This window comes from Nyctibius grandis, chromosome 23 (genome assembly GCF_013368605.1).
Source record: "Nyctibius grandis isolate bNycGra1 chromosome 23, bNycGra1.pri, whole genome shotgun sequence".
Taxonomy (NCBI): Eukaryota; Metazoa; Chordata; class Aves; order Nyctibiiformes; family Nyctibiidae; genus Nyctibius; species Nyctibius grandis.
The window spans coordinates 8,022,001-8,265,793 of record NC_090680.1 but is presented as its reverse complement, the minus strand read 5'-3'; the positions used below and the strand labels follow the sequence as shown (position 1 = coordinate 8,265,793).

Below are 243,793 nucleotides of genomic sequence, written 5' to 3'. Positions count from 1 at the left end.
CTGCTTAATCTTAGCTGAGATAATTACATACATATGGCTGTCTAAACATGGAGTCAACAGGAAGGTATCCAGCTACATGTGGTACTACAAGTAGATCAGATTTAACTGCAACAGCCAGCAGCTGAGGATATTAGGTGAATATCGGATGTTCCCTGATGAAACTGATCTTTAAAAAACTGTCTCTATGGGTTGGTACCAATATGGATAAAACTCATGTTAGTATCTCATGATATTCAAGTAATAATCAATATAGAATTTAGAGTTACTTATTTCTACCTGTATTTCAAAACATGACAGAAGAATGAAAACTCTCTTTCCAGGAAAAGGTGTAACATATTGCCTAAACCATCTGTAGTGCTCCGTTGATGTTGGCAAACCATGGATAATATCCAGACGATCACAGGTGTGGATCACTTGTTTTACTGGCAAGCAGTCTGGGAAGCATTTAACACCAGTCACAAGACAGCTCGCACACCCCCACCAACCCCCCCCCCCCCCAGGATTCGGGGGACTTTTCATCCCCGCCAGCCTCTGCGGAGGCGTATTTGCAGCATTAGAGTCAGCGACAGCGCGAGCTCGAGGTACGTGCCCTCCCTCGTGTTCACACGTGTTCTTGTAAACTGAGAGTTCAGACAAGCGAGTGAAGACATACTTCAGTTTTATTGTTGTTTAGGCATGGATAGAAACATCAATTCTTTTGCGCTCTTGGTTCTTGAAACGTGCCTATACTGAACTCGGAGCAGCGAAAAACCCAGCTCCCAGGACTGACGATTTAAAGTGCACAGGAGATCGAGCAGAGTCCCAAAGGCGAGGAGCTGGTTTTATTCCTTTTTCGTAGCTGTGGAAGTTGAAGGACTTTTTTTTGTTCTCCTCTCCCCTGTATTCCCGACAGTGGTATGAAAATTTTCAGCCCGTCCCTATGCTTTCCCTTATGATCTTTGGAGGTCTCTTCTCTGTATTTAAGAACTATTTGTAGTGTTATCAACAAAGACAGGTCATGTTTGCACACTCCTGCAAAGGACTCGGTTACACGTTGTCCTGTTCAGAGTCACGCCCACTGCGGTTTTGTTTTTAAAAAATGTGTACCACTTGGCAGTGTTCTTGCACCAAAAGAAAAAGATTTATTTGTATATAAAGTAACTTTTTTGTGTGTTCAGGTTTTATTTTGGAAAAACAGGTGTTTAAAAATTTTAGAATTTTTTTAACAAAATTCTAAAAAGAAAAAAATCACAATATTTACAGAGATAACAGAATGGCTTAGCCATGCAAAAGAAATTACTTTGGTTTTTCCCCCATTTTACTTTGGTTTAAATATTGAACAAGATTATAATTTTTTTCTTTTTTGCCAAATAAAACAGTAACTAATTAAAGTTTAGAGGCATGTAACAGGATTTCCCCCTAATATTTTATACAGCATAGAGTTTATAGGACATCTTATGTATTTAATCCATGCCAATGCACTACAGGAAGCTTTTATTAAGACATCAGTCACTACTGCCCAGACATTTAACATTTTACAAATTTACAAGTAACAGTGTTTTCTTCCCCCTAAATAATGCAAAAGTGGCAAAATACATTTCCTAACGTCCATCTTTTTCTTTTTTTTTTTCTTTATTTTTGCCTACCAGTCTATAAAAACTTACTTTTTCCCTGGATATTTGTAAATGGAGACCTGATGTTCTGCTTACTCTACTGATCCTCTTCATCAAAGCTGCCTGTTACTTTTTTTCCAGAAACCAACCTTCTGCATAAGATGAAAATTCTCTCCTTTAAGTACAACTTTCTATTGGCCATTTACCCTAAAACATTTTCTTATCAGTACCATTCTAAAAATTCCATCAAGCATAAAACATGTTTATAAAGTTACAAACTTGAATGTAACTAAAGATACATAGACATTGTTACAATTATATGTACTGTTTGATAAATTAGGTACCAGTTAAAAACACTAGAATTATCTCAAGGTGCATTCAATATCTGTAGCATAGTTAACAAAAACACACAAAAAAATATATATATATTCTATTTTTGTGGGAAAAAAATGCAGCTTTGATATGACCAGTTTTTAAAAAAAAGTTTCCAATTCTGACTGGTATCTTTTTGAAATGAAGAAAAGATACAGTACTTTAAGGCAGCAGATAACATAAAGGAATCAAAATTAATCCAGAATTCCAGTTCCTTATCCTAATTCTAACATGAGAAACGACTGAGAACATATCAATAAAATGAGTGTCTTGCTGTAGAAGAAAAGGATTATTAGCTACCATCCACAGGCAGGCTAGGAATTCTTCATTGTCTTCCTTGCTCAATACCCAGCCTTCTCCGTGGAAACTCTTTATTCCCTTTCTGGCTGTTTAACTTTGCAGAGTTCTATAAATGTTCACTTTTATTAACCATTTAGTTTATTCCTGTCACAGCTGTCACCTTTCTTCTTTACTATGATTTCAAAGAATGAAAAAGGAGCTTGACATTTTCCTTTAAGACAATCTTACACTCTAGGTGCTTGCTACAAAGCAGAGGCTTCACTGATAACAATCAGAATTAGACATGTACCTGCTCAAAGGGTGTCATAAAAACAATTGAAATAAAACCATTACACTATACATCAGATTAACAGCAACTCCCAGAAGAAAGCCTTACAGTGTATAAAAATAGCTACGTAAAAAATTTACATAAAGGCAAACAAAAAGAAATCTTCAGTGCAGACATTTACAAAAAAATATTTCAAACAGAACACAACATGGTGACCTATTATCATGGCTGTTGCCAAAATTAGTTTGTGGGGTTTTTTTTAGCTTAAGATAATTGTGTCTAAAATCCTTTGAAAACTTGGTAGTATGATCTGTTTAATACTTGAACCATGAGTAGCTGTCACTTCTTTGTATATGTTTAAATACAATCCACGTTCATGCTTCAATTGGTCTATATGTATTCTCTGAAAACATGAAAGATAAAACCAGTTAAACATTTTAAAATATGTTAAGCAACATAGTTACTCAGTATCTAACCTTCAAATAAACAGCTACAGGAAGAGTAGTACTTCCTTCTGCCCTTCAATGATGAGGATACTTTCTTTCATGATAAGAATACCTGTTGCAATAGTGTTCCCAGTAAACCCAGTAAGTTTATCTGCTCAGTAACAGATTTATGGATAAGCTTTCCTTTATGTAGATTTACTGATCTGAAGAAATAAAATAATTAGAGTAACTGATTGCACTGGAGGCACATGATGTTATTTGAACTCCTGTGTTCAATAAATACCCTCAGCTAACTTCAGCTCCATCTAATCACCTCAATACTGCGATATTGCAGAAGGTACCAGGTCCAGAAAAAAAAACAAGCCCCAACCAAAAAGATTACAGAATTTTCCCATAGAATTGCAGTAGAAATGCTGGGTATTTACACTGCAACTTTTTCAAGATCCAAATTTATTTTCTACTTTTAAATCATTCATAGGGCATAATTCTGGTATTCCAAATTCCCTCTTTCAAACTAGTACAACAGTGATATTACTAACGAAGTGCATACAGCAATGCTCCATCTCTTTGTACACTATACAATAATTTTAGCTAGTGAATTCTGAATATTTAGTGCAAAAATAGTACCTTGTACTTTAAAATTTCAGACAATACTAACATATTGAAATGATTAATAACGAGAGCTGTCTTTAGATAAGAAACTTTTTTTTAATGTAAATATGAAAAGTGGTAATTCCACTCACAACACACCACCACTGAACACTTACTACTCTAATTTTTAAGAACAGCAGATGACTAACTCAAGAAACCTCAATACAATTAGCTGGTTTCCACACTGGTGTGCTCCCACAGTGTTAATTTAAAATGGCCTTAGTTGGTCAGAAAAATGGTCTCAACCCCTACTTTGGGTACTAAGGGGAGAGATGCAGCAGCAGTGTATATACATGTGAACAGTGGGTGGTGCTGTTGGTGCTCTGTAATGCTCCTGTAATTCCTAACAGAACTTCTGCATCTACCTGATTATTTGTATACTGTTTATTTTATATAGATCCCATCTGGGGAAACTTTCATACCTGTTGCATTGTTACTAACTTAACAGACAGGATCTCTTTCCTGGATAAAATCGCTAATAGTATGTGAAATCTTGAGTAAAAGAATGATCTTATTCTAAGGAAAGTTTCATGCCTCTTGGAGTGACGATGAATAAAGCTGACCAAGGACTTAGAAACTCTTGCTTCCAGCAACAGAAGAAGGTTCCTGTGAACATTTCAAGTCATAACTCAAAACCTTCTAAACTATACCTAAACACACTCTTCCTATACAGACATGTGCGCACACACACACACACACACCACAGTGATATATTACACGAATTTGAATTTTCATCCCCCCAAGTATGTGGATTAAAACAAAGCAAGTATTAAGTATCAGGCTTCTTTAATATGTGTGTATGCAGGTATGAATTCTTAACCGGCCAGAGGCTTGAGTCTGTCTGTCCTAATGCTGCACCACTCAAAATACTCCCCTGTTTAACCTCTGAGAGGTGAGCCACAGACTCCAAGCTACCACTGTGACCACTAGGCACAGATCACTAGAGAGAAATGGTGGACAAAAGAGATGTTAAATGCTGCAATATGAATACACTTACCTGGAATGATGACGGACACATTTTGTCTCTTAAGTTTCAGATTTATGATTGTTTTCTTCTAGCTTTTTGTTTTCTTCTATATTTCCAAGATCTTTGTCTACATGTTTTGATGCTGTCCTATAATGAAAAGTTAAGGTCATTTTTACATGTCTACAGCATTTTGTTCCATCCTAACGACACTGTCTCCTCCCTGTTCAGTAATACATGAAATTCTTACAGTTCTGGTCTGAGCAGAGCAACAGGCTTGCATATGTCTGTAAACAGACCAACAGCACCAGTTTCCCCACTGGAGTTAGTACCACAGGAGGTATTCCAGTAGGGCTGTGCATGTGTTTCACTTTTTGAGGAATCCGGAATCATTCTCAGCTAGCAGACATTTCATCATGTTAAATCAGCTGTGCAGATCTGTGTTTCTTGACAAATTAATTGTGTAGCTTGTTTCAGTAAACGAGTTTGCTTTAAGGTGTAGTAAAACGTTATGTGTGGCTAAGATATCTTAATCAGCATAGCTATCTTCCGTGTATTTGCAGTGATTGACTTTCAGAGCCCGTGCTGAACAGCAGCTCTTCAACTGTGGAGAAAGTAATGAAAATTCCGGCAACACCGAAAAAACCCATCTGGTTTCCAGATCTGTGCTGGCTATGACTGACAAGCTTTGGGTAAATGAGAGATTGTGTAAATGTTTGAGGAGGAAAAAAAGAGGTATGCCTCATTTAAAATAGCAGGTCTTCCTTAATGCAAGTAGTGGAGATGAATTAATGAGTTAAGTGCTTAGTTTAGCTTAGCACAATAAAACGACTAAGCCATTCATTTAACGTGTGAGAAACCTCACTGTCTGCCAAGGTGAAAGATTCCTGCAGTGCTGCAGTAACATTTTGAAGGCTGCAATTTTTAAAATGTAACTGGACAAATGCTTTGAGTGGGACAAAGTAAATCCCTTGTGTCAAAGCAGATCATCGTATATGCATTTTCTCTATGGATAAATTGTTTTCCCTACAGAAAATAACGTCCATTGTCACAGATTCATGCATATGCTCACCCTTGCTTCAGGGTAGAGACCCGTAGTGATGCTGACTTGCAAAATACAATGAAGACACAGGTTAGCAAGATAGTGTGACATGTCACGCTGACACCATGCAGGTATGTACCTCCCAAAACTGCTGATCTGATTTTTTGCTATGGGAGTGTTTCTGTGCACATCCTCCATCTGAGCAAAGGCCGCCAGCAGTGGCCAACCACTATGTGTGCCCTGAGCTGGAGTAGCCTTGACCGGTACTGTTAAGAGAGTACAGTTTAGTTCTTGTCTCAGAAGAGCTTCTGACGGGGTGCAAACGCACCTCACCCTCAGCGCCTCTGGGAGCACTGCTGGAATGCTGCTCTCTGGGCTGGGGAGCAGCGTGGGAGGTGGAGTGCTGGGGGCATGGCATTCTGGGCCCCAAATCCCCCCCATTACACTGAATGCTTCAAAGCTGCATTTACCTTTTACTATTGGTTTTAGAGTGTCTCTTATGTTTGTGGGGCCGACAGCAAGGTGTCTGTGCTGAAAATCCACTTACTGCAAAGATCCAAACTTCTGCTTATTGCTGGCAAATTTATTTTTTAAAATGCTGAGATTATATCACCAAGTGACTTGTTCTACAATGGTAAATTTCTATTACGCAGTAACTTTCTACTTTCTTCTGGTGTTCAAAACCTGAAGCACGTGATGTGCACAGAAGGAAAGGATGTAAGATGCAATGAAGAAGAAAATTCAATGCTTCGTAGAGATTGACGTTCTGTGATCTTAATAACCTTTCACAAGTCTCTTTAGTCCTAGTAAAAAACAAACAAATCCTCAAACAAACAAATCCCTTAAAAAATAAAAAAAAACCCTTCTTTTTTTTAAATGAAAAAAAAATGTTTGTTTTAGGTAGAGCACAGGATTTGGCTTGTCATGTGGCTAATGAGTCTTTTCCATAAATAAGCCTTACAAAACTGGAGACGGTAGGGAAAGAGATGAAAAGCTGAAAGAATGAGGACTTGGGCAATTACCTGAGTTGAAATGAGTTGGAAGTGAGAAAGCAGTGTCATGCAGGTCTGCCCTCGTGTAACTGCTTATGTCTGCTCTTAGAGACAAGAGAGTGGACTGGATACACTATTGAAATGGCTCAGTGTGATTTTTTTTTTTTGGCCTTTTATCAAGAGTTTTACAGTGCCCAAAACAGACTGGATTTCACATGACCTGACACTTAACAGCAGAGGGAACTATAACTAGCATTTAGTGGTCTTTGATTAGGTTAAAATTATTCAATGACTAAACCTGGGAGGTCCTGCAATGCGATCAGGTTTTGATTTTTAAAGTGTTCTATTTTAGTTCTGCATTCAGTGAAACTGTTCCCCTCACTAAATGTCACCTCTATTTTCCTGAGGCCAAAATGGGTGAAAACAGGAGACTGAAAAGGCAGCACTCTGACTTTTAAAGAGGCAGGCAATCCACAACTCTTTTGGAGGATGGTATATACAGCTTGCTTGAAATGAGAGCAGCAGTTTTTCATGTCTGACAATCAGACGGATTTAGATTCTCAGTGCCCCAGACTGAAATACAGCAGTTTAATTCTGGTGGTTTGTTGATCTTGCTGATTTTTTCTTGTTTGTGTTCCCCAAATCCTGCTATCTAGGCAGATTCACCCCCTCAGCACAAGCCATACTGCTGCCTTTTTTAGTGCTATCTAAATAGTGTCATTAAGAGACAGAAGAGTAATTTTGCACTGAGTTGCACCAGTGTGATTCATTGGCAGTGCTCTGACAAAGCAGGGGAACAGGCGACCCTGGCACGGCACCAATCCTCAGGGCTCAACAAACGTGGCCTGGGTTTGTAACAGACAAATGGCTCACAACATGGTTTCCATCTCTTCCTGAGGTGACTTGAGGCATAGAACAAACTGTCCTTTGCCATCCTGATGTTCAACTACGGTTGTTCCGTACTTTTTCTGTGCATTAACTCCTGTCAGCTTGCTCCCTTTGCAACTCAAGAGCGACTCCCTGATGCTACCTGAGCAGCTGGGCAACTCTGTCCGAATGGACGGAAACACTCCTGAGGATTTGCCGAGAAGGAGAAGACAGCCCATGTTGCCCAGGCCATCTCACACACTTCAACATTACCTATAGCCCACACCTTAGCATGCTCTGGCCATATCGTTCCGAAGAGTGAGAAGCTGGTTGTATGAATATGTTTACTTATGTCTCTCAACTTTTTTTAAAATTCATTTGTAAAACATAGATCATTCCCAGCTCTTCCTAAAATTATGACTCCTATTTTACATTTATCCATGCCTGCTCTTCAGGAAAATAATGATCCTCAGGGAATCCTAATCAAAATCTCTCTGCACGTAGTACCAAAGTGAGGTTTTTAGTTTTCTCTGGAGTGTGTGTGTGTGCGTGCTGAGGGGCCGTTATTTTCATGGATTTTGTTTAGATACTGTTCATAGCACTGTTCTTAATATAAAGGCCATTTTCCATCTCAATTGTTTTGCCTGCTGTAGGGTAAATATAGACTACATATAGATGACCTAGAAATTGTTGTTTGGTTTTAATTCCTGATTTCTTTTAATCTCCCAAGTCTAGACCTCACCCTCAACACTGTTTAAGGAAGAAAATCTGCAGTGCTCTTTGTCCTTGTTAGCCAAGCTTGCAATAATGACAGGTAAGAGAATACACATCGGTGTAGTTCTGGGTGCTGAAGCAAGAGACACGAATTTCATTAAAGCCTGCGTTACTTTTGAAAGGCATGTTAGACGTTCAGCTGCACTGCTGCAAAAGATTTTCTAGGAGCTAACGGTCTTATACATCCAAATCTGGATTATCTGCAACCTCTTTCTCTTTACCCCAATCTTACCTTCCACTTCCTCCAATTATTTTCAAATGTCTATCAGTCAGAAAAAAGGCAGAGATATTAGAAAAATATTCCAGTCATCAAGAAATGAGTGACCATTTTTTTTAATTTGTGCCACTTTTATAGAAGGTTTGTGATGTGAACTGACACTTTTCAGAGATGTTTCTAAGTTTGTCTTTTCTCTGGAAGGGACTTGCACGAAAAACAACAGAAATGCTGAGTCTTGTTCAAAACATACAGCTTTCCTATGTATTTGGCCTGCCACGTTTGAATTCACACACTAGTTCCCTATAAAGTATCAGAAAAGCAGAGTTGTTATGCTTCAAGTGTTCAGTTACAGAGACACTAGTAACGTTCTTGATTACTCTGACCTAAGAAGAATTTTAAGAGTTTGGTGTGCTCAGAGTATGAACAATCTTAAGACTGCTGCTGTGCTTCCATTTGCCCAGCTGAATTTTCCCTCACTGCATTTTAATCCACTTTAACCTTGATCTAGCCTTCTGTGACTTGAGATGTGTGCACCTCCAAACCAAAGGAACAAAAATGGGACACAGGTCCAATCCACATGCAAAACTTCCATGCCTAGAGAACAGGGATACAGGGTGCTGGATGCATTAACTTCTCTCTAAACCTTTAATTTGTGCTGTACTCTTGGCTGTTTCTGGCAAGGTGAAAATTTCATGTATGAAGGATTTTCTGAAGATGGGTGTCCTAGAATCACTTGACTGACGTCTGACACAAAAACTTTAGAAAGATTCTGAAGTGCTAAATTATATTTTGTTTGGTGCAAATTAGTTTAAAATATCTTTTCTGGAAAAAGGAGAAATATGTAGAAAACAAGTCTTTGGCCTTCTGCTCAGATGAAGGAGAAACATAGCATGCTGGGGTAGGTAGCCTCAGCTCTTTATTGAAGAGGGGGCTGGTTGCAGGATGTGGAATACAGATGAGTCCCTGATTTATGGGATAATATAGTGAAAAGAGTATGTGGCAATAACCAGCTTTTGCATCAAGTGGAGCTGAGGCAGTGAGTAACTACAGAAGTGACTTATTGTGAATATATTCCAAGGCTACAAGTGTAATTCCTACTTAGTGTGGATGACAAGACAATAGAAGATTATACAAACCACAACATCAATAATGAAAAAAAGTAATGTTTTTCTTGCCTCGGCAGACTTGGAAAGTTCTGTGCTGCTGCCTTCTCAGACTTTCCTTTGGCGTCACTTTGGGGATAGAGATTAGGTGAGTTACTGTTCAAGGGTGGGTTCAAAAAATAACTACTAACGCTTGGCCTGTATGGAGATGGAAGGGTTGTGATTAGACACAGCATGTGTCTAAAGGTGTACGGTGCTTTTGACAAGGTCTGCTTTGATTTCTAGGCTATAATTCGTGGTGAAAACTTTGCCAGAATAGGTACTGACACTCCGCTTGCTCTTGCAAGTATGGTGTGCAGGAAGCAGGGAGGGTAACAACAGATCAACTTAAATATATGCTGAGAACAGCAGATTGTCAGTGATGATGCATCAGTTAAGGGTTTCAGAGGCCAGTAACCATGTATCAAATATGAAGTACAGTATTTAACTCTACAGGGATTTTTATTTGTTCCCAGTGAACCTGTCTCATCAATTCTAGCTCTAATTTTTACTCTAAGCTTGTAGAAGAGAAGATGAGCATGAGGAAAAGAAGTGTTGGCCATTTAGAATACACTGTATCCTATCTTTGAAGCTGAAAAACTTAAGTCATAAACTGATCTCAGCAAAGGACATGCTATATTCTAAGATTCTTGTTAGCTCTCCTCATGCTACATAATCACAGAATCACAGAATCACAGAATGTTAGGGATTGGAAGGGACCTCGAAGGATCATCTAGTCCAATCCCCCTGCCGGGGCAGGATTGCCTAGACCATATCACACAGGAACGCGTCCAGGCGGGTTTTGAATGTCTCCAGAGAAGGAGAGTCCACAACCTCTCTGGGCAGCCTGTTCCAGTGTTCAGTCACCCTCACCGTAAAGAAGTTTTTCCTCAAATTTAAGTGGAACCTCCTGTGTTCCAGCTTGCACCCATTGCCCCTTGTCCTGTCAAGGGATGTCACTGAGAAGAGCCTGGCTCCATCCTCTTGACACTTACCCTTTACATATTTATAAACATAATGGTACAAGAAAAGATACCCTACCTTCTCTGGTTTCCTTATACCCAAAAACCACCTCTTCCAAAAAACCCCAAACCAGTGAATGACAGTTTCATGATTCCACATTCTTATATTCAAAAGGAAAGACAAAAGAAAATAATTCTGGACATAATTACATGAGTAGCAAAGTGTGGGAGGAGCTCAACAACATATTATTACTTTTTAATTTCTACCAAAAGAAGCATAAGTTTTGTAAAAAATAATTTTTTTGCCTGTGTAATATCTGAATGTGGTTCTGTGCTTGGGTAATTTATAGCAATTCTTTATTTGAAAAACTTCCAAAACCTGCTCAGTTATGGCTGGAGTAAAATCCTTCTGTATTATCCAAAAAAGAGTATTTTCAAGCAGATGGAGAATTCCTTATTGTACTTGCACATCAATGAAAATACATTTGTTCATAGTAAAATCCCACTGGTATATTTTAGATCTTTTTTGATCCAATTTTAATGAAACGTCATAGAAAGAACAACTGAACTTTAAGATTACTTCTATACCTGTACTGATTTGTGCATGTTATACATAACTACCTTAATCTTCCCTGTTGAGAAGCAGCTGTAAGGAACCCTTCAGAGAGCAAACCTGCCCTCTGTTCTCCCTGGAGACAAATGTCTGGGGTTAAGGCCAAATGGCACACAGCCATGGCCATCTTTAAAAGGATGGAGAAACACGGTTATTTTTTGAGATCATCCAGTTCATCTTCTCAAGCGAGCCTGTGTGATAACAAAGAAACAAAGCAGGCCTCACTGGCAAATCCTGTCCTATGCCTAGCGTGTCCAAAACATATTGATTTGGATGATAGCTTCTAGATTTTCAGCAACACAATGTCTATCTTTACCAATTTTACTTTAGAGATCTCAAAGTATATATGAACAAATGAATTAAGGATCTCTCTTCTCCCTCAAATGGTTTAGACTTACTCTGTAATTTATTGCATTTTTAAAGCAAATGAGCTACCCAGCTTCTAAATGAAGACAGTTTCTAGTACCAGTAAAGTCACACAGAGGTAACATCTCACAATTCAGTAGCAGGTACTATATTTAAATGTAAGAATCCACCCAGACTTGGCTGTCAGTAAAGAGAACCTCACTACAGGTGATGACCGATGAGAAGTCTTGGAGCCCCACCTCCAGGAGATGAGTCCTGTTAAGCATCAGGACAGGCCGACCAGAGGTACCAAGGTTCCTTTCTCTATTAAATGCACCTACTGTACAACTTTTCCCCACTCAGACTACTGGAAAGCTGCAGGAAGGAAAACAGGTAAACATACATTTCTGCTTATGATTCTTTTTTTTTCAATTTAGTATCAAATTTTCCACAAATTCTTACTTTGATTTCTTCACATAGAGCCAGTAGACAACACCTGCAACCAGAGCAGCCAGCAGAAGACCGACTACAATCCCCACTATTAGCTTTGCTTGGTCATTAACCTTTTCGCTATTGTCATCTGAAGCAAAGAAGAAAAGTTAATGAGGTGACCGACCTATGATAAAGTAAAGCATTACACCATTTCTGAAGAATTTCCATCAGAAACAAGAAAAGGGGTTAGAAAGTCAAAATTAAAAAAAAAAAGTAGGCATTGTTCTTAAAAAACACATTTAAAGCTTCGAGCAAGTCACATTCTTAGTCAACCATGGCACCAGCTATTTCAAATCGAGCCCAAATTTGAGGGACTGTGGAAATTATTCAGTGATGCTACACAGGTCTTGAACTGAGACAATCAACAGAAAGGGTTATGGAGACAGAAAACCATACATACCATTTCTATCCTCTGGCTCATCGTATTCTGGAATACTTACTGAAATGCAAAACATTAAAATTAATTTAAAGATAAAATGTGTTATAGCTGAACATCACCGTTAATTGCCTATTTAAAGAAATGACAGAAACACTGAAGCTTAATGCAGTGTTTCCCAAACAGCAAGGTAATTAATCTTATCGTTAAGTGGAAGTCTTTCTTTTGTAACTATAATATATCCAATTGAAGAATCTTATTCAAAACCTGTAACATTAATCTCAGAAATAGTTCTGACTGCGTATTTCTGTGCTACCCTTCCACAAACTGTAACTTCTCACCACCTTTCATCATTGAAAAGTGGCATTTGATTAAAGCCCAGCATGGCTGATTTCTGTCCTGCATCAAGTCATACCAGTAATAATAAACTGGAATTCAGGGACTAAAAGATTATGTTAATTTAGTAATAAATAAAGACTTTAATCTTTGTAAGTAATCTATTATTTTGCAATATTTTTGTACTATTATCTTGTAATATTATTTACAAAAGTAAATACATTGCATACATGAGATAGCTAGCTAAGAAAGTAATGAAGACTAAGTGACTTAATCCAGAAAGCTATCAATGAATTTTATGTACTACTGATCCAGAGTGGATTTACAATTGCTTGACTTAAGACTAAAAGGTTAAATATCTTAGTATTAATATTATTGTGCAGAACTACTCTTCATATGAGTGTGAAGTGTGGGTACTTTATGTGAAACTACAACTTTAAGGAAATGGTCTTTAGAAGACACTCACTAGCAGAGACGTTCAGGGAGGTCACAGTCCTTTCTAGCTGATTTTCTGCAATGCAAGTTAAAGTCACATTTTCCTCGGGAGCAATTACAATTTTACTGGAAAATTTTCCATTAACATATCTGGTCTCCTCTGTCTGAAAAGGCAAAAAATGAGTATTAGTATCCTTGAAAAATGCAAAGAACGATACATGCATTACCTGTATCACACACTGAAAATTTTCAGAGGGAAGTAACTTTCAACTATATTTCAGTTTTTCAAACAATAACAATAGAAATAATGCATTATTTTATTAAATGGTAATGTGAACATTTGCAAGAAAATGCTTTGGCCAAGATATCCAGTTACAGCTACGTTTTGTATAGTGTGCACTGTAAGACCACTGATAAAGAGGCATTTTTGAGAAAGTTTACCACATCCTTTATTTGCTTTTGTTTCTTTTGACTATTTAGAAAATATTCCAAGTAACAAAATTCTTCAAAAAAAACCCCAAACCAAACTTCTAAGTTCTCATTTCTTTCCATCTTGCTGTTTTTCATTTATGTCTTTATAAGGAAAATAATCAGTGTAAGTTTTCCACTTTCTGGCATTCCAAGTTAATTTCCACACTAAGCATTATTTTGCCAAGCCACATGGATTTAGTAGTACCTGCAGTATCTGTACTGTAATAGTGATGTGAAGTTGTTCCTTAAACTTGCTGTACATCATTCTTAGATTAATACAATGCCCAGAGAAAATTATTTTCTATCATTTATATAGCTGTCAAGACAATTCCTGCCCTATAGCTTCAAATAAATGGACAAATTTTGACAGCTATACATAATTCTGTAGGATTAAAGCAAAACCTAATGGAGTAATGAAATCTACAGGAGCACTGTGCATTATACTTCCAGTTTCTGACTGCTTGTATAGAAGCCTCATTTATTTTTCCTGCTAAGGCAAAATGTGGAAATGCTTTGCACGTGATTTGGTAATCAATATGAAAATACTTCAGTTTGCTTAGTGTTTTTCCTGCTGCATACGGGTACTCCTTATTTTTCCCCCAGGATGACTGCATTAGGGTTCTGTTTTCACTGAGAAAGAACAGGTATAACCATACAAAAACAACTACAAAAATTAGGATAAAAACTGCAAAGCCCATAAGGAACCATATCGACCATATTTTCTGACTTGTACTTATGACATTTCATTACATGTCACCCAGTTAATGCCTACATCAAGTACCCATTTGCTTTTTAATTTAAGTTCCATAGTTCCATCATTATTTGTAAATTCTTTATGCAATGGCAAAATCACCACATTACCCAGATAAAACGACTGAGTACCCTCACTTAAAAATTCATATTTCATTTGTAACCTTTTATTTTTCCTTCCAGCTTTGGCTTGTAGCCAGTGGATCTTCTGTGCCTCCACCTGCTCTATTCAAAAGACCTTTATCATCAGAAATCATCCATGTAGGTACCATGTAGCTACATCTACCACTTAACATTCTCTTAGATAAATGAAATAGTTTTTTCAATCTCACTACCTGGAAAATGTTCCTTGATTTTAAATCGCACCTCCTATGCACTACTGTTTGGTGAATAAAATAAGAAGAAAGATACTTGCTTTATTTATGATGCTTCCACTACCAGTAACTGTCCATTGCACTGCTGGTTTGGGGAAACCTTCCACATGGCAGATAATCGTTTTAGACATTTTATTTGTGTTGGTTTTCTTTGTCATTTTGATTTGAGGTTTTCCTACAAGAACAATATGACAGTTAAACATTTTGCTTGAAAAGGACAGTTAATAATCATAGCTATCTGCTCCCTTACCTTCCACAATAAGTTTAAGTGTCTTTCTTTTCTTTAACCCTTCAACCTCCTGCAGAGTAGTTTCACAGATGTAGTTTCCAGCATCTTGATACTGAAGACTTGAAAATGATGGACTTGTTTGCATTCTGGTATTGTCCTGATAAAGTAAGGAGTTAATCTCTGCGAATTCTAACTCAAAATACATTAACCTCTAAATTACAAATGTGACTACTATCAACGGAATTTTTCACATGCTTTGGTAGATTAGAGCCTTACTCTTAAAGTGTTCCCCCATTAATAACTACATTTGAATAGCTGACAGCAACACAACAGCATGAGAAGTGGAAACTACTGAAGGTTTATAAAAGCCACCTCCCTTCTTCTGGAACAACTCTGCTTTCAAATCAAGGGCATAGATGGGATCAATTATTAGTTCTGAGCTTTTCTAGTAGGCTGGCCAAAACCACTAGTCGTACAAGCTGTTTGAGACACAGACAACTCTCCTCTAGGAACCAGGCTTATGAGATCAACATATGCTTCTAAACAACCATCAGGTATCATTATTTTTAGTTTACTGCAGTATAGGTTTAATTTAAACCCATCATCTATGACCGCTACCTTTTTCACCAGCCAACGAACACCAGTTGCTAACATTTGATCTCTCAACATGTCTTGCCCTTTTATTATGTTCATTGGAACCAAGACCAAGCTTGCCTCTGAGAAAATGGTTAATGAACCCAAATTCCTCCAAATGGGCTTTCCTTCTTAGAGGGACCTGATTCTCAAAGGGCCTTGTACAGACCGTTTCAAAAACCTTCTATCTGTGTTACAGTGGGCATTACTTCTCTCCATTTGAAAACTGAGCCGATAATTACAGTAACTGACATCAACTTGAGTCAGTAGCTCTCATTTCAGCAATATGTGTAAGACCCATTTTAACAACATTCTTTTAAAAAGCCCAATGAATGACTTCCTTCCAAAACACTGAAGTAGCAGCAGCAATATGGAGAGGAGAACACTCAGATGAAGTGTGAAGTAGATGAATTACTGACCTTTATCCAAAACACAGTTGCATTTCTACTAGAAGAAATTGTGCATGACACAGGCAGGGCCTCTCCAATCTGTTTTGTGACTTCTCCGCTAGGAGTAAGCTGCAAATCCAAATCTGGGATAGAAAGGATATTTGTCAAAAGTTAATCTCTGAAAGCCTGGCCCATTTCAAAGGCTTACCAAGGAAAGAAAACGTGACTAATTGCACTCATTAAATTCAAAATTTCATTTCTTCAATATCTAAGTCAATTTTGCAAGTAAGAGAGAAGAGAGAATTATTCTAAAATAGGCACTGGAGAACATTCACGTTTTGGCTGTAATTATAGGCTAAAAGGAAAAGCAAGAACTCACTAATCACTAGGCAAATGGATACATTTTTTTCACTTTGTACTCCTGAAAGAATGACAGAGGAGGTACAAGAATCTGAAGGAGTACTTCACATATCAGTATGTGCATCTTGAAAGGGAAAGCACACACTGCTGAGAGGGTACCTTGCTACCCAGGTAGAAATGTATCTTCAGGGCAGGACTCATGCAGGTGGGCACAGATTAACCTGAACAGTAAGTGTGGAAAAGAGGATAGGAGGACAAGGGGTAAAACTCTCTCGAACCTGATAAAACAAGTTGATTTTTATCCTCAGCATCTGGAGAGGATGAGGACGGTCAATACAGGATATAGAAGACATGATACTGACTGAAGGGGCAAGAGGTCTGAATTACAGGGTTGGGGGTCCACACATGAGACTCTTTGATTTATTTGTTTTCATTTGTAACTTAAAAAGCCATTTTTGTGTAACTCAGAGTCCAAGCTTTGCCTGATCTGTTTCGTCTCCAGAGAAATTGCAGTCAGTGATAGCTCTGTTTGACACAAGGCAGGGTGAAAGCCAGTAACAGAAGGGTCAGGAAACACTGCTCTAGATTTTTCTCAGTATATGGATTCGGCGGGCTAGTGTTTTCTTTTTCAAAAAAAAAAAATCCTACACTGAAAGAAAAGCAGAGTTTGACAAGCTAAGCTTCTATTTTGCTTCCCCTCTCACAGTGCCTTGCTTGCTAAGCCAAGTTGCCTGGTCAAATGACTACCACAGATGCACACACACACACACACAGACTCAAACAGCAAGCACACATGATTTCATTACGAATACAGTACCTGCTGGAAAAGGATGGCAAAACATACTTTGGGCTTTTAAGCAGAGTTTAGAAAAAGCTTGAGGCAAAATCACAGTTGGTAGAGGAAAGAGAAAACAGTGAGCCTTCTTTAACAAAACAGTGAGCTTAGCTACTGGCTTCATTTAGTCGTTAGGGAACACCATTGTAATTAAAGGCAGAACTTGAGGGAACAAGTAGGGTCCATCCTGTAGTATTAGTCTGCATTATTATATGTATTACAGGTTTAATGTTTAGTCCGAGAGGTCACAAGGACTGTACTTTCATCTGTGCATGAGAGTAAAGCAAAGAACTTGCTGAAGAGAGAAAATGGCATTTTGTTTCTGTATTCCTCTGGGGATTTCTCCCCCTGCACCCCCAAACTAGTAAATGCAACCAAACTAACAAGATTCTCCAGATCTTACCATTGCTTTCACAAGGGAAAAAAAGAAAAAGAAGAAATAAAAAAAAAGTGACAAGACTCAGCCAGTGAGCATTTGTGTATAGGTTCAGGTGGTGCATGGGATGTGTTTCTTCTTGCTCTGTCACTCTTGAGCACGTACTACCACAGCAGAGGGGTGGTTGAAGAAAAAGCTAAGAATTTTTTTTCCCCCCAGGGTGACTCTCCTTCAACATCTACTTAAACCTTTTGTTCACTGAAGCAAAATAGCACCTCAAACCCAAGAGATCACCGAAGACCATACATGAGGGACTCCTCTCACATACACCACAGGAAGCAGAAACCTACTAAATTTTTGGCCTTCATCTCAGGCAAGACTGACACTGAGCCCAGAACAATCCTTCAGCCCAGTCTTCCTCCAGGGTAGCATGCCTGCACCCCCCCCACCAGCCCTTTTTGAGATTACAACCCCTCTCACACAGCGGTCTCGGTTGCTGTAGACATTCAGGAAAAATTTCAGTGTGTGAGATGAACTGCGCAGCTCAGAGCAGTACTGGTAAGGTGACTTATGAGGCAAGCATAGAATTAAGCTACTATTTAACAGGATTCCCTCTAGGAAATCTCCATAGAGCAATTTGATTTGGATTAATATTCTGCCAGTTTATCTGTAGGGTCCACAAAGAAATGTGATGTAGATACTTTTACCTCTCAACTTATACGCTCCATTAGTAAATAATCTCTTCTTGGTACAGAAGTATGAGAAGAAAATATTTCTTGCATACAGAAGGCTGTCAAAATTCATTTTCTTTGCCGTTGAAAGAAAAACTTTGTTGCAAGAATTTTCCATATGTTTCCTGTTTGGCTTTGAAATGTTCTTCATAAACAAACTTCTCATCAGGCATCATTTTCAATACATGCTAGCTCTTAATGTGGTCTCATGTGAAGTCTTGCATTGATTTCAGTGCTGTCTGCATACCAAGTAGCACAGGGAAGAGGCAAAAAGTACATTCTGCATGTATTACGACATCATGTGAGAGAGGCATGGAATTAATGTAGGAAGGACTGGAGCAAACATTTCCGTTTTGAAACTGTATTGCACATACAGGAGAGGAACCCAGCATTTAAAGGGGACCTCTGATGGAATACTGTGCTACGACTGGGAAAACCACGCATGGAACTTGCCTGTAGTCTGAACTCCCCAAATATACTAGTGGACAAACAGAAACTTCTAGTATACTGAGAACAGAAGATTTTTTCCACGACACATTCAAAAGGTGATTTCCCCTGTATTTTCAATGTGTCTGTAAGCACAAGAAAAGACTATAAAAAGTAGCTATGGAGAAACACAAATGGTAAATCTCTAAAACCTTTGAATTTACTGGAAGGTTTGCAAATCTGTTTCCCTGGAAAAGACATTTTAGCAGAAGGAAAGATCACTAAGAGGAAGTTCCAGAGCCCTACTCCATACTGGGTTATATGTGCAGAAACAATTGTATCAAGAGATAAAGAAAAATGACTGTGGGTGGAAAGTCACCTGCTGCTTCAAAGCTGAGGGAAGGTACACCAGTCCTCTATCGCTAGGTGCTTTCCTCACCTCGCACAGGGTGTGCTCCTAGAGCAGTTTAAGTGGTTGTAAACAGGTTCTGCCACAGCCCCCTCTCTTCTCCTTCCTGGCCTCTGGCAGTTTTGCTCAGTTAATCCTGGGCAGACTCACTCAAGGCACAGAGCTGGCAGAACATTAACAACTTAGTGTGAAAACACCAACCCCATAACATAAATCCTGTTCTGTTGCTCCCTCTGTTGAGGGACAAATCACGCCAACCACAAGCACTCAGCTCTGCCGGACTTTAAACTGGGACCTTGCTGCACAGATCCTCCACCTGCTCTGAGGGGCAAGAGCCCAGGTTGTCCGTTATGTTCTGTGGATAAGGAAGAGATTCTTTCTTCCCCTCTCAATTTGCTTTATAAATAAAGTATTTCCCTAAACATTATGGGTAACTCAGATGCTTTAATATCAATTTCCAACTTTCTATGAATCTCATAATTTACATTCATCTTGGAAAAAAAGAGCTTGGCATTGAGCCAGAATATTTTGCTAAAAAAATATTTAAGGGCTATAATGTGCTAATGTATTTTCATACCAGCAAGAACCTTTCCCTACCTAGACACTGAAAAGAACCAGTGTAATTATAATGCTCAATAAAATCTGGTGGGGAAAAAGCACTACAGTTGAAATGTAACAAATTAGTTACATAAATTCACAGGCTTAAACTAAAATTATTATATTGCCTGTTTTTTGTTGTGTATTTATGTGAAAATAAAAAACTCTATAAAGTGTCAAGATCAGATGTAAGGAAATGAAAAGCCCTGACTCAGAATGAAGGCTTTTCCAGTGTAACAGCATAGACAGGAATATTCATCCATATGTGAAAAGGTAAGCAATAAAGCAAAAGAGGGAGAAAAAGTAGGATTTAATAGGCATTAATAAGAAGTAGTTGAAGGACAAAAAACATCATGGAGGCATAAAAAACATCTGAAGATCTAACACCAAAAATATATAAGTATATTAGAAGGAGAAAGCACTAAAAATTAGTGAGTTATGCTGGAAAATTAATATAAAGTAAGCAATTGAAAGATGAAGGAGGATATTATAAAGCATCTATGAGTTTTATGACTTTTTCAGAGGAGTTCTCCTCACAAGAAAACATGCTGCAGAAATGCTTTAGACCAGCTAAGGCAAGACACTGAAGTAGCTTGAAGACAGGGCACTGTCTGGGCATTCAGGAATTACAGAACTATTGCAGGCCACTGTGCCCCACTTAAGCAAAGGCTTTATTGCAGACAGAGGTGTTTAAGAAAAACAAACCAAAACAGAACAAAACAAACCCAAAGTGAAGCGAGGCAGCAGGGTACTAGATTGTACCTATGAATTCTGAGTAGCTGCACTAGCTGCCAACACTAGAAGGACTTCTGTCAAGAAAATACATGCTTCTCGCCTGTAGTGAAGCTCTTCTGACATGCAGACAAATAGCAGAGAAAGGAAAATTGGCTTGTTATAAATAACTTGGAGCTGAGGAAGTCATTCTTTAGAGTAACTGTTTATGGAAGTACAAGTAGACATGCAATCCACATGGAGTGAAATAAAAGGGTCAGTTATACCACAGCAAACTGCCTTTGATATTGGGCAGCTAGTGGCAGCAGTACAGAGCTCTCTTCAGATCTTACATGCCCTGACTCTCGGCAAAGAGAAGGGGGGTAGGTAGGAAAAAAACAGATGACCTTATTAAATGCAAATTATTCATTAAATGAAATAGTGTAATTAGTCATATACAGATATCTTCTGCATGCATTTTACCTCTTCCAGGAAAAAAAAAAAACAATACAAAAACTAAGTATACAAACATGAAGTTTCTTTTTATGTAAACGACTGTGGAAGCCTTTGAACTTCATTACCCATCATGTCCCTCTGAACCTGTAAACTGTTAAAAGGTATTTATGCTACTGGAAAGACTACAGACCATTGGTGTTTCCAAGGGAAACCTAGTACCATTGGCCCGAGCCTTATTTCACAGCCTGTGATAGTATAGCGAAGCTTGAAAGAGTTCCTGCTCTTGTTTTCTCACATAAACAGATTAAAAGTGACCATTGAAAAGCAACCGTTGCTTCAATGGTTCAAGCAGTTCAATGGCTGCTTTTAAAGTGGTGCTGATAAAGTGTGAGTAAACACCCTAGTATCCAGCTAAAGAAACTTTACTGAGCTCTGAAGCTCTCATGATTCTGGGAAAACTGAAAAAAGCAACTTGTCCTAAGTGAACATATCGAATTCCTAAGTCTCTTCTCTGGACTCCTAACATGTTAACCTCATTGAGATAAGATGAAGGCATACTAGACTAATGTGAATTTGACTATGAAGCATGACCTTCAGCGATACCACTGTGGGCCAGCTTGTGTGTTTGAGTACATTTCAAAGCAAAGCTGGAGCAGAATAATTTGCCATATATATGTTCACGAGTGAAACATAAAATACCAGAATTTTCACTGTATGTGACAGTGCAAGACTATCATATACTGTACAAAGTTTACATGAAGTGCATCTGTACCTAAGCCAATGAATTGAGGAAATTAGGTTTTCAAACAGAAATATTTTAGAAAAAGTAAAAAAAACAAAAGAAAACAAAAAAAAATGACCTGACACTACTTTAAACCAACCACATCTTTCAGTTCTTCTGTAGATTTACTGGACAAATCTACCTAAGTAAAGCAGAAAGAGATCATCCCAGAAGGTGCAAGATAGGTTTGTATGCTAACTAGGAGTGCAAAATGCAGTGACTTACAGTGCACAGTGATGGTGGTTGAGTCCATCATGCTTTTGTCAGTCAGAGAGCACTTGTATTCTCCTGTTGCATTTCGTCTCACATCTGTCATTATGTAAGTATCTGAGCTTCTTATACCTTCTGTTTCTCCCTGTGGATGGAAAACAAAACATTTTTTGTATACGGGCCTGCTAAAAACATTCATTTTTGTTGAGGATTTTTTCTATTATAAGAATGGTGAAATACTCCAAAATACGTATAGACACAGCATCATTGAAGTGTAGTTACCTATTAATAGTACTAAGGTTTATTTCCTGCATGATACCATAGTTTTAAAAAACACCTATAATTAATAGCTTACTGTTTTAATTGAATGACTAACTTATTTTAAGAGGACATTAAAATGCAAAATTTGAAAGTTTAGCAGAAAGACAAAGGGGAGAAAACAAAAGACTGACACAGTCTACAAATAAGAGCGTTGCAGAAATCACAAGAGCCAAACAAATTGTGTTTCTAAATCTCTATCTTAAATTATATATTCAGTTTAGGAAAAACCATGAAATGAAGCATACTGCATTACACATTTTTAAACAGCACAAGCAAACCTTGTTCTATTCACGTCATGGTATGAAGCCTGTTAGGGTTACACTACCTTATATGCAATTACCTACAGAAATTCATTTTCAAGTGTAGCTTTCTGGTTGTCCAGTTCCCCAGTTTTCACCTGATTACAACTGACTGACTTAGATCTGCTTTGGAACAAGCACAGAATGAAACTCTATTTCTTATCTCTGAGTCCAGAAAGATTTATTACGATACCTGTGAGTCTTGCAAAAAACCCACCAATTCCATCTCTCCTTGAGAGAAAGGACTAGTAGCAGGTAGCAGGGAGACTGAAGATAAGACAAGCTGGGGTGTTTAGCTCACTCACTGTGATCGTGGAGCAAGGAGAGATATCATTCACTTTTCCCCGGTATATAACGAGTTCCTAGGATGACTCACTGAATCTAAATGGCTCTTCTGAGAACTTCAGCTCCTAGTTTCCCTTGCTGCTCTTCAGCAATTCAAACATGCCAGGAGTCCAAAGTAGATGAGGACTATGTTCAAAGGGTGACATGCAGTTTTCTGAATACCTGAAAGCATGCCACTGCTTTTGGCCTCTCTCAAGATCAGCTCTGCTCACTACTGCAGTAGGAACAAAAAAAAGGGATATAAAATAGGAGAGAGAAGCAGGGCACGGGAAGCAGGACTAGGAATCTTAGAATATAAAGCCACATCTGTCTGTGGATTTCACCAATACTAATGGTACCAAAGCCTTTATTTTTCTCAGTCTTCATCTTATGCATTTGACAGATTTGTTCTACACTTTCTCCTGTGCTGTCACACTTGTTCTTTTTTTTGTGTTGTTATGCCACCAAACAATTAATTAACTAAAGAAAAGAAATTGCAAAGATTTATCTGTGAAAGTCCAAAAAATAGCTGAATTAATTTCCTGTACTTTCACTGCTGGATCTTAGTCTGTTATGACAACAGATGAGGTGATTTTATTCAAGGTGCTAAACCCTTTTTGTCAAAACTGTTTCTTATCAAAATATGTGATGATGGGAAATGAAGCCTAGCAATTTTTCGTAGGTCCAAAGCCCAAAAAACTTCAGGTGGGGTGGAGGCAAGGAGAGGTTTTTTCAAAATATTTTGCCAATCAGGTGAGGCATTCTCAGAGTCTGATATAATGGTCGATGTCCATCTTCAGTTTTAGTCGCATCAAATTCCTTCCTTCATTTGTTATGAAAATCACATATACAGTGACATGTAGCAATGTCTGTAGGAAGGGATGATACAGAATATTTCACTACACAGTGACAGCGAGGCAGGACTCACTGGAACGTGAAACAGGAACTCCTGTGGAGGAGGGTTGCCATTTCCTGAGCACTTCAGAGTGATGTTATCGCCTTCTTTAATGGTACTTTGTGGCAGCACTTGAATAGTCACCTTCTCTGTTGGATCTGTGAAAATAATGTACACATTTAATAGCTTCTGCAAAAAAACATACAGTAACACTATGCAAATGATATTCATGGCTGAAGAGTATGCAATTTTATCGTCAAGCAGGTGAAGATGTTTGTATGTGTCAATCTTTTTATAAAAGAACTGAAGTTAATCACACTTTCTGTATTTTTGCCAATGAACTAAGTGCAAAGAAGTCATATGATATAAAATTAATTTTTCTTCACCAAAATACCTGTAACTGAAACAGCAATGATTACAATCATGTCATGTGCTTAAAAGAAAAAAACCCTGATCAGTGTGAACAGTTTCATGGTGTGATTTCATCACGAGGGATTAACTCGTCCTTTGTGCTGCTCGCTGTTCGGAGGACTGCAGCAATCAGAACAACAACCGAAGCTCTCAACGCCTTGCATTAGTACGAGGTAACGGCCTTCTTGCATTAAAAAGAAAAAATATGAACTAAGCGACTATGTTCAGCTTATTCTATATGCTGATCACTACAGGCTTTCAGAAAGATGAATTTGGTGAACATAATAGGGCCCTCAACATAGTCAACAGAACTGTAAACATAACATACTTCTGTCACGTTCAGTGAAGTTGAACTGTAACTTACATTTTGCTTTGGTCACTTTTTTTAAGACAAGGACAGAGTAGATTTTAACAGATGCTATTCTTTCTAAGTAGAAGCCTAAATATATCTTTCAAAAACATAGTAAAATGGACAAAATTAAAGGAAATAATAAGGGCAAATAACTGTCACTGTTCTAATTTCAATGAATAAATAAAATTCTACCAAAGATGCCAGTCTTGCATTAAGACACAGTACAGTGCACCTTATTAGACATTAAACAAATCTACATGGCAGAGAAACCCTTGCCTGACAGCTGATTTTGGGTATTTAGAGAAGCGCATGCTCTACAGCCCTTACAACCCTTAAGAAATTCATCACGTCTGTCTTCTGCTAAGGGGTTTCTCAGTAACAGGAGCTGCATTCTGCTGTGGCCTCTTGATGACTGAGAGCCCTAACACCACGTCTCACTCCTCGTCACGGGAAGCGTGGTACCAGGCTTCAACAAACCACATCCCTCCCTCCTTCAGATGCAAGAGCCTCGGCTCCCTTCCATGTCCAAATAGCTTCCATCCCAGTACCTTCAGAGCTGAAGCACAGCTTTGCCTGCTTAGGAAAGGGAAGCCCAGCATCGTTGCTGGTGTGGAATACAACAGATGCCATGAAGCAGCTGCCAGAAATCACATGCGTGCCTCTTGGTGGCTGCCGGGCCAAACCCCCAGTTTCAGGGGCTGTCTGGTGAGCTAGCCTGCTGCAGGAGCTTGTCTCTCCCTCTGTCAATTTTATGTGAATGTGACCAAATGTGAAAAAAGTTATCATAAAGGATATGTCTAGATATACCATATACCCTGGAATTGCTTAGGCTTTGTCTCAAGACTGAAAAGGGATGAATTATAATGAGAAAGACTTTAGGACTTCAATTTGGAACAAGTTTTCCCACAGAGATGAACAGGAGTGGACACAGTTAAATGAGAACAACATTCTTGTAAACCACCAGTCTTTCCTGTAGGAATATCTTACCCTTCTATCTACTGTAATCTACCAAAAGCAATTTTTTAAATTTCAATGTCTAAACTGGAAAAAAAAAATCTACAGAAGTAAATAGCAAAAGACTAACTAAATTGTTCTCTTAAGGTGAAGAGGTCACCTTCTGAGGAAGACACAACCTGATGACAGGAAGACACAGTGTTCAATGCAATGCTGAGTGCTGCTTGGCATGAGTAATGTGCTCTCCTGCTTTCACTAATAAACAGGAGGAGCCTGGTGAAGGTACATCTTGTCTCTCCATGGCACATATCCCTGGCTGGGCCCACCTTACCTTGTGCTTCTGCAAACCTGAGATTCTGCTTTCTGCAAGAGCAAAATTCTGGGAGCCAGCACCTAAAGGCAGTTATTCAGTAAATGAATGCTGCTATCCCAGACCCGCCACGGCCACAGCTGCGTAATTTCAAGGAAAACACCAATGCTGGAAGCAGCATGAGTATAAAGTGTCTTTGACTCTAATCTGTTATGTGAAGAAGCTTATCCATAACAAGACAGATACTTAACAACAGGGCATGATTGGAAAGTCTGCCTGCGAAACATTATCTTTTTCACAGAATGGTTTGGGTCGGAAGGGACCTTAAATATCTTCTAGTTCCAACCCCCCTGCCACAGACAGGGACACCTTTTCTCTAGACCAGGTTGCTCAAAGCCTCATCCAACCTGACCTTGAACACTGCCAGGGAGGGGGCAGCCACAGCTGCTCTGGGCAACCTGGTCCAGTGTCTCACCACCCTCACAGAAAAGAATTTCTTCCTAATATCTAATCTAAATCGACCCTCTTTCAGTTTAAAACCATTCCCCCTTGTCCTGTCACTACTTATCCTTGTAAAAGTCCCTCTCCCGCTTTCCTGTAGGCCCCCTTCAGGCACTGGAAGGCTGCTAGAAGGTCTCCCCGGAGCCTTCTCTTCTCCCGGCTGAACAGCCCCAACTCTCTCAGCCTGTCTTCATAGGAGAGGGGCTCCAGCCCTCTGAGCATCTTCGTGGCCTCTTCTGGACTCCCTCCAACAGCTCCATGTCCTTCTTGTGTTGGGGGCCCCAGAGCTGAACGCAGTACTCCAGGTGGGGTCTCCCGAGAGCGGAGTAGAGGGGCAGAATCACCTCCCTCGACCTGCCGGCCATGCTGCTTTTGATGCAGCCCAGGATACGATTTGCCTTCTGGGCTGCAAGCACACATTCCCAGCTCATGTTGAGCTTCTCGTCAACCATCACCCCCAAGTCCTTCTCCTCAGGGCTGCTCTCAATCCGTTCTCCGCCCAGCCTGTATTTGTGCTTGGGATTGCCCCGACCCACAGGCAGGACCTTGCACTTGGCCTTGTTGAACTTCATGCGGTTCGCACAGGCCCAGCTCTCAAGCCTGTCAAGGTCCCTCTGGATGGCATCCACATTTCTACACTGATTAATGGTGAGCAGAACCCAACACAACTGGAGTCTAGATAATTTACATATCTGAGATAATATCTAACTGTCCAGCTCCAAAAGTTCTCTTGTATTACTCATGTTACTTCTGGTAGCTTGCTTGTTACAGCTGCAAACCAGAGCTGATAACTACTGCTAGCGAGCTAAGTTATCCAATTCCAACTAGCACCCAACTTGGGAGGAGCGAATTCACTCTTCTTCTCATACTAGGTTACAGTGGCTGGCTGCTTCCAGGGTGTCAACTAGCTATTAAAACACTTGAGTACTAGAGACTGCACTAACCCAGAGCTAAAACAAAACAAAACAAAACAAAAACAAAAACAAACCAAACAGTAAAACATTTCTTAAATCCTGACTGAATAGGTGTATCTTTAAAAAAATCTTGTGTAGGCATAGTTTTAAGCATGTTCTCCCAATTTCTTTGTGATAAATGGGTAAGTTGCAAGGAATCTCACTAGATATCAGAATGAACAGCAGGTCTTCTCTGGATTTTTTTCTACTTGCTTCAGAGATGCAAAACATGATAGTTTTGAAATCTGAAAAAAAAAAAAGGCTGAAAGACTTCCATTTCTTAGAGTTGGAGTCCGCCATTTTTTTTTCATCTGCATTACATTTGACTCATTAAAAAAATTTATTAAGAAAAACTAATTAGGATCACTGAACTAAATTAAAAAACAAAAACAAATCAGACATGTTATTATCATCAACTAACATCAGTCAAGGAATCCATCTGTTGAAGCTTTGGACGTCTATTAATGAAGAGTTTCACAAATTCATTTGGACATGCATCTGAGCAGAGCAAGGAACTGAAGTTACAGCAAATTAAAATACTCTGAAAGGAAATTCGGTAACCCCATATTCTTAAAGCCAAAGTTCATACTCGAGGTCTCTTCAGTACTGAAGGGTGTGCCTGCCTCCCACTGTTAGCTAATTAGCAGAACAATGATTTTGCCCATCTCTGAAGGAAGAACTATCTTAAATTGTGTGTTACTAGACCGGGATTAAAAGAGCTAGTCTAGCAAACATTAAACCTTTAATATGGAGTGCATGTGGTATCTGGCACAGTGACTATTCTGCAGTGCTGTGTAGCCTTCTTTTTCCTTCGCATTGTGTCGTCCATACCTGCAAGTGCACATAGTACATGCACCACAGAAATCCGCAAGAGACTCATCCTCAACAGATGAAGTAGCCTAATGCATAAAAGTGATGCGGAAATGAGGACAGCAAAGAACCTCTTGCCAAGTAACAGCAACAAGTGCTTTCTGGTCATTACCCTTCTTCCCTGTGAGCATCTGCCATACACAGAATCACACAGAATGGTTAAGGGTTGGAAGGGACCTCTGGAGATCATCTAGTCCAACCCCCTGCTAAAGCAGGGTCACCTAGAGCAGGTTGCACGGAGTCGCGTCCAGGCAGGTTTTGAATATCTCCAGAGAAGGAGACTCCACAACCTCCCTGGGCAGCCTGTTCCAGTGCTCTGTCACCTGCAAAGTAAAGAAGTTCTTCCTCATATTCAGATGGAACTTCCCATGTTTCAGCTTGTGCCCATTGCCCCTTGTCCTGTCACTGGGCAGGAGTTATTCACAGTCATGGGGCTCCACAGATGACAGAAAAAGAACCCCAGTGAGATGTGGTACCCAACTTGAAAGCCAAACCAAAAACTAAAAAACCTCTCTAGCTTTAAAGTGATAGGACAGGTGTCTGCAGGCTTGAAATCTCTACGTTATTTCCACAGATAATGGTTCCAGAGATCTTCTTCTCCGTTAGTTCTTCCAGTTGTCATTCTGGAGAAACAGCTGGTGAAAAGAAGGCCTTAATTTACTCCAGCTTCTCCACATGAAAACAAGGTTTGGTTTGATTTGACCAAGGTCAAAACTGATCCTCTACGCTGCAGCTCAACAAACTTTACCTGTGAAGGAGAAGCAACTAATAATCTAGGTAGAGCATACCCTGCCACTTCAAGCCTGTGGTTTTCATTGTCAAGGCAATGGAGCACATGTGCAGTCTGGAGAAACCCAGTGCCTTACTAATTTTCTTTGTTTTCAACTGGATTGCAGAATTGTTACACAATATATACTAAAACCCTATTAGATGTCTGGACTGTGTACTTAGACCCCATTATTTCCAAAACAGGGACTTTTCTTTTATAAGCTGAGGTATTACCTGAAGTGTAGAGAAAGGCAACACTTGACTGGACATCTTGCATGTTCCTCTTCATTCTGCTACGACCTGCTGCCTTCTACAGTCCTTCAGAAGTGCCATTTTACAAGACTTTGAAACGCCTCTTCCCTGCTCTCTAACCGCTACCACCCCCTCTGACTTTTCCTTGCCAACTGCCTGTTTTGTTTATTCAAAGGAGAATTACAAGTTCACATTGGTCAGTAACACAGTAAGGAAGTTGCTTTAGGACTTAGGCCAGCTGGAAGTAATTATTTACACAAATTCTCTACTTAAAAGTCTACCAATATTCAAATGATACATTTTAAATGTAAAAATCAGCATCTTACAACTGCAGAGAAGCTACTGCATTTTGTGCAAGGCAGTCTGCCAGCATTAGCTGTTTGGTGCTGACTCTACAAAAATGAAAAACATTTGAGTATACTAAAAACTGTATTGTGTACTTATTGCACATTTCAGGGGGCACAGAGAGTCACTCTAATCAACCACTCTAACTTCTGTTAAAGTTCTGAAAAGCCCATTTCACTGTAACTTTTTGTGGTTACCACTTTCCTGTTGTCAACACAATCCTGACATTCAGCATTCTGTCAGAAAGAAAGAAATCTCAGGTAAATCTGAAGATAAGTAAAAATTACACAATGTACTCAGACCTTCTTGCTGCAAATCAGCTTTGAAGAAACCATCTCAACAACTAAGTAGCAATGTCTCTGTAATTTTGTAAACTGTCTCTGATTTTGCTTTTCCCTCCCTGAGTTAGACTTCGTACAGCAATAGATGCTTTTTAATAACTTACAGTGAACATCGAAGACAACTGCTTCAGACTGTATTGTTTGCTGGCCAGATGGTCCATAGTATGTCACAATGCAAGAAAACTTGGCATTTGCATCTTCCTTTGTTGGCATGTACTGAAGAGATGATGTCATGGTGAAGAGTCCCGTTGATTTGTCCACAATCTTTTGAAAATTTATGACCACAACTGAAAAGGAAACACTGTTTTTCAGTGTCACACAGACAGAATTTGCAACCTTTTTCCTACATTTTCTTGCCTGGTCTGTATTTGTTATCAGGCTGCAAACATGCAAGCAACATGACAAATTACCCAAGAGACTGTACAAACAATTTTCCTCTAGTATTGCCACTGACGTATACCAGAAGCGTTTTATCAACAACATACTTCTAACATACTGTACATTTTAAATCAAATCAAAACTAAAATTTATTGCAAACTGGTGGGTTTTTTAATACAAATCTCAGTTTAATTTGTAAGACAGAAAGAAGGCCTCAAAAGTGCCGGTAAAAACAATTTTTAGGATCACATGTGTAACTTAATTTTGTAAGCATTCTCTATTCTATGGAAGGAAAAATACTGTGGCCTGATGAGCCTGTCAAAATCAAAGTTGAAAGGGAAGTGAAAAAAAATGTTCTTCCTAAATACCCTGGAAAATAAGTACCTGTATAAGAAGACAATGACCTACATGGTCAAAACCACAATATTGGACAGGTGTGAAACCGAGACAGTTAATACCTTATAAGAAGCTGGAAATTACATACAGGTTTGTACTGGCTACATAGGCTCAAGAGTAGCTTTGCAATAGCATTAACAAAGGCAACCCTCCTCCCCTTGATGTGGTTTCAAAGCTGAAACCCAAAGAAAGAGATTATATGGCGTGGCTTGGGTGCTCTAGAAGGCCTAGAGGTTTCCTTCCAGTTTCATCTTTCCATATGAGTAGTTCTCCTCAAAGCAACAATACATTAGACTAAAGTAGAGCAACTCTTCTAAAACCACAGTTCTTCATGCATGCATGTGGATTCAGGGACATTGGCCATTACTGAATCGTACCTTCTTCCACGGGCTGCAAAACTCTCCCGTTTTTGTACCACGTAACATTGCCTTCGGGATAACTATTTCTTGCAACACACTCCCCGAGCTGCAAAACAGATAGGAATTAGTCGCTGGTTTTCTCCACTATGTTTTAATATAATTCTGGTTTTGCTTATGCTGCCTTGGGTAAAAATTTATAGAAAGTTCAAATGCTTGGCCTGAACCATTTTTTTTTAAATAGGACAAATCCCATCAATGAGGCTTAGGTACAATTTGGAAGAGGGTTTGATGGTGGGTGTAAGATCAGGATGGCCCCTGTTTGTAGAATCAGGCAGGGCTAATATAGTAGTGGTGAGGGAACTGCTCTGCGCTCAGCCTGGCTATAGACCACAATCTCCCCCAGGCAGGTGTGCACGCACGCATACGCAACCTCTCTGAGCCTCAGTGCATCAGCGCTCTCCATCTTGACTGTAAAGGGACTTCAGGCAGCTGTCAGGCACATAACTTTGAGGGAGAATGCTGCTCTTACCATTTGTAGCTTCTCTGTTTCTAAGAAGTCTGCTTGATGTAAGATTTCTGGTTGAGAGGGTTGTTCTAAAACATAAATAGGACAAAAGTGCTAGTGAAGGGATCACAAACAGCTGTTTGAAAAACAAAAAGTTACTTAAAGATACATAGACTTTAACAGTAAATAGAACAATCTGGCCTGGTATTGTCTTACCTATGGTTTCCCATTAAAAGAAGAAAAAGTGAGATGCTTCTACCTCAATATTAGCAAATGGATTGAAAAGGAAAAACCATCACCTTAACATCTGTCATACCTTCCATAGTGAATTCCGTGCATTCTGACAATATATATTTTAGCCAGGCAGACTACTTCAGCACCTGGGAGGAGAGAATCTGATCTGATTTGTCCGATTTATATTATTCACATGCTGAGAAGGAACCAGTGGTACAGAAACTATAGCTTACTGTGGGTATTACTGTAACAGAGCTGTCACGTTATGGAGGAGCAAATTTAACCTAATCATTCTTCTAATGCTTATTTTTCCTAACTGGGATTGTTACATTTAAGAAATTCAGATGACAGAGATAAGTGTAATTACATTAACTGATTCTGAGTTAGTAATGACACTCTTAAAAAAAATAAACTTTTTCTTCGGTGCCAGTCTTCTTATTTACTTTTATTATGGTAGATGGACCTCTTCGCTTGCCAAAGTGGAGGATCTATCAGCATTTCCATCATAAATAACTACTTTCTAGAGACTATATAACTTGTCTGTTAAAATAGTTTGGCCTGAAGCCCAGAATGCAAATTTTTATCTCCAAAAGAGACAGTTTTCCCCATGATTTTAAAAGAAGAGAGGAAGAGCGAAGGGAAAAAAAATAAATCAATGTTTATACAGTCGAAGAAAGCCTTAGTATACCTTAGCTATACTCTTAAATAAGCAGACATATTTTATACTTTTACAGACTGAAACATCCTTAACCATGCCAGCTTACAGAACGTTTTTCCCAAAGCAACCTCCCTATGAAGTCATGTATGTGTGTCAGTAATCCCAGCCCAAAGTGACCTTCACACCATCGTGCCAAAATCCCTGCGCACGGATGAAGTTACTCACGCGCAGGTGTACTGCTCCTGCTGTCGCACAGACAGCGAGCCCACACGGTTCCACAATAACCCATTTGCTCCGTGTGCACGTGTTTGTGTGCACACAAACGCACAGATACTCTTCACTTGGAAGATGACGCCAGGATGGAACAAGAACAGTTCAAAAGGGAAATGAAAGGCATTAAAAGAAGCTATTCATTTGACATTTTCAAACAACTCTGCTTGTGGCAAAAACCAAAAACAAACAAGAAAAACACTCAAAGCTATACACCAAAACCATTACAGTTTCTTCAAAGGGGTAATAAAGATTTTTTTTAAAAGATATGTGCATGTTTATTTCTCTTTGGTTAGTTTTAAAGGCAAAAGGTTAACTTATTTTCTGTAAGAACCTGTCAAGAACAAAACATTTTCATGTCAGTTCAAGCAAATGAGGTTTTACAAGACTATTAACAGGCCTTCTGGTTCAGATTTTCAGGTTCCATAAACAGGCACAGCTGGCTGCGTGTCACAGTCACCAGCTGACCAAACCACACTACCTTCCCCCACCTCAGCTTTGCTTCCTTTCATCTCTCATCTCCCCCAGGACCGGTTTGAGAAGACCTACTCTGTGCTTTAGACCCGCCCCGCACCCCGGCCAATGCTCATACCGAGGGAAGGGGAGGACCTCCTGCTCCTGCATGGCTCTCCCTATTTTGAACGCTCTGGTGACCGAGCAGATGCTCCAGCTGAGAGGCCACCACCTGCTCGCTCAGAGCAGGCTCCGAAAGGACACAGCTGCTGCCAGATTCCCACAGCCGCAGCAGGTAATTCACTATAAAAGACTTATTTGGCATTTACTAACTCAGCATCTGAAGCAAGAAGAGATTTTTAAACTTGGCAGCAGCAGAGCCCACTTTGGTAGGTTTGCAACTTCAGCACACTGCTTATCTCTCAGCTTAAGAGCTTGCCAGAGTACTTTGCAACTCTATATAGGCCCTATAAGAGGGGGAAAAGAGCTCACTGCCTGCAAAAGCCAAGCATCGGTGTAGCAGGATAGCAGCTCATGTCCGCTGGGCTGCTCCGCTTTGGAAACTGGCCATTTAATTCCAGAAAAAAAGATGCTGACAGGATCCGTCTGGAAAGCTCGTAGAGCTTGTTTGAGTAGTCCAGCAAGTGAGCCTAGCAGGTGGTACCTTTGCAATGGCCATTTCAGCTCTTCTGTTCAGAGTTAATCTGGTAGCACAGCTGAGGACATGACAAGCTCCAGCAAAACCCAGCTTCAGTCATGACTTCTGGAATACAGCTGAGTTTCAAGTACACAAGACTTTTGGTTTATGAGGGTTCGCACTGATGCAGCTTAGCTCTGTATCTGTGATTCAACAAGTTAGAAACTCCAGTGGTTAAATAAATGAAGCTTGCAGGCCACTCTTCACTCTTCCTTAATTAGAACAAGCAAGAAAGCAAACACGAAAAAATGAAACCCCAAAAAACAGACTTAAGGAAGTTAAACACAAAGAAACGTTAAGAGAGCCCTAAATAAAGCTGTGAACTCAAAATGAAAAACTGCAAAGGTAATTTTATCGTGCAGTGCTATATCAGTCGTATTACATGTTTGGCATCCTCTGTTCTTGTCTTCCTTAGTAAAGAGAAGCTTTCTCTATTAGTATTAATGCATACAATAAAACACACAAACTGTGCTCCATGGCTGAGTTAGCATTGTGTTAATATTTAGTACAGTACACCGTAATTCAAGCAGTTAGCATTTCGTTTCACCATATACCACTATCTTGTCTACATATTTACTGCTGTGTGACAAGTAAACATGAGAATTCTTTATCATCTCCTTTAAAGCGCTGTGTTTACTATCCATACTCTGAGCACACGCTTCCCTGTTGTCGTTAATTTGATTGTTCTTGCAGTCAAATTGAAAGTGAAACGAGGGAAAGGAATTACTGGTGACTCCTAATCTAGCTTCAAACTCATTTATGCCACTGACAAACTTCTGCCTTCTCCCTGAGAGAAGCGTAAGGGTGCCCTTACAAAACATGAATTCATGTTTTTCAAGCAGTGTGATCTGTTTGAAACTGCCCATCCCTGCAAGCAACGCGTTCCCACAACAGAGACTTACTTTGACTATGCAAATCTGCATCTGAAGAGCAACAAAGGCCAAAAAAAGCCATATAAATCCGCAAAGCTGAGAAAGATATCCAGTGCCATCACAGACCAGCGTTTGCAAACACTAACCTTGGCCTCAGCAGACCTGTGCCCTTAAAAAGGAGTAATCACAGAATCACAGAATCAACCAGGTTGGAAGAGACCTCTGGGATCATCGAGTCCAACCGTTGCCCTGACACCACCATGTCAACTAGACCAAGGCACTAAGTGCCATGTCCAGTCTTTTCTTAAACACCTCCAGAGATGGTGACTCCACCACCTCCCTGGGCAGCCCAGGGACACCCTAATGGACGCCTCCACAAGCTGAGTCAGTGTTTGAGGGATTACATGTCTGCTCTGAATCAGCACCAGGAAGAGGCCAGGTTTGGCCATGCTCTTGTGCAAGCTCAGAGCAGGACCGTGCCTCAGAGCACTGGGGTTCGCACTGCAGATCAGCCTAGCGATATCAAACGCTAATAACCTTTGCTGTGCTCTAACACAGAGCTGCAGACTGGCTTCCTCCTGATAGTTCAGCAAGGACAAATTAAGCATTTGGGGATAGCAACTCGTTTTCCAGCCTCTTGCTCACTCACTCACAGTTCATGCTGTTGCATATTAGCTGCCTGGAGCTGGTTTAAACATCTCCATTGATCTAATCCTGCAGACTGCACACAGTTAATGCTTCCCTCCTGCAGAAAAATTTGCTCAGATAACAAATAGAAAATAATCAGTGCTAATTTTACATTTTTCATTTCCAAGGCCAAATGACATCACATAAGTGAGTCATTATCAAAGCCTAAAATTCTCTTTGAGCCAGCACTTAACATGAATAAACTGCGAGTGCAGGCAGTCCTGATACGTAAATGCCACTAACAGATTGCATTTTTGAAAGCTGCAGAAATTTGCTAGTCTTAGTAATTCACTCAGCCAAACTTACTTTCTTGGCTTTAGTCTTTTTTTGCACAAAAGTTTCCATAATTTATGCTTCAGATGCTGATGAATGTTAATAGTAGTAACATCTAGATTTACTTACTGAAGACTTTGACTATCGTTGGCTCTTCGGAAACATCATCTTCTGTAACTAGCATACATACAAATCTCTTTTCATCACTGATTCTTGCATTCTTGATGGATAACGTATAGTTTTCTGAGAGACTCAACCTGTCTTTGTAGTCTGGTACGTCATCATACTGTACATTCTTTTTTGTTGATGATCTGAAGGCAATAAATACTGGAGATCCATTTGGCATTTCCTATAATAAAAGGATAAACACCTCTATTTTGGATAAACACTCATTGAGAAGTTCCTGAAGATCTGCAATTGGTACAAACCCATAATTTAAAAAAATCTGAAAACTACATCAGATGGTTTTTTTCCTGATTAATTTCTGCTGTACAAACAAGAAATTCAGTGTAATACAACAGCTTGTTTAAGACTGCTGTGGTTCACATCGAGAATATAGTCAGTAGAAATAATTTCAATCCTTTGGCTCAATCTCAGCATAGCATACGGCTTTCTCTGATGAAGGCTGGTGGTTCTGGCACCACCTGCCTCTCTCTGTATGAAAAAGTATTTGAAATAGAAGCATTTGTGAGTGAGGCTAAAAAGCCTCCGTTTCCTTTTTTTTCATGATTGTTTTACATATTCATATTGTTTGTCTGGAATATTCAGACTTCATTCCAAATGCAGGATTTAATCAGGCATAACTGCCTATTTTATTCCAAATTAGTTTTTTTAGCTTTTTTTAAAGGACCCAAGAGCTTGTGGCATGGGAATATACATACAATCAAATATTGTTATTTATGCATCTCAGGATAATCTGCAAAATACCATTTTCTAGACATCTTCCTTATATTAATCAGTATGCAGTTGCCATCCTAAGAAGGAATACAAAGTTGACAGCCTTGCACAAACCTACCGCATCAAAACTTTTTTTTAATGAGAGACAAAGTTACAGGCCAAGTTCTGTGGGATTGCATTCCATCCCCCCTCTACACACACACACACAGAGTGGGGACAGACACTGCCTGCCTTTAAATAAAGTGAGGTGAAAGGCTGACTCCATCTTTCCTTTCAGTATCGTGCTGGCGGCTAGAAAAGATTTTCGTTCCCTTTTATCCCTTGCACCTTGTGGCACTGATGTGAGTAGCGTTCCCAGCACCATACCTCAGCTCGACTGCAGAGCCCACAGAAGCATGAGGATGCTGTGACAAGAGATGAGTGGTGTCAGAGCCAGGCAGGGAGCAGGAGGCAACAGTTAATGTGAAGTTTAAATTCCCCTATAGTCTTTCTCCCTCTCCCACTTTCAACTCTCGAATTACACTACGTCTGTCACACAGGAAAGAAAGCGTTGCCTTGACTCAGTACATGTAAAGTCGGCTGTCAAGTGCAAAAGAGCTCTTAACTCCGTAAGCCTACTCAGGGCATGAGCACGCACACGTAGAAACTGAAGGGAGCAACACCTGCTCCTCCCATGGTGCAAGTCTCCCAGTGTCCCTGGGCTCCCACCAGCAACCCGAACTGCTACTGCCAAGGCATCAGAGCAGAAAAGGACTTCCTCCTTCTTCTAGTGGAATAATTACCTGATCAAAAAACCCTAAACCAACCCTCTCCCTGATATAAACAAGTGTTGCCATGCTGGGAGCTGCCCTGGGAGAATGGGTATCGCTTTCACTTGGTTGTGTGGGCCGTGTCAACAATTTCATACAATAGCAATTGGACAAGCTTTCCTGCACGTTACGTTTCGTGTCCCTTTCCATTTCGAAGAAGCTATAACATCTCCATTTGCTGCTTGGTACTTGTCCGAGATGAGCAATCCAAATGCACCGGAAAGAGATAATGCATTTCTTTTTCTCAAAATAGCCTTGCATCTTCATACAGATGGACTTCTTCCCAAGAAAAGTCAGCAGATGAAAAGGCACATTGTAAAATGTAGGCCCTGCATCTTCTGAATGCTTATATGAAACAGTCTCACTGTCCCTTTTAGGGAAACGTCCTCCACAGACTTCTGATTTCATTTCCCAAAACATGTTTGTGGAGCAGGAACTCTTGAGCGGATGAGGGCTGCAAAAGCTGCAACCTTCCAGGTACAAGGGAAGGAGTCGGGAGGATTATCAAACACCCCCAGTGGCAGAGCAGTCTGCTGCAAAATAGGCAGGTGGATGTCATTTAAAAAGAGAGAGAGAACTGTATAATTTTAAATCCACTGTCAGAGTACACAGCACCTGTTATTGCCGGTAACATCTTGGTTTGAGCACGAGGAGATTTATATGAACTTTACAGAGGCAGGAAAACCAGTTGTCCTGAGGTCAGTCTGAGAAGCAAGAGGGTTTTGGTATCCTGGCAGTTTCTTCCACGTATGTTTCCAGGTTTTATTTGACTTTGATATGCTTATTCTTCTTTTGGCCCTGGATACTGATCGTATATAGGAGAGAGCATTGCCGGTTTTGTTTCTATTCTCCATGCACCAGAAATGGCAGAGTGAAACCACCAGCAACTCTACTAAGGTGAGGTCTGCCCTCTGCTTTGCTCTGCATTAAACACACTGAAGCATGAAACAGTATTGAGTGCCTGTCAGATCAACCAGACCCAGGGACAGCGCTTTCCCAGGGATGGAGCACGCCCTGCTTCAGGCAACCCGCTTCAAAAGTATTCAAATGTACAACGATGGCTCTGTCAGGCGAGTGAGACACCACTGGGTAACATACCAGATCTCTAATACAGCTTGGCAGAGAACTCCTGAATAATTATTTCTCTTGAACAATGAAATTAATTCCTCAAACCTCTAATCTATGTTTGGCAGAAATTATGCAATTGGAATCTTGCAGTCTTCAAACACAGGACTGAATGTCTTCGTAGCCGAGCTAGAAATCCTATCGATTGGAGCCTTGTATCTCACACACAAAAAACACACATCATCTTATATCAGCTCTAATGAATGTAAAGGCTATACTTACATATTTCCATTTTCCAAACATAAGACCATCTGGTACTTCTAGACGACAAGGCATAGTAATAGTATCTCCATATACTGCATTTACTGTGTACAATCCCAGAGCTAGAGGAGAAACAGAAAGAGAAGAAACAATTTTAAGCGTTTTCTTGAATTCCCATATGCTAACTAATGTTTGGTTCACAGCTACTACAAAAACAGAGCCATGTCCTTTCTAAATGGGTATTTTCCAGCACTCAGGATTTATCCCCAAACCTCTAACAAAACAGGATTCCTGACACTAAATTCACTTAAACATCATGAGCTTTTTGGACCCATGTGTCCTGCTGCAGTTAGTGGGAACCAAGTAGACTTTCAAACAGGATTGCACCCGCTCAAATGGACGAACACATACACTGCAATGGGTATTCACAGCTATTGTCCCAAACTTAAAACTTGAAAAGGAAAATCCCTAAACCTTTATTTTCTTCATCTGAAAAAATGGCCACTTCTGCCTGGAGAGGTTATGTTGCAATGCAATACCGTGAAGAGGCCAGCACACAAGCGATATTCTGACTGCTGCACTACATTAAAAACTCAGAAAGAAAAGAGAGAGGGTGTTATTTAAGTGCTGGGTTCCCTTAAAGCTGGGAAACAAGCTAATCTGCACATTTAGATTTTGGAAAAATGAAGCGAAATGCTTCTATGAATTATTTAAGAATAGCTTTTTTGGAAACTTCAGCACAATGTTATTGTGCTAATGCATACAAATTTACAGAACAAAACTGACCCACTTACTTTCATTGTCCAAAACATGTGAATTGAACAAAACCAACAGACCCTGAAGTGATGAAATGTTAAAACGTGAGGAAGTTTAAAGGGAAAGATGTTACAACTCGGTGCATTTGCTGTAATGCAACTTTGCTCTGCTCCTGTTTTCCGTGGTCATCCCTGCTCTCAGTGATGCTTGCTGTTCCTTACGCTGGAGGGAGGTTTTGCCTCTGGTGCTCACCTGGCATCACTGAGTGAGTGCACTGGCTACCTGCTCTCACCCTCACGTCTGCAGCTTTTGTCAGGGTCTTCTGCCCAGAGACTCAAGACCTCCCCTTTTGCTCTGCCTTCATTTGCAACTGGAACTGCAAAATCAAGGGCTTGCTGCCAAAGAAACCTTATTTAAGAGAGCAGTAGGATGCTGGTGATACAGCCAGGGCTGTAGAAACACCCAGTCTTTCTAGAGACATTCATTTTTCTGGAGATTCAGCTCTTCTTGCTAGATCTGGAAAAAAGCAAACCTGGTCCCATGGGCCCCCAAAGACCTGAGCCGCAGACCCCTTATCTCTTTCCAAGTCCCAAGGCAGTCGCTGGGATGACCCGACAATTCTATTGAGTGCCTACGTGCACTCTATAGAGAGGTTTCTCCAAGGGATTTTTTTTTTCTTTAAACAAAATCATGTCTTTTCAAAGAGCCAAACACAGAATTCCCTGCCTACAATTTAAATCTGAGAGATTCCAGAGCATTTCCCTCAATTGAGGACTTCATAGCTCACTGTTAGCACCAGCTCGTGTTTATCATTTGTATCACAGTGACAACTAGGCTGTGATTTGTGCTGTGTGGTACTGCACAAAGAAACAGCATCCCAAAATCCTTCCTTAGAGAAGCTTACAACTTGGATGACATCACACGGTAAGGCAGAGAAGCAGGCAAGCAGGCTGGAGCTCGATGGACTAAAGGAACACAGGAGGTAACAGGCATCACTACCCGCACGTATCTTAAACTTTCTTTCCTTCACAGCGCTCCTCTTCAACTAAACAGCTGCTAATCTTCTGATTCTGTTACCAAATTAGTCACAAACATACTAATTAGATTAGTAGATTATTCACACTATAAGGACTGTATGCTCTAATTCGCTATATGTTTTCTAAATGACAATAGTGGTCGGTCCACTAGATGGTGCTGAAGAAGTGCAAGCTCTAAAAATGAAACAAAAATTTTTTTGAAGAAAACAGCTAACTTCAATTTTATGGAAACGGGACCAGTGTTTTACGAAATCAAACTATAAATGGAAGTAAAATTCAAAGCTGGAACAAATTTTTCCCTTGGCCTTTTCTTGCACTGATCCTCATTCTGATCTCCCGGGGCGGGGACAACATAACTTCAGCTTTGCGAGCTGAATCCCAATTTTCATTTCTGCTAAAGCTAGAAAAAAGAGTCTTTTTTGATTCGTCTCTCCCATGGGTGTAAAATTACAAGAGGCTTGCAAATATATATTCAGTTCGTAAGCTGGTTATTACCCGTTCAAATTCCAGTCAAGTGTCAGTAATTTGAAATTCTGTAATGGTATTTTACATCACATAACAAACCAGAAACTGCTCCTCCTGCTCGGAGATATTCCTCGTTGTTAGGGGAAAACAAAATGACCCTGTGGGATCTGTAATGTTCTCTCCTAGGCACCCGTTTAACCCCTGCAAGTTGCTAAGGTAACAAGCATACCCTACCACACTACCAAAGGCCTGACAAACAGCCTCACGAGTGGGAATGAACCTGTTTCTGGAAAGGATTATATTTTTAGCATTCGGAGCAGGTAATTGATGAATGGCTTGATAAAGGGAGAGACTGGCCTCTGATTTTAGAAGAATTCTTTCATCTGAAAGGCATTCCTTAAGACAGACACCCCCCTCAATCATGTCTTGCCATAAATTCTGCCTAAACCAAAATCATACTGTTTTCTAGGAATTTGTTAACACAGAACCAGAAAGACACAGGTTTTACTTCAAATACACATAAATGATCTTTACAAGAATACAAGAGGTCCTACTGTAAAATATTCTTCTCCCAGTTCTGTAGCAACAAATCTAGGACGTTTAAGGAGCGCAAACTAGTTGAGTAACTACAAACTTTCACCGCAGGAATTGCAGTAATCTCCACACAACAACTTTGCAAACCCATACATTTAAGAAACAAACAAACAAACAAGGACATCAACAAATTTGGAAATTCCTCTCTCTGTTGCTATTAGATATATTTGTAAAATGGTGGGATGAAGAAGAAAACAGAACAAAATGATCGCTTAATGATATGACAGCGCTTACCATCAACCATCATTTTCTGAGAGCCCTTTACTTAGTTTCCAGCTCATTCTAAGGAAAAGAAAATGAAAGCGGGATCTACAAATACACAACAAATTGCTCCATGCCCTAACACAACACAGGGTCAATGTCAAGGCCCTCATTCCTCATTAACTGCAGGAGGGCGCGAAGGCAACTGTAGGGAATAACGCTACAAGAAGCCATCGGACACCATGCCCTGCCTTGCTGTATTTCTGATGCACCTTTCTGCAGCTAATTAAGAGTTCAGCCAGCTCCCCTGCATGATTTTCAGATGTTGCCTTATAAAATTAGCCAGTGCTGTTAATAACTAATTCAGAGGCAGGACCTCATCCCACATACACCGGGAGAAGCTCTACTTGAACTAGCTACGAATTACACCCATATACCAGGTTAATCCAGCTCACTTTCCTTCCATGTCTTTACATACAGGTTTGAGCAGGCTGAGGTTTAACTCATTTCCCCCTCTTTGATCCAGCGCTGAAGAAACTCTGAGCCAGATTAAACCTTTCCACGTAGGTTCGGACACAGGAGGAAAGCAGCAGCATCAGCAGTATGACGACTCAGAGAAAGATCCCAGCAGAACACTGCTAAATTGAGATGGCATTTGCTGTTGATGCTTTTCATTACAGTAGTATCCACGTCCCCATGGCAGAGCTAACTGGCATCCTCCTCTGTCCCACTCTCTGCCTGTGTTTCACAAGGGAAGGACCAAACAGTACCCACATATTTGGGTGACAAAACAAAACATCTGACTCCTTGATCAGAGGCTTAAAGGCAGAGAAGATGCTGTCATTATTTTAGATCCTCACCAAGAGTACCTGACGCAGGTGATAATTTAGACTAATTACTATTTTTAAATCAATGGGATCATATAAGAGGAATGGATAGAAAGTGAATATCTAAAAATCAGGAAGCTGATATTTCTCCAAGGAAATAACAAAAGCTGTAGGAAGCATGTGGAAAGTCACCATGTTTTCCACCTCTCCCTTCCATTTGAAATAGTATTTTTCTTGCTGCAAACACCTTTTTTAAGGGCTTAAGAGTAACATATTCATGACAAATGTAAAACAGAACAAGGGCTGCTCAAACACCCTTTAGATTCAATATCCATGAGAAACTGTGAACCTGTATCTGAAAACTATGACTAGCAGAGGTACTGCCCAAAACTCACCTTCACCAGCCTGTTCGGCTGCCCCAGAGCACAGCTTACTTCCAGTTACTAAAGCAATGGAAAACCGGGCAACTGCCCCTCCCTCAATACCCTGGAATTCGCCGATTTAAATGATGTTTTACATCTACAAAGATGTCCTGTGTTTTCCTACTGCACCTCATTGTTTACTGCTGATGCTTCTGCCCTGGCAGGTTCAGCAATGACGCTTTCTATCACATTTTCTGGACCCAAGGAGCCAGGTCTCATCACCAGAAAACAGCAGGACATGTTGGCTGCTTCAGTTCTTTGCAGCAATCAGCAGCAGCAAGTACAGGAGGTCAATTAGCAGCTTCTGGAATGGAAATGTCCAAAACCAAGAGCTATTATGTCTATTTAACACCTTCCTCGGCAACAGTAGTGAACTACTTTGGAAACTCTTAAGTTAGGATTAGCACTCCAAATCTTTACTTGAGGTTTTGGCCCTTGCCTCCAGATAGCCTATATTAGCTGCACTTAATACGTTGTGGGAGGTTAAAAAGCTTTGCCTCATGAATTAAGTATTTTATTAAGTTGCTTGCTATCAGCTGTGAAGTAGCAATAGGTGGATTTTTCTTATAATACAATAATTACATGTTCTTAAGATCAGGAAGTCACCTTTCATAACATAGACTCATTGAGGTTGGAAAAGACCATTAAGATCATCGAGTCCAACCATTAACCCAGCACTGCCAAGTCCACCACAAAACCATGTCCCTAAGCACCACATCTACACATCTTTTAAATACCTCCAGGGATGGTGACTCAACCACTTCCCTGGGCAGCCTGTTCCAACGCTTGACAATCATTTCGGGGAAGAAATTTTTTCTAATATCCAATCTAAACATCCTCTGGTGCAACTTGAGGTAATTTCCCAACACCCATCTCGCTACAATCTTTCAGGTTGTTCTAGAGAGTGATAAAGTCTGTCCTCAGCCTCCTTTACTCCAGACTAAACAACCCCAGTTCCCTCAGCCGCTCCTCATAGGACTTGTTCTCTAGACCCTTCACCAGCTTCCTTGCTCTTTTTTGGACATGCTTTTATTAACTCCTTTTTTTTTTTTTTTGTGAAGTCAAAGCAGTATATAGATGACAGCTGGGTGTTGGTACAATGCAAGATGGGTCACAAAAAAACCCTCCAGCTTTGAAAAAGACAAGACTTGCCAGCAGGTACTTACTGTCCCAACTGTTGACACTGATAATGCCTTAAAGTGGATTTTACCACTGAAAAGTATTTTCCATTTAATTAAAAGCACTATTCAGATAAAAAATTAACAGAGTTCACAGAATCAGATTGGTTGAGGTTGAAGGGCATCTCTGGAGGTCATCTGGTCCAACCTCCCTGCTCAAGTAGGGCAACCTACAGCCATCTTCATGGCCCTTCATCGGACTCTCTCTCTTGTATGAGTATGTCCATGTCTCTCTTGTACTGAGCAGGTCAGAAATGGACACACCGCTCCAGATGAAGCCTCACCAGCACTGAGTAGAAGGGAAAGATCACCTTCCCTGACCTGCTGGCAATGCAGCTCAGAATACCATTAGCTTTCTTTGATGCAAGGGCACATCGCTGGCTCATGCTCAACTTGGTGTCCACCAGGACCCTTGGGACCTTTTCTGCAAAGCTGCTTTCCAGCTGGTTGGCCACCTTCCATGCTGCATGGAAGTTGGATTTTTCAGACAGGACTCAACTTTTAACTATTTTTTCTCCCTCTCTTTTCCTTGCCTGACAAAAAGTAACTTTTCCAGTAAGACATTTAGTAAACTTTAAAGACATTCACAACACTGATCATGGGAGCAGAGAAGAGAAAATAGAGCAAACATGTCATGGGCCTCATGTTTCCCCACCTGGGCCTCACAAAGTCAGCTGAAAAAGGGTGAGTCCTGTATGGATATAATGGGACTTTAATCATTCTTTTTCCAAGCCACAACAGCCTAGGAGCCAAACACCACTCAGTCTTGACTCTGCAGACCTCTGCAACAGAGGCCCAGTGTGACGGACAGAGTTTGTATGCCTTAAACAACTTGTTTGACAACTCTGGCTGGAGGAAGAGATAAGTCCTGCGGAGGCCGGATGGTATCTTTTCCTTGGGGCCAGCCTACATGTGCAACAACTTTGCAAGGCATCAACCACGCTTGTGCAGAGTGGGGTCATACAGCGGACACCACAGCTAGGGGGGATCACAACCACCAGACACCCCTTGGGGGACCACCGACTCATTTCGAGAACAATCTATGACTACAAAGCGCAGGTGTCCCAATTAGCACGAGAAGTGAGCGAAGGGGGGGAGACAAGAGGGATGTTACCACCCTCTCCTATCTCGCATGCAAATGACCTAAAGTGTTGAGACCTTCTCCCTTGGGATGCTGGTGCGCTCCTGCCCGCCACCTGAGGACCGATCCTGCAAGCGATTTACTGAAGGAGCAACTCTGCAAGTGATTTACCAACACTACAGACAACTTACATCGCTGGATCCAAGGGTGGTGATCTCTCTTTTCCTCTTTCATAGTCTCTATCCTCTTTCTCTTTTCCTTTTCCCTTTTCTCTCTTTTCTCAATGCCTTTAGAAACCCAAGACACTTACAACCATGCAACTTTCCCTGTATTAATAAATTGTTCTTAATTTCATACCAGTTATTTGGTGTCGTTTCACCTTAATTTACTCCAAGGGATTTATGAACTAGTTGCGACCAGGTCGTAACATCCAGGTGCCATTTTTCCAACAAGCTCACCCTTGTGATCCAGCTCACTTTACTGAAAACAAGCCTCTTCACATAAGCTACAACAGGCACTCTTACGCACAGCTCACACAGATGCGCCCTTGGTCATTAATCTTCTGACACAGCACAGAAAACACAAGATGTCAAAAGACTGGTTAAAGCAAGCAAAAAAACCCCACGCTTGTGTTATCAAAATTCACGCCTATGATAGCCCCCATTTCAGTTTGGCGGTTATGATCATTCCTTGTTTCATACGCTGGGCATCAAATAGGGAAGCAGGGCAAACACTTCCAAGAAAATTCAAACATCTACTACCTTCATTGTACAACTATGACTAAAGACAAAAGAGCATGGGTTTGTGGACATGTTATCTGATACAGGTTATATAAACAGTATATTGTTTCTTATCTCTACCTGTTTAAATAGCGAAACAAATCCACACGGGGGTGACTAGGACTTCAAAAGGGCTATTAGTTACAAGAGAATCATCGATATTATCCAAGAGGGAAACTAACCGCAGATAAACATATCCAACAGTATTTAATCTAACACACGCTTGTAAAACAACATAACAGAACTTGCTGAAGGGTTTCTTCTACTCTATCACAGCATTCCTTCAATGAGTTTTAAACCCTGAATAATATTAGAGCACTGGTAATTTTAACACCAAAGGAGAAAAAATCCTTTATCATCTTATAAGCACTGATGAAATGGACAGCAATTACCCTTTGGAATCGTCACTGCTAACTGGAGCTCTTTGAAGCTGTGAAGTAACTGAATGGGAATGCACATTCGGGGTTAGGTTTTTTTTGGCAAGACCCAACTCAAAACATGGTTCTGATTCTGAAAGATGTTGAGTTCTCTTTTGACAAGCTGGTCAAAGAAACACTTACTTAACTCCAAAGAGACAAGTAGCCAAACCTGCACAAACAGGAGCACTTACCAGCTTAATTACTATCAGCTTAATGCTGATTTTGGTGAGTACTCAGGCAGATTAGGGAGATGGGGCTTGGCACCCAGCAGCATCAAGGCAGCAGGCAGTACACATCAGGAAACAGGCAGGGTATTTAAAGCTACAGAGATACAGAAAACACCAGAGCCAGGGAGCAGGTATTAAATGCCAGCAGAATTCAGCTCTCGTTACTCTACACAAAGCATTACACTTGTTTAAAACACCCAGAGTTTCTCCTTATAAATGAGAAAAAAACACTAAAGGAAACACTTCAACACTTCAGAAATCCTCTCTCTTATAAACACTAACAGCTAATATGCTCCTATTCCTTTCAAGTTCTTTACAAATCAAATGTTTTCCTTATCAGTACAAGAAATCAGCTATAATTAGAAACTAGCTGAGATAATCTGTCACATCTGACCAAGGCTGCACTGGCTCTATCATCTTATCAATAAAGAAATCGTCAGCCCCCTCCTCCATCTCTGGTCACAAGAAGACAGAGGCCAATGCATGCTTCTCACTGGCATTTTGCTCTGTGGTTCAGCCAGCCATCCGCTGCACAGGATGGACAGTTTTCCTACAGAAGCACAGAGCTTGGCTGTCTACGTGACCCTAAGTGTGAGCTCAAGGCTGGGGTCTCCATAAGTTCAGGTCCAAAATCCCACGGAGCACTTCAACCACAGTTTTCAAAGTCCTGCAACATGACCAAATAAATCTCTGGGTGCCTGTTCACAAACCAGACTACTCAACTGCTGTTTATGCCACTGAGGGCTATTTCTGCTCTAAGATTTCAAAACATCCAGCTGTTTCAGTAATTCGGTGGAGATTTTCTCCACTTCCCACACCAGAATACAGCTTTTGCATCTGTACGCTCCCCTCCTGTCAGCTTGATTTGGAACGATTTTAGCACAAGCTTTTGAAAAGACTGAGGGACGTTTCGATCTGCAAGGCAGAGGTCTGAGAAAGTTCTGTTCTTCCATGAGCAGACGGGATCGTAGTAGATGCTACAGTGCGTAGTCTACAGAGGTGATCATTACTGTAAGCTTTACCCTAGGGAGCTTCACACTGAGCATTTCTCTGAATATTTTCCATCCTGCTAAAGCAGCACTCTGGAGAACATACAGAAGAAAAGCTTCTTCAGTCTGAATATACCAAAATGCCCAGATTGCATCTAAATAATGATGACTAATAACCTTTTGTCAGCTCAGGAACTTTAAATGTTATATATAAAGCAATAATCATGACAGTAATCATAATCATAAAAAGTTTTCACAATTTTTTATAGGTATGAAAAAGAAATTTGTACAGTCATACCCCTTTAAAATTCGAATACCCATAATAAAATGCATTAGTGTTTCACTTAAAGTAAAACAGATACTGCTTTCCAAGTCAGCAAAGCTTTCAAACTACATGGAAAAGTTGTTCCTAGCATTAGCTTCTGCAAAGCTTGAGACCAAATGATCAGTTCGAAGCTCAGTAAGTAATGCAAAGTGCTACCGCAAAATGAACTATTTGTGTCAGCACATTAACCCTCCTACCTTCCCACCTCAGCCTCCGTTCCAATGCCCAGCTCCGAGAAGACAAAGGAAACTACCAAGACCAAGAGCTCTGAAATGGGACCAGCAAAGCTCTGGTTTGCTTAGCAGCAGTAAGCGCATCTCTGCTTTTTAATCCGTTCCCTTTTAAATCAGGAAGGCTCCAAAATCTACTAAAGAACTGGAAGGAAAAAGCATGAAAGCCACCAGTGCCTTTGTACTGCATGGGCTTTGTTATAGCAAAATTTTCTTTTCAAAGGAAAAGTCCTAAGCTTCCTTCCACAAACCACCACCCCAAAACATCACCTGTGCTTGCAATCCCCTTCTAATCACACTATTTTACAGAAAACCCAGCTTTTGGCTCAGAATTACATGACTCACTCTCTCTGGATTCGGTGCTAATCCAAAACCAGTGAGATTCGTTTTGCAGGCTGATTTGTGAGTTTAAATTTTCAAGTCTTTTGAGTAAACCTTACAGGTTTTAAAAAGTTACATATATAGTAGTGTTGCTGTAAGTAGGAAAAAATGTAGTGTAATTCCAAACAAATATTTACAAATAGCACTCAGGGAAAAAACATTTACCTGCTTAAAAATGCTTGAATGAGTATAACTGTAGCAGAGACAATGTTTCCACAAGATCTGGGTGGAACCACATCAAAAGACACATCCAATATTCTCAAGTTGTGGTCAGCATCAGAAAACCCAGCTGTGTTTTTTATGAGCACCATACAGTGGGGAAAAAAAGCTATCTTTCCTACAGTTGATGCTGCAGCTGAAAGGCCACTGTTAATGATTTACTTGGATGTAAATTTTTACAAAATATTGCTTAGGATAGTTTTCATAATTCAGAGGAAAAGATAAGATGGCCAACATATCTTCCTATAAATACTTCTGTTCAAGATGTAGCCGTGACTAAAGGAACTATGATTATTTTTTTTAACATACTGGAAAATTGAAAATAATTTATTAAAATAGTTACCAACATGTGGTGTGATTTTTTACAAATGCTCTGGCCCATCTGCCAGGGAAGTGAGTTGTAGCTGACTAAAGTTTGATGATACAAGCTATCTGCCAAGAGATGAGCAGCAAATGTGGGAAAACAGTTTCTCAGTCAATACTACAGTGAGTTTCAACTTTAAAGGGTATACGAAATTAGGTAAAATGGGATCAACAAAGTCTTTGTAGCTTGGTGAAGCTTCTCGCTCTCTCTGGCTGCTCCTGCAGTGTACTTCTGTTACGCTTCTCAGTTGCCCTTTCAAAGCACTTTTCCATTTGCTAAAACTACTACAATTGTTTTTTGTCTTCTTGTGCTAGGCAGCAATGCTGCTGTGTATCCAATAGCCTAAAGGGACTTAAAAGTTTCTATTAAGTCAAATAAAACCTATAGCTCAAAAATAATTATCTAAAATCCCCCATTATGTTTCGTTAGGAATTCTTTTTTCCTTTTTTTTAAAAAAAAGTCAATACACAGCATACTAAAACCAGAGCTGGCCCTCTTGCTTTTTCATAACTTGATATTGACAGTGTGGATCAATAAACCCCACAGGCTAATAGTGCAGAAAAAACACATAATTTATACATAAATGCTGAATAAAAGGCTAAACAGTGTCTGTTTTCGTATCAGAACTATGAGAGATTTTGTTTTGGTATTCTAAGCAAGAGTATATTGCCCTGTCATCCTAGATTCTAAGTCAATGTCAGGTTGGCAGTGCACCAAGGGAGAAGACCTTCTGAAAAAGGACCTTGAACTTTTGCCACTTATATCCTTCCCCCTGCGCCTGCTGCTGCTGCTCTGCGGCGAGAGGCCTGGGAAACGGGGCTGCAACCATGGGGGTACCGGAGTGGAGATGGCAAAGGGGGTCCAAACCTGCTGACTCCTTCCAGGGGCACCTGGAAGCAAACGGAAGGTTTCTTGTAGACTGAGACACTTGGGCTCCCTTCCTACCACAGCCGTTAACCTCCTCCTATCAGCCTGCGCAGGATTAAACCAATGAGAAGAAGCAACCACAAGATGACAGAGAGGTGGTCACTGCATCCCACTTGGTCAACTGCTGTTACTGGGAAGGTGCAATCACAGCACCATGTTAAGACTTCACTGTGATCCCTGTTTAACAGTCCTGAGTCCCTGGCCCAGGGTGCTCCTCTCCAACTATGGAAAACACTGGGGGAAAAAAAAAAGTTTTCTTTCACACACATCATGGTCCACGTATGCTAGTAAAGTATACGCTAGCTTGTCTATATAGAAGTATCCCTTGTAAGCACATCCCTTCAGATTTTGGTCTGTGAGGATGCATAAGCAGGTAAGAGGACAAGAAGCAGATGGACCTTTCATATACTTTTTTAGGAGTTAGGCACTACCTAAGAAACATATGCCTTTTGGATCTATGCTCCATCTCTTGCATCAAAACAAAGGAAAATAGTTCAAGCAAGCCCCTAGCTTTGGAAAAGCAGCTGATAAGCAGCATTTTCTTCCCCTGGCACTGGCCAGATGCAAGGACGCACACAAAGACTACAGCATCATAGGAAAGTCTGACCCTGAATCCACCTACTCCCAATCAAATATGTGGAATGGCTCCGTGGCCACGTTGGTGGAGTCAACAGAAGCATTAAAGCTACTTGGTTTTCCTCACTTGCTTTATGCGCCTCTTCTATTTCCACTTAGTGACAATTGCGTGGTTAACATACCTAAGGCTTGGCAGCACAGTAATAGATAGGAATTACCCATATCTCCCACTATAGAGGTAAATAAAAAAAATACTGAGTTCCTTGATAAATGAAAACTTACTAACAATTTATATTTTATAAAGGATGTACTTCCCAAAATGTGTATATATTTCTTCCACTTCTTTAAGCATGATGTAGTCTCAAGAGAAAAATCAAGGTACCAGAAAGCAAATCAGAGGATCATTTTGCAAAGACTGAGGGAAAAAAAAAAAAAAAAAAATCACTGATCACTCTAATTAGAAGTAAATAAATGCAATGGAAAAAAATTGGAATTAGGAAAACCAAGATAATGCAAAAACTAATGTAGTTAAATCAATACCACCACAGTCATCCTATGCGAAGGAATCTCAACAGCAGACACTGTTCTAACCACTTTCCTCTTGTGAGTTGTCTGCGTTCTGCCCGCAGTCCTCCTTATAGGAAGAGGCACTTCCCTTCTGCCTGTCTAGGATCCTTCCAGGTTGAAAATTAGTGCCTGACAGTTTTCAGTAATGTAATGTTTTTAACAATGCTTGTTGTTCCTCTACTTCAAATCATGATTTGCTCTGCCAAGTAATCCTAAAACAAAGAAAAAGGCCAGATCTCTACTACTGAGGATGTTCCAGATCTTCAAACCTTGCCCTTTCCATTACCTGCACATTCACCTGGGCATTTGCTCACTCATGCAGAACTATCCTACAGTTCAGCTCCCCAGCTTCTGCCATCAGCTTGCTATCTGCTGTCAGCATTCCCCCCTCCAGCAAATTGAGTTTCCAGTAAGCAGAGAAGAATCTGTGGGGAGAAGGCATCATTTTTGTTTCTCTTCATCAGTGCTCTGAAACATTTGCAGAAGCTCCAACCATACTCCTGTAATAATCTTGTAAACCCCAATACGTAAGAAATAAAACATTTAGTGAATGCCAGTTTGACAGGCAACTTGCAGAAGCGCACAATGCAGCTTCCACTGACACTCGGCCGAGACAGGCACCTAAAATAGTGCATCCAACACTGGGTATCACAGAAACATGTTCTTCTTACCTGCCCTTCATCAAGGCTGTGGGGTCCACAGCTAACGAACAGGCAGTGTCCTGCCACACTTCTCTGCTGCAGTCACGCCTACCAGACCTGCTGCTTGCTGGTTTTAGCAGTGTTTATTCCCAAAGAAACCAGTTAGATTTCACCAACAGAGCAAATCATAACCTGTGACTGTAATATGTATAATGTGTACAGAATATTATTTTCAGTGAACGAGCTTCGTTTGCTTGTAGTGAAAACCATGCACTGATCACCTCAAAAAAAAAAAAAAAGCCTTACAGAAGTTACAACTTTAAAGGGCACAGACAAAGGACAGATTTATTCTTCCGTAACACTGAGTGGGTAGAAAAAGCTGTGCATGCTTTCAACAGAAAATGTCCAGTCCGTCCAAATTAGGGAATTAGATTGGTAAATGGAAAGTGTCAGCTTTATGTGCCATCAGGTGGCTCTGGCTGGCTGGACACCCACCAGCTGATGATACACTTTTGGCTGCTCTGTCTGTTTTCCAACTGCATTCCCTACTGATAAGGGAGAGGACAAAGAGACACAGCTGAGATGAACAGAGCCTCCCTGAATCACCAACAGACTCTTGTTACCTGGAGACAAGACCTATCATTTCACTGATAGCACCACAACATAGGTGTGAGGGGAGGAGAAGTTCATTGGAAGTATAATGATATAAATCCTTATGATTTACAGTAAAATGACTGACAGCTCCTCTGAGACTCTCCTTAGATTTAATGGGCTCACAGACACGGCTTTTTAAGTTTCACAGATGCCTGTAGCCAGCCCTGGTACTGGCAGCTGTCTCCTGCTGTAGGAGGATGAGGTGAAGCAGATGTGCACTCTGACCAACAGGAGAAATCAGCATCACCTTTGCTTCTGAAGTTTCATCTTTGTCTGCCTTTCTTAACCAGTATGCTGAAAATTAACAGGTGTGTCAGCAGCACAAACTGCAAACTACACATAAAAAGAAAGAGTTAACATTACACAGACTCTTAGTCCACAGTGAAATACAGACGCAAGGATATGGAAATATGTAAGGCTGGTGTTAGCTTCACTGCCCATCATTTCTACATGTGGATATTACTGACAGGTGCGATGGTATGAAACGCTGCTGAATATCGGGGTCTGTTTCCACCTCATATGTATTTACATATGTACGTGCATATATAAGATAGCATCTGATGCACTATTACTTTTCTTCTTTGCATGAATTATTTGTTGTTTTTACAAAAAAAACCCCATTGCTTAAAATAATGCTGCATATATAAAACAATTCTGGAAAGGACCACACAACTGCAGCTCAAATCTGGTAGATGGGCTCACAGCTTACAATGATTTTCCAGTATAAGATAACATTAGAACATATAGGTACTGTCCAGTTATTGAACAAATTGCTGTAAGTCTCAGCTGCCCTCTGGAAAAAAAACGTGAAGGGTTAGAAATGCAAAGTATGGTTCCTATTCATTTTTTAAATTAATATACCAGTTACTTTCTAGAATTTTAAACTGTAGGCATTGCTTTCTGCAAATACAGTGTTGCTATACAGTTTAAAAGCAGCAGCATACGTTGTAAGGCCTATCTGTAGTCCCAAAAAGGGTACCAAAGAGTTACTGTAAGCATGTGCAAACAGAAGCAGTACCGAAGTTTAATCTTTCAAATATTTATGCACGTATTTATCTTCAAGAACAAATAATCCCACAGCATGAGGACGAGGGCACAAAACATCAGCATTACTACTAGAAAACAGTTATGCTGACTAGGCTTCCCTATTATTATACATATTGTGATAGCTTCCCGAAAGTCCAGGACCCCATTTATAAGATAATAAAGAGGCACGACCAACCAACTGCTCAGGGACACAGCCCAGCCTTCAGTGCAGCACTTCAGGACCCCCGTGGAGCCACTGTTACTTCCTGAGCAAAACCCCTGCTCAGTGAGCGCCCCAACTCCAGGCACGCAGCACGCGCCTCTGCCACAAATAAAATCTGGTACGTGGTTTGCAGGAACAGAGAAACTGAGACTACCCGGGTAATACACCACACTGGCTTTAGGGAATGCGTTTGCTACATGCCGCTCATGTTGACGTAGTCCTGAACAGCAGTATCAGAAATTATAGCAGCTGCACAGACTGGGATGCTTGTAATTTTAGATTTCGATGTGAATGGTTGAGCGAACAGCAAATCCTTCGGAGCAGCCCACCCCAGTTAGACACGTAGCTTCCAGCGCAGAGCGGCCACACTTATGCTGTCACTGAAACTATAAACACATATCTTGGCGTGAAAGTTGGTCGCTTTCTCTAAATACCTGTCAGAAACTCTATGCATTAGTTAGCATAACAGCTTCTGCAGTGCATTATGCCCTTGTAAAGTGCATTAATGCCCAACTGCACTTTTAAGTACAGTTCAACATTCTTTTTTGACCTATATATTTGGGCTGTAATTACCAATTTCCTTAACTAGGTGCTGCTGCCACCCATATGCCACTTCTCCCGGAGCAAGAACACAGAGGACAGGTCTCCCGAGTTGTTATTTTGATTTGTGGCAGGAGCTTTTACCTGTACACTGCTAGTTAGCCATTTTTTGACACTAACTGTGTACTCAGAGCACTACCATTTTTGCAAAAACCATCGAAGACAAAGCGTTTGCCACATAGCCCATACGTTGGCCAAGCACACAAGCTACTGTTGTGCCAGGCTGAAGCACATCACCTACTGAAGGGAGAACCTTCGTGCACATCTTTGTACCGCAAAATAAATGAGAGGTACCTAAGAGTCACGAGGGCTTTCCTAAGAGTCACCTTGTGTTTTCTGCAGAGAAACAGCACTCGCACCAGGCCCGGCAAAGGACTGCTTCAGCTTTTGGTAAGTCAAAAGCACCCCTGAGTCAGTCAGTCACAAGTCATCCTGCTGTGCTGTGGCTCTCAAAGCCATCGCGCCCCAGGGGACTCCTGGAGCACCGGCTACCTACAACCCTTCCTAAGCACTACTCTGTGTCAAGAGGAACGTGACCGTGCTGGATACCTGGCAGAAAACACTTCTAAAAGGACAAAACAATCTCACAGCTACTTCAAACCATCTCTTAGTGTCAGGAGGCATGCTAGGATGGCTCAGTGGGGCAAAGCATCTGGCACCCAAAGACAAAAAACTTGTTGTTCTGTCTTTTGTGAGGAAGCAGAATGGTTTTTAATAGTCTCCAGCTTCCATAAAAACATGCACTAATTAGCACACATATTTTAAAAAATGCTCCTATACCCAATTATTCTGAAGAAATCCTGAAAACTAATTATTAGTTCCGGAATCCTTTTTCCTTTTTGGAGCCAGATGGTGCCCTCTGTAAAATACCAAGGCTGGAGAATTATTTATGTGAGCTTTGACCATGTCTGAGCAGCTCAGGGAATGATGTATGTTTTTAATGCCCCGATACTGACAACAAACCTTTTTACTCTAAATTAATGGGAAACAAATGTCGCACAGTGAAGACAGAAGTGACTTTGCAAAGTTTTATTCTTCAGAAGTCGCCCTTTTTAAGAGACCAGGGTCCTTGCAGAAATGTCAGTGTCGGCTCGTCTGACAGAACGGAGGGATGCCACAACACGTGGGGGGTGGGTTGTGTGTGCGTGGGGGTGAATCAATGGTATTTGGGATAACGTATCTAATTTTAGTTTGGTCTTAATTGGGTCTTGCAAAAAACTCCACAACCCAAAACCCGCACAACAAAAACCCAAACAACGAACCAGAGTAACCCAAGGCCACCCCCAGCAAAGCGGCAGCTGCTTTCAGTTTCTCACAGGTACAAATCAGCTTTTTAGGTTGATTTGCTTTAACTTTTTTTTTTATATGCTTTTTTCCTTTTCTTAAATGCATTTGATATGCAAATTCAGTCTGAAAGATAAGATATTCACAGCCCAAACCAAATCCACAAAATTCAGTGACAACATTGAAGAGGCTGGGTTTTGAGACCTGGTGGAGGTGCCGGGTGTAGCCCTCCTGGAGCAGGGCTTCAGAATCACAGAATCAACCAGGTTGGAAGAGACCTCTGGGATCATCGAGTCCAACCGTTGCCCTGACACCACCATGTCAACCAGACCATGGCACTAAGTGCCATGTCCAGTCTTTTCTTAAACACATCCAGAGATGGTGACTCCACCACCTCCCTGGGCAGCCCCTTCCAACGTCTAATGACCCTTTCTGAAAAGAAATTCTTCCTAATGTCCAACCTGAACCTCCCCTGGCAAAGCTTGAGGCTGTGTCCTCTTGGCCTATCGCTAGTTGCCTGGGAGAAGAGGCTGACTCCCACTTCACTACAGAAGTACACCCCCTGCGCACCAGCCGGTCCCCGGTCGTTCCTTCCTTCCAGAGCAGGATGGGGACCTTTGAACAGGAACCTGCAGCTTCTGCACACAAGGGCTGTGAACCTGGACCTCCAGAAACAGCGCTTTAAAAGAAGAGCCTAAAAATACCAAATTTCCCACTTAACTGTTTCCACCAATGGATCTGAACGCAGTTTCCCATGGATATAACTGCTATTACACTTGTTTTAAAACAGCAAAGCAAAGGTCCGCAGACACGCAACACCTTGCCCTTCACGGGTGAGGAGGACTGCCAGCTGCGGCAGAGCCGGGACGGGGAGGGAGCAACCATGGACAGCTGGCACAAAGCAGCTTTGAATCTGGTGACAGAGCACCAGGCTTCAGTTTTAAGAGGGTTTCTGCAGCACTGTTCACGTTATACCCTTAGCATTATCCTAAGACACCATTTAATAAGCATCACGCCTCTGCTTTGAGGCTGAAATACCAACAAGTCCCTAAAAGTAGCTTCACACCTAAACCTGCCTCCTGTGCACCAACAGCTGCTCTAGAGAGGAATTATTTTTCCTCTCTAGACAGTCCATGTAAGTATTGGCTGCTGCAGCACTGAAATGAGTTCACCATAAAATTAATATGCATCATAGCTATTTTAAAAAATCCCTCAATATATTAAGTACTCAACAATCAAAACAATTCACCTCAAATCAAGCTGAATGCATCTGAGTATGTTTTCATTATCTATATTTCTTTTAGGTACATGTCATTTCTTTCTCATTAAATTGCCATATGAGCCATTTTGCACATATAAAAATATTAAAACATATTTTCTTCTCAAAATGACTAAAATGTGATAAAAGCCCACACAATACTTCCCTTGCCTTGATGTTTTCCAGAGAGTACCCCATGGCTTGTCTGAATCCCTCAACAAGAGGTTTCCTGAATTCAAAACTAATTTGATTTGCCAACTCCTTCTTTAGAAAATGTGAATTCCCGTAACATATTTTAAATTATATTCTATGTAATGAAACATTGTTTGCTTGTCCTAAGTACAAGCAAGCTTTTACACATTTTTCATTTTCATCATAAAGGTAAATTCTTCAGCTTCTAGAATTGGCAGTAGTATTGTTTTCAAACACAATATCTCTGCACGTTATTAATAAAGTACTACTTTATAGATGCCTCCATGCCTCCCCTGTATCTCACAATACGGGGCACTCCAAAGATCAGGAGTACGTGGTAATTGCTTTCTTAAACAGCTGTGCCATCTAAGTAAGAAAGGAAAGCGAAGGAGGAGAAGAGCCTTATTGAAAACCCTCTTGTACAGTGAAGCTGAAGTACAAAGCTCGTGTGACCGGCAGAATCACAGAATCAGTCAGGTTGGAAGAGACCTCTGGGATCATCGAGTCCAAACGTTGCCCTGACACCACCATGGCAACTAGACCATGGCACTAAGTGCCATGTCCAGTCTTTTCTTAAACACCTCCAGAGATGGTGACTCCACCACCTCCCTGGGCAGCCCCTTCCAATGGCTAATGACCCTTTCTGAAAAGAAATTCTTCCTAATGTCCAACCTGGCAGAGGCCAGGCAGGCAGCATTTGGCAAGCTGATTTGGGTTGGGTTCTCCACAGTCCTGCTACAGAAGACCATCCTTCCTAGGACTTGTCTCACAGACCAACCAAAGTAAGAAAATCAACAGCTAAAGCCTTTCCTGAAGAAATCAGCTTATGGGCCCAAGTGAAATGCAGTAAAACATTCTGGTTTTGTCCTGGATTTCCCACCAGGCTGAAATAAGTTCTTTATTTTTCAGGATGGATACAACAGCTACAACAGAAATCGCTGTTCAGTTATACTTCAGAGAACAAAGGAGTTTGCCAACATAGGATGCTTCTGTACGCCCAAAAATAACTGGAATACAGTTAGTACGATGCACCTTCTTTAGAGCTATGTTAGAGGCTTTTCTTTCCACCTAAGGAAAATGAAGCTTGGGCGATTGTGCTGCTCATGCATACCCCCACAGGAAGCCAACGGGTTAAGAACTCGACAATTTTCATTAAAGTTTCACAGGGAAATAGGAGATACTTCATATCCAGAAATGTTGTGAAGCTGGGGACGAGAGGGGAAAAAAGAAAAAATAGTGGCCAGCTGAGAAGGTGGCTGCAAAACAAGCTTAAATGGCCAGGCTACCAGAGCATCCACCCCGTGGAGAAGTTTGCAGGTCTCCCAGGAGAACATAAGCTTCCACGGGAACCTCCACCGGCTTCGTCTCCAGTGGACATACTGATGGGCATGAAGCCACGGAAAAAAATAGCCATTCTTAGCTCCACTGCCTCTGATTAAGTAGTTACCTCTCTGCACCTCTATTTTCAGTCGTTTCCATGAAGAAGGGTAACCTGGCACCCGCCGTCAGGCTGCACAGACGTAGCTCTCAGGGAGGCAGGCACCCAGGAACTTCACTCCCAGTGTGATGGACTGACAGCAGGAAGATACAAGGGAGCATCTACCCTCTCCCTGGTATTTGAAGAAGTTGTCCAGCTGAAATGGTCCGTAACAGAGAAGGTGAGCTATGACTGTAGACCCGTTTTTCTGTCCCCAGCTATTAAGGGACAAGACTGTATACTGTATACTGTTCTAGCGAAGTATCACTTCATTAAAGCTATTATTTGAAAAGCAGGAAAACAACAGGAAAAAAGGTCTTTAATCCCCAAAACAATATTCAGGGAATTCAGAGGGTGCAGCAGATTTGCTGTATGAAGGCACAATCCTAACTAATCTTACAGAAGAGATTCTAATCAGGCAGGAAATGAAGAACGGTTCCTTTCGGATTGGCTGAAAGAACAGTGGATTGATTTAAATCAAATCACTGATTTTAATCATGGATTTATATCAGCCAAGCAGGACACCCTGATTTAGCTCATCAACTTTAATCTTGTACTTTTAACTTTTTTCCTAATGAAAGCTCATTCATTTTGTTAAGATAATGTGGAGAATTGTAAAAAACACCTACTTTATGTCAAAATGGATTAAAATTTTTATTCTCACTCAACATTGATGACTTGTGACTACAAAGCTTGAGCTAACTGATTTTTTTTAACAGTTAAAAAGCATCATTTTTAAAAGCCATTCAAATTTGAAAGCTTATACATGAAACACATTGTAAATTATTTAAAGATTGTAATAAATCTAGGCTTTGATAAACATAAAGGATTTCTGCTTAGTTTTCTTCTAAAAATATTTAGGTAAAACACTCCAAACTTGCAACATCATAGACTTTAATCTATTTGTGTCAAAGAACATTGGAGCCCAGTAAAACGTAATGCATTACGTTATTTAGGGACACCTATCAATAGTATGAAACTTGGTATTACTCAGCATTCTTTTAACACACACACAAAAAAAAAGAAGTAAAAAGTTGTCATGATACTATTGAAGCCTCCATTAAGTTTTAAAAAAATGAGAAAAGTGTTGGTGCTCGGATCACAACGCTGAACCATTCATAGTACTTCGAATATGAGATAGAAACCCTGATTAGATGCTACCCAGAAAAAAAAAGCTTGATACTGTATTATGGGGAAAAATAATCCAAAGCAAATGTCAGCAGAAAGGAAGAGGACACGTACAGACAGTATTCGTGCTGGAAAAGACCCAGAGGTGAGAGAAAAGCAGAGCAGATTTCATGTGTAGGTACTTGTAATACAATGTGGCAGCAGTGTATGGAACAACAAAGTATATTAATAAGAATGAAAAAAGATACATTAAAATTAAAATTTAAGGGATGTTTCAGGAGAGCGGGCTGACAGACACATCATATCTGGTATGCCCAAGCATTACCAGTGCACAGCACTAGTGTTTCATTCAATATTGTTTCCCTTTTTTCCTTTATTTAGAGCTTTGCCAGAGACAAAAGTTGTCAGAAAATGCTCATTTTGTATCAACGCACACCAAGACACACTCCTCCATATAAAACTCTGCAAATCAAATAGTAAGTTACATGAGCTAAATACAGCAGCACACAAATCTGGTAGCCAAGGAATATCTCATTTTAATTGTACGGACAATTCTGACTGTTTTTGTTAGGGAAAAGTTCCTGATGAAAAATATTAACTCTTAATCCTTGTGAGCTCCTATTTAAATTGTCACCAGAGTGCTAAGGCTCTGCTAAAAATGAGCAATGAAAAAATGGTGACGCTTTATTTATTAGCCCTGCCCTTAGCAGGCATTCAAAGCTGCGGACTCAGAGCTGCTTATTTCCATGTCAATGTCTCAAGCGCCTTTCCCCGCTCCCCTTAGTTCTGCAAAGCTTTGACAGAAAGGTGGGGATGAAGCCCATCCCGACTCATTCCCAGCCAAAGCAAACCTAAACAAAATTTAGAATCCCCCCTAAAAGATTAAGTATGTTTGACTTGCTCAGCCATACTCTACCTCAGCAATCTCTGAAGATAATTCTTCCCCTTTTACTGACAATGTTTTTGAATAAGAAAAGATTTACATTTGAATTTGAAATGTTAAGATAACTTTGCAGTACTTTTCCTTACAAACCATGGGAACCCAAAGCAGAAAGTGGCAATCTGCATACCAAGACAGATGTGGTGATTCTGCTATTTTTTTTTCTTTTGATGAACAAAAGAAAAGAAGGACTTTTTAAACACCAGTTGAAAGCACACAAGGGATAAGAACAGTCAATCCAGAAGGAACGTTCAAAAGAATAAAAACAAGCTATGGTGGGTAAATGGTGAAGATTTAACAAAAACTCCAGATTGCTGGCGTTCGGTGTACACGTGTTAGATAAATTAAAGTACAGCTTAAACGGCAATGCAGAATGTCTTCTGCTTTATGATTAGGAGTTTCAGCTATTCAGTTTTGTGTATTTGCTTGGGAGATAATTTTCTAAGGGCCGAGCTACATAATCTATGCACTAGTGGGACTCTAGATAATTGAAGTTATCTACTTGCAGCTCCAAGAGGTTAATAGAACACTGCTGCAGGTTGATTTTGGGTACCACGGCCTTGGAGGATTGAAGACTACGCAGACATGGAACAGAGAAGCTTTGCAACATCTTGAATAGATCCACCTTTCACGTGACAGCAGCACATAACTGTGGCAAAAGAAACACTCTCCAAAATCACGGGTGTGATGCCAGTTAAGAGTGAAAAGTAGTGGCACTAGGAGATAAAACAAGCTCTATAAACCACTAACAGCGTTAGTATGTTAGTCTTTAAATGTCTTTTGCACACTATCTCCTCTCCCTTGCATCCCAGTGGGATTAGATAGTGAAGTTTACACCGTGAACCAGACATGTTTTTGAATGCTGGATTTGTTGATGTCACCCTCCAAAGTTATAAAACAATTTCATGTAATTTGCTGTGCATCATTCAACCTTGGTTTCCCCTTCCAGCAGAGAGGAGAGAGAGGGGACAGAAAAGCTCTCTCAATGTCAGCACTTCACTTCTTCCTCTCAGTCTTCACACCTGCATCTTTTAAAATCACAGGTTTCAACTGAAAGTAAATACTCAATGCATTCAAAATCTTGAGAAAAACATACGATCTATCTTAAGAGACCTTCCATAAATCACACTGTTAGAGCAGGACAATGAAACTGGTTCAAACGCTATTTCTCAGGGCATTGAAGACACCTCATGAGATACTCTATCATCTCATCTTAAACACAAATTTATCATACAAACAAGAAAAAAAAATAATCAGAATGCACACCTACACCGCTTACGAACCTCAGCCTGTACAAGCTCCTCTGACAGCAGGAAAGCTGCACAGTCTTATAGCTGATGAATGCATCTTTTAACTCATGTGTTTATTTTTTGAAAATCATTAAGCTTGCTAAAACTATTTACTAAAGAGAAAAAACATCAAACCTTTTGGTAACCAATAAAACCCCAAGAGATAAAGACCATCTATTTAGTAAAATAATAGCTATTCCAGCTGGCTTTGGCATTCCCAGCTGGATACACCTATGCTAGCCGCTGTACTCAGTGCAAACCAAGGACAGATTTTTCCCCGTTTTCCATCACAGCCAGAACCGCTCTGCATAGTCACTTATCATACCAGAAACACATGCTTAGGAATAATTACTAAAGAACACCTTACTCTGTACTTTTCAGCAGATATTACTTTGCAGATTAATTCAAAGCCTAAAAGCTAATAAGATAAACTATGGACTTAGCTGTTTTCTCTTCAGAAGGACACTTGCTAGGTCCTGACACACCTGCTTTCCTGCCTCTTCCTTATTTCTTCTATTCATCTATCAAAGAAACAAACCCACTCTCATCTTCTGGATACAGCCACTGGAGGGGAGTGAAGTGTGTATTAACATGCAGCCTTTTGGTTCTCTCGTATTCAATGAAGCGATACACTAAGGATAACACTCGTGTGATTTTCTTTTCTGCCTAACTTTACATTGTAATTTTAGTGACGAACACATCTAAACAGTTATCTTCAGTCCTATGGCTTTTTAATCCTAGGTAAATTGTTCGGGGTTTTTCTTTTTTTTTTAAATGTCTACATACTTATACATTAGTACCTGAAGCTAAGCAAAAAAAATTCTGAATAATTCTTTCCTCAGAATTATGGTTCATCACCTTAACTTGTAGTTTGTCTTTCACCAAACACAGAATGCAGCATTTCTTATCTTCATTGTTTACAGAGGATATGCCATCTTAAACAGAGTTTACATTCTCCTGTGATAACAGTTGCTTTTAAACAAGCAGATAAAATTATTTCTATTTATAACTTGTTTCACTGGTTTAAAAAAAAAAAAAAAAAAGAAAAAAATTCACATGAAAGAAGCTGTATAAATGTGAAATTATGTTAAAGCACTCGTTATTCCTAGCAGGAAAACCAAAAACAAACCCAAAAGAAAATTCAACTAGAGCTTATTAGCGTTACACTGAATATTTTGGGCCAAATACTAGATCTTTGATAGCTGATTGCCTAAAGAAAAATATTTTTAATTATCATTTTTAATTATAAGATTTACACATGAAGTTTTAAAATAAATGTATGTGTAATCTTTTTCAGACATCAAAGTTCTAGCTATCATCTTTCTGCAGGGATAACTTTAAAATTTATATCTGGTATGAGCTGGAGCCAACATATCTGATTTTAAAATAAAGTTACACTGCAAATAACAAGTTCAACATTTCACATATACGTATGATATATTCCTAGATTTTGAATGATTTAAATACACATGCCATTAAGTGTACTGTTCCTTCCCTGGTTACGAAATTTTGTAAGCTTACTATCCTGAAAATAAAAAGCGTTGCAAAGACTTGAAGATTATTTTGGCTTATTTCAGTACTTATGGGCTGGAAACCTAATAGCACTTAAGTGTATTCTGTAACTTGCTTTTGCTACTGTTGAAAAAACACATTTGTGACCAGGTTGTGACTTTTCCCCTCCCTGCCACCAGTCTAAAACAAGAGATGGGATCCAACACAGCTGTTCCAAGGCAACCAGTCTGGCAAGTGGAAATTCTGATTTACAAAGAACTTTATGTAATTCTGCAGAACCCTACATATAACTAAGCAAAGGCCTAGAAAGATGTCAAATCTTTGATCTATTAGGACTCAGTCTCTGCATTATTCTTTTAGCTACAAATTCCTGTAAGGTATCATGGAAGAAGGAATAAAATAATATGATATATTCAAACCAGCAGATGAATGTGGGACTCATCAAAATCATAGAATGGTTTGGGTCGGAAGGGACCTTAAAGATCATCTAGTTCCAACCCCCCTGCCATGGGCAGGGACACCCTTCTACTAGGCCAGGCTGCTCCAAGCCCCATCCAACCTGGCCTTGAACACTGCCAGGGAGGGGGCAGCCACAGCTTCTCTGGGCAACCTGGGCCAGGGTCTCACCACCCCCACAGTAAAGAATTTCTTCCTAATATCTAATCTAAATCTCCCCTCTTTCAGTTTAAAACCGTTCCCCCTCGTCCTAACACTACTTACCCTTGTCAAAAGTCCCTCTCCCGCTTTCCTGTAGCCCCTTCAGGTACTGGAAGGCTTCTATGAGCTCTCCCCGGAGCCTTCTCTTCTCCAGGCTGAACAGCCCCAACTCTCTTAGCCTCTCTTCATAGGAGAGGTGCTCCAGCCCTCTATATTAATATTAAGAAGCTGATGCATGCACTCAACTGAAAAAAGAAAATTAGATAGAGCTTTTATATTTAGGGTTTCTGGAAAGAGAAAGTGGGTTAATTGTAGGGTATGCATGTACCTACACACCTGTTCATGTATATGTACAATCACACTACAAATACAGACTGATTTCACTGGAAATTTTGTTTTCTATCTCACACTCATGTATTACTGAAGTTCCAAATACAATTAAAAAAAAAAAAGAAAGGAACAGCTAAGTGAACTCATTACTATTTCTTGAGATTTCAGCCTTCAAGTTCCCCCTCTTTAAATGCATGTACAGAAGATGAAACACAATAGCTGTGGCTTGGGTTCTGATTTCAATTGCAGCTACATAAATCACTGAAATTTAAGAGTTATTCCAGAGCCATACTACAGCAACTAAGATCTGGCTCTACATCTTCAATGTCATGTACTCTTTTAAAATCATAGTGGAAAATTTCATTACGGCCACCAAAACAAAACACTAAAAGCCAATTATTTCAAATCCAAATGTCGTTGGCTCCCTCCCTGCTCAAGCCAGTCAACCCACCGCAACATTATCTTCCATGCTGCTTCTGAATTAATTCTCTTAAATGCACCAGTAAGTTTTCATGTAAAGGAGGGCGAAAGACTTTAGGTAAGTCAAATACTTTAATTTGAAAGATTTACTGCTAGGAAAATCATACATTCTATATCTACAGTAACAAGCAGAGTACCAACAGCCAGCCACAACCAATCTATGAATATTACAGAAAGGTCTTTTGGCTAAAGATCTGAACAGGGAACAGGGACAGGGAACAACAACACTCGTATTCTTGTTCTGCCACCAAAAAATAAAACATTGTGCATGCAGCGCTTGGGGCAAATTGCTTTCAAACCTTTTTTTTTTAACCCAACTCTGCGATTAAATAATAATACATTCTACAAGAAATCATTATTCTGTTAGTACAGTAAAATGATCTAACACTTTATTACTGATATGCAGTTCAGGTTTTCAGGAAACATCTCATTTTAAACTCTGCTAGGCTAAACACTGAGGTTGCATATTCGATAAATGATGACAAACTCTATTCTGGCATAAAGGCAAATAATTGCATTTCATTAATGCAAAACAATTACTGTATTTTCTATATCATTAGAGTTTCAGTATGAAGGGCACTATAAAACCAACTCATAACAAACCATCCATAAAGTAGACCCAAGGTAGCATGCAGAAAACAACGCATCCCCAAAATGAAAAGCTTAGCAGTAGTAGTAGGATGGTGACAGCCACTGTGCGCCACAAAAATGGAGGAGAAATAAAAAAATAAACATAAAAGAAATCTTGTGTGAGAAGTAATGTTTTAATAGGGTTAGGAAAATGGTGAAGCTCCTCAGCCCAGAGTCTCTTCGCTACATTTAAGAAAACTTTTTAATTGCTATCCATTAAGAGTTTGCTACAACGCAGTACATCTACCTAATGCATTCACTTGTGTCTTAGGTCTGTCTGCTTGTGACTGCACACACTTCAGATCCTGTGCATGTCATCTGGGAAAGCTTCCAGTTAGGAGAACAGCTCTTCATACAGCCCTCTAGGCTCATATAAGTGTATCTCAATGGTTAAGACTCAAGATCTTCCTTCACAGCTTGCCTACTATGCTCACAGTTCTTCCTACCTACACAGGCTTTAGTTACCCAAACAACATATGGAGTTAAAAGATCACTAAGCTATACAATGAATATTTAAAAAAACTCAAAACCCCATGTCCTAAGTATTTTACAATAAGAAATTTAGGTGAACCAAGACACACAACCACTTCTTATTTACAGTAGGAGTATTTCTAAAATACAGCTGAAATTCACAAAGATAACTGCCTTCATATGGCTATTTGTTTACCTTTTTTGAAGTATATTCATATCCAACCCAGACGCCCAAGTTAGAAGATAGAAGCTGGACAGCATTTTTCTCGTCCAACGTTTTCCTCAGACGTATATAGCGTACTTAGATATATTGATTGGTTATTGAGTGTTGACTTTACCTATAGATCACGAAGCAGGTTGGACCTGTCCTGTAACATCCTTGAAGATCAAAATGAACTCTGAAACAGGCTAGTTTTAAAACATAATGTCGACCTAAACTTATACAATAAATAACTTGCTAATGCCCATATGCTTTGGGAACAAAAGAAACCTTGACAAATAAACGCCTTTTTGCCCAAAGGTTTCTCCTGCCTTCAGTCTTCTCCCACAAACTAAAAGAGATACAAGTGATTTTGTTGACTTCTGCCAAAACAGGCCAACACATTCAGGTTTAAGATGGAACAACTCAGGAAGCAATGTCAGAGGCCCAGGTCCACCGAAACACATCAAGTTTTACCTAACCCTTTGTTACTGGATTACAGCACACGTGCTTCCTTTGGCTGATCCGCGTTTCTACTCTAGGGATACATACTACAGGAGTAGCTGCCTCTGAAGTAACCACAAAACATGCTATTTAATCCAGCTTCTGTGGGCATTGCAAAATAACCTCCTGTCAATGCACAGTTAGTACAAAAATTCACCAATTTCCACAGAAAAATCTGAAATTGGTCTGATAGTGACAACTCTGAGAGACACTTCTGGGGTTTTAAGACATGTCAGCATTATATATCTGGGAAATAAATAAACCACAAAAACACAATAATAATTTTTTGAGTGATTCTTTAAGTCATTCTGTATGTATTGTAAGTTGAAATATTAATTTATAAACTGCTTCTGAGATTCTAACCTCTAGCTTTAATTGCAATCAGTAAAAAAAAATTGTTATAATTTGGCGCCCAACTGTGAAAACAAAAAGTCATTTTCTGTTTTGGAAAAAAAAACAGATTATGTTTCCAGCTCATTCTTCATGAAACATGAGATAGGAAGAAGCAGCTTTAAACTGCTGCTTGTAAGTGTCACTTGGAGGCATTAGAAAATTAAACCCATAATACATTATATTACAAATGCAATTCCAGGTCTCCTAGGTATTAACCTCATGTTCTAAACACAATTTAATTTGACTGGACTGCCTGTCACAAAACTATGGAAAGCAAGATTTCATAACTTTTCCACTATAGCACATTGATCAGTTCTTCTAACAAATTATTGCTATTTCACTTATACATAAAATCACGGTGTGCAAATACCAGAATTACTCCTTTTCAGTTGCTGTTACATTTTCTGTTCAAAAATTATGTGACAGCAAAGAGCAGTCAGCAGAGTAAGCATTAAAACACACATATAATCTACTTGATTTTATAGATGTCAGCATATTTTTTATCTGTTATTACAGATTCGCAATCTTTCCTGCTGCTCAGATAAAAGATACTACAATTTCTCTCTGCATTTCAAATGTCGGCATCGTTAGGATTTTTATTGCATGAAGCAACCCGAAGACTCAGCCTCCGCCGTACCAGGCACTACACATCTCTGGAGGCAGACTGCCACAAACACCCTGAAACACAAGCAAACGGCAGAGGGAAAAGAGCAAAGTAAAACATGTCCTCTTTCCTCTCTCCTCCCCACCCTCCTCATCCTTAAAGTAGCCACAGAACCACATCCAGGGAGCAGACATAAACTTGCTTTTGAATCGTGGAGCTGAACTGCAGAGCTGGGAATGGCATGCCACGTGCTGCTGCTACTGGGCTCCTTGGTTTGCCCGGAGACCTTAGATTGCAGGCACACTATCGCAGAACATGTCATACCTGCTTCTCACAAGCAGTCTCATCTGCAGATAGGAAGCTGGAAACCTCACCCTTTAAGAGGGTCTTCCTCAAGTCAAGGCATGAAATTGTGCAAAGCGGCAGATGTGCGTATTACAAGGAGCCGGAGACCGAAATCACCTTCTCCAACAAGACTAACCCAGGCATTCAATTCTAAACGTGCAGTTTGTGTTGTACCTTGGTTGGTTTGTTTTAAGTGGTGAAAAGGCATCTTGAGGGAGATGGGAAGGGGTAAGAGGCAAGGACAGCTTTCTGCCCAGGGACAGCACATTTCACAGATCCAAGAGATCTTCAAACCTGCTGTGTTCAGGGCTTGCAGCCACAAGCTCTGCGACAGTGCAGAGGCTGGCTCCGGAGGAGTCTGGTCTGAGAAAACGGACACTAAGAGTAATAGCTGTTTCGTGGCTTCTCTAGGTCTGGCTCACACATATGACACCTCCCTGTAAGGTCTCCTGTTAGCAAACCCCCATGGATGCTACCACCAAGGGCTGCTGAAAAATGAAGTGTTAGGAAGGATGCACAATCTGCATCCTTTGGTGCAGGGTGATCAACCATGAGCAAGTGATTCAAAAGGACACCCAGTGATGTACAGTTCTGCTCTACAGGTCTGAACACTTACCACAGGCATCTACATTACTTTTAGGCCACATTCATCTCAACTTTATGCTCTCAATCAGAAAAGCGTACAAAAGCGAAGCACAGCTGGTAAAGCTGTTCCTAGACAATAATTTTATTATTTTTTAATACAGAAAAATAAGTAAAAGTGGAAGAAACTACAGAACAGTAAGCCTTAATAAGCCACAGATCTATTTTAATTCAGTTAATCATTAACTAGGCATATTTATAAATCAGACTTCTCAAAAACGTTAATTCAATCAGACATAGATTTCTGTACGAGCATGACAGCACAGCCATTAACATAAATTTAGACAGTCAGTATTGCTTTTTGGGTGATCAAAGTGACATATAATGGAGAAATCCGATTTCCTGAAGTTGCTCCTAAACCCACCCTGAAAAGATATCCAGCTCAGCATCCCAAGGTTAAGCACAACCAATTGCACAGCTACTTACGATTATTACATCTCTACACAACAGAACATCCCCCAAAATTCTGTTGTCATGGATAAATGAAATTCTGCAATCTGGTGCAAACCATAAAATCCTCTATTAATTATGCTAAATTTGCAATTAATATATTTAGAGTTGTCAAAATAAATAAACAAATTTTCTTACTATCTGAAGATATCTCAGATTCTTAGGACAGAAAACAAAACCCTTTACACATTTAGAAGTTACATTTTTCAAATCAAAACTTTTGAACACGGATTTGTAATAAGATATTTAAAATATAGTTTAACCTTATGTCCTGGTTTGGCCTAAACCAGGCCAATTTTCCTTTCAGTGATTTTTACTTTCAGCTAAGTCTCCTCTAAGTAACTGCACTTTCTGAAACTACCTGCATGTTTTGCAGACAGTGTCTGCTTCCAGGACTGATAACGCTCGAAGTTTGTAGTTATCGCTGAGGCACCGGTAGGGATGTTGTGCAGTAAGGCTCTTGCTGTACTTAGTCTTAGAGAAACCAAGGTCACTGCTGAATTCCTCACTGCTTACGAGTGAAGAGCCGAAGGCGGGTCACAGATGCAGGGGGAAGCAGGCAGGGCAGGTGACCCAAAATTGACCAACGAGGGTATTCCATCCCATACACGTCATTCTCGGTATAAAGCGGGGGGATCACGAGGGTCTCGCTCTCTTTCTGCTATGGCCGGTGTCCAAGGAAGACTCCGTCTGTTTTCCTGCTGCCCCCGATCCCGATCCGTGCATCCCTGAATCCAGCTCTCGACCGTCGCTAGGCCCAGCCTGGGCCTTCCCGGAGCCTGCCCTGCAGTGCCGGTGGTGACGTGGCTGACTTCAGGGGAGCTCAATCTTGGTTTTGTATATATTTGTATATATTTGATTATTTCTATTATTGTTATTATACCCTTTTCCATTATTATAGTTTATTAAAACTGTTTTAACTTTCCAACCCAGAAGTCTCTTTCCCTTTCCCTTTGGGGGGAGGGGGGGGATAACAGAGAGCATCTGCCACAGGTTTAATAGCCGGCCCAGCTTTAAACCGTGACACCTTAGTTGTGGATTTCTTCAGCTTAGTCCAGGAATTTAGGCCCCTCATCTCAGAAAACAAGCCAAACGGAGCCAGCTGAAGAGCACAGGCCCTTCAGTGTATGTCATGACACATGCGCTGTAAATTAAGAGCATTTTCTCCAGCTTTTGAAAGGTGTTGTCAGGCAACTCCCCGTCCACCACAGGATCCACAAGACAAGTTGTTAGCTACAATCCCCACACTTCCCTCACTCTTCTGTTTTTTCCTGCCCAGTCGTGGAGAATTGTACAGTGCCCAGTGTTCCCTCCTTGTGTACATAAAATAAAAGTTCAGGATATAACTCAGCTCCCATTTCCTCAGCTAAAATCTATCCTGAATTGGATTCATCTCTGTCCAGAAGAAACACATGACAGGATATTACAGGGAAAAAATCCCCACAGGTGAGGGACTGGACTGGGCTGCTGGCAGCCCTGACCTTGAAGGAATGGAGCTATGTCCTTGAAACGGTTAAACCTGAGGGTGAAGAGGAATTTAGCAAGAAACCAGGATGTGAGAAAAACAGGATACGGATGACATTCCAGCTGCCAACCATGGCCCGTGCGTGAAGGCCCGTCAGCGGCTGTGGTCGGGCACATGTGAACAGCGAGTGCAACCACTCATAAAGCCAGCCAGTTCGAGGGGGGAGATATAAAAAATGGAGCAAAATAAACGCGGGCGTTTTTTGCTTTTGCCTTTTGCTTTTTGCTTTTGCCTTTTGCTTTTTGCTTTTGCCTTTTGCTTTGCCGCCTGCTTGGAACTATTCTTCTGTCTCCTGTCTTTATTTGACCGCCGTGACAAATCAAACGACACACAGGGGACTCGCAGACCCAACCCATGTGCTTTTTCACTAACGTCAGTGTCCCCACGTAATGTCACTGAACTCTCAAAACGGAGCGCTACAAAGATAAGTTGTATAAATACCTATTTTTTTGCTGTTAAACACTCCTGAAGTCCTCCATGTCATATTAAACAGTCTTACAGTCTAAGGCCCATCAACACAATTTTTAAAAGGAACAAAGTAATAAATTATTTCTTTACTCCCACTTAACTGTATTTGTTGTCATGTCTGCCAGGAACTCCGTTAATGCTCCCAGCGCTCCTTTCGTTTTCCACTTGTTGCTTGCAGGCCTAAAATACTAACAGTAACGTGCTCTGAAAAGCTAGCTCTTGCCAAATACAGAAGGAGCACTCCCAGTTCTTCTGGTGTGCATCCCTTGTTACTTCATTTTATACTGAGGATTTTGCAAGAGATGGGAATACAAAGGAGCATGAGCAGAAAGCTAGTCAAAGATCTCTGGGATTAGCCAGCTCTGGGTGGATACATACCCATCGTGCACCTGAAGATACTGCAGAATCACCGACTCAGAAAGGTCTGGGTTGAAAGAGGCTTTGGAGATCACCTAGTCCAACCTTCTGTTGAAAGGAGGGCCCAGAGATCAGGTTATTCATGGCCCTGCCAAGCAAATTGTTAAATATTTACAGCAAAATACTACATTTTTCTCTAATTCTCCTTTTCAAATTAGGTAACAAGCATAAGAAGAACACTCAAATACCACATGGGTGTTGACTTTAATGGAGGCTTTTCATTTTGACTGATTTTGATTTATTAAGTCTTTTCACTTGTGGAACAACATCATCTAATATCGTTTCAAAACATAAAATAAAAGCAAGGTTAAAAAGTTGCTTCAAAACCACCCAATATCCTCCTGCTCTACAGTTTTATAATACCGTGGAGATAACACCAATAAAGACGGAGCTCCACAGACTTGAACAAAGCATCCTAGACACCCTGTATTCCAGGTGCCATTTGCTGCAAACCCCAAGCCACTGCATTATTTTCCAGTTGGAAACAGAAAGCAGCTGTTGGCTGTTTTGTAATTGTTGTGAGACAGTTGAAACAGTACTCAAACACCTCTTTCGTGTTAGCCTTGGCTCTGTCTAAAGCTTGCTGCTGTCAATCAACTTCAATGAGTGTTGGATCAGATCCACACCTCAGAATTTAAGCAATTTAATTAAGGCTTTGTCAATCTCAAACTTTGTTCAAGAAGCAGCTGGCCATTAACTGAAGAGGACAGGTTGTTCTTTTAAACTTGTAAGGCTCTCCCTCCAGGACCAGAACAACATCTTAGGTCCTTAATCTACAGTTAAGGTTAATCTCTATTAACAATTCCCTAATCAGCTAAAATGCGCCGGACACTGATGAGAACAGAAGCAGAACACAGCCTTGATTAACTGAAGGGCAAATTAACTTTTCATCTGAATCCTGGGACACTAGAAAAAAGAACAGTTGGGAGATGTAGGAAAATTTGTCTCCTGAAGAGTAAGGAAAGATCTGAAACACTAACTCTCTGAGCAGAACAAATAACTACAGGAAAGGCACTTGGAAAGAGAAGAATTACAACCAATCAAGACTGGAAGGCTCAAAGAGTGGTTCCATTAAGAAACTCAATGTCAGATCAAGACCACAGGGAAAAAAGATCTTCTGAAAGTCAGTTTTGTTAAAAGGAGTATTTTAAGAAAAAAAGAAGATACAAGAAAAAAAAAGTGACTTCAAGTTATGAAAGAAGGCTATTTGCCCCTGAACTCTGCCCCTGATTGCTAAAATAGGTGCTATTTGCACCTTAAGTAGCCACCTCTATGGATTTTATCAAAGACTCTTAGTGGGAAACCAGGATCATCATCTACTTGTTAGGAAAAATTATGCTAATAGTGTAAGAGATGCCTGGACTTCCAGTCTCCAAAACACATGAGCAACAGCTGGGAGGGCACTTCATCTGTTGCGGTTGTGATTAACTACTCTGAACTTGGTGCCGGGAAGCAAGAGAAATAGACTCTGCAGCCAAAAGATGAAGTCAGGAACTTAACACTTGATCATGAAAGAAATCTTTCTTTAGCACATATGCAGACAGGACATAATCTGTATCTTCAAGTGTGTATGAAGAAATGCCTCGCTTCATCAGTGTCATAACCCATCACTAGCCCTAGCATCTATTATGCTAAGAAGTAACATTTCTTGTAACATCATCTGCAACGAATCAAATGAAACACATCTCCAAAATAATAATGAGGAAAATGCTGATTTACTGTTTAAGTAATGTCACTCTAGAGGCAATCTGAAATTTGCTGTTCTTGTTACTCAAGGTTTCTCTCATAAATACCACTGAAAGAAGCATATATGAACATCAGCAAGAAAAATAATCAGTAAAAAAGACAAGGAAGCGGAAGCAACTGAATAACAAGAGGGTAGATGGCAAAAAATTTTTACTGATGAATTTTTAACTGACTTGAATATGATTCAAATACCAAACATTGGGAAAATTAACAAGTCCCATGAAAAAATGCTTCATGCCATAAAATAAAATTTCAAAGAACACTGAAAAAACACAAGAACCCTAATTTCTTCTGACTCTATTAGATCACTAAATACTTTTGAGGATCTTAAGCTTCCTAATCTGTAAAGAGACTTTTGGGCACTATAAAATGTTACAAAATTCTGTATTATATTTTTTTAGAAAATTATTGAGACCAGCATCTTTTGTGTATCTGTTGAAACTGTGGTTTAGTAACTTGTGTTTTGTGAATGTTTTTGTCTGTGTGTTTTTGCAATGTCAAAATCCTCTTTTTTTTTTTTTTGCATACAAATTAATTCTGATTCATGAACAGCTCTTCTTGAGACGCACAAATAAGTTGTTTCTACCAGTATCTGAAGCATATGCAAAATCTACAACAAAAACGCAGCTGAACACACTATCACTCTTGCCTTTTATATTCATGCTGTAAAATTGCCATTTCAGCCCCTCAACAACTGCTTTAAGCTACACACCCACTTTTCTCACTTTAAAAGGTAAATAATATCAGGACTGAGAATGCATTTCAAAAATTTCACTGATTTTTTTGTATGCTGATGCAAAGCTTACCACCTAATTTGTTATCAAAACACAGAGAGTTATGAACTTACAAACTCAGGATATTTATCGCACTGTATTCTTGTAACCCCCAACAGAACCACCTGCAGCCATTTTCTTACTCAACAGAGCCCTAATCTCAGGTAAGACTAATATCACCTAACTGTAATTACCTTCAATATGGGCTTTTATACCACTGTAGCATCAGCTTTATGCTCAGATGAGAGAAAAAGGCACCTCTAGGGAACTAATAGTGAAGTCTTCCTTGTAGTGAATCGTGCCCTCTTTACTGTGAACAAACACCACAGACCGCTGGCTTAGATGTACACACCCCCAAGCTGCCAGAGAAATTCCTGTGACTGCTGTACTCAGACTATTTCTAAAAAAGCCAACAAAAAACCCCAAACAGACAACAGTCATTGTAAAGAAGTTCCCAACAGAAGCTGACAGTCAAATATACCGTGCATAAGCTTGCAACTGTTCCCAGCCCTGCCTCGGACGGTACCATTTACACACCTGAAGCTATCAAAAGTCCTCCCTACAGAGCAGGGCTACCTAGTGAATCCACACTCGCCAATGCTCCAGGTCTACTTGTGCAGCACACCTCCTCCCTGAGCTGCGCAATTAAGTGACTGGGTATCCGAGGAGGTCCACATACACAAAGTAACAACACAGTTATTATGGAGCCTGAAAGACTGTTAAAATATTTATCACATTTTTGTTCACATGCTTGTAAAAAAGCATCCTCATTTCTATCACACCAGTACAAATACTCAAATTTTGCAGTGTCACTTGTTTGTAAGCTGAAATGCTGAACATGCAGAAAGTAAAGGTTCCTAGGAAAAATGCTGACATTAACTTGCAGCAAGTGCTACCAATATCTTTAAAGTTACACAACTAGAAAAAAAAAATACACATTTGCAAAATCATGTAATAGATCAGTGTTGAGAGTATTACTTTTCCCAGATAACGTAAGTGATGGATTTCTTTCCCCAAAGACCAGCGGATATTTCACAGTCACTGAATACAGAAGAGAACACTACGCAGGCATTTCATGTAGTCTATGGTATTAAAACATTCAAAGCATTTAGGAGGTGTAACGACGACACCAATGTATAAAACTTTATGTCATTGAGACATCCGTATATATCAATCTAAAGATAAAGATTCTCTAGATATCTCAGTTAAAAACCTACATAATTTTTGAAAGGTATCATTATTACTGTAAGTCACCAGGATAAAAAAAAATTTACAGTGGTTTATGTTCCTTCTTCAAATTAATTTAACAACTTCAATTAATAACACAATTTTGCTGTCAGCAAATACCAAAGAAATTTCCTAGTGAACTTTTGTGACACTGCAGATTTCGCCCTGACAATAAGTAAATAAATGTTGTAAAGTAAATAAGAAAAAAATCTGTTCCATCGTTTTAAGACTGCAAGAATTAAGAACTTGTGAACACCTGATTTTTCAAGGGGAAGTATGCTCCTGTGAGAAAGATAAGATGAACAAAACAAGTCCTTTCTCCTATTCACTGCTTTCCAACACAGGAAAAAAAGATTGTATCTTTTTGTCTGTAACTCACAGAAAGGATACAGACAGTTTCTGTTTCAAAGTAAGAACCTGAAATCTTTCTCACTTGTTCTGAGACAAGTGTATCTAGGAACATTTTGGTGAGACAAGCAATTTCAACAAAATAGTTTAATATTCATCTGTTTCTATCTACCATCCCAAGCAACACAGTCATCCTCGACACGCTCTCCCTTAAGCATTGTAAGCTGCTACTCCTTATCTTTTACAGAGCTGTGGGCTCTTTGTCATTTCTTCATGGTCTTCTCTTCCTGATCTAAGCTCTCCTTCTGATACACGTGATTTTTCAAATTTCCTACCATTTCTTCAAGAAAGGATCATCCTAACCGATTCTGACTGAAGACTATCTCCCAAAGTGGTGAAGAGCTGAGGGATCTTGCTTTGAGACACAGCCAAGAAACTTCTAGTTTCAGTGTTTAAATGCATTATTGTCTCTCTCAAACTGATGTCTGATTGTAACAAATCCTTTTTTGCAGACTGCACTAACACAACACCTAAGCACGTTTGTTTTGCTAGTGAATCAGGTATTACTTGAATCAGCATCCTTTGCCCTTGGGGAGTTAAAAAAAAAAGGATCTGCATTATTGACTACCCAGCCATTTTGCCTCCTCAGAATACCAATATTAGATATTTGGATGGGTATCTATCCGCTCCACTGAACAGGGAAATTAGCTGATATCTACTGATTTGGGGGATGCTTACAGGAATTTAATTTTCTCGCATATCTGCACAAACTGACTGACTATTGTCACTGATATCAGTAACATGATAAACTTTATTAACCAATATGTGGCCCTTCACAGTGAAGGATAAATGCTGTCATTCTTTTTCTTTGGGGAGATCACAAAAGTAATGTATAGAAATTATTGTCTTTCCCCTCCCATACAAACACGGGTAACTTATGTGGTACCATGTGTTGTTAACTCTTTAACCCGATGCTAGAGAATAATACTGATGGGATGAAAATGGATTTAAATGCCCTGACCTATGTTTGCATTTTCCTCCTACAAAAAAAGAAGTAACAATTAAATAAGATTATTTAAGCATACTGTACTACCAGCATAAGCTGTACTACAGCATAAGCTGTACTACCATACAAGAATCAAGGTTGGAAAAAAGCAGAGTTGGTGCAGATTATATCAATGTACTGTATTAAGTTTGCTGGACATGTACTCTCTCCAGAGTTTTATTTCCTTCTGCCCTATACCTTTGGAATAATTTTGTGAGAACTGCGTGTAACACAACAGCAAACAAATCCTTGTTATGACTGTTGTATTTTACATCCCTTCTGCAGTACGAAGGCTGTCTCGGTAAGGTACGTGACAACAGACTGTAAAGGTTTAGGGCTGTGACTTTACCCTGGCTGTCTTCCACAGCCATATTCAGACTTTAAATTCAGTAGCTGAGGTGCAACATAAGAGGACTTTCTCCCAGAAGGGTGAGATGCACAAGAGAGGAGATGTCTCTTTCTTCTGTGTCTTGGACAAGTCTCTTGAGTGCACAACAGAAGGTATTCACAAAGGCTGACAGACTGGGATACAGTGGGTTTGCATAGGCTTTTATTTTTTATTGGGTAGATAACAGTTTTGTAGTCAATTCTTTATGGTCATTAAAATCACACATTTTATTTCAAAATCAAGATACATGCTGTTGAACAGAAAATGAGAATAAACAGACCAGAGGCTAACTCTGCCACTCCCCTGCCCTTCAATCTTAGTACCATGGGAAATGCTTAAGGAAGTCAGAGGAGAGGAGACTGGGGACACGGTTGTCTTCCCTTATCATAAGAATTCCGGATTAAAAGAAGACTAGCTTCATGTGGCAATTTAAAAAAAAAAAAAAAACCGTTTGGGGGGAATTTTAAGTGCATTGATTGCTTCCTGAGGGATGCCAAAAAGCAAATTAAGAAAAAACACTGCATACTTACTGTCTCACTAATAAGTGATCTGGTCAGAATTAATTTTCTCATGCAATGGGACTGACTGATCAATTCTCCAAGAGACAGCTTCCAAAAGCCCTAAGGGTCTCCTGCCCGTGAACTTCAATAGCATAACGAATCCTTGCTCTGTTTCTGGTCAGGAAGTGCTTACCCTCCCTCCCCTATCAGGGAGGAAAAGCATTAGCTGGTCTGGTCACTGAAGCATCAAGGAGCTTCAGTGGGGAGTCTTTCGTTCCCAGTCTTGCCTTCTGACTCCTTACATCACACTGATCTACCTGCTACCTCTTCTCTTGTCTGTACATCAGCCCAGGCCATACTTCCTCACCATAAAATTTCAAAAACTAGAGCGGGAAAGGCAAGCAAAACCAGACAGCTCATCCAGCCACATCCCTTCTTCCTCTTGCCCTTTGCCCTCCCCAAGCAACAAACTAGATGCTCCGAACAAAATGAAAGCCAGTAATTTTTCTGTAGATGTCTCAGTTCCACCCGCCAAAAGCGCATACATACATTCAAGGCAGAGGACAAGGCCAAAGGTTTTACCTGATATAGAAACTAGCTCTGGAGAGATTCATCTTAATTAATTACATCCTGCTTTATAAACCCAGCAAAACATGACATGTGCTACACTGGTTCCGACGACACTTGGAGAAAAGGAATTAGCTGACAAAGGGGAAAAAGTTGCCTTTTCATCCTTTTTCCAGTTGAAATTAATTGCAAAACGTGTACCGGTGTACTGTAAAAATGCTGAAGTCAATATAAAAATTTGCACACGTAAGGACCCCCATGTATTTGATATATATTTCCTAACATTTTATTTTTAAATAACAAAGGGTTTTTTTAATGAATCAGTTCACAGGCATTTTTGGCACATCTATATAAGCTACCTAGAAAGAGCATTATTACCATTTCTATTTTTCAGGCATAGAAGCTGAACAAAAGAGAAAAATCAACTGTTTAACAGAGGTTTGAGCTTAGAGAGTCTGGACTTCATACCTAGCAGAGTAATGAACTTGCAACCAAACATGGAACATTAAAGGTCATATCAGACCACAGTTCAGGGTGTTTATGTACAGGGTCACCAGCCTGACAGACACACACATGTTTCTGTAAACATCTTGGGTCACCAGCCTGATACCAGTGGGACCATGAAGCAGGAAAGGGTGGTGGACTGAAGGACCTTAGAAGTGCCAGGCTACGCATGGCACGGAGGCAGCATCTCTTGGCAGCCTGGCAAGCCTCAGATCTTCCCATTTCCAAAGCAGTTGGAAAAGGAATGCAAATGGTGACCCTCTACATTTGTAATTACCAAAAGCTCAGTGTTAAGGATGTTACTTAACACACTGAAATTCCTCAGAGGAAGGTAATGGGACCTGACCTCACTGCATTAGTTCCAGAAGTTATCAGGTCCTTTAACTTCACCCTGTTTCAAATGGAGTAAGCCATTCATTGCTTTCTAAATAGGCACAATAGTTAGCCCACAGTGTGTGAAACTTCATTTCAAAGCAGAAACAAAATGGCAGCCCAGAACATTTAGTTGAACTGTCCAGATCACATAATTCCTACATTAAAACCCAAGAATTTGAGAACACGGGATTACATATTTATGATGAACTATAGATCTCTAAAAGCAAGGCTGTTATAAGACTTTATGGACCATACATGTCCCTGTGGCGATAAATCCATTCACAGTGCCAAATTAGTTTTCCAACTTAACACTGCTGAACCCTTGGGAAAATCTTGTTCCAGTTATTCAAAATCATGGTGATTCAGCTTTGGCAGATACTTAGCAATAAAGTACAACACTTGGTACCTTATTTTGATGTTGAATCCAGATCAGAGTGGGATATAGCAACAGAAATACACAACTTCTTCAAAGTAATACCCCTGAACAGTAAGGTAAAAATTACTGGCATTTTTAGAGAACATTGTGTGCTACTGTCTTTAGTGATTATATTTTTTTATTGCAATTGCCAACAACTTCTCAGGAAGATCCTGAAATAACAAAAGTTCCAGGAGCAGGAATCGAACAACTGAAAAATTACAAATTTGCAAGACCTGTCAAGCTTTTTAGCAGTGAGACTTTCAAATTCTACCCTCTAAATTATTTTTGCCCAAAGAAGAAAAGTCTAAAAACAGAAGTCTCTGGTCACAAACCCACAGAAAAAAAAGACACCAAAGAAATAGGCAATTCAGTGTCCTTTTTTTTTTTTTTTTCTTAGGAGGACAATGCACGTGACACCTGCCAGTATAATGGCTTATTTCGATGAAACTACTTAGATAATCTATTTGTCAGTGAAAGTAAGGGCTTTTAAAGACACCTGCAGACTAAACACATCAAAAGGCATATACAGTTTTCCTTATATTGATGTTTTCATGCAACGCTGTTGGAGAGAGGTACAAAGAAGTCATGGCTACCTAAGAGTGACAACATTATGATTATACATTCATATGTAAAATAGAGGCCACTGAAAAAAGATCAACAATTTAGAGCATTCTCCTGACAAAACACAGCTGTCTTAAATAGTATCCAAGTATATACAGTATGCATGAGTTCTCCACCTCATCTGCTTTAAATGATTCAAGTGACCCGGCCTAAGGTGCTCCGTTTCTGAAGAATGCACAGCTGAGAAATGGTTCCTGATGAAGAGGGGGGGAAACATGCTGAACGTTAAGTTCTAGTGCCTTGCATTGCCATTCATACTGAACTGCCTTTTTATGAAAGTGGACTTGTCTATATTGAGAATTCAAGAGTCACATTACAGCTGTCTGTTGAAGCTCTTGAAGGTTTGATTTCAAAAGCCAGACATGGTATTGTATATTCCCTGCTGACAAGAAGTCAGCCAGAGCCTATTACATCACTCTTCAAGGAGTGGTAAAGCAAATGCAGGAAAACCCCTGAAGTGATCTGATAAATGATTTCGTTAGTTAGTCTGGCACCAGTGTGTCTGATATCTAATACTTATGATACACAGCCTACCAAACGCAGGGTATTAGATTCCTGATATTTTGTGTCAACAAGAAACGTATGCTATGACACAGGCCTTTGTAGTAAAGTATGGGAGGAGAGAAGAGCTGGGGGGAACACAATACATTTCCCAAATACGTAAGGAAATCACTGAATTGTGCTGGGATTGTATATTGCTAACAGGCTGCCATTAGGAACAAAAAGTCACAATTCAGACTACTAACTCCAAGCATATCACATTGCACCAGCATTACCTAGTTTTCAAATGCAATTTACTACTGGACAAACTCCCCAAACCAGGGTTTCAAAAGATTCTTTTCTCCTCTTACAATACATTTCATGTGATCTTCACAAATATCCAATATCATGACTACAAAGCAGGGAAGCAAAGGAAGGACAATATTCCAGAGATTATCCTATTTCACAGAATCACCACAGCGTAACTCAGGTTGGACAGGATCACGATAAGTCTCTAGTCCACCTCCCTGCTCAAAGCCGGGTCAGCCATGAGATCACATCAGGCCGCGTAAGGCTTTATTCAGGCAGATCTTTACAACCTCCAAGGACGGAGCCTGCACAACCTCTCCATGCAACCCGCTCCTTTCCAAGTGAAACTTCCTTACCTTCCCAGTGAAAGTATCAGTTTTCTTTGCTGTCCTGTTTCAATTTAAGACCGCTATCTTTCATTATCCCCCTGAGAACCTCAGTACTGAGCCTGGCTGTCTTTTCTGTAACCTCCTCGTAGGGAGGAGGCCTCTGTCAGGTGCCCCCAAAGTCACCCCTCCTCCAGGCTGTACAAGCCCTACTCCCTCAGCCTCTCCTCATATGGCAGGCTCCCCACCACAACTGCTCCAGTTTCTCCATGCCTGTCTTGTACTGACAGGCCCAAAATCAGATGCAGTATTTCAGATGTGGGCTAGTGAGTACGAAGGAAAGAGCATAACCACCTCCCTTGCCGTGGTGCTGTTCTCCTGTTAACGAAGCCCAGGATATTGTTTGCCCTCTTTGCTTCAACGGCACACTGCTGGCTTATGGCCAGCTTGTATATCAAGATCTCTGAGAGATCCTGGTGAAAACTGTGGGAAAGAAGGCTCTGGGGACTTCTTATCTGTGTCCACTGTCACTGAATCACCTGTCCTGTTCAGCAACAGGTCCACATTTTCCTTGTTTACTCTCTTACTGCTCATGCAGCGGCACAACCTTGCCTCATTGCCCTTTCCACTTTCAGTTCCAGCTAAGCTCTGGCTTTCCTATCACAACCACTATGCGCCTGTACAACACTTTAAAATTCCTCCTCTGTAGCCTGCCTCTGCTCCCACCTCCCCAGTACTGCCCTTTCAAACTGAAGCTCAGTTGTGATCCGTCTGCTTATTTCCCTGAATAACAGGTAGAAACATTTTCATGCTTGGAGAGGGGAGTCAGCCTTAAGGACTTGCCAGGTCACTTGAGATCCCCTCAAGATCTTAAGCTCCATCATTTCATGGTTCCTACAGTCATTGATTACATCATTAAGCAGTTTCTCCTTGTTCACGAGCCACAGATCAGGAAACATTAGCTGTCTCCAGCACCCTCCAGGAAACCTCCCCGTACTGGTGGCATCCTGCTGGGATGCAATTTCAGCTGACGTCGGAGAGCTAAAAGTCCTCCACAAGAATGAAGGTCTATGACCCTGAATTCCTCAAGCTGCTTAAAGAGGAATTCATCTTGATCAGCCAGTCTGTAACAAACTCTCATCGTAGTATCACCTTTACTGGCCTCTTCTCTGATTCCGACCCACAAGCTCCTAACTAGCTTCTTGTCTGTTCTACGAAGAACACACACATTTGAGCTGCTCCTTCAATAAGTGGCACCCCCTCAAAATTCTGTCTCTTCTTTCCTGCCAGTCTTTCCTAAAGATCCTGTATCCACCCATCCATCCCATCACAAAGCTCCAGCCACATAAGCTGTCCCAAAAAATCTGTTTTTCAAATAACATTACACCTGTACATCTACTCTCCATAGCTCCTGCTTTATCTTTCCCAAGCTATGTACATTTGTACACAGGCACTCAAGATGTGGTTCTGGCATACTTTATCTTTCCCAAAGGCTCCTTTGCTACCAGCACCCCCTGATGTATCTCATTTAAAACCCCTCTTACCAGCTTAGCAAGACAGCTCACAATGATGCTCTTACACCGTTCTGTCAAATGGATCCCGTCTTTCAATAGCAGTCTTCGCTCCTTAAAGAGCGACCCATGGTTTAAAAGCTAAAGCACTACACACACCACCAGTCACTCAGTGGTTATCTTTCAGGAGGCACCCATTCCTGCTCAGTCCTTTCCCCACAGGAGTGAGAAAAATACCGCCTGGGTGCCCATGTCCTTCACCTTTGCCTGTAGAGCTCTATAGTACCTCTTGAACTGGGCCAGGTGTCTGGACAACATCCAAAGGTCAGAAAAGAATCAGCAGCCTTTACACAGCAGCCCAGATTTAGGCCCTCAGCAACAACAATTCTCCTTTATTTATGTTGAGAAGCTGGGGGTTTGTGTGTAGAGTATTACAATTTCTATATTTAAGGTGGCTAGGGGGAAGAGAAGGTTGGTTGGGGTTTTTTGTTTGTTTGGGAGTTTGGTGTTTTTTTTGTTTGGGGGGGTTGATATTTTTATGACTGAGATACAAATGGTAGAAACATGGTTTGGTTTTGTAATGGCAAAATGGCTTGGATCTTCTATTCTCCATTCTTTTTGTCAAAAACGTCCAAGTTCCCATAAATCCTGGCCAGCACCGTCGTAAGATGCTGCTGCTCTCTCCAAAGCAGATTAAGCACCTCCTGACTGACTCCATTGGGAATCTGGCCTTACTCAAGCCATCGTTGTCTGTGCATCTGATGCACTTTGTCACTGCAAGTGACTTTCTTTAGAAGGAAGCTTTAAAGCCTCATGTGACCATCTACTGTAGGCGGGGTTGAAAGGCAAAGAGAACTATTCTCACTTTGTTAAGAGGGTTTTGCTTCATGAATGGCACAGAAGGGCAGCTACTTGAAAATCACTACACAAGGCTTCCTCAGGAAAAATGAAGAATTTGAAAGAGCATGAGTATGAGTGATGGACAAACAAATGGTACAAAGAGCAGTCTGAGAACCACAAATGCCTAAAAAATAAAAAGGGTGGGTTGCCAGCATGCAGCATTATGGACATCCCTCCCAAAAGGAGCTGCACAAGGCAGTGATACAGCAAAGAGCAGTCTGAGATGTATCAAGGAGGACTACAGAGCCCTGGGAGCAGTGGTAAAGGACTCTGGGGCCCAGGTAGTTTTCTCATCGATCCTTCCAGTCAAAGGGAAGGGGACTAAAAGGGACAGTCACATTAGGGAAATCAACACATGGCTACAGGACTGGTGCCACAGCCAAGGGTTTGGCTACTTAGACCACGGGACTCGTTTTGAGAAACCTGGTCTTCTAGCAGCCAACAGGGTCCATCTGTCGGAGAAGGGGAAGACCATCTTGGGTCATAGGGTAGCCAAACTGGTAAAGAGGGCTTTAAACTAGATTTGCCAGGGGAGGGGAACCTCAGTCCATCCCAGTTCAGCCAGTCCGATGCCAGGGCCAGCAATAGGTGCCCAGACACTGGAGAAGGACGGCAGGCCAGCAGGAGTGCGCCAGAAGAGCAGTAGAAAGGAATTTCAGGCTGCAAGGCAGCTTCGTCGGGGGCCCAACTGAAATGCCTCTGTGCAAACGCACAGAGCATGGGGAACAAACAAGAGGAGCTCGAGACGTGCGCATACCTGCAAGGCTACGACCTTATTGGCATCACAGAGACGTGGTGGGATGACTCTGATGACTGGAGCGTTGGAATGGAGGGATACAGGCTTTTTAGGAAGGACAGGCAGGGGAGACAAGGAGGGGGTGTTGTGCTCTGTGTCAATGACCAGTTTGAGTGCATGGAGCTCTGCCTGGGGATGGAGGAGGAGCTGACAGAGAGCTTATGGGTCAGGATTAAGGGTGGGCAGGGACAGGAGACATTATAGTGAGTGTCTGCTACAGGCCACCTGACCAGGAAGACCGAATGGATGAGGCCCTCTACAGACAGATAGATGTAGCCTCACATTCACAGGCCCTGGTCCTCATGGGAGACTTCAACCACTGTGATATCTGTTGGAAGGACAACACAGCTGGGCACAAGCAATCCAGGAGGTTCCTGGAATGCGTGGATGACAGCTTCCTTCTCCAAGTGATAGAGGAGCTGACGAGGAGAGGTGTGTCCTGGTTTGGCCTAAACCAGGCCGATTTTCCTTTCAGTGATTTTTACTTTCAGCTAAGTCTCCTCTAACTAACTGCACTTTCTGAAACTAACTGCATGTTTGCAGACAGTGTCTGCTTCCAGGATTGATAACGCTCAAAGTTTGTAGTTATCGCTGAGGCACCAGTAGGGATGTTATGCAGAAAGGCTCTTGCTGTACTTAGTCTTAGAGAAACCAAGGTCACTGCTGAATTCCTCACTGCTTACAAGTGAAGAGCCGCAGGGGGGTCGCACCTGCAGGGAGGAGCAGACAGGGCAGGTGACCCAAAGTTGACCAACGAAGGTATTCCTTCCCATACACATCATTCTCAGTGTAAAGCGGGGGGATCACGAGGGTCTCACCCTTTCTCTTGCCCCTTCCGCCTTTCCCTTGCTGCTTCTGCTGTGTTTGGGTGTTTCTGCTGCTTCGGGCTGCTTCTGCGGCTTGAGCCTTTGGCCAGTGTCCAGGGAGGACTCTGTCCGTTTTCCTGCTGCCCCCGATCCCGATCCGTGCATCCCTGAATCCAGCTCTCGACCGTCACTGGGCCCAGCCTGGGCCTTCCCAGAGCCTGCCCTGCAGTGCTGGTGGTGACGTGTCAGGCATCGGGGGAGCTCGATCTTGGTTTTGTATATATTTGTATATATTTGATTATTTCTATTATTACTATTATACTCTTTTTGATTATTATAGTGTATTAAAACTGTTTTAACTTTCCAAACCATAAGTCTCTCTCCCTTTTCCCTTTCCCTTCGGGTGGGGGGGAGGGTTAACAGAGAGCGTCTGCCACAAGTTTAATAGCCGGCCCAGCTTTAAACCATGACAGGTGCCATGCTGGACCTTGTTCTCACCAACAAGGAGGGGCTGGTGGGGGACATGAAGCTCAAGGGTAGCCTCGGCATGTAGTGACAGGACGAGGGGGAACGGTTTTAAACTGAAAGAGGGGAGATTTAGATGAGATATTAGGAAGAAATTCTTTTCTGTGAGGGTGGTGAGACACTGGAACAGGTTGCCCAGAGAAGCTGTGGCTGCCCCCCCTCCCTGGCAGTGTTCAAGGCCAGGTTGGATGAGGCTTTGAGCAACCTCGTCTAGAGGAAGGTGTCCCTGCCTGTGGCAGGGGGGTTGGAACTAGATGATCTTTAAGGTCCCTTCCAACCCAAACCATTCTATGATTCTATATTTAAATGGGAAAGAACTTTTGACCAAAATTAGCTGAGATCAGAACCAGACTGTGTCTGCTGGACAAAGGAAAAGACTTCCCTCTCTTTAGATGACCTTCTGTTATGGTAGAGCTGCAACATGCCTCTCTCCAATATCTTAATGACAGACTGTGAGAAACCAGAATCCAGATACATGATGCATGAGGAAAAGTGCTTCAGGCCTATCTTAGCTGGCAAACGGAACAGGTCTCTGGTAAATACTAAGAAATAGTTTGGTATTGAAGCTTACTGCCAAGCAGAGGGAAATGAAGACTGAGATGAAAAATACTATCATCAGTATTTCACCTTTTTTGACTTAAGGTTATCTAAAGCAACCAGATGCATGCAATGAATAAAAATGACTACTTTGTAGCATCTCCCTACGTATTAGAAAAATAAACACTTGAGTACACAAGTTAAATATTGGCAGAGGGAATCCCACGTTTGAATATATGGTAGTTTTGTAGGTCATGATAAACTCAAAAGAACAAACAAAAAGTGCCCGATTCTTCTTTTCATTAAGCAGCACTCTTTTGAATGGGGAACGGTAAAGAAGAATACTTCATTCACAGGTAAAGCATTTTATAACTAGTTTACTGTTAGCAAAGGCTTCCCCCGCTCCTCCGGACAGCATTAGGTTTTTGTGCGACAGAGAGCAACCTTTCTACTCCAGCCCAACTTAACTGTCATGTACAAGCAGTAACACTGGTCTTTTTTAGGACTGCCATCCTTGATACGTTTTTTGGATGAGGCTTTCATTTAACGTACTCAGCTGTAGCTGATGTATATGACTGCTAGGAAGAAGACAGATGACCCTGTGAGAGAGCTGCATCGATTTTGCAATACCACCTTTTCACTGTTTCAGTTCACAGTCTGGCATTTCTGTCAGTACTGCCACTTATTTCTCATTCTCTTTCTGTGAAGAATTCCCATCTATCGTCCCACTGGATGAAAGCCACAACGAGTTCTGCTCACCTACAATAAGCACTGTCATATATGGAGCCTAGTGTCCTATGGAAACAAACCCTAAAAATACCGAGCTGTGGACCTGTCTATCCATCAGCTGAGCCCTCAGTACTTTGTCCTGAAAATATCTCGAAGTTGATACACAGCTACTAGTCTCAAGGATGTTAAGCAGTTATAATTTTTTTGCTTAACAGGGCAGAGGACTATATTAAGCCCATATCCATTTTAATTTGTTGCCCTTTGCAGAAATGAAGCTATGTCTGGCTGATTCTCCCTGGAAGTGGGTCAGGGTTATCATGGAGACTACCTCAGGTTTTCAGCAGTTCGAGGAGGTAGAAGAGAGGTGTGGGATAAATATGAAGCTGTAAGATAACAGACTTCGTTATTTCTTCTGTCTGCATATGAACACGTTCAATTGGGAATATGTGTTAATTAGTATATTCTAACCAGCATGATCAAGATGCACAGTAGCATGTGCTGAGTTGTAATGTCTGGGAAAGACTGTCCTTGACAAATATAACTGGAAAAATTCTGTAAGAGAACTCCATGGGAGGTCATATGGTAAGAGGAAGAGATACAGTAAATAAGTGTCACTAAGTTGATTTTATCCTCTCCATTCTCTCACAGATTTCATTCACTCATGCTCTTGCAGTTGCAGACTTGGAAGTACCAAGGCACATGTGTCTAAGTGGTCTGGTCAGGATCTCTTGTGTGCAACACGGATAACACAGGATGCTGACCAGTTGGGGGTCAACATTTGCTATGGCACCATCCTTTGCTTCAAGATGTTGCTTACTTCAGCCTCCATAAATCTTAGGAGGGGTTGTTGCTCATTGTTTCTCCTTGTTTGTTTGAAATATTTGCTTTTCCTTCCTGAGCTAACAAGAAAGAAAGATCACATAGGTAATATGCTGCAACCTCACTGTCATCATCCTGTTGCCAGTAAAAGACACTGTGTTCTGAATAGTCATCTACGTTGTGGTCTTATCAGAGTGCAAGCCCTCTGGTACTGATAGAAGCCACAGGTTCTTCAATTTTACTACTCGAAATGGTGTCCTGGGAGCAGTATCCCCAGACTGTGTCTGCTGTTACTAAGACAGGCCATTCTTACAGTCTTCATCCTGCTTTTTCTTTCAGCACTTTCACAGAAACATGCACACATACATGCAGCACTTCCACTTGTACTTTGTTCATACCATCTTCATAAATTTAACCAAATTCAAAGTATTAAGAGCAAAATGTGCAATTTTCCTTCCAAGTTCACGTAACCGTTATGAGGTAATCAAGACTTGTCACTTTTGAAACCAGTACTTGCTGCATTCCTGGTCTTTTGAGGGTCTGAGTAACACTGTAGGTGTGCAAGGCTTAATTCTGACAGATGGCTTCTTTGTAAAACCCCAGAACCAGAATCCTCATCTTCCCTCTCTCCTGGACAGCCATGGAAGAACTTTAAAATCTCTTTCACACAGATTCAATACCCAAAATGCATCAATACCTGCACTGATAGTAACTACCTGTAGTGCCAAGATGAAAACCCTCCATGCTTACTGGATCTGCAGGTAGCTTTTCTGCGTGTAGAAAAGGTAAAAATCAATCCTCACATTGTCAGTGTTAATGAAATAAACAACTATCATAACGTAACTGATTTCACTTTGGTCTTTACCTTGTACTGGTACTTATAAACATGTGATGATCAGTACACTTTAAAAGACTTACAATAATAGTTAAGGCACAAAACCTTTCCAGGATTTATATGACACATTGTTTCCACGTATTTCGTCTATTTTTTTAGAACTGCCTCTAGAACATGCACCTAGACCCTGAAAGGCTGATTAGTTCAATTAAGCTAATAAAGAAAAATAAATAAAGCGTATCTCAGCCTTCACTTGATGTTAACAAAAGTGTTTACATGGCACAGTTCCTGGCTTTCCAGCCAGCAGAGCCTCTGTAACACAACCGATTAATTAAACAGTGCTGAGAAGTTAACACTGAAGGTTACTGATTAATTGTATGTTAGAGCTGTCTAATCAAGTACCCAAGGCAGTAAACAAATACAAAGATAAATTATACACTGATTAACACAATTATTTATAGTTCTATTTTTAACTGCTTGCTTGCCACACAGCTGACTTCAACCCGAATAAACAAGGGGGGGAAGTGTGATCAGGATCAATTACTCTCTTTCTCGGCTGGCTGTTATGGCTGTTTTCCCTTGAAGTGAAATAGATTATTATAAATCCTGCTTTGTGCATGGCCATCGCATAGGCATATACGCTGAATGAGCAGCCACACAACATTCATTTATCATGTATTTTTGAGTACTACTGCTTGCTAATGCATGTCTCCGAGGGCTTAAATTCAGCATTGCAAACAGCTGCTAGCCTTCATTAAAAGAAAGAAAGCAATTTACTCTAAACACTACAGCCTTATAAGAGGACAAGATTTAGACACAGAGATGATCACCAGCTTTTTCTCTAATTTACAACCTCTTCTGTCTAACAGCAAATCGCTCATTTCAGGGATCTTTTTTTCAGTGTTTGAATTTCCAGTCCCAAAACTGCAGCACTTCTTCATCTGGGAAGGCTATTTTCATGGCCTCCTCCAAATCATCACATAACTCATTTTTCCATTTAACAATATCAAGAGATGAATACTAAAATGTGCCCTCACTCCATTGTTCCTGTGATGTCCATATATACCACAAAATAAATTGTTTCTTTGTAAGCATTGACGCAAGTTAATTCACCCATATTATGGTTCAGATAGGTCTTTTGAAGAAAATGCTTCAGGAAGGGCTCTGAAACAAGGAAACTCCAGAATTGCCCTTATTTTACCCTCAAGTCACTGAAAACAGAAGTTTGCCTCCTGCAGAAATGTCATCAGTTCTCCTCCTAGATCTGACAGTCCTATCTGATTCACACCAAGAGGTCAATGAGAAGACTCTGCCCCTTTTGTGGCCACCATCCACCTCCCTCCTCTGAAGGAAAAAAAAAATATATATATATAAATATATATATTCTGTGCCCCTCAAAAAGCAACAATTACCGAGAAAATCCAGTGGCGTTTACCCATCCCCTGGTACTTTCTCCAGGATTTCCACTGTGTCATAGAAAGATTTGTTAGTCATTTTAGTGGGCAGGCTTTTTCAGTCTGCTCTAAATATAGTCAGTACAACAGTCCAAATACAAACGTTTATTCTTGTCTGGTACTTCTCTCGTTATAAGCCACTGTATACCCAATATAATCACAATCAAATCTGCCATTAAACCTCTTCTCAACTATGAGCAAGACAGTTCAAACTTTCCCTCTGTATCTAACCAGACCTATTTCCCATCTACATTACACGAGTTTTAAAGGACTCCCTGCCACAAGATTGGTTGAAGACAAGAGGCTCAAGCACGTTGTGGCAGCTAACCCTGCGTCCTCTAATTACGCATCTTCCACAGCTTGCAACAAGATCCACAGCGAACCGTGAATCTCCCTTTTTCTGTAGAGTTGGTGTGCACGAGATCTGACAGTTCCAGCACGCTCATCTTCCCCTGCCCTCAAATAACTGCTATTTGAAGCTGCTCAGGGGGGCTGAAAATACATGCTGATGCACTCTGCCTGAGGCTGTTGAAGTAAAAGAGAAGGTCAAAGGCTGATTTATGTCACCACTGAATACTGTAATAAAATTTGGTCAATTTACATTGATAAAAGTCACAAATTTCATACTAGTGCCATGGTTATTTTTCTTTTCCCTGTTAAAATCACCTTTAGAATTTCTCTTAGCTTTTTTTTTTTTCCCAAAAAAATCTGGTTGCAATTACAATCAACCAAGAACAAACAACCTCATCCCTTATCTCCTGAATTATGGATTCTGTGACATTATATGTATGTAAATTATACATTCAAAAAATCTGTCTTTCCTTGTTTCCAAAAGTGGTTAATTATATAACATTGGAGAACGGTCTTTTGGAAGGCTAATTTTTGTAAGAACCTTTAAATGTGCAACAGCTTGTTTCCTTTAGAAAACAATTTTCATTTCACACAGCAGAAACGACCAGTGGGAACACCCAAAGAATCACAGAATCACAGAATCAACCAGGTTGGAAGAGACCTCTGGGATCATTGAGTCCAACCGTTGCCCTGACACCACCATGTCAACTAGACCATGGCACTAAGTGCCATGTCCAGTCTTTTCTTAAACACCTCCAGAGATGGTGACTCCACCACCTCCCTGGGCAGCCCCTTCCAATGTCTAATGACCCTTGCTGAGAAGAAATTCTTCCCAATGTCCAACCTGAACCTCCCCTGGCCAGGCTTGAGGCTGTGTCCTCTTGTCCTATCACTAGTTGCCTGGGAGAAGAGGCCGACTCCCACTTCACTACAACCTCCTTTCAGGTAGTTGTAGACTGCAATAAGGTCACCTCTGAGCCTCCTCTTCTCCAGGCTAAACAACCCCAGCTCCCTCAGCTGTTCCTCGTAGGTCAGACCCTCCAGACCCTTCACCAGCTTGGTTACCCTCCTCTGGACTCGCTCCAACACCTCAACATCTTTCTTGAAGTGCGGGGCCCAGAACTGGACACAGGATTCAAGGTGCGGCCTCTCATTCATGTATTTACCAACGCTGTGAAGATGGACCCTCACACTTAGGTATCAACTTCTCCAACCATGAACTCTCGAACCCACTGCTTGACCCATGTGAGAACAGCTCTCTTCAGCACCCTGTGTTTCCAAGTGTTACAATAGTGTGTGTCCTCTGATGAAATTTTAGACTAAACTTGAACCTGGAACACCTGTCCCTCACATAGTAACATACATGCAACATGCTAAAGCAGGCAGCCTACCACTCACTAAAAGAAAACATATTTAATTAACCAAAAGGCAGGCAACAGCTACTTGGAAAAGATGTTACCAGTGATGGCCACCCAACAACAGAAATGTATCAATCCTCTGCCATTAAAAAACCCCAAGACTCACTGTATGTTTGCTTTAAGTCCAGATGCAGAGATTATATGGGGTTTTTGTCTTACTTTTTCCCCCATGCTGATTTAGCAGAAGTATTTAGTCTCTTACACTGTCAGTGTAGTGGCTATTGTTGTATTGCAAGTTTAACTGGTTTCCTTAATTTTGACATAGAAAGGTAAGCTAATTTTATAGTAATCAAACACACTTGCTGCTTCATTTAATCATACAGCAACTTTTATTCCAGTTCTTTAAAACATGCTAAGGAAAAGAAAATGGTTACTTATCTTCCAGATTTCTGTGGCTAATAATACTCTCCACCACCTTCTCCCATCTCTTCCAAGATGCTGTGTTGCAACACCACAATTCTTCCATGTAGCTTTCCACTTAATTTGTCATAGAGTATTTCCAAAAACTAGAAGTAAATGGGCTTCAGGTAATCGTTCAAACTGTTCGCACAACCAAGGCACTTTTAAAAGCCTGTATTAACATGCCCTACAGCTGATGAAAGTTCTCATGGCATATGTGCTAAACCAACAGCATCACAAAACAGCCAGGCAGGCGTCACAGTTTCAGCAAATGATACCCAGATACCGCAGAAGTGTACACCTTCAGTCGCACTTCAAGAAAGATGTTGAGGTGTTGGAGCGAGTCCAGAGGAGGGCGACCAAGCTGGTGCAGGGTCTGGAGGGTCTGACCTACGAGGAATGGCTGAGGGAGCTGGGGGTGTTTAGCCTGAAGAAGAGGATCCTGGCTGAGAGGTGACCTTAGTGCAGTCTACAACTACCTGAAGGGAGGTTGGAGTGAAGTGGGAGTCGGCCTCTTCTCCCAGGCAATTAGCGATAGGACAAGAGGACACAGCCTCAAGCTTCACCAGGGGAGGTTCAGGTTGGACAATAAGAAGAATTTCTTTTCAGAAAGGGTTATTAGACATTGGAAGGGGCTGCCCAGGGAGGTGGTGGAGTCACCATCTCTGGAGGGGTTTAAGAAAAGACTGGACATGGCACTTAGTGCCATGGTCTAGTTGACATGGTGGTGTCAGGGCAACGGTTGGACTCGATGATCCCAGAGGTCTCTTCCAACCTGGTTGATTCTGTGATTCTGGGAGACTACATTTAGAGCAGAGCTCTTTCCTCTGCCAGTACAACCCCTGGAAAATGTGTCAGATAATGGCTCATTTCTATTTCAAATGCCTACTGACACTCAGATGTTTCAAAGCACTTTTTAAGGGCTTGTTTCCTCAGGGGCATTGCACTCCTGATGACACTGAATGAGTGCTTTTGGTAGGGGTAACTGCAAATCTCCACGTATTTTTCCATTCCAGGGACAGAATGACTCTGAGCTCTCCAGCTAACCCATTCAATTGACTTGCCATAAATTTTCCCAGCAACTCTGCCTGGACAAGCCCTTAACAAGAAACAAGTTGTGTGCACATTTTATGACGCATAAGACAGAGCTGTGCAGTAAGCGCTAAGCAGCTACACACCGCTTCTTGACTAAATATCTGAAAAGGTTATTATCCCTGTCGCACATACTCAGGAAAAAAAAAATTAGATAAAATAATCCCCTGCTTAGGGGTTTGTATTAAGACGACGGCTTGGCATTTAAGAACCAACACAAGGGGGACAGTGTAAGATTGCTGAGATTACTTAGCAGCACACACAGACCCTTCACAATCCTCATCTGAGAGTCAGCAATGAAGTTGTCACTATTCTTCCACAAAGCCATACTTTCTCAACAGTCTCCAAAGGCAAAGCCCAAATATTAAATCCGAAAAACATTCATGATGACATTCACATGGATCAAAAGGCAGAATTTTGTGTAAGGCTGTTTATGCTAAAGCATTTAAGTTTTGACATTTCCACGCAGGAATTTCAAAAGAGAGTATCTGTGGGTGTTTTTTGATGGATTATGTACCATCAAGAGCAGAGAGTTTTAAGAAAAAGCTACAGGTAAGCTCAAGATTCGTGTTTTTCATTAACCAGACATGACGTGAAACTTAAAATTACTGAACTCAACGTACAGTACGTGGCACTACCCTCATAACCTTCCTCCTACAATAACAGATCTAAGTACATGTCTTGCTATTAAATTTAGTTACTTTAAAATACCCTTTGAACACAAAATGAGCTGCCTGTGCACGTGCCTAAGTGCTCTAATTGTAGGTTTATAGTATGAATGCCTCAGAAAGTAACTATCTGAACTACATAAAGATGATTAGGGCAATTACTCTTGGGTAAAAATGTTTAACACAATATCAAAACTGTACAGCATTTGCATATTTGTTGAGTACGCTGTTCCTGTTGTTGCCCACAACTGTTCCATTCAGTGAGGTTACAGTCAGGGAAAGCAAAAAAAGTCTTTATCTTTTCCAGCCTTTTTTTCTTTTCTTCCCCCCCCACTTCTTCTAACGCTGATGCTAGACTCCCACTACAAGTTAGAAGGCATTTGCAATTTGCAAAATAACTTGTAAACAGTAATTTTATATTTATATATAAAATATAAATATATATATTTATAGTATACATGACATCTTCAGTAATGGTGGATAAAAAAACATAATGAAAATCCTGCTATTCCCAATAGAACATGCTTCGGTTTGAACTTCAAGCTAAGTATTTGTGAGCGAGAAACTTCGGTTCATCAAGGAAACCTTTGCAAAGCTCTTAATGCCCTAAGTAAGGGCATATTTATGAGAAAATTGTGTTGTTTACGTCGTTAGAAATATTTTCACTTTGTTGCAGATTTTCCTTTTCTTATGTTAACAGGACTGTATGCTAATGGGTCTGTATGAACAAAAAATAGTGTTCTACAACAATGTCACTATTGCAAGCAAACACCAGAAAGCTCATACGCTTCTAGTCAGTGGTCACACCGAGAATTCAGAACCCCACCCTGTCTTTTAATAAAAATTTTTTTCTGAATAGTAGCTTACTGTTCCTGTGTGTGAGGTTAAATACTTGAATGGGGTCACAAAGTGATATCCAAACTAGACAGTCTTAAAAACACTGGGTCTGCAAAAGTAGAATTACTTTCTAGTTAAATCTTTCAAAAACGAAAAGCTTCTATGTCAGAACCCCTTAATGGAGAGATCTCCTCCATTTGCTCCCCAGACGTAACCATCTAATGAGGAGTAAGGATGGGGTGGGGTAAGATCACATGGGCTACACGAGCGAGCAAAGCAGGGCGAAGGTGCAGCCCTTTGCCAGTCTCGCACGTCCCCTGGCACAACGTGGCCATGCTGAGGCACAACTCAGGCACAACTGCACCAGCCGGACTTTGCTGCCAGCAGGACGTTTGGCTGTTGTATGTACACCAGGCTCTACCACCTGCCCTTTTCACCGGCTTGTATGGGTGCTGCCGCAGGAGGGATTGCAGGGAGGCCAGAGACAACTGCAACAACCCTAACGGGGGGCAGGGGGAAGGGGCAGAAAGGCAGATGGCAGAAACACCATGTCCCCAGGGAAAGGGGGAGAGCAAGAAGGGCAACTGCTGAATACGAGAGCTCCAACATTTAGTCTCTGAGATTAAAGATCACTAACAGCCTCCCCCCCTTCCCCACCTCTGCACATTAATGCTTTAATCCAGTTTTCAGAAGAAAAGAAAATTACAGACTTTTACTCATGGTTGTATGATCCATCCAGGTCTTTGAGTTTTAAAATGGAAAAACAGGTGTTATCCAATTTGAGAACACTACCATAGCAGGGCTCTATTTTCATGGGAATACGAAATAGGTTTAGTTCTGGTTGCTTCAGACTTGGGATGGGAGGAATTAATATAGAAAAAACAACGCTGTGACATGTAGATGCATCAAACTACACTTTTTGTAATAAACCATAAACTAAACCTGCATATTTACTTTGCAATTTAAATTACTGCTTCATAAGTACAACAGTGAGAACTTCTTAGCAGGACCACTTTATCCTTTGTGTATTCCCATAAGCAGGGCTTATCAAACTTCTAGACTCGGCATAAATTAATATGGAGAAGATTTACAGGCTTAAGAGATTTTTTCCCCAATTTTTACAGACTTGATAATAACTGTGCTTCACTGTTTAGTAAATGACGTTTTCATTTACGTTTCTTTTACAACACAATTTAAAAAAATAGAAATGCAAAATACTTCACTGGGCTGAGATGAGAAGTTCAGAAGTATCAAAGGAGCTGAGTAACCTAAAAATTTAATCTGTGACCTCATATTTTCTAGAATTATACAAAACTGCCAGCACGTTCCAATACTCAGTTCACTTATTATTACCTTTAAATGTTTAACAATTCCAATTAAATGTTGTTGCTTGAGTGCTTCTCTTTGTAGCTCTACTAATTATTGTACTTTTTAACCAGGGAATCACAAAAACCACATTCGCAGCTTTATCAAACAGTAAAAATTCTCAGACCTACTTTAATTTGAAACATGTGGGGAAAAAAACAAGTCTGTTTATTACCAATCTATCTTTCTTAATAAACCAAGTGCTTTCATATACTTGTAATTAGCCAATTGCTGGCACACACAGAATTATAGTGACACCATTACGTAATATTTCTCATTTCAGATATTACACAGAAAGGCACTCGGAATCTGTTCAGAGCAACAACATGAGTATATATTTAAAGTTTTACCATGCTAGTTTACATGCAGTCAATCATCAAGAAGCATGTAAGAATTTATTCCAAAGCGTGTTTTGCACCACAAAACACTGCTAAATATGAATTTTTGTTTTACTTAAATCATAAGATTATGTTAAACAAATGGTTTAGCCATATAAATTTCTGTCAGGTTTCTTCTGAAGTCAAGTAAAGCTGAATGGCATTTTACTACGGTTACCATCAAAAAGAACAGAACTATTGTTAGAAACACACAACCTGTTCAAATCGATGGCTATTCAGTCATTTGTAGCTACACGATAAAATCCCAGTTCCTTTTAAGAAAGCCAGTCCCAGTTTAAATGGTGGTTTTGCTTTTGTTTTTGTTTTGGTGGAGGGTTCTTAACATGTGGTGGGATAGTTTAAATGCAAGATTTATTTACAGCTTGTAAATTTAACAAAAAAACGCTTGGGACAGAAAAGTTAGATGGAGCAAGAATCACAGAATCACAGAATCGATCAGGTTGGAAGAGCCCTCTGGGATCATCGAGTCCAACCGTTGCCCCGACACCACCCTGTCAACTAGACCATGGCACTAAGTGCCATGTCCAGGCTTTTCTTAAACACATCCAGAGATGGTGACTCCACCACCTCCCTGGGCAGCCCCTTCCAATGGCTAATGACCCCTTCTGAAAAGAAATTCTTCCTAATGTCCAACCTGAACCTCCCCTGGTGAAGCTTGAGGCTGTGTCCTCTTGTCCTATCGCTAGTTGCCCGGGAGAAGAGGCCGACTCCCACTTCACTACAACCTCCCTTCAGGTAGTTGTAGACTGCAATAAGGTCACCTCTGAGCCTCCTCTTCTCCAGGCTAAACAACCCCAGCTCCCTCAGCCGTTCCTCGTAGGTCAGACCCTTCACCAGCTTGGTCGCCCTCTGAGCAGCACTGTTTTATGTTGGAAGCCCAGCAGTGTTTGAGAGTTTGCTCCCCTATTTCTCTATTACAAGTGACATCCCTCACTAAGCGAAGATTTTGCTCCAGCCCATTTGACTTGGGCCAATAAAGGACACAAAAGCATGATAGCTTTTGTGCCAGAAAAGCTGCTTCTAAGCAAGAGCAAGTGTTTCTCTGTTGGTCTCCGCCACAAAGTTTGCCGGATTCTAGATGCGCTCATTTTCAGAGAGGAAAAAAAAAACAAACATCCCTGTCTTTTACTGCTACCCTGCCCTTCAAAAGGGCCAATCACTTCTGCAGTCACCATCAGCCACACAGCCATACACCCTGCAAGCTAGAGAACAACGCTGACTACTAAATGAAGACTGACAAAATTCTGGTGATAACATTTCCAAGAATTTCACTAATCAAATTAGGCATTGCATACACAGATGAGATTTTATTTTTAATTACTCTTACCCATTTGCATTCTAAAACCCAATTTTTTGCACAGCCTTAGAGAAGTGAATCCACTTGCAGTTATTGGGATGCACTAGTGACATAAAACATGTTAAGTCACAGCTTCTCAAATATTCTGCAGGGCTGTCAAGAGCCTCTAGTTGCATTCTCACTCTTTTTTTTTTTAAAAACAAAACAAAACAAAAACAAACAAACAAAAAAAAAACCCAGAATTGTTGTGGCTTTCAGCACATGCCCAAGAAAGTCAGGAGGCTCTTTAAATATTTGTTAGTCTTTCTTTTGTTTATCTTGTGTATCTATGTGTTAAGGAAAATACTGGAACACCAATAGTGGCAAAAATACCTATAGTCAGTCTGATTTTTCACAGGTATGTAGTTAAAAAAAACAAAACAAAGCCCTTAACTAGAGCCAGAGTTGTGCATTTCTTAACATAAGGAGCTCAGGTGATGCAAGCCAGAATTCCTCGTCTTTGTCCAAGGTCACAGCTCATCCCTAAGGAAAGACGTCTTGCTCGTCCTGCAAGAACACACAAAGTCATCCTCAGAAGGAAAACGCACAAGAACTGCTGAGCTACACAAATATCTCCTCGCTAGCCAGATGTTATGTGCCTGCTTTCATCTCTTGCTAATTCTAAAGTCATTCACCAGGTGGAACTAGCCAATGCATTCCCTGTTCAGCCCAATATAGATGTCGAGGGATCAGACCGCAGATCTTTCAGAGGGCTTCAAGGGTACACCTGTAATCTTCTCCTCCCTCATTATTTTTCATTGACCTAACTTTTAAGGCTTTAAGTACTTTCATTCGTAGCACAAAGTATATTTGATATTTGCACATTAGTGTCCATTTCCTCTATTCAAATATACATATTTTCCTTTGATAATAAAAAAGGAGAAACTGTCTATTGAGGGGAAAAAAATACATTTCACTTTTTGGTCATTGGTCAGAAAAGCTCCATTCAGATTCAGTATATTCCATCATACTAACATTTTAGATGGTACTAGAGAATTCAAAACGCATTTGTAACCTAAGCACACACCATTTTTAGAAAGCTATAAAACGTAACCTTTGTAGGATATGAATAGCGCTTCACAATAGCTTTTTAAATGGTTATTAAAACTTCACACTTCAGATAAAAAACAGCCTAACGCTTTGGATCCTGACATCGCCTTTATACAACGGATTTCTTCCTGCTACTCAACTGTGTGGAAAAAAAAACTCTATAGCCTAAAGGTTACATCTTTGGACTTTTTAAAAGTAATCTAAGCAGCTCCTGAATTTTAAGTCTGCCCAAAAAAACAGAACCCACCTTTAATTCCTGCCTTCTCTGCTCCCTAATAGAGACGGATGTCAATCAATTATGACTTTAGTGGTGTTTTTAATTTTATGAAAAGCTTTTTCTGCAACTTTCAGATGGCAGAGAAGGAAATATCCTCCCATTGCTTTGTCGGTTTGTAACAGCATCCAAAAATTAGTCTTTGCCTACCAACTGAGAAGAGATTAGAAAAAACGAAGTGCACAGGGATATCTTCTGATGCCGTTGTGGGCTAGACTTCCGAAAGCTTTTTGTTTATAAAGCACAGCCCAGACAATTAACTGACCCTGAACCAATAGATCAGAAAGCCACAGCAATCTGTTAATCTAATATTGGCTACAATAAACTGTTCATTTTTCAGGTCAGACCACATTTCAGTACAAGAACATACAGGGTCCTTGGGCTCTCCTAGGGGCAAAAAAAGTCTCTACATTGTATTGTCAGTGTAATGAGCAAGGGAACATGCTTTTCTCTCCGTAAAGAAAAGCAATCAAAACAATAAAAAAAAAAATAAATCAAAGCACAGGGCTCATGCCTCCAAGGATCTGGCCTTCCAGGAGTCTCTTTTCTCATGTCATGTTCATGCAAGCATGCTGCACACCACAGCCGTAATCCACAATTTAGAAACAAGAACAGCACGTGTGTTGGCACACACAGAAGGTTTGAAAGAAGGGAGCTATGGCCAGGTAGGAACTGTTTCATGCTTTGATAATTCTTCAAGCAGAAGCCAAATCTAGAAGTAAATACACCCCCAACCAAATTTGCTGGTTTTGCTAAATGAAAGAAAACAACCAAAAAACCATCAAACCCCCCCACTACCCACCAATTTTTTACAGGCCCATTATAAAGAATACCAACCAAAAAATAGGTAAAAGCATGCACTTCTGTTTCTCTCTCAACTCTTGGGTGTTTCAGACGCTCAAGTTCGGTTTCTTCAGCTGGCTGGAGCAATGCTAACACATCATGGTAGCAAGCCCAGCTGTGAGACCAGAAAGCCACAAGAAGCCATGACCCTCCCAGTTTTTCTCATCAACGTGCTGTTTCTGTAAGAAAATTACTTCTTCTTGGGGTTGAGGTGCTTTCCTAGGAGTTGACACATGCAAGCTTCACTTCTGCTGCAGCGAACACTTATAAATATACATGGGATGGCTGTCCAGATTCCCATCCCTACCCCACAGGCTGGGTACTGGCCAAAGGTACCCAGACTCACCTCTTCAGTTCCTCAGAAAATTAAATCATGGCTCCCATGCCAAACAGCAATCACCCTGATTGCTGAGCTGAGTGTCTTTAGCTGCTTTGTGAAGTCACTTATTTTGGGTTTACTCACAGTTTTGAAATGTTTCATTTCTAGTACTTTGGTTTCTATTTTCATGGAATAATCTAATTTTTCAAGTGTCTAGGTTAGGCAGTTGAAGCCCACAGCCTTCATCCGCACAGATATATTCTGTTTAGCAGACAGATCTCTAACCTGGTTGTGTTACGCATGCTTTCTGCCACATTTATTTGATCACTTTATCTGTCCTTTCTTTCCATGTCCCTCCCACACAAGGTGAGAGTGGGAAAAAGGTGGCAAGGCATGCTATTTATTCTTGTAACAGTCTCTTCCCACACAATCATAACACCACAATTTACGATCTCAGTATTTGAATAAGACTTCTCAACAAATTCTTGAAATCATGTTAAGCATGAAAGGGATGTCCAGTTGAAGCCCTCCAGGTTTTTAAGCTCTATCTGAAGACAATTTTGGAAGCTGGGCACATTAACTTTACACTATTTTACAGCTAGATGCGATTTCAGTATAAACCTCCTCCCACAAAGCCAACACAAAACTAAACTGAATAAACAAGTTAAAATAAGCCAGTTCAGCACTTCAAGACTGCACATTCTCTGCTTTGTAATAGGAATAACTACATGCATAGGCTGCCACTGCCTGCTACCACAGGGAACTGGCTGTCATAACCAAGGAGTTGAGATTTCAGTAGGACCAGCAATCACTGGTTGCGTTATATTTTATCATCTCACCACCAACTTCCTTCTGCTGGGGAGAAATGAATACAAAAAAAGCAAGACATTCTACTTATCTTGTTTTATCTTCCATATTGCTTTGCCTTATGGAAAAAGAAGAGTTTTGACTGCTAACTCCAAAGTCAAACATCAAACTCCAAAGCAGTAAGCCTCACAACAGTATTGACTGGGATTTTTTTGTTGTTGGTTGGTGGTGGGTTTTTTTTTTTGGCTTTTTTTTTTTTTAGAAATCTGAACGAAGAAATTACTTCCTCTGCAATTATGTCACTAAAACAGGTAGGGTCAGCTAATGTTTAGTAGAAATAATGTATGATAACAAGTATTTTGCAATAAACTATAGATATGCATGAGTCTCATTACAATGCCATTTTTGAAAGTTAGTTCCAGCTGCAGGTCACTCCAAAGAATTATGCATTTTCACTATTTAAATCAATTAGCAGACAGGATTTCCCCCCCGCCCCTTTTTCATTTTATCACTGGATTCACACTAACTGTGTGGGTAGTAGCAAGAAATGACACATGTTAAGAACAGGAAAGCCATTAGTCCTCATTTCATAATGACAAGGGAGTAGCTGTTTGCAATCACCTCTTCATGTTGGTTCACAAGTGCAAACAATGAGCAACTTTTCTTCCAGCTAAGTGAGAACTGCACAGGGCATTGCTTTACTGGCGCTCAGAAAAATGACTGCTTATTTTCAGTAACACCGAGGACAAAACAATTGGCAAATATATAGAGTATCAGAGGAAATACATTCAGGATCATTATGCTCACAAGATGCTGGCTGAGAATCAATATTTCTCCACAGTCTTTTAGTGTTGTTACTTTCTCAAATATTCTCCCTCCTTAAGAGACAAGCAGCTGTTACAGATACTTGCATCCCAGCACTTGTGAAAAAAAGAGCAGGCAGACTGTCAGGAACCTGGGCATCCTGCAGTTCAGCCTCCCTGCGGTGAATCACGCAGCCACCCTATCTCACATCAGTACTCCATTGCTCTGCTCCCTCAAGGTCTAGGTACTTAGCAGCAAAAGGAACAATTTATTTATTTTTATAAATGTGTGGGTGGGGAAAGCTGGATGTGTACAAAAAAAAAAGGCATGTCTTCTCACAGAAGTGTTACTGAGACAATGGAACGATCCATTTTGGTTTCTTCACTCAAGTCAGAAGTTCACAATAAATCAGAGCCTCCAGAATGCTTGGATCCCTTCTCCTGTCCTACAAAAATGCTGCATGTGTGACTTTGAAGTCAGCAGATCTGACATTGGTAAGAGACTATAGGAAACCACTATAGTGGAAACATCATACTGACATTTCATGTGGCATTTTTCACCATTCTTGCATACCTTCCTTTCTCGTTTACCTCCTATCTCTCTCACTACATTACTTTTTCTACTGAGTTTAGACTCCATGAAACATTCATGCATTAATTTTATCCCTTAATATAACTGATATTTTAAAATACAAAAAATTAGCAATCATTTCCTACTTTTGAAATGTTATAAAAAGTGATTACACGTTTACCTTCAAAATTCCCTTATGTTCTTTGTCTCAAGAAACTTCCCCAAATATTGTACCTCTAACCATGTGAATTCTTCTCCTATTTTCAATGAACAGAAGCCGGGGGCAGTCATCTTGGACACTGTAACATCAACGACAGCGAGCTGAATTGTGTCCTAAAGTGTCAGGTATTGATTCTGAGATCTAAGACATCCTAGATCTCAGGATCTCTTCCAGAAGGAAGGCAGACACCCTTTCCTCCTACCCAAAGCCAGCTGTACATTTATAGGTTCCTTTCAATCAGCTGTAGTAAGCACATATTCTTGCATGCATGTAAACTAACAGAAAAAATTTGCTGATGACTAACAGAAGTGAAAGAATATACCCAGTAACATCTGAACTAGGTTTAGTTCTGCAGAGCCATAAGAAAGATCATGTATAAGCAATATGACTAAGTCTTTAGAAGAGAAGTCCTGCACTTCCATGTGCCTTAACAAATACCCATCAGGTTTCCTATCCACATCCATCTTGTTATATTCACGACAATTTCACACATCAGCCGTTTTTTCTCCTCTAATAAAATGCTTTGTCCCCAAAAAACACTATATTTGTACTTACACTAGAGAGTGTCTGACACTAGAAGAATGAACTAACCTTCTAAAGGTAAGCATATTTCAGGAGTTAAGGCATGAAGAAAACGCTGTATCAATTACCACAGCTTTAGTCAAGACAACAGCACTACACAGCTCATAACCAAGTCAACAGCTCTACTACTCCTGTCACTATGTTCATTCTCAAAGCAAGTTTTGACAAGGATGAATACTAAGTTAACCACATAGGCAATGAAGCCTAACCACAACTGAGAGGTTATTAGTGGGCTTCCCGAAATGCCTGTCTTGACACCAAAATGCTTTATTTCAATTCTCACCAATGCTCCTCGCAGTGTGCTAATGAGACCCACGGGCTGAGCAGAGCGGAGAGATGTTGTCATCAGAAAAAAGGAGAACATCACATAGAACGATCTGGGATTGCCTTAGGAGTGGATATATAGAAACAAGAGGGAAGTCACAGAAATGCGAGGTCTCCAGGGTGTCTCACCTGGAAGCGCTGTAGAAGTGGACAGACCTAGGCATGACGGATAATGACACAGCAATGACGGGCTGACAGCTCAATGGAAACAGAAATAGGAACTTAAATTATACCTGGGGACATAAAGTATTCCTGTCACTGTACAACCACCACGGTGAAGCCTCATCTCAACAGCACGCTTCTGTCCATGTATTTTCAAGCAGCCCTGATTTAACTTGAATAAGTAAACAATCTTTTTACTTGCAGGAAGACAGAGTATCACATGACAGAAGACTAAGAGAGAAGACTGACTGTTCTCTAAACGTATCGGGGACAGACCTGTTTAAGCTAAAGTTCAAATACTGCCGCAAAACTTTAATGTATTATCACTGCATCCTGACAAGCTGAAGTTTTGTAGCCTTCTAAAGCGAAGAAACAATGGCAGAAAACTTCATTTTTAAAAGGAGTCAATCCATTAATACAAGCAATTTATGTGATCATCTGCGACTACACGGGCATAGACCTAGTGATCCAAGATGCCCCTTCCAGTCTTAAGTGCGCACCTCTTTCTTGCTAATGTCACTATAAATCTTCCCAAAGGGAATTCCAATGTGAGTATAAAGCACTTGCTTCACCCAAACGCACCATGCCCTCTGGCCTGAAATTAGCAGTGAACACTTGAACTGGAAACATTAAGACTCCTCTGAGCCTACTTCCATTTTCTAGTCTGCTGAATTTTTAACAAATTCCCCTATAAGGAACCTATTGCTGTCTAGCCCCTTATGCGTTTAAAACAGACCTACCAAAAATTTCTCTATCTCACTGCTCTCTAATGTCTGCGCTGCTTTCTCACTTAAAATAATTATTTCTCCTCTCTGAATTTATTGGACCTATAACAACATGGTCTAGCCTAATGCTTCAAGCAGAAGTGTTAGAGGCTGCCAGGAGCACATGACATGCCTGGTACCCTAGCACTTCTCCATGCACCACTGGGGATGTCCCACCAGTCTGAGAAGGTGCAGATCAATCTTTGGTCATGCTCTGCACTCTGCCTTCTCCTCCTCCTTTCCTGTTCTTCTTTTATTTCAGAAATGTATTTTGAGATAAAGTTTTCTAAATGACGTTGTAGAAATGACATGGTGTTGCTTTTTTAGCATTTTATAAGCCAGCTTAACAGCAAGCATTTATTCGTCTGCATCTTCCACCCGTAATTTGTTAGTGATAATGCTGATAAGTTGTAAGGTTTCTCCCCAAAAAAGTGGTATTAAGCTAACTTCCAAGTTACATACTTAATTTTATATATCTTCTCCCACATGTTCTAAAAACGTACAGAAATATTTTTTTTACTCAGTCGGAGTATATTTAATCTGTTTTGATACTGTGGATTTAGGCTCCTCAGTGCATCACCTCTGGTTAACTCACATCTCCTATACCAGATATTACTGTTTTTCAGGACCACTAAGTAGTAAAATACCAACCTGTTAATATCCACATCAATGCAAAGACAAAAACCCAACAGTTCTGAAACAGAGTCCTAATTAAAGTCTGGAAATTCTAGATTTGAGATTGGTAGAGAAAAAACAAACAAACCTCAACAACACTTTTAAAATATAAACCTAAATTTTGAACAAGAAACCTAGAACCTGGCCTTATACAAGATAAATAGCGTGTCTCTGGAGGCTGCAGTGAGGAAGAATGTACCTGCATACCATTTTCCAATTGAGTATCCAATTCAAAGTTTCTACTTGTTCATTCAAATGTAAATTAAACCAGCTAAAGCACAAATGCCCGGTCTGAGAGACAAATTCAATTATAACAAGGCAGTTGCTGAATTCTTAATATGGGTGGTTTTCTATAGTTACATATTTACATTTTCATCTAGACAGAAAAACCAACCTGATGAGGCGTATGCAAATTAGACTTCATGGTCCTCGATGTATATGATAAATCAAAATAAGAAGCAAAAAAAGTGGGTAAACAGGAGCTCTGGGACTTTTTTTTTTTAAATTAAAAAAATGCTTTAAGAACATTTTTGTCACTTTTTGTGAAGAGTTTTCCTCTCAGTGAAAGAACTGCAACCCCAGATGTCAGCACAGACCCATGCTCTCAGACTGGTATTCCTGGTATGACCACAGATAGCTGAAATGATAGAACAGGTCCTTAATCTGAGCTACTGCAGCTTTTACTCTACTTCCAAATTACTTCATGCTCTTAGCTTCTGTAAAGACCTTTCAAATTTCAGCTAATTAAGAGCTAAAGTTCTTCAAACAATCACTCCCGCAGACACCCAAGTCAAGGGGCTTTGAAGGCTTGTTCCCTGCAGAGAACCGAGCAGCCTCTGCTGCAGTTTGACACACTGAGCCACCCCAGCAGTTAAACACCACGCTCAAGGGCCCCAAACACACAGAAGCGCAACCTGTACCTCCATTTCTAGCAGATGTCCACAGCTCAACAGCAAGCAGATCCTTCCCACAGGTTACACGGCTGGTCCATAGCCAGCCAGCCCTCTCCAGGGGAATATTTCTTGCCCTGCTTAAACTAGCATTTCACAGGCAAGTGCATCAGCACTACTGATCCAACCCGCTGGTTCAACAGGTTCAACAAGGTTCAACAAGAACAAGTGCTGGGTCTTAAGGTTCAACAAGAACAAGTGCCGGGTCTTACACTTCGGCCACAACAACCCCATGCAGCGCTACAGGCTAGGGGAAGAGTGGTTAGAAAGCGGCCCAGCAGAAAAAGACCTGGGGGTGCTGATCGACAGCCGGCTAAACGTGAGCCAGCAGTGTGCCCAGGTGGCCAAGAAGGCCAATGGCATCCTGGCCTCTATTAGGAATAGTGTAGCCAGCCGGTGTAGGGAAGTGATCGTCCCTCTGTACTCGGCACTGGTGAGGCCGCACCTTGAATCCTGTGTCCAGTTCTGGGTCCCGCACTTCAAGAAAGATGTTGAGGTGTTGGAGCGAGTCCAGAGGAGGGCGACCAAGCTGGTGAAGGGTCTGGAGGGTCTGACCTATGAGGAACGGCTGAGGGAGCTGGGGTTGTTTAGCCTGGAGAAGAGAAGGCTCAGAGGTGACCTTATTGCAGTCTACAACTACCTGAAGGGAGGTTGTAGTGAAGTGGGAGTCAGCCTCTTCTCCCGGGCAACTAGCGATAGGACAAGAGGACACAGCCTCAAGCTTCGCCAGGGGAGGTTCAGGTTGGACATTAGGAAGAATTTCTTTTCAGCAAGGGTCATTAGACATTGGAACGGGCTGCCCAGGGAGGTGGTGGAGCCACCATCTCTGGAGGTGTTTAAGAAAAGACTGGACATGGCACTTAGTGCCATGGTCTAGTTGACATGGTGGTGTCAGGGCAATGGTTGGACTCGATGATCCCTGAGGTCTCTTCCAACCTGGTTGATTCTGTGATTCTGTGGTAACCCACTTCAGCGACAGGCAGCAGAGCTCTCACAACACAGTATTATGTGCTTTGACAGTAACAAGCCTAGTTAATGCAGAGCTTAACTAATCCATTATTGCCCTCTCTCATAAAAATCTGTGCACCTTGTTCGATGTCGTGTTCCCACAGGTCAATACACTTCACTGGGTCCCCAAAGAGATGCTCTGGTCTTCTGTTGAAAGCATACAGATGTCGTATCATTTTGTGTCAGAAAGGGCATCTAAATCAAAAGCAAAACACATGTCTCTTCCCTTCGCACGCACATACTCATCTTCTCCTGCTTACAGTGTTATCCAAAGACCGAATTTAAAGGACTTCGAATACAGCGGTCTCAGTTGCCCTGTAGCCATGAAACCCTAATACTACAGTCTGGCAGATTTTCAAAGGTCAAGGGTTAAACCTGAAACATAAAAGCAAGGAAGAAATTCCACACAGCACTTGAATGGATGGCATTTGACCACCCACCATGAGCCTAAATTTAGCTTTAGATCATCTAAAACCTATCAATAGACCTGGGTAAAGATTAAACAGGTAAATGCAGACTGCCATTTAGCAAAACACTATCACAAGCCAAACTCAACCCCATACTGAACTCAAGTTTTTAGCAAATTATACACTGATTGAAGAGAGTTTTATATGGTCCGGATTTCCTCTTGAACAGTTAGATAAACTTTCTCCTGTAAATTTTCATTTATGTAAGTAGCAGTTTCATGCATGTACTTTATTTTGAGATATTTTCTCCTGCTCTCCACACATTATGTATTAGCACCAACCCGCCTCCCCCTCCCCCCTGCAATTTCTGTCCTGTTATCCTTTGGTCCTTTTATCATGAAACTTCCTGTATGACAATTTGCATTTTTGATCTGCTCAAAACTTTTTTGGCATTAAAAACCAGCAGAAACACTTGAGATGCTGTGATACATGTAATTCAAAGTGGAGGAGAGAAAGTGAAACTTAAGTTTTTTGCATTGTATCTTTTGCTTTCATGCCAGACTGGAAAAAACAGAAACAATTGTACTAATTTATAATTTAGAGTCATTTTGCATGTACAATATTCCAGTACAGAACTTCACTAGTTTAATGTTTTAATAGAGAAGTTACACACACAACACACAAAGCAGGTATCGGGCCACAGTGATCTCGGGTGTGGGGGCTGCCACCTTGTAACGGGACAAAATTAGTTCACGAGCATTAGAAATTCTCAGAGACTTCCCCGTTTATTAGCATGCTTAATAATAATAATAAGTACAAAGAACCCCCACTATTTGCAATGGTGAAACTTAACTGACAGGTTTGCCTGAGTTATTCCACATGAGGATTCATACTGCTACAAAAATTAAGTACTTTAAGATCAGCGAACAGAATTAAGACAAAGATAAGCTCTTACTGGGAGTTAAAAAAACCAAAGCAAGCAAGCAAAATGTCAGCAGGCAACGTGATTTGATTTCAGTTGACAGAAGCTACACATCACCTCTCTTCCACTAAGGACCCCTCTGCCTACAATAAACAAGCCCTGCAATTTGACATCAAAGTAGTTTTGAAAGAACAGTACATTACATGAGGAAATCACTATTTTTCTTCACTTTCTGAGGTTTTACAATGACTACTAAAGCGACACAAGAGACTTTAGTCTTAGTGAAATAAAAATCTACGGGAAAAATAAAATATCCTGTTTTACTGATGTAGACAACTTAATTGGAAGAGCTGCTAAAGTGACCTTCCAAGTGATGAGGTGTAACTAGGATGCCCCACTTTCACAGCACGTAAATGAATTAAAGCAAGAGAAGGTACTGGACAGCTTCCTTAGTGCTTAAAACACCCAAAGGTGGTGTTGAAACCATCTGTGAAGGGACACATAGTCCATGTCAGAAAAAATTCTCTTAAGACGACAATTCAAGAGCACACAATTAGCTGGAAATTGTGCATCCTGAGAGCAGTCTGATGTGCTGCTTCATTACCTTGCCTGACAAGGCAAGGCTGTAAGAGAGCTGTACTAAAACAGGGGAATAAGACAGCAAGACTGTCGGGGACTGGGAGGGGAAGAAAGGGAAGGGAAGAGAGGAGAAGGGGAAAAAGTAGCCAGGTATCAGTTTCCTCAGACTGTGGAAAAGCAAAAAGTCTGAAGCACAGGTATGCTATAAAGGACAAGTGTCTTCAAAGCGGCAGGTCCAACTTTGGCAACAAGTCACTTGGTAAGAAAAAAAAAGGCTCAGGATGCTGAGAAAGAAACCATGCTGGTACAGAAGCCACTGCTGTGCAGTGGTGTGTTCTGCTTCACCAAGTTCCAATTCAAAACATCATCTAACTTGTATTTTCAATACAAAAATGCAGCTAGGAATAAACTGCAAGTAGTATCACGCATGAAGGAAATAAGTCACACACTATATGAAAATACAGCAATCAGGAGTCCACCCATACCACTATGTTCTTCCTCCCCCCTTAAAATGTTTTTACTGTACAGTAATAGACACAGGATAGTTTCATTAATACGGCCAGAACACATCCGCCCCATCAAAGGCTGTGGAAATACTGGACAAAGAGCACAATAAAGGAGGACAGTGTCTTTGTACGCTTGTCTTGCTGTTAGCATACAGAAAACTAGCTCAGATATATTCTTATCCCACATAAAACTACCCATCATAGAGTTCAACAATAACACAGAGATCAGAGGATAAATTTCTATGGTATAACTCACTACTATTTCACCTCCTGGTTCCAGCTTGTCTTTCTACAATGACATCAAAACTGCTTCACCATGACTCAAAAAGTGACCTTACAGTGAACGAAAATTTAAAGATTAAAATAACACATGCATTTCAGTTATGCTTACTTGCCACACATTGGGACTTTTAAGTGTAAAATAGGTTTACTTCCCCTACCAAGATTATTTTTCTTCCAATTGCATCTTCTTTCTTTACATTTATTCCAAAATTATTGAAATGGTAATGATGTGGAAATTATTTTCAGTCAAACTGTCAACATTAGACCATAACCACATTTTTCTTGCCAACCAGTTAGTTTCTTCATTTTTAATATTCTGAGGAAGGTAGGTATACCTGCATCTATTTCATAAACCTCTGGGGAAATTAAAGAGTATGAAAAGAAACAAAACTCAAAAACAACCCCTACGTATTTTAATGCCTGTTAGAACATTAATGTCAAAAGCAATGGAAAGTTTGGAAAAAAAAAAAAAATATAAATCACAACCCAGAGTGGTTTTTATTGAATTGTCCTTTTAAGGTTCGTGACTGCCTTCCTAAGCAGTTTAGTTGGCCATTCAGTTGTTTGTAAAGCTTCTTTCACCACTCCCTCCCATACAAGCTACCCTGCACCTCAAAGGAAGGACAAGAAAAGGCGGCATCTGCAGAAGTACATGTTAATTTGTAGGCATCAGTTTATGAAATTCTGTAGAGGAGCTTACTTGCCTTGCATTTGAACTTGTGCAGCTTTTGAGGAATAAAGCAAAACAAAGACTTTGCATGCAGTAACATTAGAGAGGTTAAAACACATTCAGTCAGCATGCCTAAACCCACATTAAAGATTAAACAAAAAATTTCTATGCTTCCTCAGTGAGACAAGAAATGGAGATAGCAGTGTGGTTGGATCATCACCTTGTTGTATTGTTCTCTTCTACTCCATATTCTGTAAAAAAATGAATTGCCAACAAAATGTTTTATGTCATTGATTTTCAAGTTAAAAAAATATGTTCATAACTGATCATCAGGATAAATTTATAATGAAAAATGGGCTTTAATAATATTCACTATACACAGAATCACAACGGTTTATTGGTAAAAAAAGCCTTAATTACAGACTCAGTTACTGTAAATGAAGTACAGTTATATCATTTTTATAAGCAGTGCAAAATATAAGCTAGAAAGCAAAGAAACCATGCCTGGGCTTTATTGCCTAATGCTGGTAAGAGATTTTTTTCCCTTCCTTTTTTTTTTATTTTTTTTTTAATTTATTTTTTTTATTTGTGAAAGAGTTCTACAACAGCCCTCATTCCCTCAGCTTGTCCTTTCCTTCACCTTTCACTTGGCTCTTCCATCTCCATCCAATTTGTCCTTTCATCCAGTAACAATAGTCCTTCACAGGCTCCTTAATGTCTTTCATTCTTTCATTTTAGATGATGACAGGAACAACTTCCATCGAGTTTTCTACCTGGCCAGAAGCAAGCCAGCTGGTTACTGCTCCCCCAGCCCACCTTGTAGCAGCAGCATTTGCTAGTGGGACAACCCCACCTGGCCAGGACGAGGAGGCAGTGGTGGTGCTGAACTGTAGCAAAAGCCAAAAGCCTCCTCTCATCCCTACAAAGGGCAGAGCTGACTCTTATGTCCTACTCCTGCCCACACAGGACTCTGAGAAAGAGTCTTATAAGTCTCCGACTACTTCTGTAGAGCTCAGGCACCTCTGAGCTGACGTTCAACAAGGCAGCAACAAAACTAGAAGGAAAATTGCCTCGTTGACAATGCAGCTGTGCAGCACCTCCATGAATCAACTCCTAGCACAGCCTTACACTCACACAGCTACCATCTTACCACACCAAACGCTGTCCTTATTCAAGGATCCTTGCACAGCTCCAGGCAGCACTTACCACCCCAGAAAACCACTGCCAGAAGAAACTTGCCCCACCCTGCAATCCCCTGCTCACCAAAGAGGTTGTTAAACCATCTATGTGATCTGGATTCCCTGCGGTAATTTGTGCAGAAGGTTGGGGCAACTCGAGAAGACTTCTACTATCTTGGTGAACAGAGAAAAACAGCCCTGCTAAATACAGATGTTGAAACCTGAATGAGAACTAAGGCAGTCAGGCTAGCAGAGGTTGCTATTCTTAGCATTGCTTCCAGTTAAATAAAGGTATCAAGTACACCTAGAAAATGCTTTCATTTTCGTTGTCGCTGCAATCTGCAGCTGGCAGTCGAGTTTCCCAGTGAGGACCGGGGAAGCAAAAGACAGCAACAGTCTACAAGCTTAGAAAGACTGATCATTGCCACAGAGATTCAAACAAATGTTATCGATTGGTTTTAAAAACAGAGGAGCAGCCAGGCCACTTTAATGTAAGTTAAAAAAATATACATGAACATACTGAGACAGAAAACGCAGTTAGCGAGAGCCTGACCACTGCCAATGAAAATGCTCTTTGAAAAACAGGAGGCCAAAATACATTGTGATTCAGAAACTAACTGGTCTACAAATGCTAGCCTTGAACAAGAACCAAAAAATAGTTGTGGTAAATAACTATAAATTAACATAGAGCAAGAATTTTTTTCTCAATTAAAAATGAGCAAAAAACTCAACAGATACAGTAAGCAGTTTCAGCAGAGTTTACTGTCCTCATGGAGAAATACATAAAAATTAAAATAAAAAAAGAGAGGGACAAGACCACCAATTTCACCTAAAATTAACTTTATTCTAAGAAAAATAACTGAGAAATAAATTGAATGTCCAAGTGGTAAATAATGCCTGCCTTTGTGGTCTGACTAGCAGAGCAACTTGATCCAACCATTTCTGATAGCTGCAGTTTCAGGCATGAGGAACTTTAAAGAGCTGAGGATTACACTGCACATAGGATTTTTTTAAAAAAAATACTTCAGTGAAAGAAGCAATGCAGAGGTGTGCAACTCTGACAGCATATGCTGTCATCCAGCCAAAAAGCAACAAAAACAAAGCCTGCAGAAGCCTCCAGAAATACAGTCATAGAAGAGGGTCAATAAGCAACGATGCCAGAACATTTGAAAAAAACCAAAATGGTGTGTTTGGTAAGAAGGTAAGAATAGGAATACACAAGCTTGTGTATGACAGTGAACGCTGTCTTGAATGGGTTAGTAGGACGGGAAGATGGTAATTTTCTGACACAATGCATTCATAGCCTGTCACCAGTACCAAATAACTTCTGCACTCAAAGGATTTCAGATCCTTGTTGAGAAAGCCAGAGGAAAATAGAAATAATAAAAAAAAGAAGAGAGTTATCCTTCATTACTATCCTCCTTATCTGTAAATTCTGATCGATAATGTGGATAAACTAACCATGCAGGGATGCAAATCTCCTTCAAACTCACAAAGCTGAAAGTAATCTATGCTTACAACTGAAAAAAAACCAAAAAGTGTTGGACTAATGAGAAAGTATATGCCATCATCTTTGTCGTGGGATGAATGCAAATTGTGGTTAGAAATTGAAGGGCTCGATCCTCATCTTTCACAAGCCAGTATAAAAGACTTCAGGAAAGAGAAACGTTTCTCCCTCGTCTCCCTAAAATGCAGCATGTACAAATACACTGAGATAACGTGTAGGCATTTACTGAAAATTATTACAGCTTCTAACCTTTGCTAACAAGTTCCAGGGCTAGGTAATTGATTACAAAAATGAAACTGCATTTACCATTTGCTAACTTCTGATAAGCAGCAGGTATATAATTGATTCTCACTTGCAGTATGCATCCAATTGCACTGATATGAAAGCCTGTTATGTGCAACATTGGTATTTTATCTAACAATTCATCTGTTTCACTGCCCGCTTTCCCTCTATGAATGAAAACAACTAAAATCGCCACAAAAAATTATATTGATTAATTCAGTGTATTTGGTATTATTACTGAGTAAATGACCCAAGACAAAACGAGACACAAGGTTATCAGAAGTTACTCTCACCTAGTTTTAATACCAGGTAGATAGAAGAACAAGCCTTAGTGCATAACACTGTTTTTCTTAAACAGATGAAGAAAAGAAAATAAAAAGCTATACTGCTCCCCTTTCCTTCCTCAAAATCCACAAGGCACCCCCACACACACATCTTCCCGACTAAGTGAGCACTTTCCATATGGGACATGCAAAACCAAGCTGCATCACTAGCTTACACCAGTAGCCTCTGAAGGATACATATGAAGGGAAAACTCCAGAATGAGTTACTTGGTCTAAGATAAAACATGACTTCAGATGTCACAAATCTGCACAAAGAGGTGCACAGCCAAAATAATTTTGTAGGCAAAGGCTCTACAGGAGATGGGAAAGTACCTTCAGGAAGGCTATAATCTTCTTTTGACTGTTGAAAGCAAAACTGCAAATAAACTTTTCCCCAGTGCAAGAATGAAAATAAATGGAACTACTTTTCTGGGAGGGAATCTAGGAGTCAGGAGCAATCATTAGACATTGTCCCATAAGTCTCCCAAGCAGATCTGTGTCACAGAAATCTGGCAAATCTTGTAATCCTGTGTTTCTCCTGGCACCGCCACTGGAGAGAGCACCCAGGACCAAAAGGGAATGGGCATGCTACTTCCACAGCTCTATGCAGATAGATGTCCACCTCCCTACCACCTTTCAATGACTTTCTCTCAGAAGACACACAAAAAGCCACCCCAGCCTTTATTTCTTCCACTTATTCGCTTATAAGTTTTCTGCTTTCCGTTCTCATTTCTTCTTGTTTCAACTTCCGTTATTTGTTTCCATGTGCTATGGAAAAATAAAAGCCACAACTCCTATAACACATTTCCTCTGCTAACATTAGCAACAGCAAGACTCCACCCATTCTCTGTCTTCTCTTTCAGCACCTGCAAAAGGACTATAATCTCTGAGGCACAGTTCAGTAGACAAATTCTGATTAATCAGCTGCATCAGAATAGTCCGCTAGTATAAACACATTGTGCATCAGCATGCGTATTCCTGCCAGCATAACAAACAATTCTCCCTCCTTCTTCCTTTCCCTTGCTTTGCTTTTCACATTGCAGTCTGCTCACGTAAGCACATCCACGCTAGCGCCTGGGCTAGTATAGAAGCATCAGGGAAACAGACATTATGTTCTTGAGCAATGTGATTCTCTAATAAAATACTCCCCTTAAAGTCTGTAAGATAATTAGCCCTGATTATTCTACCTGATACTTTACCTGATGTGTTTCCTCTCTAGATCTTCACAAAAAACCCAAAGCTTGTATTTAATGACCCACAGGTAGACGAGAAGAGCATCCTTCCCTCCTTTACATAGTCTCCTGCTGGCCTAGAGCACAAGGCTCTCCACATGGTCACTCACACAAACAGGTCAAAGCAAAGGTCTTTGAATCCTCATCACGTTCACTTCTGATGGACTCTGACCTCCTTCAGAATTTACAGCTGATCACTCTTCTCCATGCCTTAATTATTCCTAGACTGGGAAATTCTGCAATCGAACCACTCCAAGGTGCTGTTTGAGATAACAGATGAGCCTGTGATTAAAAGATTCACGTTACCGTGCTATTATAGGCATGGTTAGAGCAATGCAAAAAAAAAAAAATATTTGTTTAATCCCGTTCAGCTCTTTGCTCCAATTCCTTCTTTAGGCTGAGCACAAGTTCAAGTAGAAAGCTCTATGCCTAAAAATCAATCTTCCACTGACATGGCTATTTGCTGCAAATAGAACAAGGCACACACTGGTATTTAATTAAACTCCCGCTTTCTCCCAGTAAACTTTCTATAGGTCTTGCTTCCTATCACAATTTTATGCACTGTGAGCCAAGATTTTACAAGTTTCCACTTATGTCAAGACTTTTTTTAATGATTTAAGTCTCTTGTAGCTAGTCGTGGTGATCCTTCCCTCACTTACATTTTACAGTCTTCCAGTCTGATGAAAATGGATTTCCAGGAGCTGGAACAACCTAAATGGTAATTATTCACAATAATGTAACAAAATATGCTTCACTGAATGTTAATATTGAAAAACAATACAAGCTCAAATTAAAATGATTTTGGGAGTTTATTTTAAACAGCAGTAACAATAAAGCACTACAATATCTTGTTGAAAAGTGGGACACAAACAACACATGAATGGGACCATAACTGAATTAGTCTACAAACAAACAAGTAATCATCACAGGATTTGATAGCCATGCATTTAAACATATCCTAATCTCAAAACTAGTAAGAAGGCATAACTATAAAAATAGATCTCTCATGTTAAGTCTCATAAAAGTCCTAAAACTGCAAATCTGCTCTAAAGGATTTCCTCACATTTTAATTAACAATCATAAAAATATTGTGATGAGATAATCTCAGTTTATACAGAAGCATTCTCTCCATTTAAAATTATACTCAAGAAAGCTTAGTAAGCTGCATATTCGCTGTTGACAGGCACAAAAAATACATCCTTTCTCATATATTATATTTTATATATGGAAAAAATATGTGCGTGCAATTTAAAAACAGAGGCTTAAAAAGTCAGCCGAAGAGGTGAACTTGCATTGTACTCGGGAAGACTGAACCAGAGAAACTTTCTACCTAAACCATTTCTCTGCAAGGCGTGCTAGCCAGACATCCTCTGCAAGGAACAGAAACGTGCTACGACTCACACACAGTATCCAGCATCCTAATAGCCTCTACATCATCACTGAACGGCTTACTGCGTCCTCCTGGGCCCGCTCTGTAGGGACCCTGCTGCCTCTAGCCTAAAAATTAGGTCCTTAAGAACATATTTAAATACTTGAAGTATTTCGAAGCTAGGATCATGGCCCAAAACTATTGCGTTAGCTTCATTTCTGGATTATGTGCCTGAGCACAATTGCTGATGGAGGTTTACAGCATCTGTCAACTACCACAGTCTGATGCTCCCCCCCTCAGTCATAGACGCAGCATGAAAAGGCTCACACTAGAAAAACGGTTGACAGTTGCAATTTCAGCAGTGGGTCATACAGCTACATTTATTACAGTGTTCATAGTAAACAATGGATGTTACATTTCTTCAGAATTGGTAAAAACACATTATAAAAATATGGGCTGCTTTGTTCCAGAGATGAGAGTTTCTTGACCATCTTGAATGACCACAGCGTAAGGCGTGCATTACTCCAGAGAAAGTCTGATGGCTCGACAGGACAGAGTGGGACATTTAGGTCACCCAGTGATCACGCTCAGCATACAACACCCTTTCACTGACACATTACCTCATACACCAAGCCTCTTACAAGGACTAGAAGAAAACATTCAGGTTTTTTCTGCCCCCCCAAAAAAGACTGTTAGCATGAACAGCTTCTCAGGTTATCTGTACTGACCCAACAGAGAAGGGAGGTTGCCCAGAAAGGGCGTGTTAGTCCAGGCAGTCACCCTACGAGCACAGGCCACGTAAGCCAAGGGAAGAAGCACTGGAGCTTTGAGAAATCCCTGTGGGGAAGCAGATGTCTTCTTGAGGCAGGAAACAATACCTAATTGTATGGCTGACAAGAGGGGAACATAAAGATCAGAGTGCGGTGGTGTGACAGTACACAGTCTGGACCAAGGGGGACGGCCTGCTAATTACGGCAGGTGAAAGGAAAGGGAGGAGGCAGAGTAACAGCCAGACCCAGGAGAGCCTGTGGCGATACAGACAGGGAAAAGCAGGTACCACTTATCTTGAAATTTGGGTCTCCTCTGGTGTCTTTTCTACCTGCTTCTGCTCCTCTCCCTCAAAATGTTCTTACCAAGGGCCCTCTTTAACCCCGTCACTGTCCAGAAGGCTCCTACAGAAAGTTTTCTGTTCTCCCTCCACAACTTGTTTCACTTGCAAGCAAAAAATCTAGCTGCCCCTTCTGTGCAGATGACTTACCTCCTCCATCCACACTACTCACCTCCTCCACAGGCCTGCCAGCCACACGAGCGAAAGAGGCAGCACACGCTGGCTCTGCCCAGCCATGGCTGGGGCCCTCAGCTTCCTTCCTCCTGCCGCCGCCCGCCCGCTCTCTAACCCCGCAGGCTCTCTACCTGCAAACACCATGTGACGAGCCAGACTCCAAAGATGGGCTCCTCTCAGGTTCAGCTGACTGTTCTCCAGAAACTCATACCCACGAGATGTGCAAGTCTCACACGGAAACACGCCATCTACGGCTCCTCCCAGCCATCAAAGTGGCTGCCCCTCCTGCCCAGGCAGCATCCCTCTACAGGCCTCCCCAAATGACACTTCATCCCTCCCGGTCTCTGTTGAAGACCTCTTTCCACGGTTTTGCCAAATTATTTCTTTTCACATGCCTTATGGGTATACCTGGTTTAACACACTGGAAACAAGCTATCTGCTTTTTATTTGTGTATGCCACTCCCTGCAGAGAAGCTGATCGGTGTTTTTGGCCAGATCATCAGTTACTGACAGCAAACTTCTCTTTCAGCTAGTTCATATGTGCTCCAGTCAAAAACATTTGCTTACAGAGCAGTGGGAGAAAACTGAACTTTTAAGTATAAAACCAATCCATCTCCCTTTCACATTAATACACCCTGTCAAAGATTCAAAGTGCTGCTCCTGCAGTTCTAAATACTTTAGCTTTCCTTAATTGTTCTCACCTCTAAAGCCTTCGCTCTCTGGAACAGATCATAGAGACATATACTAGTCAGTGACACAGTGAAATTTAGGAAGCGATATGTTTACAAAAAATATTTTCTATTTCTCAGCCTGAAGTGTTTCCAAATATCTTTTGATGTTCAAGTGCAGTTTATAAATCAAAAAAGCCTCTATTAGATTATTTTGTTTTCTTTAAACCACAGATCTCACACTTTTTTCCTTAAATATCAGATGCTAAAGGAATGAAAATCTGTGGGTAAGAATTTTAATATTCAGTTTTTGCATCTTTTTCCCTTTTCTATGATCCTGGAAAGACAAGTTCAGACTCCCTGTCAAATAAAACAGCAGAAAAGCAATAGCATTTCCAGTGTGAATCTCCATGCCAACTCACTTCACACAGTTTTATGACACTCACAATTGTCATTCGCAGAAGAGATCATGCCTCATGATATACAAAATACAGCACCCAGAAGGCACAGTTAAAGCCCACACAAGGGCTCGGTCCCAGGGCTGAATCATGCAGCCACTGCCGGTCCTCAGCTGCAGCAGCAGCTGCTGGTGCTGGCTGACGCTGCCAGGCTGCCCTGAGTCACTACACACTCAGTCTAGTCCTTTCCTGCAACAAAGGGAAGAAATACTGTCTCAGAGGAACCACTGCTCCTGCTCCAAGTCCTGGCAGGAGTTGGACCTCTCTGGGCCTTCTGACCTGGGCATGTGCTGTTCAGGTTCAGACCACACAGCAATTTCCACCCTCTGAGCCTCACAGGGCAAAGTTTGGCTACCCCTGGCACAGGGAGAGCTCTTCAACATAAAGTTCATCTGGTACCTCCACAAATACAATTTGTACAAGGCTAAGCACTATGGACTCACAAACAGTGTGCTGGCAATAGCGGCTACCAAGGATGTGTGTCCACTGCAGCAGTCAGCTCACATAAAATTTTCTAGCCTGAAGTTGCAACTAAAACTTTAATGAGCAGCCAAAGATCCCAAAGTGCTCACTGTGTTTGAAGTCCAGCTCAAGCAAATGCCAGAAGAAACATAAAACTCAATCATTTTTTCACCGCTGGAGTACAAGTTAGACCACTCAAATCCTCTTACACGAAACGCATACTGAGCTACTTCCACCCTGGCTTAACAGCTCGGGAGTGCCATCAAGTCCAAGGGGAAAAAAAAACAACCAACTTGCAAAGTGACCCCTCCCAAGCCACTACCTGTCCCAATTAACAAGTTTCCTTCTGCCTACAGACATCCCTGTTTGAAAAGCCAGATATACAGTGCCCCTTACTCGAGAGACCATGGATCACCTTCCTCCTTCATTAAATTATATTAAAGAAAACAACAAACCAACCAACCCTCAACCCATGTCAAGTCCTCAGTGTGTTTTTTTCTTTAAAGTTACCATTGTGGAAGATACTGAGAAACTGCTGAGCCAAGCGTTTTATTAGCAGATGGGATATTTAGGTCTTAACCTCATGCCTGGAATTAATGCAAGCCTGGGTAAAACTTTTGTTTTTCTAGTACCTTCCTTTCTCTCCTTTCCTAAAGATAGAGTAATGGTCCATCTTTAAAGAAAAACAAAAAAAACAAACTCACAACAAAATATCAAAACACAAACAAAAGAAAAACTATCCAGACTTTACAAAAAGTTTTAGCAAGAAAATACAGATTTTCATTGCAATACTCCCCTTAAAGCTTCTATTACAATTTTCAATTAACAGTCCTTCAAGATTTATGTAGCATTTACCATGCTCTGCCACAGAACTTGCAGACTATGAGCTAACAACCATGTTGTATAGTATGTCCAAAAAAGTAACAAATATTTATTCTATCACACGAAGAAAGCCTCCTCATGAGGAGTCAGTCCCCAGCACGCTCAGCGCTCTGCTCTTTCACACTCACATGAAAAGCTGCTCAGAACAATCATTGCTGTTCAAAGATGACGACATCTCAAAGGAAGACTAGCAACCAGTCGAAAAGCAAGAAAAAGCAAGCAATGTAAAAGGTTTTTGTGAACTAGAATCCACACCTAAGACAAGGCACCAGTATACTGAGAAAGCTCAGTTTTTACACATACTTAATGCAAAACACTTTCCAAACGTGAAGCTTGTATGTGGCCCTCAGGAGTAACTGTATGTAAAACTGTAACAATAATTCATTTCAAGAAACAGTTTAAATGCATTATTTCTGCACAGAAAAATTAACAAGTTTTGGGGCTGAAATATCAACTTCAGTCTTCAAAACTACTCCCACGTCCAATAAAACCAGACTGTGAATTCCACCTAAAAGCGATTCACCTGTCTTTCCTCCCCTGTGTACTGATATCATCCCTCACAACATCCCACTTCTTTCTGGACAAAGCTTCTGGCAGCTCACACTCACCCATTCAGCATTCATTAAGGCAGCACACTGCGTTATTCATTCCTCTGTGCCCTGTGCCACTGACGCAAAGGAAAGAAAGCCAAAGCTCACAAGCATACCGAATACACTGAGGCCCATCTTTCCTTATCACTGCTGTACTCGCAGATGGACATAATGATTAAAAAGTAACCCACACAGAGCTTCACACACCCTTCAGAGCAGAAGAAAAAACTGATGCCCCTAGAGTAAGCAGATACCTCTCTGCAGCAGTCAGAGGGTAAGCATGCCCCCAGCAAGAGGAGGGAATTTCTCAAGCTTGGGAGGAATACAGACCCTTCCCCTCTTATGCAGTGGAAATGAAGCGGCCACCGTGGATACTATAGGTGACCACCATCACAGAGAGTTTCTGACCTCTGGCTCTTGAGCTGCATGCTGTCCAAGAGTAACTCCAAAGCTGCCCTTTGCCCAGCCGTGCTGCCAGCAGGCTCTGCAGAGCCTAACTCTGCCAGCATGCCCCAACAACCCAGCTACGGCCCCACTCCCACGACAAGGGCTCTGAAAAAACAGAACGCTCATTCCCCCTGCTCCTACCCCTTTGGCTCTCAGGTAGACATGATACATCTCATACAGCCCTCTGATATATCAACATTTTGATACATAGGCCATAAAGTTTGCCTTCCCTGGTCCTACAGCAGCTTCCTTGTGTCTGCAGACACCAAGGGCTAACGGCTCTTTTGAGATAAGGAAAAGAACTTACTTTCTAACAAAGCAGACATACACAATGTTAAGATGCACAGAAGATGCCAAATAGATTCTGTGAATCTAAACTAAAAAATGGTTAACCTGTTTCTTCTACATCCATGGTTATTACCTTTGCAACATGCCACTTATTTTCCACTATCTCAAAAGCTTTAGACTCCTCCTCCTACCACCTCCAGGAGCTGTGCAGAAGTTTTGGATTTAACACCGTAGGGCACTTAAGTGATAAGCAATGACAAGAAATGACCTGCAGATACAACTGAGTCTGGATGAAATACCAGAACCTGATCCTTACAAAACCCACAGGTGAAATTTCAGAAGCCCCACTCCAACATCAGAGATTCACGTAGACACTTACGAATTTGCTGCTGTGGGGCACTGCACATTAACTGGGGTTAAACCTTTAGGGTAAAGGTTATACTAAGGATTTAAACTTCAAAGCTAAGACAGAACCTGTTGCATCATTCAACAGCAGGGTGATGAGCAAGGTCAAACTAAAGTGTGGAACAGTTACCCCTTCGAAAGGCAAAGCTCTTTTACAGAAGCCATGTCAAGAGCTGAACTACTAGAGGAAAACAGTTTTAAATATTTAACAAAAAACATGCACTTATATTGGCAACAAAGATGCAAAATGTAAATTTATGCAACCCGAAGTCGCTATCATTAATTGCTTATACATTGGTGACTGTTTCAAACTGTAGAACTGTCTGCACAGCCAAGTCTGCATTACTTAGAGTTCTTGTCTGTGCAGAAGCACAATAGTAAGAAATGGAATTCACTCACATAAACTGGAAGCTAGTGGGATATTCATAATACTGACTTCCTTATTGCTTCTGTGGGCACGTAGGGTTCAAGATTAGCAGTAAATTGTGCAGTAGTTTAAGAACTGAGGAGTAATGCTAAACAAACTTGACAAAAATCTCAGTCATGAATTAAAGTTGGAAAAATCATGCCCTTGCTAACCTTTAAAGCTGTCAAGTGTAAGATGCAAATGTTTTCTCGATTTACGTCACCAGCTGTCAGCACACTACTTTGTTGGCAGTGTCAGAAACGTTCAACTTCCCTAGTTTGAGAAAGCAAATCACATAATGCTGTGTCAATGAGTGATTTTTAAGATAATACCCTATTATCTTCTCTATATGCCAGCACTTGTTATACAACTTGATGTGCAGTATCAAGAATGAAGGAATCTATTCAGAATCCTTCCCTCTTCTGAAGTTACACGGCTACACTGAAGCTCCCCAAACCCTGCCCAAATATTCCATTCTTCATCCTTCTTTTGCTGTTCCATGTATGGCTTTGTAGGTAAAGGCCATTAAGTTTCTCTCTGCTCTCCAAAACAACTAGTTTAAGCCAAAAACCAAACATTATTTTATCTGGATGAGTCACAGAACGCACTTTGCTAAATGCATGCTGGTTTCTACATTTCATGAATCAAAACTCCATGCCAAAATGGAGTAATACCCAGGCTAATACTCTAAATAATCAACAGCAAAATAATTCAGAAACTGCAATTAAAGAACTGCATCTCACAGTAACATTAAAACCTCACACTTGCGTTCAACTGTCCATTTTTAAGCCCAGTTCAAACTGGGTATTCTCTGTAAGCTACTGAGTTACAGAGCCTTATGTGAAGATTTATCTGTGAAGTGGAATGGTAAACCACGTCAGCCCTCTCTTGTCTTTCTAAAATCTGAGCCTTAGCAATTCTTCCTGGCCAGCATGACAAACTCACTCAACTCAACAGCAAGTTCTTGAAAAAGAAGTTGTTCCACTTTCTAAAGAAAACCCCAAAACCTCATATAAAAAACCCCAAAACCTGAAATATGTCAGTCAGTTGTATAAAATGCCACGTTTAACTCTAGCTGTATACAAGCTACATCTATTTTGTTATCCAATACCTATGGTTATTTAATTTAGTTAAATTGAAAAAAAAAAAGGAAAAAAACATGCAACTTCAGCAGCCAGTCAAATGATAAATGGCATTTGTGCAGGATTCATCTGATTGAAGAATAATGCTGAGTTCATGACAAGTTTACTCGAAAGTGACCTGACTTAAACAATCTGTTTTTTTTTTTTAAAAAAAGGGGCTGGTCCTTCATTGTGCTTCATAATTAGTTTCAAAATAATATTTTAAAAAATAAAGGATCCAAAAAAAACCCCGAAGTCCTAGGTTTGCAGAACAGTTACCAGCTTTCTGTATGCACCTGTCTCTATATTAGAGGCACGGAATGGGTTAAAAGCACACCAGCACACACCTAAGCTGGCTTCGTTTTACAGTAGCCCAGAATCCAGACTCTGTTTACAGAACAGCAAACATAGTACAGTTTTCCTTTATGATCCCAGAAGAACTTACTGAAAGAATCGTTTTTGCTAAATAAAGGTCCTACTTACTACATCTTATTGGAAGTGTTCTAGCTTTCTCTCGCCACAACAGTCTATCTAGCACAATCATTCTCTTATCCTGTTTTTACCCTATTTCATGCAACACCACTCCTGGCCCCTTTCACGCCTGGAAAGGGCCCTCTTTTTATTCTAATTCTTTTTGTGTTTCTCCATGAAGCCCCCGCCAGACAAGGAAAGTTATTTAAAAACCTGATTCTGTAACGTATCCATTTAAAACACACACAATGCCTTGCTGCAGAAGAGAAGGATCTCTAATTGAGTCATCTTTTGGGGTTTGCCTATTACATGATTCAGATTTGTCCTTCCTTCTCCTTCATGCAACAGGAAGCCTGTGATGAAAGTAAGATGCTTCCAGAAATAAAGCCTGGCACCACAGAACACTACTAAAAAGCAAAGGCTCTTAACATAACTTTCAAGCTGAAACCAGAGGTCTGGGGAAGGCAGAGACATGCTGCTTCCAACAATAAGGTAGAAGAGCTCCCTCTGTTGAATCAGCTGCCAATATCTCTTCAAGTTTAGAAGATGCTAACTATGGTCAAAATCAATGTTCTGTTAGAAAACCAGACCTTTCCAGCCCAGACAGCTGGGACGCACCCATCAGGTACACTGGGTGAGAGAGCTAGCCGAGGCAAGGGGACAACCACAACACAGTGATCCTGACACATGCCGAAATGGCACCAATGTGCCAGGGCTCCAGCCCTGGGGACTTCACCTGAGGAGATGTTTAAAAATTTGATTGATGTTTGAGCACTTTCCCTCAGGAGCAAAGTGGCTGTGACCAATGCCCATGTTTAACGACACCAGGAGGTGCTACTGATGGGGCTACCACAGCACAAAACACATCACATGAATGCGGTTCAAGCATTTGAAGTTTTTCTTCACAATAAGGGGTTAACTATACAGAGTACAACTTCATTGAAAACAGATTATATGGATATATAGACTGCTGAAACACTCATTAAATCACCAAATGCCCTTTTTGCTTGTTATCAAGGGAACAGCTTAGTATTTCCATTGCTATTGAAAACACTTCAAATGCTTTCTAACCAAACATTACAGGACTGTTCTAACCCCTGATAACCTCTAAAAATCATACCCTAAAGCTGCAGGCACTCTCTCCACTGTTTTATCACTTTTCCCCTTTTTTTAACCTCTCAAAAGAGGAATATTTCTTATCAACAACAAAAATACCAGCTCAGTAGAAGAAGCAGCTGTTTTAATGAGTAAATATTTATTTACCTTTCTGGAGACCTATACACATGATAAGAAAAGCAATTTTATCTTAAGTTAGGCAGATATTCCTCAAAAGAGCCACCACTTTAGAGGGGCAGATTAACATCCACTGTGGGGTAGCACTGACCTCAATTCAAACCACCCTCAATAAAATACACTGGGAAAGAAGAAAAATGAAACAAAACCAGAAAAGGAAAAAAGTAAGAAATATGATCCGATCGTTGACAGTAGTGGATTGTCAGCATACTAGTTGCAGTGTAATCTCCTCTCTAAAAGATGAGATTCATTTTCAAGCTATTAAAGACAAGAATGTACAGCTTCCTTTAATATTCATCGTGTTCTTATTAACGAAAAGATAGCAAGATAAAGAACGCGTAGGTCAAAGCCTTGTCTTCAGGGAAGACAACGCTCACCAATTTCAAATCAAGGGGAGTTGTTAATGTTCAGTTTTTCCTGGAAAAATCACATTCTGCTTGAGTCAATTCCAGTTATCACCCTACAGCATTTACAGTTCTTGAAGATTCTCTCATTTGAGCATTGGTGCATGGAAGCATAACTATTTTTCTCGAAAGCAGAGGAACTCAAGAGAAATCAGCATGTTGCAACAGGTCCTCAATTCTCTTACATGCATTTTCTAATAAACACTAGCTAACCTAGAGGAACCTTCAGAAACACTGAACAGACAGCCTGAATATGATGGTTTTTAGATATGGTAGCATCTCTCAAAAACCAACACGTAAAGCCTAGCCCTGTATCAGAGTTTGCAGAACTGAACAAGACCATACTAAAAAAACATACTATTAGTGATGTGAAAAAACAGTTTCCACAGTCAGCATAGTAGCATTAAAAAAAAAAAAAAAAAAACAAAACCCAAAACACCAAACAACCTCCCATGTGTGAAAAGGCCGTGGAACAAGTGCTGCAGACCAGACCTGACCCAGCCTGTGACCATCATGCTTAGAGTCATATAGTGCAGGTCACAAAAAGAGGAAACTGAATATTGATCATTTGGTGTTAGGAGATTCAATTACAAATTACAGCTCCTCCAAAGTTAGCACATTCAGTCTCTCAACTGTTAATAGGATCAAAGTATATAAAGGTAGGCCTGGCTCCTCCGTAGCCAGTTTCCTATTCTGCAACCTGCTTTTGTTTCACTCAACCAGTCCAAAACCACTTTGACACAAAATACCCTCCAGAAAGTCCCTGGGGTAGGAACATAAGGTAAGCCCAGGGTGGTGTGACATGGTATGACCAGCCAACACATCAGAACTACTGCCACTACAGTAATGCTTGTTCTCATAGGAGCTCCTTCTGCACCGTATGTAATCAGACACGACATTATGGAAATCTGCAGTGAGCACTCTTACAGCTTAAGACTATAAAGCACACTACAGAAGTAGGATATGTGTAAGAAAACAGAAGATAGGTTTATCCTGATCACGCAGATGTAATTTGCATCTGTAAAACACTTAATGCTATTTTCTTTATTTTCCCTCTTCATGTGTCACCTCGCATAAATATTTAGAGATTCCGTTCCCCAAAACTTTCCACTGGAAATAAGCCAACAAAGAGCTTAGCTTCTACTACAAAGACAGCTGAAACTATTTACCCTGGGATTACACATTAGCATCCTCAGTTACTTTCAGGAAGGAGAATGGATGGTACTGTAAGGAAGGGTATTACTCTTACACGGGTTGGAAAGCAGAAATAAGATCTCTTGGAATTAAATATGACTTATGACAGAGAGATTTATTTCATGAACATAACAACATATATTTTCCCCAGTAAAAATCAATGGGCTGAAATTTCAGAGATTTACAGACGTGGATGATTTCTGTTGTTGCCCTCTGCCTTATGAGAAGTGCTAGAAACCCAAGAGAGGAAGGGAGAGCACAAGAAGAAAAATAATTTATGTGGCAAGACTTTTCTAGCATATTCACACCAAAAGAAAAAAAAAAAAAGAATTTTTAAAAACATCAAACACTTCCCAGAGCAAATGATTTAACAACTTATAGCTCACTTAAAATTGAGTCTGGCTTTGCTGTGTATTGGACCACAGACACATAGCAAATCAAAACATACATACAGGGTGCAGACATTTCCTGACTTCAAAGAAAAAACATGTGAACTTCACATCTTAATACAGAACGCCAGTTTCCCTAGATCAACGTCACACCAGATATACCAGGAAAAAAACGTAGTCAGGAGTGAGAATACAGTAAGTGTCATGTGAATGAGACTACGTATTACAGTCTCACTACCCTTACGCCACACAGCGATATGTAACAAGTGCTTAGCAATAAAACATAGTATGAGAGACTCTGAGCTGCTTAGTTATAATTCACCAGAAAGTCGGGGGAGGGATAAGCTCTTGATTAAAAGCTGACTGCCTTTTCACATACAGTCATTTCCTCTAGACAAGTATGAGATTTTAATTGGTATTCTCATTTAGTCTGACCTAGAGTTACTCTCCTAGTACCAAATGCAGACTTGGACCCCTTTTTTTTTTTTTTTTTTTTTTTATATGGGTATCTTCCTAGGCAGTTTATTCTGTGAAGAAACAAACTCAAAATTTCTCCTAGGGATCCCCAGTCAGCTTGAATATTGCTGCAGAGATTTACACCTGACGCACATCAACTTTTAATATGCTTTTAATAGCTTATCTATTGCTTTCCGTATGCAAACCTGAAATGGAATTCCCAAAAGCCAAGCACCATGATGGAGTAATACTTGCAGAATTTATTGTAGATGATAGCAAATTACCTATCATCTAAAACAGCTGAGATAGCAAGGAGAAATAAATGTGATGTATACAGTAATATCAAGATCTTTTTATAGATATTTTTATATTTAAATATCTTTTATACTCTGCAGAATAAACTCTCAGAATACACTCAGAACTAGGGGCTTAAGTCTTATATTAGGCTCTCCAGGCATTTTCAGTACTGCAGGGAAAGTTTCTAAGCTGAGGTGGGGCTGGTTTCTCCCCACGCATATTTGCCTGCACTTTGAACAGTTAGCCTGAGCTTCTCCTTGAGGGGGCGAGGAAGAAACGAAGAGCAGAAAAACCTCGGTAATGGGTTTTAATCGCCAACCTATTCAGACCACAGGTGGTCAAGTCCCATCTTTTCACAGACCTCCATCAACACAACCCTTGAGATAAAATATTTTATGATAAAAGATTTCCTTCAATGGGAAAATTGTAGACAGGCACACAATCAGTGAGATCATTTCGTATTTACTGGGATAAATTTCCCACAGGGGCCAAGTCTTGCTGCTTAGAAGCTGAAGTGCTTATCTCTGAATACTCCACATGCCTTTTAAGATTTCATAAAATGAACAATCTTTCCTGAAGACTTTCTCTACACCACAGAAAGCAGCAGTCTTTTATCAACAGCCATGGAGACTGGTATTTTTTACATTCTACAGTGATTATACACTCTATTTGCCCAAGCAAAAGCCCAGCAGAACAGCCTGAGATACCGCTTACGGTTCCAATATTGCTTTTGGTTCTGTTTGTAGCTTTTTTACTATCCTAATTGAAATTAAAGCTTCAGCAGCCTTTATTGGTGTGGCTCGTTTTCTACTTAACTAAAGCTTGTACAAAATAAACATATTTCTAGTGACAAAGATCTGTTCTTATCTTGCGTTCCGATGAGAACGTACTGCCTGTAAATGGTTAACTGGAGAGCACGTAACAAGGCAGAAACCAGGAACGAAAAGCCACCAACTCCAACACTCCTGCAGACCCTTCGCTGTCGCGGAGGCGGGCGCATAAAGGCAAAGCCGTCTCTTAAAGCAATACAAAATGTTACCACAGGCTGACGCTCTTCCTACAAGAATAATGAGACGGTCTCCGCGCTGAACGCAGAACTCCTCACTTCACAGCTTTTCTCTCAGACTTCACTTTCACGCTCAATATTTACAAAATAAAGCCTACAAACACCTCACGGCCAAAATATTCCCAGAACAATTTAGGGTATTCAGCACTCCCTGCGCCTTCCCGCTTCCCCAACGCCTCGACAGCGTTTTTACGGAGCGGGGAGAGGGGAGAAGTGACCCACGCGAACCCGATCCGCCGGAGCAGCCTCACCCCACGCAGGGCGGCCACCGCGCACGGGCCCCGCGCTGCGCCCCGCGGCTGCCCACGCAGCGGAGCCGACAGCGGGGCTGCTCCCCCCCGCTGGCTGCCGGGCGGCACCGCGCTGGCGGCGCTGCCCCGGCAGAACGAACGCGGCGGGCAGCCGTCACCCCGCGGGCAGCCGGGCACCGCCACGAGCGGCACCGGAGGCGGCGAGAGGGGAAGCGGCTGAAGCGCCGAAGTTGGAGGCAGCTCGCTGCGGAGACGCGCCGCGCAGCCGGGAAGTGAAAGTGGCGCCGCCCCGAGCCCCAGCTCTCCCTCCCGCGGGGGCAGCGCCCGCCGCCGCTGCCCGCCCGCTGCCTGGCGGCCGGTGACAGCGCCCCGGAGGGAGCCCACCGCCGCCTCCCCCGGGGAGAGGCGCGACCGCCATTTCCCGCCGCCTCTCAGCCCCCCTCACCGCTGAGGCAGCCCCTGCCTCTCCCTCGGGAGCGGCGGCACCAGCCCGCCCCGCCGGCCGCGCTCGGCCGCCTTCCCCGGGGGCCGGCGGCAGGGGCAGGAGGGGACCAGCCCCCGCCCGCTCCCCACCGAGGCGAAACGGGATGCGGAGGGCACCAACGGCCGGGAGCGACCCCCGGCGCACGGTCACGCAGAGACCCCGCGGTAAGTGTCGGGGCGCTCCAGCAAAGAAGGGCGGGCGGGGGAGGGAAGGAGGGCGGCCCCGCCGGCAGCAGGGAACCCGGGCGGGCGCCGCCACCTGCGGCCCCAGCCTCCCCTCCGCCAAGTTACGCGCAGCCGGGACGGCGCGGCGCTGGTCGCCCCTTTCCCCGGGCGGACGCTCACCTGGCGGCAGGCAGAGGGCTGCGAGCAGGAGGCAGAGGAGCAGCGGCGGCGGCGGGCGGCGGCGGCAGGAGGCGCAGGCGGCGGCGGCGGGGGGCTCCATCATCCCGCCTGCCCGCGGCGGGACCGGGAGGCAGCGGCGGAGCGGGGCGGCGCGCACGCGGGGGCTCTTCCCTCTCGCAGCGGAGCGGGGCGGCGACTTCTCCCCCTCCGAGTCCGGGAGGCGGCGGCGGCGGCAGCTATTCCCCGGCGGCGGCAGGAGCGGTAACTTCTCGGGCGCGGGCGGCTGCTCTCCCTCTCGGCGCGCAGCGAGGAGCGACTCCGCACCGGAGCAGGTGGCGGCTTCCCTCTGGCAGCCGAGCGGCGCTCCAGGACTGAGAGCTGCGGCGGGAGAGGCGGAGCCGGGCGGCGGCGGCGGCGGAGCTGGCCCGGCCCCCCGGTGCCCCCGCCTCCGCCGTCCCGCCACTCGGCGAGCAGGCAGCGGGGCGGGGAAGGCCCCCGGGCAGCCCCGGCCTCCGCCCCGCCGGGCTGCGGCCGCCCTTGCCGCCGGGGACGCGGCCCCCCGCCCGGCCGGGGGATGCGCCGCTGCCGCTGCCCCGGCGCTCGGTGGGGGCGGGCGGCGTCGTGAAAAGCGAGGGGCCGCGGAGAGGGGACGTGGGCGGCGGGGCTGGTGGGCATGCGGGGCAGCCGACCCCCCTGCACCCACCTCTGCTTCGTGTCTGCTGGGGGCACGGGCTGCTGCTCTGGTCCTGTGCTCAGGATGCGTGTTGGGTACCGGTATTTCAAATCGAAAGCTAAAAAAAAAAATCATAGAATCATAGAACCATAGAATAGTCTGGGTTGGAAGGGACCTTAAAGATCATCTAGTTCCAACCCCCCTGCCACGGGCAGGGACACCTTCCACCAGACCAGGTTGCTCAAAGCCCCATCCAACCTGGCCTTGAACACTGCCAGGGAGGGGGCAGCCACAGCTTCTCTGGGCAACCTGGGCCAGGGTCTCACCACCCCCACAGTAAAGAATTTCTTCCTAATATCTCATCTAAATCTATCCTCTTTCAGTTTAAAACCATTACCCCTCGTCCTGTCACTACATGCACTTGTAAAAAGTCCCTCGTCCACTTTCCTGTAGCCCCTTCAGGTACTGGAAGGCTGCTAGAAGGTCTCCCCGGAGCCTTCTCTTCTCCAGGCTGAACAGCCCAACTCTCTCACCCTGTCTCCATAGCAGAGGTGCTCCAGCCCTCTGATCATCTTCGTGGCCCTCCTCTATGATGAGTAATAGCAGTGCCGTTGTGTGTTTAGAAACGTGATGGGTCCTGTGTCATCCTCTCTGTTCGGCACTTCTGGAAGTCGGCTGCCCTAGAAGTCAAAAATGTTCCTCGTCGAAGTAATGTAATCCAGAAACAGTGCTTTCGTGCACAGTTTACTCTCCTGTTTCGGTCCGAGTAAGCAGTGCTGTTTCACAGAGAGGTGAATGAGCACCCTGAAGTCACACAGCAAGTTTCTCAGCTGACAGTACAGTGTGATCAACATGTAGCCAACGCTGTCATATGAAGTAAGCCTGATGCCCAAAATCTAAAATTAGGAATAATGTGCATCATGTGATCTCTCCAGGGGGACTTTCTCATAGTGAAATCCGAAGTGTCAAGTGCTTTATCTTACTTCACCATGTGATGATGTGAATTCCTAGGTGGGAACTTCCCCAAAACTCCTGGAAATCAAAGACAAACTTAACCAGTCAATTCTGAAAATATGATTGCCATTCTCAAAGCAATTTTCATGATGACTGACAACTAAGAACACCTAAACATTACCATGATACAGAGTAGGTTTAGAATAACACAGCCTATGTGTTTATTATCTTGTGTGCTGCACTTGTTTTCTGGGAAGTGGGGTAAGAATATTTCACTTTTAGAACTTTAAATCTAAAACATTGTCTTCAATTCAAAACTTCCTTCAGTTCTTCCACCTTGTTATTATTATTATCTTTCTTACTGCGTAAGCCATGCTATGCAATGAATTTTTAAAATATTTTACTTCCTGAGCTTGCTGCTCAGCAGAGATCTGTCGTCATTTGTTTTCTCTTTATGGTCATATTACTGAGCAGATTCCAAAAAAATACTACTTTTAAGACCAATAATCTTTTTGTCTTCATGGTGAGGCCGATTAATATTTTCTATTCAGTGTTTTTTTTTTCTTGCATGCTTAAAAGCAGTAGAGTGCTCATTAGTAGGGATATTTAGTATTTTTGTTGCTGTAGAGCCTGGAGACTCCCTCAAAATCTGGAGAGAGGCATTGTGTAGAATTGCATTGAGATGACCGCCTAATCCAGTTCAAAGTTGTGTTCCTACTATGTTTTTTAACTTCTAGTGCTTTTAATAGTATGTGCTGGTTTTGCAGCAACTTGGGCTCCCTTACAAGCTAAGGGCCTAATCCTGCCTTATTTATTGATACGGGCAAGCCTGTGGAAGCCAGTAGGGTTGTGGTGGCAGAAAAGACAGAAAAATCAAACTCTAAAATGATCTGAATGCAAACGAACATAGAAGAGGAAAGGGCTTATGGGCCAGAATTCATTGATGCTTTTAGTATATGCTTTGTTTTAAACATGACGATGGCAAGATCAATTTGTATAAACAGAAATACATGGTTTGCTGGTTTAGGGAATTAAATAATGCCTAAACACCTTGTTTTTAAAACAGATGATTAACTGTTCCCTCATTTGCATCAAAGTAATGAATAGTATGTATTTTCTGTCAGTGGGAGTGGGGATGAGGAAGTCTTTGTGAATGTTGCAAATAATTTCCAATGGCATGGTGCAGAACCTAAAAGGCAAGCTGTAGAGCCATGCATTTCAAACAGGCAAAATGTACAGAGTCATTTTACAATCTATGCTTAAGATAATTTTCAGAAAAATTATTCGATGACTATTTTGCTCTCAGATCAATAGTGAAAATGTTGTTTAAACTCTGTAAGAAATATGAGAAATGCAGAAGATTACATTAAGGACATAATACTTAAATCAGAAGTATGATTTGTTTAGGATTTCCCTCACTCCTTTGTCATTTATCTTCAAAGCTGTTTCTACCTTTCACTTGAAAGGAGCTGTTTGAATTCTGAGTAAATAGAAAACATCTCAAGCTCAGATTACTCAAATGTTTTGATAACTTTACAGGAATTTAAATGTGACGAGAAATTGTCAAGATAATTATTAAAGATATCTTTATATGCTATGTCATTTCAACTGTCCTCAATTCTGAGATTTGTAATTAATTCCTTTAATGTCTATTGGGCTGACAGAATATAGATTTGTTTTTTTACAGATTATTTTCTTGGGCCATGCTCCTCTTCCCATTGAAGTTAATGGGAGTATGAGTGAGTCACTGATCTGTTGGGAAAGCAGTAACTGCCTGGCTTTAAAGTCCAAAATAAACATTTATTTTGAAGAAGTTAAAACACTTACTAGTATAAAAAAAATTCTGTAGAAAATAACTCTGTGTTTGCAAAGCACTAATAATAAAAAAAAAACTTTGATAAATGCTTAATCCTATCAAACCATAGATTTTCTGTTTATATGACAAAGTGGATTAAAAGTGTAATCCATTAATAATGGTTGTGCATCATAACAAAGAGTTTTTGTTAAACTGGGATACCATTTCCCGTTTACAAGAGATGCATAAAATAGTTACTTTGGAAGCAAATTTCTAGCAAGAATAGTAGAGAATACTGCTGAATAGAGCACTGCTCAACACGCCTGGTAATTTAATATGTTGTTAGTAGTGAGTGAGTAAGCTTTAGTCTTGGAGGATAGTTAATATTATGTTAATATTACTTCCATGGATATAGATTCTTGTAATTTGTACTGATACTCATTGCAACATTATCTAACAGCAAGGATTAAGCATGAATGTAATCTGTACTGCCAGTTGCAACGTGACTGAAGGAATTGTTAGCGAATCATCTGGGATTTGGGCCATATTTTTGTGACAATTGGGAAATCCACAAGGTGTTTCCTGCTCCGTTAGGCACCTGAATGCCTTTAAACACCAGGCTCTGCAAATCTGAGCCAAAGCACATTGAAGTCAAGCAGAGTCTTTCACTGACTTTGCTTGATTAAGGTACAAGATGTGGTGGAAGAATACTCACATTTGTCAGGAATTATTTTTCATTACTCAGTGTGGGCACATGAGCATAACTGGTAACAAAGTCTGAATTGGATCAAATGTGTGTGGTGGAGTGTCTCTAGGTTGTAAGGTATTTCAAACAGAACGTGCAGGACAAATAGAAAATGGTCAAAAAACAGACTTGAGCTAAAAATGAACTGTGACCAGCAGCAGCAAAGAAGGAAGCCGACTTACTGGGGTTTCTGTAGCTATCTGCAAATTTGTCTGTCTCTGATCTAAGTAAATGAGACCCACATATTTGGAATAAACAAAAAAAAACCACAAACCAACAAATTGCAGTGGAAGAATACCCAAAATCTGTGTTTCCAGTATTTCTTCACTGAAAAAATGATCCTACTCAAAAAAAATCAGCAAATGTCTGCCAGTATTGTTATTATAGTCATCAGCATAGCAATTAGGCTCCTGAAACAAACTTATTTTCCTATTACCCATGTCCAATGCACCTGTTTTTTACATAATTTAACTAAAGGACCAATACTGTACAAACATTCATTAAAATAACATTACACTTGCATTATGTACGAAATACCCATAATGCCTTCAGCTGAGACAGAATTTTCATAAAATATGAGTGGAAGATGGGAGGAGGGAGTTTGAAGACTAGATGGTAGTTATTGTCTTCAAAAGATTGTGATCTGCCTTAAAAAAAAAGGCAAGAAGAGAAGAAAAATATTAGACTAGAAGCAGGTGTTATGAACAAAAAATGCAAGAGCCACAGTGGCTTGGAATGTTAGCTGAGAAGTGCATAAAGAGCAAAATCAATCTGGTTCTTTAGGTTGAACCAGTGTATATCACCTTTGCTGGCCACCTGCTTGCCTTTTGTGAAGGCTCAGTTGCCTTTTCTTCTGCCTTTTTTTAAACCAGGTTTGAGGCATGTGAAAGTAAGCAGTTTTCAGATTTCAGGTCTCTTTTTTTCATTACGAAAGCTGCTTTTGAGGGCAAAGAATTGTTTTTGTGTGAAAATCAGTGCTACTCTTCACTCTCTGCCATTGTGTATCCCACTAGAAAGCACAGAAAGTCAAAGAATTTTATTAACATTGGAGATGTAAAATAGCTGTAATACAAAGAATGAGATTGTTAACACTGCTAAAATGATTACACTGTGTTTGCCCTTTTCTCAGCATCCATAAAACCAAATTCTTTGACTTTCTGTGCTTTCTAGTCCTTGATGGTACTTGACTGTAGCAGGAAAACACCTTAATACTATAAGAACTGATGGATGCCCTGTACTAAGGAGCATCCTTGACCAGACATGTTGCATTCTGCCAAAAATATCCTACAAGCACTTCTGCGACGTCTGGCTTGCAATGCTGACGTGCTGTGAAGGTGCAAGAAAGAGCATCGTGTCGTGTGATTTATGAGGATGTCAGTTGGTTTCTCTGCCCTGTTTGGTGGCTCCAGCCAGCTCCTGATGCTTACCCACAGCTGGTCTGCCTGCGTGCAGGCTGGACTGCCATGTGTCTCGAGTGGGGCGGAGCATGGTTCTCAGAGGGGCTTAGCCAACGCCTGACTTGTGAAGTTGCTTCTTGGGCTGAGGAACCTTTCCACAGGGCTGTTCATAATGGAGTGGGGTGGGGTTGGTCTTGGTGTCAGCCTTATCTGGAAGCATCTCCTCATCTGTTCCATTGCTGTCGCTGGCGGCTAAGACCATCCTCAACCCCAACGCTAAAAACATTCTCTGTTTATACTTGTGTTAGAGAAAGGTGATAAAAACTTATTTAAAGATCAGAAGCAAGACTGGTAGTCAAGTCAGTGAAATGCACCTGCCTGGAGTAGTTAGCTTGTGCTCGTGTTTCATTTGCAAACCTAGCCAAGGGGAGGAAAGTGCAGATAACTCATTCAGAGCAGTGAAGCATCAGGACATGTTGTGGATATTCTCCTCTGCATTATGAAAACAAAAATGAGAGGAAGGTTGGAAAGAAATGAGGTATGTTTGATAGAAAGTTTGTAAGGCAAGATGTGAAAGAAGTGAAATGGAGTCTGGTTTATAACTCATTCTGACCAGCAGACTATTGCCACGTCCATAGGGGAAAACAAGAAAACAATCCTGTAGTCCCATCTCATCTCCATGTGATTCTTAGCTATGATAAAGAAGAAAATACAGAAGGACTTAGTGGTAAGAGGAGCAAAATCCAAGAGTAAAGATCTGAAATGGAAAGCAGGAGAAAGGGAACAAAAGAGGAAAGGTAAACTTAAAAAAAGAAATGTTTTTTAAGGGCTACTTATTGCCACTTATTCTCAATGTGTTTCAGCATCTTGCATTACAAATAGTACAGTTGATACAAGTGGGATTCTTGACAGAATACAATTTTATAGTGATGGAAAACTAGGTGATTTGGGACAAATCTTTGGCTGGTCTGAGCCTGTACTTGATCCACCCAAGTGGAGACCAAGTGGTTTTAGGTCTGCTTGTGGCTGAAAAAAACAGTGAAATTTGGAGCAACCCATAGGTGTCTGTGTGGAAGATGTACAGGACAGCAGACAGCTCAGAGCCTTTCATGCCTACTCAGGACTTACCTGAACCAAAGGAAATTTTACCCCTTCTTCAGAAGAAATTTTCTTCCCTATTTGTCTTGGGTGAACCAAAGAACCTGAATCGAGTGTTGAAGACTGGTAAGTTAGTGTTGAGTAGTGCAGGTGTATTTGCTGCACCACACTGCAGGGTTCAGCTGCTTCAAAGTACTGCTTCTCTGAGCGATGCAACAAAATAAGAATTGAAAAGGAGGAATTAAAATAAAGAGGTGGTACCAGATTCACACTGGTTTGCAATCTTAGCACGCTGGATTCTGTACATCCCAAACCTGGGCAGTCTCCTTATGTGACAGGTATTACCTCAAACCCTGGTTATCAGTTTTTGCCTACAGTCTTGATGGTAGCAGCAGACCTTCTCACATTGCATGCCTTTTAACGTGAGTACCTTTCATTCATTAACTTGGAGGAGAGGGTCAGCAGGAAATCAATGATGCTTTTTTTGTCTAGGCATATGCAGAACCATTAAAATGAATCCACTGACTGCGTTCCAGCATTGCAATTTCTTCCTTGCAACCTTTATTGCAGTGTGTCTGCCCCTGATTGTGCTACATCAGCACTTGCAGATTAGAAAGAGCAATTCCTAAGTAAATGAAGGGAGTTGCTCATTCCCAGTGTGCTGGTTGCCCAGGGCAGGAATAGGCCTGCCTCAAGGGACGAAGAGGCCATGGGTTGATCACATGTTCCTTAGAGCCATGTTGTGGTCAGATCCTTGGAAAAAGGTATTTGATCTTCTGTCCTTTAACTGGATACCTGTGCCAAGGCTAGATTTGTAAATTATTTTTTAAATGCTTGGAAGATTGAAAGGCTTTTAAGACCGGACTGTTTGGATTGCAGCACAATTTAGGGGGAAAGTATTGGGATGTCTCCCTTATATACACAGTGCTGATTCTTCAGAAGGTAAAATTAGCCCTTGAGAAGAAGGATACAGTGATTAAAAACGTTGAAAACAAGGGGTTTTATCAAATCAATAGAAATGTGCCAACATATTTGAAGGTGAGGAGGGATAGGACATGGACTGTGAGATTTAGCCATATAGGAATGATGATTATTGTATAATATATATGTTGCATTAGAACAAAAGGCTCTGAAGTGCTTGGACTCCCTTTAAATAGCATTGCTATTCCAGAGCAAGGACGAGCTCCTGCTACAGGGAGTTTACAGATGGAGTAGACAGGGTGGGCAAAGGGAAAAGAAAAACATTATTCTTCTTTTACAAATGGGGCAATGAGGCATTGTGAGATTGACATGATTCTCTGGAGAAAGAAATTTTTAAACTTAAATGGCCCTAAAATCTGCATTTTTACATATGTCAAGAATCGCAGGAAAGATATTCTATAAAAATTTGCAGAAGAGTTCATCCTTAACAAAGAAGAAAATGGGAAGATCCATCTAGAAAGTTTTTTTTTAAGACATTGCCAATACACTATAGCAAATATTTCAGGATTAAATAAAAGTGCATCCACATTAAAATATGGCCAATAATATATCATCGTGGTTCAGTTTAGTAGGTTACAGTATTCTGCACATTACATTTTTACATCAAAGTGAAAAAAACAATTGTAGAAAAAATCAAATTGAACTTGAAGAAAATTGTGATTTGCAGAAATTAAAGTAGGACACGTATTTTCGTAAAAATAACCTTTTCATGATCTTCAGGAAACTGTGAGGGTGTCTTTGGGAAGGATATTTATGACACTGAGTATATTGTCAGAAGATGTAAGCGCAGGTTATTAGATTAGGGGCTAGTGCTGAGTTACGTCCTATCAATGGCTGGTGCATCCTTATTAGAGAGGCTGACTGGGGTTAGCCCCCCCGTGGGTTATTAGAGAGGCCAGCTGATATTTAGCCACCCCATGTGTTATCAGTGGCTAAAATAGTCAGTGTAAGTGTATAGAGGCAGTGCTGCAAGGGCTTTTTTCATACAGAGTGCTGGGAGTTTCTGGTAAGGATGGATAACTAATAAACGTGTTTTACCAATTCTATTTAGTAGAACTCTGCAGCTCAGAGGCTGAAAGGCAATTGCTGGGAGCTGCCTCAGGGTCAGGCTCTGCAAGGGGTGGCACGTAGTGGATTCAAGGTCAGATTCACATTCTGGCAGTGTGTGTGAAATGGTTCTTTGCTAGGAATGGCAGTCAAAAGGGTTCAAACCTTCCTGGCACCAATGTTCTGAAAAGTTGCAGTTAGTAATAAGAAAGAGAGTCTACCTGGTTTGGTAAGGGCAGACTTATCAAGATATCTCTGCTTTTCTAGCTTGCATTTGGACTAACTCTTTTAGTCCATGACATTGTTCAGAGGGCAATTTATTTCCTTAATTCTACTACCCAGACTTCAGATTTCTTTTCAGACTTATTGTTCACCCTGTTCTCCCATTTTTAAACAGTCTCCTGTGTCTCATATTGACAAGATGTTCCTCCTGCATTCCATTATTTCTGTTGCTGTTCTCTGCCACTCTCAGTCCATATGTGTGCCTATTTCTTCATTCCCCTGGCGCTTCAAGTCATTTGTCAGCCCACAGTCAGGTTTCTGCCTGTCTGCTTGTCCACAGCAAGGCAACCTTCAACCTGCCAGTCAGTTCTTCTCTTCATTCTTTTCTGTGCATCTTTCTCTGGCTCTCACCATGAGCAAGAACCCCTTAACTCTGGTTTTCATTTCCACCATAAGTCATCTACTCACTGGATGCTGATCTCAGCAGCATGGGATTCTTCTGTTACTTGGAAGTTCACCTGTAGTCCGGTACTGGTTTTGGCTGGAATAGAGTTAATTTTCTTCATAGTAGCTCCTGTGGTGCTGTGTTTTGGATTTGTGCTGACAACAGTGCTGATAACACAGGGATGCTTTCGTTACTGCTGAGCAGGGCTGACCCAGAGCCAAGGCCGTTTCTGCTCCTCACACTGCCCCACCAGCAAGTGGGCCGGGGGTGCACAAGAGGCTAGGAGGGGACACAGCCAGGACAGATGACCCCAACTGACCACAGGGATATCCCACACCGTATGATGCCACGCTCAGCATATCAAGGTGGGGGAAGAAGGAGGAAGGGGGGACATTTGGAGTAATGCCGTTTGTCTTCCCAAGTCACCGTTACATGTGATGGAGCCCTGCTCTCCTGGAGATGGCTGAACACCTGCCTGCCCATGGGAAGGAGTGAATGAATTCCTTGCTTTTCTTTGCTTGTGCACGCGGCTTTTGCTTTACCTGTTAAACTGTCTTTATCTCAACCCACGAGTTTTTGCACTTTTACACTTATGATTCTCTCCCCCATCCCTCTGGGGGGGAATGAGCAAGCGGCTGGGGGTGGGGCTGAGCTCCTGCCAGGGCTCACCCACAACAAGTCTTGTTCCTTCCAGAGTTACTTCTGGCCCATTGTTTGATTTTCTTTCCTGTTTTGGACTTTTTTTGATTCACTCTGTGCTAAGGGTGCTATATAGTCATTACAAGTAAGCAGGCTTATTGTGGCTTTATATAGCTTTATTAATAGATAATGACAGACACAGAACAGCGGTCATGCCACCTATTCACCAACAAAATTGTATATTCAATACATAGTCCAAGATATGAAGATGCATTTGTACAAGGACAAGGATGGTTGCAAGTATAAGATGCATGGTGAAGATCCATTTGATCCTCAAACTAAACTTTTGCTCACTGTTCTTTGTAAGACAGTTGTAGAATCTATTGAAACAAACAAAGACATGTCAGAAAATGGATGCATTCATCACAGTTTTTCTGCACCTTGCGCACATTCACTCACCTGCTCTTCAAATATAAATCTTTGAACATTATTGTTTTCTCACAGGAATAGAAGGTGAAACCAAGAGAAAAAGAAGTTGGAACTGGGAAGAGGATGTAGACATTTAATAATAGTCTTTTTGTGGGTTAGGTGGGGAAGGAAATTAGAATTTGCTTCAATGAAACAGAGCAGCAGTGTACAAAATTTCAGTTTTCTGAAAATAGAGGTGAGGGTTTTGAAAGGCATAAATGCAGTAGTAGATTACTGAAGTGAATGCTGCTGTTAAGCAGAAAGTTTTCCACTTTCTTTTGAACCACTGCAACAAATCTTTGCATACATTGTGGGCTAATTTTTGCAAATCATATCACTTTGGAGAGGGGTGAACCCCTTGAAAAGCAAAATCCTCTAACAAGGCAACCAGAAGGATTTGAGTCTCTAATCAAGCTCGTGCTGAATTAATGTTGCATTTTCGAATGCTGCTTGATGACATGGAGGATGGCACAGCCATGTCATTCTTGTATTGCATGAACCAAATTCTGAGGTTTTGAGAGGTTCTTAGAGAAGGCGTCTATCTCACTCAAATCTAAGTGCCTCTCAAATCAAAAAAAAAGAATAATAATACTTACAGACGGCTTCTATGAAGTGCTCATCATACACGGTTCCAGCAGCACTTTAAGAAAGGATGTCAGTATCATTATTCACCCTTTGCAGGTTGGGAAACTGAGGCAGGGGATGCAGTATGATGTCCTAAATCAGCCCGTAGGTCTGTATAAAAGACTTGGGAACAGCTACAATGTCCCATAAGTGCTAATACTGCCGTGTAATCTTTATCATCTTGTTTCTTTCCCTGGACATTGCTTGAGAATAAGCTGTTCTTCAGAGAAACTCTTGAAGAGGGCTGCTTGACTTCTTTCGGAAGCCTTAAGAAGTCTGAATTTCAGAATTTTTTAATCCAACGCCTCTCTGGTATTGAATCTTTCATGCCCTTCACAAAGTATATGTGGAGCCTTTGCAGAAGCCATGGATAATCTGGAAAACAGTATTATTAGGAGGTAGGCAGCATGCTGATTTATTTCCTTTGCATTCAAGTGATATACTGTGGTCTTTGTATTTCAGTAGGTGCCAATGGCAAGGACCAGAATGAAGAGCCGGGGGAAGGCTGAGCCAGAGATGGCAGAAGGAGAGTGAATATATTGGCACAAGGTCTTTGGAATGAGTGCATTATCCTCCTGTGACAGCAGATCAGCCTCTCAAGGTATTTGTTCAAAGACATTACTGAAGATAAGTCCTGCTGAAACATGACATTTTAGATAGTGTTGGTTAAATGTGATTTTTATCTGTGTGTAGTGAAATAAACTATGATCAGGTGATTTGGATTTTTTTATTTTGATAAAAACATCTTTGCGATCTTACATACGCAATCTCTAGGACATGCTATTAACCTGTAAACAAACTGGACATAGACAAGGTGATCTGGAAACCATGGCGGACAGCGGTACTTTTCTTGTTCAGGTACTTGTTGGGTGGCTATTACAGTTAATGTAATAGTCATTTTAATTACTCACACTTGTTCTGACCTTTTCATCCTGAGGCCTCAAGTCCTCATCAGAAGATGGGCAGTACCATCAGCCTTGTTGAACATTCATGGGAAAAGGTGGATGGAAATGTGTGACTCTTGGTGTGATTCAGAGTGTTGAGGCTGTTCACGGATGAAGGTCTGTAGGAGCTGGGTCTTGGTTTTTCAGAAGAATACCATCATCCCTGTGCAGAGCTGCTCTTACTGGTGGCTGCTGCTGTTTGAGCACATAGAACACAGCAGCAGTGGCTACATGTGAATGTATCTATGTGTATATAAGGGAAAGAGTAGATTGGAACTCATTTTGGAAATTCCTTCCCCTTCTGATCAGCAATACTTTAACTTCAGAGTTAAACCACTCTAACAAGTTGGAAAAATAATTCAGTTACAGCTAGTAGGAGTCTGAATATAAAAACACAGTCATGAGAATGAGTTGCAGAGATACATTGTACGCCTGTTTATTCAACATTCTTGGTTTTGGTCTTCTTTATTACTAGCTTTAGAACTATTTTATTTTAGTATAGTAAATTTGAGAAAAAATTACCATTTAACATAAAACTTTGCCTAGTCAGATAATCTTTGCATAACGGCTGTCCAGGTCTAATTTGTTTTGGTTATTCAAATTTACTCCAATGACATGTTCAAGGGTCAACCCTAGTCTTAAATTAACACACTTGTGCAGCATATGCAAGCTGATCTTAATAAACAGATCATTGTAGAGCTTAATATGAAACTGAGATTTTTACTTGTCGTTGATTTATCTATATCAAAACTTTCCTGGATTGTCAAAAGGCACCAGTGTTTTTGCATACATTACTGCTGCGCTGAGGAATTATTTATGCACTTACTTAAGTCTATCCTCTTTGTCTTAAAAGTGAGAGAACGGTCTTAATAGCTGATTCAGGGCTGTGGATGTATCTATCTAGACTTGAGTAAGGCATTCGACACTGTCTCCCACAGCATCCTCCTAGACAAACTGGCTGCCCGGGGCTTGGATGGGTGGACTCTTAAATGGGTTAAAAACTGGCTGGATGGCCAAGCCCAGAGAGTGGTGGTGAATGGGGCAAAGTCCAACGGGCGGCCGGTCACTAGCGGTGTTCCCTAGGGCTCAGTTCTGGGGCCGGTGCTGTTCAATATCTTTATAGATGATCTAGACGTAGGGATTGAGTGCACCCTCAGCAAATTTGCAGATGACACCAAGCTGGGTGGGAGTGTTGATCTGCTGGAGGGTAGGAAGGCCCTACAGAGGGATGTGGACAGGTTGGATAGATGGGCCGAGACCAACGGCATGAGGTTCAACCAGAACAAGTGCCGGGTCTTTCACTTTGGCCACATCAACCCCAAGCAGCTCTACAGGCTGGGGGAAGAGTGGTTAGAGAGCGGCCCGTCGGAAAGAGACCTGGGGGTGCTGATCGACAGCCGGCTAAACATGAGCCAGCAGTGTGCCCAGGTGGCCAAGAAGGCCAACGGCATCCTGGCCTCTATTAGGAATAGTGTAGCCAGCCGGTCTGGGGAAGTGATTGTCCCTCTGTGCTCGGCACTGGTGAGGCTGCACCTTGAATCCTGTGTCCAGTTCTGGGCCCCGCACTTCAAGAGAGATGTTGAGGTGTTGGAGCGAGTCCAGAGGAGGGCGACCAAGCTGGTGAAGGGTCTGGAGGGTCTGACCTACGAGGAACGGCTGAGGGAGCTGGGGTTGTTTAGCCTGGAGAAGAGGAGGCTCAGAGGTGACCTTATTGGAGGTTGTAGTGAAGTGGGAGTCGGCCTCGTCTCCCGGGTAACTAGCAATAGGACAAGAGGACACAGCCTCAAGCTTCGCCAGGGGAGGTTCAGGTTGGACATTAGGAAGAATTTCTTTTCAGAAAGGGTCATTAGACATTGGAATGGGCTGCCCAGGGAGGTGGTGGAGTCACCATCTCTGGAGGTGTTTAAGAAAAGACTGGACATGGCACTAAGTGCCATGGTCTAGTTGACATGGTGGTGTCAGGGCAACGGTTGGACTCGATGATCCCAGAGGTCTCTTCCAACCTGGTTGATTCTGTGATTCTGTGATTCTGTGATTCAGGGCAGTAGCTTTTTGGAAGAATACGTAGTGTATGTTCATTGCCTTTTAGCCTAGATACAGTTATCATAGGCTGCAAAAGTTTTTTTATGAAATTCTGTAAGTACATGGGTGAGTGAACATCCTCTGAGCTCCTATTAGTACGCTGCTGTCAGTACCCTGACTAGGACCAGCCATCGCTTCTGTAGACACACACTGTGTAACAGCATTGGTTTCCTTTCACCATATACACACCATCTTTGGTGGCAAGATGCTGTTTCTGTCTTAAGTGCTTATGATTTCTAATAGTCCAAATGGTATTCACTTGCTTTAAAGTGATGTCCTTCTGTCAGTGCTGTTGGCAGGTCACAAGCAAGTTCTTGTGGCAGTTTTTTATTGCATGGGTTCCTTCGCATGCCTCCGGTACTCCGGAAGTAATGGCTGTATTTTGCTGGTTTTTAACAAAGCAAAATTCCTTTTAAACAAGATTATGGCTGAATTAAGACGTGAAGGATTTGATCCAGTATTCATTTTGGTAACATTTCTAGTTTCATTTTTTTCCCCAGTTTTCCTATGCTATACCTTCTGTTCGGAAAAACAAAATAGCTAAAGAATATGAGCAAAGCGAAGAACTTGGATGAGTTCATGTCCTAGTAACCAACTAAAAATCTCAATTTTCCATTGAGTCTGAAACTTTATTTGAACTCTCCAACTAATGCTAAATCCATGGTTAGCAAACTGTTCCACAATACTGTGGGAGTGAATCAGGCAACTATATTTTTGAGATATTGCTTGTAATTACTGGAAAAGATAGGGATATTAGTAACAACATTCAGAAGATTTATAGCTTATTTGCTGGTGCATAGGAGAGTAAGTGCAGATCACTGAGGGTTCTCTGTTATGAGGTCTATGAATTAAAGTTGTTATCCATAATTTATTATTCTCCATGTGCTTCTAGTCTACATTTAATCAGAGAGAAAAAGTAGACAGACAGAGTAGGGAGGAGTAACCTTGAAACAGTAAGACTTGCTTCATATAATTACCATCTTCACCCTGTCTCTGAAAACAAAGAGAATCCTATTGTTATTTGAATACTTGGTTGCTGTCTTGCTTTAAGAATTGGAGACCCATTCATTACATTGTTTATTAAGTCCTAGTATATTTTTCTCACTGGTTATATCTATACTAATACAGATGTATCTATTTAGAGAGAGAGAAAATTGTACAGTGCTTCTCAGAAGAGGAGAAAGAAAATGTCTATAACTTGTTTTAAACTGAGTTCAGGTGAACTTGATTATCAGAATACATCGTTTAATGCTCTACCATGCAGACCTTATATTAGCAGCACATCAGCTTCACTCCAGTACATCTTTCATTCCCACAAATTTTAAACAAGTAATAGTTGAATAATTGAAAGAATATGTTTCCTATATATCTTCTTCCTTCAGTGTCTCCAAATTAACTTCTAAACTCTGGTCCTTGTATTACATGGTGCAAGTTCTGCAGAAAATGAGTAACTTCATCCACGTATAGATGTGTTGGCTGGCTGATTTTGTAGATAATCAAGATTTAATTAGGTAACAGAATTGTTAAGTTACAGTCTGCCTAAGCGGATCGAACCTCAACAGTTTTTAAAATGTCATTAATGTTCATCAAATGATATTATAATATTTTATGGCCCGGCAGTAATTTGCTTTGCGTTTATTTACTAGTTATTAATTCTTACATTTTTAAATCAAAAGTAACAGGAAGGGACCTGTCTGGTCATTTTAGATATTTCTGACATATATCTGAAAATGTAACAAATCCCTGCCAAAAGCAGCATCCTTGTAAAATGAGAGAAAATCATCGAGTAGATCAAAAAATAAACCAAAAGGCTTATTTTCTATTTCAAAAAGATTCCCAATGCTCCTATAGCAACTGTTCTAATAATTCGAATCTTATGTCAAGTCCTGATGCACAAAGGAAAGGGGTGGCTTTCAGTAGTATTGAAGAACTCATTCAAAAGAGAACCTGAGAGCCATTGCTAGTGTAATGCCAAAGAACAGAGTTAATCTCCTCAACTCTAGACACTTAGAAGTCAGACAACCAGAAGAAATGAGGTTCAGTTCTCCAGCTGATGGTTGGAGTAAGATTCCTCCAGAGCAATGCACCTTGTATATTGTTTAGCACAGTGCAGTCACAGAAGTGTTGACATTGCTTCTGGATTTAGTCTTGAAGTTTAAAAATGAAGTTTCTCAGCATCACAGTAGTGAGATTCATTTGGCAGACTTGTAAACAGACTAAAAAAGAAAATAGCTGGGTTTATTATTAAAATGTATTCCTGAGCATCACATACACATCCTTTGTCTCTGTATTTGTTGCCTTCCCATTTTTTTTCTTGTACCATCTTTCTTTAGGTGCTAGTCTGAAAATATTTAGGCATGTGCTCATTGTAGGTTTGAAAGTATTCCAGATGTGGCTGCTCACATGCTTACAATAAATTGTTCTGGCTGCTGGACCTTTAAGGGCTCAGGTAGCGGTGGCTATAGTGTGTTTTCTTACAATGTTAGGGCTGAATATCTGAAACTATCTAGATAGCTGGCTTCCACCAAATCTAATGGAAATTAGCTACCTTAAATACCTTTGAAAATCTGCACCCTCGATCATTTGGGGTAGAAACATTGTTTTCCCTATTTAACTGTGGAACAGTATGCCAACTTATGGTTGTGTTTTAGCTGCAGTAATAATATTACCTGCACTCACTGTTGCTATTTTTATATGTATATAAAACCTTTTTTTTTTTGTGTTATTACTCTTGGACTTGTTCAGTCTGGAGAAGAGAAAGCCTGGGGAGACCTAACAGCAGCTTTATACGGAGAGGAGAGGAGGCGATCAAGAAGGTGGAGCCAGGTTCCTAATGGTGGTGCGTGGTGGGAGGGCAAGAAACAATAGACAGAAGTCTAAACAAGAGAAGAGAGTTTCGAATTGGATACAAGGAAAAACTTTTTCCCCAAGAGAACAGTGAGGCAGTCGAGCAGGTTGCCCAGCAAGGCTGTGCTGCCTCTGTCCTTGAAGGACTTCAAGACCTGGCTGGACAAAGCCGTGAGCAACCTGGTCTACCCTCACTAGAGATCCTGCTTTTGACTTCCTGAGGTCCCTTACCACTGAATCTTTGTGTGATCCTGTGAGCCGACCATTTTAATCACAGCAGTTTTAAAATAATACTACTGGATCAGCTGAAAATGGCTATTGCATTCAGATTGCAAATGAATTAGTCTAATCAACTGTTCTGTATGAGCTACAGAATCAAACCCTTCCTTGATACTGTAAGTACATTTCTTTATAACTTCTGAATCTTTGTAGTGATGCCACATCTAGCGGCATGCAGGTGCTTGAATATATTTGCTGGGAAGACAGGTTGATTTTGTTTTCGCTGTCTAGCTGTTGAGATAAAGAAGTTGGCAATGCCTTCATGAACCGTAAGAGAGGGAAGCTTAAGATTGCTAGGGTTTTAGCTAGTAATAAATTCTTCAGTTTCTGGCAACCAGCAATTTTTTTGGAAAAGCAGAACTTAGTCAATATCATTTTCCAAATGAGACTTGTAACACCTAAGATGTATTGTACTGCAACATTTTTTTCCACATGGAGTTTTCTTTAAATCACCTATCATGGCAAAAGCCAGATATACCTTTATTCCATAGTATAAAGCAGTGTGTGTTTATATTATACCTTGAAAAAAATTGCTTCTGTCTTTCAATTCAAAAAATCCCATCAAAATGTGCTTGGTTTTGCTTTAGATAAAAATGGAGAGAGAGAGAGGGGGAGAGAAGCTACAGCTTTTAGATTTTTTTAAAGACTCTGTTTTCAACAGCTGCAGAGAGTAATTATTATAAAGACTGTAGTCGCAACTGTTTTGAGTTGATGTTGTAGCCATACTGTAGCAGATACTCGGCAGATGCAGACTGAAGCACACAACTTGAAACATATGGCAAGATAAAATCTGAAAGCTATGCTAGCTAGCTACCATAAAGATTTTGTGATGGAAACGAAACTTAAATCAACATAGACTTTTAAGGAAGGACAGAAAAATGTTATAGGCTAGAAATGATGATACCTCTCTATTACTTCTGCATCTGTAGCTGAAATCACTGGAAATGGGAGTTTTATTCTAATTTAGGGAAGTTAGCAATAATTTTTTCAAGATTTCCAAATAACACTCATAATCTCAAGGCTCAATTATTGCACATTCTATTATTTCAGTCTTACTGTAGTGATATTCCCAAGAAGGCAGAATAAAATTTCAGATAGTAGCAACAAGAAATAGATCTTACACTGAAATAGATCTTCCTAGCTGAGTAAACTGCTGAGAAAATTTCTGCCCTTTGGAAATTGTTTAGGTGATTTCCACTTAAAGCATGATGTAAATAACGTAGCACCTGCCTTTGTCCCTGATGGACAAGTTTAGTTTTAATTTCTGTCTTAGAATACATTATTGAAATCTAATTGTCATTCATTTCATTTTAAGCATTCCAGGGCAGAAACAATTAATGCATCTTAGAAGGCTTGTAAAAAATGTATTTTATGAACAACATATATTTTGAAATTGATGGTTATCATACTTTAAAACTGAGACCATTCATTTCTCTTGTATGTGTATACCTCCCCCATGCACAGACATTAAATATATGCACAGACAGTAAGAATCTGTTATCTGTACTTGTCTGCCTATCTTAGTTTTCCATTGGCAACTACTTAATACTCTGCTCTGCTAACCATCGTTATTACCCTGGTTTTCTACCTTTCACCCTTCTACCACCCATCTTCTGTAAAAAACTTCTCCGAGGTGCCTGGTCATATTGAAGCATGTCTAATGAGCAGCAGTGGATGCCACAGAACTACCTTAACATGTGGATGACACTTGACTGTAAACTGTGCATCTGTGTTTTCTTCCATATATTTTGCTGAACGTATTTCTTTTTTCAATAAAATATTTACATATATAAAGTAAGTGCTGAGAAAATGGATGCTCTTGTGTACAGCACAATATTTTTTTCTGTTTCAATCCTGTTTGTGTATCACACTGGTGCTCGTAGAACTGTGTGGGTTGTCTAGAGTGTGGTTTGCAGCAACATCTTCCTATTGCATCTGAGCCTTTAAGATCTTACTTTTCTGGTTAATGTTAATAGGAAGTGAGTGGCAGAGGCTGATCGACAGCCGGCTAAACATGAGCCAGCAGTGTGCCCAGGTGGCCAAGAAGGCCAATGGCATCCTGGCCTCTATTAGGAATAGTGTAGCCAGCCGGTCTGGGGAAGTGATCGTCCCTCTGTACTCGGCACTGGTGAGGCCGCACCTTGAATCCTGTGTCCAGTTGTGGGCCCCGCACTTCAAGAAAGATGTTGAGGTGTTGGAGCGAGTGCAGAGGAGGGCGACCAAGGTGGGGAAGGGTCTGGAGGGTCTGTCCTATGAGGAACGGCTGAGGGAGCTGGGGTTGTTTAGCCTGGAGAAGAGGAGGCTCAGAGGTGACCTTATTGCAGTCTACAACTACCTGAAGGGAGGTTGTAGTGAAGTGGGAGTTGGCCTCTTCTCCCGGGCAACTAACAATAGGACAAGAGGACACAGCCTCAAGCTTCGCCAGGGGAGGTTCAGGTTGGACATTAGGAAGCATTTCTTTTCAGAAAGGGTCATTAGACATTGGAATGGGCTGCCCAGGGAGGTGGTGGAGTCACCATCTCTGGATGTGTTTAAGAAAAGACTGGACATGGCACTTAGTGCCATGGTCTAGTTGACATGGTGGTGTCAGGGCAACGGTTGGACTTGATGATCCCTGAGGTCTCTTCCAACCTGGTTGATTCTGTGATTCTGTGATAATGCAATGTACTGTCTCTGTCTGTATATATTAAGTGCCTGAATGCATCTTCTCTTTACTACAACAGTTCTTACAGAAAAAAATCATTTTGCTGTCCCTTGACCTGCTATCCATTGCCCTTTTTGGAAACTCACCCTCAACAGATAGCAGGGTATGGCTGTATACATCTGAAATGCATGTTCATATCTTCAGAGATGAGAAACAGCATGCATCAGGACCAGCAGATATTTCATATTGGCAAAGAATGATTTCATGTCAGATTGGAAGCTGCTAGAAGCTATGAATGGCAACTATGTTTCCAGCTATCTCTTCAGAACAGAAAAAAAAAACAGGAAATGCATAAACACCGTGTCAGAAACACTTACAACATTCTGGGTATGCACGTAATTGAAGTGAAAGGCACCTCACACCTACTGTTCCGTTGAGAGATATACCACAAGATAACAATGACATGGCGGAATGTGATAGCATGTGGAAAACCTTTACTTCAAAATGTTGTAGTCCATATTGGTTACTCTGTAAACCCCGTGATGACAGGGAGTGTGATTTGACTGAGGCATTACATCATCTTTGACTTAGGTGAAATATCTGGCTTTTTAGGAACACGTAGTCAAGGATTTGGATGAATCACTCATATGTTCTCTTAAGACTTCTTTTTAACCTGAGCAGGAAGAAGAACGTGCTTCCAAAAATCCCATGATGAAGTACAAAGAAATGGTCTTTGCAAATGTAGGTAGGAAAACAGGTGAAGACTCTGCTCTGTGCTTGACTGAGTCCAGAGAGGAGAGTTTGGGTTAAGTAAATGTATGTGCGTTGTCATTATTAATATTTTTGTAACTATTATACTTCGTACATTCATTATAATATTTTTTAAGGTTACTAGTAGATGTATTACTCTAGATATATTTACCAAGACATCCTGTTTGTTAAGAATTTAACTACTGTACAGTTTTATGGGGGGAATAAAGCTTGTAAAGCAGATGAAAAAGCAGCTGGAGAAAAGTGAAATGAATATGGATTTTTTTTCTTCATATTTTGACCCAGGTTACCTCATCCCTGGAATTTACAGAGGCTGCAAATATCACATCTGACTCAGAGTTCAGTTCAAACTATCGCAGAAGGCTGGATCAAGTCTTTAATGAGACTGCAGTGCTACATATAGTACTTGCTGTGGTTGGGAGTTTACTCTGTGGTGTTCCAGGGCAGAAAGCTGAATCCAGCACTTCCTATTTTTCATTGCGTGTAATTTGCATCTTTCTATAAATTTGAGAGGAGAGCCCATGTGTGCATTTCTATGCTCTTCTGTAATTCTACTTTTGATGTAGCTGCAGTATTAAAGGAAGGGCTTTGGAATAAGGATTAGTGCCCCATCCTGCACAATTAACATAATATATGTGTCTGGACCTGGTTCACGGTCTGTGGAAGTGAGTGGATAGAGTCCCAGTGACTTCAGTGGATGTTTGAGTCAGGCTCAGGGAAGTAATGGTGACTGTATTTGCCTTTGCAGGATTGAAAGCAATGTGCCATAGTCAGTAAACTCCTATTAGATAACATATGCATACAGAAAATGTACAAGTATTTGAAGTAAGAGCAGTGTTCACTTTTTCCCTTCCTGAAAGTCTTGCTTTTTTGATGTCTCAGAGAAAAATGTCAGTCAATTAAAAATGAAATTAATATGTCTTCTCTGAGAGGTCATTTTAAGCAATGCATGCATTTTACACATATTTTTAAGTGAGCAAGATCTTTTTCTTTTACATAAGTAGGTAATTTCTGTGTTATTTGTGTCCTTGTTTTCACTCCTGGTGAGGACAATACAGCCTTGTAGCTCAGAAGTCATTTTCAGAAAGAAGTTCAGGCATAGCAACATCAAATCTAGTCGTGTAATCAGCACTCTCTGCAGTATTACTACTTTAGGGACAGTGAAGTTTATAAATCAGCAAAACTTAGTAGTAAAAAGCTGTGCATTTTTAAAAGGGAAACACTGTTTAGAGGAATAATGATTAAGTGGGATAGAAATGATGTTACCCTTAAAAAACCAATTTACTGAAACATTTTGAAAATGGAAGTGCCAGCAGGCAATTTGTTTTGTTTTGAAATAGACTTCGACATTGCCTTCTGCCAGTGTAGGATGAGGGAGGAATATGTACAAACACATTCATATATATACAGATATATAAAAAGTACACACACTCACACATCTAAACACACGCTTACGAGCGCATACATTTGTGCAAGGAGATGATAATTCTTTCCTTTGTATAATTTATGTTCAGCTCTTTAAACCTGATACCTGTTGTAGTAAAAACTCGGTCTTAGACTCTCACAGCAATTGCATAATGGAAGCAAGGCTCTTCTTACAAAAATAATAAAAAGTTCTAAAACATGGTATTAAAAGAGTTTCAGCAGTACTGAATTTAGCTTGACAGAGCCTCTTCCAAGCTCTTTTTCTACATATGGAACATCTCAGGCAAATAGCACCAGCAAACAAAACCTTTTTGTTGCAAGTAGTACTGTAGGGGCTGTTCCAGACTGTAGTCAAGAAATTTGATAAATTCCTTACTGAGGTGGGAAGATGAAAGATGTGGAATGGAGAGTAGAGGACATATAAAATCGTAAGAGTTTCAGAGGAAGACTGTAAGAGTTGAGTTTGCCAGCCTAGAACTTACGATCCTATAAGTTCACCATTGTGTGTTTTTCCCTTTATTAATTTGGCTAAATTAACTTCTTGCACAGCATTAGTAGTAAATACTGAATTCCTTTCATATTAGTTTCTCCAGTTTCCTATGTTATGCTCACGCCTATAGGCTTTGGACATGCTGAATTTGGCCCAGCCCTATGACTCGAAAGGTGTTCAGAGTATTTCGGAAAGAAACCAAAACACGTATGAAAGTGAATTTATATGCAAAATGCATGTGAAAAGAATTCCTGAGTGTACTGGGGAAGTGTGGGGAGGCCTCTGACAGAGAAAGCGGAGGAATGGGATTGGTTGGGGATGGCTCCTGCCTGTCCTTGCAGGGGCATTTGGCAACTGACCTTCTCTAGCTGTTGTCAAAACTATTATTCCTGCTCTTCCTCTCAAAGTTCAGATTTAGGTGCTCTCTGAGCATCTCTCAGTGCTGGTATTTTTGGAGTCTGTGTGAGGGATCGTGGGGTCTTGTTCATAACCGTCTGAGCTAACACTTCAGGGGTCATCCCCACATGTGGATATCAAAAAATAAGTTTTCAGAAGCACACAAGCTAGGTGGAAACAGGCTGGCTAAATGTACATCATAGGCTTTCAGGATCTAGGAAAGAAGGATCATAGAATCATAGAATGGTTTGAGTTGGAAGAGACCTTACAGATCATCTAGTTCTAACCCCCCTGCCATGGGCAGGGACATCTTCTCACTAGACCAGGTGGCTCAAAGCCCCATCCAACCTGGCCTTGAACACTTCCAGGGAGGGGGCAGCCACAAATTCTCTGAGCAACCTGTTCCAGTGTCTCATCACCCTCACAGTAAAGAATTTCTTCCCTTGACCTGCTGGCCATGCTGCTTTTGATGCAGCCAGGATACAGTTAGCCTTCTGGGCTGCAAGCGCACATTCCAAGCTCATGTTGAGCTTCTCATCAACCACCCCCAAGTCCTTCTCCTCAGGGCTGCTCTCAATCCATTCTCCACCCAGCCTGTATTTGTACTTGGGATTGCCCCGACCCACATGCAGGACCTTGCACTTGGCCTTGTTGAACTTCATGCTGTTCACACAGGCCCAGCTCTCAAGCCTGTCAGAGTAGCTCTGGATGGCATCCCTTCCCTCCAGCGTGTTGACCGCACCACACAGCTTGGTGTCGTCAGCAAACTTGCTGAGGGCACACTCAGTCCCACTGTCCATGTCAACAACAAAGATGTTAAACAGGACCGGTCCCAATACCAACCCCTGAGGAACGCCACTTTTCACTCGTGTCCACTTGGTCATCGAGCCATTGACCACAACTTTTTGAGTGCGACCATCCCGCCAGTTCCTTATCCACTGAGTGGTCCATCCGTCAAATCCATGTCTCTCCAATTTAGAGACAAGGATGTCATGCGGGACAGTATCAAATGCTTTGCACAAGTCCAAGCAGATTAAATTGGTCGCTCTTCCCCTATCCACCAGTGCTGTAACCCTGTCGTAGAAGGCCACCAAATTTGTCAGGCATGATTTGCCCTTGGTGAAGCCATGTTGGCTGTCACCAATCACCTCCTTGATTTCCATGTGCCTCAACTCAGTATAGTTTCCAGGAGGATCTGCTCCATGATCTTGCAGGCACAGAGGTGAGACTGACTGGCCTGTAGTTCCCCAGGTCTTCCTTTTTTCCCTTTTTAAAAATGGGGGTTGTTTCCCCTTTTGCAGTCAGTGGGGAAACATTGTGTGCTGTTTTGTTAACATGTGTGCATCTCACCCAGCAGAGAATGTCACTCCAGAAAGGCTACACTTCCTCTTGTATTCAGGAGAATCACTGCAGTTCAAACTTGATGTTATTCAGAGTCTCCTAAAATCTGTATCTTCTTCTTATTGCTTGGATATAGTAGTACATTGGTGAGTTAAAGCTAGACGTAGTGGTCCAAGTACAGGGTTGTTTGAATGAGAGGTACCCAAGTGGTGGGACCAGTACAAGGAGGATGCTGCCTACCTGGTGACGTGGCTTATGATCTACCAGGTAGAGAAGTATCCAAAATAATCCCAGCATTTTTCCTCCCTCGACACTCAGTTAGACAAGACGTTCAACACCTTAAAAAAACCTACATTACAATAAGGTAATAGAGCATCTTGCAGAATATCTGTGCAGATCCTGCTGCCTTTATGGCATATAAACAACTTACCAAAATACTTGCTTTCAGTGTCAATCTTTACATCTTCAAAGAACTAGAAAAACATTCATCTCATAACCTAACTGGGAGCAGGAAGAGTATATATTATTCTTAAAATGTCTTGCTTTTATGAGTGAAAATATTAAACCAGATTGCAACCCTTCTTGCTGAAGCAGTGTAACGTGTCACTTCATGTCTTTTCCTGTTGGAATTGATGTAGGGCTGTTTGCAAAATAAGGAGCTATGCAGCGTGAATCCAGGTGGTGTAACTTGGTACTGCTTATTGCCTTGCCGAGGGCACAAAAGGAATCAATGTTAGAGCCAAAACTGGAACTCAGATGTTCCAGGTGATAGTTTCAGAAGTATTGACATGATATGTTTATTTTGCGCTTCCAGAGGTTTCACATAAGCCAATTCAGACAGAGAAATTAAGGTAATATCTTTGGGTCTCATCCTATGCACCTTGCCTGCTCCTGACTGAAACCCTTGCCTGTGTACCGTGTGCCATTTAATGCTGAGCTTTTGTATTTGTGGTTCAAATGCTATCTACAGAGTCCATGGAGTATGTAATTCCTGCCAGCACTGGCCGCTCTGTTACTGTGCTGTGCAACCGTCATATTTCATCCTTTGTCAGCAACAGCTTGGAGAGGCAGTCCTTCCTCATTTCAGCAGTTAGTGACATCAGTGATCAGAAGATTAGGTACAAAATCAGGACACCAAGAATGGGTCCTTCTGACGCTAACTTCTCTGGAGTTTTCCTAGCTGACACACAGGCATGGTGGTTGCTTGGATTCACGTACACCTTCAGCAGCTTGAGCTCTCTTCTGGACTAGAAGATTCCAGAGGCACATTGTGGGGAAGTGGCTGCTTATGGCATAGTTCCCCTGAAACTAGGACATTAGTTCTGGTTAGGAAGCCCGGGCTGCTCACTGACAATGCTGCGCAAAGCATCTGTGCAAGCTGAGGGTTCTGCCTGCAGCATTTCAGTGATAGGAACAAATGTACCTCACCAAGAAATGACCCTCGGGACAACAGGGATCTGTTAGAACCTCCTAACACAGCTGCTTCTGATGCGGACGTCATATTTTGCCTCAGAAAGTGAAGTTCTTTGTCACAGGCAGCCTGCTCTAGCTTTATGAACTTACTGGAAAATTCAGAAAGTTATTTGAAGACTTGAGCAATATTGATGCTGTGCTCAAGGCAATAATTGGGCTCTGTACTAACTTGTTCTTTTAGATTGTGTTGAAACAGTGAAACATCCTGTGTGATAGACTTCGGAGATATTTCTTGATTTATTTTTTCTCCTATTATTTTATCAATACTTTTAGCATGGCTTTTTTGTCAAAGTGTGGAATAGATCCTCATCTTTCACTTCTTTCTGTAGATCTCTGATTTAAAATAGAAATTACACATCATGGGCTGAGAGACATTTTTGGTAAATCCTACTACTAATCAAAAAAACCTAGTTATCTGCTGCCGGCCCAGAACAGATATTAGAAAGAGGTGGAGAGGATTTGTAGTAAACCACTATAAGAAGTCTTTCTTGTAACATGAAATTATGTATACATTATAATTTAGCTTACATATTATTCTGATAAAAGACACTGAATGTAAATTTCTTTTGTCAGTGAGGAGATGGCTTCACTGCACGTTGCACAAAGCACAAAGAGATCTGAGCTGGCTTTAAGCTCTCTTGTCAGGGTGGACACTTGTACTACCAGAGCTGGATTGGTTCTATACTAATTCACATATCTCTACAGAATATAGAGTTATTCTGTAATGCCTCTGAGTTATAGACTGCATGTGTGGACACCCAATACCAGATGTATTTCCTATATTGTAATAGTTTTCCCATCTAGTCGCAAAGATTATTGTGTAGATTTTGATATTTCCCCCCAAATAATGACCAAAATTGTAGCATGAGTCAGGAAATTAATACCAGACAAGTTTCATCAAAATACTTGGGAGTTTTTGCAGTTAGCATCAGCAGAGCTGGGATTCCATCCGCTGTGCTTTTTGGTAAAGATACCCCTGCATAAACTCCAAGGGCAAGCACAGACGTGTCCAGTGGGACTGCTGATCAAATGATACTACTCAAAGGAACAGGATAAGTATTCTTAGTCTCCTCAGACAATACATACCCTGCCTCGCTTCCAGAAGGCTGGTGGAAAGGTCTTTGGCCCCAAGTGACAAATGGACATTAAAAACCTGGGAAGCCCCTCAAAGTCTTTTCCTAGGCCAGCCACACAGATCCTCCTCATTATTAAAATCCCTCCTTTGAAGTAATTTTGAGGATTAATAGAACAAGCTTTTCGAAGAAGTTTAATTTTTTTCTCAGATAAAATTATATCGAGTATCTAATTACTGTCAATGGTGAATGCTTGAAAGAAGTAGTTCCAGCTACTCAAGCTACATGTTTGAGTGTCAGCTTTCGTTCTAAATTAAAGTTTGCGGTTTACACATTTTTCTTGGTTTTCTTTGCAGACATCACCTGATGGCATTTTTAAATGGCAAGGCCAAAGCATGAGACATTTCCTTTGTAGGGAAGCCCTTGTAGGGCTTTTAAGGCTCCCAGAGCCTCTTTTGGTGGGGTTTGAGCAGCTCTGTACATTTTCTGGTACTTAACTCACTTTTGAGATCTGAACAGATAACACTGAATAACAAAAAAGGAAAGAGAGAAACAGGCTGGAGAGATTCTTCAAAGCACAGCTCTAAACAAAAGAAATATGGGGTCCTCGTCCTGTCGGCTTCACATTCCTGTTGTAAAGATTTCAGTTCCTTCTGGTTTCCTTATCTTGGCAAAGAGATAGCACTGCTTGCTTACTACACGCAAAGTCTGCGGTAATTAATTGATTTAGACATACAGTCTGCTTTGGAAAGCCTGGAACATTATTAATATGAACCACCACCCGCCAAAGACAGGACCAGCTAACCGCTACACCCTCTGCCTCAGCGCTTTATGGAATCACTGTGATTGTTTCCAACCTGCAGAGGATTAAGGAGGCCAAGCAGAACTTTCTATTCAGCAAATTCATTTTCCACTTTATCCCCAAACTGTATGCCTCTTCTTGCTTTTGCTCATCAGCATTCAATCTCTAACCAGGGTGCCTGTGGGATCTGCCTGGCTGGCCCAGGGTGAGACTTTAAGGGGCTTCCCATGTTTTTAGTATCCGTTTGTAACTTACTTGGGGCCAAAGACCTTTCCACTAACCGTGTTGTCAGAGCAGGAATTCACACTGCTATTTTTAATGTCTGTAGAGCAGTTGTTGTATTTCCCTGGGGCTCCTGGAGGCATTTACCCATCTTAGGCTTCCTTCCACACACCACTATTCAAGCACCGCTGGCCGTGGCAGGCGCCGATGCACTCTGCTTTAGTCGTGACTGTTGCTTCACACTTGTAAGCAGCACTGGACTGAGGGATTTTTTTCCTAATTGCTTCCAGCTCACCCCTGCACAGCAAGAAAATATTTCTGCACCTTGTTGATCTTCTGAATTGTGCAGATATTGTGCCATTGGCTTTAGTACCATATTTTCTGTGCCTTCAAGCTATTTTAGTATTTTTTGCTCCTCTCCTGCTTCAGAGCTCTGCGGTTATGCTTTGTTGGACAAGTCACATTCCAGGAAGAGTTAAAGTAAGAAATAAGTCACTGGCAAAGATGTCTATCTTTATATAAAGTGAGTGTAGCAAGCCAGCATGTTGCTTTAGCTTTCTCATGTACGTTTACTGTTGGCAGTAGTTAAAATGTTTTGTGATGAACTATTTCAAATGTATATGTGATTGAATGGAAACATTTTGTAGGAAAAAACAGTTTAATCAATGTGCTGAATGGAAAAAGCCTTGTGTGTTTTTCTTTTGGAAACATTTTTGCTGTATTTTCTCTTAATATTAACATTTTGGTTCTGTATTGTTGTATGCACATTTTATAAATAATAGTGTGTGTGTAATTGATAAATGTTTGAACAAAGTGCTTTGATAAGCTTGTGCTACTGTTCCATGAATATATTTTTCATCTTTTGCATTATTTTGGGTGGAGAAAAAGACCCCAAATTGTCATTCTTCAGTTTGAAGGTACAGCAGGAAAAGGCACCATGGTGCAATTTCTCACGGACGAGAAACCATAGTGCACCAGCGTGTCCTGGCACAGAGCTCTTGAAGAGTATTTTAGATTTACTGCATTCCATTGAAATCTCTGGAAAATTCCTACCCTTTTCTCCATTTACCAAGACTTTACAATTTCAAAACACCACAATGTTCTAGAAAGGTATAGCAATATAAAAATGTGAAGATATTTTATTTAATAGTAAAGTGGCTTGGGGATGGATTGATGGAACTTGGCCATCACTAGTCTACCTCTCCAATACTCTGTGACATTTAAGCTCCTATAATTTATGTTTTCCTTTCCTATAGTCCAAACTGAGAGGATGTTTCAGGGATTCAGTCATGCTCTATGTTGTAGACCACAGATTTATATTTTTACCTGAAGCTCTTTATTTTCACTTGGTGAAGGCTAGACAAGGGATTTTAAAATAATGAAACTCAGTCTGGGCTTTTCTGGGGAAAATATTTCCATATATATTCATTCTTGTAGATATAATATTAAAACTCATCCAAAAATCAGGAGGAATAGGAAGCAGGAAACAATCTTCCAGCAAAATTGTTTTAGTAATTGCCAGCACACCTTTCAGTATGTGAGGGGAAGTGAAATGTGATAAGCTTCAGTTCTGCTTTACCCCCAAAGGGCTGTCTTAGGCTAGCCCCATACACAACTCTGGATGAATTTAAGCAGAGATGAACTTTTGCAATGACGTGTTAAGTCAACAGGCATACTTCTACTCATGATTACTCCTCTGTCACTCTAAACATGATCTGCCTCAATTTAAATTTCCGCACATAAAAATCAATTAACTCCAATTTTGTCTGCAATTTCACATAACGATTCAGGCCTTTTCAGAGGAATTTCAAGGATTTCATTCAAAATCAAATTATCTGGGTGGGTTTTTGAATGGTGAGGAAGGGATGGAAGTGTGATCTTTTGACTGTCCACAGAGTTGTAGGAAGAACTCAGACATTTTGCAATCAAAACATTATGTTGAAATATTGCAGACAGTATTATGCTATTTTGGTGAGACCTTTATTAAAATGTGCAGTCGCTTTTAAACTCTACTTAGATATTTAACTGTATTTCAATGTATTAATTCACTAGGAGCTTTTAATAAAATCTTAGAAATGTTATTTTATTATTTTGTCATTTTTAGGAAAAAAAGATTTCTTCAAATTACTTTTTTGACATTGTTAACACCGCTTTTGTTCTGTGAATAATAAGATAGAGATAAGGAAAAGATAGTATTATTATATTGATTGCTTACATTTTGTTGCAAGTAAATGCTCTGTAACTTTTATTTCAATCCTTAGTGCTTAGCAGGAACTTCTAGTTAAGACTGATACACACGTGCATTCAATTTTTTTTTTTGGGTGTCTGCATATTAAAATACAGCATGTAGCCTTTGAATCCATTTGAGAATGAGAATGCAATTTTTTTTAGACATTTTGACTAAGATTTCAGGAGCTGATAATTGTTTGTAACCATTGCATATTTTATAATAATAAATTAAATATAGCAGCTTTCACTTGGGAATTTAGAAATGCCTTATGAATTCTTAGTTCTATTCACACCATTTGGTGGAAGTCATTATTTTCTCTGTTTTAACATGGGGAGTGCAAGTGGCAGAACAAAATGTGGTAGTAGATGCTGCTCCCACATACTTTTTTCACAGATGCTGTCACCCCTAAATATTCCTTCTCCTCCAATCAGTTTCTGAACTGAAATAGTTTTCAGTTCAGAAAATTAAAGCGTTTCGCACACAGAATGACTAAGGCCATGACCAGGCATTTCTTTCTACATTTTGCTTCCCATCTCGGTTTTGTGGGACGTCAGGTGCTCTTAAACTGATAAAGGAGCTCTTGAGAAAGAAATTACTTGACCATCCATATGATGAATGGCTGAAATCAAGAAAAGCTGAGCTTCAGCTTGGCATTCAGTAAAAACACAAATGGATGTTTTGTGCCAGACATCTGTGTGTGTTCCAAGGAAAGCCCCAGGAAAGAGGCTCTGGCCTTTCTCCACCTGGAAGCTATGAAAAAGGCATGAGAGCTCAGTTTGCTTTTTACGTAGTGTTTACCATGTTAAGTCCCAGGATACTGGAAGCTCTTAAAAGCGGAGCAGTGTATTTCCATTCAGACCCTGAGCTTTACTGATCACCAGGTGCACTGTGTAGCTTCCAAACCACTATCCTGAAGTGTGCCCTGGCCAGTATTTCTTTTAGTATTTCTTGCCTTCTGGCTGGAAATAGAGAGAATATGCCCTCATGGCATTGCATTTTAGAACATTTGCATATACATGCAATTATTCTCGAGGAATGTGTAGTGTTCTCAATATATGCAATTAAAGGTTCTCAGTGAATTCTGCAATTCCTTTAAAAATCTACAGCCCTTTGATGTGATACATGTCATGTTCCATGTTCATTGGAATACAGGTGAGTGTTTGCTTCCAATCCCTTTGTGCTTTGCTGTTCTCTTAAGGATGAACACCACCTTCCTCATCTGTATAAAGAAGACCACTGGGTTGGTTGCTTTGTTTATTTGCTTGCTTGTTTTAGAGTTAAAACATCCAGATCTTGCCTATTCTGAAAGACTTCTCAATTGAGTGAGAACATAGTAAAATTCACATCACAGATCACAGGGTGTTCACTTTAAAGTATACTTTGGTTTGTTTTTGCCAGCTTCTTATAAAGAAGTAGATGAAAAATTGTCTTGGATAAAGCATTTCTTCCTTCAATTATCTCTTGTCGGAATTCCCAGTTCACATCTCTTTATCATTCAAATGATTGTTCTACTAGAAAGGTTTCAAGCTCAATTTTTGTCTTTGTTAAATCACATTTTATTTCCCATTGATATGAATGGAACCTTTAGACCTGGCTCATGTTTTGGCAGCCTGAGATGTTACAGTGCCTCTGGATGAATCAGGAAAATAATGTAAAGATCATTTATTTAACCATTTTTAGGGCATCTGTAACAATTTGCTTAATCCTGAACATACAGAACCTAAAGTAAAGATGTGCTTATATTAATCAGATTGCTAGAAGAGGAGCAAGATTATAATCAAAAGATAACTGCCCTCAAGAAAAAAAAGGATCAGCCTGGTATATGAAAAAAATGGTGCGTCAGAGGCAAGAGGAAACAAAGCAGATGATTTTCCTAGTATTTTTTTTTCATATAGCACTTCAGTAGATTCTGTTTAGCTCTACAGAAAGCGATAAATTTGAAAAGTGAGGATGTTCCCCAGATTCCAGAAGAAGACACAGCTTAGCAATAGAAACAGAGCTGTAGCTGAGTGGACCTTATTTTCCAGTTTTAATGTACCCTGTGTAAAAGCACCAGACTATTTCCCCAAACACCCTTAATAAAGTGAAAAGTGGAGTTTTCAGAAATTATTACATCAGCCCAGATTCTGCTGAATATATGTGTATGGTTTGTCATATAAGAAATCAATAGCTTTGCTGCAGTCATGTGCATTTGTTTTCTGAAATTCATGATTAAAATAGGAGATGGAGAGTGAGGCAAAAGGTGCCAGTGAGTAATGGGACCGCACTAGAGTTTCATAAAATTGTAACATGTTTTGATGGACGTTTCAAGTGTTAATTTGGAGGGGAGTTAGATGTGTAAGTTCAAATGAGCTTGTAATATCAAAGAAAACTCATGCGCTGGACACAGCATGGAGTTACCTGTCTACCGCTGGGTAGGCACTGCAGTGTGAGTCTTTGCTATGAAAGCCAGAAGTTTGATGGAGACAGCTGAAGGCCAGCTTGAGTCCAGGATGGCCATAACCTTGCTCATTGGTGTTTGTCGACTTCTGTCAGCTGTCTCTGTGGTGTTGCCATAAACATGGCTGTGTCAGGCTATAAACATACCTCTGAACCGATAGAGTTTAGTTCAGTTATTTTAGCTCTGAGAATGGCTGTACACTGATAGCTGTAACAGACTAGTTCCTGGCATAGTCTTTTAAACACATTTTACAGGAATTTGAATATCTTGTTTATCTAAAGGCCATTTTTGGCTTTGGCTTGGTACAATTTTAAGTCATGTTAGAAGCTACTAGTTAGCTAACTTAAAAACGAACAAAGAAAAAAAACACCTCCTAAAATGTCAAGTGTGAATGACACAATTCCAGGATGTCTAGGCCAAATTCTTCAAATCTTCTGAACCCACATTACACAGAATCACAGAATCAACCAGGTTGGAAGAGACCTCTGGGATCATCGAGTCCAACCGTTGCCCTGACACCATCATGTCAACTAGACCATGGCACTAAGTGCCATGTCCAGTCTTTTCTTAAACACCTCCAGAGATGGGGACTCCACCACCTCCCTGGGCAGCCCCTTCCAATGGCTAATGACCCTTGCTGAAAAGAAATTCTTCCTAATGTCCAACCTGAACCTCCCCTGGCAAAGCCTGAGGCTGTGTCCTCTTGTCCTATCGCTAGTTGCCCGGGAGAAGAGGCCAACTCCCACTTCACTACAACCTCCCTTCAGGTAGTTGTAGGCTGCAATAAGGTCACCTCTGAGCCTCCTCTTCTCCAGGCTAAACAACCCCAGCTCCCTCAGCCATTCCTTGTAGGTCAGACACTCCAGACCCTTCACCAGCTTGGTCGCCCTCCTCTGGACTTGCTCCAACACCTCAACATCTTTCTTGAAGTGCGGGGCCCAGATATATGCATGGGCATCAGTCAGCATGCACAAGAAATTGCATATCTAGCTACAGTTCTGGCACTGGTGCAAAGGGTTTGTATGCCCCCATGTAAAACAGTGGCCAAAATGTCTCCTCAGTTGCCTCAGTGTAAACGTAGAATAGCTGTCTACCATCTTCAGTACCAAATCTAAAGCAGTGTAAAACAGATGGGTGCGGTTTCAGTGCTGCATTTGAATCAGAATGCTTCCATTTTGTGTGTAGAAGTGTTTTATTTGAATGAAAGCTGATGTTACATAGAAAAAATAAGGTTTTATTTTAAACAAAATTATTATTAGAAATAATTATGTGAGAAATATTACCTTTGCCTCCGTAGAGGCAAGTGTATATATTTTAGTAATATGTTTAAATTATGTCAGAAAGCATATTTTTGTAATGATTATTAGGGGTTACATGACAGTAGTTATTTCATTATTCATATTCAATATTAACAATTTATTAAACTGTAATAAAAGTACTCAGCCTCATCCATTGCAGGCTGAAAGTTAGGACTGTGAAATGTTATCCTTGAAACCTATTAAAGGTGCAGAGTTAGGAGAATGTAAAAAAGAGGAGAAAGTTAGGATGATATTACTGAGAATCTAATAATGATAAAAGATGACTATTCATTAGACAGTATTTTTATTTTATCTTCCTTATGATTCATTAAAGGTGCCTAGCTGGTGTTAATACTATGCCTGAGTTTGTGCTGAAAGGGCTAACTTTTCTGTAGCAATTTAGGGGTGTGGAAATCAGTACTACCAGTACTATTCAATGTATTACCAATACTATTCAATATATTCAGTATATTCATTAATGACTTGGATGAGGGAATAGAGTGCACTGTCAGCAAGTTCGCTGATGACACCAAACTGGGAGGAGTGGCTGACACACCGGAAGGCTGCGCAGCCATTCAGAGAGACCTGGACAGGCTGGAGAGTTGGGCGGGGAGAAATTTAATGAAATATAACAAGGGCAAGTGTAGAGTCCTGCATCTGGGCAAGAACAACCCCATGTACCAGTACAAGTTGGGGACAGAGCTGTTGGAGAGCAGCGTAGGGGAAAGGGACCTGGGGGTCCTAGTGGACAGCAGGATGACCATGAGCCAGCAGTGTGCCCTTGTGGCCAAGAAGGCCAATGGCATCCTGGGGTGTATTAGAAGGGGTGTGGTTAGCAGGTCAAGAGAGGTTCTTCTCCCCCTCTACTCTGCCCTGGTGAGGCTGCCTCTGGAATATTGTGTCCAGTTCTGGGCCCCTCAGTTCAAGAGGGACAGGGAACTGCTAGAGAGAGTCCAGCGCAGAGCCACGAAGATGATTAAGGGAGTGGAACATCTCCCTTATGAGGAGAGGCTGAGGGAGCTGGGTCTCTTTAGCTTGGAGAAGAGGAGACTGAGGGATGACCTTATTAATGTTTATAAATATGTAAAGGGCAAGTGTCATGAGGATGGAGCCAGGCTCTTCTCAGTGACATCCCTTGACAGGACAAGGGGCAATGGGTGCAAGCTGGAACACAGGAGGTTCCACATAAATACAAGGAAAAACTTCTTTACGGTGAGGGTGACCGAACACTGGCACAGGCTGCCCAGAGAGGTTGTGAAGTCTCCTTCTCTGGAGACATTCAAAACCCACCTGGACGCGTTCCTGTGTGATATGATTTAGGTAATCCTGCTCCGGCAGGGGGATTGGACTAGATGATCTTTCGAGGTCCCTTCCAACCCCTAACATTCTGTGATTCTGTAATATTCTGTGATGCTGTGAAATCTCAGTCTATCACAAAGGTATGTGTTAGCTTTACGTTAATTTTGCAGCTGGTGACTACAGCATGCAGAAGGGAAGTGATACACCTTAAGGATTACATTAAACTGGTGAAAACAGCATCAATCACCTGGGGCCCAGCCCATTGCACTGTCCTTAAGATCAGAAAAGCGATGTGACTTGAGTGTCTTATGTCTAAAGCACAGTGCATGGCTTTGAAAAAAATGGGTTATTTGCCATGCTGAAAATTTCCAAAGCTGGCTATTTGGAACAAAGTCTAAAATTTTGCCTTCTTACAAAGTCATTTTTATGGCAAATAGCTTCCAAAATTTAGTGGTTACTTTTGCTTGTTCTTATTTTATGAGACTATGCAACAATGAAGAACTCACAAACTGAAATTAATTTATATTTATTCCTGGAAGTAGTATTAAAGTCACCTCACAGGGGCGTAGACCAGAGCAGGGAGAAGCCAGGAAGGCTAACAGTGCTCAGGATCAAAACTTGGTTGTGCTTGTGCCCAGGATGCCATGACCTGTGGTACATTCCTCCTCAGAAGGAAAAGGGAGGAGAAACACCTCTGCCATTTCTGAAAGTACTGTGGCTAGGAAGATTAGATACATTTCATTTCCATCTCTGTTAAGCTATGTTGACAAACCAGACTATTGGCCATTTGTGTAGAGTATTAGTAATTAACTAGGTAGGCTAATTATCAAAGCTACTTTGGCCTCCCAGGAGAAAATGATTGGAAATCTGTTTCTACATATTATTTAAAATAAAAATACTGCACAGAGACAGATTTTATTGGCTTGGCCAACGGTTTGCAAATGAATAGTAGGATACAATGCATTGCTGTTTGAAGTTGCATTTGGTGGCTTTTAATAAGATCCCACTGTTTATGGATCAGATGGAGCATAATCTGTTTATTTACTTTTTCCTGCGAAAACATCACTTTCATGCCAGTCTGCTGAGACTGGCAGAGACTGGCAGAGACACAGTTGCATCATTAGAGCAAAGGTGCCAAAAGGGATGTTTGGCTCTTTCATATCGCCAGCTCTTCAATCCCATTCATGCCAGCAGGCAGTATTTATTAAATACTCTGAAAACTAATTCAGCCGATTTAAATTCCACCGACAGCATAAAATTGCATGTGATTAGCAGAGAGCGCTACTGGTGTGAGCACAGAACAGGTTACAGGAATCCTTAAAGCCTGATTCCGTGCTAACTGCAGGGCTCTGCACCTCGCTTTAGACATGCCTACATGAATGGGCACAGGTAGATCAGAGTTTGTGGTCCTCTGCATTGTCTGGTTGAAAACCAGCTCTAGTTCAGACCTTGTGGAAACTTCCTGCTTGGGTGTGTCAGTCTGAAGGGCAGAAGGCTGCACCTCTGGCTAAGGAGAGCTACCCACTTCATTGCAGGGATGATCCAGAGTTGTTCTAGGGTTGTACTGGATGGCAGGTTCTCCTGTCTTTGTTCAGGAATGGCATAGGACATTTATTACCATGGAGCAGAGAATATCACAGAATCACAGAATCAATCAGGTTGGAAAAGACCTCTGGGATCATCAAGTCCAACCGTTGCCCTGACACCACCATGTGAACTAGACCATGGCACTAAGTGCCATGTCCAGTCTTTTCTTAAACACCTCCAGAGATGGGGACTCCACCACCTCCCTGGGCAGCCCATTCCAATGTCTAATAACCCTTTCTGAAAAGAAATTCTTCCTAATGTCCAACCTGAACCTCCCCTGGCGAAGCTTGAGGCTGTGTCCTCTTGTCCTATTGCTAGTTGCCTGGGAGAAGAGGCCGACTGCCACTGCGCTACAGCCTCCCTTCAGGTAGTTGTAGACTGCAATAAGGTCACCTCGGAGCCTCCTCTTCTCCAGGCTAAACAACCCCAGCTCCCTCAGCCGTTCCTTGTAGGTCAGACCCTCCAGACCCTTCACCAGCTTGGTCGCCCTCCTCTGGACTAGCTCCAACACCTCAACATCTTTCTTGAAGGGCGGGGCCCAGAACTGGACACAGTATTCAAGGTGCGGCCTCACCAGTGCCGAGTACAGAGGGACGATCACTTCCCTAGACCGGCTGGCTACACTATTCCTAATAGAGGCCAGGATGCCATTGGCCTTCTTGGCCACCTGGGCACACTGCTGGCTCATGTTTAGCCGGCTGTTGATCAGCACCCCCAGGTCTCTTTCCGCCGCTCTCTAACCACTCTTCCCCCAGCCTGTAGCGCTGCAGGGGGTTGTTGTGGCCGAAGTGTAAGACCCGGCACTTGTTCTTGTTGAACCTCACGCCGTTGGTCTCGGCCCATCTATCCAACCTGTCCAGATCCCTCTGTAGGGCCTTCCTACCCTCCAGCAGATCGACACTGCCACCCAGCTTGGTGTCATCTGCAAATTTGCTGAGGGTGCACTCAATCCCTACATCTAGATCATCTATAAAGATATTGAACAGCACCGGCCCCAGAACTGAGCCCTGGGGAACACCGGTAGTGACCGGCCGCCAGTTGGACTTTGCCCCATTCACCACCACTCTCTGGGCTTGGCCATCCAGCCAGTTTTTAACCCATCGAAGAGTCCACCCTCTCCCTCCTGTGGTGGAGTAGCTGATGGGGCTTTGTACCTCCTGGAGTTCTAGCTGACATCCAGTGCTCTTGTAATGATGGGCAGAATCACGCTGGAAATATTTCTCCAGAGCTTGGAAGAGAAATAGCTCTCTGTGTGCTTCATGTCCTTTAAAAGTGTTGCTTTTCACTTTTAAGGATGAAAATGCAGCTTGTTGCTGCTCTTGAGGGCATCATTAATCAGGCCTGACTGAATGCTCATCAGTTTAGTAGATTTATGTGTATTTATTGTCATTGTAACATTTCGTGTGCAGTTACATCCATTACACAGAGTCTGCGCAAACCTAAGCAGATGCATATTCAAGGCTCATCAGGTGTATTTTTCCTTTGCTGTGTCAAGGGCAGGTTTTACCCAGTCAAGCCAGAGAGTCTGGGCTGGTTTTATAAATTAAAATCTATTTAATATCAATAGTGTTTGAAATAATAGGTGAGGGCACAAACTGAAATAAGAATCCAGTTCTACTCAGCATGGTATGAGTACATAGTAATAAGAGTTTTACACTCTAAACAGGTACGTACAGGGAAATGTTTGTTTGGGAAAAGTCACAGAATAACAAAGTGATGTGTGCAAAATCTCACAGCAGATTGGTTGCAAATCTTGGCATGAACCCGTAACTCCTGCTTTCTGGGGCCGTTCCCTTGTTTCTCTCCAGCTCTTCCTGCCCATACAGAGTTGTCACCCATACGTGGATACACAGATGCCACAGCGGACTGCAAAACCAGATCTTCAGCTCAGTAGAAATCAGTGCTTTTTCATGATGACAATAGAGCTATGCTGATTTAACGTATATGAGGACTTGTCACTGTTTATGTTAAAGTTTTCTAGTATTTTTAAGACACAGAACTCTACAGTCAGGATTTTCAGAATTTCCTGCCTAATTTAGGCATTAAATCTACACATAGGCTGAGAATTGTATGGCCTAATTTTTGATGAGTGATTCCACTGGGAGCAGTGGTTGTCTGAATCCTTTGTAGCTCAAATCACTCATGTCATTGCCTACATATGAATGTGGGTGTTTAACTTCAGGCCACCTAGTTTGAAAAATTTGTCTCAAGTATTGCTGTTGGCTGCTAGACATTTCAGTGTAGCCAAACATTCCTGTTGCCTTGGTTCGGTTCACCCATCCATCCTTCTGAGTTTTCTTCATTTTGGTACATCGTTCTTACGTTAGTTTGACCTTGTGTAAACAGATAACCTTTGCAAAATTCGGTTTAGCCTTTCCGTAGGTTCAGAGTAGGAATGGATCAGGTTCTATATTTGGGTCTTTGTCCCACTGGACTGTTGCTAACTTAAATGGTACAGGACAAATCACCTATAAAAGTAAATTGGCAAAAATACCTTCATTGAATTAACCATAATGTTCTCAGGTTGGTTCTCATTCTCAACTTGGCTTACTTCTAAAATCAGCGTATTTCTGAGGATGATAACTTTCAATTCAGATGTCAACATCCTTTAATTTTCAACAGTGCTTTGAAATGACCTCACAAGGTGATATAATAACTTTTTACAAGGAGATCTGGAGACTGTAGGAACATGTCGGGCTGGAATTTCACTGACATCTGGATGTACTGTGTGACATATGAACACCGCAGACACATCTGCTGTTCCTAAGGGGCAGAGGAAACTTCAGTCTTGGACAGATGCAATACGTAGGGTTGACAGAGCAAAGAATCACCACAAGTTACTATAGCAGGTGAGAAATGGATGCAGAGGAATTGAGCAGGGCTCGTTGTGGTGCTTTGTGATGTGCAAAGTAACATAAAGCATGTGGCTGTGTTTAGTGACTTAGAAACAAGGCATAGACAATGAGGCACTAAATAATCTACTGAACATAAAGGAGTGACTGTTTATGGCTTAACTTCTGTCCCTCTCCCAATAGCTTAAAGTAGCGTTCACAGTGATTGTACCTCTATAAATACCTCTATAATTCCACTGAGCTCAATCTCATCTACAAAACCAAAAGGGTCATTAAAAACACGAGCAGTTGTTAGCCAAGTCATAGTTTTATCTAGAAGTTTTGAAACACTAAATCCATGGAATCAGTAATATTCTGTGGAGTTTTGCATTGGTTTTTTTATTAAACACCTAAACAGCTGTTACATACAGCTGACATATCTGGCAAGGTTTTGAACTCTGGAAACAGCTTTTGATGCCCATCTTTTGTAGTCATGTAACTAATCAGTGTCACCTGCATAATTTTTTTAACAAACACCTTGCTCCTCCTTTTTGAAAAATTTTTTAGAGTTTTCTTTTCAGTTTGAAATGTAAATTATCTAAGGTAGAGACTAATCTTTCTGTCCTCTGCCTGTGTCGTGGTTTCTAGTACCCTTAATAATGAATAAAATAAGAATCCCTTCTCCCTTGTTCTCCTCTTTCTTGGTCTTGTGTAAAATTCTTATTTTGTACCATATGATTGCAATTCGATTTGACCATTTACTTACTTTATCTTCCTACTGTGTTCTGTCTTCATTTTTCTTTTGCTTCAAAGCTGCCTAACATTGAATGAGAAGAATAAGAGCAATTAACAATGACAAGGTAGTGCATTATCACTTACAAGAAACTGAGTTGTTCATTCCAGTGGTTTTGGTGGCCACCAGTTCAGCACCGCTGTACCTACAAACCATTTCTCACTAACACTTGAATGTCGAACTGTCTGTAGGTATAGGCAAAAATAGACACTTGCCTGAGATAGCAGATTGCTCTGGAGCAGCCATGTGGTCATGACCTTCTGGTAGCTCTGTCTGTACCACAGCACTGCAAAATCAGGCTGGCTGCAGCTTTTAGTGAAGCTGAAGGTGGTTGATAGGCTGGGGGACAGCACCTGTTGTTGGAGGTGAGCACAAGGCTTCTTCCCTTCCCCAGATAGGAAAAAAGAGCACCAAAAGCCAACCTGCAGAGCTCTAACACTGGGTCTCTCACACAGTTCTGTCTGTTTCTCTTTTCCTTCCAAGAGCAGGGGAATTATGGCTTTGTCTTGATCCAAACACTCATTTCTCTGATTCAGCTTTGCTTATGCTGCATAGAAGCCTCAAGTTTGAGGAGAAAACTTTCCGAAGCTCCTCAGAAACTCAAGAACATAATAATTGCAGCTGTGTTCAGTGTAGTGAAGCCCTAAACCCTTCAATCTTTTGAAATCTCCTCCCTAATACAAAAGCTCAGTTAAACCACAGTAACACAGCCTTGTGGTTTTGGCAGTTTGCTTTTTAAAGTTCACCCACCACTGAAAATCTTCTTACAGGCACAGTCCCTGACATGACTGCAGGTTGCACCATGCTGTCTGCAATTTAGGGCAATTATTCAGGGAATAAAACGAGGTGCACTGTGGGCTAACTCTGCTCCCCTTGGAGGCAGTAATACAGTTGAACGGAGCACCTTTGCGTATCTTGAGTACTTTTGACATACAGAATGCACTAACAAAGCAATGGTTTCCAAATAAAGCAAAATATAAGCCTTTCCTGTGATGGCTGACCTCAGCAGCCAGGAGATGATCTTCTCAAGTCTCATGTAGGAGAGCTGAAGCATGATATAATTTGAGTAGACGCTGGCAACCACCAGTTGCAGCATCAAGGGAGAGGACTGATGGGATGTGCCAGGAGTCCGGGTCCAGCCCCGCAGGCTGTGCCAGCAGAGCTTTGTGGGAGGAAGGACTTTCTTTTGGTACCATCTCATCTGTTCTGACTTACTGAACCAGAAATCCCTTCTCATGCTGGTGTTAGGGGGATTTTCCTTTCTTCAGAGGTGACTTCTTCTCAAAGGCTGCATTCTTACTAATCGTCCAGGGTCTGGTTTCTGTCCAAATGACACAGCACATGACAAAATTCTCTGTTTGGACTCATATTAGACAATATTGGCAGGACTGCAGCCATGCTGCTTCTGCATGTGCAGTGTCTGCTCTTAATTATAGAAGAAGTTCTATTTTTGATGTCTGCCAATCTGGCACATTGTGAAAAGCTAAATTTAAATAAAGATAAATTTAAATAAAAAGATAAATTTAAATAAAAAGAATCTTGTCTGGGTGTCTGAGAATGTGCCAATAAAGAGATGTTGCTCTGCATTTGTTGCATTTGTGGGGGTATGTCCAGTACTGTGTAATGGCATATTGGCTACGAGGCAGTAGCAAAATATGGGTAGCCTTTCAGCTATGCAAAATGTAACGATTTTGGTAGAAAAGGAGAGAAAGCAAGGGATTTGAGATAGTTTTGGGATCAACTGTCTAGAGGCGACAGGCTAACATTTAATTTCCTAAACTACATTGATCCAGCTTGCTGAAAATGAGTCAAAGGAGGGATCATTTTCACATTTCATTTAAATTATAGGAAGACGTTGTAAATTAATTTATTGGTAGTCAAGTAAAGTTTAATTACACTATGCAAAGAGAAGGTGGCATCTTTCTCAGTACTGCTCCCCTGTGGGTAACTTTCAGAAACAAATTCAGAACGTCGTTAAATAATAGGCTCTGGAGACTGAATTGGCTCTGTGACCATTTATAATCCAATTAACAAGAAGTAAATGAACAAACACACAAACAAATCCCAAGCCCCATCCAAATTGTCAACACAGACAAAAAAATGCATTTAAGTTTAACTCCCATAAAGTTTTCTTTAATGAAGAGGATGCACTGAAGTAAATGCCACAAAATTGCTTCTTTTGTCAAACTGTAGGTATTAGCATATTTAGGGTTTGAGATTTTTTTTCTGAAGCACCTGATAGCCCCCAATATCTTTCCAATCAACTCCCTGTTATTGTTCTTCTGGTTTTTTTGCAAAATACAAACAAGAAAATGAAAAGCATTACAACATCTCATCATATGCAGCAGGATTTAAAGCTGCTTTGAAGAAATTGCACCTCATTATCTGGAAATACAGCTATCCAGTCTGGAAACAGCACAAGATGATAGAATGCAGCAACTTGTCTATTCAGAAACACAAGCAACCATAAGTTTGTTTCCCTGGTGCTCTGGTCTCCATTGGTTCCCCACTGAATACAGAATGAACTTATAGATTCCTGCCTTATGCTCAAAACCCTACAGAGGATTTGCTGGTTTTTTTTTTCTTAGCTGTAATAGGGACCTACTATATTGGGTAGTTTGCAAAGTCATACCTGGACAGTCCCTCCCCTGGCACCATTGAGGAAATGAAATAAGAGGAGCAGATTGAGTGATGACTTTTGGGCAAGTTCACAAAACAAGCCGGGAATGGAGCCAAATCCTGTGACATTCACCCTAATTTCATAGCAGCCAAATCACACTGGCTGCCAAAGCTACTCAAGGAAGCACGTCTTTCTCTACAAGCATCGTCTTTTATAAGAACTTCTACTGCAATAGTGAAATTTCTAATCTCAGGATGCAAAACAGGGTTTTCTTCTATGTCAGCTGCAAAATTTATTTTAGCAAGCAATTAGAATATCAGCCCAGGAAGATCTGTTAGACGTGCTTGTTCCTTTGATTTAGCTTTCCAACAACCAACACACTTTTTGAAATCTCAGGCCTAAAAAGGAGAAGAAAGAAGAAGAAAAGATGCAGAAGAAAATCATTATTCCTTAAGAATGATCCAGCATCTCAACAGCACAGAGTTGAAGGTAATATGCACAACTAGATTAATAGGAAGGAACATGTGGGACAAAATTTTGTTAAATATTACTTATTGTTCCTAGAATGTGTCATTTGGTCATCTTGAAACTCTTTTACTTCCTATCTTCTCCAGTTTGAAACTTGAACCTGAAAAGATTCGTGTTTACCTCTTGGATTTGTGTTTATATTTGATGTGTGTATCCACATCTGCACCTGCATGCCCGTGTGGGCTGATGGCCGCTTGGAGGCCTACTTTTTCAATACGTTCCCAGCTAAATGGATACATACACAAACTTGGTTTGCAACTGTACTTCTAGAAGAAGACCTAGGAGATCATCATCTTAGTTGCTATAAATTTAGTCAGCAAAGGTTTACTGAACAGACACTGGGCATCCTTCTTCCCATGTGCCCTGGACAGTACACAGAACGCAAATCGTGTGATGCAGCATTCACCATTGACATAGGGGCTGCATCTGTCTCAGTGGTTGTAGAAAAGTGTAAATGTCTTTCATAAACTACATTAAGGAGGTAAATGCTTACCTTAATTATGAATGAAGTGCAGCAGCTGCATGTCTGGATGACAGAGGTGCTTTTAAACTTAAATGTGGCTTTGTTTGAAGCTTCAGCCTAACTGTTACTTATCTTTTTTTATTAACCAGTTACCTATGGTCCCTAGGTGTGTTGATGAGCTAGTACTTCAAAAATAAAAGAACTGCAATTATAATCCATATTGTTATTAATAAAAAACCACATTTGACTGAGACAAAGCTCAGATCACATGAATGTGTACCTGTGTTATAACAGATCTGCCAAGAAGTTTGCAGGAGTGTAGACAGAAGATGAAGTAATTAATTAAGGAATTACGTCCACAAGGTGAAAAGTCACTGTCAAGAGCTATTTTAGGGAAAGGATCTAGAGTTTCTTCATCTGAATAATTTTACGAAAATCTTCAATGGCAATGCTTGTGTGCATGTGAATATATTTCCTTCTTGCATAAGTGCTCTCAGTTCTGGGGTCTCAGATTTTTTGTGGTAGACCCTGATTAATGCAGAGGCTGTTCCTACAGGATGCTCTTCATTGAAGCAGCCTCATACACATCGATGGTATAGCAGCAGTCAACGTTACAGGTGAGGACCTTTCAGGTGATGAAGATCAGGGTGACTGTTTTCTTAGGGAAAGAAACACTGAATGTAGGACAAGAATGTGTAGGACATGGAGCCCTTGGCTAATGCTGAGGAAGGTCATCTCTTTCCAGAGCTCTGCTTAGAGATCCCTTTAAATCACTAGAGCAGTTTACATAAAAAATCTAACCCAAGCTCACAAAGAATAAGACCTACCAGACTGTGGCTTTCTGGACTTGTGCAAAAACCAGATACCATATTTTGATGTCAATTTGACAGAAGTTGCTCTGGTCCTGTGTGATGCTTTCCATTCTTCCATTGTGCTGGTGTGAGAAAAAGGGATTAAAAAACACTTCTTTAGTGCATGGGTATCCTCTCCTCCTATGAGTTGTTTTGCAATATGCTATATGTACTTTTCACATGATTAAATGCTTCGTTTAAGACACCTGAAATATCTTGTAGTCTGCACACACACACATGCACACAATTAATCATCTCATGTAATACATATCCAAACATTCTCATTATTGTTTCTATTCATTTTAATAGCTTCCATTGTTATTAGGTAAAATCATATGTGCACTAACAGTTGTGTGCTTAGTATATTTATTTTGTAAATGCTTCTCTTTTGTGTATTTATTTTGATTTTTAGAAGGAAAATAGATTTCTTTTAGTTTGATGACCTCCCTATTATATTCAACTTGCATCTTTCCACTCTTTTTTTTGTAGTAGATAATACCTTTTAGCCACCAAATTAGAATAATTCCACATTCTAGTCTATTTTAAGTGACGTTAATAGTGATCTATGCTTTGGTTTAGGTAATGCGCAGGTTGAGGGGAATTTAAGAGGATTTTATACCATTTGTAGAGCAAGCAAGGAAACAAACACACAAATAAATCAGAACAAAAGATAAACAGGAGCAATTTCCTGTTTTCCTTTCACTGATTTCTGGGAAGCTGAAATATTTTATGCTTTTGTGCGTATTTCAGTGAAGGCTTCTGCTTGTTTAGGAAATAACTTTCTCCTGATCCTGAGATGGAAGAAGACAACAGAGACAGTGCATGTTCCTTAAACATAGCAGATGAAAGAACAAATAGTAGTGACCAGGCATTGCAATACTGGAAAGCAGAACAAATAAATAATTGTAGTTCTTACAGGTATCTCTTTTGAACATCAGAGACGTTAAAACACTTACTTATCTTGTGCACCTTTTGTATAAGATGTTTTTGGGGCACTGCTGCTGTTGATGGTTGTTTTATATTTGGTAATTTGCAGCACACCCAGGTCTGAACCAGGAAGCACTGCTGTGTAATGTGTCATGAACCATTGGGGAAACACCTCCTTGGCATGTGCTCAGTGATCTGGGACCTGTGAACAAACCCAAGCAAAGCGGTTCTATTAACAGAAAATTACTATTGATTATGATCTATACTGTCACACATTTTTAATGGAAGTTCCTGCTGTCATCCAAATACACTTTTTTCACCCCAAATAGTGGAAACCCAGTCTTGGGCTTATGGCCAGGACTCGGCTGTGAATGCAACATCTCCCTGTATCCCAGCCTACCTACTGCCCTCCAGTCCTTTGCCCCAGCTGTACCTAATTCCTTCAGTAACTTCTGGCATTTTTCTGGTTGGTGAGGGTGAGATAATCCACTCTAAGTCTCAGCTATGCAGCTCAGATAGCAGAAGGTGAATATCAAAACCCAAGTGAACAGTCACAGTCAGAAAGTTTCAGAGGCGTTCTACAGACAAAATACATAGGAACAAAAAAAACCCAGGCAGGTCGTTTTCAATGATGCGAGTAGCCAGCACTGTAAAATAAGAGCATAAATTTCTGCAGACAGTCACCTGGGCACATTCGGTTCACCAGACTGTCCTACCTAAATGCGTATCAGCTCCGTTCACAGAAGCGAGCTGTGCTGCTTCCTAACACTAATTGTAAATGGAGCAATTACGGAGCCAGGGAAGTCATTACAACGGCTCTTAGTCTAAGTCATCCTGCAGCCTGTAAAACATGCCGTGTTTATGATGGTAACTGCTGTATGGCTGTAAGAGCTGTATATCATGCCTGTCGCTCTGGAGAGGCACCTGCTGATTGTTCATATGCCAGCTTGTAAAAAAAGGTACGCAAACAGCTTAGCTACAAAATCTTCCTTTTATGTTTAATGAAACCAGTTGAACTTTGGTCTGTGACCCTGCAAGTAAGAGTTAAAGAGGCTATCCTTTTAGGAACATATGCAAGAAAAAGAAATCCTTTGCCCAATGTGTAATCGGTTCAAGGACAGAAAAGTTTAGGCCCATGCTACTCTTAAAAAGTCATGTTGTATTTAGATGTAAAACACTTTTTGGTGCTTTGAGCCCCAGACCAAACCTTACAGAACAGAATTACTATTCCAAGTGTGCATGTAAGGAGAAGAGGTGGTGCAGTAAGCCAAAGATATGTATCCCCTTGGCACTGGTGAGGCCGCACCTTGAATCCTGTGTCCAGTTCTGGGCCCCGCACTTCAAGAGAGATGTTGAGGTGTTGGAGCGAGTGCAGAGGAGGGCGACCAAGCTGGTGAAGGGTCTGGAGGGTCTGACCTACGAGGAACGGCTGAGGGAGCTGGGGTTGTTTAGCCTGGAGAAGAGGAGGCTCAGAGGTGACCTTATTGCAGTCTACAACTACCTGAAGGGAGGTTGTAGTGAAGTGGGAGTCGGCCTCTTCTCCCAGGCAACCAGCGACAGGACAAGAGGACACAGCCTCAAGCTTCACCAGGGGAAGTTCAGGTTGTACATTAGGAAGAATTTCTTTTCAGAAAGGGTCATTAGCCATTGGAAGGGGCTGCCCAGGGAGGTGGTGGAGTCACCATCTCTGGAGGTGTTTAAGAAAAGACTGGACATGGCACTTAGTGCCATGGTCTAGTTGACAGGGTGGTGTCAGGGCAATGGTTGGACTTGATGATCCCAGAGGTCTCTTCCAACCTGGGTGATTCTGTGATTCTGTGATTCAGTGGTGGTTCCAGCCTCCTACACAACGTGCTTGCCTTTTGGCCCTGTGGTCATCAAGTGGATGGGCTGCTCCACACCTCCCATCCTATGCCTTCTATTGTGTGGCAAAAAGAAAGGGTTGCTTTACCTTGGATCTCTGCTCTGCAAGTATGCCGCTGGTGCTTCCCCTGTTCTTGCCCACTGTGGTTTCTGGGGTCATGGCAGAATTCAGACCTAAGACAGCCAACACTTTTTGTGCAGCAAACATGTTTTAGGAAAAGCAGTAAGTGTCCTTGATTTCTGTATTTCATGCAGAGGTACTTGAGGACACATATAAATATCTGCAAGGGTTGTTCATGGGATGCATAAAGCTCTGTCCCTGGCTTTCGTGCTCACTCATCCTTAACCCCTCTAGAATTAAGAGATATACATAATAAATGATTCATTATGAGCAATTATCTCTGGAGATTTTGTTAATCTTACCAAACCATAGACTATGTCAATCATGTGCAAAGTCTCAAATGGATTTACTTCTCATAATCAACCACTCTTAAGTTAGTATCTCATTTTTACCGTGTCATTTTGAAAGATCTGATTCTCATGCCTCTTTTGCAAATTGAGAGAAAGAAATAATGTATTTTTTAAATCCATCTTCAGGACTCAGAGCCATCAGCTGAACAGCCTCTGGAGTCTTAGCATTTCCAATAAACTTTAATCAACAGAAAATCCATCACTTCAGGGAAAGATATCTGTATCCCAGTGGTTGCATATAAACAGAAGAGAGGTAGCACTTATTGAATTAGATGCCTTATCACGTGGCACAGTAAGAATGGTGGTAATCTGCATAACCTGTTGCAACAAGAGCCTGTGACACAGCAAAGTGTACTGTTAACTTTAATAAATAATAATATTTCTGAATGTACAACAGATTACCAGATAGCCTTTGAGAAAAAGTAAGTAAAATAAAAGTCAGACTTTTGAGGCTAAAAATGAAAAAGGCGTCCAATAATTATCAAGGTTCATGGAAACGGACTTGAAAGTTTCCATTGTGAATTACTAATATGCATGTAGGGACCCTACTATCGAAAACTTGATGAAAAGTAGACAAAAGGATTTTCTAAAAGAAGATTAGGGAATAAGTATGCAGCCTGAATTGTGCAACTTCCATTAAAGGTAATGGGTCTTTCAAAGTGTATTTCTTGCATTGAAAATGTGCCCTTAATAGCTTCATTTAATCTCACCAAAAGACGTTTCAAACTTCAGACAGAAACACACTAAGTATTATGCTGTTCGAGAACAAATGGCAACAGCTTTAATTTTGTTAACCTTCTCAGTACGTAACACCAATGCGGAGCACAGCCCCACAGACAGTGTTGCCCAGGCTGGGAGCTGCCTACTTGCCGACCCACGTGCCCATGTTTCCTTACGCTGCCACAGGGTGATAACACAGCACCATGGCCCAGGAAATACTCTTGGACCTTCAGCTAGAGGCAAGAAGGAAAGGAGTGGTTCTACTTGACCCAGACGGCTGGTGCTGGGTATTGTACTTGGCCAGTTTCTCTGCAGAATCAGTCCCCCTCTAGTCAGCACATGGGCTCATGACTCTGAGAGGAGGAGGGAAAGGCCCCAGTAAGAATTTGTAAAGGAGGAACCTTGTAAGGTATAAAAGCACCCTGGGGCCTTGGTAGGATGCTGAGGAGGTCTGGGAGACTGTGCAGACTGCCAGTGAGTCACCAGCTGGAGACTTGTTTCCATTCAAGCCAGCAACTTTTAAATCTTGTTTGTCATTAAACAAGAAGTGTAGAGGCAGATACATTAGAAGCTAAAGCAAAGATTTCCAGTCTCTTCTGGTGATCGTGCTGGAGTTTTCCTTTTGCACAGTGGAGATGTGGTGAACAGTAGCACAAGACACACATTGAAGGCTAGTGCTTCGTTTTCACAGACAGGGAGCAGATCCAGAGATAGGGTCTGTTGAAGGGTAAATTGTATGGAGAGACAACTCTGTTTTTGCAGAAAAGAAACATTTTTGTCCTGCAAAATTCAGACATCGTTTATGACTTAATATATATTTCTGCTCAACCTATAGCCTATTATCATGATTGAAAAAACCCCTACTGATGTGGCAGGACTTTGAACCAAACTTGTTGAAGACTTTATTCCTATGTAAAACTGGACGTACTCTGTGTATGTTCATAGAGCACTGTTTACAGCCAGGTCCTACCTACATCAAAACTCTCATTCAGAAGAACATGCAATGAAAACATTTGTCATTTTTTTAGTTTTATGTCTTTCTGGTGCCAGAACTCATGAAAATGGTACAGATCTTTTTTTTACTTTTTGTAAGCAAAGAGTTCATTTTCTCTTTGTGTCCACTCTCCCTGTAGTAAAGCAATGTTTGAAACATTCCTGTTCGTATTGTCAAAAAATAAAATACAAAACCAAAATAGGCATGTGAAAGGTCTCCAAATCTGGGAAATTTTAGTTCAAAATGTATTTCATTAGAAATTTATAGGTAGATCAAAACAAGGTGTCAGAATGACAGTACATGTGGGCTATTAACTTTCAGTATAGTAATAGTGTTCTAGCTAGAATTATATCTCATTTTTCAGTAGTTCATTTAAGCCTTGGCACTTTAAATAATTAAATCACAAGATGAAGAAACTAAGGTGGATGTGATTTTGACCTATATTTAAAAGAACAAAGTTTCTTTTATACCACATGAGTATGTCAGTGAGCAATTAGATAAGCACAGCTCAGTCTGTTCTCAGTGCACATGGGATGTTCATACATGCAATGAGAGCAACATCAAACTCTGTGTCTTTTTAACAGATCCTGAGTAATGCAGGTGCAACTACAATATACAGTGACGATTTGGCCACACGTATACGAATTGCCAGAACCTAATATTGGCAAGAGGAAAGGAAAGGTCCCACCTGCATTTTGTGTGTGACAGGTGTGACTCAAGTCTGTTGACTCACAGTGTCAAATGTAGCATCATTATAAACTCTGCCATGTTATTTGTTAAGAGTCTTCATGCTGTGCTTGCAGGAGAGGGTGCAATGCACAAGCTTTTGCCATTTTCCTTTGTACTAAACACCTTTAATTCTCTTCCAGCAAAGGCAGAATGCAAGAGTGTGGGAGGTGAAAGATTGCAGCAAGGTTTTAGATCCCAAAGTCCTGCATGTGGATACATCTTCTTAAGTCCTGGAATGACCAACTTCCATTTTTATACATGTAGGACCATTGTCAGGGATCACAGCCTGGAATCAGTGTTTCAAGGGGGCCTTTGAGGATTCCTTTGTAAGGACAGAGTATAACTAAGTGCATTTGGTGGTCAGATGAGTGGAGCATGAAGCATTAATGAAATGCAGTGATACTAAAAAGCCACTGTCTTGATAACTGTTGTTCATTAAAGGTCAGACTGTGTGGGGACGCCTCTAATTTATGAACCATGTAGAAGTGACTCTGCCTGCCATCACAAGAGTGAAGTGAGACAGGTCCTTACAAATCCTTCTTGAAGAGTAGTACTTTCATATCATAGGGAAGAGGCATTTTCGCTTTTTCCAGTAGCACTGGCGGGGTATGGAGAAAGACCCATTTCAAAGAAAGTCATATACTTCCCAGAGCCTGGGTAGCTCCACAGAATTCTCCATAAAGACCATTGCCTCAGACATGTATGTTAAGTTGCTGTGTTCTGGTTATGTTATTATTATTATGAATCTTGAAATTCTGGTCTCATCTCTGGGGGGATGGTTATATTCTGACCTGTAAATTGCCCATTCAGCTCTAGTTTTCTGTGTGATAAGGCTGTTGAATTGTTGCCAAATTTCATGCCAGAGGTGTCTGAACTGTAGTGGTAGATTAAATAATCCCTGCAAATCACATTGCCATAATGGCTTCTAAAGCATATTAGGACCTTTTAGGGATGGAAAGCAATTATAAACTGCAGTTATGATTATCATCAAGCACTTAGATGTTATTGCAACAGAATGAAGAAAAAAAAAAGCTATATAACGGCAACTGACATGATTATGTCATTTGTTGATCTTTGGTAACAAACACAATTTCTTTTTCATGTGTAGTACAGAAATAGCGTCTGGACCAAGATTTAGTAAAATTTCATTGTCATCCTCTAGAGGTACTAGCTTGTATTTTTTATTTACATTTAACATTAATAAGGACCTAGAAGCAGAGCAAGTAAGAAAGTAGTATCCCACAAGATATTCTGGAGTTTCAAAGTGTACTTTTTTTTTTATTTTACAATAAAAATCTCAGACTAGAAATTCTGACCTATTTTATTCTGAAACTCTGAACAGCTTTATTTTAATAATGCTGAAGCAAAATATTATATTAAACCAAAAGTCTTAAGAATAATATATAAATAATATGAAACCTTATAAATTGAAGGTAATAAGAAAATGAAATTAAATACTTCCAACTTTTCAAAACACATGTTTTCAATATGACTGAATCAAAGCAAAAGGTGAAACATGATTCAATTTGATACTTTTCTCTCAATTTTGGGATGAAAATTGGCATGTGTTTATTTTAATTCAACATTTCCCGATGTGAAACAATTCTCTTGAAAATGCTTTTGACCATACATTATTTGTTAAGAAAACATGTACATTAGAATAAGTGTTTGCTTCATTCCTTCACTCTAAGTAACAGTGAATGTGTGACTCTGCCTGGCAGTGACTGCAAAGCATTACTGTTGGCATGTCGTCCTTACAGTAGAGGAGACACCTCTCAATCAGATTCCTGCAGGCTATGTGCCAGTGTCAGAAACTCTGACTTAGAAACTCTGCTGGGCTTAGGTGCAGCTCTAAAGGAATGCAGCAACCAAGCTTGTTTCTCAACCTTAGGTCTTTTCTTCATACAAAGTTAGAGCTATGCAAAGCTACAGAATGTGGTGGTGTACACAACTCTGTCTACACTAGGGAGAAGGAAATGGATGTGTGGCCTTGTCTGGTCATATGTTTTGGAAATGCAAATACCCTACTGAGTGATATTAGTAGAATGAGAGTATGGAATAACGAGTAAGAGTACAGATGCATTTTCTGACCAGTGAATCCAGCCTTAAGCTCCAAACTATCTCCTTGTGTAGACATTTTTATGAGCAATAAGAGAGGTAGCATACTTAGAAATGTGCTTTCTAAGCTGTTTGGCTTTCAAAGCTATTCTGAAAGCTTAATGTCTTTGAAGGTGGGTTGAGGTACTTCAGTCATATTTGTGGCATTAATAAACTTCTCACAGAGAGCAATTGTGGAATGGCATGTGTTCAAACCCATACAAACTTCCTAACTTGTGCAGCCTACTCTTTAAACCCAATTCCCTCAGCTCAGGGTTGACATAGAGTCACTGACAATATTATCTTGCAGCTACATGTACCCTAATGCTTAACATGCCATCCCTCTGCCAATCTCAAGACAGACTAGCATCAAGCAGCTGCCACCAGCAGCTGTGGGCATTCAGCACCTCTGAAAATTAGCTTCAGGGTATCTTAAGTCTGGTATTTCAAAAGTGGTGAATCATAAATTAGAAGCTGCAGTTGAAAACATAGCTGTAGTTCTTGAATTTTTTATAAGAACTACTACAATTAAAGCCTTATAGTAGATAAAAATTAAGTGGGAAAAATCAAAAGACTTGCTGTACCCACTTGAAAAGGAGAATTTATATGAATGGTACTCACTCCAATTGTTTCAAGTAACATCTTAAAAGCAATGTTGATAATTTTGCAATAATAAATAAGATTAGTAAATTACCAGTTAAGTGAAGCAAGGTCAACAGCTAGTGTGGCATCACAGTAAACAGCAAAATGAGCAAATTTGTTGGCTAAAAGTTTGATAAACTACTGGGGGTTTGCCAAGAAAAGCTGAACATCAGTAGTAGTTAAATTGCGATGGAAAGATCTGAAAAAAAAAATGAATGCAGAAAACTAAGAACTGAAATGCCTCATTTACCCAATTCCACCTTACAGTTCCTTACCCAAGATCCCACATGCTTATCACATATTTTACAGCCAAGATATCTGATTCTACTTAATACCACAGTTTAAACAGATAGTGAGGCATAGTCCCCATTTCTAAAGGGATTTTGGTACTTAATTTGGTGTCAGATATCATCAGGAGTATTGCTAGAATCGTATTGCATATCACAAACTATGCCATGCAAGTTGTAAAACAACAGCTTCAGGTCTAGGAAACCCCCTTTCCTCTGATAGAGCTTTGTAAATAAGAAGTACTTAAGCTGCCAGCGTCAGTGGAACAACATCCAAATCAGTTCATGTCACTGAGCTGTCTTAAAGATCCCCAACTTTTTCTTCTAAAAACTTCACGGATGCGTCCACATTAGAGGTCTACTTTGGACTAGTTTTGGAGTTCATCTCCTCATTGTCCATACTTAGCAAGCTTTCACATCATGGACTAGTCTCAGAGTCTTCAAAGTGGATTTCTTTTGGATTAAACTAAACCAGGAGACATGCTCCAGCCATGCTTCAAATGCAATGAGCTCAGTGCATGGGGCCAGACTAGAACTAGTTTGAACTAAAAGCTCTCTGAAGTGCAGCTAATGCAGATATCAGTTCCTAAGCATCAGCTGGTTTTGTCTACAAATCTTCTCTTACTGGCCTGCATTAAGGAGGACTAAAAGGGACAGTCGTATTAGGGAAATCAACACATGGCTACAGGACTGGTGCCACAGCCAGGGGTTTGGCTACTTAGACCACGGGACTCATTTCGAGAAACCTGGTCTTCTAGCAGCCAACAGGGTCCATCTGTCAGAGAAGGGTAAGACCATCTTGGGTCATAGGGTAGCCAAACTGGTAAAGAGGGCTTTAAACTAGATTTGCCAGGGGAGGGGAACCTCAGTCCATCCCAGTTCAGCCAGTCCGATGCCAGGGCCAGCAATAGGTGCCCAGAGACTGGAGAAGGACGGCAGGCCAGCAGGAGAGCGCCAGAAGAGCAGTAGAAAAGAATTTCAGGCTGCAAGGCAGCTTCGTCGGGGGTCCAACTGAAATACCTCTGTGCAAACACACGGAGCATGGGGAACAAACAAGAGGAGCTCGAAACGTGCGCATACCTGCAAGGGTACGACCTTATTGGCATCACAGAGACATGGTGGGATGACTCTGATGACTGGAGCGTTGGAATGGAGGGATACAGGCTTTTTAGGAAGGACAGGCAGGGGAGACAAGGAGGGGGTGTTGTGCTCTATGTCAATGACCAGTTTGAGTGCATGGAGCTCTGTCTGGGGGTGGAGGAGGAGCTGACGGAAAGCTTACTGGTCAGGATTAAGGGTGGGCAGGGACAGGAGACATTATAGTGAGCGTCTGCTACAGGCCACCTGACCAGGAAGACCAAATGGATGAGGCCCTCTACAGACAGATAGATGTAGCCTCACATTCGCAGGCCCTGGTCCTCATGGGGGACTTCAACCACCATGATATCTGTTGGAAAGACAACACAGCTGGGCACAAGCAATCCAGGAGGTTCCTGGAATGCATGGATGACAACTTCCTTCTCCAAGTGATAGAGGAGCCGACGAGGAGAGGTGCCATGCTGGACCTTGTTCTCACCAACAAGGAGGGGCTGGTGGGGGACGTGAAGCTCAAGGGTAGCCTCGGCTTCAGCGACCATGAAATGGTGGAGTTCAAGATCCATAGGGCAGCAAGGAGGGTGCGCAGCCAGCTCACCACCCTGGGCTTCAGGAGAGCAGACTTTGGCCTCTTCAGGGACCTGCTTTGGAGAGGCCCTTGGGATAAAGCCCTGGAGGGAAGAGGGGCCAAAGAAAGCTGGTTAGTATTCAAGTACCACCTCCTCCAGGCTCAGGAGCAATGCATCCCGACAAAGAGGAAGGCAGCCAAAAACGCCAGGAGGCCTGCATGGAGGAACAAGGAGCTCCTGGATAAACTCAGGCACAAGAAGGAAGCCTACAGAGGGTGGAAGCAAGGGCAGGTAGCCTGGGAGGAATACAGGGAAATTGTCCGAGCAACCAGGGACCAGGTTAGGAAAGCTAAAGCCCTGATAGAATTAAATCTGGCCAGCGATGTCAAGGACAACAAGAAATGCTTCTATAGGTATGTCAGTGATAAAAGGAAGACTAGGGAAAATGTAGGCCTTCTCCAGAAGGAAACGGGAGACCTGGTTACCCAAGATATGGAGAAGACTGAGGTACTCAACGACTTTTTTGCCTCAGTCTTCACCAGCAAGAGCTCTAGCCTCACCACCCAAGTCGGAGAAGGCAGAGGCAGGGACTGGAAGGATGAAGAACCACCCACTATAGGAGAAGATCAGGTTCGAGACCATCTAAGGAACCTGAAGGTGCACAAGTCCATGGGACCTGATGAGGTGCATCCACGGGTCCTGAGGGAACTGGCGGATGAAGTTGCTAAGCCGCTATCCATCATATTTGAGAAGTCGTGGCAGTCTGGTGAAGTTCTGGTCTGGTGTTGTGAGTGTGCAAGGTCTCTGTAGGTACCTGGCTAGTGGAGGTGATGATTGTGGTGATTGTGTGCAGACTCAGTGCATTTGCTGAACTCCCTTGGATATGCTCTATTTGTTTTGTGATTTCTGCTAGCAAAGAGACTTCTGGGGAGGTTTTTCTCATATGCTCTTATTGCATCTCTCTGGAACCTGCTAGCTGTGAGCGGCTGCTGGCCAGTGCAAAAGTTGTGTGGGCTTGATGAGAAAAGTGCCTTCTGGGAATTGACTGTTGGACTATTTCTGTCCCTACAGCCTGTACATCAGCCCTGAACATTTAAAACTTAGTGGTGGTCTCTTCCTGGTGCCTGTGAATTCTGAGGAATGTGAATTACTGATCTATTTTGCTTATTGTATTTATTTTAGAACACTAAGTCTTGGTTTCCTTGGGTTTTTCTTTTGTAAGATGGTTGCATTAACAGACTGCACCTCCTCCTAGCAGCCCTTGAATGTTAATATTTTACTGTTTATTCTCATATCCCACTTGACTCTCAAAAAAGTAGTATTTAGCAGTACACTTCATTTAGTGCAATGTATTAAAGTAGTACTATGTCACAATAAATACATTATGTCTCTCATGCATGATATGAAATTTAGAAAGGAACCAGATGCTAGAAAGAAAGGAAAGAAAAAAAAAAAAAGAGAAGAAACAAATAGTTATGGACACCCAGAAGCCAAATTGATGCAAATTGGTGTAAGCTTCATTGGAACAAAAGGGAAAGAAAATCAATTTGCGTGAATAATACTCCTTCTTGCATGTTGATATTGTTTAAATGAGTATTTTTGGGACTGGATGGTAGTGTCTTTCATTTCTTTGGAGAGGGAAGGTTGTGCACACGCTGAAGACGAAAAGAAGATAAAAAAACAAAACAGCCTTAATGGACCGTCAGGGTGTCTGTTAGTACTCCCTCAGCCCAAGGAAGCTGTAAGTAAATGTGTGAGAACAAATGCACAGTGTTTGCAAGCTTTCTTTCTCCGTTTCTCACACAATTAGAGAACAGTGGGTTAGGAAGGACCTCGAAAGGTCAGGCTGAGAAATTTGAAGCCAAAAATATTTGGTTGTTCCTTCAATAGAGAATGAAAAATAAGGGAATAGATTGAAAGCAAAATTGCTCATGAATGATTTGGACAGAATTAAATATTCCTCACACTTTTAAGTGTTCCGTGTGCTTTGCACTGATACCCCAGGACAGGATGGACTGGAGCCCTGACCACTGCAAGTCAGTGCTGGTCCCTTTCTTTTCTTTGCAGAGGGAGGTAGCCCAGTAAAGCAAGAAGCACCAATGTGGGCAATTAGTGGACAACCTAGTTCGTTGTATTTAATTGATTTAGTTCTATTCAAGAGAGTACAGTGCAACATGTACTGATACACGGCATGCAGAAATACCTTTTGCTTTCTGCTGTCGTGAATAAAACTAAGTATTCTTTCTTTGGCTTTTTGACATCATAGCAGAAAATGACATGATACTAATATTAGCCTCCTGCAATCAGTTTGTTTTACATTGGGGAGATCAGCAGTATGTATGAACAGGTGGAGCAAGCTGTAAATCCTCTTCAAGCTAATAAAATTTTTTTATTAATTTTATTAAATATTGAATTTCTTTACCCATAACATTTTTCCTCAGAAGAACACTGATAGCAAAGCCATCACATTATACTTATATATTTGCTGTGGTTTTATTTTGGAATTCACAATAAGTGGAACTCTCAAAAGCACTCTGTGTTGACCTCGTTCATATCCTATTGGCATTACATGGCTGCAATGACATGCCACTTTGGAAAAAATCCACCTCAGAATCACTTAAGCTTTATTGACACATGACAGTAAATCTAATTTTAAGGCACACTGTAGAGAATCAAAATGCCACGGCCACATGACATAAAGCACTGAACCTGCACAATGTCTCCCTGTCAGTCCAAATTGTTCAAACATATTAAAGGGTAACCTTTGTTCCAGGAGGCTTTATATCACAAGGGCACAGTTTGTCTGTTCATAGATGGGATAAAACTGAAATGCAGCTCAAGACGTAAGGCCCGTGTTGTTGGGGCTTATATTGGTTGTTCTGGATAGCTATAGAAACACGGCTGAGTCCTTGCGTTTAGTCCTGTGAGAATATGGACTTGTAGCTGGGTGAGCATGTGCTGTAGCGATCTGTAAGAGCAGCTGTGGAGCCACACCTCCTTGCAACAAGAACAAAGACATCGTTGTATTCAACATAGTGTTTCAGGTTCACCTATTATCTCACCTATCAAAAAGAGGGAGGTCTTCTTAGGTTTATGGCAGTGTGACGTGGGTGAAGGAGTGTCCTTTTGTGATTTCATTTTGGGTCAAAGCTGAGAAGAATCACACTGTGGCTCCAGTGCTGTGTCGCTGTAGATGCTCAGTGTACCTTTAGAATTCAATCTACTTTACTGACCACAAAAGGATTGTCTAATGCAGTAGAGTCATGCCAACTGTCAAAAAATAATCTGAGTAGTCAGCAAGCTAGAGTATGATCTGCTCCGTTTGTCACATCTGTGAAGTTAGGGCACTTTCTCGCATTCTCTCTGCCTAGGTCCGTTGTAATAAATTTGGATTGCATGTCAATTACTGCAATTTATGACTACCAGTCTCTCCATTCTGAATATGTATGTGATTTTAATTTAAGGCTTCCTTACTGTACAATATTTATTATCAGTTCTCTATTTTAACCAGCATTGAGATAACTGCTATTTTACACTCTTCTAATGTCTTCTCTTTTCAAGGTCATCAGTTTTGCGACATCGCTGAAAATGAAGCAGGACGTATGGTTCTGTTTAATCAAATTTCATGCTCTGCTGCCTCCTTCTTATGGCCTCTGTGCTAATTGATCAGGTTTTCAATTAAAGTCCTCCATCTTTGTTTTAATTCTTTGTTAAGGTTTTTATTCCATTACATGGTTTCATGAGATCTACGTTGTTACAAGTGCAAACTGTCTCTGCCTTTCCAACTGTCTAGTTACAATGATTTAGCTCTACCGTTCTTCTCATTTCCCCTTTCTTATTATTAAAACCCTCAGTGGACTAGCTTCATCTGTTGGATTTATACTTAAAGTTCAAAAATTTGCTTCATTCATCAAGGAGACATCAGTTTGCCTCATGAATTGTCACGGCTAAAAATGTCTCTGTATCTCAGCACCTTCCAGCCATCTTGCTCAGCCGCAATTAAGCAAATTGCTGTTCCTAAAGAGATGTTGAAATGACTGTCACTAATAAATGGGACCATGTCAGGCATGTGCAGAAAACACTGCCTTATGGAGAGGTTTTCCTAACGAACAGTGATTCTGTTTTCATTCTTTTATTGTGTTTATATGGATCAAGTAAATATTAATACGGCAAATATATATTGATGCCCGGGGTTCATTACTCATTCTATAGTTTATAACTCTATGTTTCAGCCCCTAAGTAGTACTATATAAAATGTGTTTTGAAATACATTAACATGATCATTTTTAAAAACCAAATAATCTTTTGAATCAAATGGTTTTTAAAAGATCAGAGAAAATGTGCTGACAGAATACATATAAATACAAATTTTTTCAGGGAGGTTTTTTTCAGCTAGGGACAGTTCTTCATTTTAAAAGTTGGGCTTTTTACTTAAGTTCTAATACTTTCAATTCTGATGAAAATGTAGACCAGATCATTCTCTGAAAAAATTGCGATGACTGTCAGCAGTCTTAAAAGGTTTACGGTTTAGAGTCTTTGCAATATGAAACCTCACTTTATGATAATCTTCAAATAAAGCATGAAAGCCTATAAAACATTTTCCATTTCTCTGTTTAAGATGCAAAATCAGATTTGCTTTCCAACCTCGGCTATCTGAATGTTTAAACAGAGCCAATCTGTTGATGAGAGTGACTGTAGCGGCCCAATTCCACGGTGGCTGTGCTAGTACATTTTTGTAGGCTGTTTTAGTATTAAGTCCTGTAGTTCTTAAACTCTTTCCCCCACGTTGTGTTGAAGATCATGCTACGAAGCTCTGTGCTTTGAAAATCCCTTTATCATTGCATGCTGAATATTCAGGCAGTCACCAGGAGGAAGCCTGATGTGTCAGGGGTGCTTGAGCCTTGGGACACAGATAGCACGAGGTGAGATCCTGCTTCCATTGCAGGTGATGCCAAAATTCCTGCTGATTTCAACATGGTCAAGATTTCATCCTTCCACCCAAGATGAAATCGTTCGTAGATGATGGTATCATCTGTGGCATCAAACTCTGTCAGGGATCTGTTGGGTTTCTTTCACAGAATCACAGAATTACAGAATCACAGAATGTCAGGGATTGGAAGGGACCTCGAAAGATCATCCAGTCCAATCCCCCTCCCGGAGCAGGATTACCTAGATCACGTCACACAGGAACGCGTCCAGGCGGGTTTTGAATGTCTCCAGAGAAGGAGACTCCACACCCTCTCTGGGCAGCCTGTTCCAGTGTTCAGTTACCCTCACTGTAAAGAAGTTTTTCCTCATATTTATGTGGACCCTCCTGTGTTCCAACTTGCACCCATTGCCCCTTGTCCTGTCAAGGGATGTCACTGAGAAGAGCCTGGCTCCATCCTCATGACACTTGCCCTTTACATATTTATAAACATTAATGAGGTCACCCCTCAGTCTCCTCTTCTCCAAGCTCAAGAGACCCAGCTCCCTCAGCCTCTCCTCAGAAGGGAGATGTTCCACCCCCTTAATCATCTTCTTTGTGCAAGCCCAACAACCACAATAAACAACACAAATACCTATATCAGCACAAATACTTCTATTTGTAGAGGCCATCTTCAGACCTCTGAGGCATTTTTTTGAGGGGTGGTAAGATCCATCTAGCCTGTATCTGGTTTTCGACAGTAGTCAAGTACTGAACACCTGGGGAAGACGTAATAACAGGGCAAGTATACAATGGTGCTTCCCAACTTCCAGCAATCCATATTTTAGCAAATTCCTTGGTTATAAACATTATTTCTGGGTTTAACAGCCTTGGTGGACTTACTTCCCTGAATTGGCCCTGTTGCTGTTTGAACTGGTAAGAATTAACAGTATTTACAATATCCTTGGGGAAGGAATTTCTTAGTTCAGCTGTGCTGCTTGAAAAAGTGCCTTCTTTTGTTTGTTTTCAGCCTGTCACCTGATAATTTAATTTGTTGCCCCTACTTCTTGCACTGTGAAAAATCAAAGTAATAATTTCCTAATGGTCTTCTCAATGTCGCTGACATTTCTATTCATTTGTGTTACATCTGCCCTCAGTTGTCTCTTTTCTCTGCAAAAGAGTCGTAATCTAGTTGTTTCTACTTTGGACACTATTCTTTACTGTGTGATACCTTTATCTGTATGTTTTCTTATCCTAGTAGAGCCTTTCTGACCAGAAATCCAGAACTGCAGGCAGTGCCAAGCAATAGCACACCATGGGTTTATACAAAGGCATAATTACATTTTCAGCCTGGTTCTCTGTTTCCTTCCTGATAATTCCTAGCATCCTGGTTGTTTTTATTGGGCCAACTGATGTTTTCATGGAACCAGCTGCTGTAACTGGGAGTTTTCATTCCAGAGACACAGCAGCTACTTCAGAGCCCATCCTTGCACATATCAAGTTAAGTTGTGACTCCTAGGTGCACCACTGCGCATTTACCAACGCTGCATTTCATCTTTCATTTTAGCCTCCACTGCTGTGCCATCTTCCTGTATTTTTTTACAGCACCCTTTCATTTCCACTCTTCTGAATAATTTAGCATTAACAAATTTGTCCTCTCACTCTTCCCTCCTTTTACTGGGCCGTTTTTGAATGTGTTTATTAAAAGCCTTTTGAGTAGGAGCTTGTTGAAAGCTTTTTGAAAGTCCTTTCACTGTGCTGTGAAAAGCCTTTGAAAAGGCTTATGCTCTTCACGTACAATGCCTACACGTGGAACCACCTCAAACGGGCGAATGCTTTTGCCTGAACGTCTCTGTCCTTCGCTTCTCCTCACAACGATACAGGTCAATAATACGCCTCTTTTGCAAACTATTTTAGAGGTTTGGGGAGTAAAGATCATATAAGTGCTAACCTTTGGTATTTCTTAATTTAGCTGTTTCAATAATATCTTATGTGGTGAATGTTAGAAGGAAGCTATAGGAAGAGCACAAGCTGTTCTTTAATTGTATCTGGCAGCCATAATAATTAATAATTGTAAAGCAAACATCGTCTGCATTTGAAGTATGCAACTACTACAGCGAAAGAAGATTATAATGTCTCTTTTCTTTTAAAAATCCCTCAAAGCCATGATGTTCTTTATTAACTGTATTCTGGAGTGTATTTTCTTATGGAAGTGGGCAATTCAAGAATGCAGAGATGAATACACTGCAGTACACATTTAAATCAAGATTAAAATAAATTAAAAGACAATTCAAATTATTACTAAAGTTAGCAAAGCAAATTCCTATATCAGAATACAGAAATACAGAATCAACCAGGTTGGAAGAGACCTCTGGGATTATCGAGTCCAACCGTTGCCCTGACACCACCCTGTCAACTAGACCAGGGCACTAAGTGCCATGTCCAGGCTTTTCTTAAACCCCTCCAGAGATGGTGACTCCACCACCTCCCTGGGCAGCCCCTTCCAATGTCTAATGACCCTTTCTGAGAAGAAATTCTTCCTACTGTCCAACCTGAACCTCCCCTGGCCAAGCTTGAGGCTGTGTCCTCTTGTCCTATCGCTAGTTGCCCGGGAGAAGAGGCCGACTCCCACTTCACTACAACCTCCCTTCAGGTAGTTGTAGTATCCTTCCCATGGTTATTCAACACAACTCAGCTTGCAAGAGAAAGATTAAACAAATCCATCCCCCAGCCCAACAAATAAAGAAAGCAACAATAAACCTCTTATATTGAATGTTTGATTATTTTAAGAAAACCTGCTTGTTTTTTTAAAATATATGCTGTGTCTGTCTTGACACGGTGAGCCACATGTAATAATTTTTAAACCAATTTTGTATGTGAATGCACACTATCGATTTAAATAGCATTTGTTCGCATTTAATTGTTTTAAGAGGACAGTAGCTGAGCAAATAGGAAACTCTGTGAGCCTCCACTTGCTATATGCTGAATGCTAGACCACGCAAGGGCCAGACTGGCTTTTCTCATTCCACCCTGAGTAAATAGGAGTTTTTACTGTTCAGCTGTTTCAGAAGCAGATTTGGCACCAGTCTGATGTGGGTGTCATAACCTGGAGGGTGCTCCCCAGCACCCGTTATCTACCAGATACAGTAGAGCCAGTGCAGATTGCTTTCAGTCCTACCTTATTTCTTTACCCAGAGTCACATGTGAGCAGGAGGGTGATCACTTCTCCTACTACATCCAGCCTACAAATCATAAACAAAGCTCTCCTTGAGGTTTCTTTGTCAACCATTAACACCAATACCAGTTCTGCTGCAGACAGAGCTTGGACAAATCACGTTTCCTTCTGGGTTTCACCCCTAGCTCTGATATCACTCTGCATTCTGTGTCATCTAGATCTTGTAAGCACTGTGCCCTTATCGTAATCAACCAAAGCCTTAAGGTGAACACAGGGAATGAAAATGTAAGTTATACTGTATCACTATTACTCCCACAAAATAGTTGGGAAATTCCGTCGGCAAGGAGAAGACCGAGAATAATGTGTGAAACATCCAACTGCATATCCCCTTTCCAGACATTATAGTCAATGTCAGTAAATTCTGGTCAACCCAAGAAAAATATTCATTCATCCAGATCTCGATATGATGGCTTCTTTTAGACGGCTTTACATTTTTGTTTTCAATAGACACCTGATTTGCTGTGTGCCAGATCGTGTCTTCCAGACTGTGCGCTGCATGTCCTGCACAACGGAGGCTGGAAGGTGAAAGGAGGCACAGGAGCCTTAACTTGCTACTTTCTGGGTGGAGCGGTTACCAGCGTCCTGCCTCAGGGAGCACACCTTACTCTGTCCAGTCTGGGGTAGTATGCTAAGGCCTTTTCCTCTGCCACAATGCTCTTCAATGTGCACAGATGGATTTATTTTTCTCTAGAAAAGCAGAATTTATTTATTCCTTCCCCCTTTCATTGTACATGCTTCTCTTACCACCTGAGTCTCCTACCTTCTTTGCAAGATAATGACAGATAGATAGTCATTAACCTTTCAGTGCCCTTGCCGTCTTTAAGGGTTTGGGTGACCGTGGCCAGAGTGCAATGCCTGCAAGTCTTAGATGATACAGAATGCAGAGGTCAAGACCTAGCCCAGTTGTAACACCAAGTGCCATTTACACTGGTGACTTTGTATGTGGGCAAGAGCTCACATTATATTTAAGGTTAATGCTTTTATATAATCTAATAAACACATTTAGCACAGGCTACCCTACATTGTCTATTTAAGGTGACTCTTTTAAGCCAATTTGTCACTAGTAAACTAGCAGAAGAAACCGTGATTCTTATTAGAAGCTGAATGATACACTTGTAATCTCTATTTCAGAAACTGCTGTGGGAAACAGTCTCATAGCTTGCTGTTTCTTCTGCAATTCATCTGGCTTGCGCTACGCTGATGTTTGCTGTATTAAAAGCCTAAAATTGCTATTCTTAAATGTAGGTTTTATTGAATTTAATAATTCTGTTTTTAAAACTGCACTGCAGTTAATGATCCAAACAGATCAATATTTATAACCGGAGTTGTGCAAACTAAATACATTAATAAGTAAAATAGATATACTTGTACTTTCGCATAAAACTTAATTAATCTGATGTGAATTGGAGACATTTTTAATTGGAATTATCAGTTAAGGAAAATAAACTGTTTACCTCTCTCTGCAAAGAAAGATAAATTCTGGTTATTTCCAAATAATAGGTACCAGATTCTGATCTAGTACTGTTTTTATACAAGTGAGTTAAGCTCAATTCCTTCAAGCAATACCTTCATTTTAAAGAAGTGAAAGAGCAAGAGCGTGCCTGTAGGGAACAGTATCAGTGAAGCTGGTCCTTCAGGTAAGTGTTGGCAAAGAATCAGATGAAGGTACAATAACTTTGCTTCCAAAAGCAAGATACTGCACTGTGCATGAGAAAACAAGCCTAACCACTCAGAAGAGTTAATTAGCTGAGACTCAAGCCCTTGATTGCTGTGAGTATTTTGGTTCTGGAGTTAGTGAGGTTACCCTTGGCTCTGCATCCTTTGCATGGTACTCCTCTGAGCTGTGTAAAAACTACTCCAGAGCAAAATTGCCCTTGATGTGTTTTGTAGTCACCTTCTCCATTAAGATATGCCAAGGTTTTCCATAGACATGACAGAAGTGTCAGTAGACTTTGCAGTCTAAAATAAGTGGATATATGCCATATGCATTTCCTTATTCATGTGTATGTGGAGAATGTGCCTAGGTGGACAAGAGTGAATTTCTGTCACCTTTCTATTCCTTCTTTATTTTGGCTCCTGGTACAAATTTGTCTAATCCCTGGGCTGCTTTATTTAGGACAGTGATGAATGGATCACAGATGGATCTCAGGTTGTCCCAGACTGTCAGAGCTCTCTCTGTACCTTGGAAAGGGGGAAGAGAATTCAGGGACACACACTGTCAGGTTATCATTGCTGGCTTTATACAGTCAGAAAATCTCCTGTTGAGTGTAAAGTGTGCTAGGGAGGAGGACCTGGTCCCATGAATAGGATAGGAATAAAATATCTCTATTCTGTATAATCAGAATTACATAAGATCACAGCTCATTCACTTTTGTGCCCAGGAAAAAAAAAAAGTCCATTTTTTTCTTCACTTGAGTTGTTAGATCAAGAACCTGACACTAGTAGCTGCCACGTTGTACTTGTCCATAGATACTAGTTGGTCAAGACTGATATTTTTCTAAGAAGTCGCAAGTACAGGTGCCTGTATGGAGAGGTTTCATTTATTCTTAACTGCTTCACATACACTTTAGTCCATGTTAAGTTGCTTCCACACCAAAAAAAAAATCCATTGTCAATAGTAATTGCTAGCAGGGAGATTCCCTCCCTCCTCACCTATCCCCAAAATTGGTATTAAAAATGGTTGAACTGCTAATGAAGATAAGACAAACCCTTGAGAACACTTCTGAGAATACATTTTTCAGGTAGAATTTTAGTCAAGCACTTTCATGAAGGACCTGACGAGTATGCAGGGACTTGCTGCTATAACAAAAAAAAAGTATCCATGCTTGTCTCATGTCTGCAGACCTATCAATACATTTTTCTATGCAAGAGGGAATATGGACCCCCCACATCTTGTTTTCCTGCAGCAATAAAGCAGTGGTAGGTTATTGTCTAATTAAGTTTTAGATTTCCCAGGCAGGAAAAAATCCATGCTTTCTCAAATTCACCCTCATCCAACTCAAATTCATTTCTGAAAAAGCCGTGTCTGAGATGCTGGTAGATGGCTAGACACCATAAGGCTTTTTGCAGTTCTGAATGGTGCAGCTGATGTTGTCAGTGCAGTTTAGACAATTCTAAAATACCTGAAAATCCCTGGGGGAAGCTGTTTTGCGGTTCAGTAGGTTTGGCAGGGGTGGCAGTCCTGCTCAGGTTGCCAAATTCCTTCCTTCTGCTTACTCACAGGCAAAGTGATGCCCATGTGTGAGGAGTAGCACTTGATTTGTCCCCTTACTAGCTAGATAAGCAACAGTTACAGACCAAATTCTGCAAAGAACTTCTCCCTGTGTCGAGCTTTGCCTCTAGGACCATCAGCCCAGTGTGTTCTGTTGTGTGGCTCGTCTCCATTTCCCAGTCTGAACACAGGAGCCAAAAAGTTTGTTCTCGAAATCTTGTAGTTTTCAAGATTGAAAGATCTTAGCCTGGAGAAGAGGAGGCTCAGAGGTGACCTTATTGCAGTCTACAACTACCTGAAGGGAGGTTGTAGTGGATTGGGAGTTGGCCTCTTCTCCCAGGTAACTAGCGATAGGACAAGAGGACACAGCCTCAAGCTTCGCCAGGGGAGGTTCAGGTTGGACATTAGGAAGAATTTCTTTTCAGCAAGGGTCATTAGACATTGGAATGGGCTGCCCAGGGAGGTGGTGGAGTCACCATCTCTGGAGGTGTTTAAGAAAATACTGGACATGGCACTTAGTGCCATGGTCTAGTTGACAGGGTGGTATCAGGGCAACGGTTGGACTCGATGATCCCAGAGGTCTCTTCCAACCTGGTTGATTCTGTGATTCTGTGATTCTGTGATTCTGTGATTTAATTTCCAGAGCTCACACTCTCTTCAGGAAAGTCTGGCTCTAGAGCTTCCCTGGCTCCACTTTTAATTCTTTCTTCTCATTGTATTTAAATCCAGAGAGAAACCCGTGGCACCTGTGGATTTCAGTGTGACTCTGACTTAGATGGCAAATGGGACAAGGAGGGATGCCATCTCTGTGGTTGGTCTTTCATAACTGTTACTATTTGTTTCTGGAAATGAGGAGCAGGTGCGAGAAATGATGAGGTGGGCAAGGGCCAAAGTCTCCCTGTTGAGTGCAGATTTCTGTGGGAAGTTTATGAAGACCTGCAATGTACTGCTCTGTGCATGGCTGTCTATCTTCTGGGATTCTTTAGCTCCCCAGAGACGTGGGAATCTGACCCTGTTGCAAAATATAGTTTCAGAAATTAAGCTTTTGTGGTTTTGCTTCAGTTTCCAGCTTTCCCGGTTGCACCGTACCTGATCTTTGTGTAACCCAGTGCTGTATTATCCTCCCCAGCCTACACTCTGACAGCATTTAAAAGAGGCATGAATTTTCTCTGTTCATTTCAGTGGGATGTGTAAAGCCTCACACCTAAAATTCAGCTTACTAACTCTTTTGCTCCTGCTCATTTCAGCCAATAGAGCTAGCTAATAAGATTATTTTACTGTATGTTCCCAACATATGTTACATAGCCTGTGTTAGAGTTTCTGCATAATTGTTTGATGCACTAACAGGTACTGGAGGAGTGGGAGTGAATGAATGGGTTAGGAATTTCAGCCTATTTAACAATCTGGTTTTGCTTTTGCCTGACAAAGGAGGTAGAAGGAGAGGCTTTATGACAACTGCTTCCTGAAGATCAAGACACCTACCTTGTTCTGGTTTGGTTAGACTGATCCAACATTTCAGATTGTGGCTTTCAAAACTGATTTACCTATTTTTTCATATGTGATTCTGCAGCACAGTGGTGGCAGAAAATAAGTTGTACTGAAATCCTGAAGTTACTCCATTCCATAGTAAAATAAAGACAGAGCAGGTGACTAATTAGAGGCCCTTTCTAAGAATATTTCTGGAAGATGCCACAAATGTCACTGTCACTCCCAGCAGGGTCTTCTCCCAGAATTTAAGTCCGAAGACTCCGAGACACCACCTGCATTTCCCATGCTGTCAAAACCTGCAGGTTCAGGTGTGATAATAAATAATACCATGATACAATAAAATAATGATTACTGCTGCCCGTAGGTGTTGTGTATGGGTGTACTCTTGTTGCTACAACAAAAATAAATCATGACAGACTCTATGACTATCTGTTATAGTTATACTCGGTGTTAACATTGACAAAACTGCAGGATCCCACAGACTTTTACAAGTGAAGGAACGCTCAGTTTGTGATTTCCACTGTTCATTTTCTTTCTAGAGATACTCAACCCAAGAATCAACTGGATTTTAAGTGAGTTAGGTTCCAATGTCACCACATCAGTTGCAGTAGAGTTTCCTGAGATATGAAGATGCGTTCTTTCTTATTCAGTTTTTCCTTGTATGCAAGGAGTTCTCACATGTCCAAACTGGGCAAAAGGGTTGGAGCATGGCATTCTGGATAGACTAGAGAGCTGGGTAATCACCAACCATATGAAATTTAACAAGAGCAAATGCTGATTCTGCACCTGGGGTGGGGTCATCCTGGTTATGCATACAAATTGGGGGACAAGAGGCTGGAGAGCAGCCCCACAAAAAAAAGATCTGTGAATTTGTGTTGATGGCAAGTTGAATATGAGTTGACAGTGTGCCCTGGCAGCCAAAAGGGCCAACCGTGTCCTGGGATGCATCAAGTACAGCACAGCCAGCCGATCGAGGGAGGTGATTGTCCCACTCAACACTGCACTCGTGTCGCCCTACCTCGAGTACTGTGCGCAGCTTGGGGCATCTCAGTATAAGAAGGACATCAAACCATTAGAGTGTGTCCAGAGGAGGGTGACCAAGATAGTGAAATGTCTAGAGGGCAAGACTCACAAGGAGCAGATGAGGTCACTTGGCTTATTCAGCTTGGAGAAGCAACGGCTGAAGGGGTGACCTCATTGCAGTCTACAACTTCCTCAAGGGGGTAGCAGAGGGGGAGGTGCTGATCTCCTCTCTCCAATGACCCGCAATAGGACACGAAGAAATGGAATGAAGCTGCATCAAGGGAAGTTCAGATTGGACATTAGGAAAAGGTTCTTCACTGAGAGGATGGTCAGTCACCGGAACAGGCTCCCCAGGGAAGCGGTCATGGCATCAAGCCTGTCAGAGTTTAAGGAGCGTCTGAATGACGCTCTTAGTCATATGGTTTAGTTTTAGGTAGTCCTGTGAGGAGCAGGGAGTTGGACTCTATGATCCTTACAGATCCCTTCCAACTCCATATATTCTATGATTTCTATGATCTACATCTACCAGGAATTTCTTATTTTCAGTCAATGTGCAGAGCTGAAATATGAAGTCTTCAGATCTCACCTGATTCAGCTCCAGTTGACTGGTAGCTGAAGCAAATAATGTGATTTCCCTCCAGAAGGTCTTAGGAGATTAATTTCATTTCATCACCATTGTAAGGATCTGAGGACATGCACAGCCCATATTCTTTTTACGTCAACTCTGATCATAATCTCTTTCCAGGAGAAAGAGAAGAATTTGTATTTTATTGTGTTACTTGTATCATGATTTGGGTGACACATAATGCAGAGCATGCCTTTGCTTTTGCCTGTTCTTGCTTGGAAATTCCCTTTGTAATCAAGACACTTACTCTTATTGACTGTAATTGAAGGAAAACAGTCCTTGACACACAAGAAAGGACTAATGAGAAAGATCAGGTGAATGACTAGCTCTTTGGAGCAGAAGCTGCTTTTGAGAAACAGGATAAAGCAAGTTACAAAGCCAGGGCAAGGTGAGCATCCCGAGTGGGATTTGGCATTGTTTCACTGTTCCAGGCAACGCACGATCGGTTGGATGCGAAGGAAAGAAGTCCAGCCAAATGATCCCACTCTCAGTATAGAGGCCTTTAGAGTCAAAGGTCTGAGAGACTTTTATTTCATCTTAAAGGGAAGAACTCAAAGCAGGAACAACATGGCTTCATCTTCTGATTCCTGTAGTTGTTTCCAGATCCTAAAAAACAGGTGAACATTTTCTACCCAGACTGAGCATCCTCAGGGTGAGGAACCGACAGGCTCAGCCATGTATCAGCTTGCAATGTGGTATCCCTGAAATACAAGTCAGCAGGCATTTGTTTTCTGTGCCGTAAAAGACCAAGTAAACATATCACTATTATTACTATTATTTTTATTGTTTTGTATTTTAGGCTTGTATTGAGGGACTGCAATTCAGAGGAGCTGGCAAAGAAGATTAAGTGATCTAATAATTTGTAATAATGAGTACTGCATTTGTGACTACTACAAAATGTTATATTCTGGCTTTTGGGACCATGCATGCATTTTAGAGGGGAATAAATAAATAATCATTTGTGACTTCAAACTGTAACAGTCTTCAGAAGGGAAGGGGAGAGAAAAGAATGTTGATTCAGAAGGGAACTACTGTTCCAATTTGCCATAATTTTAACAAGAAGAGATCTGTTGAGTGCTTGCAGGAGAACAATGTGTAGTTAATACTTCAAGTTAAGTACTGGCTTGATTTTTTTCCTCCTTATTCTTGGATCCAATTACAAGCAATCTACAGAAATAATGAGAAATTATTGAAAGTTTTCCAGATTTCAGACCTTTTTTAAGGTAATAAGAAGAAGCCTTAGTTTTTAATACTTTTATATCTTACTTCAGTTTTCAGAACTGAATGAACTTCCCTATGCAGTTCACCTCTGAACTATCACTGCAAAATCTGGTCTATTACTACAATTTATGGCCAACTGGATATTGATTTACTCACACCAAATGATAACATATGCTAAGAGCAGTCCCATAGGATCACTGGAAACACTTGGACAGTAAAATGCAGCTTTTATATTCAAAGTCTGGCCTTACAGCAATAAAATGGGTTAATTTGAAAAGCTTTCCAGAGTTTGACAATTATTGATATTCCTCATTTTGAGGAAAACTAGGTCAAATTATTCATAATGAAAATATGTTTGGAACTTTGTTGAATATGAGAGCTTGCTGTTTGCTTCGGATGTGAAAAGGGATTGTACATGTTTTACCTCCCTTACTGAGAAGCAGTAATTCACATGAATAGTCAGTGATACTGCTTGCGAAGGGGAGTTGGATCCTCTTCTAGACTTCAATAATTACAGGTCATATTGTGCTCCTGGCTGTAAAACAGATATTCTCTCTTCAGGAGGTACACTGCTGACCGCTGGTACAAAATTCAGCATCCAGCTGGTACAGTAAGCTGCGTAAGGAGTGAGTGCAATTATAAAAGTGTTCTAAAGGGTTTTGATGGCCTTTTCTAGGCATGGAAGACCCAACCTGTCATGCAGGGAATTTCTGGACTTCCAGGATGAATCCCAGTCTAGATTCTTTGGCCAAAAAATTTTTCCTAAGACAGACAGAAAATCATAGCATAGTCTATGAAAATTATATCGTCACCTTCCTAGTTTACACTTACATCTGTCTTTCAGTGAAGTTAATAACGCAGGTTGAGTAGCAAATCAGCACATAGCTGCAGCAAGTCTTCTTCTCCACCGTGAAATGACCAAATTATACTCATATGTGGTAGAGAAGGCATTCCCTAGGAAAGAGAGGTGTCAAGTGTAAAAGTGCCTGGACCAGGGATGTGGACATGGGAAGGTCAGTTACCAGTTTTGTAACCACACTGCCTTGCCTGTGCTGCAGGCAGAGGAGTTCTGGGGTGGTGTACCCTGACTGCACAGGGAGTGTACTTCAGGACAACTCCTGGGGCTGCACCACCCCTTGACCACACTCTACCATCCAGGGTAAAAACATCTGGATATCAGAGTTGGAGGAGAACCAGTACGTCCTGCAAAGGATCGTCTCATGTGAAGAATATAGAATGAGGAGTGCAAGGTGAGCTCAGAATACACCTGTCCAGATTTGAGACCTAGACAAAATTGCTGTAGATGACATTCTCTTTCTGAACACTTACAGGCAGAGCGCTCTGAAGCAGGCATGCAGTCAGTCTGCTCTAGAGAGGAAAGCCATCTACAGAGGGGACATGGACCAGTCTGCATTACTTGACCGGGGATCTATGGACCACTGTCTGAGGTGGGTACCTTTAGCAATGTGGATGCAGCCTTTGGCACTTCCACTGATGCTACATTGCAAGCATCTGGAAAGCATGCTAGCAAAAGTTCTAATTAGCACCATGGAAAACTACTCCGATTTGGAGGAAAACTATTAATGATTGAGCAGATACAAGGAGTTTCTACCATTGATGGCTTTGTGTGTTTTATATTTAGTTGTTTAGCTAGTGCCTTGTTGTAGGGTTGATCTGTATTTTAAGAGGACGTTGACATTTTGCGGTTAAAGACCAGTTCACTGCATGTTTGCACTTCCATGTGTCCTTCTCTCTTCAGAATTCCTTATGGATGTTTGTTTCCCATTTCTGAAGTGTTATGTCACATTTTAAGAAAGAAGTGCTAGAGAGGAACTGGTGGACACAGCCTCCAGGTCGTGTATTTATCATTTTAGGGTATGGAAAGTGAGGGCAACATTTGTTGAAAGTTCCAGATACAAGCTGTTGAACAAGAAAATAACAGTGGCACTTCCAGGGGGGTAGGTACACCAGAAATAAAAAGATTTTGTGGCACCCTGTACACAGAACTGAGAGTCCTAGCCATTAGGTAATACCAGAGTCCGTGGCTCTTTCCAGGTGTCCGAAGCATGAGGGAGTCAGTGGAGATGGATATCACGAAGCAAGAGATGAACGGCCAAATTCAGTGCTTCTGTATACTCTCTTTAACTCCGAGTAATTCCACTCATGCCAGGGGAAATGTTCTTGTCAGTATTATTAGTAGCAATATTTGACTCATCTTTGGAAAGTAAGGTTAGTCTTTGACAAAGTAAATATTCAGTTTTCTCTTTACCTTCTTCATGTTATTGTTTTAAAGTTTATGTTGTAGTAAATAATATAATAGTACGTTTTTATTGGGTTGATTAGACAATTTTACATTCAGTTATTAGCTGTTTAGACATTGGTAAATGTGCTGTTCTCAGATGCAGATCTTTGTATATCCCTTTTCTCTCCAAATGCACTTTCCAAACCACAGACCATTTCCCTTCTTTAAATCTTATGTTTTCAATCTTCTTTTTTTTTTTTTTTAAAATTAAACAGCAGATTTTATTTGTATCTGCAGTTTTTTAGTGTTTGTTTTTGTTGGGGATGGTATGCGTGGATATTTTGTTAATTTTCAGAAGCAGCGTTCCTTATGATTCCTTAGGATTCTTTCTCCCCTCCTCAGAAGAAGATATATGAATTAGAGCAAAGTAATATATAAGGAACTTTTTTAGTGGTTTATGTGATCAGTAGAGAGCTAGCACAGAGCGTTCCAGAAACTCTTGGCAGGACCTGAAATGATCATCACAGATGAGTGGCTGATTGCAGAGCTGTGATTACATTACAATATCAGGGCTGGTTTCTGCAACCCCTTATTCACGCAAGCGATCCTAATGGAGGCAGCGTTAAGAAGAAAGCTGAAATCATCAGATTCCTTTGAAGCATAAAAAGCATCCTGAGGAGTGAAGGGGTTAATGCCTTGAAGACTGCCTTTTCCCTACACTTTCCACCAGCTGTATACAATGTGAAATGAAGAGAATTAGTTTAATAGTTGCTAATGGCTTAAGCAAAAGCACCCTCTGTAAAGCCCAGTTCCAAAAAAAACCTTTAGGTGTTGCTGACTCATTCTGCAATTCAGAGAGGATATTTCTTCCAGTAATCTGTTTAACTTTGAAAGCCTAGTGAAAAGTTACTTAACCAGGAATGGCTTCTACAGATGGACAATTTGTGGCATACCCATCTGAGGCTTCTACTTGAAAGAACAGTGTATTCTCTTATTATATTTTGAATGCCGTAAAAAGTGTAATTGCAATTAGCCCATGTTTCCATTGTTATTCCTAGCCCAGCTTAAAAATACAGAAACGTGACATCATGTGTTCAAAAGACATTTTACATGATAAAAATGAATGCATGATAAAAATGTAGGCACAAGAAAACAAAGTGGGTTTTAGTAACATGCCTCCAGCATTGCTTATTCCATGATACTGAAAAGCATTTAAGAATCCGTGCTTAAATTTAAACTGTGTGTTTAATAAAACCTGTCCCCATGCAAAACGTTCAAGCTTACGCTCAGCGTGAAAGCTGTGGTCAAGTTGTACTGATGTGAATAGGAAGGATGCACCCAAAGTGATCAGCACGGAGCAAACACGGGCTGATGCAAAGCCCGCTGATACCCAAGGAGGTGTATCGGACCCTGATTTAGAGCATTTGCTAAAATGGGGTCATTCATTTGTTCATGCCACAGTGCTCTCATGCCCCCCGAACCCAGATGGGGCAGTGTTCACGTGAAAGAAGTACAGGGGATGCAGTCTCTGCGCTGCTTGACCTTAGATTTTGCACAGGGATTGGAAAAAGTTTTTGAAGTCCATTCCAGCAGAAGTATCTGTCATTTTCTCCCTTTTCTTGGTCCTATAGTATAGAGTCTTGTTTCTCTCCAGCTTCTCTGCATGTCAGGAGACTGTCTCCAGGCACTCCTAACTGCTAAGGGAACAATGTCAAGAGCATCCTTGGGGCCCATGAAAGGTACTGAATAATCCGGAGGTGGAAGGAGGGTGTAGGAAGAGCAAGTTAGTTTAAATTTTCTGCTTTTTTTATTGATAGAATCTGTAGATACAAGTATGGAAAGATTCAATTTCAGCTGTTAAGGATGTTATTTCAGTTATCCAGCACATAACAGAGTCGCCATGAGTGCAAGGAAGAGTATGGCTCTGTCTTTCCAATGCTGTTTCATTTTAGAAACAGGTGAGAAAAGATTCCTACTAGACACTGGTCTGAGGGTATGAGGGCAATGTGTGTATTTAGGGATTTATGCAATAAATGTACCTGAGGCTACATGTGGTCTCAGTATTAGTCCTGCAAACTCTAAGATGGAAATGTTATAAAGCTTCCAGTCTGCTTTCAAAGAGGCTTTAAAACAGACTTTTGAATATGCACATACTGAAGCCTTGTTGCTGGATATGGGGGGAACAACAGGAGATTCAGAGATGCGGGGCTATGGCATAGATGATTTTTTTTGACCAGAAGACAAGGAGTTAAACAACATGGCATATTTAAAGTAGTTTCACACCAGAATGTTACAAATCCTCATGTTTCTCTCAAGGTCTTGCACACAGATACAGATGCACAGACTGATACAAAGCCATGCAGCCTGGCAAGGGTTTGGGAGCCTCAGGACTGGGTTTATGTACTATTTTGCATATCTGTTCAAATAAGACCTCCTAAAGCTTTAGGTATTCCTGAAAAGCTACAGCAAAGGGGCAGTGTGTTTTCCATAGACTCCACGGCTCTATGGGAGAACCATGCAGCGTGTCTAGTGTGGGGGAAACTGTCATGAGTGGGGAGAAAGGAAGAAAGCTCAGTTGGGAAAATGTCACAGAAATACGCTGCTGCTTAGGCTTGTATAATTTTCTGTCACTGACTAGTGATAGGGGAACGTTCAAGCAGGGATGACATAGGGCTTAGACTTTTCCTTGGCCCAGGAAATTCATTCAGATGTTAATAAAAATGGAAAACTGTGAAATCATGGCATTTGCAGTTAGTAGGGAGACTTTGTCTTCCTTCCTGCAATTTACCATCCTTCGTTGCTGAGGCCCAAATAACAGTGTGGATAAATGGCTGCTATCACAGGACCTGGCTTTGCAGTGGTAGGAGGAAAATTAATACAGAAGGAGCAACCTGATGAAAGCCATTGTAACAACAGCCATTCTTTGTGAAGTGCTGCGTCCTAAACTGATTTTCACCAAATGTTTACAATCATGTGTCTCTCTATGTGAGAGATGTTCTTGTTTACTGTATGATTTCATCATACAGCAGCTTGAAACACCACAAGGCACCCTGTGCTCTAACATGCAAAAGCTGATGGATTCTCAGTGTAGGGGGATTGTACAAGAGCCTCCCATCCACCCAAAGAAACCCCAAACCCCTCAGGCTTCTGGAGTTCCTGATGTTTCTTCTTTGATTTCACCTCCTGGAAAAAAAAAAGGATGTGCGGCTGAAAACTGCACTGAAAAGAGAGAGGGTGGGGGAAAATATGCTCCTAAAATGTTTTTAAGGATAGAAATTACCTGCTTTTTGTGAGCTCTGTGCAATAAATTCAGTACTGGGCATTAGTTACCCAAATTACCTCTTCCTTTTATCTAACATAAAAAACACTGTCACACGCTTAACTAATGTTTCATTTTTGTGTGTAGATGCAATATCGGATGCTTAATTAGGCCAATAATTATTCACGCATTAGTATTAACTTTTTGAAGTATAATGGTAACTTGTTAAATGTATAATTATTACCACTGATAATTAGCAACCTTTTTTTTGATGTGCATCACTGCTCCTGCAGAAAAAAAACAAAGTTTGCAATACTGAACGGTGGAATTCAGTGGAATTCACATCTCCTCACACAACCCGAGTTAAGACTGAAGTCTTGACCTTGCTCAGGTAGAAGTCCCAATGTATTGTAGTCTTGGATACTCAGTTGTACTCTACATTTCTAAGAAGCTCCTATTTTTAATTTCCTGCTATTTTAATGCGTTTCTGTTGTCTTTGCAACAGGAAAATTGCATCCTTTTGTCATTGTTATGAAAACCTTTAAGTCTCCTTTGATGCAACTAATTCTGTGTGCAATCTTCGCCTTTTTTTTTTCTTCGGAAATTCAAATAGCAAGCATTTCATTCCACAGCTGAAATTCTCTGTGAGGAAGTTTATTTTTAAAGATTCAAGTCTGATGCATATTTTCCATTTCACTTTAGAAATTTGAATGACAAAAACCTTTGGCAAACTTGAAGATAAAATGCTCATTCCTGCTAGATGCTTTGGAAGTACTTCTCTAGCCTGACCTATTCTTTTTATTACTGTGTGTGACTGTTGCATATAAATTTTTATGTGTGTGTGTCCATATATATAGGTATCTCTCCATCTATGTATGCTCCCTATATATACAATTTATGCACACACACATTCTTTAATATAACATTAAATACAGAACCATATGTTATACAATATTATGACTCCACTATTATTCACTCAGAAGTTAAACATTTCAGAAGCTTAGGTACATGATGTAATCATAACTCTGGTCCTGTGTATTTTATGGTCTTTAACTGGGTCATCACGCATTACTTCTCAAATAATGCATCCATGTGAAGCTTTATCTGTATGCTCAGAAGTTGAAGTATTTTAAAAATAGACATTTTTCCACTCCCTCCCCCAGAAGCTTAAACTTAACGTTGTTCGAAGTCAGTGAGAGCATTCTTACTGATTTGCATGATGCAGGATGTGGAACTCCACTCCTTAAGCTAGTCCATCCGCTGTGCAAGTGTAACTTGAATATGGTACTTCAAACCCTGAATTGTCAAACTTTCCCTTCATTGTTTCACAGGTATAGTAGCATTTGCATGAGTTTTATTTTGAACCATTTATTCTTTTTTTAACAAAAATTATTTTTGAAAAACATTTGCTGGGACTACTGATCCTTTCCTACAAAAGACTTCTGTATGTACTTAGCTTTACACATAGTAAGGGGTCATAGTAAAAAAATTACTATCCAGTTTTTAGAGGAAGTTTAGATTTTTGATTGATCTTTTTCACACAAACTTTACAAGGACAATTTTGATTTTAGTTTTTTTAAAAAAAAGCACAACTACAAATGGTTCCAAATAAAAATATTTTTATTGGACTGCTTCACCTTGGTCCTTAGGAGAAGTTGTAAATGAACACTTTTACATACACCATTCTCTTCTTTGGGCTTATCTTCCCATTCAGATTGTATTTTCATATTCTCTTCCATTTCATGATGAGGAGAATCTATAGCATATCAAAAAAGGAGTATTCAACTAGAAGTCCCAATGTTTGAAGCTACCTAGATTTGAGAAATAGTTTGGACCCATAGAAAAACACCAATTATAAATTTTGGAACAAGTTTCAAATTTGGATTGCTGATTTGAATGAAATGTGAAGGACATTAGAGGTGGTGTCTAGATATAGTTCTTCCCTAACCAAGTTACAAAGCAGATGAAAAGAAATAAACCAAAAGAGAATGATCAAGAAGAGCACTTAAAAGCTAAATAGTTCCCTGCTGTATTACAGTGGCAATAACCTTTTGTTGCCTTGATTTACTGCTTTGTAAATGGGGAATATCATGGCTGTTTCTGATGTTTACACAGCACTTAACAGATAATTAGGATTGCCTATATGCTAAGTAGTTCAGCCACACGTGGTATTTTAATGTCAATGCCCAGACCTGCATATCAAAGCAGTGTAAGACCACAGTTTTTGCATACTTCATCTGGGACAAGAAAGGATATTTCCTTCATTTTCCATAACCCATTTCCTTTCTTCTGCTTGGACTGCATCAACTTAGAAGAGCTGGTACCTGGAGCCATAATGGGAGGTTTTGGGTGTAAAGATATCCTCACATAAAACTGCTTTCTTTCTGTAACAACTGGTTATAGAACCTGATGGTCAGTGAATTCAGTCCATTAGGAGGATTATCAGTATCCCCAGTAAAGACTGGGACGGACAAGAAAGTTGTTGAGTCTGTTGCTCCTTTGATCTCCATTTGCATATATTGTCCAATAAAACTAAAGTCATGTTTCTAAATATAACAGGGCTGCAATACTAAATACTATATGTAACCACTGAGCTGTATTTCCCTCTTTTTTTTTTTTTCATAAGGGTGATATATAAGGAAAGAGATAGTAGAACCTTCCTTTTAACTCCAGCCTTGCCTGTTCTTTGGCTGACTGGGTCATCTGGAAGGCGTTGTGCCTTAGGAGATTATTGTTTATGCAGACTTGGCTGGAAGCACATAGCCCTATCACCATGCTGAGCTCAAGTTAATACATGCTGCCTCTTAGTAAACCTTGCTAAGTTGGGTTCAGCACCATGCTAACTTTAATTAAATGGCCTCTAATTCAGAGCTGGCTCATATCTTGGCTCATATCCCCATTCATGGGAAGAATGAAATTTGTCTGCCCACAGCGATATGACAAATCCCCACAGTTATCACTGAAGTTCTTTACTGAGTTGGTGTAACTTGGCACTATGACTATACTGGCCTGACTTACTAGAATTAGTGTGAATGTTTTATTAGTATTTGCCATCAGATGTTCAGGGAGTCAGGGAAATGTACATTAAAACATTGCATCCTGTAGTCAGAACCATAAAGGAAAATATTTTATTATCTGTTGCATTTTTTACCTCCAGAAAGGTGCCACAAGAGCAACAAAAACTTTCTGAGTAAATAATGTAAACAACATATGAGAAAAACGGCCAACAGTGTCATAAAGCTGATCAAGAATATATTTTGATTCGGATTGAAAATGATGTAATCTTCCTTTTTGTTTCTTGCAGTTATAATTTCTTTTCTGTTTTAAAATAATGATGAGAGCAATCAATATCTGCCAAAAGCAAATGACATGTCAGCTTACCATAAATTCCTTGTCAAGTCTGGGCAAGCGTAAAAATGCTAAATGTAACATTAATTGATCAATTTGACATACCAGAAAAGCTAAATTGCTCCATATGATGAAAATTCTCATTTTTGCCACTTTCAGAATATCCTTTTCAAGTGCAACTACTTTACCACTAAATAATGACCATGCAATGGAGTTGAATTTCGTATTCATTCTCCACTGTTGCAAATTATTTTAATTACTTGTGCAAAGGATAATTGGCACAATCAGCAGAGGTTAGCAGATCATCTGGGAACATTTATTTTGCCAATTTATCCATTCTTGAAATGTCAATATTAAATTATTTTATTCTTTGTTACAGATATATATCTACACCTATAGTAAATGTGTTTTCTAGTAGAACTTGTGACCTCAGGGTTCGTGAGTTAATATGTTTGTTCTGGCTGCTAAAGCTAGACTGAATGTTAATGCAACATTTCAAATACTATCATCTGAAGTCTTTTGTAAAAACAGTACACTTGTATTATAGCACAGGACTGCATTTATGTAATGAGAAAGCATAATGTGCTCAATAAATATTGAAGTTCTTGACCTCCTGTTGAGCGTTTGATATTGAAGCGTACCTAGTTATAGACTTTGAAATTGATGCCCCTTTTCATTCTGGGCTGAATTTGCACCTTTGCTACAGTAATTTCACTTTGCATCTCTGCACATAATTATTGAGAGACCAATTCAACAAGGGAACAATAAAGAGAGAGATAGAGAGAGTTCTGCCTGAACAGCAGGCAGTGTTGTATTATTTTAATGAAACTGAAAACTTTTAGGAACTAAAACAGTAAACATTGCAAAATGCCCAAAACAGGACTTCAGGCAGTTGTTTTCTGGTCCTCTGTTACCCTTACAGTATTTGGAGCTAAATTTCTGTGAAGTGAGTTATAAGTGTAAGGGAGAGCAGACTTTTGGCCTTTGTGGTCTCTTCCACAGTGGAGTAAGGAATCATGTAGTAAGCATCCATCACCTGTAGCCTTCAAGCACTTAGGTGCTGAGATGCATACCTGAGTAAGGAAATGCATCAAGGGTGTAGGACAGGCTTGTATCTTCCTAACCCTAACCTCAATATCCATTCCTTCTTATGTATTAACTCGTCTGAGAACTCTTAATTAGCTCCCACGGCAAATGGACTCAGGAAGGCAACTGGCTCTTTTCATTCTGCACCGAATCATCATAGTTTTAAGTCATAAGTAGCTATAAACTTTTCTTCTGTGAATGTGTGTGTATTTTTAATGTTCATCTTAGTGCTGAAATGCCCTCAAGACATGATTATTTTGCATTGGGATAATGAGCATCTCAAGGAGACATCCACAAGCTGAGCAGATTCTTAGTGCCTTGGAAAGGGTTGCAATACAAGCACTTTGATGACATACTAATTTAGCAACACTCCTAGATTTGGGAGGATGGTGGTGATCCCCCAGAGGGCATTTCACTTTGCTGGCATCCTCTGAGAGCAGTCTGTGTAGACTATGCCCACAGGAGAGTCAGACCCTAGTCAGAGTCCTACTGAGAGAGTCATTGACATGAAGCAAGTTCTTTCAATCAAGTTAAGAGGAGTGCATTTCTCATTCACAAAACTTTGGCCTCTTTGAAGCCCATAGGAGTTCTGCTGTTGCATTGCAGCGTGGATGGTGATTAAGCCCCAAACCTGCAATAAGCTAAGTGGTTGAGTTCAAAAAGAGGTATGAGAACTGACTATTCTGCAGAAATTAGTGGGCACATGGGAGTAGTCTGGGTTTTTGGGAGGGAGGTTTTCCAAGACATGTAGGAAGTTACCCCTGTTTCAGCTGAAACTAGCTACTGAATTTCTCCCTTGTGGAATAGCAGATCTCTCCCAGTGTCCTTATTATGGTTCATTCAATATAAGAACAATAAAAGCATACACAGAGGCCCAGCTACTCAGGCACTGTAGATTTACTGAGTTCAAGATCTGCTGAAAAATCGAAACAGAAGCATGCACAGAGGGGTCTTCAAACTTGATCTATAATTAACTTTAAAAAAAAAAGTCTGTGCCAGTTCAAATCCTCATCCTATATAGTACGGTGTAAACTGACATACCACCACTGATGTTGCCAGACTTGCATCAGTCACCAACCTGAGTATCTCATGCATTGGACCACTGGCGCCAGAGATGTAAAATGAAAATCCAGACAGTGCAATTTTTCGATGTAGTGAAGCCAGAGCCTTTTTAACTGTCGTCATCTTACTTTCTTAGGACACATAACATTCTAAAAACTAACTTTGATTTTACTTCTTGGTTCAATAAATGGGCAGAGTGGCCAACCCGATGATGAAAGATTTTTATATGAAGTCAGTATCACTTAAGGTTATCCGTAAATCTCTCTCTCCCATCACTTCATATATTCAGGTTTCCTACACATTTCTTTGGGATGTATCTTCTTTAGACATTAACACTCTCAATGGTCTTTCACAAAATATGTTTCCAGTTTATTTTTCCTAAGCAGTAGAAATGTTGCAATCAGCTTTCTATGGAAAAATGCTATGGGCTACATTCATTTCAGATGTAGCCCAGCAGCTACGGCTGTGATGTGTGTTGTCATTGAGAGAGTGGGTTGTTCCACTCACTGGTTGTTGGTCTTCATTTGGTCCTCTGACTCATAAGGAACTTTTACTATGGTTGTGTTCAAATTGCAGTCCTACTCTTTCCCTTATTTTCCCACTGCCATTTCTGTACAGTTGCCTGTTGATTTGCTTCTCTTAGATAATTTTCCTTCTGCAGGAATATAGAGGTTATATTCTTACTCATTTTTCCTGAGTTTGCACCACTGTCTTCACTGCCCTTCTCTCTGGTGAACTCATTTACATCTCTGTAAGGAGTGGGAGAAAAATAGCACCCTTCAGTGCTCCATTTGCTCGTCTCATTGCACAGGTGTAAATGACACGATACGAGATTGTCAGGAGCCAGGTCTGTCTCAAGCTACTCAGGCATTGAGTTATGCTTGTGATTTGAGGTTCAGAAAACACTGGGAACTGTCAATTTTCATGCCGTGCAGTGGTGCAATGGTATGGAATAGCATAAAGTCTTATTTTGATCCCCAGTCACTAAATATCTGTGTGCTGTGGCAAACTCTGAACAAACCTGAATTTAGATGCAAGTTTATAACTGGATTGGGCAGTATTGTCTTCGAGATATCAAGTTTTGCTGCAAACAATTCCTGGTACTCTGTGCATATTCTTTTGCTTGTAAACAACTCAGTCTTCTGTAGTTTCCCAGGCACAGGTTAGTATTGTTGGTATGAAAAAGTTTTCATTCAGCTGGCCATTCTGCCCTCGCAAGGGCATTCATCTGCTCGCCTACCAGTTTCTGAGCTATAGAAATAACACCCTGGTATTAAGAAAAGTAGGAGCATGTTTACTATGCTGGTTTAGAACCTGAGGTCACCCAGCAACTGCTTCAAGAGCAGCTGAGGTTTGTGTGGCCATGGAGGACTGGGACCTCAGAGAGATGAAGATGGGCAGCTGAGGGTGGCAAGCACCACAGCTCTTTCCTGGTAAACCATCCTGCTTGCATATCAGATCCCTACATGTGGGTGTATTTTGGGTTCATTAGTTATTTTGAATTCATTAGTTATTCTGCCCATTTATCCAGGCTTCCTTTCACAAATCCAGTGCATCTCGAAGTTTTTGTTTAATACTAGTTTATTAGTGAAGTTATTACACTGAATAACTTAGAAACTCTCAGTACTGTGCTCTAACAATTCTCAGAATGAGCTTGTGCAGTGGCCTGAATGACATGCAATGTTTTACCCTCATTTTAAAATAAAATTATCTTCATTCTCTCTATGGGGACATGTTCAGACCTGGGTCCCGTGGAGTTCACAAAAATCACATAATGGCTGAGGTTGGAAGGGATCTCTGGAGGTCATCTGGCCCAACCCCCCTGCTCAAACAGGGCCACCAAGAGCCGGCTGCCCAGGACCATATCTCCCTTCCAAGGAGGCAGACTCCACCACCTCTCTGGGCAGCCTGTGCCAGTGCTCAGTCACCCTCACAGGACAAAAGTGTTTCCTCTTGTTCAGAGGGAGCCTCCTGTGCTTCACTTTGTGCCCATCGCGTCTGGTCTTGTCACTGGGCACCACTGAAAAGAGCCTGGCTCCACCCTCTTTGCATCCTCCCTTCAGGTATTTGTACACATCGATGAGATTCCCCCCTGAACCGTCTCTTCTCCAGAATGAACAGTCCCAGCTCTCTCAGCCTTTCCTCATAGGAGACATGCTCCAGTCCCTTAATCATCTTCATGGCTATTCATTGGACTCTTTCCAGTAGCTCTGAATTCACAGTCACCCGTACATTTTTAAGGGTAAAATTTATCCCTGTGGCTTTTTTGTTTGTTTGTTTGTTTTAATCATTCTGGCTATTTCAGGAACACTTAAAGTGGAAAAGTAATGAGAAAATAAGAATATCTAATTTACTCTCAATTTCTTTTTTCCTGCTAGATCTGCTTAAGAGGCTGTGGTCTTGATCTAAGACATCTAAGAAATGAACAAAGGAACAATTTATACAGGAGATTAATGAGTGTGAGGGGCTTTGGTAATATGGCAGTAAGTACCATAGAAATGTTATAAATACCTAAAAATTCAGCACAGAGAGGTACGGGCAAAACTCCAAATGGTTGCCACTATTGTAAGGTGGAAAATAAAACCCTTAATGGGCAAAACCTCTGCCTGTTATTGGTAAGAAGCACTAAAAGTAGCCATTCTTAGGAGCACTTGTGGTTGACTAGCACTTGTTATGTTACAGGAGAGGAGTAGTAGTCCTGAGGAAGAGGTTTTCCTTTGTCATATCAGCAGTTTTAAGTAGAGCGCAGATGCTTTATGCTTCCAGGCTTGGTTACACTAGAAGATGTATTGAGCACAGTGCAGAGGATTTTTTTTCTAAAAGTAAGTGATGTGCTAGAAATTAATGGTGTGACTAATGAAATTTTGCTTCTCTCGCTTATAGAAACTACAGGCACTTTTCACTTTTGCATATGTTTCTAATTGAGGTAGGTGTAAAGCCAGATATTTTCACAGAAGTCACACAGGCCAGAGTGTACAATAGCAATTAAGTATCAAGTGTGCATATGACTAATTAATTAGTGCCATAGGGAAACATATGTTTTGTCTCCTTCCTGGAGCCAATTACCACATGCCTGTGTTATGATGCAGAATGAGAAGCAGCCCCACGCTGAAATAGGAGTTCATTACAAAACAACATGACAAAGGAGGAGGCAAGTATATGCTGACCAAGCCAACTAGTACAGGGCCACAACAAAGGAAAAAATTATCAAGGAAAGTTCTGCACTGAAAACAGAGCCCTGGCTGCCTTCAAGGGACAACTTCAGATCATGGGTGCATTTGCACAACTTTTTTTTTTTAAATTAATGTACAATGCTTAAACATGTTGTAGGGCTGAATATGGCTCATGGCTGAAAAAATCATATAACTTCTAATGACCCCATCAAGGTTGGAATGCAGATAGGTTTTGATACTTCCTTTTTTTACTTGCTTTGGGTTCATATTTGCATATTTACAGTGTCACTTCGATTCACTCCACGCTTCAGTCCTGACCTGTGGTTCCCCTGGTTGTCTTCCCAGCCTCAAAACAGCCCATTCCTCTTGGGAAGGAATCTGAGCAAATAGTTTGCTTCAGCGTCAGTATAAAGATGTGCAATGGGCTTTTGGCCAGGCTGCTTCTAAAGAGTTGCTGAGGACACAAATCCAGGCTCACCAGCTGACCCAAGGGCTAGGGTTTGCTCCCTTCTGCACTTCCCAAAGACAGCACAGTCTTCCCAATTCTTTCTCACTTTTAGAGGCTGCAGAGATGGTCCCTTCCACAGTCTTTATTCTGCTGGGATTTCATTATCCTCAGAATATTGTCTCCTTGAAAGATACTTCTTCAAATGATGTAACTAAGCTGTAAGGTACAGTTGCAGAAGTCAGGTACAGTTATACAGCTTAGTTATATCTGCCATGTAAATTATTTTTCAAGCAGCATTGAAAATAACATGCTCTCAGTCACTGAGAATGTGGAGAGAGTCCAGCTGCAGCTTGGCAACTGGATGTTGGCAGAAACTTTGTACCATATTCATTGAATATTTGCACAAGCAGGGATTACATCAGTGACAATAGTACATATTTGTATGTTAAATACAGGAATGCCTTCTAGCCAAATGACAGAGTGACTGGTAATGCCTTCTAATTCTGTGATTTGCCTCAAACTTAGCTTAGGTATTATTTTACCCAACTCCTGACACAAAGATGTGGCAAGTGCAAGTATGTTCAAAATAAATCTCTTCAGAATTCTTCATGCTTCCATTCCTACCTTGCATGAATAAACCTCACCAAATACATTGCTACTCTATGATACTTCTGTCAGACCTAACTGAACAGGATTTAAAAAATCTTTAACATGGCTTTATGGTGAGAATATTCATGAATACAAATCCATGATTTGCTCACACTTAACATAATCCAGGTACACATTTTTCCTGTGCACTCATTCATGGGAAACGTAACACACATGAAAAACCCATATAGGCTCATTTTTTTTATATTTGACCATCTGTGCTCCTTGATGCCAAGAAAAGTCCTTTGCCTTTGTTCCTGTCATTTTTTATTGACACTCTTGGCAGGTGGGGGTTTTATTAGATTTTTATTATTTTACCTACTTTTAGTCCTTGTCTCCCCTCTTTAGGTCCATGGCAGCATTTTAAGAATATGCCCCCCTCTTTCCTGATGTTTTTTTTGCAACTAGGCGTCCTGTTTAGTCATTTTGTTTCTCATCTTGACAGATGCTGTGTCCCCTCTGGCTTTTCTGCTTCCACCTTATGTCTTGTTAAGACTGCTGCTTTAAACCTGAGTGCTCCTCATTTCTCCCTCACCTCCTCTTTGTTAACTTTAAGGAGCTGTGCATCCAGCGGCAGGCCTGCTGAAGCCATGAATCTCCAGGGATCACCCTGCTGCATTAGCAGTCGTCTTCACGTTTGTTCATTGCAACTGCGTTGCTTGCAGCTTGAAGGTGACTCTGCCTCCACCCCTGACAAAGAGGGCGGTAACTTAGTCTCAGATAAAACAGCCAATGCAAAGAAGGAAAGGACTGGCCAACAATGTACAGAAGTGGCACTTCCTTCAATTTCTGGGTTTGCTGAGGTCTACCCATGTTTATGTGAGCACAACCCTCTTGGAGAACCCAGGGTAAGCCCAGCTCAGGCGGTGACCAGCTCTCCCCAGCAAATTGACTTGTCATCTATTTGGGGGGGCCACTCTTGTCCAAAGGAGGGGTCTCTGGATCTGCCCCAAGCAGCATGGCATGGTCTGCCTCCTGCCCACGCTCCTATTTCAAGGACAGCCAGGGATACCTGTGAGCAGGCTCGTGGAGGCTGATTTCGCTGGTGCTCTGCCAGGGTTCAGCCCAGGTGTGCTGCTGGACATGCTCAAGTCTAGCCAAGCTGCTCTTGGTAGGGTCAGTACTTACATGGAAGTCCAGTCCTGAAGGTCAAGCTCTGAGGCACCCCCCGCACCTTCGTTTTTCATGTGCTAAATGCTGCTAATTGTGCTCCTCACTTTTCATTATTATTTTTTTTGAACTCCTTTGGCAGGGCACTGTCTTGTACAGTTTACAATGAGCCTCAAGGCACTCTTAGTGTGTTAATAATACTACATGTAGGTGCTGGACATAAGCAGGAAGGGCCTTGGCATTCTTTCAAAGAAAGAAAGTTCCATCCTTGATCCAGAAACAGGGTTGGTACTCACAAAGTCGTCATTAAAAAAAATCAACAAAGATTTCTTTGAAATCATCTTCGGTTGTCCAAGCTCTGATCCACATACCTGCCTGTACTGTTTTGTGGTACATCTGTACTCAGAGGGATGTAACAAATAGGTAAACAATTTATCACATCTCTAATAAACTGGACAAAAGAAAAATAAAGGTCATGTTCAAAACCTATTTACTAAAAATTCATCAAATAAAATTATTTGTTGTAATTGTGGTCTCCTGGATTTTGATTTATTGCCAGACAATATTACTTAATATGCTCAGAAATTAAGAATTAGTATTTCAGTGTCACAATTCTTCAGAGAAACATCAAAGCCATTTATAGCCTGTGTGGCTGAGTTGCACATGAAGTTTAAGAAAATATTCTGTTTAAACATACTCAGTTGTGAGGTTGTTTTATGTTAAGCATTATCAGGGATAACAATATTTCATTGGAGGCAGATGACTATCCAGAAACATAATTAATCATGATTATTTATGTCATACCTAATTATCAGGAAATAGCCCCGGGGATACACTTCAGTTGTATTTCAGAACCTTCAGACTATAATTACTTTGCTTTGTATTAAATATTCTTCCTATACTCTTGAAAACATTTAGAACATATTTATAAGAAATAAGGTCAAAGGGATAGAAATGAGTAATGTACAATCAAATAATGAAAATATGTGCATTTGGGGAAGTACTGAGTTATTATGAGGAAGTATATTAATTCCATTCTCTTCATAATTAGGTAAAAGAAATGGCTTTCTACTGTAGTTTTTAATATGTGAGCACACTAGCATAACAGCAAGGGCCTTAAAACATAGGCCTTTTAAAATTCTGTTAATTTAGCGTAAAGTGGATTAAAAGTTGGAAAAAAAATACAATCCTACCTAAGGGTCTGAATACTCAAAGACTTTTCATTTGTAAATTTTGAAAGCTGTTTTTCAGTGAGGACCTTTCATATTCTAAGGAGTTTCATAGCTTCTGGTGTTGCTGTAAAAAATATTTAGATGCATTTCTGGTTTATTATTTATAATCTATTGTGTGTAATTAAAGCATTTAATAGGAGTTGTAAAATTAGGTAGGAAATGTACATGAGTATGTATGTGTGTAATTTACATTCCTGGCTGTTAACAATATTGAATACTTTTAAATTGAAGAAAGGATAAGACTGAATATAAGACTTCAAAACATGCACACAGTCATGGACCTAAGCTATAATTTTATTGAAGAGCATACCACACAACAAAGTCATTCCTGTATAAATGAAAACCTGGATATTTATTTTTACAAATAAGGGGGTTTTTCCTTTGTTTTTGTTGATAAAAAAGACAACAACATATTTTCAGCACCGCTATAACCAGGGGCTGTTTTTGGGAACACGGTTCTTGCATAACAGATTTGCAGAAATATGCTGGAATGCATGTCATTATACTGTCTGGGAAAGTAGGTTGGGGAAGTGGGTTGGCTTTGGGGATCTTTTTGGTTTGGGTTGTGCTTGGGGCCAGGCCCAAAATTCAAAGTATATTTGGTTATTTTATGAGCTGTCAGAATATGAGCTTAGAGGTACTCATTCCGTACCTCTGCGTACACTCATAGCTATGTGCTTAATGTTAACGTAAAGTTGGAGTCTACTAACTTCAATTCACGTGCTTACAGCTATGAGTACGGTTAAACACGGTTTGTACCAGCACCAGAAGCCTCAGTACAGCTCTCGTTGAACAGTTGCGCTGGCTTCAGTGAACTGCCGTGGGCCTAAACACTTCCACCCAGCTGTCATGTAGCAAGTGCTGAATCTCCTCTTGGTTTTGGCAGGAGTGTTTTAGGATCTGGGTAGTTTCACTCTTTAGGCCTAACCTTACATAGGTCCCATTGACTTTGGAATTGTGTTTCACTAAATCTCTTGTTGTGACTTGTCCATGATTTAGTTAACTGAAAGCAAAGTGCCTTGGCAGCTCTATCATTGACGTATGTAATGCCCAGGCCCTCGTTTTAACGTCTATGTATTTTGTGACACAGTTTTGAAACCTCTGCAAGGTTTGGCCCTACAAAACCCTCATTAAAGTGAAATGAGAGGATTATTCTCTTTGTGAAATTATTCAACCTGCTTAAATATTAAAAAAAAATAAAGAGGTTATTTTGATATGCTAAAAAGGAGTGCCTCATGTTAAGGTTCAAAGTCAACAATCTCCTCTTAACACTGAGGCAAACAAACACAGAAATTGTTTGCTGGTGTTTAACGTACAGACAGCCCTCAGATAGAGTTCATTATGATTTAATGTTTATCTAAACCAGTGATGAAAAACAATGTGTACATTTGAACTGCCACCCTATGTCTTCTGTGAATAATTATACGTGAAATTGAATGTTACCTGGGGAAATATTTCTTTAGCAATTGTCCGATTTTTTTCTACTTCCTATCCTGAAAGGAAGTTTTCTTCTCTGTTTGCTTCCTAGCCTTAGCTGAACATTTTTTTTTTTCACCTATTATTTGAAACATTATTAGAACAGAAGGCAAAGTGTTTGGTTAATTCAACATTCAATTAATTAAACCAACTAATACTGAAAGTCAGTGTTATGAATTGACCACTTTCACTTGGTATTTTCCCCCTCTGTTTCTGTCCACTTCCCTGAGATTTCTGAGCATTAGTGTCTAAGTGGTGCACGGCTTTTTGCTGCTGATGGACAGGAGCAGCCTTCCCTTAATAAAACACTAAGGTGGAAACAATGAACTAGTGACTGTTTAGAGAATATTAAATATTTCATTTTAATTTTTTTCTCCCAACCTACCAGCCTCCTAGGTAAGATGCAGTGAAGCTTATATATCTGATGTTGATTCAGCTTACACTGAGGTGAGCTGAGGCACTTCCCTGACCAAAATTTCCTGAAGCCATGAGGGGTTGAGGTGAGAAGCTATCTATCTCCAAAAAGCTTAGGAGAGTTCAGCTACCAGCAGCACATGGGAAATGAGAAAAGAAAAATAAAAAAAAAGAAGAGAATTCCAGAAAAGGGAAAGTGGTCTTTATCTAAGCTAAATACGCTATTTTTTTTCCAGAAGGAGCAGTCCTTTGTCTGGGTCTAAACACCCTTCCCACGTCCCAGTGGCTGATTTGATCCATCGGTTCTGCATAAACTCCTGGGCCAGGCCAGACAAACACCTCAGCTTTCACCGTGGCTGCTTTTCCCCGGGCTGAAAGCTATTCCTTTACAAAGTGTCCTCCACCTATTTGAAATGTATGCCACAGCCACCAGAAAGCTGCAGCTCAGTTCTGGCTGGCGAGGAATAGCGAGCACTGCCTTCCACTGACGGTTTTGGAAGAAAACAGGCACTTTTTTTCTCAAGAAGCTTTGTTTGCCTGTATGTGGCATTGCGAAAGCCGTGGCAACTTCTGCATTGTTAGAAGAAATTATCCCTTGACCATTTATCCTCCCCAGTGCCTTCCTTCATCTTCCATTTATTATTTTACATCTTCTCTGTCTCCCAAGGTTTTTTTCTGCAGGAAGAGAGATTTGGCTTGTGGCATCCATCCTGTATTATTAGTCTCTGTGGTTGTAAACCCTGGAGTGTGACTTCAGTGAGAAATCCACTCCAAGCATAAGCTGGGAAAATAATTCAATTTCTTTCTAAAAACTGCAGCCTCAGTAGGGAAAAAACACAAAGAGCTGGCAAATAATCTGCTGGGTTTATATATATTGTTTCCCACCTTTTTATTTCAGGTTTTCCCAGAGTGGAGGCCCATCTTTTATCAGACAGCTCTCTCCCGCAGTCTTCCCAAGCCACAGCAGACCAGGGGAACTATTTTAAAATTACCATTTATTCAGATTGTTTGAAAACCTATTAAAACACATATACAACTTGGAAATAATTTTAAACTCTTCATGGAACCTATCTGCAATTTCTGAGGCTCAGAAACAATGCAGGTGAAAAATGCTTTTATATGGTACCAAGTTACATGTTTTTTACAGCCATATTAGCCACTAGAGATAATCCTCTAGTATTTGAATATTAAGTGCACAGTAGACATATCCATACAGGTATTCAGCTGTGCATCCCTCACAAAGGAGAGAAATAGGGAATCTTATATAAATGATCACCTGTGTACCATTGTCCTGGTTTCATCGGGATTTGGTTTCAGTTTGTGGCCAGCCATGGTGATCAAGGCCCTCAGCAGTTAAATCCGGGGCAGCTGACCCAGGCTGGCCCACAGGTGTGTTCTATATCACTGACATCAAGTTCTCTATAAAAGACAGGGTTTGGTAGGAAGAGCTGGGTTTTTTTTTTCTGCTTTACTTACCTCTCCTTGTTGTGATTCCTGGAGCAACTTGCAAGTGATTTGTGGGTAAGTATATTTCTGTCTGTTTTGTGTTGTCATTTATATTGATTTTCTTAATTTCATTAAATCTGGTTGACTTCATCCCATGAGTCTCCCTCTCTTTTTCACAATTCCCGTCCTCATTTAGGGAAGGGATAATGGGTGATAGAAAAACTGCTATTGTTTAGCTCTGGATGTGGGCTAAATGAAGGCAACCATTTTTTTCTGGTTTTCTGCCTTGTCTTAAATTCTTTTAGGATAATCTTATGGAATTTGTTATATTATGATAATGACCTTGGTTTATTTGCATTAGCCCATGGAAGTAATGACCTTGAACTCCAGATTTATTCCAGCTACCTTTGGTCCCTTGGAACATGTAGGTTCTCTCTGTAGTCAGTGTAGGCTGACAGTGAGGTCCAGAAGGTTGTGCAGCTCCCCTGTCTTAGCAACCATTGCTATAGGGCATGTTGTTAGAGGGCCTGAGCACCTCCAGGGTCCCCGAACTTCAGTGTTTGTGTATCCCAAAACTGAAGTGTCCATGCCATTTTACAGGTGTTCCACAAGAGAATGGGCTATGTGTCTTTTAAAAAAAGCTTAGGCCTCTCTGTATGAATATGTATTTAATGTGTGGAAGTCCTCTGTTCCAGTAGGATTTTGGTGTAATTTTAAAGACTTTTCTGTAAGGACTTCATAATGTTGATGCACTTTCATACAGGAAATTAACAGGTAACGGGGCTGTGAATAATGAAGTCAAAGGCAGCTTTCTTCCTTGTATCCCACCAGAAGTCCAGCCTAGGAGGTAATTATGGATGACCTCTACATACATGCTATATATATGCATATGGAGACATAGATGACATCTGTCAGTACCATGTCTTTTAGTTCAAGGGAATCAGTCAAAAAGCCTATACTGTGTTTTTCAGTTGATAGCTGATGCAAGCTGACCTGACTGTCCTGCTGAGATATGTAATATTTTCCATCTTTTTTTTTTGTAGTCGGGGGAGCTCATTTTATGACATCAAATATGTTTGGAAATATTTTTTGTTTCAATAATGAAAATGAGCATATTGGAAAAATCTAATTTGTGACATTTTTAATCAACATTTGCCTTTTTTTAAATCTAGAAAATGTTAATTTCCATTAAATTTTCACTTAGAAATATTTTTCTGATTTACATAGAAGGAATAACAATCTTTTATAAAGTTCTCAGATTGGAATTTAAGAATCCTGGTTTGGGTAAAATAAAACATTTTAAGTGAAAATTTTTATTTGAACTTGTTGATTCACTACAAATTGTCACAAAAATGGCAAGAGCAAGCAGCTAGAGGAGTTATTCACCAGCTCTTATTGCTGAAAGCTGTTCAAAGACAGTAAAGTGTCATTTCTAAGATGTCTAGACTAGTTTTTCACTTTCTCTTCTTTTTCTTACCTTTTATATGCTCATTAATTGTTGGTTATTTTGCTAATGAACTCCAAATGGTCTTTTTTGTTATTCTTAAATGTAAACCAGAACCAATCAATAATACTGTCTGCTGTTAAATAGACCTAGACTCTGGGTGTTGTTAACAGTAGAGAAAATGAACAATACAGGATTAACAAGTATTTTGATTACATTGCTTGTTTAATTCAGCTAAAATACAATAGTATCTTGTAGGATTAAAGAAGAGTCTTTAAGAAAATACACATCAAAGGGTTGGTCTCTGTTTTTTGCCTTTTTTTAACCTTCTGTCTTTTTAATTGAAACTGTCATACTATTTTTTTCACACATTTACTGCATTTATCCATTTTCTGTATTTATTCAGCATTAGATACAGTGGCTACTTAGGTAGCCAGTGCAATGATTTTGAAGAGCCTCACCAGAACCTACTGAAGTCAGGAGAACATCCTTAATTGACCTCAGCAAACATCTTGTTTAGAAGGAAGTTTCAGATGTCAATTGAGCATTGTGATAAACTCTTTCAAATGTAAACTTGGTAGTTGCATCCCCCCTTCTCTTTGTCACTTCATTACATCTCTTTGCAAAAGGTCAAAGCAGTACAGAGTGATACATTTCCTTTTATTAGGGAGCAATGGTAAGGAGCTGTTGCTTAGGTTTGGTTTGTCCTGACTGTTATTCTCAATGTCACTGAAACACAGCATGGAACCTAAATTTGCAAATTTGCAGATGACACCAAGCTGGGTGGGAATGTCAATCTGCTGGAGGGTAGGAAGGCCCTGCAGAGGGATCTGGACAGGTTGGATAGATGGGCTGAGACCAACGGCATGAGGTTCAACAAGAACAAGTGCCGGGTCTTACACTTCAGCCACAACAACCCCCTGCAGCGCTACAGGCTGGGGGAAGAGTGGTTAGAGAGAGACCTGGGGGTGCTGATCAACAGCTGGCTAAACATGAGCCAGCAGTGTGCCCAGGTAGCCAAGAAGGCCAATGGCATCCTGGCTTGTATCAGAAATAGCGTGGCCAGCAGGACAAGGGAAGCGATTGTTCGTCTGTACTTGGCACTGGTGAGGCCACACCTTGAATACGGTGTTCAGTTTTGGGCCCCTCGCTACAAGACAGACATTACGGTGCTGGAGTGAGTCCAAAGAAGGGCAATGAAGCTGGTGAAGGGTCTGGAGAACAAGTCTTATGAGGAGTGGCTGAGGGAACTGGGATTGTTTAGCCTGGAGAAAGGGAGGCTCAGGGGAGACCTTATTGCTCTCTACAACTACCTGAAAGGAGGTTGTAGTGAGGTGGATGTTGGTCTCTTCTCCCAAGTAACAAGCAATAGGACAAGAGGAAATGGCCTCAAGTTGTGCCAGGGGAGGTTTAGGTTGGATATTAGGAAAAATTTCTTCACCAAAAGAGTTATCAGGCATTGGAACAGGCTGCCCAGGGAAGTGGTAGAGTCACCATCCCTGGAGGTATTTAAAAGATGTGTAGATGTGGTGCTTAGGGATCTGGTTCAGTGGTGGACTTGGCAGTGTTAGGTTAACAGTTGGACCTGATGATCTTAAATGTCTTTTCCAGCCAATAACGATTCTATAATTATCTGAACATCTACCTGAAGCTTGAAACTAGCTGCATTACATAAGCTGGAATAGTTTCCCATTTAAAATAGGCATAGGTCTTTCTGATTGCATGTAACTCTTTCTGAAGCCAGCTGACAGGGAGCAACCACCACCTGATGAGTACGCCCCATGTGAGACCACAGCATGACTATGTGGTGCTGCCAGGCAATGCTGCCTCACGTGGCTATCCGATGGTCTGTCATTGTGCCAACACCATGAGTATTGCTGAGCTGTAAATTGGTTTAAAAACACTCATAGTGACCTGCTAGCATCAAATCAATCAAAATTCATTACAGAGGTAATAAAGGTATTTTAGAAACTGTCATAGATTTTCTTAATCACTCCCTTGGATTTCAGTTCTTTGGTATTCAGACACATTTGCAACTGCTAAGCACATGCCAATATCTGGGTAAAGTGAATGAGCGGAGGTGTGTCGTGAAAAGGTGCAGAAATATTTTAGACTGACTATTCACCAGGCTGCTTCTAGATTAAAAAACAGCTGGCTGAGTACATAGCATACATCATCGTGTTATGCTATGTATGAATGCATATTTCAATGGCCTAGAAAGGTGTGCTAAAAGAATGTGTATACAGATGCCTCTGAAAGCATGCTGATGCCAGGGAGTGCTCACCTGACCGCAACACATGGTCCCTGCCTGTAGGGCATTTACTAGTATTTACTAATATTGACGTAGCGATGCTCCTATCTTCCTTGTGTTTTCCCTGAACTTGGGGATACTGCTGCCTTCAGCTCTACCTAACCCAGTAGTAACAAAAAAACAAAGAAAAATGGAAAGAACCCACCCCCCCCAACGGAAGGAACCCCACCACATTCAGGAGCTTGCCCCACTTCTTTTGAATTCAGCTTGAGTCACCTTTCTTTATTGTTTGTAGCTGTTGCCAGCAAGCTGTCCAACTTTACTGAGGTCCCAGTGCTCACAGGGCCAGGAAAAGCTAGGCTTTTCTTTTTGGCCCAAAATTCAGCTCCCTTTACTAGACTGAGGTGTTACTGGATGCTGGCAGTAGTATAAGAAAACTGGAAGTCAGAAAAGGGGTCTAGAGATTGGGAGTGAGTTTGAGAAGGCACTCAAAAATATGGAGAAATGCGAATACAGGAAAGGACAAGAGGAAGGGAAAAGTTTAGGTAAGAAAGGCATGTATAGGAATAAGCAAAGATGTCTACATGTGTTTGAGGAGTGTGTAGCTATATGTGTTCCCAAGAAAAGTAGGAGACTGCTTATATGTGTCTGAACATCAGGACTGCATGGAGAGAGCTGGAGAAGGTTTGCATGGCCTAGCATGGGAGGCTGAGGAAGGACAGCTGGGCAAAGCAACAGAGATAAGTTGAGTTCCTGGCTCTTGATGGCCCTAGACACATTGTTTAGTGTTCTCCTTCTCCTTACTTTCCCACTTCTGATGTCCCTGTTTTATGGAGTTGTTGGGCCAAGAAATATTCATCCAAGATTATGAGGTCTTCAAAGGGCTTTGATAAGACTCATATAGATAGCAACATAGGTAAGACCTGTCTGTCTGCATGTTCCTGTAGCATCTGTTCAATATTTGTCTCTGGGGAGGAGCAGGACATAGAGGTGCATATGCCTCACACCTTGGCTAACAGATCTGGAGCTTGTAGCTCAGGCAGCAGAGACTCAGACAGTCAAAACCAAAATCTCCAATTCTGAGGATCTAACCTGGGTCTGGAATTGCAAGAGCAGAGGATAAGACAGTTCATCCCTATTTCTATTTGTAGACAGAGGTGAAAGGAGTAAGAATCTGAGTATGTACAGCTAATGTACGTGCATAAATTTGGTGGAAAGGGAGTTTGCAATTGTGAGTAGATTCTGGGACAAGGCAGTAATGCATTTAGGAGAAGTTTAGAGAAGAAAAGGCTGCCAAGAGAGATGAGTGTGTCTGATGAGAGGCTGGAATCAGCATTTTTGTGGCTATCAAAAGGGTTTATGTGAGAATTTTGGTGACAGAGGGGATAGGGTAAGAGAAGATGGAGTGGAGCAGAGAGAGTGAGCACAAGGAGCCACAAAATGGGAAGCATGTAAGAAAGAGCTGGCTAAAAGGAAGGAGAAGTGTTGAAAAACACAGGGAAGGAAGAAAGAAATGAAAAAGGTAAGACAGGAAAAGAAAGAAGAAGAACAAAGGGCAAGCAGTTCTGCAGTGGGCAGAAAAAAAAATTACCTTAAGGAAAAATTAATTAAAAAGGTATCTGGAAAGGTAAAAGATGACAGAGAAAAAAAGAACAGAACAGAGTGAAGTAGCAAAGAGAAAGAGGGAGACAAAGTACATGTAAATGAAGTCTTTAATTAGCACAAAGGATAGAGATATCTACAGAAAAAGAAAAAAAGCATATGGATGAAGTATCAGAGACAATCATTCATGTAGATCCCTTCAGGCTCAGGTTTTTATGCCTCTTTTTCACTACTGACATTTGAAAGTTGAACACAGTTCTTCCCTCTTGATCGTTCTGGCCTTTTTTTCCCCCTGTGACTATGTATATCATTGCTCCAGTAACACAGAATGATGTAATACACATTTTCCATGTCTATATTTATATCTTTGCTCTTTTTTTATCGTTGTTTTCTACTGACACAGATTCCCTTGTTAAAACAATCTTTTCATGTGTACTGACTGCAGGTTTCTGCATCACAACTTCTCTTTTATCTGGGGGATTTTTTTTGGTAGAACTGTTGGCACCCAGTCACTGTGCATTTGCTCTGCAGCTCTCAGCACCACTTACCACGAGTGCCTCTCAAGGAATGACATGTCTTTCTAAGGAAACAGCAGTGGTGAAAACTTATTCAGGCTACGTTTGCCATGAGTTTGTTTGTGGACAATGTTTAATGAATACTGTTGCAGTTCAGTTTTCACACAGATGACTCCTATGAATTAGCTTTTGTCAGACGGACACAGAGTCATCAGTTCCCATTCCAGTCCCTGACACCAGCACAATCTGTGGGTTTGAACTCTTCATTAAAGAAATTGGATTATAAAATACCTCTGTCTCAGAAACAGGTTTAGTTAATGATGGTAAAATATAACAAAAATCTGAAAGCCCTGATAACTAATTTTTTGCTGTTTTCAAAAGCTTTACATGGTGTTTTGTATTATAACTTCCCCCAATTCTCTGTTAGGGAAGCTAATGTAATGAGGGAGGCAGGAAGGAGGATAACAGTCCTGTCTTCAGCATCTGGATGGCAGCATAGATTTGAGCATAGTTTAAAAAGGGGACCACAAGTTTGCTGTATGGTTGTACGTTATGCTTTTGTAGGCTCTGAATGAATTTGATATGTACTATAACAAATTTCTAGAGTAAACTTTGCATGGAAGGGGTATAATGAAGGGACCATTTGTCCCGTCTCATTAAACCAAATAGTAAACTTGGCACCATAACTGTGGGAATTTTTTATGTTGTAATTGAAGGTATGACCCCAGAATGGGCATGTGCACTTGAACAAACTTCAGTCTAGCTAGTGCAGGAGCCAATAGACATGGAGATGTGGTAGCCCAGACTTTGGCAGCAAATGAGTCCTGGAAACTTTGTCCTGCCCACAGTGGAGCTCATGTCACCTTGTCTTCACTGCATGGGTCCTGTAGGTGATTACACATGGGAGAGAAGCTGTAACCAGCTGTAAATAGGAGGTAGGATGTCTGAGTGTGCTGGCCATTCCCAGTGTGCATTCTCCCCTCACCCTTAGAGGCAGCGAAATGGCACTAACCCCAAGTGCATGCCATGTGGAGCAGACCCTGCATCTGCCTGGGCACTCTGCGTCTGAGACTACGGTGGGAAGAAACAGCCAAGATTTGGATATTCAAAGACATGTAAGAAAAATGAGGCACTTCAGAGTTCAGAAATGCTTAGCTTATGCCAGTTCCATAGTGTTCACTCGGCAGAAGGTGCTGCTCACTTGACAGGGTCACCCAGCTTATCCCATGGGAAGAACTTAGCTGTAAGAGTTCACTGCCAGCAACACTCACACATAGCTTTTTTTATATGATGATGATGATGGAGTTTTCTTCCATACATGAGATAACCCCCCAACCTCCCACCCCCAAACAAAGAGCTCCTGGATTGCAGTGAGCTGTGGAGAAAGCTTGAAGGAGTTATCAGAGCCAGAACTCTTTATGAATGAAAGGACTGCAGGGACGGAGAGGAAAGGGAGAGCTCCAACCAGCAAGCTTGTGGTTCAGGTTTTGAAGCATTATCAACCAAAAGAAAAGCCTGGGAACACGATCTTCCTTCAAAGCTCTCCTGCAGAAAAATGGTTTCAGGCCTCCTTGTCAAACCACAGTAGATGGTCGGCATGTTTGGAAGGATATAATTTCTTTCTCTGCTGGTAGGCTTGTTCTGTATGGGACTGGTGAGAGAGGGAAATACAGTAGGAGGGGAAAATGAGTGTGTTAAAGTCTGTAGCAGATGGATGCTCTTTCTATTTAGGGCTTTTGCTACTGACTGTATGAGGTACTGTTGGATTTGCAAAGAAATATGGACTTGCTTATCATCACCACAGGGTAAAATGACATGTGAAAGATCCTTGAAGACTGTGAAGGTCTGTAAAGGTAGTTTTGCATGTCACACAGAGTCCTTCTATGGCAGTGTACATCCCATTAAGTTAATGTAAAGGAATAACTATTTTCCCGTTTCCACTGTTCTGACTGTGTAATTGCATTTCTGTCTAAAGGGAACAGTAGGTTAAGGGAAAAATAAGTGTGGGTTTTTTTACATATACGCATACGTGTGTGTGTGTGCGCGCATGTGTGTATATATACAAGAGTTCTACTACAATAAAGCCAGCTTGGCCAAACTATTTGTCTGCCTGTAGGAGATTTTGTATTAAGCCTTGTGTTTTTACCAGCCTCACAATGATCTCAGATAAGCAAACTGCACCTTTGTGAACAGATCAGAAGAAAATGTATTGTTCTGATGTTTATCTATTTGCATATTTAGAAAGAAGTGTGATCTCATTCTCCACTCATTGCCCTGTTTTATCTCAGTTTATCCCTGAATACATTTTCTTTGACCATCTCTCTGATGCAGATAGTTAAAGTAATCTTAATGAGTGGAAACCTACTGTTCAAGCAATGTAAGTTTTAATTTTCTTGTGTAGGCTCCTCTTATTCTTATTTGTAATGATCTCATTCCCTAAAGTGTCTGTGCTTCCATTATTAACTCCTATTAATAACTTGTATTCATAATATACCATGCAAGCCTCAGTCTGTGCTGAAACACTGCAAAACAAACCTCAGACAGAGAGGAAACAGTCTTCATGTTTTGTTTTGAAAAGAAGCAGAAATATTCCACTTAAAAGTAAAGCTAAAGACAGTATTGCACTGGATTCTCCATTATGCTGATACATTACTCTTCTTGTCCTGCCAAGAAGCATTAAACATGTCATGAATAAACACTGGAGAGGTCCTACCTTGAAAGGTTGAGATACCTGTGTCATGAATTAGGAGTGAAGGTCAGATTGCCCTTGTGCAGTGCAATGCCAAAGCTGGAACTCTGGTTGTGCTATCTTTAGCTGGAAAAATTGTAAGTCTTCCCTGAATTTCTTGGACACCAGCTACAGAGCAGAACGAACCCGTAGAGATGCAATACATAAACAGCAATTACACCATGAGTGTCTGAATCAAACTGTCACTGCCACACTGGGATAGACAGAAGCAGTGGTGCAGCAAGAGGTATCACCAAGTTGGCACCCACCCCACTGAAGCTGATGTAAAAATATCTGTTGCTGCATCTATGAACCACACGCTCATGTGGGGTGGAAAAATGCAGGGGGTGGAAAAGAGGGGAGGGCAAAGGGGAAAGAAGGAGCCACAAACTCATTGCCATCCAGCCATGCCTTAAGCCTCCATCCAAGTATGCGTGGCTGGGCAGAGAGGCCAGGCAGAGCTTGCACCACAGGCAGGGAAAGGACTGCTGGGCTTCACCCTGCAGATCCCAGAGCTCCCCAGTCCCTCAGGGCAGCCTGGCCGGAGGTGGGGACTGGGGCAGGAAAGGGGTTTAAGTCAAGTGTCCAGGAGACACAGTAGCAGAAGGAAAACTGTGCTTAAATCCTCCTGGAGTGTGTGGGCTAAAACTTTTGCTTTGCTACGACATAAATAATTCTGTTTATCATTGTTTCTAAAATTAATATTTTGCTCTTTTTCCCTATAGTAATTTCCCGGTTCTAAATATGTAGGTTGACCGCTTCAGCATGTTGCATTTTTTTGTAGGGCACTTGGTAGTGCCTAATTTTCCCATGCTCCTTGGGAGGACTTAAGCCTGCATCTTAATTAATTTTAGGCAGCACCTTCTAGACATCTGACCCTTTCAGTACTGCAATCTGTGACACTGGGCTAGAGCAGCAGGGACTGATCCCATGCAGAATTACGGGGGAGGAGCTGAGCACTGGTTACACTGAGAGCTGAGCTGCTGCCCCTTGCCAGGGAAGGGTCTCCCTGCCATGTCTTGGGGAGCCTGGCTGGATGTGTCCTGCGGGATGTGTTATCAGCGTCCTGCCTCTGCCGCTTCTGGCAGCACACGGCGACGAGAGGGATGAGCAAAGTGCCGGAGTCTGTGCCTGGTGCAGAGACAATCCTCTTGGCTCTCTTGCTAAATATTTCATTTGAAACAAGTTTGGGGCTCAGTCAAACTGGCTCCAGAGCCCCTGAACGCAGTCTGCATGAGTGAGATGACAGACTCAGCTCAGCTCATCCCTCCCACGTATGCCATCGCTTGCTACCCCAGCCCTTTGGGAGTGGTGAGTAAGCATGCAAGGGAGTGCTTGCTAGCTCTAGAGTTGCCCCTGAATAAGGCATTTCCTTCTATTTTATGAGCTGTTGCTTCTCCTGCTAGGTCCCTCTCCTCTCCCCTACAGCTTTTCTATCTTGCTTCCTCTTGTGGTTTTAATAAGAAATGAGGTTGAGGGAGGCAGAAGCAAGAATGATTGCGCAGAAGGGGTATCAGGTGTCTGAATTCTCCCTGTGTTGATGAGTAATTCTTAGTAGATACGGTCAAAAATGTTTGGTGGAAGCAGCTTTGTGTTAGTTGGTATCAACTTGTTATAACTGGGACATTTTGCAGGAAATATTGATTATAATGATATTTCATTTTGAACAAAATGGAAAGTAATGAAGCGACCTCCTCACTTTCTGTAATGCAGTGTTTTGAAAAGCCTGAAGCTGATCTGGACTGGAACTCCTTGGCTCCATTTTGGAGTGGCTTTCACTGCAAATTTTGCTTTTAAATTAAAAATTATAAATGACTAATGTCAAAATAGAAAGTATTAAAACATTTTAGGGCAAATTCTGAAAATAAGCATTCTGTTCTCATCTAATATGGAAAGAGATTCAAAATCCTGAATGTCTCTGACACAGAAATCCTGGCTCCTGCATAGCTCTGATAATATCCAAAGCTCAAGTGTAGCATTGATCCTGGATTCCTTGACCAGCAAAACTGCTTTTGTGTGTGTGTATGGTGTTTTCTGCAGATGGCTTCCATCCCTCTTTATCATAATAGTTCCAAATATCAGCCAAAAATATCTGCACAAAAGCCTCTGTTATGTCTCTAGGCTTGAATACCGGCCAATATTACATATATGGAGAATAGTAACTCTGTATCTTGAATGGCTTTATCTCTTGCATTATGCTGACATAGCCTGAGCTGAATAAAATGCAATGTGTAAACTGAAATTGAATGAGCCATAAAGACTTAAATTATTCATTTGGGAAGTATGTTCTGAGTGTCACCGAAACCCTAGAGATCAGGGAAAAATAAATAAAAGCATTTCCTCTTTTGTTATTGGCTTGTATCTTTGCTTACTGAACCCTGTGCTGGGCAGCCAGAAAGGTCCTGCAAGGGGCAGAGGACTTGAAATTTCCATTATATTGTTGCCCTGTAGCAGTGTTTGGTGAAGTGCCTTCTAAAAGCAGCCTCTGCACAGGGCACATAAAGTTTGCAGCAGCTTGAAAGCTACACAGTTTTGCCTCTCATTACAGAAGAAATAAAGCTTCCTTTTAGACATTGCCACAACAACAGGGGTTCCAGATGAGGTTTTCTATTACAGACTGGCAACAACAAAGATATGTATTTTCTAGAAGTGCCATTTTCCATTCCAATAACTCAATGTAATTCCTTGACCCTACATGTTCCTTATTTTAGGATTAATGTATCTGATAAGAGAACTTCTTGTTTGGATCCCCTACAATGCAAGGGAAAAAGGGTGCTGCTTTTTAGAATAAGATGACAATTGAAGTACTTAGGCTACTCTATATGTATTAGTGTTTTTTAAAAACTGCTATCTAGTAGTCACCATTTACTTTCCATTGCCTGCAGTTCATGGAGCAGGAGAAGATACGGCTTAAGAAAACAGAGCTGATACCATCTGCTCATTAGTCTACTGATTTTTTTTTTACTGCCTTTCCTTACAACACAAACAGGTTTCCCATGGCATGTATCTCAATAGTCTCTGCTAAGCTGTGCAGGACTGTTTCTGCCCAGTGCTGGGAGGTGGGTTGCTCATAGCAGTGGTGCAGCCTGGCCAACACAAAGCTTCCCCAAATGGCTGTTCTTGCAGCTCCAACAGGTTCTCCTTGCTGCAGCCCAGGCAGTGGAATATGGCTAGCAAAAAGATTGTCAGGGCTCAATGATTGCATTGGTGCATTAGTAACTACTATAAATTAGAGCAAACTCTGTGTGGCATTTGGAGCACATGCGGGCTCTAGTTGGGAGGTTCACGCCCCTCTTGTTCAGCTAAGCCCATGGGATCCCTGATCATGCGAAGGACTGCAGAGCTTAACGCATTTTCGCACCTCTGGGGTGTGTTTGGAAGTGGACAGTCTCACATGCCTGAAAGCTTCAGACCAGCACAGAAGAGGGCAGTTTGGCCCTGGCAGGGGGAGAGGTTTGGCATTAGAAACACATCCACAAGCTGCAGAACGACCCTTTTCCCTCCATCCAGATTGCAATGCTGCCACACTGGGAGTGCCACATCGCAGAGGGCACGCAGCCCGCTCCCACCAGCTGGCAGCCTGGCAGGGGACACCAAGCAGAGGAGATGACTTACCTCTGTGCTCCAGCACTGAGAGGCAGAGGCTGAAGCAGGAAGGGATGGGACGAGACAGGGTTGTCAGACATAGCACTTCAAGCACACTGTAGTGACAGGGAATTTTTCTCTGTCATGGGATCATACAAACAGCCCTGTTCCACCCACCTGATTCATTACCGAAACAATGGATGCCATTGCTATTGTCGATAGAATGCCTGCTATTGTCTCTGTGGCAAATACACTTTAGGGAGGGAATGAAAGGTGGGTGTGAAAAAGCTTGACTGCTATAATTGTCTCCGATTAGCTTAAACATTTCTCTCTTTTCTGCATGTTGATCCAGCTTTAAGACAAGGGAGGGAGTAAGGAGGATGTTATCTGGGGTTGGTTCACTTCCTTGTTTTGTGTTTTGGTTGCTGTTTTATTTTTATTTTTTAAACTGGAAATTAATATTTAAACTATCCAAGATTATGTGTTGTTTTAATGAAATAAAATCATTCAGTCCTTTTCTCCTCCTTTTAATTTCAACCACTCCCTAGGAAGCTCCCCTCAACAGGCTAAATGCTTAGATTTAAATGACATTTCCCTGTTCACAAAAGCAATGATTTCTTATGTGATCTGTGTCACTGGGAAAAGTGGCATAATTCTTGGAAGGGATAGGATCTTGTAGGTTAGGTTATGGGAGTCTTGAGTTACCACATGAATATTATTATTCTGGGTAGGTTCCTCATCTTTTTTTTTATGTTTTCATCATATTGCACTGAAGGCTTTGACATACATTCAGCAGCAGATTGAACTGTGACAGACAAAGCAATTTTCATCTCTATCTTCTGCCTTGCCCCTTTCTGTGAAACTTCTGCCCCCACAGTATGGACTCTGGGGCCTCTCCTAAACCTGTGCAGTTAACAGCCAGGCTTATTAAAGTAAATCTTAATCTGTTTTGATTCATGGCAACATACTATCTTGGAAAATGTCACGGTCAAGAGGTGACTCAGAAGCCACCCAGCCACCTCAGCTACAGGGGCATCAGCTTTCAGGAGATGAGAGAGTGGACAATGAGGGAGTAGAGATCACTTCAGCAGCAGGACTTTAATCTGACAGTAAATGTTGCAAGATCCTTAAAGCCTCCCAAGGAACAAAAGTTCCAGGACAGCAAAATATTTGTGTACTTGTTCCCCCATAATGGTAATGTTTCTTTTCCCCCTCTGCCTTCATAAGTTCTTGGTCTGATGACAAGGATGATGTTGAAAGCTTAAACCATCTTCAGCTCTTTCTTGAATTTTCCAATAACATTCTAATATGAAATCCGAAAGAGGAATAGCAGCATCGTCTTGTCATATTTAGCTGCTGTGAAATTGTGTGACATTAAAGCACAGGGAGGAAAACAAAATCTTGAAAGCTGATAATCCCTGCACTTCATTGGCTACAGAAAAGCCAGGTTAATCTCAAAATATTGATGCTGTTTCTGGTGCTGACATACCCTCTGCTCCTCTTCATGCGAGGCGTGACTGGTTATGAACTTTAAAGCCCTTCTTGTAGTTGACAGTTATTTGTGTCTTCAGACATGTTTACCATCATGTAAACATGCTTTCCCTTTCCCTTGTAGAAACCCATTTGCTTTAGTGATGTTGTAATTAACACGCGGCAGCAGACACTAGGGGTTGGCCTGGGGTTTTTGCGTTCTTTCTGGAAGGGTTTTGGTGGACCCTGATGCCTAGTTCTCAGGTGCAGCACCGTGCTCTCCTGCTGCTTTGGCAGTCTGTTTGCCTTGTTCCCAAGTGGTAGACAAAGCAAGCAAGGCTTAATTCTGGCAGCTATGAATAGGAAGGGGAGAAAAAGTCTTGCTGAAAACTGGCTAATGTGCCTAGAGAAGCTGGCCCAAGAACTGGTGGGTAAATCCCCAGCAGCGGGTTGCCTTTTGCAGAAAGAAATTGTATGAGGATAGTACAGTGACATTTTGAACAAAAGCTAATATTAAGCCTAGTCAGACTGCAAGAAAGCCATAAATTCCTCTGTTTCTGTAGTAGGACACATTTTGAATGCAGCTGGCTGACCAACTAGAATGGAATTTAAAAAAAAAAATTCTTTTGGCTTAAAGGAAAAAAAATAAATTACTTCCTGAGAGCAGTGCTGTACCTTGCTTTAGAGAGCATCTTGGTTTTGAAGTTTTCAATAGCAATAAAACAATTTATTTAAACTCCTCCTAGCAATTCACAACCCAATTTTCCTTTCTCATTACAAGTGTTTATGGCAAACATATCATCCAGGATTTTTCTGTATATGGAGACATGAATACAGCTTCCTTAACTAATGGATTGACTGTTCTATGCTAGATACACATTTAACACGTACATTTGTAATACAATTATTGATGCAATGGGTTAAATATGGGAACAACAAAACCATACAAGAAATTAATTCCCAGTCACTGATAAGGCTAGAAGGGTTTATGTGCACTAGGAGGAACTAGTACAACAAATAGAAAATGTGAACTGTGACAGTATTTCTTGCTTTATCAATATTGTGGGAATAAGACTGTATGCCAAAAATAGACCAGTTTTGGAGCTGTATTGAACCACACTGTTTTAAATAAACATACACACAAGTGTGTGCAGCAGTGTTTTTAAAAGAACAGTTTTAGTATTGCAGTCACTTTACCAAAAAAAACAGGAAATGTCAGAATTAAAATCATGCAGGAGATAAATCTGTGCCCTCCATTGTGTCTATATATTGTGACATAGTTGTTAATGACACAGTCACATATAGATTTTTTTTCCAAAGGACCATACCTCATTCATCACACAGGACTGATGCTGCTCACTTAATCAGCAGTTATTCAGTCTCTTGTTTATTCCTTATTATAAGATGAGAGGCCCCAAGCCTTATTTACTGCACACTATTCAAATACTTCTCTAAAGACAGAATTTTCAGTTGCCTTCTGGGCTTTTCTGTTGAGCTCATCCCTGTGATATCTGAGCACTTTGAAATGAATGCATTTATTTATACAAGACCCTTGTGAGAATAAGGGATATTATTAGCCCTATTTTACAGATTCACAGACAAAATTTTGATTTTCCAGTCTGAGGCACCTACGGCCAGATTTTTCCAGTGTGCTCAGCTTTATCTGTTCAAAGCAGAGTTCAGGTCCTATTGAAATAAGCTGCAGCTGCAATACTCAGCATTTCAGCAAATCAGGCCCCAGGGTATGAAGTCAGGTACCCAGAAAACAGAACCCAGAAAACAGAACAGAAAACAGTACCCCTCAGGCCCAGTGAGGGGAACCAGGGCCAGGCATAGACCTGAGGTGGCTGGGCAATGCAAAAAGGCAGTAGGCAGAGGGTGGACAGCAGCAAGGGGTTCAAAGGAAGAATTTAGAAACTTTGCCTGGGCAGGTAGGCATGGTGTTAGGAAAGCCAAAACTCAGCTGGAGTTGATACTTGTGAGGAATGTCAAGGAAAACAAGGGGAGCTTCTGTGTCACATTAGCAATAAAAGGCTGAACAAGAAAAAAAGTGGGACCGTTGCTGAATGGGGCAGATGGTTTAGTGAAAGCAGACAGAGATCAGCCTGGATATAAGGAAAAACTATTTCCGAGTGAGAACAGTCAGGCAGTGGAGCTGGTTGCTGAGAGAGGTTGAGCAGGCTCCATCCTTGGAGGTTTTCAAGGAGGTTAACTGGAAAAAGCCCTGATAAGCTTGGTCTGACTTCTTGACTGACCCTGCTTTCAGCAGGAGGTTGGACTAGGGAACTCCTTAGGTCTCTTTCCCACTGAATTATCCTCTGGTTTTGCAGTTTCATCTCTCCTCTTTTTTGCAAGCATGCTTTTCCCAAGTAACAACTCATCTAAGACTTGGCTGTCATCTTTTCAACATTTAAATTACACTGCCTTCTCAGAAATTTAGTTGCAAGAAACCCACCTCAGTCCTGGGCTGGCTGATGCACAGCAGAGTGGGCACCTGAGAAAGTGCTGAAACCTGGTCACTTACTTAAATTTTCCCTACACATATGAACTGAGAGATTCCCTTCTTCTCCTCCAATGGACTACAATGAGGTGAAATTTGGGAGTTTTACTCATGGGGAGAGGAAAAGGTAGCTTCCTGACACGAGGACCACAGTTTCTTTGAAATATGAGGATGCCGGTGCTTTTCAAAGTGGGGCTGGGATAAAGTGCCAAAAAAAGAAAGGGAAAAAAGGGAAGATGTTGTGTTCTCCCCTAACTTAATTCTCAGATAAAGAGTAATTTTATTTCTCCAAAATAAAGAAAACCACTAAACAACAACAAAAGTTGAACGATGAATACTTCCAGCTTAATAGTTGTAGTCTCACAAAGCTGTAAGCAATGCAGGTATGGCCTGATGTGGAGAAGAGCCTTAAAATAGTTCACGATCTCCAAATCACCTAGAACAAGGGACTTTCCAGAAACACTTCTGCATGTTACCTTCCCATGATAAATATACATCTAGTAGAAAACGAACTGCCAGAGAAGAATGACAAATCTATATCGGCCTCAACTGTGGTTCCCTTGGGTGCACAGCCTAAAGCGTCTCCCTCTTCTCACTCAATAAATTCCTGTATATTCTTGTGTACAATACTGTGGATCACATCAAAATAAGAAAAGTCCTCAAGAGCTTTTCCATCTATAAATGGATTTCAGAAATGTTAAAGTGCATTGCCAATGAAGATGTAGTTTCAAGGCTGCAAAATACAAAAACATTGCGTATGTGTAAAATGGTACCCTCTCAATTTGTTGTTCATTTTCTTTCAACTGATAGAATAGTTTTCAGCTTCTGTGAGGGCAGAGGACATATTTCTGTGTGAGAGCAATTTACTTCAGTTACATGTGTGTGTGTGTGTGTATATGTATATATACACTCACACACACAAACACACATGAAGAAGCGGTTTGAACTAAACTAAGAGAAGCCACATCTGATATGAGAAAAGGAATACACACATGCCCACAGATTTGCATCATTAACTAAGTCCGTTTTAAACCCTAGAAGGCTTTGCATCCTTCACTAGATGCAGTGATATGAATATTATTTCCTTAGCTGCATGCTTATTTCACGTCAACGCTGAAATTCATATAAGGCAGTACTTCACTTCCAGAATGGAGGTCCCTGCAGAACCAGTGTCAGCACTGGAAAGCTGAAATCCTGCTGTTGTGGCAGGAATCTGTACACCCTCTCTGCATCCCCCTTCTAGCAGGAAACATCCTTAACATTAAAAACTCTTTGCATGAGCAAATGGGGTGCAACACTCTCGTGTGTACATGCGTGTGAGTCCAACGAGACTGCTGAGATCTAGATGGGGCTACTAAACCTCAACTTCTCAGCAAACAACCAAAACAATCAAGTTATGGGCAATACAATCTTCTCCAACAGCCTCAGGTTTTAACATTTTCATCTCTCGTCACCATGAGCAGTGCTGGTACCCTTTATAGACCCATGCTGCCCACAGGTAATAAGCTGGGAAACCACTTTTCCCCCTTCTCAGCCTGGTTCCCAATTTCATGCTGAGCCATGCCCTGCAGCATGACTGAAGTTCAATCAGGATGTGAATGAATGCATAGATGGCACAGCAGGCTTAGTCCCTGTAACTTTAATTTTCTTCACCTTTATAGACTGGCAAAAGGAAGAGGTAATTTTTTTTTTTTAAGGAATGAATCCTGTGGCTGTAGGGGATGGGCTTCATTGAAGTAACTTTCTATTTACTATCAAAAAAAGGAAGCATTAGGTTTATTGGAATCATTCAGTGAAAAAGCACAGAAAAAGCAGGTCATCCTCCTATCTCTCATTTCCTCTGCTTCTTTTCTACCCCTGCATATGGTTTGAGGGGAACTTTTTGACATCTGCTCTTCAATTTGGGGCTGTTCTCAGCACTAATTTTTAGTTTCACTGGGAGCATTTGAACTTTTGAATAGCGCTTCTCTTATCATTGCCACACCAAGTTTTTGCTACAAAAGAGGTGAGAGAGAGAGAGGGGCGCCTGATGCTCCCCAGCTGAGGCAACTGCTGCTACTAACCTGCTTTTTTACAGAACAGTGAGTCATACGTTAGGGTTGAAACAAGATTTATTTATCTGAGTTAGAAGAAATAAATAAAAATTGAGAACAAACAAACAAACAGTAGTCATTGCCGGTCATTTGGTACCTAATGAATCATACTCTGGGTTAGCAGAGATTCGTATGTTTGCTGTGTAATTTTTTCCTAAGTGCTCTTGGAGACTTCTGTGCTGGTACTAATGCTGTGATTATAACCCTCTCTATCACTTAACCCCCTTTGCTTCCTGCTTGGTAATTTTGCTTCTTTAGAGAAGTCAAAGAAAAATATGTCTTTTTATAAAAAGAAGGAAGCATCATGTGCATAGTGAGAGTCCCTCACTGACGTGTGGCTTCCTAAAGCTGTGGCCTCATAGCCAGCTTATGATTTTGGCTGCGACACACTTAGGGTTTGGCAGACCTTGCTGGTGACTTGGTACGAACATTTTTCCTGATTTTCGGTTGCTAAAGTGCACTAAAAAGATGAAAGCATTTAGTGAATAAATCTGGTGCAACTTTGCTGTGCTGTCTGTTGCTCCACTTGGCCCAAGGCTGTTACACCACGGACAGGGCTGGGGTGGGATGTAACTGTGAAGATGAAGGTGCTGGAAAGTCATCTGGCTCTGTGCACTGATAGACCCCATGTTGGGAAAGAAAAAGGAAAAAGCCCTGGTTAGGAAGCTGCTGTTTCTTTAAATGGGAGGTAGAAAGCTGAGGAAAGGTTTTAGGCAGAGGCTGTGCGGTGAAGGGAAGAAAGATTTACGGTAGTTTTCAGTGGTAATCTTGTCCTCCCTTTTCTAACAAACTCCTTTGTTCAGTTCAGAAGAAAAGATGAATAAGAAGGGGCAGGATGGAAGTATAGAAAGCAATGAATGCTAGAGAAAAGGTAAATCAGTTATGCCTACTTACTGTAGTACAAACATGCAAGATAATAGGATATTGGGAATGTGTCTGTCAAAGAAAAGGAGCCAGGGAGAAGGGGCAAATACAAGTGAGAGTTACCTATTTTTTGAGTTCAATGTGCACAACAGGCATTCATGAACAAGCCTAGACTGTTATTTTTAAGGTCTGCAATACAATTGTTGCATTTCACATTGATGCTAGGGCAGAGGTGACTGGGATTTGTAAAGGGACAAAAGTGCACCAGCTCAAGGTGACAAATCAGTTGTCTAGATCCATTCAAAGCCCGTACATGCTACAAAGGCAAAGGGGATATGAGTGACATCTTTGTAAACTGGTAATCCAGGGCTCTTCCACCAGCTCTTGCAAGTGCATAGGGAAGCCCCTGGGCCTCGGCTTTGTGAGAAGTGTGTACTTCAAGGGGGGCTGCTGTGGAAGCTGGAAACCCACCCTGTGCAGTCAGCAATCCCACTGGTCCCCATGAAAGGCTGTTCTTGGGCAGAGAAGAAAAAGGTGCCTAACCATGCAGCAGAGGGAAAAAAGCTGAGCATTGAGACTGTTTGCTTGGGCTTGGGCTCTATCTCCATGCTACCTGAAGTGTCAATATAGCCCTCATGGGGTGTAGCCCACAGCTTCCCCAAAGTCCTTGTCCCACTTGGCAACAGCAGCTGACAAAGTGCGAAGGGCCGGTGAGGGTTACTGCTTCTGCAGACACTTGGTCTGAAGGAAATGAGTGAGATGCTGCCCAGAGGGCCTAAAGGGAGTGGAAGTTTATAGAGATGACATTTCAGTTTATGAGAAGTATAAGGAAGGACATCATGTAATCACTTCTGGAGACTGCCTTAAAGGCTCCTGGACTCCAACTAAATATAGAATGTACACTCTTAGAAGTATGACTGTGGCATTTAAGGTATATCACTGCTGAATATGGGTGGGGAGCAGATCAGCATAATCACTGTTTTTTGACCACCTTGACACAAGCTTATAGGACGTTCTTGAAATGGACGGGCAGAGATGTGAAAGAGCACAGAAATGATGCTACTTGGGAGCTTTGACTGGAATAAATTACAATCAGTATCACCCTCTTGTAAGACAATCTCCCTTTTGGTTCAAACCCCTTCTGTTACTTGCGAATCATCAGAGGGCAGTAGAATTACTGTGGTGTAAAGTTATTTACTTCCAGACTTCTGGTAGGCTGCAGTGAATTATAGTTACTGAACAAGCTTTTATCTACAGTTCCTGCAACTGAGCAATTAACTTTCTGACTCTTACACTAAAGCAATTCATGTAAACAGATTGTGGTTATGAAGCAAAATGCTTAACGAGTCATAAATTGTGAATCAGTTGTTGATTTGTCCTTTTTTTTTTGTTTCTTTCTTTGAACAAAACATACATTTTCTGCCTGTAGTGGGGTGTTTTTTTCTAAAACATTGAAATGTGCACATCCTTGGAATACAGAAGAATCCCCAGAAAAAGTCACAACCCCTGGCAGTTTACCATGTAGGGTGAGAGGATTCCCCTAAGGAACAGGCGTTTGGGGAATTGTTACAAACAAGCTTCCATCAGTTACAGTGGTGTGTGAATTTATAAATTTATAAACAGGGAAAGATTAGCTTGCATTTACCATGAATAAGAAAATGTGGCTGTGCAGCTAACGTGAGGTATGTCAGGCTATATAAATTAGTCTACTTTCTTATCCTTTCTACTTGTGTGAGTAGCCAAGCCTACAGCATAAGCAATGCAGCTCCTCTGCATGATGATCCTTCTACTCCTTTGTCCTTGCTTTGCAGAGCTCAACAATGTCGCCATATAAAGTATCATCACTACCACAGAAGCTTGCCCCATTTGAATAGATGGGACAGCTTCAGACTCTCTGCAGATTCAGGCTTTGTTTAATGTAGACTACTTTGGCTCATAGCTGTAAAACCTACTTAGATGGTAACTTTTGGAGAATAATGATATGCCTATGTATTTCCTTTAACACTAGTCCTTGCACCTTCCTTGGAAGATATTGCACTGTGAAGATTATGGAGCAGAACAGGATAAGAAAGGACTTCTCTGACTCCTTCAACTGCTTAATAATTAACTATATGACCTCTGTTTAGAAGTAAAGACAAGCTAATTAATGCATACTTCAATAGTTATATTGCCTATAATATGACTATGATGTATAATGTAAATTTAGGAAATATGAAGATTGAGTGTGGATAAAATGTTCCACGTACACCATGACAAGGATTCTAAAAGCACTTCTTTGCAAATGTCTTCTCTCATTCATTTTATGGCACTGTGCATCACTATGTAATTATGTATAACTGCTTGGAAAAACACTTAGACTTCTGGCCCCTTGGGGTGCAACTTAGTCAGAGAGAGACAAAAAAGGGTCAGTGTTTGAGTAAGGAATTAAATTTTCTGCACTAGTACAGCATGTTCCCTGGACGTGGAAATATTTCTGCAACACCTTCTGCAGGAGGGCTCATCCTAGTGGTCTACATCCTACATACCTTGAATCCAAACTTGAAACATTTTCTGCCACCTACTGCTTTTGCAGTTCTCTGTTATCTGAAAAAAAAAATTATTCTGGTCAATTAAAACTCAGAAATGTCTTTTGTCAAGTTTCTGAAAGTGATTTTTAAAAATTTTCACAAT

General features: G+C 41.0%; 1 protein-coding gene across 1 annotated transcript; it reads right to left on the bottom strand.

The window, feature by feature from the left end:
* Window positions 1–2,038: 2,038 nt before the first annotated feature.
* On the bottom strand, window positions 2,039–130,310 carry ALCAM (activated leukocyte cell adhesion molecule). Its single transcript, XM_068417320.1, has 16 exons — window positions 130,208–130,310; window positions 38,656–38,756; window positions 35,732–35,951; window positions 31,483–31,547; window positions 30,972–31,059; window positions 29,925–30,107; window positions 23,797–23,921; window positions 21,940–22,069; window positions 16,063–16,175; window positions 15,032–15,167; window positions 14,823–14,956; window positions 13,218–13,350; window positions 12,440–12,478; window positions 12,010–12,127; window positions 4,627–4,743; window positions 2,039–2,935 (listed from the first exon to the last, which is right to left on the bottom strand). The coding sequence occupies exons 1-15, from the start codon at window positions 130,308–130,310 to the stop codon at window positions 4,656–4,658; spliced, it is 1,776 nt and encodes a 591-aa protein (XP_068273421.1). The 3' UTR covers window positions 2,039–2,935; window positions 4,627–4,655.
* Between the last annotated feature and the right edge of the window lie 113,483 nt (window positions 130,311–243,793).

What these genes read in the sequence shown, in the direction of transcription:
- ALCAM (XM_068417320.1), bottom strand. Translation starts at nt 130,310, where the DNA reads ATGATGGAGCCCCCCGCCGCCGCCGCCTGCGCCTCCTGCCGCCGCCGC. An exon ending in AACGATAGTCAAAGTCTTCA is followed by an intron (nt 31,548 to 35,731) that starts GTAAGTAAATCT and finishes TTTATGTTTTAG; the next exon opens with AACAACCCTCTCAACCAGAA. An exon ending in TGAGCCAGAGGATAGAAATG is followed by an intron (nt 12,128 to 12,439) that starts GTATGTATGGTT and finishes TCTTTGCTTCAG; the next exon opens with ATGACAATAGCGAAAAGGTT.